Below are 288,358 nucleotides of genomic sequence, written 5' to 3' on the forward strand. Positions count from 1 at the left end.
GATAATATCTTTTATTAAACAAATGCAATTCATAAAAGTCCTAATGAATGTAAAAGCATACTATTCTTTTGACAATTTTGACTTTTATTCAAATATGAACTTCTTATTTGATATGTCCTTTTCACTTCACTTCACTATTTATATTTTATTATTACAAACTACATAGTTAAGAATTTATATACATTTCTCTTGGGAACAGATAATCAGTATTCAAATTAGACTGTATGAACATTTATTTTTGTCATAGCTTGCATACTAACACAGAAACCAAACGCAGATGTTACAAATATCAATAACTGGAATTCTGGCCAAGCCAACTTAATGCCATTTTTCTCATCCATTATTATAGCATAAGAACAAGGATTATGGTATTTTTAAAAATTACATTTTGATAAATATTTTTAAAAGTAAAATGCGATGTTGATGATTTAATTTGAAATATTGTTGGCTTAGAAAACATCTTACTAGAAATTTCATGTTACTTTATTGTAATCATCAATAACACATTTGCAAGATGGCTGACTGCAGTCTGGGATGTTGTATAAAGCAATGAAACTAATCAAAATGGACTAGCCAGAAGGGGACAAAATCTTTGATCTTGGCCTTATTTGTACCATGCTCTAATCCAAAAAAAGTGAAAATACCACAGATAAAATGGGATACAGGGCAAAAATGTTTTGCCAAGTTTTTGCTTTAAATTCAATATTTCTTTCTTGTTTATGGGTAAAAATATCAAAATATGATAAGAAAAGTCATGCCATCCGTGTCAGTAGGTATTTATCAAGTTCCCAGAGAGTAAAGAGAATTAAGTAGGATTTTTTTTTTGGTGCAGGCCTATGATTTTCATCTATATTCAATTCTCTGATGTACTTTGCCTTTAGTGTACAATTCTTTTGTAACTTATACTCTTGGAGAGTTTCGAGGGGCACTGAGAGGTTGAGTGACATGTCCATATTGACACAGTCAGCATGTGTCTTAGGTAGTACTTGAACTCATGACTTCTTGCCTCCAATTCAGTTCACTTTCCTTTATACCATGTCTATCAGTATTTGGCCAGAGCACTTACTTTAAGAAGCTTTTAATATAAAGGAGAAATGACATAAAAACAATAATAGTAACATGCATATATTTTAATGTTACATGCATTATTTCATTTGAAAATAATAATTGCATCTTACATTTGCTTGGTGGGTAACAGAGTACAATATGACTTTTGTTTTTTTGTTTTTTGGTGAAGCAATTGGGGTTAAGTGACTTGCCCAGGGTCACACAGCTAGTGTCAAGTGTCTGAGGCCATATTTGAACTCAGGTCCTCCTGAATCCAGGGCCAGTGCTCTATCCACTGCACTACCTAGCTGTCCCTGTACAATATGTTTTGATATACATTATCTTAGTTGATTCTTACAACAAACATGACTAGAAGGTTAGATATCATGTGTGTTTGGCAGATTAGGAAACTATGGCTCAGAAAAGTTGCCACTTACTCAGGCTATAAAGCTAATTGGCAATAGAATTGCAATTAGAATTTCAGTCTTCTGATTTTTATTCCAGTGTTCTGCATACCTGGGTATTCTAATTTTTATCCTTCTCATTATACCACTTGGTCATTTTTTTTGGCCCAATTTATGTGTATGGGAACTCCCACTGTGGAAATTCCTTCCATTAATGCAGACAGGCATCTCTTAGATCATATATATATATATATATATATATATATATATATATATATATATATATATATATATATATATATATATATATATATATATATATTTTGGTGAGGCAATTGGAGTTAAGTGAGTTGCTCAGGGTCACATAGTTAGTAAGTATTAAGTGTCTAAGGCCGGATTTGAACTGAGGTCCTCCTGAATCCAGGGCCGGTGCTCTATCCACTGCACCACCAAGATGCCCCTCTTAGATCATCTATAATCGTAGTCATAGTTGGTTACCTGGACAATGAGAGTTCAAGTTATTTACTTGTGTCACACAACTGGTATGTGTTAGAGTCAGTATTTGAACACAAGTCTCCTGAACTCCAAGGTCATTCCTCTACTCAGGCTAATTCTCTAATCAATGTTAGGTTTGTACAAAGAATACAATAAATGAAGGAATAAAACTGAAGGGAAAGCATGAATTAATTGATGGGTCTAATCTTTAGAAAGTTCTAGGAGGAGGCTGTCATCAAGTTGCAAAAGGAAGGCGATAATATGGTAAGGCAGATAAGAGAAAGGATTATTTTATTAACATGACCTGAGTAGAGATGGGAGAGAGATGTCTAGGTTCTCATTGTCTGCAAGAAATGTATTCTTTGGTGAAGTATAGGCTACTAGTTTGGTGGGTGCTGAAAATAGAGCTAGGCCAGAACCACACTGGGGCACTTGGAGACATTTCCCTTTTTTAATGTATCTAGGCTCCACCTAAAATGCTTTACCCTCTATTTTTGCCCTTCTTATTTACATCTTTATGTGCCCATAACTATATTTGGGGCTCTACTGGTAGAGAATTTCTAGATGCAGACTTGGAGAGGTAGTCAGGGTGGTTGAAAATTTTGAAATCCACAGTCAGAATTTGGAACTAGATCTGGATGGTGATAAGAAGCCACAAAAAGGCCTTGAATAGTAGAATGACATGATTACAATGATTGGCATGGAAAGTGATTTTATCAGCAGTGTTTAGAATGTTTTTAAGGTGTGGAATAAAATTCTAGTGAGGGAGGCCAGCAATGAAGTTAGCTTACTTCATGTATGATAAGATGACCTAGACCTGAAGAAAGGATTTGGCATCCAGAAAAGGGAAGAATGGTGGGATTTTGGCGATGTGGAAGCAGTTACCATTAAGCCAAAGAGGCATCTAAAATTGCTTTGAGGTTTTGGGTTTAGGGGATAGGTTGGAAAATGGCATTGTTTTTGTGAAGAGTCTAAGAACATTAAAAAAAAAAAGCACTAGGCCAGGCAATAGTCAATCTATATTCTTAGCCCCTGTGTGTTTGTCTGTCTCTGTCCTCTGTCTCTTTGAGTGACAGTGACACCAAGGGCCATTTTTGTGAGAGAATGTCACTCTCCTGAAAATTTAGAGCTAAGTCCCTCAACATTCCCAGGTTTTTTTAAAAAACTCATTATAATGAAATATGAAAAGCAATCTTCTAATTGAATTTTGGGAAGGGTTGGGTTAGAATCTTAGAACTCTTATTGATGCTCTGAAGATGAAAGGAAAATGAAACCTGAAAATGTTTTTAGGTGATTTGGGAATATACATGATTTAAACAGGGTACCTTAAGAAAAAATATCTAAGATATGGGGGTACAATGTAAATCAGATACAGAAATTATCTAAAGAAAGTACTTAGGAGAGATTTTTGGAATGATATTTTAAAATGTCTTCATGTTTATCATGGGGTGGATTAACAAATTTTCACTTAGTTCACAGCCCATTTTTTCTCTTCCCTTCTTTCCACTTGCTATTCTATCTTTGGTCATTTCACAGCTCATTCTTAACAAGGCCAGTGGAGAAAGGGAGAGGAGCTGAAATTCAAATCAGTTCATTAGGGTGTTTGGTAACAGCTCTCAGAAAGGCTGGACACAGAGAAGGTTTTGAAATCAATAGCCAACTCAAAGTTTGGGATTATCCATGGTTTTTATTTATTCACACACTCTGCTTAAACCCAGCCTCTTTCACATACCCTTCAACCCAATAGCAAAAGATATTCAAGTGGGTTCTTTTATAATTAATTTTACAATTCAAAGAAAGGAATTTAATAGTTTTGTTTTCTTGATTTGATTCAGGAAAACATTTCCTCACCGAAAGATAATCATCAAGAATAATCTTAATTTTGGAAGTGTGAAAAATATGGCACACTCAACAACAGTGAGATAAATTTAAATTCTAGGTAGGCCTTACTGAAAAATATCAGAAAAGGCTCTCCTTCCCTTTGTTAAGATGCAAAATAAATAGGCCTCTCTCCAGCAGAGAGGGGGCCCCTCCCCTCCCCGGTTCTCAAGGACTGCTTTTACACCTTTTATTTCTGATTCCTGGAGTCACACTTGCTAATCTTTTCTTCAGATCGTCAACTGTTGTGTTATTGACATACAAATATTTCATAGAACCTCAATTACTCAAATTTTGTAAGGGTGAGTTTTGCTGTTGTCGCTGTTGTTTTTTAGCTAATAGAGAAAGAGAATGACTGAGAGGTCTAAATGGGGAGGCATGTTGCCATTAGAGGAAAACTGTCAATATCTAAATTCAATACTGACCCCTTCCAGTTCTGATATGTTAACCAAAGGTGTGCAGTTCTCAATCCTAGGACTTCATGGCCACTTTATAATTGACTGAAGTAATTAAAGCTTTCAATAATGTAGCAATTTCTGTGGGTTTCTAAAACCCCTGCTATTTAAGTTGTGACCTGGATCTTAATCGTTTCACATTTTCAATAAAAGACCACATAACCTGAAGAACCCACAAGTTTCAGTCACCTTTTTTTTTTTTTACACATAGTTTGAGTCCTCAAGACTCCAAACCTTTATCACTTCAAGAATCAAAACTTTATTTTTCTCTACCTGTGGCACGGACCGCTACTTCTCTAGGCTTTGTGTGAGATGCCTTTGTAAAAAAAAAATCTTTAATGGCCGAATGCATACATTTAATAAGCATAGAGAAGATTAGCGGCCATGAACACTGCTTTAAGAAAACTAAAGTAAGAAAATAAACAAAGAAACCTAAAACCTGATCACTCATTCCCATTTGCTTTGTGTGTGTGTCTGTGTGTGTGCATGTGTGTGTGTAAGTTGTGTGTGTGTGTGTGTGTGTGTTTTTTTTACTGTGCCTTAACGGCTCCGAGTCGTTTGACAAGGCTACTGAAAAGATGCACCTGAAATAGTATCTGCTGGTCGCTGCATTTGCTAACAGGCTTTAAATGCTGCTTTACAGCCCCGAAGACGAAGCAGCAGTAACAGGAAAGCAAGAATGAGACACCCCAGCAGCAGCGGCGGCGGCGGCGACGGCGGCAGCAGCAGCGGCGGCGGCGACTGCGGCGGCAGCGGCAGCAACAGCGGCGGCGGCGGCGGCGGCGGCAGCGGCAGCAGCAGCCCCAGCAGCAGCAGCAGCGGCAGCAGCAGCAGCGCAGTTTCCCCTCTCCCCAGCCCTGACTCTACGCGCACATGCGCACTGCGCCCACAGCCCTGGACCATTTGTCAGGACTACTCGTGAGACGGAGAAAAAAAAAAGAGAAAATTTGGGGGTAAGAAGCGGTTGATCTGATCTAATCTCTAATTAATCCGAAGATTTATACGTGCCAAAGCCATTCATTTATTTTTCTGGGTGAAGATGAAAGTTCAGAGACCTATAGAAGGAAGGAAGCGCACCCTCCTCTTGTGAAACGATCAGGGGAGGGGAAAAGGACAGAAGGGGCTTTTCCCCCACTTCTCTCCGCCTCTGGGAAAGAGGAGCAAACTTAATCCCGGGGAAAAAGTGGGCAAGTGACTCGGAAATGGCTGGAGAGGGGCGTCTCTGGGCATCACCCTCCGAAGTAGAGTGTGTGAGAGTGTGAAAGAGGAACAAAAGAGAGAGAAAAGAGAAAGGAAAAAAATGGGGGGGGGGGAGGAGGAGAGACTTGTATTTTTTTTCCTTTGGCGTGCACTCGGAGGAGGGTGTGGGGGGCTGCGAGGAGGGGAGCCGGGGCTCTGCTCGGCCGCCTGAAGGCTCTCGCCAGGCGCACAGGCTTTGGGATGCGTGGGGGTGCCCCCTCCCCCGCGCGCCCCCCACCCCCCGGAGATGGTCACTTTGGTCTCTTTGCTGACACTGAGCGCTGGGTTGGTGCGGGGAGGGGGAGGGGAGGGTGGGGAGCGCGGTGTCGCCGGCCCCGGGTGCGTGCATGTGTGGGTGCAGCGGAGCCGCAGCCCGGGGAGGGGGGGAGGCGGCGAGCGGGCGGGGAGAGGACGAAAGGGGAGGGGGGCTAGGTGGTGGCCGAGGGTGGGGAAGGGTGACGAGGCGAGGGGGGTACGACGGGAGGGGAGGCAGGTCTTCCTGGGCCGATCTCCCCCCCCCAGCCCCCGGCCCCGACTCTCGGTCCTCGGCCCCCCCCCCTCCGCTCCCCCCGGGGTGGCCTTTGTGCCGAGCGAGCGCACGAGAGGGGAGAGCGAGCGGGCGAGCGAGCAGGACAAGTCTGGGAGCTGGAGGCAGTGGGAAAAAGAGGCCGGGGGACTTTCTCCCGACTCGGGCTGCGGAGAATAGACTGGTTGAATGTGCAAGCGCGTCTCCCCCAGGGTGTGCTCGGTGTGTGCGCGGTGGAAAGGCCTCTCCGACCCACGGCGCGCACACGCACTCACACACACATACACACTCGCTCGCGCACACACGGAGGAGGGAGAGGAGAGAAGGGAAGAGGAGGAGGAGGAGGAAAAGGAAGGGGGGGGAGTTTTCATTTTCTTCTTCTCTCCTCCTCCTCCTCCTTTTCTACGGAGTGTGTGAGAATTTAATATAGATCAGCTCCAATTTCCGCCATTTTGGGAAAGTTGCACAAAAATACCCCCCTCCCTCCCTCATACACATACACACACACACACCCCGGTTTATTTCTGCCAGAAGCAGGAAAGTGCTCGGGGGCGGGAGGCGCCGGGGGCCCTCGGGTCCCGTTTCTGGGAGTGGGGGGGAGGTCGGGAGGAAGGGGAAGGTGGAGGGGGCTGTCGGAGGACCTCCTGGGTCTGGGCTACCGCCGCTACCACCGCCGCCGCCGCCGCCGGCGGCTCACTGCACTCGGCCGGGTGCGGGCGCGGGTGTGTGAGTGTGAGTGTGAGTGTGAGTGAGTGTGCAGCCGCGGCGGGGAGAAGGAGGAGGAGGAGGGGGGAGGAGACGCGGTGGCGGCTGTTTCTTTTCCCCAACTTGTTTACGCCCCGATTTGGGGGAAGGGACAAGGGGGCTGGTGTGTGTGTGTGTGTACGTATGTATGAGTGTGTGTATGGGGGGGGGGGTAGAGGCAAAGTCCAGCCTGCGCCCCGGCGCCTGCCGCGCGTGCGGGTGCAGCCGCCCGGGCGCCCGGAGCTGGGGGGTGCTGGGCCCGCCACCCGCCCGGCGGCTGGCGGGAGACCGGGGATGGGGGGTGGGGAAGTCGAGGCCGGCCCAGGGATGCGGAGGTGGGGGGGGTGATGTGTATTGGGAAGCTCCGAAGCCCAGGCTGTCCGCCGCGCACCCCACTACCCCCCGAGGTGAGGGAAGAGGAAGGGTGCGGGGGGCTGGGGGGTGGGGGCACGAACTTCGAGCGTTTGAAAAACTTTCATTCCCCGTACAGATTTTAAAAGAAAGTCCCTATGATTTTTTTTTCTTTTTTGGCCTGAGCCCGACCCACGGTTAGACCGTGAGAGAAAGTTTAAAAAGAGGGCGGTTTCCTTTCCGCCTTTCCCTTGGAGGGGTGGGGGTGTCTGGGAGTCCGTCTGTTCTTTTGGTGTAGGGTGGGTATGACCCGAGCGAACCCCGGTTCCCGGGAGATAGAGGTAGAATATGCCTGCGTCTCCCTTCTCGCTTCCCGCTCCCCGGACACGCCACCGACTTTGGTGGAGGAGAAGAGCACCCGAAAAAAAAAAACGGAGCCTTTTTCCTTATGCAACTTCCTCAGGCGCATTGAACACCCCGGCCCTTCCCTTCCCTTCCCTTCCCCCAGCTCGGGATCCATCTCTCCCTTTACCGCCCTGTTTTTTTCCCCATTTCAAAAAAAAAAAAAACACCGATAGAAAAATTGATTAAGAGAGAAAGGAAAGTGCGGCGCAATCGAAGCGGAAATAGATTTCTAATTGTTCCCCAAGTTCACCAGAAAAGTCAGATCACAGATGTGAAATTCACTTGAGAAGAAAGAACTTGGGTGGGTGGGTTGGGGGGGGGGGGATGGTATAACCCGACTCGGGTTTGCAGGTTGGTTAGTTTCTTTTAAAAACACTTGGAGCATCGTTGGTGATGCCGCCTTTTCAGGTCTGGCAAAGCCCGGGACGTGGTTATTGATGAACCTCGGTCGGTCGCGTGGATTTTTGCGCAAGTTTTTCAGGAAAAAAAACACTGGCTGAGTCGAGGAGAGAGAGCATTTCTCCGGAAAGTTTCAAGTGCAGCAAAAATAGCGTACGTGCAAAACTGGCCAAGGGGAGACCTCTAGTGGTTAAAGTCGCGTCTTCAAGTTCGGAAGGCAAAATACAAAGTCTGGTCTTTACTTGGAGGAAAGTATCTATTTAGACCTGGAAGTAATTAGGCGCCTTCACGCAGTGTCCAAGAGTGGATGTGGAATGCTGGGTACCTAAGGAAAGTGAATTTCCTAAATCATAGAGGAATGAAGGTACGATTAGAACCCAGAGGTCTGTGCTTTTTTTTTTTTGAGATCCAAAGGTCACTTGATGAGCAACAAGTATTTATAGTTATTGTGAGCGACTCAGTGTTTTAACTCAGCCTGCAACAAACGTAGTATTATTTTGAGTTTTACAGCAAAATAGACTTACTTGAAGGTAAATTTTGTCAAGATACAAAGGCTAATGTTTATATTTTTTAAATATTAAAAAAGGAACAAAAGTTTGACTTAAAATTGCCTTTGTTTTAGTCCCTAATATATTTCCAGAGTAATCTCAGTTGCCTTCTCTGAAAAAGGTGAGGGTTTGATTTCTAACCACTCTACCACTTATAACTTAAGATTCTTAGAAATCATCAGTTTGAAAGAAATCAAGAAATTTATTTTGAAAAATCTTTTTATGATTTAAAAAAAATCCTTAAATATACGGGAATACCAGTGATAGCAGTTCCTTCTACACCCCCCTCCGTGTGTTGAATGGATTTTTTTGAGAGTGGTTAGGTTTAACACTTGACATATAGAGACCTAGTGCAGCAAATGGCTTTCATCTTTTTCTGTAGGTGGCCAATCTATGATTTGGTAGATTTTAAAAGGTTTTTAAAAGGCATTTTTTTTTTTTTTTGGTGTGGCTGCTGTTTGGGATAACTTAAAGCTTACTTCATCTCATCCCCAACTGTACTTTGGTTTTATGTAAGTTATAAGGTATGTCATCAAAGTAATTGTATTATAGGAAGAGAATATGGGCCCGTCATGTGGCAAGGAATGACAGGTAGACAACCAGAGTGCTCTACTGGTCAGGAAAAATCAAAGAAAGCCTCTTGCAAATTTGGTGGACCTCTCCCAACCCCCTAACTTTGGGGAAAATGTAGGTAGACTTGAGTTGCGCAGGATGGACAGACACAATTGAGTTGCAATTTGTTTTGCTGGAGGGAATCAATTCACAGACCCATTTTGTATTCAGCTGTCAGTGCTTCAGAACCTAGATTTTCAATTCAGAAATTGTGGCAGGAAGCCTCCTATTTGTGTGATACTCAAAGATCTGTGATTTTGTCAGTATAGTTGTTTCCTCTATATATGGAGAACATAAACCATTCGTGCTTGCACATCCTTTGTGACTCCTGTCCACGGCCTCCTCTGAGTTCAATACGGGGAGTCTATAGGATGTGTTGGAGAACTTCTTGGCTTTCTTCTGACATGTGGAGGATACCAGAGAAATACAGAAGCTCTCTACTCATATTCTTTGTTCTGGCTGTGTCATCAGCCATTTTTTTTTTTAATCATACATTTCTGTGGAGAAATCCTTTACTTCTTTTGGGTAACTAATTTGTTTTATGTTGTACCTTTCTTAAACCCACCGGTGTTCTTCTGTATTGCCCTCTGAGTGATACTCATTTTTACTTCTTAATTCTTGGGAAATTTTGAGTGTGCCATGACTCGACAGACATACAGTAACACTGATAGAGTATTGGTATTAAAAAGATGGACCTTTGTTTCTGGCAGAAATTAGGAGAATTGAAAATCACTATGCAGTTTCTTCTCTTATTAAATTATAAAAGAACAACTAATTGAAAGAAGCGGTGAAAGCAAGGTCCCAATCTTTATTGTTTCTTGCTTACAAAGAAGCATTTGATTTCACATAGCAAAATACAGCCTTAAAGGTTTTCTTTCAATAAGATATCATCCATCCATACATTGATATTACTCAAGATTCCTTTAAAGATTTAACAGCATAGATAGCCTTCTTTAACTATCATTTAATTACAAATAAAACAGGGAGACGGATGCTAACCAGAGGTATTCACTAATGTCATAGAAAAAATTCAGTCCAGGGTCCCAACTGAAGAGGAATTCCCTATGGATAATGAGCTCCTGCAAGTGTTTCTTTTGGCAGATGATATCGCAATAGGTACTTCAAGCCCCAGAAAATGTGCAATCTGCTGGAAGAAATCCACAACCACCCAAATTATTTTGGATCATCTACACAGGAAAAACCAAGTGGATAAAAAATCACTATTGTCCAAACTATATATTCTTGGTTGCCTTATTTTCATTTTAATAGGTCTTAGATTTTTTCCCCCCTCAAGCCTTGGGTATCTTCCATTTCCAGATATCTCCTAAATAGATCTCTTAGCACTCCCACAATTGTTTTACTCTAGCATAGATCTTTTACATTGTCTAATTTAGCTGCTTTTTCCATTTTTGTTCTCTGTGGTGCCATTTCTGCCTCTTCTATAAGTTCATCTTGGATTGTTACGTTAGAGTCCAAATGTAAGGACTCTGTAGTCCTTGGTTGTTTAAATATATAATATATACATATATGTGTGTGTGTGTATATATATATATATACACACATATACATATAAACATAGATGTTTGTGTTTGTTATAAAACTATTTGTATGTTTCCATTTTTCCTCTGATTGTGGTTCTTCCATTTTCAACCTTAAATACATTTGGGGCAACTTTAGTTAGGTTTCTCACCAACATTTTTTTAAGCTAGTTTTTTTTCTTTGTTGTTTCTCTAAGATGATACCACTCATAAGTTGCCCACATCCTTCAAAAGTTTTGATAAAGACATTTGTATTCCATTCTGAGGTTGACCTTGACCACCATATATGTTTTCTTGGCAAATACATCAAATGTTTTCTAATTAAGGTTAAGGTATTTTTTAGGCTCTTTAGCCTTCCTCTCTCTTATGGCAGTTGATTCATATGGATTGAAGTTCTGTATGCTGTTGTTATAGTCTGAGTTTATGGTTTTTCTTCCATCCATATCCCATTTTCATCATAAGTTATACTGGTTTAAATAGGTCAGCATAGAGTTTTTATAATTCCATGCCATATGTCTTTCTCATTTCTAGTTTTGTACTATTTTTTTGTTGTTGTTTTGTTTTGTTTTGTACTAATTTTAATCTTCACTCTAGTGGTCTAATTGGCATACAGGTGATTAAAAAATAAACCTGCATCAGTAATGAGGCATTTCCTGTCAGTTGAAATATAATCAATTTCATCTTTTGTTATGTAATTTGGTGCTCATTATGTCCATCTAGTACTTTCTCGTATTTTTATTAAAGTATTCATATATAGATATACATATAGATGTGAGACTTTTGTACAGTCTACTAAGCCTCTTATGTCCTTACCACTGATTCATATTTTCTAACATTTTTCACTGTTCTCACCTATTTCTACCTTTTGCAATGAAGTCACTAGGTACCAAAGTGTATATTTATTTCATTTGGAATATGTTACCAAGTTCTTCAAAGAATTTTGCTACCTCTTCATCCTCTGCAACAGATACGTAGACTTAATCAGTATTTATCTTCAGGTGGTCTTTTTGCACTTATTTATATTGAGCAATGCGTTTGGGGCCGATTAAATATCCCATGCAATGATGTTTCTTATTGTCTTGGGGGCATGACAAAATCAGCACCCACAACTCTAATTTGTTTCCAAGAAAAAACTGTAAGACAGTTTGCCATTTAGCGGTCCTTTTTTTTCCCCCTACTGATTTCATTTGTAGTAAAAATGTCATTTTTAGTAAAGTTCAGTTCTCCCAGTAGTTGGCCCTTTACTAGACCATTGGTTTTTGGACAGTGATTTCACAGTTAGAATACCAAAGGTATTGTTAAAGGTTATGGAGGGCCTAAAATCTATTTGATTCTTAGCATCTTCTGTCCTCTTTTCTGTCCACCTGGCACTGTCACTACAAAAGAACAGGGCCACATGTGACTGAAGTCCATTTTGTATTTTTCTTTGTTGCACCAGTTACCATAGCCAAAGAATTTGTCACCACATGGCCAGCCTAGTGGTGATGAGTCTCTCTGTACTTAGCTAGATTGGCCTTTGGAAAGCTGACTTAGAGCTTGTGTTCCCCTGGAATAGCTTTTGAAGAACCCACTTAAAAATCCCAGACATTAGATTAGGACTTTATGGAGGAGCACCTTTTGTCATTTTTTTGTTTGTTTGTTGGCTTTTTTGCCATAACATCAGCGTTATGACTTACATAAGTAAGGTGTACAAGGCTTCCCTGTGCCTGAACACAAAGTGAAACATCAGGTGAAGCAAAGGCTCTGGTGTACTTGGTGAATATGTATGTTTGCTCTTTAGGATCAAGGATGAAAATGCTGCATAAGGAGAGAACGTCCTGGAGATTTTTAGGTGGAGGTTTGCAGGTGTCTCTTCCCCCATCACCTGCTCCCCTATTTGTCTAATGGGGGTTTGACTTGACAGTTTTAAATAGTCCTTAAGTTTATCCTTGATTCTTTTCTGGATGGCAGGTTCTTAGCTAGCATTTCAATTGCACATATTCATTTCTGGAGTTAGATTGTTTTATTCTTAAGTACTGGGGAACTGGAATGAAATATTTGAAATTTGCATAATAGCAGCACTCTGAAAGATCTTACATTGCATCCTCACTATAACTGCTCTTTGGGAACAGAGGGAAGTTTATAATGAGGTCCTTTGGGTAACTAACCCCCCCCCCCTTGGTTGAGGTCCAAGATAATCTGCCTCAAACCACTCCATAGTGTAATAGAGTTATGGTGACTTTCCAGTGTATTGTGTGCCAACTTTTCTATGGCAGAGACAATTCAGTTTGCAGCTGGAGTCCCATAAGGTTTTTGTTGTAACCCATTTCTTCTCTAGGGTTTTTTCTCGGTAAAGGACATGTGAGGTCAATGGGAGGTAATTGGTGACATGGGTATAGTATGTCAATCAGTTGATATTCTACTGTTAGGAAACATTAAGTGCCTACTGTGTGCAGAACACTAACATGTATCTTTGTACCACATGCTGTGGGGCAGGGAAGAAATGAATTTTAGATCATTTGCAACAAGATTACTTATGCTCCTATGGAATTTATAATCTGTGTACATTTTTTGTATGTCTTACCTTTCTCATTTTCTTTCCACCTCTTTTTGTTTTCCTTTCTTTACCTTTAATGATTGGGATTAATTCAGATTGAGTGGCAGCATTATAACACATGTATATGAGGTCTAAAAACCGTGTTATAGATAACCAAGAAAATAATATTAAAGTATTTTCTATATCCATCAACTTGTGGAGCTGTCTTCAACACAGTACTCAACATATTAAACAGATTTGTTCCCCACTCTTACAGATATTAACCTTGTCCACAGTTCAGCACAGACAGCATGGGGAAAATAAATATATGAATACATTGCAGACACAAATACTATATTTTCTTTATGCACAAAGAGTACAGTATGTTGCATATTAAGACATGGTGGTTTGTTGAAATTATCATCTTTGTGAAAGGGAGATTTCAAGGGCAAAGTATAGAGATTTTTTTTTTGTTTGTTTGTTTGTTTTTTTTTTAGTGAGGCAATTGGGGTTAAGTGACTTGCCCAGGGTCACACAGCTAGTTAAGTGTCTGAGGCCGGATTTGAACTCAGGTACTCCTGACTCCAGGGCCGGTGCTCTATCCACTGTGCCATCTAGCTGCCCCAAAGTATAGAGATTTAACTCCTAAGTGATATTGTTTAAAGGAGTGTTATATGTTGACTTTTCAAAATACTAGAACAGGATTGCTTTTCTGTAAAAGAATATGTGGCTTCTGGTTTTTAGATAAACCTCTTTTATATAGCCTCTCTTTATCTTTTACATAGAGCAAAGATCACATTTTTATACAGTTGTAATGTATAGAGGTTATGTGTGTATTTGTATAAAAAATGGGTTGGGTAGTAATAATTGTATACTTAAGTGATAGTAGTAGATAACATAAACAAATGCTCCAAATTTGGAACTTAATTTTAGTTACAAAACTGATAGGCTTATGAGAACTCATATACTGTGGTTAATATTGGAGTTATAGGAATTTGTTGAGGAAAGTCAGGATAAAAATTAGGGGACTAGAATCATAGAATAGTATATTTGTAAGATACCTTGAGAGATTTTCTTACCCCCTCACTTTATAGGCAAGGAAAATGAGACTTAGATGGAGTCAGTAACTTGCTGTGGAAAGACAGAATCTCAGTGATAGGGCTGGAAATAGAACTTGGGTCTCCTGTCTTTTGGTTCAGTGTTTTTTTCCCCCACCTTAAACCACTCAGTCCCCTGGAACTTTAGTTGTCTAAGGTCTGGATTCTAATTCGGGTCCTCAGACTACATATAAATCTGGTATTCTTTCCATTATGATATACTCTGTTATTTATAATTTTCAACCCTTGTCTATGCCCAACTTTACAAAGCTAATTATTGACAGTTTTACTTTGGTTACTTGTAATCCTCTGATGAAGTTGCTATACTGTCAAAATCCAAATTGTTGAGGAAGGAGCAGAATTAAATTTCTTTTCCAAACAAAAATTTCTCAGCCACACAAAACATGTAGTTAAGATGGCTGGTTTATAAGTAGTTACTTTTTATGTGGGATAGGGCAGGTACCATTTTATTCCTCCAGTGCCAAAAATTTGTGCTGTGAATGCAAACTATATTTCTGTAGATTAGTTAGCCAGATTTTATGTAGTGCCTACTGTCTGTAGAAGTTTTTTAAAGTATTTTTTATGTTTTTTCTTTGGTCCAGATGGGATTCCTTCCTGGTTGTTGTAGGAAATCGTGGTGTGCAGATCTTCAACTTGATAATCTTAGGAGTCAGGAAGATCTGGCTTTAAATACCAGTGCAGAATTAGACCTTATACCAGTGATTTAACTTTTTAAACCTTAACTTCTTTGCCTGTAAAATGCGGCTAATTATACCCATTTCTGTTGAAAAGATCAAATATAAATGTACATATATATACATGCTATATATTTATGTATATATGCATATTGCTATGTAAATATTATGAGGAAGTTGAGACTCTGAGGGGTTAAAGTGACTTGCCCAGGGTCAAACAGTTTAGGTATATCAGGTGATGGTCTTGAACCCTGGTCTTCATGAATGTAGCACTATCCCTTTATCTGCTAAGACACACTGCCTTTCAAGTAGTACAGTAGAGTCCTTTAATACCCTATTACAGTGGTGATGACAGTGTAACAGTTTCAGAGTATGGGGGGAAAGAGATAAGGCCTGAACCTTTGTTAGGATCCAGTGAGCCAGACTCTCCCAGAAAAATCATAGATCAAAAGACTGTTAGAGCTAGAAGGCATACCTTCAATTTTCACCCAGTCTCATGTCAAATTAGCAGCTCATAAAAATCTTGAGTGTGACCTGAACCAGATTATAATGTAATTGGGAAATGTTAACAAAATAAGTAACACAATACAATGAAGATAGTGCTAATTTGTGGTTTTCTATGTCATAGGGATCTGTTTCTATTTGAGTTTGACCCCACTGATCTTATCCAACTTTCTCCTTTTACAAATGAAGAAACTGAGCCCTAAAGAACTCAAGTGAGTTGTAAATTGCAAAGGCAGATTCAAAACCTGATCCCCCAGACCAGCTCTTTCCACAGAACCTAGTGCATTTACTTTGTCAAGGTCCTTTGGAATATATTTTAATGCGTCACCTTTCGTGTTTTGCTGTACATCAAGAATATTATGGTGTTGACCTAGTGGAGTATGCCCATTGAATTTTTCCAGTGATGGTTGTGCATTTGGACTGATCCACCCACAGTCTCATTTTCAGTGTACTTTGTGACCAATGGCACGATGTACTCAGAAGATAATGGTCTGGATATGGTATAGTTCTGACTTTACTGATCTCTTCCTAGAGAGGGACTCCTGCATTGGAAAGAGTCTGAGTCATTACGTTAAAGGCAAAAGAATTTCTTTTTCAGAGTTATGAGAAAAACACGATTCTTTTTTTTCACAGACATAATATGATAAATACGAATGAATTGCAAGTCTTGGGGAGTTGATTGAAGTAGGTGAAAGATATATTTTATAAAGAGCTTTCTTACCTTCAGGTAATGTTTTCAAAATGACTCTTTACTGTATTGAGGCTACACTTGTTCTACTGATAATGCTGACAGGGCCAAATAGATGGTGACAGATTAGGAAGTGGATTATATCTATTCCAACCAATGTTCAGCATGAAGTCAGTGAATGAAATCAGTCTGAGGGAGTGGGGAGTGGTATTGAGGGAAAACAAAACCATAGAAAAACATCCTCATGAGGCATGACCGTTTTAATTTACCAGATGGGTATGGAAAGAAACATTTACTGAATCTCAGGTGCATTTAAAACTTAAGTCAGTGTTTGATTGACACATTTTTATTTGAGTGCCTATTAAATGCTTGGCTGGTGGGCAGTTGGAATATGGAGCCTCTTAAGTACTTTGCCTTCAAGGGGAGAAAAAAAAGCTATGTGCATTAAGAGATAACCCTACAAGCCAGAGTCTGAAGTGTAAAATGAGTGGTGCAGGTGACAGGTGCTCTGCTTTACAGTGAACATCAGACCAATACTGGCTTGGTGGTGAACATTAGCTGTAACTAGAAGAAAGCATTCTGCAGGTATAGATTTGAGGAATGTTGCAACTCTGTGGCAGGGATTTCAGTTGCTATTTATAGAGGAAACCTGATGAGACAATTGAGTTAATTCGAAAAAGAAAAAGAAAAAGGAAGATAAAGTCATAGTAGTGGTCTAGGTCTATAAAAACCATAAGACAAAAGGGGGGAAACGGAGAAAATAGAGGAAATCCATCAAAGAATAAAAAATGAGAAAAGAATTGAAAGAGCATTTCTGGAAATATGTATTAAAAACTCATTTGGAGGACTAAAGAGAAGCTTCCTAAGTTCCTAGAAGCAGCAAGAGGCAACAATGAAGTCGTTAAAACTCTGTATCCTGGTTAGTCATTCAGTGTTACAAATGAACAAATTCATTTGACCCCTTTGAAGTGGTTTCAAGAGACAGTAAACATTGTAACACTACCATCCTTGACTGTAGAACTGAAGGGGAGCTTAGAAAATCAATTTTTGTTACTAGAGTATCCTATAGAATAGTAATGTATTTAGAATCCAAAACTAAATAAGTTCATATATAGTTCTGTTAAACATCTCAGTGCTGGCATTCCCTAAAGTTTGGGGTATATAGCAAGGAATTGGATTTCCAATAGCTGGAGCATCTTAGCAACTAGAGGGACCACAGCTTTATGCTGTATGTAGTTGTTGGAATACATCAGTAATTACAAGGATAAATTATATCAGGATACTATGATTAGTGTAAGAAATCTGTTTGATTAGTGTTTCACTCTCTCCAATCTGTTGAAAATGATTGAGTTCTGAGAAGTGAATTGAAACCACAAGTGGTCAGTATAATTTGGGCATTAAGATGACCAGCATAGTGAAACCCCCCTGTTTGTGGTCTTGTTATTTTGCTTGTCTTAATCATTTAGCATCATTTTGCTATTGACCTGTAAATGATTGGCTGAGTTATGTATGAAGACATGACTTTTGTATGGGGAAAAAATCAAAACAAAACCATACTCAAATCCAAGTCACTACTGTATAGTAATGATTCTTTAATTTAAATCTCATTATTTGTATATTTATGAAAATGTTAAGGCAAATTAATGGAAAGTGAGCAGCTTCATTTTTAATCTTATGATATATGGCTTTAAAATTTTATGTTCTTAACATAAATATACATCTTCCTTCAAAGTAGGGACTTTCACTTTTTTAAATTCTCAAAATGTTTGTGTTTGGGTACTGATCTTTAGTGTAATAAGTTTTTGTTCTATTAGGTATTTTTATTGTATTTTTGCTTCTTACAGTGTGTATATATTTAACTTAAAGCCAAATAAACAGTGAGAGTAAAGTATATCAAATATAGCATATCTTTTTTTTTTTTTAAGTGAGGCAGTTGGGGTTAAGTGACTTGCACAGGGTCACACAGCTAGTAAGTGTCAAGTGTCTGAGGCCGGATTTGAACTCAGGTACTCCTGAATCCAGGGCTGGTGCTCTATCCACTGTGCCACCTAGCTGCCCCAGTTTATCTTTTTACATTGTAGATAATAGTTTCTGACTTCAATTTCCATGAGTTCTCTATTCTAATTTTTTTTTTAATTTTGGGGGGTTAGCTTCATTTCTTATTTTCTATGTCTTCCCCTATCCACCTTCCCCTGCCCCCCTCCTTTAAACAGGAAGTATGTTAGGTCTCAGTCTCAAATAATTTTATCCTTCTTATGGTAACACAGAAGGGCAGGAAGTTAAGATTTATGAAGAACTGGTGCCTCTGGTAGCTAATCCTTTGCATATAATCATCATGGCAACAACAGTAAAAAGGCCAAGTACACCATTGCTACATTATAAACAGAAGAGTCTTTTCATGGTACTATGAAAGAGGTGGAAGGAAGTAATTTAAAGATTGTGTAAATAATAAAAAAAAATAAATAGGAAGGCTATTTTTTAAAAAGGGTTTTTTCCCCCTCAAAATAAGCACTGGATCGTAGACAGATGACCAGATGCTACAATAAGGTACTATTTTGGCATCACTTACTTTGAGATCTAGTAGATTTTACTGACTTCACTAGGATGTATGAGATGGGCCCCAAGAACAAAATCTCAGGTCTCCATACAACTTTTCTCTATTCTAATATGTGTGCAACTCAGAGTTCTTATCAGGCAGAGTAAACACACTATCAAAGCAGGCATCTGTCATGCCTGATTTGAAAGGAAGTTTTTACTTTGTAGCAATATCTGTTGAAAGATGCTTTGAGTTTGACTTCACAAGAGACACAAAAGTCTTTATTGAATAAGCCTGTTTTCAAGGTCTGGATTTTAATTTTCCTTAATTTGTTCTTCCCCACTGATACTGGGTAGCAAGGAGGGTTTCCTGGGGGTAGTGATTGTGCTACTTTTGCTCCACAGAGAAGTAAATAACTTAAAGGTCAGTTATGTAGAACTTTGACTAATAGATGTTCTTTTAGTTTTGCCTAATCAGGTTGAGTTTGTAGACTCTGCTATAGCTATTCCAAATGGGAATTGTCTTTTCTGGAAGCTGCTAGGTGGTCCAGTGGATAGAGTGCTATACTTGGATTCAAGAAGACCAGAGTTCAAGTTCAGTGTCACGCATTTACTAGCTTTGTGACCATGGACAAGTAACCTTCTGTCTGCTTCAGTTTCCTCCTCTGTAAAATGGAGATATAATTGTGCCTACCTTGCAGGGTTGTTTTGAGGATGAAATGAGAGAATGATTGTAAAGTGCTTTGTAAATCTTAAAGCACTACAAAAATTCTGGCTCTTGGTATTTCCTTATGTTCTGCTTTTCTTTCCCCCTTTATTTGTATCTTGTCTTCTCTCAGAGTTTTTCACAGTTGATACACTACCATGATCATGCTTAGAAACACTCTGATTAGTCTTCTACCACTTCTTTTCAGAATGCATGTACTTTACAGTGGCATCTAGTTTACCTCACTGCAGATTTTGTAAAGTGGCCACTGTGTGCAAGATGCTTGTGTAAGGGTTAGGACAGTGTCCTGCTTAGCCCTTCACAATCTGGCCCCATCTTATCTTCCTGGACTGATTATATATTACGCCCTCTCACGTACGCTATGTTCCAGCCAAAATGACCTACTTGCTCTACCTCTTGAACAACATTCCACTTCCTCTCTCCATGGCTCTGCAAAGGCTGTCCCCTATGCCTGGATTGCTTTATTTAACCCCTTCTCTCTGTTTAGAACCCCTAGCTCCCTTCATAGACCAGCTCCATTGTTCCTACCAGTGGGAAGCTTTTCTTGGTTCTTCAAGTTGTTAGTATTCTCCTTCCCCCCTCCCCCATTCTCTAAGTTACTTTGTATCATTTATTTATTTATCTATCTATCTATCTAGGTATATTTTGGTCAAATTTAATCTCTTTGAGGGTAATAATTTTTTAAAAAAAATTTATGTGCTAATATATAGCTCAGTTTCTTACATATGGTAGGTGCTTATAAAGCTTGTTAAATGGAATTGTCCTAGGCACAGGACGTGCTAGTACAGGTAGGTGGTGCAGTGGATAGAGTGCAGGGCCTGGAGTCAGGAAAACCTTAGTTCAAATCCAGCCTCTGAGATGCTGAGTAAGTAACTTAACTATTTGCCTCAGTTTCCTTATCTGTAAAATGAACTAGAGAAGTTTTGGCAAACCATTCCAGTAACTTTGCCAAGAAAACCTCCAGTGGGATCACAGAGTGGGACATGACTGAACAAGGCACAGGGTATATTTATGTCTACTATCCAGGACTTATTCTGATGCCAAAAAAAAAAAAACAACACCTTTTAAAAATAGTCTTACTATTTATTTTTTATTATTTATACAATCTTTAAATTACTTCCTTCCACCTCTTTCATAGTGATGACAAGACTCTTCTGTTTATAATGTAGCAATGGTGTACGTGGCCTTTTTTAATGTTGTTGCCATGATGATTATATGCAAAGGATTAGCTACCCAGAGGCACCAGTATGCTACTACTACCTGTAGACCAAAGATTTGACCCAAGAAGCACATCTCCATCTTATCTCTCTGCCAGATCTTTCTGCAAAGAAATATAGGCGCATACCCTTTTCCCATGGTTCAAAGATACCAGGTTTTCTACTTTTACAATTATTCCTTTATATTTCCTTTGTTAAAGCCTTAACCTCTTCCTCTCTTAAGGTGAATGTTCTCCAAATTCTGTCCTTGAACTTCTTCTGTCTTATCTCATTTGTTTCCAGTTTTGATTACTATCTCTGTGCAGATGACTTCCAAGTCTAAATCCCCAGCCCTGCTTTCTCTTCCTAACTTTGTACCCATATCTCCTGTGGACTTCATAGCTCCACCTTAATATTCCACAGACCCTCAAATTTATACCCCAAGCCAAACTGCCCCTCAATTTGCTCCCCTTTCTGACTTGACCATTTCTTTGAATAGCTCTGCCATTCACCCAGTGGTCTACCATGTTTGAAATCTTCCTTCTTCTTCACTTCTGTCTAATTCTTTACCTGTGTCTTATAGATCCTGGCTCTTTGATAATGTCATAAAGTACAACTTGGAGGAAGGAAGAAAGAGGAAATAGAAAGACCTAAAGCCTACTTTCCCCAGAGACATATGCTGGTGATAGCAGTGACACAAAGTCTAGGTAAGGAAAGGTCACTGCCTTCAGAGAGCTTATAGTCTCTGGGGAAAGTAGGTATTTAAATATTTGTTGAATTTGTTGAATGAAGATTTTGTGGGTCAAGCAAAGGGTTAACTGCGACCTCTTCCTTTGTCTGACCCTTCTGCTATTTTTCTCCTCTGTTTTTATGGAAGGTTCAGATAGATCAGATGATTTTGGGAAGAAATGTGGTCACAGTGAGTGGGCATTATGTTCTCATTTTATTCAGGAATTTGTAGCTACTGCAACAATGAAGAGAATACCTACTAGAGTGATCTCAGTAGGTGCTTGTTAGACTAGCCTCCTAGCATGTAGTATCCACTAGAAATGTATTGTATCTTCCCTTGGTTTATAGCATCAGGAGAAGCTAATAAGCTTTGAGGAGAGCTGGGAAACTATTGAGCCTTTTCTCATCATTTTCAAGGAGGAGGTATTTGAGAAGGACAGTGGTGTGGTGCATTAGAAATGGTCCTTTATTTTAATGCATATAACATGAGGGTAGACATACAACTTGAAGACCTAATCATCGTTTTTCATTTCAGTCTGAAGCTAATGTCATGTGGATACAACAAATGATTGACTTTCCCCCCATCTGACTGTTTTGGCATCATAGTGACTGACATAGAGACCAAAAGAACACAAGGTTTGGTTGTAGACTTTGCTGCAGGTGGTTTTTGCTTGCTTTCTGTTGTACATGCCAGTTAGGGCATATACTGAGAAAGCTTTGGTTTGCCTTTTCAGCCTTCTTGTACTTAGAGATCCTTCTTTGTTTTAACACCCAAGTAAGAGGCTTATAAGGAGAACTTTTTCTACTCTCTGAGTGGTGTCATTAAAAGGTTCTCTTCTTTCCCTTTAAAAAAAAAAAGGTGGGTTTTTTTTTTTTGTTCGTTTGTTTTCAATGATTGAGCACTCATTTTTTCCCCTCCCTTCTACCTCCCCTGGTGGGGGAAAAAAAGAACAAGAAAGAAGGAAATACAGAACCAATGCATCATATAAATATAGTTGTACAAAATAAATTCCTACATTGGACACATCTAAAATGCATTTTCTTCCCTTCATATTAATCCATGTTCTTTTTGTCATGAAGTTGGAAGCATTCTTTTTCATCAGATCTCTGGAATCCTGATTGAGCATTTAGTTGATTAAAGTTCTTAAGTTTTTTGGAATTGTCTACAATCCAGGATGATAATTTTACATGCAATAGTTGAGTTAAATATCAGTTTTAGGTTGTTAATTTCTCTTAGGAACTTCCTAGTAGTGACTTAGTAAAGTGGCATCAATTACAAATTGCCTCAATTAGAGGACAGAGCCCCTTACACAAAATGAAAGGGAACTATGGGCAACAAGGTTTTTGAACAGATTAAACCATTTTCATCACTGCCAGTCTTGATTGTGCGTACACTAGTTGAATTGAAGAGAAAAAAGGTTTCACACAGTATTTAAAATGTTATCTTTCAGAACTCTTATTTGTTGAAGTGCAAAGTACTTTCTTTCTTTCTGTCTGTCTGTCTTTCCTTCTTTCTCTCTGTCTTTTTCTTTCTTTTTTCTTTCTTTTGCTCTGTCTTTCTCCTCCTCCTCCTCCTCCTCTTCCTCCTCCTTCTTCATTTTTCTTCTTCCTCCTCCTCCTCCTGTGGAAGAGGAAAACTGAAAACTGAGGAGGAAAGCCTTATAACGTCATAGAAGAGACAGCTCTTGCCAAAATAATATTGACTGTTGGCAGTAGTACCTGATTAGTAGATGGAAGAAAAATGCATAATCTGGGCCAGTGACTCTAAAGCTTAGCAGTGATATTTAACTAGGGTGCAAAGTAGCCACTGGCTTTAAAAATTGTGTTACCAGGATGGAGACATGGTAAAATACTCCTCATACTATCATTTTCATAGAAAATTTATAAAGTCATGATCTTCAGCATAAAGCAATGTGCCAATTTTGAATTTGAAGCAGATAGCTTAAGACCATTGTTGTGAATAAAGAATGTTTTATGAGGAATTTATTACATGTAATTATGCAATTCAGAGTTTTAGAGGGTGGTCAGGGGCACTGAGAGGTTAAAAAATCTTCCCAGAGTTAAAGAGCCAGAGCATGTCAGAAGAGGGCCTTGAACCCAGATCATTGTGACTTGCAGGCCTGTTCTCCATCCACTAATGTATGTTGTATCTTAAGCTGAGTGTGATGCAAAAGTAGGTAGTAGACATTGCTTTTAAGTATTGTGTAGCATTTGTTTTTAATTCTCCCATGTTTATAGTTTTCCAAAATACATACACTATTTTAGAATAATTCTAGGCTTTCATTGGAAGTTGACTAGTGTGAATTTTTTGTTTGTTTATGAATTTTAGGTATGTAGATTATTAGTTCTCCCCAGTATTCTAAATGACTACTTCTCAAGTCCCATGCATTTTGCTTAGTACAATGAATACTATGCAGTATCCAGGTGTTTTGGCTTTTGTATGTGTGTTTATATGTTGTAATATGTGAAATACATGAACTTCACTATTTCCAGCTGCTAGTGAGAGTTGGCTATATTCTGTTTTAAGCAGCAAATAACAAAGAATAAGAAAAGTATATGATGACATCCAACATAGTCACATCTTATATATAATAAACAAAAATGTTTATATTGCAAATAATGGCTTGACATTTTTCTTTCTCAAAAAACTTTTATTATTCAGTTGCAAAAGAAAATAATGAAACTGACATGCTGTTTACTGAATGACTGATCAGGAAAAAACAAACAAGCAACACATTGAAACTTTTCTCTAAAAGGGCTATTCAGACTATACTCAGCCCCTATATACTGGAAGAAATTGTGTAATTACTGTTACTGTACTAACTGTTAGAAGGAAGTCGCTTCGCTTGCCATTAGCTAATGAGAAATCAGTGCATTTTGCTAGTTAGTATATATTTGGGTAAGGCAAAACCCACTGCATAGCTGAAAAGTGGTGCTTTTTAGTGGGTTTTTTGTTCACCTGGTATTTTATAATTTCCATGGGCCAATTTCCTTCACCATCCCCCTTTTGATTTTTGGATGCTGGGTCTATCTTTCCCAGATTAGAAGTAATAGTGACTACTCCCCTGCTGATCCCAGTATTGATGGGAACAGAAGTTTTGACCTTTTCCATTTTTCTGACCTGAGCTTATTCTCTCCACCTTAGATAATCTGATGACTGGTACTGGAGTTCACTGTATTGATGTCAGTCTTACTCTGGATACCTAGTCAGCTTTAGCCATACTGCATCTGAGAAGGCACATACTCAAATGGTCCACTGGCCTCAGCCTCTTTGGCAGCAGGGATTATAAAAGTGTTCATCATACTTGGCCCAATTTCTCTTGAAGCCCAATCCTTGCCTAAAGCAGTGGGAGCAGATCCATCAAAAAGGAAATTCCAGTATTTTCTCAAATTTTGTATTTTAAATATGGACAGTCAGAAATGGACTTGAGAATATATATCTAATGTGCCATTTTCTTTTTCTAAAGGAAGAAAAAAAGAAGAAAGACTATTGAAGTGGCCAATTAGTCCTAACAGCGGAACTGAAATCATCACACAGGTATAGACTATTGCTTGTTGAATTAAAAAAAAAAAAACAAGTATTATGTGTGTGTGTGTATACATATAACGGTCAGTTTGGTGGCACAGTGGATAGAGTGCTGGACCTGGAGTCAGGAGGACCTGAGTTCATATCCGGACTCTGACATTTACTAAGCTATGTGACCCTAGGCAAGTCACTTAACCCTGTTTGCCTTAGTTTCTTCATCTGTAAAATGAGCTGGAAGGAAACAGCAAACCACTCCAATATCTTTGCCCCCAAAAAAGCCCAAAGGGGGTCATGAAGAATAGGACATGATTGAACAAAATATATCCATCTATATGTATGTGTATGCATGGATACAACATAATTTTGTTCCTGTTAATGTAATTTTCTTGAGAATTAAAAGTAGCACCAGAAGTTTCCAGGCTAACTTTACTAATTCTTGCCATTTGGATCTTCTCAGATCTTTTCCCTGAAACCCCAATTAATCAACTGATTGTCAATTTAATTGGAAAATCAATCAGTTCAGTGAAAGAATTCCCTGAGAGTTTTTACTTTTTACACAGCCATAGTAATTCATGTTATTGTCAACCTTCTATGGTAACCATATTTCCTGTCCTGTTTACTTGCTGGGCTTACAAAAAAACAAAACTGAGAAATATGATTGTCAATCTGGAATCATTAAATTCATGGCAAGACATTTTGATATTCTGTCATTATACACACTGTTCATAATTGACAATTTTACGTAGTACTAAACCAAGCAATGATTAAATCAAACCTTTGGCACAATAGCAAAATTATTCCATGCCACTTTTTTTCCCTGTTCAGCTGGAGATTCAAATAAGACTTTTCTTATTCTGCCTCATACCTTAATATTTGCTTCAAATGAAAAAAATCAAATTATTAATCTTTTCTGAAGTAGTCATTTACAAAATCATTTTGGATTATGAAAGATGTGGAATTAAGTAGGTTTGAAGAAATGAATATAAAAATTGAATCTCAGAAGTAAATCTGACTGTGGAATTAAATTTTTAGTTACATGACATTGTTGATATTTTCAGTACTTGCATCATGAATGAGCCTGCTTCTAGCACAAGTGGCCAAGAGTTTGATGTATTCAGTGTCATGGACTGGAAAGATGGAGTAGGTACTCTGCCAGGAAGTGATTTAAAGGTAAGTTGTCTTCAGGTAGATTTTTATTGCTAGTTCATTTTTAATAAATATGTGTTATGTATAACCATTCTGTCAAGCACACGCACAAAAATAATAAATACTTAAGCACAGATCAAGTGAGTACTTAGTATAAATCTGAAATTTGCATATTTATCTTAATAATTATGGGCTTCTAAAATAAGCTATGAAGCCAGTCTATTATTTCCAAAAAATTAAAAATATTAAGAAACTTTAATTGCCAAAAGTTATGAGACTCAAAGGCAGAGGATTAGGGAACTTCCTACTTCTCTTCATTATGCAGCATTTAAGTAACAGCTTGCGTTTTAACTTTTCAAGTGTATTTTAACCCTGGAAAGAAATGTATGAAACCTGGTTTCTTGTTCTGTTGGCTATGTGATTTTCAATACATTACTTAATCCCTTTATTTCAGTTTCCCTACGTAAATTGAGTATTTTGTTGTAATAAGAGTAAATATAATTATTTTTGTTTCTTGGGAAAAAAACAACAACTTGTAAATGTTTTGTATTTTGTTATTCTTCTAGTGTGCAAGATGCTTTCTGAGTAAATCAGTCTTCAGGTGTCTTATTCTCTTTGGTACCACTTTCCTACAGAGTAATTTACTAATTGGCAGTATAGTATCATTGATAAAGTTAATAAACTTCTTTAAAGATTATTAATTCCTCCCATTGTAATGTATATCCCAAATCTGTCTTGTCATTAATTCTAAACTCATACCTGTCTGAATATTGGAGTCCATAAATTTGAATGAAGTTCAAGGCCTACATTCTATATTATTTTGGAATAGAATAACTGCACGTATTTGCCTAAATGTGTGAATTGAATGAAGATGCTATATGAGTATGAACATACTGTGATCTGATAAGCTTCTCTTCTGTATTCATACAAAAGTAACCATTCATAGATTTATAATATAATACATATAGACCTACAATACGGATAGATCCAGGTGTTTTCTTGAATTGTCATGTGAATTAATTTTTCTTCGTTTTGCAAATAGAATCACTTTAAATGTAGTAGAGTCCTTGTTTTTTTAAAACAATCTACCAAACATTCAACAACCATTTTGGGCACCTAATGTGTGCCAGGTTCTGTGCTTCTTTTGTTGAATGTCTTTTTTGTAAATTGACCAGGTATTTTAAAAATTATTTAAAATTATTATAGAGATTATTACAGATTGGTGTTTTTCAGGGATGATATACCTATAAATAAAACTCAGTAAAGATAGGAGTAAGTCTTCATAGAAGGGTATCCTCAGTCTTTTCATTTCCTTCCTGTGTTCCTGCTTATCAATAGCTAAACTAAAGTTGAATACTTTTTGTGTCAAATTGAAGTACATTTCCAGCCTGAGTGTACTGGAGCTTATTGTTAAATTTCCAGTGTGGGCATTTACACCTCAGAAATCAGCAATCCTGCAACTTAGGGTTTGATTTATTGTTTTGCTAATAGTGTAGACTTAAGAACATAATGAAGAAAATGGTAATAATGCAAATTAAATTTAAAAATGTGTTGTGTGTATATCCCCATGTCCTTCAGTTGTTAAACATTTACCAGCCCACCCCTATATTGCTCTGTAAGCATTGCTTGAGGTCAACAAGAATGTAGTAGAAAGCTTGGGAGATGACATCATCACCATTAAGGAGCCTTGAGGACTCTATAATAATAATATAACAACAATAACATTATTATTAATAATAATAATAACTGACATTTATATAACACTCAAGTTTGGGTGTAACCATTATTTCATTCAGCCTCACAACACCCCTGTTTCCACCTTTATCTTTTTCTAAATTAGATCTCAGAAAAATGTTGCAGGTCTCTTCCAGTTCCTCATTTTGTGGAGATGATTCTGGGCTCTAGAAGTCAGTGTCATTCACTGGAATTCTAAGTCTGGCAGGTTTCACCTAACTGGAATGAGAATGGTCCAAGTATGGACTTTATATTTATTACCTAAAAGGTAGCCAGGTTGGGGGCAGCTAGGTGTCGCAGTGGATAAAGCACTGGCCCTGGATTCAGCAGGACCTGAGTTCAAATCTGGCCTCAGACACTTGACACTTACTAGCTGTGTGACCCTGAGAAAGTCACTTAACCCTCACTGCTCTGCCCCCCCCCCCCCCAAAAAAAAAAATAAGTAGCCAGGTTAAGACTCATTACCAGGTTGGATGAGGAAGAATAATTTTTCATCTATGGCAACTCTCAGGATAGACTTAGTTGAAGAGGGGTTGCAATATTCATTAATAGAGGGAGCATCTTCACCTGTTAAATGCTTGCCATATGTGAAGGAGCATTGGATGAAAAGGCAAGAGATCTGGGTTGTAGTCCCAGTTCTTCTACTAATTTGTTTGACAGTGAGTTACTCCACTTCCCTCTGAGTTTTCTCATTTGTAGAATTAGTGGAATTGGACATATAGATGTTCTGAATCCTATCCAACTATAACATTCTATAATTCCCTATCTGGGTTTGAAACAATGAAGATAGTGATCTGGAAATGGTTCTCACATTAATACAGTTTCAAAATATTTATAAGTTTTCTTAAAGAGGCAAACACTGATACAAATTTTTTTGGTAAGTTTTTGTGATTTCATTGATATGGGAAACTCTGGTTGAAGAAACTGCCTTTCCCCATGCAGGTGGCCAGCTTCTCAGCAATTTAGAAACTTAAGAGAGTTTCCTGGAGGCACTGAGAGATTAGGATCATATGGCTAGTATGAGACAGCGCTTTAACTCAGGTCGTCCTGACTTTAAAACCTGCTTTTCTGCTATTGTTCCAGGTGGCCTTTCAAATTGCTATGCTATATATGTTTTATAAATAAGTTTTATGATGCTCACTTATGTCTTTCTCTGTTGCCATTTATTATCATCTGAAATAGGTCTGTCTTGTTTGTTAGATTTTATTTTAATCACCTACTTACTGCCACTAACATTTTTTTCTGATGTCCTTTTTTTTTTGTCCCAGTGACTCATTTTCTAAAACAACTTATAGGAGATTTTTCATCCTTTGTGTTGTCATGAACTTAGTGAGTTTAAGACACAGTTCCATGGAGTGAGGTCCTTCCTGCTGAATAATTTGGATTGTTTCAAGGTTGGCCAAACAGTGGAGTTGTAAAAATTTCTCCATTAATTTGGTCAGTATAGAAAAGCAATACTACCCTTTTTAGTTTGAATTATCTAATTTGACTGGCAAGGCTACTCAGATCACCTGGTTTAATTATGATATATTCACCTTGTTTGTATTGTATAGATATTGCCAGATGTAGCTTCATTATCTTTTATGGTCATTATAGTTTTCATTATTATTTTTTATTGTTGTATCACTCTTTTCCCTTGAGGCAGTCCAGATATTACCAAATCAATTATGTAGCTTGGATGCTCTAAACTAAATTTTGTTTTTGTTTTAAAATCTGAGTTAACTAAGAAATCTGAAAGGAATTTGGTCTTACACAAACTTAAAGTTGCAGGGAAAACTGAATAAATCATGGGAATCTTCCATATCTCTCATCCAGTCTCCCATTTTCTGGATTTCTGTTTTTGATATAACATAAATGTAAGTACTATAGAGTGACAACATAGTACTTAGGGAGGCTGTTTGTTTTAGTGAAAAGAACACTGGCTCAGGGGGAAGAAACCCCATTTCTAATTATCATCATGACTTTGGCACAAATCACTTAATGTTTCTCTGAGCCTTTGTTTCCTCATCTGTGTAATGGAGAGAGTAATTCATGTCATGCCTATATGCCAGGGTTGGGCAAATGAATTAGTGGGTATTAAAGCTATTTGATAACTGTAAAGCATTATATAGATATAAGGTTCTTATAATGGGTTTCTATGATATGTAGACTGTGATGTTAGCTTCAGAACATCACAGCAAAACAGCAAGCTCAGATTTCAGAAATAAATCAATTAATGTATGAGATGCTTTGTTAGCCCTATAGAAGAGAGCTAGAAGAATTTTGGCTGTAGAGTCCTCTGGTCAGCTTCCAGGCAGAAAGCTTTACATATCCAACTTATCTATAACAGTTTATGGACAACTAATAGGGAAATTAAAAAATAAGGCCCCTTCCATATCTAAACCTATGATCCAAAGTAAAATCGTGTGACCTACGATCAAGATTTGGAAGGGGACACGAGGATCATCTGGTTTGATCCTTTTCGGTTACAGATGAGGAAATTGAGCCTCCAAGAGGTTAATCAACTTTTCCAAGGTCAGAAAGGTAAGGAAATAGCTCAGTAAGGGTTTTGAAGAGTTTAAAGTCAGGATTTAGCATCTACATAAAATAATTAGCTAAAAATATTCCATGAAGAAATTTGCACATTGGTAATTATCACTAGTATTAATTATATGAATGTATTGAAAATACTACAGATAACCAAATTTACATATTACTTAATTTAAGGTTCTCAAAGCACTTGTATCATTATAAGTCCTTGATGCAGGTAGTGGAAATATTATAATCCCCAGTTTCCAGATGAGGAATATTGGGGAGATTGATTGGCTTGCTCACGATCGTATTACCTATAATTATTGGAGCCAGGAGTCACACCTGTTATTCAGGTCTTAATACCACAAACTTTCTTGGTGCATTTTTAAAAAAATAGTTAATGTGATTACCTTTTTAATCTTATTTTCCATGTTTCAAAACAGAACAGAGCTGTTTATAGCCTATTGGCAGTCACCATAGGTGGCCAGGTCATCCAGACGCTCTTGTTCATGGATAACATTGTGCTGTGATGATTGCCTCAATCCCTGGAATGTGGCAGGTCCTCCTAAAGGAGAACCGCAATCTCAAGAGTTTGGCCTAATAGGCCACACATGGGAAAAAAAGAAAAATAAAACATACAAATAAAAAAACCCAATATAAGATGAAGGCTGCCTATTATCAAAGCTGCAGTGGGGTTAACAAACTGTAGAGCTTAGACAGACTTTGTTTTGTTTTGTTTTGTTTTTTAGTGAGGCAATTGGGGTTAAGTGACTTGCCCAGGGTCACACAGCTAGTAAGTGTTAAGTGTCTGAGATCAGATTTGAACTCAGGTCCTCCTGACTCCAGGGCTGGTGCTCTATCTACTGCGCCACCTAGCTGCCCCTTAGACAGACTTTGAAAGAACACTGAAATGGACAATGTGCTAGCCCCAGAATGAAACAAGGGGAGTAGTCTAACTTTGTTAAATTGTGCAGCAATTTCAGTGACCCTTAACTTTTTCCTGAGTCTAAAAACTTATCTTTTAAGCAACAGTATTCTTCAAGCAATGTTCTTTGCCTGGGCGTGATGGAATACCATAGTATATAAATAATTAAAATTAAGGTTTACTCTTGAGACAAAGAAGAGGTGCACATCACTATATTTAAGTAAATTTTAAAAAAATTGATTGATATAATTGCCTATATTTGGTTTATACAGCTATAGCTGTGGTACAAACTATAATTCTTAAGGTATGAGTAACCTAGTATTGTTTGATAAATTTAACATTTTTATCAGTAGTAGTGCAGAGAACTTTTATAGAACCAAAGCACTTGTTTCATATTTGCTTTAAACTGTTCAGCCCACCCAAATCAATAACTTCAAAGTGGAGTGGAGTTCAGGTAAAAATTACAGATTTTTAGTCATTATTCTAAATCCATTCACAGCATCTCTATCAGCCTCAGAATTTGTGTGTTGTTTTTTTTTTTTTCCAGAATGAGTTATGATTTGTTTGTCTTTGTGGAACTCTGTGCCTGAAACTTGACTCACATTGTATAGACAGCATAATCAACTTAAGTCTAACATCTTCATCTATATTCAATCAGAAAGTATTTATTAAATGCTTATATTTCAGACAATGTGCTAGGTGCTGGGGATGTAAAGATAAAAATGGAACATTCTTGTCCTTAAGGAGCTCATATTTTGGGGGTGGAGATTATATCTACATTTACAAGTATATTCAAGGTAACTTGTTGGGAGAAGGCACTAGAAGTAGGGGAAGGAGGAATCAGGAAAGACTTCATATATAAGTGGTTTTTGAGATAAGTTTGAAGAGAAAAAGGGACTCTTATAGGCTGAGATGAGAAGCAACTATATATCACAGGAATGGGGTCAACCAGGGCAAAGGCACAGATTTTAGAGATGGAGTGGTATGTATGAGGAACATTAAGAAGACCTATTCTACTGGATTCTGGAATGTAGAAAAAGGAAAAATAGATAACCAATCTGGCAAGGAAGTAGGAGCTAGGGCCTAAAAGGACTTTGAATGCCAAACAGAAGGGTTCATATTTGATTATAAAACAATAGCAAACCACTGGGATTTATTGAATAGGAAAATGACTTGGTTGGACCTGAGTTTTAGGAAGATCACTTTGGAAGTTGTTTGTAGGATAATTTGGAGAGAAAGGAGATGAGTCAGTGACACCAATTAAGAGGTTATAATTATTCAGGAGAGAGGGGTGATGAACTAGGTATGAACCAGGGTCACCTCCGTTTGAGTGTGGTTGCTGAGATAGGTTGTAATTACCCTGAAAATAAAGGTAACACAGAGGAGCTAGGTGAAAAAACAAAACAGTACCATCTGTTTTTATAAAGTAGAATGGGAGCAAATAAATTAATTAATAAATTTCTAATGAAAGTTGGACAACTATTTGAGGTATTGTAATTTTTGAGATGTAACACAACTTTTCTTAGAAATTAACTGTGCTAAAAGTTAGTAAAACCTTTCATTAGTATAAAAGGTTGTTACATTTATGATGACCAGCCTGAACTTCAGAGTTAGAAAGATATTGGCTGTCTCCTAGAGAATAAGTGACTTGGGATCAAAATATTCAGATAAATCTTGATCATAGAAGCCTATTATTTTAGTACTGAAGCCATCAGAATTGATAGTCTCTATTACAGGTCATTATTTCAAGCAACACCAGCGGCAACTTGTATAGATATTAGGGTGTTTAATAGATAGTCATTGAATTTTATTTTCATGTCAGATATTTGATCTATTTGTGGAAAGAAGCCTAGGGATGTTCGATAGATTTGGCAGCAGTTTAGAAATTTAAGCCCCACTTGATTTGACGTGTTAGTCTAATTTTTGACATGTCCTCTTCATGTTTCTTAATGGCAGAGTCATCCATACCAACACTCACCCCAACAGTGAGATGAAGAATGAAGTATTAAAATGAAATACAACTTTTCTAATAGGAATTTTTAAATCCACATGTATTATTTTTCTTTGATAACTAGTCTGAATATTTCTTCTCTAAAATGATTATAGATACTACTAAATTTATTAATTAACAGTAATTATTGAGACATCCTGTTTTGTCTAATCTTGCCCAGTAGATGGTACTGTTAGTCTTGTTTTGAAACTTACAGCTTTCATGCTTTTGGGTCCTGATATTGAACTTTTCACTTCAACATTCTATTTTTTATTGGTTTGGAAAAGTCAAATCTTCTCTCTCCATTCTTTTTTTACTTAGCTAAATGATAATCTGCTCATTTCTCTTTGTCAGGAAATATTTTTCTTAATCACAGCAAGCAGTGCTTTCTTCTGTGTTCTACAGTTCTAGGAATTGAGTCCTGTCTTTCTGAAGCATCTAGGAGAACTCTAGCTGTGTTCACATTTTATATGTGAAGGGAGGGAAGGTCCGAGAAGAAAAGAAGAAAGGGATTCCTTTGTGGGTAGAACTGATTCCTTGCCTGGAAAAGATGCTCTTTTGGTCTGTTTCTTCTTCCCTCTCTTTAAGCCCTGTTCACTGGGAACAGTGCATTTGCCTGGCTTTGAGAGCATCCTTGCTGGATGTGTAAATGAGAGAAGACATTTTCACTTGTCTTCAGCAGCTCTTCAGGCTTGTTAACATGCATCAGCTCTTCTGCTAGAAGAAAGAAGTATTGAATTCAATATAGCAAATAAGTGATTTGTGGATTTGATAAAATCTTTCTCTTGAGATTTTCCAGTCTTATAGAGGGACTCTAGATAAATAAAATAACTTCTTTTTTGGCATAGTAAATGGTAAAATTTTAGGTTTGCAGATAGAATGCTTATTTAGACAATAATTGCGTGAAGTAAAGGGCTAAAAGGAGCAGCCTTTGAATTCTGCTTTTTAAAACAGTCATCATTGCATGTAAAATAATCATGATTTCTGATTAATGTCATTTGTTTCTATAAAACAGAAATAATTCAGATGAAAATGAATTTTAATTAGCTAGTTTAATGATCATACTGTTTTAGGAAAGAAAATATTTGGGCAAATAGAAGATAGTATTTTGCTTTTAAATCTTTAAAAAATTAGTAACAATCCAACCATTCTATTTCAGGAAAGTATGTTGTTAGACATTATCACCGCAGTGATGGAATATTTCCACTCAATACTTTTGCTGCTTTCTTTGATTATTCTCTTACAGGGATTGAAATGTCCCTAAGAGGGAATTGTCCTTTCAGGCTGCTTCTTGAAAGCTAAATTGGCTTGTGACTGTTAGATATGTCTTACTCTTACAACTAGTTTCATTCCTCTGTAAGGACTGAGAGGAATTCATTGAGTAGCAGAAGGAGGTACTGTACAAAAAAAGTGTAGCTTCCTGTGGGTGTCTAGTGCTCATTTCTGTAACAGCTCTTTTGTCTTCACTTTTCCCTTCCCAATCTAAGATGTCTTGTTTGTTTTTCAAAAGTAGAGACATGATACTGAACTTCTAGGATCATGGAATTTAGAGCTAAAAGTTACTTTATAGATCATAGATTCCAATTCCCTCACTTTATAGAAGAGAAAACAAGTCACAGAGAGTAGAAGACTCACACAAATGCAACTTAGATGTGAACTTGTCTGATTTACCATATAGCTGAAATGATGCTTTTTTCTTATTTTAAAAAAATGTGGTATTTTTATTACTTACACATACACAATTATTTAAAGCATCTAAATGATATGCTTTACAACTTTGTTTCCCATTAAATAGATTCTGGACATAAGGACCTTAGTAAATTTTGCCTCATTTCTTTTGTATTCTCTTCCATAGTTTCGGGTAAATGAGTTTGGAGCCTTGGAAGTGATTACAGATGAGACTGAGATAGAAAGTGTTAAAAAGGCTACCGCGACCACAACCTGGATGGTGCCGACTGCGCAAGAAGGTCAGAAAGAAAAGGCTTTTATTTTTGTTTCTGTTCTGTTTTGAACATTTTTAAGTATTTCAGTATAAATATGTATATAAACATCTAAAGTCTTAGAGTATCTTTGGTTTCAAGGGGTATGTGAACTGGGATGGGAAGACATCTTTGTTTCAATGTAATTGATTTCCTTTATAATTCTATGCATTTTATTTTATGCATTTAAAGACTTTATATAACGAGAAAAGGTACATAGACTTCATCAGATGCCAAACGGTTCCATGAGAGAAAAAAAAAAAGTTAACAACTCCTGGTGTATAAGAATTTGGGACTTAGAAAAGTCCAGAATGTATGTGATGGAAATTTATGGTTCCTTATATAATCCTCTTTTTTTGTATATGAAAATATCTATATTTGTTCATATTTAAGTTCAAAATAAAAATAAAGATTTTAAATCTAAAATAGTTCCAAAATATGTCCATGGAATATATTCTTATATAAATTCTAACAAGATAAAGAAATAGGATAAACTCATATTTTAAAATAGCTATATCCTATTCTAATTTTAGATTGGATTAGCACAGAATGAATTGGAGGATTGGTAGTTCTCTAGCTAATTCATATAAATTGATAGTCCATGAAGGTACTTAAACAAAAGTATCACCACTTTTCTTTAATTTACCAAATATTTTGGGCAGAAACACATTTTGAAGTCCAAAGAAAGTATCTGGATAATTGTGATTGTGTATATTTGGCCCTAGACACAAAAAGGGAAATGGGGAGATATTAATATTTTGAGTTTTAGTTGTTTGAACTTATCATTCAGGTAAAAAAGGAGCCCAAATCAAAGGTCTATATTTACATGGACCACTGTTTGGATACTGCAAGTGAATATTATTTGGTAGCATCAAGAAAGAACCACTTTCTGAAATTTAGAACTCCTAATTAGCCACGAGGGTAGTCTGAATTTATTGTCTCTTTCTCTCTAAAGTTTTCTATGGGGCAGTGCTTAGATAGATTATTGTTTGGTGTTATAGATATTTTTTTCTATTTGTAAACTATCTCCTTTTAATGCCTACTATCTGCATCTCTATCTCCATATACTCATTGTATTGAAAAAGTATTACATTGTATAAAGGAAAGAGCACTTCACCTAGATTCAGAAGATGGGTTCAAATCCCCACTTTGTCTACCACTTACTAGCTTCACCGACTGTGGATAAATCACTTGTACTCCCTGATAGTCAGTTTTCTCTTTTGTAAAATGGATCTATTACCTTTTCTACTTAGTTCACAGAGTGGTTACAAGAATCAAATGAGAGAATGTTATATAAATTCCTTCATGATCACAAAGCACCATATGGCTATTATTAACATTATTAAAATCCTGGTGATTATGTATTTTGGGAAAAAAATTTAAAATGATACTAATTTAGTGATGCCCTTCTTTTTACCTTCTAGTTTTTTCAGAGAAGACAGGGGTGCCTTTCCGGTTGAAGGAAACAATGAAAGTAGAAGGACTTCAATTCTGTGAAAATTGCTATCAGTATGGCTCTGTTGATGAGTTTCTTTCTGGAGGAAAATTTTGCAGCCAGAAATGTGCACGTCAGAACAAAGACAAGTAAATTTTGTTTTTATCATGTGTAAAAAGTGGGGTTTGTAAATATAACAATAAAGGAGAATGAGACCTTGAGATTTTTCTAGTTTATATCAATTTCTTGGTTTTTTTTAAAAAACATTTTCTAAGGCTAATGTTAGTTTTGATAAATATTTATTAAGCAGTTGCTATATGCTAGGTACTATTCTAAGCACTAGAGATTTACTTACAAATAAGTAAGGCACTCTATTCTCTCAAGGCTCTCCTTTCCAATGGGGGAAATTTACCATTTTTCAATAATTACAAATATTCTAGTATACATAGAAGAATAATCCTCACCCCCCCCAAAGGAGTTTGCATAAACCTTATGAACTTTTGTTACATTAAGTTTGTTTATATGATGTATATTTTGTATCCCTTCCTGCAAACTTTCAGGTTACTAATGAGATAGTTCCTTGGAAGAAGAGAGTTGGCTACAATTAAATTTAGCAAAGTAATAATAAAATTGCCATTTGTGTCCCCTTCTGTATTTCTTTTTATATTTGTCCATATAATTTTTGTTTAACTGATACTTGTTTCTTTTCCTTTTTTCTTGTATCTCTGTCTCTTCCCACTAATTCTTGCCTCTTTAGAAGCCTTCTCTATATTTCTTTTCCCTAAGACTTTCCTTTTAATGTTTAAGTATACTTACATTTTTTGATAGGCTTATTGATTCTGACTTCTATTATGTTGTTACCTTTCTTTGTTCTTCTTGTGTGTTGCTACAATAATTGCCTCTTTTCCATTGCATTAGATTGTTAGGAATGATTTTTACAAAAAAAACCTCTGCAACATGAATATTGATAATCCTGAACAGCATAGTTAAAGTGGAAAGAACACTGACTCTGGAGTTAGAAAATTGAGGTTCAAATACCTCCTTTTAATCATGTTATGTTAGGCAAGTCCTCACGCCTCAATTTCTTGATCTTTAAAATAGTATACCTTCTGAAGTTCCTTTCAGTTCTCGATCTTTAAGCCTATTAATTACGCTTTATAGAAACAAGTTGTTCTTTTTTTTTTTTAAATTAAAAAAAAAACCTCATTAGACTATGACCTATTTGAGGGCAGAGACCATGTTTTTTACTTTCTTTGTATCCCCACTGTTTAGTACAGTCCCAAGCACATAGAAAGTACTTAATAAATTCTTGTGGAATTGTAAAAATAATTATACCAAGACCTCTTATTTGTAACAAAATGTTTGAGATTTATTTGAAGGAAAATGACCACTGTTTTTAGATAGTTATATAGTAGCACATGTGATTAGTTAGTTGTCCTGGTGCTAGACTGCATTTTAGAAGAGAAATGTGGCACACACTGACATGTAGTGGTATTAAAACTGTTTCCATTTTAGAGATCTTAATAAAATCAATCTATGATCAAAATAGTTTTTTTATTACATATGTTTATTTCAAATAATTGTGTATTTTATACTACAGTTATTTGACACATTTAATGGGGTTTTCTAACATGTCATTTAATGGGTACATCATTCTAAATTTTTTCTTTTTGCAGAGTAATATTTTAGAAAGTTAGCCTTTTGTGATTGGGTTTTGTCCGTCTAGCTAAATCCTTGCTTTAAAGTTGACCTGAAGAATCGCCTCTTTTTTTTAAATAGATTTTTTTATTAGTTGGGATGACAGATGTGAAAGGCAAATCATTTTTAACTTGTAGAACTCATTCAACATATGCTGCCGGTGTCTCTTTTGCAATTAATATAACATAATTTCCACTTTCTCTACTCTGACAGCTGTCATGTGCATTAGTGGTTTTAAGTATGCTTTATATATGCTGTCCAGTTGTGTTCCAGTTCTTCCCTTTGGTTAAAAATGTTTCTATTAGAGAAGTTAAATATTTTTAATGAATTCTTCATTGATAGTTATGTAGATATTTGACAGATGGTGTCTCTTAGTAATATTTGGTTTATTTTCACAGCAGAGAACAGAAGGAAGAAAAAGATGTAGTTGAAGACAATGAAGAAGATGATTCTAAGTGTAGTCGGAAGAGGAAAGCAAAATTACCTCTCAGAGTAGAGCCTAAGGAAGATGGAGAGGAAAGAGAAGATGAAAACGTTAGTATCTTTTTATGTAATTAAGTTATGGATAATAGTTACAATTACTAAATAGTAGTAAATTGTTTTGTATTATTAACACTGATAGATTTAGTAATCAAAACATAACTGTTTTTCCTTTGGGTGTATTGCTGCTTCTGTACCTTCCTCCAGTATTGCTGCTTTCATTCCTGATAGCAGTCATTTTTCAGTATTGAAGCGTATTCATACCATTCTGCTAGGAGAAATAGAAGGTTGAGATTGGACACTCTGGCCAGGCCTCTGCAATTGCTTCGTTGGACAAAGAGCTTAACGGTATAATAAGGGACTCCTTCTTAGCTTGTCATATTGGACCTTCTACTTGAATACTAGTGGACGGATAAAATTAGTTATGCTGGACTGCTCCTTGTGCTAGTTTATTGGCACTTCTACTTTCCTAGTACTCAGTAGAGAGAGTTTTCATTTTAAGTAGATGAAAAGTAAATTCATAGTATTTCTTCATTTTCTTGAAGTGGTTCTTGGTATCTTTACATGAGTTAATGGAGATGAATATGTGAGAATTTACCCTTGCTCCAAAGATATAAAACGAAATCTTGGCAGAATGAATAGGAAACAAGAACATTCAGATAATTGTCATCTTAAAGCTGAGGCCTCTTGACTCTGGGGATAGGAGTATTGTACTAATGAAGCCCAAGTGGTGGCTTTGCTCTTTCTGACCCATTTGTATTATTGCAAATTTGGTAAACATGCCATCCTTGCCTTTATCTAAATCATTGTTAAGTATGCTAAATACCACAGGGTTAAGCACAGATCCCTGAGCAATCTACTAGAGACCTCTTTATAAAATTATAAACAACTTCTCCAGTCCAGCTATTCAGTTATTTCTGATTCTACTTAACGACTAATATCTAGCTCAGATTTCTATATCTTTTCCCCAAGAAAAGGATGAGATTTTGTCAAATGCACTGTTTGATTTTAGGTAAAGCCTAACTGTATCATTCTGCTGATCTACCATTCTACTAGTCCTGTAGAAAACAAAATGAGGTTAGTTTGACCTGACTCATACTTGATGAAGCTATATTTATTTACTCCCCTTTAAAATGAGGAAATTAGACAACACAGACCTCCAAGGTTCTTCTTTAGCTCGCAGTCTGTAATACTACTTCTTTGCTTAATGTTTACTATCTCTTTAATAATCCATTGTAGAGTTTTACCAAGCTAGCTGGTTTGTGGCTGGCTAGGCTGGCACAATAAATAGAGTGCTAGTTCTGGAATCAGGAAGACTCATCTACCTGGGTTCAAATCTGGTCTCAGACACTTACTAGCAGTGTGACACTGGGCATGTTACTTAACCCTCTTTGCCTCAGTTCCTTATCTAAGTTGGAGAAGGAGATGGCTAACCACTCTTATATCTTTGCCAAGAAAAGTCCAACTCCCAAGTATTGGACTCGACTGAAACAAATATAAACAAAGTGGTTTATAGTTTTTAAACTTTATTCTTTTCCTCTCTCTTGAAAATTAGGACATTTGCCCTTTTTTAGTTCTATGACAAATTTTCCCGTTTTGCAAAATCATTCAGAGGTCATTGGCATTGACTTAGCAATCACATTCAACACTTCTTTCTGTACCCTAGAATATAGTTCATCTGGGTCTATTAAACTAAACCCATCAGGGATAGTTAAAGCGAGAGCTTTATTATTATTATTATTTATTATTATTATTATTATTTATTTATTTATTATTATTATTGTGTTTCTGTTTGATTTCATCTCCCAAAGAGTCACTTTTGTTCTGTACATTTTAGTCTAAAGATTTGTCCAAAGATGCAGAAAACAAATAAAATAAAAATGGAATATTATTGGTTTTTCCCATCATTTTACATTTTTCCAGCTAGCCCTAAGTTGTGGTCTTATCTTTTAAGAAAACTCATTCCTTTTGATATAACTAAAAAACACTTTCTTTGTTGTCTTGAGCATTTCATACCAATTTCAGGAGGTTTTGAGCTTTAGCATTTCTTATAGGAACAAGGTATCACTTGCCCTTATATCTATATTTTCTTTAAAAAAGATTTAAGTTGGTTGATGAGTTCCCATGCATTTGTCAGTCTCTTTAGACAACTTTCTCTTTTCCTGCCATTTGCAATTGTTTTTCTTTGTCTCTTCAGAATTTTATTCTTAAGAGCTCTCCATCTCTCATGACCTGCCTTCTCTATAGAATTTTAGATCATGAAATCCTACCTATCTTTTCTCTGAACCCTTTGAAATATTTTTTTCTCAAAATCTGGGGAGCATGTCCGGGCTTCAAAATCTAAGATTGAGTGATCCCTTTCCAATAAGGTATTCCCGTCATTTCTAAGTTAACAGCCAGTCCTATTTGGTGGTTGAGAAACAGTTCCAAAATTACTCTTCCCTTTGTTGTTGCCCATACCTTTTGAAGGATAAAATTGTTAAGGCAAATCAAGAAGTTATTTGCTGATCTACTCTTAGCAGAGAGAGAATTCCACTGGATAATTGAAATCCTCATCACTAACATATCAGATTTCTGTGCCATGTGATGTGTTTCCTGAACTACTAACTTATTTCTTCTTTTAGTTGAGGTGTTCTATGCTGTGCTCTGATGACAGTTTCACATATGTTTCTGTCTCTGTGTATCATCATCATGCTTCTCCCTTCTCTTTCCTGAACTTCATCATATGGTTATATCTTCTTCATGTTCCATGCTATTCCCTTTTAGCTATCTTGTCTTTAAAGATATTCTTTTCTAGAACTGCATTCCAGTAATGATCACATCCTACCAAACTCAGTGATAGCTATGAATTCTAACCAGCTTCTTTAAGGCATTGAAATCTGTAGTTAACTTTACTAGTTAACTAATACTTTGGGCGTTTGTGTATAGATATTTAAGACTGGGTTTTATTGATGACTTCTTTCTTGGGTTAGATAGGCTGTGAAATTTTGGACTTTACTATGTGATTGTAGTGTTGCTCATTAACAGTACCCTCTGTATTCCTTCCTGATTTTCTTAGCCACTGCCTTCTGCTCTACCTTACTTTCCTTTTTTTGAAATGCCAATTCTTGGTTTACCCAGTCTAATTTTATGCTACTGTCCATGACCCTTCAAATATTTTGACCCATTGTCCTATCATCACTCAGTTCCTTTTCAAACTTCAGTGCTGAGTTACACAGCTTGTTGCAGAGTGCTGCTAGACCAAGTCATATAATCACACTGGATGGGCCTATGTCCAAGTTACATTATCCTGCATTAACTGAGCCCAAATTGCTGCATACCCATCTTTTTATTCTTCCTTAAGCAACTCATTATGGAATTATCCACTTTAACTTTTCTAGAAAGCCTCTTCTTTTCTCAAGTCACATGCCCACTTCATTTCTCTTTTCTCTCAGCGGATAATATTTTTCTCATACTCCATCCAAAACTAGGGCCATCTGTTGTGAACTCCCACCTTCCACTTAGACACTTCATGTACTACATGAGGCCATTTTTCAGTCTCCCTTCCTGCAGTCCTGGAGGATAAGAGGGTCCTTCTTGCTAGCACCAACCTCTCTACTTGTGCCCTTGATCCTATCCCTACCCATCTCCATCAGGAGTTCTTCATTTTGTTCTGACCCATAATCTTCTTAATTTTCTTTTTCTAATTAATTTTTTTCAGTGAACAAATAGTGATTTTTCTCTCCCATTCACTCTTCTTCTTCCCTGTGTACCCCCTAAAATGAAAAAAAAAACAAGAAAAAAGGAGGGCCTCCACTTTTTCACCTCCCACTTGACTAGTTTTTGAGTCTACCATATTATTGAAACTACTCTCTCCATGGTAAGCTCTTTATTGCTAAATCCAGTGGTCTTTTCTTAGGTGTCATATTTCTAAACCTCTCTGTAGCATGACATTGATGACCACCTCTTTCATATATAATATTCTGTCCTCCTTGTTTGTTTGTTTTTTTGTTTTGTTTTGTTTTGTTTTGTTTTGTTTTGTTTTGTTTTGTTTTGTTTTTTGGTTGCTCCTCTGTTGTAGTACTCTTGCCTATAGGAGCCGGGCCTTTTCTGTCACCTTTGAGGGACTGTTTTCCAATCTTCTTTCTCTGTGGATGGGTGCACACACCTCAGGGTTCTGGCCTGTACCCTTTCCTCTTCTCTTCATATATGCTTTTCTTGGGGAACTCATCAGCTTTCATAAAGATCCCCTGGAACTATCATATCTATTTAGATGATTCTCAGATCTGCATATCCATTACACATTTCTTTTCTGAGTTTGTGTCCACATATCCAAATGCCTACTTGACATCTCCACCTAGATGTCCCAAAGACATCCTAAACTCAACCAAATTAATTTTCTTTCCTATTGAACTCTTTCTCTTTTTAACTCTTCTATGTATTGAGGTGATTCTCATCACCCAGATTTGCAGCTGAATTATTCATAAATCTTCACTTATTTACTCCATATATGTATGTATCTATATATCAGTTGGTAAGTCTCAATTATGTCTCAAATCTCATCCCTTTTCTCTACTTCATAGTCACCTTAGTCCAGGCCCTCATCCCCTCTAGCCTGTACTCTTACAATAGCCTTTTAATTGGTCTTTCTGTATTGTTTCTTCTCTAATCCATTCTCCACACAGCTGTAAATTCATATTTCTAAAGTTTTGATCTTACCATGTTACTCCTGTTCAAGTAGCTTATGTGGCTCTCTATTGCCTTTAGAATAAAATAGATTCCAATTTGGCATTTAAAGTCTTTCTATCTTTCCAGGCTGATTAAAATTTATCAAACACTCCAGCTTAAAGCTGTTTTACTTGCTGTCCCCTATATATTTCATTCCATCTCTTCTGTCTGTCTTTGCATAAGGTGTCCCCCATTCCTGGAATTTTCTCCTTACTCATCTTTGTCTCTTGGAACCCCCTAACTCTCTTCAATGCTAAGGTCAAGTGACACTACTTTCAATAGGTCTTCCCTAATTCCCCTAGCTATTATTGCTGTGCCCCACTTAAGTCATTGTGTATTTATTTTGTGCATATTCAGTATTTTTACTCCTCTAAATACATATCCTCTATCAGAATGTAAGCTTTTTGAAGGCATGCATTGATTCTATCTTTTTATCTCATTTGCCTGGTAAATAATAGAGATAAGGAATAAGGACTGGACCTGTGATTTCATTGGAATAGGGAACTCCCAGGTAAATATTAGGTACTTTAGTAAGTGCTTGTTGATTGATTCTTTATCTTATCTGACTTTCTAGGTTTACATAGATAGTTTTCTCTGTCTCCTTTTCTTTTAACACTAAAGCCAGTTTAATTAGATTTGTAGGACTTTAAATAAATACTTTTTTTCCCCTTAGCAATCCTTTGTTAAATCTACTCCATCTCTGGTCAAACACCCAACATATTGGTTTTCTGAGCTGTGGTCTATAAATCTAAAACCTGTTCTGATATATCATTTTCTTAACTAGTTATTCATTTCTCAGCCATCTCTTGCTTTTGCCTTTGATCAGTGACAATGATGAAAATGTTATCTGTATTCCTAAAAATCTTCAGTTTCTTGCCCAAGACTCCACAATACATATCAGTCCTCTTTAAAAAATATTATTTTTATGATTGTCTTTTGTTTTATTTATCTTCTTTTCCTAATGCAAACGCTTTCCCTTCTCTACTTCCTTTTTTTTTTTATCAGAGGACAGAAAAGAGAGAAAAAAGTAGTCCAGCAAAAATAACCAACACATTAACCATGTCTGACAGCATATGCAATATCCCACATCCAATGTCCCCCACCTTTGCAGTGAAGGGAGGTGCATTGTCTCAGCTCTTCTCTTTGGCCAAGCTTAATTGCACAACATTTAGTTTTCTTTCCCTTACTATTTACATTGTTGTAGTTGTGTTTTATGTAAATAATAATGTGTTTTATGTAAATAATAATTACTACTACCACTGAGGGTAGTATAAGGGTAGAGGAGAATAGCAGATCAGAGTGAAGATTTAGTGTAGAGGTAAAATATAGAAAGAGAATGAAAGAAGGTTATAGTCAGAGTTTTAATTAAGAAAATAAAACATTTGTGGAAAATAGTAATTTCCATGATATGATTGCTTCTGCTTTTGTATGGGGCTTATGTGGCATTGAGGTATAAGTCAATCCTGGAATTTGAAAAGATTGAATTTCTCTGAGGTTAGGGTGCACAAGGGAACCTCACTGTGAATGCTGATGTTCCCTATGTTTAAGGATTGATTCTCTTGGGCTTTCTAAGTAAAATATCCTATCACTTTCAAATAGCACTAATTTTGTTTATTCTTTGACAGTGTTTATGCCTTTAATTTCTTTTTCTTGTCCTATTGGGATCACTAGCATTTCTAAAACGATGTTGAGTAGAAAGGGGAGTGGGATCATTACTTTACTTTAATATTTATCATGAAAGCTTCTAGTGTTTCCCCATTGCAAACAATGATAGCTTTTGAAAATACATAAACACATATAATACTTTTTAGCATATTAAAAAAAGGCTCTTCTCTGTTTTTTTAGAGATTTTTGCCATAGATGAATATTATATTAGGTTAAAGACTTTTTTCATCTATTAACATACTCATGTGTTTTTAAAAATGTATCAATATTTGTTTTGATATTGGTCTATCTCTCTGATTTAAGTATTAGGATTGTATTTTCCTGAAATGTATTTTCATTAATGTTTTTCTCAGTTTTTTAAATAATTATGTAATGTAAGTACTGTTATTTAAATGTTTGATAAAATTTACCTCTAAATTAATATAGAACAAGATTCAATATTTATTTTCTGTGATTGAGTTGTTTGACATCTATACAGTATTTTGTTACTTTGGGAATTTTCATTTTTGTAGGTAATTCTCTTTAAAAATATTCTTAATTGGTATAGGTTCTGATAATCACTTTTATTTATTCTCTGTTTTAATTTCACCTTGTTTGCTTTTAATTTTGTTTGCTTTTTTCCTCCTTATTAGGTTAGCTAAAATTTTATTGATTTTATTAACTTTTTAAAAAAGTTTTCAGTTTTATCTTATATTGTCTTGTTATTTTTCATATTTTAAGTTAATTTTAAAGATTTCTTTTTTCATATTTACATTGAGTTTATTTTATTGTTGATTTTCTAATTTTAAAAATTTTATTGTCACTTAGTTAATCCTTTGTTTTTCTGTTTTGTTCATATGTGTTTTCAGAGATATAATTTTTCCTCTGAGGACTGCTTTAGCCGTATCCCAGAAATTTTGGTAGGTGTCTTATTTTTATCATTCTGGTTTTTATTGTTATTAATTGTTCCTGTGATTTGTTCTTTTATCATTCATTATTCAGGAAGCCATTTCTAAGTTTGTGTTTAGTTCTCCTTTTTTTTTTTTCATTCAGTGTATTGCTACTTTCATTATATTCTGGTGGGTAAAAGATATGTTTAGTATTTAGTATTAATTTATAATTTTTCTGCTCCATAGCACATGACCTGTTTTTATAAAGGGGAGAGGGTGCAAAGAAATAATGTATTTTCTTTAATGTTCCCCTTTAAAAGAGGTTATAAGTCTTTTAGAACTCATTTATTAAATAGTTTATTCAGTTCTTCTTCTTTTGTTTTTATTAGATTTTTCCAGCTCTAAAAAAGGAACATTAAAGTCTCCTAATATTATCGTATCATGACTTTTGCAGTTGTTAACTTTTCCTTTATGAATTTAGATGTTGCCAGTTGCTGCATATATGTTTGTATTAATTATTGATATTGTTTCATTCTCTGTTTGGTTTCTTTAGGTATAATGTAGTTTTTCTTTTTATCACTTTTTATATTGTGGATTTTAATTTTTGTTTTATCTGATAGCATGATTGAAATCAAGTCTCATTTTCATTTGGTGTGAAGCTTTATTTTTTTTAAGCTTTATTTCATTTATTTAGCAGATTGAGTTTTGTTTTGTTTTTTCTTTATCTTGTTGGTATATTAGGGAGATTGCTTAATCTTTTCATGTTAAAATTACAATAGCCAAAATTGTGTTTTTATCTATTTATTTCTTTTGTATTGATTATTTTTGTGACCCTACACTTTTATTTAGAATTTTATTTTTCCAAATTACATGTAAAAACAAATTTTGACGTCAATTTTTAAAAACTGTGTTCCAACTTCTCTTCCTCCCTACCTCCCCATCCCCCCCAAGAACTCAAGCAATTCAGTATGTTAGACCCTACACTTTTAAACCCATATATTGTCCCTGACATTAGTTTTATTTATTGTTTTGATGCTAATCTGTTCCTATAAGCTCTCCTCCTGTCCTTTTGCTTCTATTTGCCTTCTCTATTCCAGATTCCTTGAATTTATTTAAATTTTTTCCTCTCTTTATTTCTTTTTCTTTCGACTCTTCTTTTTCCTAGCTCAGTAAAATGTATGATTCTAAATCTTCACTTCCTTATTTCCCCACCCCCTTTATTTTAAGTATATTATTTTTCTGGTTCCTTTCCCAAGAATGTTTTTCTTTGCCTCATTTTTTTCCTATTTCTTTTTCCTAAATTCTGAATTCTCATAATTAGGGAATCTTTATTCTCTGCGTCTCTTACATAAGGGTAGAGCTTTTGAAAATTCAGAACTGCCTCTTCTACACTATTTCTGTATGACTATATTTATAGATATTAATAAATTATGCCTGTTTTCTACTGTGCCTTTTTCTTAAAAATATCAGTTCATGGAGGAAGTAGTGTTGGATGGAAGTAGTATCATATAGTGGCAATAACTCTGTCCCACGGCATAATGTTTATTCTTTTTCTCTATTCTTACCATGCTCAGTCTCCACTCCTAAGGCCAGATTATCCCATCTCTCATTTGATGTCTTCTCTGCAAGTGAGTTTTGGTTACTTCTGGGAGTTTGTTCATACACACCTTCTCCTGGGATAAGATGCAACTTTGGAATATAGAGCTCTTTACCTGGAAGATGTCCTAATCCAGAGATTTCCTGCAGACAAAACCTATTTTAATATTCTTGTCTGTTATCATAGATATAGAATTCTTACCCCATGGAGATGTTCTTTTTCTCTTTCCTTTCCTTTTACAGGATAAGGTTTCACTTTCCTCTCCACCCCAGTTCTTATTCTCCATTGCTTTTATCCTATTCTCCTATCACATCAACTCTTGTTGAAAGAATAAAGACACTGTCCCTTCAGTGTTTACCTACAGATTTTGTGGGGGTACATCTCTAGTTTGTCTGTTTTTATCTTCCCCCTTTCCATTTACACAACTTCCCATTATATTCACCTTCCTATAAAATATATTGGTTCAGTTATGGAGAGTCATGAGATTTAATCCATAGAGTATTCTTTCCTTTTATTTATTATTTTTTTTTGGCCAGGCAGTGAGGGTTAAGTGACTTGCCCAGGGTCACATAGCTAGTAAATGTGAAGTGTCTGAGGCTGGATTTGAACTCAAGTCCTCCTGAATCCAGGGCCAATGCTTTATCCACTGTACCACCTAGCTTCCCCCTAGTCCATAGACTATTAACCATTTCTTTCTCCTACCATTCTCCTGATTCTTTAAATTCCCTTTAAATCTTTAGCCCCTTGGCTATTTTTGTCCTTTGACTGCTTTTCCTCATCCCCCCCCCCACTTTTTTTCCTATTTTATTTCAAAAACTTTATTTAAATTATTTCTTCTTTCTATCTATCTATTTATCTTTTGACTCTTTCTTTGCTCAGTTAAATGTATGGTTCTAAATCTTCTTTTCCTTACCCTCCCATCTCTCTTTTAAGTATATTCTTTTGCTGGGCCCTTTCCCAAGAGAGGCCTTTGTATTTTGAATATTTTATTCTGTTTCATCCTCTAATTTCTTATAACTATAGAGTAATCCTGAGTTATTCAAATGTGTGTTCCTTAATAGTTTAAGGACTTTTTCCTAACTTCTTACAAAATTTGTTTGTTACTATTCATAGAATTCACATGTTCTTTAACATTGTTACCTCTTTCCCCAAATTTTCTCCTATATCACTATTTTTATAATCCAAATTGTCATTTTCTCTTTGGAAATCTATATTTTTAGAAAAAATGCTCATCATTTTTCCTATCTATTTTTATGTTTACTTATCAGTTATTTTCTGAGAGCTCTGATTTCCAATAACCTAATATGATTCCTGATATCTTCTTTTAATAGTTTTATTTCTTTTTTGAACCATTTTGGATTTTGTGTGTGTGTGTGTGTGTGTGTGTGTGTGTGTGTGTGTGTGTGTGTGTGTGTGTGTGTAGTTGTTACATGATATCTGGAGAGGTTGAAGAGTTCTATTTTGGACCAGGGAATCTTAGTTCTTGTAACTTTTGTTCATAGTCTTCTTCTTCTTTTCCTCCTCCTCCTTCTCCTTCTTCTCCTCCTCCTTCTTCTTCTTGGCAATTGGGGTTAAGTAACTTACCCACGGTGTCACACAGCTAGTAAGTGTCAAGTGTCTGAGGCTGGATTTGAACTCAGGTCCTCTTGACTCCAGGGCCGGTGCTCTATCCACTGCGCCAACTAGCTGCCTTGTTCATAGTCTCCTGTCCTCCTTTTGGGTTTTTACTCATTCTGCCTTCTGGTTTTATGAGTGTCTCTGTTGTCTTTCTCCCTTGGTATTTTGATCATTCTTCATCCTTCCTTTTTGTTCCCATTCACTTGTCTTTGGTTTCCCGACTTACTCATTATCCTTTCTCCATTTCTTTGCTCTACAGATCATCCTCAGGATGGGCATCCTCAGGCTCAGCCTTGTTGGAGGCTCTAAGGGCTAGATCTAGATCTTGCTGAGAGTTAATTCTGGCAGAGACAGTGCTGGCCTCAGCTGTGTTTCTCTTAAGTAGGAAGTCTTTCCCTTTTAGCCTATGGTTCTGCAATGTGATCTTTGCTGCCAGGGATTTATATCCTACCTCCATTCCCCCAACCCATTCTGCTTGCTTTCTTTATCCTTCATTGTGGCTGAACAAAATCTATTTCCGCCACCTCTTATGAAATGAGGGTTGAGTTCAGGCTGAATCATTCTTATGGGAATGTACAGGGAACCCTACAGTTAGACATTGAAGCATAAGCCTGCCAGTTCTCTTGTGTTCACTGTGTCCCACATGTCGATTGATTTGGAGGATATGGTCACTAATCACTAATTGGGAACTCTGTAAATATTTAAGTCCTGTGGTATCATTTCATGAAGTTTTTACCTTACATAGTGTTTCTGTCTAATGATACGATGGATTTGCTTTAGTTCCTCTATATCTGACACAGAATTCTAATTATTTATTAAGCACCTATATGTTTTGGGCATTGTGACACAGACAATAAATTAAATAATCCCTCTTCTCAAGGACCCCACATTCTATCTTGCTGCTCACATGACACTTCTAATAGTACTTTCTTGATTCCTTTTGGCAGTATTTTTTGTAGCTATATTAATCACAAGAAGGGAGTAGTAATCATCCGTTTTGACAAATCTTGGGAACTTTTCCACATGTCCCAGAATCATGCTCTGGGAAAGATGAAACCTTGTTGTTAAAGGTCACAAAGACAAATAACTGCCTCAGTACCCCTCAGCTTATAGTAAAAGGGAAAAGTGGTTTTTTGTGTGTGTGGTTTTTTTTTTGTTTTTTTTTTTTTTGCGGGGCAGTGGGGGGCGGGGATGTTAAGTGACTTGTCCAGGGTCACACAGCCAGTAAGTGTCAAGTGTCTGAGGCCAGATTTGAACTCAGGAACTCCTGAATCCAGGGCCAGTGCTTTATCCACTGCGCCACCTAGCTGCCCCCCCCACTGCGCCACCTAGCTGCCCCCAAAGTGTTATTTTTTTTTAATGGAAAATAATCCCAAGTGAAGAGAACAGAAAAATCCACAAAGTGTACAAGGCTATTTGTAAACTAGAATTTAAGTGGGCTAAAAAATAATTTAAGGAGTACTTTCTAAGAAGTTATTTAAATAGATTACAGAGAAGGGGCCATCTGTTGAATCAGTGAGAGTATTACTATGATGAATTCAGCAACATGAAAAAGTAGATTGCAAAAGACAGAATTAGCGGTTTGGCACCTTTACTATTAAGGAAGATATAAAGAGATTCTCTAAAACAGGGTCATTAAAGGTTTTAGATCAAATACTACAACATGTGCAAGATATTTTAGAACTTAGCAACAAAGGAGGTACATGGTTATCACCCAAACCTTTGGAACTTAGTCACTTTACCAGCTAATGTGACCCTGGTGCATAAGAAAGGTTTTCAGGATAGTCTTAAAAATGAATGCTTGGGGGCAGCACAGATTTTTAATGAGGGTAAATATGTGGCGTTATTTGATATAATCACTTTTAAAAAAACTATTGACAAGGTTGATTAAATTTCATAGTAGTTAAATTCTATGGTATTTTCTCCTCTGGTACTCTATGAATTCTCCTCAGTTTTTGACTACTCTCTTCTTTTGAATTCTTTCTCTTCTCACAGTTTCCGTTTCATTCTCAACAAGAGAAGGTTGGATCATTTTCCATCTCTTGCCCACCTCAATTTGGTTGTCCCCTAAGGCTCTATTCTACAGTTTCTTCTCTCTTTATACTCCTTCACTTGATGATATTATTAGTTTCTATAAGCTTAATCATCACCTGTGTGCCAGTGATTGTAACATTTACATAGCTGGCTTTACTCTTCCTACAGTGATAGCTCCCTGTTTGATATCTCCACCTGGGTACCTCCTTGCTAGCTCAAATTTAAGATGTTCAAAATGGAAATGATTATTTTCACCCCTAACCCTATCCCTCCTCCAAAATTCCATATTTTTATTTAGAGCACCACTATCCCCCTAGTCAGTCAAGTTCTGAATTTTATTCTTCTCTTTCAACTTTTCTCTTACTTCACTCCCATAGCCATTCAGTTTCTAGGTCTTGCTATTTCTACCTCTGTCACAACTCTCGTAAACACCCCCTTCTCTCTAATCACATAGCCACTACCCTGGTTCAGTCCCTCATCACCTTTACCTTCATCTACTGTAATAGCTTTCTAATTGGCCTCTGTACTTCTACTTTTCTCCTATCTAAACTTTAATCTATCGTCTATGTGGCTGCCAAAATAATCTTCCTAAAGTACAGGTCTTTTCACATCACTCTGTTCACAAATTATCAGTGACTCTCTAATGACCCCTATAATATGGGTCCAACTTGGCCTTTCCAGCCTTATTTCATATTGTTCCCCTTCGTTTGTTTGAGTTAAACTGGCCTATTAGCTTTCCCATAGACTTTACATCCCATCTCTACATGTATTTGTTAAGCCAACCCCAATGCCTGGAATGCACTCCCTTCCTATCTTCATATTTCAGAATCTTTATTCTCCTTCAGTGATTACTTTAAATACCACCTCTTCTGTAAAACATTTACTAATTTACTCTCAGTTGTTACTGTCTTCTTACCTCCTGAAATTGCCTTCTCTATATTTATAGATGTCATATTACCCAGTAAAATATAAACTCCTTGAGTTTTGGGACAGCACTGTTTCTGTCATTGTGTCTCCAGGGCCTGTTACAAAGTGCTTTGTGGGTGCTTAATAAAGATATGTTGAGTTTAATTTGATAGAATTGACAGAGTTCATAGTAAGGCTATGTAAAACAATTGAGGTGCTATGGGGTTGTGATGGGACTAGTTTTTTTCATGACTTAATAGGAAACAAAGGTTAAAGATACTTGGTTTAGGGGCAGCTAGATGGCGCAGTGGATAGAGCACTGGCCCTGGATTCAGGAGTACCCGAGTTCAAATTCGGCCTCAGACACTTAACACTTACTAGCTGTGTGACCCTGGGCAAGTCACTTAACCCCACTTGCCTTACTAAAAAAAAAAAAAACAAACAAAAAAGATACTTGGTTTATACCCTCAACTGAAAACCATGGAAGTTCCCAAGGACTATTGCTGAAATAAGGCATGGTGCACATGTGCATGTGTGTGTGTGTGTATGTGTGTGCATTGTGTGTATGTTTGTGTGTGTACACATGTGTGAGGATGTGAATGATACAGAAGAGGGATTATAGCATAAAAATATCCAGCTATAATTTTTTTCTAAGAAATAAAGTGGAGATAAATTGCTTGAAGATCATGTGAGGCTGTGGGAATAGGCTACAGGATGGCAGCTGATTTTCAGTGTGAACAAGTGCAAAGTAATGCTTTTTTGGAAAAATAAGTCAAATTATATGGACTAAGAATGTAAATATTATCAAAAAGGGATAAACTAATGGATTGAGGTTCCACTTGGGGGTTTAGACCTGATCTTTGAGGTTGAGGATAATTGTGCCTGTCCCATAATATGTCACTTGGTACTACTTCCAGAAACAAAATATTGGTTTGGCTGAATTGTGGGTCTAAGTGTACTAAATTTTATGTTATTATCTTGAAGAGCCTTTGGCCTGAAGCAACAAAATTGTGTCACAGGATCTGTGCTCTTTGAACATTCTTTTGCAATGTATTCAACTCCAAGAATAATTCCTACAAAATGAAGAGAAATGTAAACTAGAGAATTTATCAGAAAGTTTTATTTTTGTATCTTAACCTTTCCTTGGTACGGAATTCATAAAATTTGTAAGTCATTAATTTAATTTGTTAATCTAGGAAAACAAGCATGATGGCAGAATCCTGAGGGGCTCTCAGAGGGCCCGAAGAAAAAGACGAAATGATTCCGCTGTTTTAAAACAGAGTAAGTTGATGGCAGATGCAACTTATGCCTTGGTATTTTTATTAAAAGGAAAGAATTTAAACCATTTTATTTCACTTCAGTTTTGTGTATTATTAATGAAGTATTACTATCAGTTCTTGATAAATTATTATCTACTAAAATTATGCTTAGAAGATTTTTAGATAAAGAATGAAAGCTTAAGTGTTAACTTTCTAGTGGTCTTGAAAAAAGTATAACACCCTCCATTTTTCTCACAAATACAGCTTCTAACTCCTTACTGTATTGGAAACACAACTTTCTCCTAGTAACACCATTTGCCTCGTCTCACCCTGGAATTACTGAGAGAAGAAGGGGGTATGAGGGTGGTGGTGGTATATATCTTGCTTTCCACTGCCATAGCTAGATCACTCGACATCGTTTAACTTCATACCCTTCACCATCCTCATATGAGGACCACCAGAACACTTTTCCAGCTTCAGTGATTTCTGTAGCCCCTGTCTCAGTGTATTCCTTTCTGTCCTATTCCTTGTCATCATTCTTGTTGACTTCAGCATCTATTTGGATGACCCTTCTAACATTCTGATTTCCTTGAAATTTCCTTGAAATTCTCAACTTTGATCTACTTTAACCACCCACCAACATAGCTCTACCATGAACCTCATTATGACTTTTGAACTACTCTGCCTCTAGAAACCCATCACCTTTCTTCTCTTCTCACAGCCTTCTTACTTTCCACTTCTTTGGACCATTGACTCCTGTTGCTCCTGCTTTTCACCTCCATTATTTTCATATTTACTTTCTGATCCTTGATTCCTCCCTGTTTTCACCATCCTTAGCTATAGTCTTCTTTTTGCCTTGCTTCTTTACCTGGACCTCACATTGAGAAATTTTAACAGTGCATTTGATTGACTGTCATGGTGTGACCTCACCCTACCTTTCAAACCTTATTTCCCACCTGCTTGTGCTATTGACTATTCCAGGCAATCTAACTATTGTTTTCCACTTCCATACCTTTGTACATGCTATTTTGCCTAGAATGCTGTCTTTTTCCCTCCTGGCACCTTGCCTTGTGCTTTTCAAAATCCTACTGTCATTCAAAGCCCAGTCCAAATGCTTTCTTCTCAATGAAGCCTTTGATGATACCTTAGCCTGAGTTGATCTCTCCTGCATTCCTACTGTACTTTGTTTATATGTCTCTTATGACACTTACATTCTGTCTTGTCAACAGGTGTATCTGTCTACCAGATTATAAACTATTTGAGGTCCAGAACCATGTCCTTGGCATTTTATCCCCCATAGTCACTAACATGGTGCTTTGTTCTTAAAGTCTTTGTTGAAAGATAGTGGGTTGGCAAAGTTCATTCATATTTTTCAAAATTGATAGCTAACTTTTACTTTCTTTTTCAGATTTACCTCCTAAAGGAAAGAAAGCATGGTGTTGGGCTTCCTATTTGGAAGAAGAAAAAGCTATTGCAGTGCCAACTAAACTTTTTAAAGAGGTATGATGCTCCTTTGAATCATGGAATGTTAGAACTTGAAGGATAAAAGAGAATAGTATTGAGAGCTGCAAGAACTCTCAGGAGCCACTGAATCCAACCCCTTTGTTTTACAGGTGGAGAAACTGAGACCAACAGAAGTTAAGCAGTTTGTCCAAGGTCACATAATAAATAGTAGAGTCAGGATTAAAAGTGAGGTCCTGACATAAAATTCTGTGCTCTTTTCATTATACTATACTGCTTAGAAAAGATGTTTTTAAGAGAAAAGAAGCAAAAGTACTGAAATGTAATATATCTTCAATTTCCATGGTTGGTTTAGCAAGTCTGACTTAGAATCATTTCCCTTTCAAGTTTCCTACTTCAGGTTACATAGTTCAGTCTTGCCCCCTCCCATTTCCTAAATGAATAAACTGTGGTATTAGCAGGATAATTTATTTTAATAGCAGAAAATTAATTTCAATTCTGAGGAGTAGCTTAATAATTAATCCAAATAACTATAGAATTGATGCAAACCGGTCCCCACTTCATGCCAATATGCTAATGCATACTGACTAGTCAAAGGCAATTAATACCTCACTCCTAGAACATGCTCTAGCTTGCATTTATATAGCACTTTAATATTTGCAAAGTACTTTCCAGATATCTTGTTTTTATTGTCACAAGAACTTCGTGAGGTAGGAACTATTATTATCTCAATTTTATACATGGGGAAACGAAATCAGGGAGAGGTTAAATAATATTAAGTGCCTGAGGCAGGATTTGAATTAGTGTTTTCCTGACTTCAAGTCTAGCGTTCTTTCCACTGTACGATCTAGCCAACATGCATGTGGAATGAGAGCCAAACCTATATCACTGTCAACATGTCTATAAGGTGAGATAGGAGTGATGAAATAGAGGTCTTAAGAGCTATGAGACTATTGGTCAGAGGGATCAGCTCCTGACATCGATCTGGTGAAACAGTGCAGGAAATCATATAAGGACTTGACTGGACAGTGGTGTTTCCAGGCTTAGCAGAAAGTCAATAAACAAGCATTTAAATCACTCTGTGCCCAGCATTGTGCCAGGCACAATATAAAGACAAAAGTAAGAGAGTCCCTGCCCTCAAGGGACTTACTTTTTAATGGCAGAGGTGCAGTATGCTTACAGAGAAGTAAATACAAGGGTTATACAAAATGTACATAAAGTGATTTTGAGTGGGGAAATACTAAGAACTGGGGAAATCAGGAAAGGCCCCTTGAAGGAAGTGCCACTTCATCTGGGCCTTCGAGGGTGCCAGGAGTGAGGAGGGAGAGCATTTCCAGACTAGAGTCAGTCTGGGCAAAGGTAAGGAGGCAGCACATGGATGGGTTAAGTATGTGGAACTGGAAGTAGAACAGTTAGGCTGGAAGGTAGGATGGAGAATATGGAGAATAACATGTAATCAGCCTTGAAAGCTGGGCTCTTGCCAGATTCGTTAGAGCTTTAAATGTCAAACAGGAATTTGTATTTTATTCTGGAGACAATAGGGAGCCACTGAAACTTTTTGCTTCAGGCCATGTCAAATTCTACTTACTGGTTCTTATATATTGCATTCCCATTCATTTTAGGGCATTCCTACACATATAGTTTGAATCATAGATTTGAGGCAACTGTATAATTCAGATCAAAAATAGACTTTCAACTCAAACACCCAAATAATTGAGAGAAAATAGTTTTTAACCTCAATTTTCTACTATGCATGGTTAGACACATCCTGATGTCTAAGATAAGAAAGTTTTATTCTACATGGCTTAGAGAGAATTTAAGGATTTATTTACATAGTTTATGTCAGAAGGGACCTTTGCATGCCAAATAATTCAGTGCTCTGGTTTGAACAGGTAGGGGAACATTTGGGGGCTTCGATTTCCTTTTAGCTTTTACTGGCTTGTGAATAGACATCGGAACCATGTGATTACACATAGTGGAGAGCTTATCAAGCATTGTAGAGAGTTTGTTTTGCTTTTTAAAATTTTATCCCCTTTCCCTTGTTGGTTGTGTTCCCTGGATTTTCCTATTTGAATTGGGTGAATAGTTTTGTTTGTTTTCAAACTATGTGAAGACTGAAAGTTAAGGAGAATTGCCATGAAATCTCGTATCAATTTTATAGTTTTGAGAGAATAAAAGGAAATAAGTATTTGTTAAAAATGCACTGTGCTAAGTGCTTTAGAAATATTGCCTTATATTTGATCCTCACAACAACCTTGGCAGGTAGGTGCTATTATTATCTTTATTTCACAGATAAGGAAACTGAGACGAACAAAGGTTAAGTGACATGCCAAGGGTCACACAGGTAGGATGTGTCTGGGGCTGTATTTGTACTCCAGGCCCAGTACTCTGTACATTGCATCACCATACATGCCTCTAGACACCTGTGTTAATAGCTTTGTGACATGGCAACACACATCTGTCTATAAGAAAGTGTTATTGTTTTCTTTTTCAGACATACTTTGCCTCATATTGTTAATTGGTTCTGCAGAAACAGAGCTAAGCAAAACAGCATTATTATTGTTGCTTAGTCATTCAGTCATGTCCAAATCTTCATAACCCCATGGAGCATAGGATTTCAGGCCCTTTTATCCTCTGCCATCCCCTTTTCTTTTTGCTTTCAATTTTTCCCACTCTTTTTTTGACTATGAGAATTACTCTATTTCCTCTAAGGGATTCTTGCCTACAGTAGTATATTTAATAATCACCTGAATTAAATTTACCCATTCCCATCCATTTGTGTACACTGATAGCCAAGATATCAATGTTTGGCCCAATCCTGGTTACCTTGGTTCATAAATCTTACATTTCAGATTCTTATGCAATATTGATTTTAACAGCATCAGACTTTCCTCTCGTCACCAGACACATCTGCAACTGAACTTTCTTTTGGCTTTGGCCCAGCTACTTCACTAGTACTGGAGCTACTTGTAGTTGTCCTTTGATCTTCCCAGTAACGTATAGGACACCTTCCAACCTGAGGGGTTCATCTTACAGTGTCATATCTTTTTATGATTTTAATACTGTCCATAGGGTTTTCTTGGCAACGATACTGGTGTGGCTTGCCATTTCCTTCTTTGGTGGATCACCTTTTGTCAGAACCCACTACTGTGACCTGTCTTTTTGGGAAACTCTTCACAGCCTAGCTCATGAATTTCATTGAGCTACACAAGTCCCTTTGTCATAACAAGGCAGTGATCCAGGAGGGGAAACAGCAGTATAGGGGACAGCTAATTCCAGTAGATTGTGTTATTGAAGAAGAGAGTGTTCTTGGGCAGGAAAATTCATATGTTAAAAGTTTAGAGTTAATCTTTGCAGAGAAGTGGATTATAAATAGGGTTTTGAAGCAATAGGATTGAGCTAAATGGGGCTAGAGCAGGTTCAATCTTGTTGGGCTAGGCTACTTAATTTAGGGTCAGAGGAGAGGCAGAGAAAGTAGCAGTCACATAGCTTACTACTATCATTTGTAGAAGGAGAGTTAAAGCCATGAAAAAGAAGAGGCTGTATTTTGGGGAGAGGAGTTTGGTTGTGGGTTTCCACAGCATCTTTGATTTGGCAGGAAAATGAGTCTTACCCCCTGGGCAAAGGGACAGGCTTTGTAAGCACTGGAATTTGGAAGCAGGGACAGCAGGTGAGAGGTAACTTGATCTTAACCAACAATAGGGAAGGAGAGGACACTGAGGATGACTGACTGTGGCCCCTAGTGCTTTGGGGGAAACATATTGGGAATCCCCATCACATTGGGTCTTTTGGTGGGATATTTATTTCAGGCCATTGTTGTATGTCTTAGGTTTAGAATAAAAAAAATATATTTATCAAGGGACAAAGACTGATTTCATACCTTTTTATAAAAGATGAGTTGCAAACTTTAAAAATCTGCTACTTTGTAAGGTAATGAGCCAAGTAACGATGTAAACTATAATAAGGCTTTTCATTGTTGTGGTGGGCCTTTGCTAAATGAGATTTGTCAGAGCTCAATTACTAATGCTATACATTTATGAAATTATTTGAAAACAGTGAACTGAAAATAAAGATGTAAAGCTTGTTTTTTTGTATAGAAGCTTGTGCTCCTGGTATAAATTACTTATGGAAATTCTTTGCCAGATAGCAAATATGGGATGTGACATGTAGAATTGTAAATAATAATCATAAGGATAATAAGGTAACAGCAATATAATTCATTTACAAATGGTAGCAAATTAGATAACCTTTTGTAGACTTTTATTTCACAATTAACTAGCACATTTTGTCAGAAGGCCTCTTCCCTTAATAAGCATTTCTGTGATTTTGATGTCCTTCATAAAAATTTCTTCTAGTCTTTCATGTTAAGTTGTTGATTTTTAACATTAAATGATTAACACTCTACTAAGTATGTGTATGTCTCTTTATCTATCTTACTAGTTTATTGCTTAACAACACTTAGTCTAGGTGTTAAATTCCTGTCTTATGGAAGTTACTCTTGGATCCTTTCACTTTTTTATCCTAAAGCATAGTAGCAATTTTGAAATACCAAAATGGTTGACATTTTATTTTCTAGTACCAGTCCTTTCCCTATAACAAAAATGGATTCAAAGTTGGAATGAAGTTGGAAGGTGTGGACCCTGAACATCAGTCAATGTACTGTGTTCTCACTGTTGCTGAGGTAAAAACAGCTTAATTCTGTGATTTTTTTAAAAGAGCTTATAACTGTGGGGTTGGAAAGGGTTCTAAAATATCAAATTCATGTGAAAGACAGATCAACTGTATATATAATTTTTCACTTTTTCAGAATAGACATTAAAGGATTCAACAAGAAAAGATTTAAGCCCTAAAAAAATGTACTTCAATTTACAGTATATCAGTATTTATAATCAAGTAATACTGCTTCCTTTTTTCTTCTTCTGACGGACCTATCTTTTAAAAATCTTCTCTTTTATGTAATTATATTCAGGTTATATTGCCACTGTGTACCCAAACCAGTAAAGTTCATCTCATATAAGTATATTTACTTTGGTTTCTAAAGACCAAACTATTCTTTCAGTTCATTATTTGTTAAAGGCTTGTTATTGTTTCTCCTTCATTCTTGTTTCTTTGGTTTTTTTGGTGGAGCAATAAGGGTTAAGTCACTTGCCCAGGGTCACACAGCTAGTAAGTATCAAGTGTCTGAGGCCAGATTTGAACTCAGGACCTCCTGAATCTTGGGCCGGTGTTTTATCCACTGTGTCACCTAGCTGCCCCTCTGTTTCTCCTTCATTCTTGAAGAGGACCATGACATTGGGGTGATGTCATGACTTGCACTGAATTGGATGTAACTGAAAGCTGTACAAGGTCACCAACTTCACTTTTTCTTCCAGAACCATCTGGGTGGGTCCAGTGGCAAAACATATATCAGGATGATTGGAGATGGCCCTGGATGTTTAAGGCAATTGGGATTATATGCCTTGCCCAGGGTCACACAGGTAGTAAGTGTCTGAGGTGAGATTTAAATTCAGGATCTCTCAACTTCAGGGCCAGTGCTCTATCCACTGTGTCACCTAGGTCTTTTAGGAAAGTAGTTAGTGAAATTTCATATGAAACTTGTTAGAAGCAAAGTCAGTTAATTATGGTTTAATTAAGACATATTTCTAGATTTTTTTGAACTATAGGTCAGAAGACCTAGGCTTATATAAGACAAGATGATATTGCTTTTACTTGTAGGTTTAACTAATGGATGATTTTCCTCTATGGTACCTGCTTCTTGTACTTGAAAGAGAGTCTTAGATTTTAATACCTGGATAATTCTGGGTAGTTCCCCATACTGGCTGAGATATAGTTCTCCTAGTTGGTCAGTTATTTTTTGATCCAGGTTAATGACAGGAAATTACTGTCTCCTTTTGATTAAAATAATTTTATTGCATATCCTCAAATTGCTTTTTCTTACCACCATTTTCTCAAGCTTTTTCTGTAAAGGTTCATAGATTCTTATATCTAAAGTTGGAAAGGACCTCAGAACCCATCTCATTCAGTTTCTTCATTTTACAGATTAAAAAAAACCAACTAGATTCAAGGAGATTAAACGACTTACTAATAAATAAAGGTAGTAATACTAGAGTCAAACTCACTTTTCCTTTTCCTTATATAGGCTTTAACATTCGTTATTTGTTAGGTAGAGTCAGTTCATCATTTCAGGAAATCCATGTTCCCTAGGTTGACAGTAGATAAAAACCTTTTCTTCTCTCCTCTACAAGGTGAAGAGAATTGACTGGTTTCTCCAGGTAGATGCATCCAGGCCACATATCTCTCAGCAGTTGATGTCTTTTAAAAAAGCAAAAACTCCCATTTTTTAGACAGTTCATGAAGGGTACCTTTGAACATCTCCTGGAAGAGATGCAATCTTGCCTGACTAACCTGGCCACTTACACTGGTAACTTTGCAAGGAGTGGATATATGCAGGAAGTATATATCTTTATTTTTTCATGGGAGAAATTCTAAATATTTTTGTGCCTTGTGTAAGTGTATATAATTATTCCTAATGCATATATACTATAGCCTATCTCCATCCAGCATAGCATTGGCCCAAGGTTTTTATATCATTTCTTTTTCTTTAAGCAAAGTGATTTCATTAGCATAGACTGCATATTTATATATGACACAAGTGTTATATTTTAATTTGACTATTAAGGCCATAAAATATTAACTAATATTCTTTTCCATGTTTCAGGTTTGTGGGTATAGGATAAGGCTTCACTTTGATGGCTATCCTGATTGTTATGACTTCTGGGTAAATGCTGATGCTTTAGACATTCATCCAGTTGGATGGTGTGAGAAAACTGGTCACAAGCTTCATCCACCCAAAGGTATTATTATACTTTTGTTTACTATTATAATTATATTAATTTTCTTGATATCTTGTTTTTATATCCTCTTCGTTTCCAAATATATCCTTTCATTCTTCTATCCATTGAATATTCCCCAGTAGCAAAGAATAAAAAAGAAAAGAAAGGAAAAAAATTTAACAGAACTAATCACAATTGTCAACCAAGTCTGATGTTCTATGCAAAATTACATACCTAAATCCCCTCATTTCTGCCAAGAACTAAGGGCAAAACATTTTCTCATTTTGGGGGAGTCATTTCCTTAAGATTTTAATTGAAATGACCCCACCTATTTAGATAATACTAATTTGGAATTCATAACAATAAAAATTATGGCAATTCAGATGATGTGAGCTTAGTTTTACATTTTTAATGTGAGACAAATTTATTAAATAAATTGTGATGTAAACAGAATGTTTTAAAATATTTGTTAAACATTATGTTATTTGATTGAGTCCATTCCATTGTTTTAGCCTTTTGTTATATCAAAATATTAAATAGAAAGTGGCCTACGATGTCAGTGAGCTAAGCAAAAAATTAACCAGATGAATTGTTAGCTAGCTAAATAAAGCATTTATTAAGCATTTGCTGTATGTTAGGTATTGTGCCAAGTGCTGGGGTTAAGACAAATAAGAAAATCCTAAAATTCTTGTGGGGAAGAGGTGGGAATGTTGGTGGGAGCAGAGGCAACATGGTGAGGAGTTATCTGGGAAATTGTGTAGGGTACTCTAATCTGGCTAAGATAGGGTGAAAGCTGTCAAAGCCCAGGGCATTCCAGGGATGGAATCCAAGATTTCTCTGGGGATTATGTGGGGAAGATGACTGGAGTATGATATGGACATAGCTGAAAGACCATCTCCTTCAGAGTTCTGTGTAGTTGAAGTATATAACCGGTGGTACTGTTGTAAATGTTCCAGACAACTTTTTTTTTAATCGCTTTATCTGAAATATAAATAATTAAATTTTAATTTGTTCACCTGGATTGAAAACTGTACTGTCTATTGTGCCCAGCACAACAGTGTCCAGAGTAGTTGTTTATCCTTGTTTAATTTTTTTTAAAGAATAATGTGTGTTTGTGTGTCTGACGTGTATTTGAAATAGGTCTTTGAGGAATTTGCCAAAAATACCAGTCTCAAATAATAAAGTTTTATTATCTTGACACATTTGTAAGTTCATGATAAGTTATCTGAAACAGTTCTAGGTGCTAAGGAAAGAACTGTATGAGGACTGCCCATTTGTATTTTTAGTCAAATCCATATATCTGACCTCATCACTCATCAGAAACTGATTTCTTTAAAATTATTGATGATCTCTTAATTGCCAAATCCAACGGCCTTCTTCTTAGTCTTCAATCTTGACTGTTTTGTGGCATTTGGCGCTTTTGGCCCTTTTCTACACACTCTCTCCTTTCTGTGCATTCAAGACACTGCTTTTTCTCTTGGATTTCCTGCTATTTATTTTTTTGTTCTCTTTTGTTTTTCTCCTCAGTCTTCTTTCCTGGATCATCATCTATACCCCAACCCCTAACTCTATGTATACACAAAGACTCTCTCCTAGACTTTATTCTCTCTCTGCATTCTTGTTCCTTATTACCTTGTACCTTTTTAGCTCTCATAGGATGAATTAACATTTCCATGTAAATGACTCAGATCTCTATATACAGCTCTAGTGTCTCTCCTGAGCTTCGGTCCTACACCACCAATTTAGCAGATTGAACTCTATGTCCTAGAGGCATCTCAACTCAACATGTCCAAAACAGAACTAATTATCTTCCTTCTCCCTCCTTGCCCTCCCTCAACTCACTCTTTCAAAATTCCTTATTCCTGTTGAGAATACCACTCGCCTTCTAGTCATCCAAGTTCATAGTCTCAGAATCATCCTTGATGTTTCTCTTTCTATCACTCCCCATATCCAAACAGTTTCCAAGACTTAGTGATTCTGGTTTTACAACAACCCACATTTTCAGGTTTGTTATTCCCCTTCACACATGCTATTTTGCACTCTACCTAAACTGGCCTACTCACATGACATTTCCTTATCTGTCTTCATGATTTTGCCCAAGAGAAAAAAACATGCTTGGGATACACTTTTTTCCCCCTTCTGCTTTTTTGACTTTTTAGTTTCATTCAAAGCTTAGATCAAATGGCATCTTCTCCGGAAGGCCCTTCCTTTCATTATTAGTGCTTCCTCCTCCCCTAAATTTCCTTGTATTTACTTTGCTTTTATTTGTATTTACTTACGCTTGGGAATGATTTCATTGAACAGCTTTATTTTTATTCTTTGTCATCATTGCTTAGCACAGTGACTGGCACATAATAATGCTTATTGATTGATTGATTGACACACCGCATCATTTCAGAATCATTTTAGAATTTCATTTTGGTATCTGAAAAGTTGATGAAAGTATCTTGCTTAGTCAGGTGGTTCTTCAAAGGCAGGAAAAAATTACTGAATTAAATTGAGTTTAGCATTTGTTTTTTAGCAAAATTTTCTTGAAAATGAAAAGGAAACACTCAGAGATTCCTAATGCTGTTGTCAGAAAGCAATGCTCTTCTCTCTGTTCCCAAGGCTACACCCTAAGTAGTTTTTCATGGCCAACCACTCCAAACAGCAGGTACTTCCACCTGCACCCCATCTCCACATTATCCCATATTTCATAATCTGTCAGCCTCCTTCCTTATTTTTAGGTGTAGTCAAGTCATTCCTGGGCTTAAAAATGATCAGTGGCTCTCTCTTGCCTTTATGAAAAAGATAGTTTTGAAAAATAGCTAGCATTTCTATAGTGTTTTAAGGTTTGCAAAATGTTTCTCAGCAATCTTGGGAAATAGGTGCTATTATTATGTGCATTTTATAGATGGGGAAACTAAGGTACAGAATGGTTCAGTGACTTGCCAAGGATCACACAGCCAGAGGGTTTTTGAGGCCAGATCTGAACTCAGGACTTCCCAATTCCAGGCTCATTTGCTCTATACATTTTTCCACCTAGCTGCCTCAAAAACTTGTACATACATTTTTTCTTTTTCTTTCTTTTTTTTTTTTAGTGAGGCAATTGGGGTTAAGTGACTTGCCCAAGGTCACACAGCTAGTAAGTGTTAAGTGTCTGAGGCCGGATTTGAACTCAGGTACTCCTGAATCCAGGGCCGGTGCTCTATCCACTGAGCTACCTAGCTGCCCCTGTACATACATTTTTAATAAATTGAAATGCATTAAGGTAACATTACTTAATGAAACATTGCAGTGATTATTATTATTATTTTTTTTTGGCAGGGCAGTGAGGGTTAAGAGATTTGCCCAGGGTCATGCAGCTAGTAAGTGTCAAGTGTCTGAGGCCAAATTTGAACTCAGATCCTCCTGAATCCAGGGCTGGTGCTTTATCCACTTTGCCACCTAGCAGCCCCCCTCCCTTTTTAAGACAAAATCATTTCATGTTATAAATTCATCACCTCTCATTTATCTGTTTTATCAATTTTCCTTTTTAAGTCTTAGAAAGTATGTACATTTGAATGAAAACATTTTAGAACAACATTGAGCTTCCTCTTTATCTAGCTATTTCATATGTTTTTTCTAATGGACTTTGCATTCCCAGTGGAGTACTAACAGGGTTTTCTGTTTTTAAATTCAAAGAGTTGATATCCTCTTATTACTTAATACTAAAAGGCCAGGTTACTAAATCTGTTTTTTGGGGAGGAAGTCTGTCTGAAGACTATTGATAACTAGTTAACAGGCCCTTCCTTATTCCAAAAATAAATAAATAAATAAATGCAAATAGAAGAATGATAATTATACAAAGCAAACTAGAACATATAGAAAAGGGAAAAAAATTAAACAGGAATGCTGTGAACTTTTAGATAAAATTAACATTTGCACACAGGGAACATTAAAATAGAAAAAAGCATTGGAGTTTTGTTGTTGTTGGGTTTTTTTTTTTGTAACAGTGCCTTCTGAATATTAATAGAAGTGCCCACACTGGCAGGAAAAATAAAGTTAAATAGCCAGTTTCCTCTTTTAGGAAATTCTCACTTCAATGCTATTTGAACATCAAGCCAAGAACCTTTACCCATGGCACTTAAAAACACATATATGGGATGCATTTTATTAGGTTTGAGCTGGCCACTCTTGAAATAGTAGACTTATGGATATTTCTCAGTGGATAGAGCATTGGGCCTGATGTCAGGAAGACCTAAGCTCACATCTGGTCCCAGAAGCTTAGTAGCTATGTGAACTGAGCAAGTCACACGTCCTCTGTCAGCCTAAGGTTCCTCATCTATAAAAAGGGGATTATAATAGCAGTGACCTTCAAGGGTTATTGTGAGCGTAAAATGAAATAGTATTTGTAAAGTGCCATGTATGTGCTAGCTAGCTATTAGTTGTTGTTATTATCATTATTATTATACATTTTTACTTTTTTTTTAGCATTCCACTAGTTTCTATATTGAACAAATTGCTTTCTAAACACAGAAAAGAAATTGGCACAGTGCCTTGTGTATAATAGAAGCTTAGTCAAAGCCTGTTAACTGACAACAAAAACCCCCAACAAACCATGAATATTCTTCCTCTTCAACAAGCTTTTGCTGGGGAATTCGTCATAAAACTAATGAAAAGTTTATAAAAATGACAACTGTACTTTAGTATTTTCTTTGTAACTGTTTAGAATGGAAAATATGTTTAGAGCAAATATTAAACTATGTTTGGTTCTATTTTCTTTGTGTAGGAAAACCCATGGTTGAACTGAAATTATTGTATGTTATTTAACATGTTGATTTAAAAAATTCCAGTTGCATATTTGGTTTGGGGTATGTTAAAGTAGAAGGTAATATTGAAAATAAATGAACTTTTGTTTTGTTTTTAGAGAAGCTCTGTGTGTGTGTGTGTGTGTAGTCATAATGAAAAGAATGGTAGACTTGAAGTCAGAAGAGACATGGTTCATTACTAGTTGAATAATACAGGCTATTCACTTAATCTTTCAAGCCTCACTTTCCTAATCTGTGTAGTGGGGTTAATAACACCTTTAATACTTACTTGATCAAATCAGATAACATACCTAAAAAGTAAAACCATAATTATTATTATTGGCATGTCAATTGAAGAAAACTTTGAATTGAATTTTGTAAAGTGAAGTAAATTTAATTTATCTTAACACATTTTTAGGGTATAAAGAAGAGGAATTCAATTGGCAGACATACCTTAAGACATGCAAAGCACAAGCTGCTCCAAAGTCCTTATTTGAAAATCAAAATACTGTAAGTATTTGTCAGTGGATCTGCTAATAGAAATCAATAATGTGTTTTCTAGGACAAGATGCTCAGAAATCATAGCAAGAAACTGTGACAACTTTTATTGCATAATGTTTAGTTAATATGAGAAATACAGTAATCTTCTTCCTGAATAAAGTTATGCAGTTACAGTTTTATATTGAAAGGTCTGTTAGAAGACAGTATAACACAAGTCCTGATGCTTGTAAAAATGTCCATTAATTTGTAGGATCCTATATAAACAATAACTTGGGTTTACTGGGATATTTTTGTTCTTATAGCTATTATATGCATATTAACCATGATATCTCTTGGTTGAGTCTTGATTACATACAAGATGAATCTCAGCTAGCAGTCAGTTCAGTTTATCAATGTGGGCAAGGCATTGAGCTTGGTGCTGGGAATACTAAGACAAAACAGTCCCTACCCTCCAGGAGTTTGCGTTCCTCAGGGAATACAGATATTAAGAGATGAGTAAATACAAGGTCATTTGAGGAGGAAGAGAACTCTAATTACTAATGGGGCCAGGAAAAGCACTGAGCAAGAGATGGCACTTGATCCAGCTAGAAAGAAGTTAAGGATTCTGAGAGCAAGGTAAGGAAGGAAAGTGTTGCACGCGTGGGGGACGATCTTCATAAAAGCATATGTCCAAGAAAATAGGATGCCTGGTGGTAGACCAGATTGCATGAAGAATGTTTGCATGGGAATGTAATGTGGTCTGGGACCAGATTGTAGAGAGATTTAAATGGCAGTGTTAAGCATTTGAGATTTATCCTAGAGGTAAAAGGGAGCTAATGAAGATTGTGTTCAGGAGAGTAACATGGTCAGAATTTTGCCAATTTTGGCAGCTGTGTGGAGTGTGATTTGGAGAGGTGAAAGTCTGGAAACAAGGAAGTAGGCCAGTTTGAAACTGTTTACACCAGTCTATTAGAAGATGAAGGCTTAGAATAAAATCTATGAGTGTGAGAAGGGGACAGATAGACACTAGAGCTGTATCTGTGATAAGTAGTCATAATAAGGCTTGGCAACAAGTTAGACAAAAGGATTGAGGAAAAGGGAAGAGTCCAAGAGGACTTTGAAATTGTTAACCTGGGTGGCTAGGGCTTGTTAGTGTGGCAAGTAAAACTATATGTGGCCGCCTTATTTCTGACCCAAGTTTGGGGAAAATTAGCTAGAGTTCCTAATGTAGTGCTACTTATAAATTAGAGGGTACTGTACCAGTTTGGGGGCATTAAGCGTATTTATTAAAGCATATTAAATAGTAAAAAGAGCACACATTGCTCTGAAAGATAGGAAAGCCTAGCTAGGAAAGAGAAGAGAGAGAAAAGAGAAAATGGGGAACCCTAGTGGCCTGCATCTGCTCTCACCAAGTTCTCTGGGGCCAGAGAGAGAGAGTGTCTGTGTAAGCTTGCTGCAGGCAGCAGCAGAGCCCGGCCATACACATTGTTCAAAGCTAATTGGCTAGCATCACTCAAATCTATTGGTTCACTGGATTTGAGGGTGGTTCAGCATAGTCGTGCTGAGGTCAAAGCCCAGAGAACAGATCCTCTGGCAGAAACAAGGCTTTCAGGTAGGTGTGGTTTTGGGTGAGGTAACTTCCTGACTCTGGGCTGACCTTAAGAAAGGTCAGGCCCGGTTCTCTCAGCGGGGGCCCCTGGGAGTGCTCTCAACAGTGATCAGAAAGTATGGAGGTGAGATAGATTTAGAGAGAAGATAATGCCTTCTATTGTAGATGTGCTGGCAGTGTGAGAAAGATAGTCAGGTGGAGCTATCCAACAAGCAGTTAGGTGGAAATAGTATTCAAGTGGGAGAAAAGGGCAACTCTCTAAGCTGTAAATTGCAAGGAGAAGCTCAGCATTGTTAGAGACATTTTCCACATTGAGGATTCCCTGCACCAATGAAATCACAGGTCTAGTCTCATGTAGATTTGAATATCCTCTGCATAGACATAATAGTTGAACCAATGAGATCATGTGAAATCACCAGAAATGAGTATAAAGAAAAAAGGGAAGAGGGTTTAGGATGGATTCTAAGAAAAGACCCATGCTTAGGGAATGGGAGATGAACAACAAAGGAGTGATTGGACAGGTAGGAAGAGATCCAGGAGAGAGCACTTTCATGGAAGCCAAAGTAAGATAGAATGTCATGGAGAAGGGGATGGCTTGCAGTATCAATAGTTGCAAGAGGGGTCAAACAGAATTAAGATCAAAGTCACTAAGAACCTTCAAGAGAATAGTTTCTGTCATGTGATATGGTTGGAAGCCAGATTGTGGGGTGTTGAGAACTGATTACAAGTGGAGGTAATAGAAGCAGTTACTGTAGATGATAGATTCAAGGGGTTTGACTGCAAAAGGGAAAAAGGGATATAAGATGATAGCTCGAGGGTCAGGTGAAAGTTTTTTAAGGATTGTGGAGATAATCCACATTTTATAAGCAGCATGAAAGGGAAAGGAGCCAGTGTATATGGAAATATCAAAGATGAGTGAGCAAGAAGAACTGAAGCCACTGCAGGAATGATGGACCAGGCAAACGGGTAGATGGGGTGGACTTGGAGGTTGCAATGAAAATAAAGGAGTACTTTAGGAGGAAAAGGAAGATAGATATGAAAGGATAAGAATTTAAGATCTGGGAGAGAAATTTGAGAATTCAAGATCACAGAAATAACGTAGTTATGGATATCATCATTATAATATAGTTACTATGAAGGAGAATTTAAATATTACAATCCCTGGGGTTGGGTGAGATGGAATGATAGTCTAGGTCATGGGGTCCTTGTCCTCACTAGAGGATGCAGACTTTGGATGCATGTGTAGGAAAGAATAAAAGCCTCCTTTTGTACTAGTTGGAAGTGTGGTATGGTGTAGTGAGAAGATGATTGGACTAGTCAGGAGTCTCCAGGGCTTTCATCTCAGTACTGATAATTACTATGTAGATGGCATGTACCAAGTCACTTAAGATCTAGGAGCCCTGGTTTCCTTATTGATAGGAAAAATGAAGAATAAATCGTAGATACTTTACCCTGTAGCATCCTGTGTAAAAAAGCTTTGTGACTTTACCATGATGTAAACCTGTCACTCAGATAGAGACCTATATTAGATAGATTGTGTCAAAGGCTAGGTTTTTTCCCTTCTTGTCATTATTTGGGCCTTGGTCTTGTTGCTACTTTATGACAAATTAGCACTTTACATAAAACTAACAAAAACTGAAGTGATTCAGTGCTGCATTGAAATCATGGTGTGTGAGTGATCTAGATTGTTCAAAAAACTTCCTTACATGGTTCCATTGATCTTCATTGTCCCTATACCCACTACCAATAGCCCTTTTCCCAGCCAGCATATGGTCCACTTTAAGGATTCCTTAAGGATTTTTAAGAAGCACCAAGGAAACATTAACATGTTGCCAACAGTGGAACAAATTATCTGATCCAACCGATGATAGACTGGTTCAAGTAGAGCCCTAGAGAAGGAAGAAAAGAGTCATTTCTCAGCTCGGTGGAGCTGGAGGTATGCCAGGCTATTATATGTGAAGATTTTCACTAAGATCACAGTCTAATTGTTGAAATGTAAATCTAACATAGACAGCAGACACTCTTTTTTAAACCACTGAAATCCACTTAAGTAGAAAACACCTGTGCTGGAAGATGCTGTACCATGCCTCCTGATCCCCTTTTGGTCTCTTGCCTGTGAGTTTCAGCAGAGATTTTATTCATTGTCTCACTAAATTCTTTTCACTGTTGTCGCACAACTTAATGTATACTTTTCATAAAAGTGATAACTCACTCTCTTTGCTAAAATTACTCTGTGTTGCAACCCCCAAATATTGATGGGCAGAAATGAGCAATAAATAATTTTATGACATAAACACTTAGGTAGAAATGTTGCCAGGATAGCAGTAGAAATACATACATCCAGCTTTGGTGCCCAGTTCATCCATTCAGGTAGCATTCATGAAAAATTGCTTTGTACGTCGCAGCTTCCCTAATTCTTAATTATAGTTATAGTAAAAAGGATTATGAGATTTATAGCTGAAGGGTGACCTAGAAATCAACTTGTCCAACTCATTGTGGGAATAAATATCAAATTCGCCTAATGAGGTTAGAACCTGATGTCTAACTTTGACATTTCTGAAATACCTGAGCATTTTCTTTCCTAAGGCAAAGGAGAAGTAGTAAGCTAGAAAGTGAGAAAGGACTGGAGAATTATACAATTGTTATCCACATGTCAATGCTGCTATTAGGAAAGGAGAGAAATCCAAGTTTAGCCTTCATAAAAGATAGTAGGAAAACTTCATTTTTACTTTCTTCCTTCTGTCTTCCCTCCCTTCTTTCTTTCTTTTTCTTTCTTTTTTCCTTCTTTCCTTCTTTTTCTTTCTTTTTTTTAATACATTTTTATTTCACTGTACTGGGTTCTTTATGTTCCAAAAGCTTGTTGTAGTCAGTTGGTTTGCTTAAAATATATACCTATTTTGAATGATTTGCTATCTCAACAGCCATTTTCTACTAAAACAGAAATGTCACAGCAAGACACAGTCCATTGCACATACATTTTCTAAATATTTTAATTGCATTAAATGAGATATCTCTAACAATGGATTACAATATTCATTTGCTGTCCTTCCTGTATAAAAATAAGCTACAGGCTGCTGGAGTTTGAGGGTGTGATTTTTAGTGTTTTTCTTTTCACTAATGATAATGGATTGTGACTGATACTTTCTCATTTGGGAAGAGAAACTACTGGTTAAATTCTGTAGTCATGAAGGAAACCAGTTAACTAGACAAGATGGGGTAGCAAGCCTATACCTTTAGCCTTAATAACACCACATTCTCACCAACTAAACTTACAAGTCACAGATGGTAGAAATAAATATATTTCAACTCCTGATGCATCTCAGAGCTTTGGTTCAGTGGCTGAGATATCTAGTTGACTCCAAATGGTGGTTTTTTGAAGAGCAACTATGCTATAAGATGAGCATGTCATTTAACCAAGCTACATATGCATTGATTGCATTGATAGTTGATATTAGGACTAGTCTGGACATTCAAGGTATATTCATTGTTAATTACATATGTTTTTGAGTAGACCGTGATCCCATCAGGTTTTCGTGTGGGAATGAAACTTGAAGCTGTAGACAAAAAGAATCCTGCATTTATCTGTGTTGCTACAGTAACAGATATGGTGGACAATCGGTTTCTGGTACATTTTGACAACTGGGATGAGAGCTATGATTATTGGTAAGTTTTTTTGTTGTTTTTTTCTCCTTTTCCTATTTCTATAATTTTTTAACTAGAAAATTACCTTAATTTTGCTTTTGTGCATAACTTATTTATCAATCCATTATATCAGACTGCCACTGCTTCCTTTTTTATAGTCACTTGGAACCTGGAAAACCTGCAAATGGCCTTGAAGTCAGACTCCTCTCACCCAGATCCTTTTTTCTTTTTTCTGTTTTTTCCTTTCCTGTCCTAGCCGCCATCCACAGTGATTCTTTTTCTCTTCTCCCCTGAGGTCTTAGTACTTACATAACCCTAGGACTAATCTGTCCTGTCAGGACTGGTGAAGATAAATGTGAGGCAAACTTCTATCACTTGCTTTCCTTTCCTCATTGGTTTCTGATGGCAGTTTCTCCACTCAGTCAGTCAATAAACATTTATTAAGAGCATACTGTATTGCAGGCACTGTGCTAAATGCTTGGGATACAAAGAAAGGCAATCCCTACTCTCTAGGAACTCACAGTCTAACAGGGGAGACAGTTTTTATCTATTCATATCCCAAGCACCATCGCTGCTTTCTTTGGCAGATGCTATGGAGATGACCATGTCAGTTACCTTCTCAGACTTCATCCAGAGACTTTGAATTCATTCTGCTTTCACTTCAGAATCCTTGTCCTCTCTCTTGATGTGAAGTGATCTAGATAATTCAGTGATGGTTTTCTTCTGAAATATTGGTGAATTTATTTGTGTATACTCCTGTGCTTTCTTTTTGGGGTTGAAAAAGGGCATCAGTCAATTGACAAGTATTTACTAATGAACAAATGAGTAAAACATTCATTAAGTGCCTCCTAAGTACAAAGCACTGTACTAATTAAGCTCCAGGAATACAGATGCAAAAGTAAGATGGTACCTGCTCTCAAGGAGCTCATATTCTGATGGGGGAAACAGCTCAAAATAAAGGTTTTAGCTGTAAGTTAGACTGAAAAATCCCTGATGATAAAATTACGTTAGTTTCAGACACTGAACTCTTTGATAGTACCTAGGACTTTTTGATAAGAACTTTCTTTTTGGGGTCTTCATTAGCTGTGGTTCACAGACATTCTTTCCATGCCATTCACCTTCATTTTCTACTTCTGGGGTAAAAAAAATATTTCTTCTGCTTTTATAGCCTGAAATAACCAGATTTAATACATGTTCAAACTTTAGTTATTTGCAAAGTTCATTTTAACATACTTTAAGTATTTGTGTAAATATGTAACTATGGATATTAAGGCATCATTGGTTTTTTTTCTCCACAGAAAACAAAATGTCTACCACATTTTTCACTTGGTCTTTTTTTCCCCCAAACTGCAATTAAGGAACATTTTGAAAACAGTTTAAATGCTCTGAGATATATGCAGTGTTATTAGATATTTCACCCTTTGATCTCTGAATTGTAGAAAGATAGCACTTATTTTTAGCAGTATAAACTTGCTCACCAGGTGTGTAATTGAGGTTACAAATTGGATTGCCTTCCCTGATCTAGAGTAGTTTTGTAAACTAGTAGATTGTTCTCAGACTTTAGTCAGTGATCTTATCAATGATAATTTTTTTTAAACTTCAGTGAGAATTACTTTACCTAAAGCAAAAGCTTACTTTTCTTAGTTAGATTTTTTTTATCTCTGTAAATATATCACACTACTTTATTTAGTGTCAAAAGCAAGTTTGTTACTGCAATGGAAAATATTCATTCACAATCAAGGTGATATTTGCATACCATGACAAAAAGCCAATGAACATAAGAAGTTAGGTTCCTAAGACTCAGCATACTATCTTTTGATAACTTAAAAAGCCAGAATTTTTTTATAAGGTGGGGAGATCCCAAGGTTCAGTAGGAAATTTCTAAATGCCTGCAGATTAAAGTTCTAATGTGAAATGGAAGTATATGGTTATCATCTACTAATAGTATTAATTTGAATTTTAGTTTCTTGTATATGAGTTCCATTCATTTTTGGTAACTGTTAAATTTTGCCCCTTTGGCACTCATCACACTTGGCAGAATGGCATTTGGGTCTCTTAGTAACCTATGATTGCTGTCTGTCATTGTTTTCCTTTTGCTTTTGTATTAGCACTATGATTTAGCAAAGAAATAACTGTATTTTCAGATGTGAAGGAATGAGGAACTAGGATAAAAATGGAGAATATAACTGGTTAAACATTTAACCTATATTCAAGTAAAACTCTACTTCAAACATTTATTCTTTTGGCTAGTCTTTCTTAAAAAAAGAATTATTGGGGGTGGAGTAGGGCAGCTAGGTGGTGTACTGGATAGAGCACCGGCCCTGGATTCAGGAGTACCTGAGTTCAAATCCAGACTCAGACACTTGATACTTACTAGCTGTGTGACCCTGGGCAAGTCACTTCACCCTCATTGCCCCCACAAAAATGAATGAATAAATGAACACACAAACAAACAAACAAACAAATAAATAAATAAATGATTAGAGCCAGGATTTCCTCACTTGATCTTTTCTTTAAGGAGTATAAGGTTTAAAAGTATCTGAGTATTTGATATACTAATATAGTCAGATTAGGTTGTAGCACATGTTTGTGCCCTGCATCAAGATGAGGAACCTAAGTGGATCTATGAAAAAGGAAGCAATAGTAAATAGTGACTTTGCCCATATTACATATTGCTTCTAACCTACTGTGTTAATTTGGTTAGGTAGCTAACTTATTTGTACCTCTGATTTTACATACTGTAAATCAACAATAATAATTGCCACATATCTACCTTACATGGATTGTTGTTAAGTATTTATACTGTGCCCTGATCCTCAGAACTCTGGAACAAGTCGCTTTTGAAATTGTTTACTATTGTGAGAAGCCTCGACTTCCTAAGTGGTTTATGTGGTACCAGTAGTTTAGAGATAGGATATATAATGGATGGATGGGGCTTATTTTCCACCTCCTGGTAACTTCTCACATAGCTGCTACTGCTCAAGGAAGTTCCAGTCTGGGTTGGCACAGTCAGTAGTGGGATTTTAAAGGTAAAGACAGTTTTCTGTGCAGTTCTGGCCTACCTTTAGACCCAATAATATGTTTCTCCCTTTTCCAAATAGTGCTATTCACTTTGATTTCTAGCCATAATTTAAAACCACTATGGACCATTTCCTTAGTGGTGTTTGTGCTTCAAGAAGATTTTGTAAGTCTTCTTGAAGGTTATTCAAGCAATTCAAAGGATGGACTTATTATGTGATGTGGTGAAGAATACAAAAGCAATAAAGTTAGAGTCGTCAGCCTTATTTATATTAATATAAACATGTCTTTTTGGTAATGTTTCCATTTATGATCACTAGATGGGGCTAAGAGATGATTCTTTTTAGTCTTGCAAGATGGATTTTGTAACTTGCCAACTGTGAAATAAATAAATTGTCTTTTGCTGATAGGCTTTCGATTCCCCTCCTATTTTTATTGCTATGTTGAAATGGCTTCTTTGTTTAAGTAGGACTATGGTCAAATTTTGGGGACTCTTAACAGTCCTGTACATAATTGAACTAGAGTAGGAGTAGGGCAAAATGTGCCAGAATAATTTTTTTTTTCATTACATGGGCTTAAAGAGAAATCCTCTACATTTTGAAAATAGGGTTTTATTGCTGTCTCTTGTTTTTTTTTTTACTTTGTCTAGATTTCTTCCTATATCCTTCCTCCTTCCCCTCCCAGAAAGCCATCCCTTAATAACAAAGAAACATCAAAAATATGAGGAAAAATTGATTAAAACTCACAAACACATCAATAAAAATCTAATGTTTTATGCAATGTCCCATGTCTTTGGACCCTGATGTCTGTTCAGGGGCAGAAAGAGGTTGCTTCTTATTTCTCTTTTTTGGGGGCCATTTCTTTTTTTAAATTATTATTTTTATAATTATAATTTTTATTTATATGATTTCACAACATTCAATTAGTTTTTATCACTGATAAAAAGAAGGGCTCCACATGAACCAAAATATTTATAGTAACCCTGTTTTTGGTAGCAAAAAACTGGAAACATAGTAGATGCCCATCCACTGGAGAGTCACTAAACAACTTGTAGTACATGAATATAATTTTTTTGTGGTTCAATCTTTAAAATTCAGATAACACATCCATTTTGAATTTATTGTGGAATTTGAGTCTAAACCTAATTTTTACCAGATTGCATACCCAGCAGTTTTCTCAGCAGTTCCTTCCAATGCTAAGGCCTTCCTTTTGTGATTACCTTCCGTTTACAGTGTGTAAATCTCATATATAAATAGTTTTTAGCATGTTGTCTTCCTCATTAGAATACGAACTCCTTCAGGGCAGGAACTATGTTTTTGTCTTTATATCCCTAGTGATTATCTCAGTTTCTGGCAAGTGGTAAGCCTTTATTAAATGCTTGCTGACTTGGCTGACTGACAGTTCTTGTGATAGAGGGAGTTCATCCCTTGGTAATTTATATTTTGTGTTTATTGAACACTAGTGTATTTAATTATGTTCTTATATCATTATTTTGCCCTTTGATGATGAACTTAAATAGAGATAGCTCATCAAACAGAGCTGGTCCGTTTGTGTCTTCTGAGCTAGCGTTTCTGAATTTCTTTACTATGTAATTCATTCTGGGTACCTGATTTTCATTGATGTGCTGCATTCTTTTTTTTTTTTTTTTTTGGTGAGGCAGTTGGGACCAAGTGACTTGCCCAGGGTCACACAGCTAGTAAGTGTTAAGTGTCTGAGGCCGGATTTGAACTCAGGTCCTCCTGACTCTAGGGCCAGTGCTCTATCCACTGTGCCACCCTGTGCTGCATTCTTGAATGCTGGTGGAGGGGAAGAAAACAAGTTGAGCCTAATAGATGGAGAAATGGAGGAGGGATGGGCATTAGGTGTTACATTATTCTGTACCTATAGGAGAGCTCCTCCTAAATTCCCTATTTAAGAAGGGAAGGCCTGGGCAAACACTTCACAATTTCCTGTCTGACTGCAGGACTTCATCACTCTTCCCCTTTTCATCTCCTCATTTTTCATGTTCTTTTTATATGTTGTCTTCTTTCATTAGATCGTGAGCTTCTTGAGGGTAGCATTTGGCTGTCTTTTGCCTTTCTTTGTGTCCCCAGTGTTTAGCACACTGCCTTGCCCAGAGTAGGCACTTAATGATTTTTCCCCTAGATATTGGCTTGTGTTTGTTTATGTCAAGTTTTTGCACGATTCATTAAAAAATGTATGGCTTCTGTTTTTCAGTTGTTGTTTGAAAAGGATTATTTAGCTTCTATAAGTCCTCCTCTGCAAGAGTCAAAGATCCATTGCACAAATTTTTAAAAAAACCCTCAACATTTATTAAGCACTTATTGTGTGCTAAATACAGGGAAATGAACAGAAAAAACAAGACAGTCCCAGAGCTCCAGGAGCTCACTTTCTATTTGGAGGCAACAACTTCAGTTCAGCTATAGGGCAGATTGAAAAATGTAGAATTCCCAGGGCAGCTAGATAGCACAGTGGATAGAGCACAGGCCCTGGATTCAGAAGGACCTGAGTTCAAATATGGCCTCAGACATTTACTAGCTGTGTGACCCTGGGCAAGTCACTTAACCCTAGTTGCCTCACCAAAAAAAAAAAGGAAAAGAAAAATGTAGAATTCCTAAGGATTCAGCAGTAGGGCAGTTGTCAAGGTCCAGGGATCCCTAAGGCATACCAGCAGTGCAGCTAACAGTGTCCCATGGTCTGGAGGACATAAAAGCAGGGAACATGATAAAGCATCTCCCCTGGGGTCTGGCCTGGGTTGGAGTTGAGGAAATGGAGTATTCTGGATGGCATCTTATGCAGTGTTTCATTAAAACTTAAAAATTAGGTTGGCTGTGACAAACAAGAATCATTCTTTTAAAATGTCTTCTAAGTTAGTTAAATCAGTATGCAAATTTATCCTTAACACTGGAATTTCATTATTTTTCTTCTCTTCAGGTGTGAAGCAGCAAGTCCACACATTCATCCAGTGGGTTGGTGTAAAGAACATAGAAGGACCCTTATCACCCCACCAGGTTTGTGCTATATTGCAAATCTATGAGTTTTCAAATATCCTGAACTAAAAGTAGTATTAGATTTTGTCTGTGAGAGAGACCACTATATAGTCTTTAAAATAATTTAAAATTATATGTGTAATTTTTTCATTTCTATAGCTCAAATTTATCCTTTAGATTCTGTATTCATATTTGAATGTGTTTTATCACCACAGAATTAAATTATCTACGTCTGGTAAATTAGATATAGTATTATAAATTTTAGAAGAAGGCAAAGTAAGGCAAGAAGCGTTTGCTAAGTGTACTTATTATGTCCCAGATTTTGCTGAGTGCTGGGAATACTCCCTGCTATATTATATATAGTGCTTGACATGGAGCCAGGAGACCTAGGTTTGAATAGCATTTTGGACCAGCTGTGTGATCATAGAGCAAATCACCTAACTTCCCAAAACCATATTTGTTCACTTGTAAAAAAAAAAAATGGGGATAATACCAGAACTACAGGGTTATTTTGAAGAAAGTGATTTGCAAATTTAAAAATTCTGTATAAAATATCATCATCATCATGATGTTCTCTTTACACTTCTACTCCAGTGCCTCATTGTAGCATGGTTCTGACCCTGAGTTTCTGAAGGCTCCTTCAGTAAAGTACAAAGTTTTATGGACTGTAGCATTCTGAAATGACCTTGAGTCCCATCAGCAGATTATGTCTCCGTCTGCTGTCCAAGGACAAACCTAGCTAAGGACAGAGACTTATCAGCTGTATGCTAACCACTGAATGATGAATTCTTTTGCCATGGAACCCTATGAAACAAAAACAAACACAAAATGACCCCCAGTCATGTGTGGCTATTTGTCTTCTGCATCACTTATGTCAGAGTGATATAAAAGAGTAGAAGGTGCTAAGTATCACCCAATTCTTAGACATCTATAAGCACCCTATGTCACAGTGCTTATGAGATACACATACACACAGACACATACACGCAATTTTTTTTTTTTTGGTGAGGCAATTGGAGTTAAATGACTTGCCAAGGGTCATACAACTAGTAAGTGTCAAGTGTCTCAGGCCGGATTTGAACTCAGGTCCTCCTGACTCCAGGGCCAGTGCTCTATCCACTGCACCAACTAGCTGCCCTGACGTTTTTTTTTTTTTTTTTTTGCTAAAAGACTACAGTAAGATAATTGCAGTTTACACAATGACATCTGTTGTAGGATGATGAAATAGAGAATTTCTATAAAGAATCTGAAAAATTCTCCAAATTAAATACTTGCTGATTTTGGTACACAGGTGGGCAGTGGGAAAGATGGCAAAAAAATTATGTTTGAAAATATGGTTCAGGAATAAAGAATAAGAGAGACTAAAGATTTATTACTTCATACCCACATATCATGAAAAGAATCAGGAGTTACTGAATGTGGCAAGTATCAAATAACATCATAAAAATTAAATTTATAATATTTTTACAGAAAGGAAATGCTTCATTAGAGATATGGGAATCATTCTTGAATTAAATCTCTATGTATAGTCAGATTACAAAGTTGCAAAACTTTGTAGACAAAGAATTATGTAAAGTAAACAGAATAGGAGAGACAGCGTAGCATAGTGAACAAAGACAGAGAGCCTTGGAGCCAGGACAGTCTGGGTTTAAGTCTTCCCTCTGACACATACTGATGATGTGACATTAACTTTTAACTTTTTTTTTTTTTTTGCGGGGCAATGGGGGTTAAGTGACTTGCCTAGGGTCACACAGCTAGTAAGTATCAAATGTCTGAGGCCGGATTTCAACTCAGGTACTCCTGAATCCAGGGCTGGTGCTTTATCTACTGCACCACCTAGCTGCCCCCCAACTTTTAACTTTTTTACTAAATTTTTCAGTGCCCCTGGTAGGTATAAAACTACAGGTTGCAGAAAAGTTTCTGATCTTCATTGGTAGAGGGAGATTCTGTACTGTGGAGTTGCATAAACTAATGAAATCATAAGTCTGGGCAAAAATTTAAAAAAGCAAAGTAAAGATGCCCTTAAAAACCATATGATTAAAGATAAGATTAAGGGGCAGCTTGGTGGCGCAGTGGATAGAGCCCCGGCCCTGGAGTCAGGAGTACCTGAGTTCAAATCCGGCCTCAGACACTTAACACTTACTAGCTGTGTGACCCTGGGCAAGTCACTTAACCCCAATTGCCTCACTTAAAAAAAAAAAGATAAAAAGATAAGATTAACTAATTGTTTGTGTGGCAAGAGTGAGGGATCATCATTAGATAATCCATGTGCTTCAAGAGTATGCCTGCAGTAGGAAGAGAAAGCTAGTCAGGCCCTAGCACAATAGGTACCTTCTGTTAGAAATTTATGGGGAAATGTGGATAAGAGTTACATAGGTGCAAATGGCTTAAAGTTTTCCTTATTGGTGAGCATGCCTGCAAGACCACATAAATGAGATCACAGATCCAGTGGAGTTTTAAACTATTGATAGGTCTTCTACAATAGGTAGTTATTAATAATTCACTATTTACTTGCATGCTCATGTCTTTTAAAACTGTGAGTCTTCAGAAGAGGAAATAAACATCATTCCTATTGATTTCATCCCATCTTTTACATTTTTTTTTTGAGGTGGTATTTCTTCTGAAAACTGCCTATTCATATCTTTTAACGATTTTCATCTGGGGAATGGCTCTTATTTTTATAAATTTGGCTTGGTTCTCTATATATTTAAGAAATTAGGCCTTTGTCAGAGAAACTTTCTATAATTTTCCCTTCTCCCCCCCACCAGTTTTTTGTTTTCCTTCTCATTTTGCCTGCATTGGTTTTGCTTATACGAAAGCCTTTTAATTTCATGTAATCAAAATTACCTATTTTAATTCCAGTGATATTTTCTATCTCTTACCTGGTCATAAACTCTTCCTTTTTCCATAGATCTTGTAGGTACATTTTTTTCCGTGTTCCCCTAAATTGCTTAAAGAAAACTGTATATATCCCAATCATTTATCCATTTTGGCCTGATCTTGATAAGTGCTGCGAGATTCTGGTCCATCCCTAGTTTCTGCCAAACTGCTTTCCAGTTTTCCCAGCAATTTTTGTCAAATGATGAATTCTTTCCTCTAAAGCTTAGATATTTGGGGCTTATCAAACACTAGATTACTATGGTCATTTACTATTATGTATGTATCTAATCTATTCCACTGATCCATCACTGTTTCTTTAGACAATACTAGATTGTTTTGATGATTACTGATTTGTGATATGCTTTGAGATCTGTTACTGTGAGGCTGTCTTCCTTCACATTTTTTATTGATTACCTTGATATTGTTGACTTTTCTGTTCTTCCAGATGAATTTTGTTACAGTTTTTTTTTCCCTAGGTCTGTAATAGAATTCTTGGGCAGTTTGATTGGTACAGTACTGAATAAGTAAATTAACTCAGATTAAATTGTAATTTTTATTATATATTGGCTCAGCCCTTTTGTTGTTCAGTCATTTTTGAGTCACGTCTAACTTTTCATGACCCGATTTGGAGTTTTCTTGGAAAAGATACTGAAGTAGTTTGCCATTTCCTTTTCTAGCTCATTTTACAAATGAGGAAATTGAGGCAAACAGGGTTGAGTAAATTGTGCATAGTCACACAGATAGTAGCTTTCTGAAGCCAGATTTGAGCTCAGGAAGATGAGCCTTTCTGATTTCAGGCCCTGCACTCTGTCCACTCTACCACTAGCTGCCTGTGGTTCAGTGAACTTATGAGCAACTAATATTTCTCCAGTTGTTTAGATCTGCCTTTATTTATGTGAAAATTATTTTGTAATTTGTCTTAGCAGGTAGTCTCTCAAATATTTTATATTATCTTTAGTTATTTTAAGTGGTGTGTCTCTTTTTGTCTCTTGTTGGTAGTATATAGAAATGCTGAAGATTTACATGAATTTATTTTATATCCTGCAACTTTACTAAAGTTGTTCATTGTTTTCATTTAGTTTTTTAGTTGATTCTTTAGGGTCATTTAAATATACTATCATATTATCTGCAAAGACTAATAGTTTTTTTTCTCCATTGTCTATTTTTATTCTTTATATTTCTTTTTTTTTTTGTCTTATTGCTATAGCAGTATTAAATAATAGTGGTGATAATGGACATACTTGCTTTACTCCTAATCTTACTGGGAAGGTTTCAAGTTGATCCCTGTTACAGATAATGCTTTTCCTTTGTTTTAAATAGATACTGTTTATCATTTTAAGAAATGCTTTGTTGATTCCTATGCTTTCTAGTTTTGTTTTGTTTTGTTTTGTTTTTAATAGGAATGGGTGTTGTATTTTGTCAAAGGCTTTTTCAGTATCTATTGATGTAATCATATAGTTTTTGTTGTGATTGTTATTTTGTTGTTGTTGTTGTTGGGGCAATGAGGGTTAAATGACTTGCCCGGGTCACACAGCTAGTAAGTGTCAAGTGTCTGAGGGCAGATTTGTACTCAGGTCCTCCTGAATCTAGGGCTGGTGCTTTATCCGCTACGCCAAACTAGCTGCCCCCTGTGATTGTTATTGATATGGTAAGTTATGCTGTGATAATTTCTCTAATATCGAACCAGTCCTGCATTCCTACTATAAATTCCACATGGCCATACTATGTGGTCTTTGTGATAAATTTCTGTAGTATCCTGGCTGGTATTTTATTTTAAATTTTTGCAGTTTTCATAAAGAAAATTAGTCTATAGTTTTCTTTCTCTGTTTTTGCTCTCCTTGGTTTAGATATCAAAACCCTATTTGTGTTGCAAAAGGGATTTGCAAGTACTCCTTTACTTATTTTTTAATATTGTTTACATAGTATTGGGATTAATAGTTCCTTAAATGTTTGGTAGAATTCACTTAAAAATACATCTGATTCTAGGGATTTTTTTCTTAGGTAGTTTAGCGATAGTTTGTTGAATTTCTATTTCTAAGAGCATTATTTAAGTATCCCATTTCCTCTTCTGTGATTCTGGGCAGTTCATCTTTTTGTAAATATTTATCGAATTCAATTAAATTGTCAGTTTTACTGGCATATGATTAGGCAAAATAATTCATTTTATTTCATCGGTTATATATTCACCTGTTTCATTTTTAATACTAGTAATCTGATTTTTCATCTATTTTATCTATTTTATTTTAAAAAAAAATAAAACCAGCTTCTAGTTTTACTTATTAGTTCAATGATTTTTTTATTGAAAATTTTATTTATTTCTCCTTTGATTTTCAGAATTTCCACTTTGGTATTTAGTTGGGGTTTTTATTTTTTATCTATTTCTAGTTCTTTTAGTTGCATGCCCATTTCATTAATCTAACTTTTTTTCTCTTTTGTTGATGTACATGTTTAGAGATATAAAATTTCCTGTACATAGTGCTTGGCTGCATCCCACAAATTTTGGAAATTTTTTATTGTGTCATCCTTTTTAATGAAATTATCAATTGTTTCTATGATTTGTTCTCTGACCCACTTATTCCTTAGGATTGGATTATTTAGTTTTCAATTAATGTAATTTTTCTTGAATTATAATTTGAAAAGTGTGCATTTAGTATTTTGTTTTTCTGCATTTGATTGTAAGGTTTTTATGCCCTTTGACTATATGAACATTTTGTTGTGAAGGCGTTATGTACAGCTGAGAAAGGGTGTATGCCTTTCTATTCACATTTATTTTTTCCCTATCTAACTTTTCTTGAGTCTATTCATCTCCTTAACTCCTTTCTTATTTATATTATGGTTAGATTTATCTGATTCTGAGAGGGGAAAGTTGTGTTCTCCCACTAGTATAGTTTTTTGTGTGTGTAGGGGGGGCATTGGGGGTTAAGCGACTTGCCCAGGGTCACACAGCTAGTAAGTGTTAAGTTTCTGAGGCTGAATTTGAACTCAGGTACTCCTAAATCCAGGGCTGGTGCTTTATCCACTGCACCACCTAGCCGCCCCTGGTATAGTTTTACTACCTATTTCTTCCTCTAATTCATTTAATTTTTCCTTTAAAGATTTTGATGCTATTCCATTTGGTGCACATATGTTTAGTATTGATATTATTTCATTGTCTGTGGTGCCTTTTATCAAGATGTAGTTTCCCTGCTTATTCCTTTTAATTAAGTCTAGTTTTGCTTTTTTTTTTTTTTTCGAGATCATGATTCCTACCCCTATATTTTTTACATTAGCTGAAGCATAATGGATTCTGCTCTGGCTCCTTATTTGAACTCTGTGTATGTCTGTTTCAAGTGTATTTCTTGTAAACAACATATAGTTGGATTCTGGTTTCTAATATATGTACTTCAGTTTTACGAGTAAATTCATGCTATTCATTTATGATTATTACCTGCATTTCCCCTCTATCCTATTTTCTCTGTTTATACTTTTTCTCTCTCTTTTTATCCTTTTTCTCCTCCAAAGTCTTATTTTATTCTGATTGCTGCTCTTTTTTTATATGCCCTCCCTTTTATTGCTCCTCCACACCTTTTCTCTTATTCTCTTTCCCCCACTAAATCCTTGTTGGGTAAAATATATTTGTTACCAGTTGAGTGTGTGTGTTTCCCATCTTTGAACCAATTTAGATGTGAATGACATTCAGTCATTGCCTCATCCCCCTCCTTTTTTCCCTCCACTGTAAAACCTCTTCTTTACATGTCATTTATGTGACATAATTTTCCCCATTCTTCCTCTCTCTTCCCCCTTCTTTCAGGCAGCCCTCTTCCTCACTTACTCATTTTTTAAAACATTATTACAAAATAATTGATTCATTCCCTCACCCTCTTTCTATATAGAATCCTTCTAACTACCCTAATAATGATAAAGTTCTTAGAAGTTGCATAAATCATCTTCCCATATAGGAAGATAAAATGTTTACTCTTGAATTCTTTATTACTTTTTCATATTTACTTTTTTATGCCTCTTTTGAATATTGTATTTGAAAGTCAGATTTTCTATTCAACTCTGTTCTTTTCATCAGGAATGCTTGAAAGCCTTCTATTTCATAAATTGTTTATTTTTCCCCTTGACAGATTATACTGTTTTGCTTGGTAGGTTTTTCTAGGTTGTAATCCCAACCCTTTTGCCTTCTAGAATAACATAGTCTATGTTCTCTGCTTTTTTAATAAGGTAGCTGATAAATATTGCAGCATTAACCTTTTTAGCATTATGTATTACCCCACTGTATGTTTTCATGCCCTTCTTTATCTTAAATGTTAAGCACCCTAATTTATTTTTTTAAGTGAAAAACAAAAACAAAACAAAACTTGGACCTCATAAGGTAGCCTTCTTCACTGTTGGACAGCTCTAATAGGAAGTTCTTCCTGATATCGGACCAAAATTTGCTTCTGCCACTTCTACCCACTGCTCTTAGTTCTGCTCTCTGGGGCCAAAGCAAATAAGTCCAATCCTCTTCCACATGATATTTTAAATATAGAAAGGACAATTTGCTACTTAATTAGAATTTCTTCATAGTCTGGAATATAAAGATATTGATCTCAAAGAACCAGCCTGGATTAGTTCAATTTTTTAAATGGCCACTGTGGTTTTATCTTAATATGTAATACTAATTTCAAAAGAAATCAAGAGAGTCATAATTGCAGAGCTTTGCCAAGGCCTGAATTATAAGGCTAAAGCTCTCAGATACTCATCTTTACAATAGTAGAACTGTCTTAGACAAAAGAAAGAATAAGATTCAAGGTGACAGACATCATCTCCTCATACACTCTGTCCTTTCTACTATCCAGTGGAGGTTAATGAAGTGATATACTTCTCATCTTTACCTCTTTAACCCCTGTCCATCCTGGAGAGAACTGTGTTCAGAAAGATGGAAAATATTGCTGTGAAGTCAGAGGAGCAAAAGTAAAAGGGTTATGTCTCCAAAATGCCCTTCAGTGAGCAGAACAGCTCATTTACGGGTACTTTGGCTATAGCAACAGGGATGTGTTAAGCTAGTGATGTTGCTTCCTTCTCCCCCACCCCACCCCATCCCCTTTAATAAGTGGTTTACAAAGTTAATCTTTTGTGATCCCTTCTGGCCTTCTAGGGTGTTTTGAGTATTCAATAAATGCTGATACTAATGGCCACTGTATCCAAATGACTAAATTTTCTTACCCTCTGAGAGTCAAGAAGTTGGAAAGGAATGCAGAAGTTAGCTCTTCCAAGCCACACCTGAACAAGAATATGCTCTTGTTGCCTGGTTCTTCCTTCTTGGGCCAAGCAGAACAAGTCCATTATCTCTTCCACATGATAAGACAGCTATCATCTCCTTATTGATTATTTTTTCTCTCAGACTAAATATTCCTAGTCCTTCTGGCTCTTACCATTATGTATTTAAAAATTCTAAATGTGGGTTCTAACCTGTCCCCCCAGTTTTGGGGGGGAAACTGGCTAAAATCACTGATAAATGAGTTTAGGTTTTTTAAGGGTTTATTAAAAGATATAAGATAGAAAAGAAAGAGAAAGTTTGAGAACAGATTTCTTATAGCATGGAAATCCTAGCCTTCCTAAACCTCCCACTTCTGAAGGCCTCTGCCACCAAGCCGATGTCTCGCACCAAAAGAGGAAGAACTCCTCTGCCAGCGTCAACTTCCCCCTTCATGTTCTCCCCCCAGAAATGGGAGGTTCTTCAAGCTGATTGGCTAGCGTCATTCAAATTCATTGGTTCACTGGACCCGAAGGTGGTCTTGATATAAAGTTCAAAGATTTTAGCTTCTGATAACAATACTCTCTCTTTTTTTTTTTTTAAGTGAGGCAATTGGGGTTAAGTGACTTGCCCAGGGTCACACAGCTAGTAAGTGTTAAGTGTCTGAGGCTGGATTTGAACTCAGGTACTCCTGACTCCAGGGCCGGTGCTCTATCCACTTTGCTGCCCCGACAATACCCTCTTAAGGACCAGCCAGATGTGCTTACAATCTAGTTAACTGAAAGTAGGCTAATCAGCAGTCAGTCACTCTCACTTAATTCAATCAGTTTAGATTAATCTCCAGGTGGGCCTTTGAGTATCTGCTAAATCCCCTTCTCTACCACATTCCATTATCTTGACACACCATACTGGTCATACCTTCTTGGAATCCTTTAGAGTTTGTCAATGCCCTTCTAGAAATGTAAGTAGTTCATTGTCATGTTCTATCGAGATTGATTTTCATCCTGCACATTAGCTATCCTTTCCAGCTTTATGTCATCTCTATAGATTTGTCTTTCATTCTTTCATTTGAGACTGATAAAAATATTAAAAAGCTATAACCCTTAGGATCATAGGACCATATGTTTAGAGCTGGAAGGGATGTTAAATGACTTATCTAAGGTCATACCAGTAGTAAGAAGCAGAACAAGGATTTGAGCCTAGGTATCCAGGTCTTCTGACTATAAATCCAAGATCCCCTTATTTTGTAGACAAGGAAACTTAGGCCTAGAAAAATCTTAAGTAAATTGCTAGAGATCATATAGCTATAGTGTCAGAACTGGGATTAGACCTATATTTTTTGCTTCCTTTCCAACCTTTATCAGATCCAGTGCTCTTGCCACTGTATGAATCTCTGGTCTGCACATTTTTTCTAATAGTGGGAAAAATCCAGAAAGCTGTTGTTATGTCATTGGTTGGTTCCATCTTAAGCACAATATATAAATGCTTCAGGAATTGACATAAAACCAGAAAAGATCATAAAAGGTTAAATAGAAAATTTTGATGACATGAGTTTGAAAAACTTTTTCACAAGTAAAATCAATGCAATTGGAGTAAGAAGAAAAACTGGCTATTGGGGAAAATATTTGCATCACATGTAATTTTTCTGATAATGATGTAATATCTAAGATAAATAGATAACTAATATAAATTTCTGAAACTTTATGGCATAATGGATAAAAAGCTAGACTTAAAGCCAGAAAGACTTGAATTCAAGTCTTGCCTTTGACCCTTACTATGCCCTGAAACCTTCATCTTTGTCAGAAGATATTTAGCATGATTCATCATCAGTCCTTTGGAATTATGAATGGTCATTGTACTGATCAGAGTTTTAAGTTTTTCAGAGTTGTTTTTCTTTACAAGATAGTTAATACATGCATTCTTCTTCTGCTCACTTCACTTTGCATCAGTTTATAAAAATCTTCGCATGTCCCTGAAACAAATTCCTTCATTATTTCTTATGCATAATAGTGTTCCATTGCATTCATTCACCATAATTTGTTCAGCCATTCCCTAATTGATGAGTATCCTTAGTTTCTAGGTCTTTGTAATTACAAACAGAGAAGCTATAAGTATTTTTGTGCTTATGGGTCCTTTTCCTCCTTGTTTGAACTCTTTGGAGTATCGACTTAGTATTGGTATTGCTAGATTGAAGGGTATCCATAGTTCAGTGATTTGGGAGCATGCTTCCAAATTGCTTTACAGAAAGTCTGAATCTACTGTTCCACTAAGAGTACATTCACGTTCCTGTTTTCCCAAAGCCTCGCCAACATTTGTCATTTTTCCTTTTTTTTTTAAGTTAACATTACCAATCTGATGGACATGAGGTAGAACCTAGAGTTGTTTTAATTTGTACTTCTCTAATTTTTAGTAATTTGATAATTTCCTTATTTTGCTATTTATAGTTTGGATTTCTTAGCTTGACAATTGTAAAAAACAATTTTTAAAAAGAGACTAGGGGACTCAGTGGATAGAGCCCTGGTCACTGGCCCTGGAGTCAGGAGGACCTGAATTCAAATTTGGCCTCAGACAGTTGACACTTACTAGCTGAGTGACCCTGGACAAGTCAATTAACCCTAATTGCCTTGGAGGAAGGGAGGGAGGGAGGGAGAAAGAAAGAAAGAAAGAAAGAAAGAAAGAAAGAAAGAAAGAAAGAAAGAAAGAAAGAGAAAGAGAGAGTCAATCAAATGTCCATCACTTTGACTCAGAGTTCTCACTGCTAGGCAGGTCAAAGAAGGACAGAGACAGAAAGTCCATATATGCATAAACCATTTATAGCAACATCTTATAGTAACAAAGAACTGAAAACCAAGTAGATGGCTATAATTGGGAAATGGTTGATCAAAGCTTGGTACATGAATATTACTTTACCATAAGAAATGATTAATATATTAAGAGAAGCTTAGTGTGAGATTTAAAATTGGATACTAGAGCATTAATTTCCCTTCTTTAACCTTTCCCTTAATTTATCTCCCAGACTAGTAGATGGAAGAAGCTTCTGGTCTCTAGTTAGAGCTTTTATTGTGTGGTAGTTACCAGGTGATGTTGATTAGAGGGATAGGAAAGTAGAAATACAAACCAAATAGTCTTAAGTCTAAGCTTAGTCTATATTCCGTATAAAACTCACCAAAAAACCCAAGGCCCCCTTTGAGGAGAGAAAGAGACCGAGTCAAGCACGTGCTGCTAACGGCAAGCCGGGCCACGTCCAACTCCAGTCCTCTCTGTCTGTGTGTCGAGCCAGTCATCGGACCAGGAGAGCAGGCAAGAGCTCCCACTTCCGTTCTCTCCTTGCCTTTTAAGCTCGCACCCCGGAAGAGGAGTGCTTAGCAGCTGGGCTGACGCGTAGCCCATGCATGGCCGTCAGTCTCCTCCCCGAAAGGGTGGTCCTTTAAAAACTGGTGTCTTTCTGTATTCACTAACCGACTATTAAAAAAACTTTTTACCACATTCCCCCCTTTGGCTCCTCAAGAAACAAAATGTTTCCTTGACAGAACAGTAAAAAAGATATAATAACTATTGCTAACTAATAATATGTGAAAAACAATTTAGAAAAGGAAAAGAGGAAAGTTTTGTCCAGAGGGGCGATTTTTTGTCCTCATGAACCGACGCTTTGACATTAGTCTTGCAAAGGGAGAGCCTCTGCAGAGAGTACATGTTACAGATAGTATATATTATAACAGAAAGGAGATCGTAAAAACTAACAAAACAAAACAGTTCATATAAAGTCTCTGAGTTCTCTTGTCTTCTTGAAGTGGTAAGATGTCATCAGGAGGAAACTGGATTCTGGTCTGGAAAACTGGATTCTGGACTCTGGTCTGGAAAAACTGGATTCTCTTCTTTAACTGTTTGAATTGCTGCATTTTTACTAAACCTTAGCATAGCATTGTTAATGATCAAATTAATAAATTCCATTATGTTCCCTCCTTTATATCCTTAGACTTCTAATAGAGGGTTGAGGTAGTTATGCAATCAGTAACACTTTTTACCACCATGTGTCTGGATCAAAGCCAAATTTAGTATGTGTTCATGACACCTGAAAATGTTATGGAAAGGTTATCATACCATATCTCATGGTTCTGAGACAGCCAGTGATTGTGCTAGGCCACAGGTGAGTTTGACTGAGTGAGACAAAAAGATAAATAAGTTCAGTTAAATTAGGTTAAATTAGGAGGGAGAGAAGATGAATACTGGACTATGCCCAGTAATTGTGCTCTACATAGTCACCATCATAAGCAAACCATGGACTTACGTATACCTGTCTCTCCTTTTGTTGCACATATATTCTCTCCAGGGCCTGCATCAGAGTTCACAGCAAGTTATTCTCTGAAATGATAAGTTTCCATACTTCCGAAATCTCATATTAATTTCACCAAAGACAGTAAGATGGTAAACATGCGTGCTATGCTGCATAACTGAGAATATATTAGTGATATATATAATAATTCCAAACCATACCCAGAATATAATGACATATAAATAATAAATGAATGTAAATAGCTGATTATATTAGACATTATTACATAATCTTCTTTTAGCAAGTAAACCACATCATCTTATACATGAATTCTCTAGTATAACAGTAGCAGATACTTAAAGTGGTGATCAATTTATCAAAAAGGAGTAAGACTTCAATTAGCAAGGTTCAATATTCAGTGTTTTCAGTGAGGTATCAAGCAATAGGGTTCAGTAACCCTCTTTTTAAAACAGAATACCATAAAAGAGAAAAGAGAAGAAAAAATAAAATAAAACTCATTAGAACTCATGGTTCTCTCAAAAAGAAAGAGTAAAAAAAAAGAATTCTGGTAGCTTCTGAGGCTTGATGGCCTCACCCACAGCATATACTTAAAATGTCTTTGAAAAGTCACTTAGTTTACAAAATCGGGTTTTAAAGAAAAGCAAAAGAAACAAAAGTCAAAAAACAAAGCAAAACCAATACCAAAAATAAAAAGCAAAAGATTCGCTAAGCACCCTTTTGTGCTTTTAAAGAACTTAAAGGTGTGGTGAATTCCAGGTCTTTTCAGTGTCTTTCAAAAGTCAAAACAAAAAATAAAAACAAAACAGATTAAAAAAAATAGGTATAGGGTAGGGAAAGGGTGGGGGAAATTGAGGTGGGCCAGAAAACTAGGCCATGTGCTTCAGTGCTTTGCCTGTAGAAGGAAATGCTTGTTAAATTTTATAGTATTTAAGCTGCTAGAATTTGGGGTATGCACATTGTTTTAACTGGTTCCCCAATTCTCTGCATGCCAAAGTGGCAGGGGTTTCTGAATTGTCATTGATCTTTCTAATGCTGTCATAATGTTCTTTATGGTAGAAAATGTGGAGTTCTCTAGCATCAGTTTTGTCTGTGCCACTGATTTTCAATAAGGGCTGATTTAACTGATGAACTACCACATTCAGCTGATGCTGCTTATCAAATGCTACAATTGTATCATTTCCTCCCTACTTTCCAAATTTCTTTAATTCATCAACATATTCTTCAAAAGGGGAGTCATTTACTCTAAAAGACTCAAACTCTTGTCTATGGTTAATCATATAAGAAGCAGCTTCTTGTCTATGTCTGAGATGATTTCTACAGTGACCTTCTAGCTGGTCTGCTAAGGCCCTAAAAAGGCAATTTCTGTCTCCTGATACTTTACAAAGACTGAGTCCCAAAGCATTTAACTGATCAGTGGGATTATCAAATGGGAACTGCCTATTTCCTCTGGACTCTGTTTGCTCTTTAACAGTTGCTATCCTTAGGGTTTTTAGCTCTTTAGCTTGTCAATAATACCTGAAAAGGTCCTTCCCAGGCAGGTTGGGTTCCACTGGTTCTCTGAAAATTCTTTACATATATTTTATCTCCTGGGTTGAGGCTGTGCAATGAAAAGTCTAATGGGCCTGCTTGGACCACAGCTCCTGCCTCATGGAGTTCACGTAGCCTGGTCTGTAATTCCCATATATAGGAGGCAACAGAAGTATCACCTCCCACCAGTGATGTATAAACTGGGGAAAAAGTTTTAGCTTGGATAGGAGGGTGACTAAAAAGCATTTCATAAGGAGATATATGAAGTTCTCCTCTTGGTCTACTGCGTAGATAGAATAATGCCAATGGTAGAACTTCAGGCCATTTCAAATGGGTTTCAGTACATAATTTGCCAATCATACTCTTAAGCTCTTTATTCATAAGTTCAACTTGGCCTGGTACCAGAATGGCCTTTTCTGTGAACAGAGAGGCATCCCTGGTGGTAGAATTTCCAGGGAAGAAGTGACTTACCTTCCGGAGACACCCAGACACCGTTGATCTGTTTCACCTTAAATTTCTTTGTCCACTTTTCTACTTCAGAATCATCATAGGTTAGGTTGGTAGGAATATCCTCAGAAGGTTAAAGGTTAAATACATGTTCAGGAGCTTCTAATGCAGCAAGCTTGGCTGCAGAATCAGCTCGTGCATTCCCCTTTGAAACAGGATCACTATTCCCTGTGTGGGCAGGGCAATGTACAACGGCTAGGGAAGAAGGCAGTTTCAGGGCATCTAAGAGGTCCTTGATAAGGTCCCCATTGGCAATAGCCTTGCCTGAGGATGTTAGGAAGCCTCGTTGACGCCAAATCATACCAATAAATTGGCATATGCCAAAGCCATATTTCGAGTCAGTAAAAATAGTGGCACTCTTACCTTTGGCTATATTACAGGCCTGTGTAAGAGCCACAAGTTCAGCAGCCTGTGCACTAAAATGGGAAGGCAAAGAAGCTGCCCAGAGGGTGTCATAATCAGAAACTACAGCAGCTCCAGTAAAACGGGTTCCCTCTCTCATAAATGAGGAACCATCTGTATAGAGGACAAGATCAGGGTTTTCTAAAGGTGTATCAAAAAGATCATCACAGGGTTTTTCAGCCATATCAACTAAAGAAGCAAAGTCATGCAACGGTTTCCCCGAGAATGGTAAGTTAGGGAGTAGCGTTACTGGGTTGAGAACTGTGCAGCATCTTAAAGTGATATTCTCGTTACCTAACAGGGTTATTTCATACTTAGCCAGCCTTTGATCTGAAAAGGCTTGTGTCCTGTGACGTAGTAAGAAAGCCTCCACTTCGTGAGGGCATTGCACAGTTAGAGGGTTACCTAGGACTAAATCAGAGGCTTTTTCTGCCAAAAGGGCTGTGGCCGCCACTGCTCTAAGGCAACGTGGAGCTCCAGCTGCTACAGGGTCCAGCTGAGTTGAATAGTAGGCTATAGGGTGTTGGTTAGGCCCCAGTGATTGAGTCAGAAGTCCAGAAGCCACCCCCCTTTGTTCATGCGCAAAGAGAGTGAAAGGCTTACTATAATCTGGTAGTCCTAGGGCAGGTGCTGATAACAAGGCCCTTTTTAATTCTTTTATGACTGAGAGATGCTGAGGGTCCAACTGTAAAATGTCTGGGACAGAACTTTTTGTTAGAGCTATGAGAGGTTTAGTAATTTCACCAAAAGAGGGTATCCATTGTCTACAGTACCCGGCTGCTCCCAGAATGGCTCTTAACTGCTTCTTAGTAGTAGGGGTAGAGAGTTGTTGAATGGCCTGGACTCGCTTAGAAGAGACAGAGCGAGTTCCAGCAGCCAAAATAAATCCTAAGTATTCTACCTGGGGCAAGCACCATTGTACTTTTGACTTGGAAACCTTGTGTGCTCTCTTGTGCAGCTCTAACAGTAAGTGACGGCTATCTTCTTGACAAATTTCAGCATTAGGAGAGGCCAAAAGTAAGTCATCAACATATTGTACTAGTGTGGAGCCTTTAAAGGTAATGGAGGCCAGATCCTGCTGTAAAATAGGCTTTACATGAGAGCAATGAATCCATGAGTCTTGGTTTGTATTTCTACTTTCCTATCCCTCTAATCAACATCACCTGGTAACTACCACACAATAAAAGCTCTAACTAGAGACCAGAAGCTTCTTCCATTTACTAGTCTGGGAGATAAATTAAGGGAAAGGTTAAAGAGGGGAAATTAATGCTCTAGTATCCAATTTTAAATCTCACAATAGGAAGATTTTTGTCAGCTGACACAGTGTCATAAACAGTATACATAATGACTACAACAATATAAGTGGATAAAATTTAAAAAATGAAATTGTAATGACCAAGCTTGAGCCTGGAGAAAAGATAAGAAAATATACCTCCCTTCCTTTTTTGTAGAGGTGGGGAATTCTGCCCGTGGAACATTGCATACTCTATGAGACATTGTTGATATCTCTGTTAGTTTCATTGAACTGCTTTACCCTTTTTATTTTATTCTTTATTACAGGGGATAACTCACTTGGTGTGGTTTGGGGAAGTCATATATTCAGAAATAGAAGTGAAAAAAAGATTTTAATAATTTTTTTAAAAGAATCAGTACAGTAAAATTCATATTAAGTTAATTTTAGAAACTAAGGAGATAGGGATAGTGGGGTATCATGGGAAGGGCATTAGACTTCGACAAACTTAGGCAATTCACTTAATCTCATTAGTTATTCATTCATTCAGCAAACAGTTGTTGTGCTGTTCCATGGAAGAAATAACCAGTAAACGCCACCCTTGCCCTTACAAAGTTTAGTGTAGAGGTCAGGGATCCATGGTTCTTGGTTTTCTCACTTGTAAAATTGGGGATGGGAGTTGGCTTAGATGACATTTACTCTTTCCAGTTCTTATAGTCTATAATAAAGAGTAAATATATGTCCCGCCGTCTTTTACTGTCATTGTTTTTGCATTTCAGTGATATGACCCATTGTGGTCTTAAATTTCCTGAGTCATAAATCAAACATCCCTTTTTTCTCTCATATGACTGTTTATTCCACAACAGACTATGCCACTAGAATGTCCCTTATACACCAATCAGTGCATATTCTTGTACTGACTAACCATAGATGGAGAGATTCTCCTTTCTCTTTAGGCTCCTAAACATTATATATGGTGGGCTAAAAATAATGATGCTTTAATAACATTATTTTTTTCTACTGGGCAATGAGGGTTAAGTGACTTGCTCAGGGTCACACAGCTAGTAAGTGTCAAGTGTCTGAGGCTGGATTTGAACTCAGGTCCTCCTGAATCCAAGGCCAGTGCTTTATCCACTGCGCCACCTAGCTGCCCTGCTTTAATAACATTTTGAAAATTATTTTTTCTTTATTTTTTGCCATTTACGAGATTTGATTTTTTTTATATATAATGTAAATTCATTTTCTATATATACTGTTTTTGACTTTTGGCCCACCCTGTATAAGGGACAACTTTTCCTGCCCTCTTGTTACTACACTGAAGAGCATGTTGTCTATTCCTTCATTATCGTGCTTTCCATAATTGTTTTTTAAGTACATACTAATTTTCTACAGAATTCAAGGTAGCAAGCATTTATTAAGTGCCAACGATTTTCCAGGTACTGTGTTATGTTACTCTGACATAGCAGTTCTATTCATTATCAGTACTGTCATATTAAGTGGTTGTTTTCTTGGGGCTTCAATTTTGGCTGCTTTAGTATTTCATTTAGAGTCCCTGGGCACTTAGTTACCCAGGGAACCATTTCTCATAAAATATATTTATAACAACCACATATCTAACAAGCTAGCATGCAACCAGAATTGGTGACACATATATTAAGGAGGGCAAAGTGCCCAGAAAACTCTATGAGCTGAACCCCAGGTGTGTCCTATGACTCACTTGACAGTAGAGACCATGTGGTTATAAGCCCACATAAACTTTCCTTTCCACTACCTTCCCCCATCCACCTCTCTGACTTACCCTGGCTTTTCTTGGGTTTAGCAGTCCCTCTGTTTATCTTTCCTCTTTCTTCTGCTCTCTCTTACAAAACTTGGTGATCTCATCAATCCCACAGCCTTAATTGTCATGGCCAGTACATATAATGTCTAGATCTATCTGTCCGGTCCTACTCTCTCACTTAACGTACCATTTTGCATCACTATATGCCCTTCAAACTGGATATCCCATAGGAATTTCAAACTCAACATGTTTGAGGTAGCTAGATAGCATATGGTGAATAAAGTGATGGACTTGGAGGCAAAAAGTCCTAAGTTCAAGTCCCATCTCAGATGCTTAATAGCTATGAGACCCTGAGCTTATCTCTTCACTTCCCTGTACCCTAGTTTTCTCATGTATAAATGGTGAGGTTGGACTCAATGACCTCTGAGGCCCCTTCTAACTCTGATTCTATGATGCCATATCCAGCAGTCATCTTTTTCCCCAAAACCACCCTTCTTCTGAACTTCCCTATTTCTTTTGAAGTTTCTAATATAATTTATAGTCACCCGGATTTTCAACTGCAGTGCCATCCTTAACTCCTCATTCTTACTCACCCCACATTATGCAGCCAGTTCCCAAATGTAGTCATTTCTATCTCCACAGAAATATCCCTGTCTCGGGCAGCTAGGTGGCACAGTGGATAAAGCACTGGCCCTGGATTCAGGAGGACCTGTGTTCAAATCTGGCCTCAGACATTTGACATTTACTAGCTGTGTGACCCTGGGCAAGTCAATCAACCCCAATTGCCTCAGCAAAAAAAAAAAAAGAAAAAAAAAGAAATATCCCTTTCTCACCATTCAGACAGCCATCACTCTAGGTCAGGCCCTCCCCTAGACAATTTCAGTATTATCCTAATTGATCTCTCTCCTCAAGTCTCTTACCACTCCAGTCTAACTTCCACACAATTGCCAAACTGATTTTCCTAAAGCAAAGATTTGACCACATCACTCTTTACTTTAGAAACACCAGTGCATCATCCCTTTTACCCCTAGTATTGGATACATAGTCCTCTTTTTGACATTTAGAACTCCTTACAACCTGCTCTTATCTTATCTTTCCAGACTATTTACACATCACCCCTGTCCACACAGCTAAACTGATCTTTCTGTTCCTCACATGTGATGCTCCATCCATCTCTGTGACTTTGAACTGACCTGAAATGCTCTTTCCTTCTGCTTCTTGGAAATCTTCCTTTTCTTTAAGCTAGCTCAAGTTCCACCCTCCACACATGGTCTTTTCCTAGGTGCTCCTGCTTTTTTCCTCCAGTGTCACCTTGTATCTGTTTTGCATTTAGTTGTGTATAAATATCCATGTACACGCATAAAATTTATCAAATTAGAATGTAAGTGCTTTGAAGTCAAGGACTGTTTTTGCTTTTGTCTTTGTTTCCCCAGTACCTGTCATTTGAGAGGAACTTAAGAAATATTTGATGATGGATTGATTTATTCCTACATTGATTAATTCCTATATGCTATTCTTTATATTTGTAGAAGTATCTTACTATATTTTTTCTTGATTGATTGATTGATTGATTTTGCAGGACAAATAGGGTTAAGTGATTTGCCCAGGGTCACACAGCTAGTAAGTGTCAAGTATCTGAGGCTGGATTTGAACTCAGGTCTTCCCGAATCCAGGGCTGGTGCTTTATCCACTGTGCCACCTAGCTGCCCCCTGATTCATTCATTATTATTTTTTCTTTTTGGTGAGGCAATTGGGGTTAAGTGACTTCTCCGGGCTCACACAGCTAATAAGTGTTAAGTGTCTGAGGCCAGATGTGAACTCAGGTCTTCCTGACTCTAGGGCCGGTGCTCTATCCACTGTGCCACCTAGCTGCCCCCATCATTTATTTTTAACATCCTTAAAAAAAAATTTTTTTTGAGTTAACTTCTCTCCCTCCTTCATGCCCCTCCCCTCACCCATTGAGAAGACAAACAATATGATATTGATTATACATGTGAAGTCATGCAAAACATTTCTATATTAGCCATTCTGCTAAAAATAATAAGCAAGAAGCATAAACAGGTGAAAAAGTTTTTAGTCTTTACTCAGAATTCATCAGATCTCTTTCTGGAGGTGGATAGCATTTTTCATCATGTGTCCTTTCTAATTGTTTTGGATTATTCCCTTGATCAAAATAGCCAAGTCTGTAACTATAGAATAGATCATTGTCACAGTATTGCTGTTACTGTGTACAACATTATCCCAGTTCTTACTTCACTTTATATCAGTTCATATAAATCTTCTTAGGTTTTTCTGAGAGCATCCAGTTTATCATTTCTTATAGCACAATGGTATTCTATTACAAACATATATCACAACTTATTCAGCTATTCCCTAATTGATATTCATCTCCTTGATTTCTAGTTCTTTGTCACCACAAAAAGAGCTGCTATAAATATTTTTGTACATATATGTCCCAATCCCTTCTGTTTAATCTCTTTGGAGTACAGACCTAGTAGTGGCTTTTCTAGGTTATATATATATATATATATATATATATATATATATATATATATATATATATATATATGTATATATATATGTATATATATATGTATATATATATATATATATGTATACACACACACACAATACAGTTTTATAGCCCTTTGCTCATAGTTCCAAATTATTCTCCAGAGTGATTGGACTAGTTCACAACTCCACCAATAGTGCATTAGTGTACCTATTTTTCTATTTCCCCTCCAGCATTTATAATTTTCCTTTTCTGTTATATTAGTCAGTCTGGTATATGTAAATTGGTACCTCAGATTTGTCTTATTTCCTGTTGTTTTTAAATAATACTCTGATCCTATAGATTTTGACTGTGGACAGGAGTCTGCTTATTTTTTGGCTAGTTTAATTATTTAACCAAACTATGGAGTACACTTCCCCAGGTATTATATGGGATAGGAGTTCCTGCCTCACAGATGTGCAAATCAAATTAAGGAGAAAAGATGTTAAGATATAAAGACATAGACTGGTATATAAAAACTTAAATAATGAAAAGTACCATTATTAAATGGGAAATGTCAGGTTTTTTAAATTTAAAACTATTTAACCTTATATTTTTAACTTAAAATTTCTGAAGGTGAAAATCAAGTGGTCAGAATGAAAAGGAACAATTTAATTAATTTAAATGACCTGGAATAGCATCAGTGTGTGACCAAGCTTAAAGGCTGTTTGGGGGTATTATGTGAAAATGAGCTCAGAAATGATCATATTAATATTTTCTGATTATAATACTTTTGTATATTATTTTGAGTATTAGCATTTAACTTTTCTTTATAAATTTTACTTTGTTTTTAATCTCTCCTTGTAGATTACCCAAATGTGAAGCATTTTTCCTGGGACAAATACTTGGAAGAAACTAATTCTTTGCCTGCTCCTGCAAGGGCCTTTAAAGTGGTAAGTGACTATATATTTCATGGTGTCCTATTAATTTTTGTAAGTGTTTTTAGTTTTTCTAAATAAATTCTAGAAAGTTGCAAATCACTACTTTCTCAGCAACCTTTTGCTTTTCAATTTAGGTAAACACTTTTAGGAACAAATTGTTTCTTTTATTAATCAAAACAACCTTTATGGTACTTTTACTGAGTTATTCATCTGAATAAATTTAGGCCACTTTTTAAAAATTCAATTTTATTTTCAGTTCCAAATTTTCTCCATCTGTCTTCTCCTTTCCCTTACCTATTTTTTTTTTGGGTCCCTCCCTTACCTAATGAGAAGGCAAGAAAAGCAAAAATCATTACAAATATATATAGTTATGCAAAACGAATTACCTAAGCCATTTTTGATATTATATTTTCTTTCCAGATGAGAGAGTTTTCCAGTGAAATCAAAGTGCAAGTAGGTAGAGTACTGTTTCATTGAGCAAACCATACGTTTTCTGAAGAAAGAAAGGGTACAGAAGCAAAAATAATCAGCTTTAAAAAATTGTACATTTGGAAGTTAAACTAAAGAATCTATATCTTCCAAATAGAGTTCAGGATTGTTTTTAAAAATGTAAGAAAAATTTGCAATGCAGTTTTGATTAGCCATTGATAGGGAGCAGATGATTTTTAAATGAAATTGTTCACCAAGTTTGATCTGCTATATGCCAAATTTATATACTAAGTGTAAAAGATTGCATATTTTAATTTAATTCTATTGTTTTCCATAAAGTCATTAAAATAAGCCTAGAGTAAATGGTACTACCATTAGCTGAATATTTTTCTAATTAGACTTCCTGGGAACCTTTTTTTTTTGTTTTTTGTTTGTTTGTTGTTTTTTTTAAGTGAGGCAATTGGGGTTAAGTGACTTGCCCAGAGTTACACAGCTAGTAAGTGTTATGTGTCTGAGGCCGGATTTGAACTCAGGTACTCCTGACTCCAGGGCCGGTGCTCTATCCACTGTGTCACCTAGCTGCCCCCTGGGAACCTTTTCAGTATAGTTTGAGAGGAAATGCCACATGGCAAAGTAAGCTATACTTAATTGTTATAATGCTTTTGGTCCCATGTATTTATTGAGTTAAATGCAGCAGAATCTCTTTATTACAATATGTTTCTTCCTTCCTTCCTTCCTTCCTTCCTTCCTTCCTTCCTTCCTTCCTTCCTTCCTTCCTTCCTTCCTTCCTTCCTTCCTTTCATTCTTTCTTCCTTCCTTTCTTTTTTTTTTTTAGTGAGGCAATTGGGGTTAAGTGACTTGCCCAGGGTCACACAGCTAGTAAGTGTTAAGTGTCTGAGGCCGGATTTGAACTCAGGTACTCCTGAATCCAAGGCCAGTGCTTTATCCACTGCGCCACCTAGCTGCCCCTATTACAGTATATTTCTAGCATCTGTCTTGATGATATGAGGAATGACTAGGGCATAACATATAGGCTTTTCTCCTGTTAGTATTGGAAGTGAACGTGTTTACTGTGAGAAGAAAGAAACAAAAATGCTGTAGCATTGCTTTTCCATCTTGCCACAAACATTTACTTTGATGTTCAGAGGAACAAAATCCTTATTTTTCTAAGAGTTCAAAGGAAAAAGGAGAAAGATCTGTTAAAAGCATTTATATGGCTAGCATCATTCAAGTCTGTTGATTTACTGGACTTGAGGGTGGTCCATATTAAAATGAGCAGTATGTGCTGAGGTTGGAATCCAGAGGACAGACCCTCTGAAGGGAAAGGCTTTCAGGTAGGTGTGGTTTTAACCTCTATTGTCTACTAAGTGTTTGTGTCATTCTGATCTCCAACTCTACTGACCCTGGGCTGACCAGCCAGGCCCCAAGTGGGGGGTTCCTGTGTCCCCCCAGAACCCCATTTTTAATAATTTTCTCACACTAGATGAAAGGATCTGTCTCCACCCAAGTCCAAGTAGAACACAATGAGCTTCTCCACCTTAAATTCCTTGCAAACCTGAGATGGGTCTGACCAAGATGAAGAGATTCAGTGCAATCTTATTACCAAGGAGAAACTGGATCTCTAAGTCAAAGCTCTGGAAGAAAGGGAGGGAACTCTGAATCCCCCCCCCAAATATTGGTTATAAATAATCCTTTCTCTCAATAACCCCATTTGATTCTTGAGGGGCATGGCCGCCTCAAAGAATCCCTAACTGATATTACAAACACTTCATCAAGAGTTCTTAACTATGGGGCTTATGATGGGTAACAACGTGAGGGGGAAAGGGGTAGAAATTGAGTGACGCATTGACAAAACCAAAGGGGTTAGTCTCCTTTAGTAAGTATACCTTCCAGATAAAGTACACAAAGGGAAAAAGTAAACAGTAAAAAAAATGTTCATGTAAGTCTCAGAAGTCTCATCTCATACAGCTGTCTAATTCTTAGGACACCATCTGATGCAGCTTTCTGGTCTGGGTGTGATCTCAGAGCAGTTTCCAGCTGACTGTCTTCTCAGACTCAGGTTACTTGTAGAGATCTTCTTCCTCTGTTAAATCTCTTACCATATTGGTCTTAACATAGATTTAAATTACTTTGCCAATAACCAGATCAGATAATGAAACTTACTCAACCCTTATGTCTCTATTATTATAAAATCAAATTTACAGTCTTTTAGACCAGGGAATTTACAATTTTATGTTATCCAATTGTTATATATGAAACTGGGGTACAAACAAAACTAGAATCTACTTGTTTTTTTTTTAAACTCAGTTTTTGTATTTGGAATTATTCATTCCTCTATTTGGAGGATGAGATTCCATGAAGGAATCTCATAATCCTTTTTATAAGAAGATGGACTTTAATACAAAAAAGAATTCTTTAAAAAGTTGCCAGATTGGGGGCAGCTAGGTGGTGCAGTAGATAAAGCACTGGCCCTGGATTTAGGAGGACCTGAGTGTTAAAATCTGGCCTCAGACACTTGACACTTACTAGCTGTATGACCCTAGGCAAGTCATTTAACCCCCGTTGCCCCACCAAAAAAAAAAAAGTTTCCAGATTGGCTTCAACTGTAACAAAAGGGTCTGGGATGGAATACATAAATACATGTAACAATTTTTTTTAAAAAAAGAATTTATAGAGGGCAACTAGGTGATTCAGTGGATAAAGCACTGGCCCTGGACCTGGATTCAGGAGGACCTGAGTTTAAATCCAGCCTCAGACACTCGACACTGTGTGACCTTGGGCAAGTCACCCAACCCTCATTGCCCCACAAAAATTTTAAAAAGCGTTTTATATTTGTCTTTTTAAAAAATATAGCTAGTTAGTCTACAGGAAATGAGAAAGACTTCTTGGCATCGTTTTATAGTTGCTAAGGTATTAAGTCTAAAAGAATTACTCGGCAGTAATTAATTGTATCAAACCGAGAGGGAGAGACATAAAGGGGAAAGATAACTAATTTTGTAAAAAGTTTCCAAAGAAATGTTAAGTTTAAGTATGTTTTTGATCCTGTATGATGTAAGATAAAGCTTATTTGTATCAATTATGAGTTTCAGAGAAAGAATAATTTGTAGAATAACCCACCATTTATTCAGCATTGTCAGTGAATCAAGTGTTCTACAGGAATATATTTTCCAAATAATTGATGCTTATCCTTTGAAATGTTAATTTTTTTAAATGATGAAAAACCTCTATATTTATGTGTTATATATCTTTTCTTTCTTAAACAGATTAAAATATACTGAACATAATTTAACTTTTTATTGATTACTCATATTTATAATCATTGCCATTAATTTTATACCATAGTAATAGTTTATCTCTTTGTTCCCTAATTTAATTTCAGCTGTGATTTTTATTATTTGTGTGCCAGCTTTTAATTTGATTCTTATCTATAAAAGTCTGAGAAATCATGACTTAAGTTAGAATTTTTGATGAAATTCAGTTAACAAATCCTATGGATTGAAGTGTAAAAGTTTCATAGTCTTGATTTTATGTCAAATGTTTTAAGAGCTTAAAATCCTTTTTTTTTTTTACTAACTTCTTTTTTCTTACCTTGAAGAAAAAATGAATTAAAGTCTATTTGAGGTAGTGAGAAGTTTAAACTTTAACGTCCTGATGTCTACATAAGTGGCATATGGAACAAAAGGTGTTTATAGTAAGTCTGGCAGTTTAGAACCCTCAGGGAATGAATTGTTATAGCTAGCTGTTTTCTAGATAGGTGACAGTCAGGTTAGCCTTTTAGTTACCAGAATATTTTTAAACATAATGTATTGAACAGCAAAAGATTTTGAGAAACTTATCATTTATATTGATGATTGATGGTTGATGTTTTATATATATATTCACTTTCATGATAAATTTGTGATGCAGGTGTAGATAGATGGAAGTGGGGTGAGACATAGGATTGAATGGATCCTGATTTGAGATATTTTGGAACTTGCTTTCTTGGGAAAAAATCCCTAGGTACCATCTTCCTTTTGGGCCATTCACCTTTTGCTCATAAAAGTCTAATGAAATGTTCATCTGCCTGACTTCCTGAGGAGGATACTTTGACTGCTCTTTTTGCAAAGCTAGTTAGCAAATCAAATGTTAAAGCAGCCTTCTACTTAGTGGTTTTCTTGCTTTTCAGAAAAGTATTTTCTTTACTTTTTTCCCCACTGTCATTTGACTTGTCAGGACCATTTCAGACAACTATATTTAACTTATCATTAGTCCACTGGATGCACCAGAGTGAGCATCAGCTTACCATCCACTGTTCTGTCTGTCACCCTTGGATTTCTTGTTCATGAAGTATGAAGCAAGCAATATGGATACTAAGGACATTCTCCCTTTCTTTTAGTGATGCTTTCAAAGGCTAATAGGGCATTCCACAGGTGGTGGTTTTTCCAGTTTTGCTTCTACCTTCTACATACAAACAAAAGATCCTATGCATGCTTTGGTCTGCAGGAGCTCTCAACTTCTCTCAGGTAGATAGCTTTTTCCAGTTGAACTTAGGCACCATAATGAGATGGCTCCCAACCAAAAGACCCAAAGTCCTTTATGCTGGGTGTCTTGCCTCTGTGTTTGGTAATGAGATTCTTTCTATTAGCTGCTAATAGATTAATTTGTATACTAAGACCATCTACAAAATGAAAAGAGAGTTTTCACGGATACATAGTTTTCATAGTCATGCCCAGTTTTTGCCAAAATGTATTGTTCACAATTAGTTTGGCATTCATGTGGACTTTTCTATAAAATAGGCCTTTTGCTGCCTGAACTGAATATTACTTTTCCTTTTCTGATTAATTCTCTCATCTGGACCCATCCTATTGCTAACACACTTAGGCGAATTAGACTTAAAAGGTTTTTTTTCCTTTGAATTAAATTACTAGCATAAAATGTGTACCTGATCTAATGGCTTTTTAAACATTTCACTAAAAATCATCTTCTGTTATTTCAGAAACCAGCACATGGATTCCAGAAAAAAATGAAATTTGAAATTGTAGATAAAAGAAATCCTGTGTTTATTAGAGTAGCAACTGTTGCAGATACTGATGAGCACAGAATAAAAGTAAGTTTTTCTTGGTATAAGTTTGTTTTTTAGTACCATGCTCTTCTGAGTAAAAGCATTAGCGAGTAGTATGTTACCTTGTGATAATGCCGTATATTTTAATTTTTCTTACCATAAGAGTATGCAAACCGAACAGGTATCTGGGGGTTAAGTCTAAAGTTTACCCACTATTCTTTCTTTCTCTTTGGTTTATATCATAAAACTTAAAATCTTCTGTCTTTACATCTGATTTGATAATAAGTGTTGAGCATGTGATGGTGGTGGTGGTAGGAAAGTAGTTTTGTGTTTATATGAGTGATACTAAGTTCACAAAAGTAAGATAATAGCTGACACTTGTGTAGCATTTTAAGGTTTGAAAAATACTTTACATTTATCATTCTCTTTTTTTGTTGTTGTTGGGGGTTAAGTGACTTGCCCAAGGTCACACAGCTAGTAAGTGTCAAGTGTCTGAGGCCGGATTTGAACTCAGGTACTCCTGAACCCCGGGCTTTATTCACTGTGCCACCTAGCTGCCCCCTACATTCATCATTCTAATAGATATAAAATCTTTCCTTTCTAAGAAATTTCCCTTGAGCCAAAATAGATGAAAATCAATGACTTTATTTTGTTTTAAATTTAGATTTTATTTACCTTGTTTTAAAGTGCTTTTAATAATAAAAACTATATATATATATATATATATACACACACACACACATATATATATTTATATTTATATGTATATGAAGGTGCTTTTCTCAGATAAGGAGGATCATCTGGTCAAACATTCTCATTTTATAGAGGAAGATACTAAGGCAATACAGAGATGAAATATCAATCAGTTAAGCTCCTTCTATGTGCTAGGCAACATGCTAGTCAAAATTTAAATCTGTCCTGCCTTCCACAAACTTCTATTCTGTGAGTAGGCAGTAACAGACAAGGCCAACATTCAAATTGATTTCCTGTGACTCAAAATCAAATACTTTTTTCCAGTATACCTTATTTCTGTTCATTCACTGCATGCTCAAGTACAGCACAGTATAATTAACATTATTGGCCTAGGAATCAGAAGTCCTCGTGCCACTGTTAATTATGTACCTATTTTCAATGTGTAATCTAAGTTATGTACCTATTTACATTAATTATGTAGCTAGTAAGAAATGGAAACAATAGCATAGAGTAATTTATTTGTCCTGATCATAGGTTAATTTCAATCTTATAAAGGGTATTTTCATCTCCTTTAAGTGATATTTTTAGCTGTGTTACTCAGTTTGAAGCACAGCTCAATACTCGATGCTCAAATGAACCTTTGAATTCATAGATTTGCATGTTACATACAATGATGCAGATTGCATCCAGTTCATGGCTACCCTTTATTTGCAATTCTTCTCAACATCCTCCATTAGGTCACTAGTTGGGGTCTAGAAAACTAGAGTTTTGTGCTGATCCTCTTGACATCATTAATAGTGGAGCCCACAGTTTGTCCAGTGGTCATCCTTCACTGTTACATGTGACTAGTTCACCTTTTTTGCTCATATATTTCTTTAGTGACATCCTTTATTTTGCTTCTTTTTAATTCTTTGTTGGTAACCTATGTCCACTTTGCACCTTTTCATTGTCCTTTGGGTAACTTTTAGTTTTGTTTCTTCAGAGGCTATTCCATATGTTCACGACTACGGCACCAGAATGGATGAGTGAATGAAAAAAGCACTTATTAGACACCATTATGCCTAGCATTGGGGAAACAGAAAAGTCAAGATAGTTTGTCTTCAAGGAGCTTACAAAACATAGGACAGTGGTGACTGTGAAGGAATATTTTGAGAAGTGACAGTGATGGAGTTATAGAGCCCCAGACCAACATATCCTTTTCAGAAATGGTAGTTTGATTTGATGACTGTTCCCAGAGTTAGAGGTGGAAAGATATACAGGTAGGGTAGATAAAACATGACCACAGCCTGGGAGTAGCACTAATGTAGGCCCCAGGCCTGGCTGGGTATGGTGAAAATTCACCATTCAGAAGTCAAATAAGAGCTGGCTCACCAGGTTGGAAGTGGAAACTGAAGTGCAGGGGCATGACATGATGAATACTGATATTTTAAAAAGCTTTTTAAAATATGGATCTTTATTTCCTGGAGAAGTTTATGGTTACAAAACTGTGCAATTTCCCAAAGGCAGTCTAGCCCTGTTCAGTTTTTTAAATTCTGGCTCCAACTCATTGTTGCTGACATTCTTTGCCTTTGTGGTTGACACCTTATCTTTCAACTCCACTCTCATCCTCCAGTACTCTGCAATCCAGTGTCACAAGGCTTTTTTGCTCTTCCTTGCATAAGACACCATCTCCCAACCTCAGGAATTTTCCTTGGCTGTCCCTTGTACCTGGTATTCTCTCCTTCCTCCTCTCTGCCTCCTGCTTCCTTTAAGTTGTAGCTAACAAACCTTCTACCTTTTACAGGAACCGTTTCACAATCTTCCTTAATGCTAGTTCCTTCCCTTCATTAATTATCTGCAGTTTATCCTACATATGACTTGTACATACATGGCTGTTTGCATGTTGTATCCCCATTAGATTGTGAGCTCCTCAAGGGCAGATACTGCCTTTTGCATTTCTTTGTATCCTCAGAACTTAGCACAGTGCCTGGTACATAAATAGGTGATTAATAAATGTTATTGACTTTCTGCTTTCCTTCCTGCCTACAGGACAGCTCTACCCAACTGCTCACCCTGCCTCAATTTGAACATGTCAAACTAAACTGATCATTGCCTTAGCTTATTTTTCCTTCTGTTTTTACTATTTCTGTCTATAGCTGTACAATTCATAATTCACCATGCAACAGTTGTATCTTTGGTTCTTTTACCTCTTATATCCATTGATTCTACCTTCATATCATAATTCCACCAATAGTTACAATAGCATACCTGTTTTCTCATAGCCCTTCCAGAATTTGTCATTTTTCTTGTTTGGTCAACTTTACCAGTCTTAGAGTGTGAAATAGAACCTCAGAATTGTTTCAGTTTGTGTTTCTTTTATTATTAGGGGGATAGAGCAGCTGTTCCCAAAGTTTTTGTTTCATGAGCCCCTTTCAAACACAAAGAATATGTTGTGAACATCCTGGGTAATTTAATATGTTACTCATAATAATCTTTTAGATTTATTCTTTTTTTTGTTTTGTTTTGTTTTGTTTTTTGGGTTTTTGGCGGGGCAATGAGGGTTAAGTGACTTGCCCAGGGTCACACAGCTAGTAAGTGTCAGGTGTCTGAGGCCGGATTTGAACTCAGGTCTTCCTGAATCTAGGGCCGGTGCCTTATCTACTGCGCCACCTAGCTGCCCCTAGATTTATTCTTTAAATACTTTAACTACAGTGATGACTTTTGCACAAAAAAAAAAACAAATAAAAATTTAAATTCTATAATGATATTATAAAAATAAAATTTAATTCTATCTATAAATATGAAAAACATGAAATTATAACTTTAACTCAATTATAAAATAATTTGAACATTTTTATGGGACATTTAAAAATAATTAAAATGAATAATCCACCAAGACATCATATGCTGATCATTATCTATACAACTTAGTTGAACATTAATAACATTTTTAGCAAAATAAATTGCAACGTGGGGGCAGCTAGGTGGCACACTGGATAAAGTACCGGCCCTAGATTCAGGAGAACCCAAGTTCAAATCCAGCTTCAGACACTTGACACGTACTAGCTGTGTGACCCTGGGCAAGTCACTTAACCCCCATTGCCCTACTAAATAAATAAATAAATAAACAAATAAATAAATTGCAACCTGGAAGGTGTTTAGCATAACATGGTGATTATATGTAAACTTTATTTTGTTGTTCGTCTTTTTTATTTGAATGAGGTAATGCAACATTTAACTCAACACAGGGCAAAAACAGTCTTATATATTGTTCTTCATTGAGTTTATTTCTGCATTTTGATTTAAAACAAAAATAAAGTGAAAATGTTCATTTACACGAATATGATAGAAAATGATAGGAGAATTTTACAAACTCATCTGCTAACAAATGAAAATTCATTTTCCAGTTTTAGCCATCTAACCCACTGACAAACATGAATAGCTAGTTAATGTGTTTATTGTTCAATAGCATATATTGCTTTGGTTTTTTAAACAATGTTTATATATAAACCAAACTTTATAAGGAAAATAACTTTATATGAGACCTCTTCTGCCACTGACAAACCAGCTGTAGTCTCACAGAAACTCTGACTGACTGACTGACTAGTATTACTAACCAGTTCATTTGAAAATCTGCTGGATAGTAGAATAGTAACAAGTGGGAAATAAGTCTAAATCAGAAAACATCTTTAATACTCAATAAGAGGCAATAGAAGACCTGTTTCTGTCAAACTTTTGTGATGATTTATGATGGCTTCAAGATGGCTTGTAATGTGCATGCTCATTGATCACAGTTGTAGACATCCTGACATTTGCACAGACACATTGACAACATTTTAATAACATCTGTGATTAAACAACTGATGAGGTACAATTACAAGGTAACAGAGAGGAAGCAGGGAACCACTCCAGTGTAGAGTCCAGAACATATGTGAGGGTACATACTTATGTGTTTGACTATCCATTGGGAATTGGTTTGTGCTTGAATGTTGAACCTTTACAGTACCTTGGAAACAATTTGATGACAAGTTGAAAAACTTCAAGAAAATGTTGGGCCTAAAAGCAATCAGAGATTGATAGATAATCTCCACAGGAGAACCAAAATCTTTGTCTGCATGGTCATAAGGGTTTTGAGTCATTTTGCAGAATTGTTTCAAACATGCATATGTTTACTATCACAGAGGAAAATGTATTTGTATTAGTATGCTTCTTTCTGCAACCCCTCCATTTTTTATCTTTGGTAATTTGCTGGATGTAAAGTGAAACTTGACAATTGTTTTGACTTGAATTCCGTTATTTGGGACAGTCATTAATATGATTGTTAAAAATTTATATTTCTTTGTATAAGAATAGTGTGTTCATATCCTTTGACCACTTACTCATTTAGGAATGACTCTTGATCTTATGTATTGATCTCTCTCTCTCTCTCTATATATATATATATACATACACTGTATCTAGACATATCTAGATATATATATATAGATATTTTATCTATAACCACTTAGGAGTGGTTACACCCAACAGAACACTGATAGTACTTTCAATCTAGTCATCACAGCCTTTATCTGGGGAAGCAATTCTAATAAAGAAAGGGCCAGCCATCACCACCCACAGGGCTGAGAAGCCAGACTGGCTACAGGGCCCCCAGAAAGAGAGACAGGAGGTAGGAAATTCCAGGCAAGTCAACTCACCACCAGCTTGACCATTGTCTCCCCTCAGACCTCAGTGGAGATAGTCATGATCATTGAATCTAAGAACTTTGGGAATAAAAACGCTTCCAGCCCAATGCCCTCAGCCATACATCTTGGAAATCATCCCTGTGGAGATACAGCCTGGCAAATGGTTTTGCAGGTGCTATATGCAACCTCAGCTAGTGAAGACCTAGAAAAGAAAGTTCTTACCATCCAAATATAGTTCAGCATCATAAAGTGATAAGATTTTGTAAGTAGGAATGACATTAAAGAAGATATATAGGGGCAGCTAGGTGGCGCAGTGGATAAAGCACTGGCCTTGGATTTAGGAGTACCTGAGTTCAAATCCAGCCTCAGACACTTGGTACTTATCAGCTATGTGACCCTGGGCAAGTCACTTAACCTCCATTGCCCCACAAACACAAACAAAAAAAAAGAAGATATATATAGCCATCTGTTTTGCTGTTGCTCCTCCCTAAGGACAATGGGACCTTTTTGTCTGATTTAAACCTGAAACATTCTATATGTGTAGTCTTTTCCATTAGAATGTGAGCTCCTTGAGAGCAAGAACTGTCTTTCCTATTTGTTCTTAATTTTAGCACAACACTTTGCGCATAATAGACTCTTATCGCCTTTTGCATTTATTCATTCATATTTGCATTAGGTTCCTCTATATCTTAAATATCAGAGATTTGATGCAAAAAAGTTTCCCTATTGCCAGCTTTCTTTCTTATGAGCATTCACTTTTTTACTGTAGCACCAGTATTGATGATTTAGGAAATGAGGACACCCCAGTCTTTCTTTGAAAAAATTTTTTTTAAATTTTTCAACAAACAAAACATTTCAGTGTACAATGAGGAACAAAATATTGTATGTTATAATAATCATAGCTAATATTTACGTAGGCTTACTATGTTCCAGATCCTGTGATATGTGATTTATGAAACTGTTACCACTTTTAAACATACTACGTTTAACAAAGAAGAAATAAAATTTCCATGTTTGTCAGTGTCCCTTTATGGATTTCTTTTTTTCTTCTGTACTTGTAAAAAATAAACTCATGCTCTTTCTCTCATACCTCTATCTGCTTATATTTCTTGCCCTCCCTCCCCAGTTCCCTGAAGTAGGAGGTTTTACTTTTTCTGTTGTGGTGTAAAATCTGATCTTGACATCTGAATTCATTTTCCTATATATGCACTGAGACGTGGTATTTTTATAGGAAAATGTCTTTTGTGTTTCAGACAGCTGAGTTGTAGGGGAATTTTTGGAACACAACCTGTTTTAAGTTAGAGACTGCATATATCTTTTTAACTATTTTGTTAAAGGATAAGCTGAGTAATAAGTTTCATTGTAGCTTCTGGTGATGAAAGGGGCAAAGAAAGAAGGTAAAAGAAGACAAACTGTCATCCTTAATAAGTAAACATATCAATAAAACAAAAATCCAGCTGCTAAGCAGATTAGGTTTCACCACCACCCACAGCTATCTCTTGTCTTTACACCTAGTCACTATGTAAGCTATTAATCCATCATCATGAGGGATTTTTCGTTTTGGTACTTGGGCCAAGTCTCATTCTCCAATCAGTCATGTACCCTTTTTAGATATCAATATCAAAAAAGGAAATGTTGATTGCATCAATGATTGATTTTTATCCTACAGACTTAATTGATTGTTATTTTACAGACTTAATTTTTACTTAAATTGTTTTAAAATACCTACTATTTTTCCAACTAAAGCCAAATGACTAGCATAGTTCAAATTTAATTTAAACTTTTTTTACTATAATTTCTGTAAGAGCTCTCTGCTTCAGACGTGACTGTATGATGTTTCTTACCTTTTTAAATACTTTGTTTGAGGCTACATAATAAAAGAAAATTTTAGATTAAGTAGCATAACAGACATTTATTTCTACTTGACAAATCAAAATATAATGAGTTTATAATGTGGACACTATCTTTTTCCTATTTTTTTTTTGTTTGCTGAAATATATTATTTATTTTCTTTTATGTCTCTAGGTCCACTTTGATGGCTGGAGTAATAGCTATGATTATTGGATTGAAGCAGATTCTCCTGACATCCATCCAGTTGGCTGGTGTGCAAAAACAGGACATCCTCTCCAGCCTCCTCTTAGTAAGAGAACTTAGAACAGTAATAATGACAACAATAATAGCTAGCATTTATATAGCACTTTAAGGTTGGAAAAGTATTTTACATAAGTTATATTATTTGATCCTCAAAACAATCCTGTGAAATAAATGCCATTATTATCCCCATTTCACATGATCAAAGTGAGGATAAATATGTCAAGTGACTTGACCACGGTCACACAGCTAGGAAGTGTTTGAGTCAAGATTTGAAATTAGATCTTCCTGACACCAGTTCAGCCCCTCTATTCATTGGGCCACCTAACTGTCTTAAAAATTATTATGGCTTAAAGAAACTGGGCATTTGTGGTTTGTTGGATTATCCCTTGCCAACCTAAGCCCTTCTTATCCATTATACATTTTTTCTCTTAGTTTCACAAATTATTTTGCCTGGGGATATTAAAATTAGTTGGGAAAAGAATATATCACCCCCTTTTTATGTATTGGAAAACTGAGATATAAAGAGGCCAGGTGGCTGAACTCATTTGTTCTCTATTGCCACATCCTCTCCCTACCCCAAGGGTCTACAGTATAAGAAATTTGTGGACCAGAAATGTTTGTGCTAAGCTACATATCCACATGGATAAAATTATTCATATACATGGAGCCTTTGGGGCCCAACTGAGGAGTTGAGAGGTTTTTTAGAGATCCATTGATTTAATAGTGTTATTTCTCATGCGGCGGGAAATGGAAAGTATTTGTACTTGCTGATATTTTATAACCAAGAAAATGATTAATAAGTTGAAATGGTAATATAAAATAAGAACAATGATAAGAAGGAAAACAGTGCCAATACGTGTCTCCTTCTGTCAGCTGAAGGGGAAATATCTTTCTTTAAAAATTTGTTTTCTCAATGATATGTAAACAAAAATTTTTAACATTCTGTTTTAAAAAATTTTGAGTTCCAACTTCTTGCCCTCCCTTCCCTCCCCACTTGTTGAGAAGGCAAGCAGTTTGATATAGATTATATATGTACAGTCATGTAAAACATTTCCATATTAGCCATGTTGCAGAAGAAAACATGGACCCAAAAAACACAAGAATAATAAAGTTTTTTTTAAAAGGATGCCTCAATCTGCATTCAGACTCCATCAGTTGTTTTTCTGGAGGTAGATAGCATCATAAGTCTGAAGGAGAATTTTCCTAAGGGGAATGGGACTAGACCAATGTACCTGATCTCTGTTTCATTCAGCTCCAATGTCTTTCAAACCTGAATTGCCAGTTCTTCCTTTTTAAAAGGTACTATCATTGCATTCGTACCATCTTATTCCCGATTTTAATTTTCCTTATTTTATGCTTGTTTTTGATATTTCATAATTGATTCAGCATGTTGACTAATTTTACTTTTGTACAGCTAAGAATTAGAATCATTATTTTAGAAAAGAATATTTAGCAACAATATGTTTTACATCTTTTCCTTCCTTTCCATTTCCAAGTCCACTAACCTAGTTCAAGGCTTCATCGTCTCTTACCTATTGTTCCCTAATTTCATTTTATTTTCAGCCTTGTTCTTCTCTATTGTTGACAACACTGCCAAACTAATCCTTCTGTACATGGCCAGTCACATCATCCCCTGATCCAAAAGCTTCAGTGGCTCATTGCTTGTTTTTCTTTTTTTCTCTTTAAATAAATTTTTAAAAACAAGCATTTATTTTCTTTTCCTCTCACCTCCCCTCTGTCCCCATTGAATAAAAAAAGGGAAAACCTTCATAACAAATACTCAAATCAAATTCCTACCTTGGCTAAATTTAAAAATGTATGTCTTGTTCTGCATCTTGAATCCATCCTTTCTCTTTCTTTTTTTAACTACATTGCTTGTTCAATAAAATACAGAGTCCTTAACATGGTTACTGAGTTTCATGCCTGCCTGGCCACAAGCCAACTTTTCAACCCTATTTCATACTGCCTTTTATATATCCTGTGTTTCAGCCACACTAAACTACTCACCATTCCGTGATTTTTTTTCTTCTGCCCTCTTACCTCTGAACATTTATGTCACCCGCCCCTAGTACTGGGTTCTTCTCCAACCTCACCTATAGAAATATTCTTCCTCTTAAGTTCAACCCAGGTGCCATCTCCTTCACAAAGCCTTTCTTGATCTATCTCCTTGAATGTCTCACAACCCTCCCTTTGACATTATATTCAATTGTTTTCTATTTTTAATTTACTTTATATTTTTGCTGTATGTATGTGTATATATGTGTATGTATATACATCTATGCACACATACATGTACATTCCTTCATTGGAATGTAAATTCCTCAGGAGCAGGGATTGTTTCATTCTTTGCATTTGTATCACAACCCCTATGCCTGGCATGTAGTAACTACTTATTGTTTGTGATTATTTTTATGCCTCTTATGCACTTAACCATATTGTGACTAATATTTATTTATGTTTCACATATGGAAAACAGGGACCATGCCATTTGAAATTCTTGTTTTCTATCTAGCACAGTGTTTAGGACTCTATTGAGTACCTAATAAACGTTTCTTTATTAGAGTGATAGAAAAGTTACAATGAACACAATTTCTTCAGGAGAGCTTATTATATTGTGTGTGACTTTTTGCCTTGTCTATTACATTGATATGTATTTAGACTAAAAATAGGTTTAATATAAGCTTTTTATATTAAAGGGCTTTGAAAAGCTTTAATGAAAGGTCCTTCAGCCAGTGTAGTAATAAACGCATGGAGCAATTTTATCAGCTGTGAAATAGATTCAGTAATAATACTTTCAAGATGTATGGGATTTATCCTTTTTTTTTTAAAGAAAGCTTTAAATTAGAGATGGGGGCAAAGACTTGGCAGGAATCCTAGCTTTGCTTTATTTGTGACTGGCATAAGATGAGGAAAGTATAGCCCTTTTATTGGTATAGGAAACTTTTTGTTAGGAAACCTTGACCAATGCAGATGGATTACTCTGCTGCAATTTATAATAGCAGAAAATTGTCTGGGACACTTAGAGGTTAAATAACTCTCTCAGGATCACATAGCAAGGATGTATCAAAACTGGAACTGGAACTTGAACCTGAACCCAGGCCTTCCCCATATTGAGGCCACAATGCCACACTTCCTCTTGGATTAGAGTATGATTGTAACTGAAAATTTTTAAAGTAATTGTTAAATTGGTGTATATTTCTAGATTTTCAGAGTTCCTAAAATATGTTTTCTAAGTAAATTCACTTAATTTACTCTATCAACAGAAAAAAGACAGGAGAGATGACTAGAGAGCTGGCCTCATGAGTCAGGAAGACCTGGGTTCAATTACCACTGGCTTTGTATTTCTGGGCAAGACACTGAATTGTTCAGTGCCCCAGGCTACTCTCTATGACTGTTGCAAAGTAGGTGCTCATCTGCTATGGTATAAGGCTTTTCTAATACCAGTGAAATCATTGGTCAAGTACTGCTCTCTACCCCCCTTGCCGAAGAGGAAGAGCACCTTGCAAGGATATCATTTATTGATGGCAAATATAGGAGCAATAGTCTAGAGAGATAGCTGGGGGAAAGGGATAGAAAGAGAGATAGAGGGTGGTGGAGCAGAGAAAAGAAGAGAAAGGGAAGGAGAAAAAGAGAGAGGGAGAAAGAAAGATCTACCTACTGAATTTGGGCAGACTACAGTATTGCTTTAGTGCAAAAGCATAGATTAAAGCAGTTTTTATAGAAACTCATCATTACAAAATTCAACTGGAATTTCTGATTATTTAGACAAGGACTAAGTTAAAATGAAGGCCATCTTCTATTTTCTGCATTGACCTTTCATGTGCCAGTGTTTATATGCTTTGTCTCCCTTTAGACTATAAGCTCCTTGATCTTAGGGACAGTTTTTGCTTTTTCTTTGCATTTTGGAGTTTAGTAGAGCACCTAGCACATCATCATCATCACTAAATAAATGCTTGATTAGTTTATTGCTTGAGAGTACATGTGAAGAAAAGCTCAATAGGAATGTTAAAACAGGGTTACTTGAGGCATCCTTGAGTTGTAGAAAAGAACAGACTGTTTCAAGGCATCTAAAACTGAACATTTTCATTAGTTTCTGAAAATTTAAGGTGAAATATCAGCCAAAGATGGATTTCAGGCAATTTATTTCTCTACTCTGATTTCTGTTCTCACTCCTACTTCAGTTCTGTGATCAGTTGAATAACTTTATTCCTTAATTTCCTTCCATAGGCCCTTTGGAATTGGTGGAAGCTTCTGAGCAAGGAGGCTGCCCAACTGCAGGATGCAAAGGAATTGGCCACATAAAGAGAGCTAGACACCCAGGCTACCATAGGTACATATTGTTCTTTGTCTTACATTGTTTATGTAAAAGAATATTTCCCCTATGTGTATTAGGTAATTTATCTGGGTTAAAAGAAGTGACAAGCAGGTCTTACAATCAGATCCATACTAAATGTGGTTGCCATGGTGAGCATGTAAAATTAAGGGATAGCTATAGAGTTGTGTTTGTGTGTGGTGGGGAAATAACATTTACAATAAGTTAACTTGTTACCAAGAATAGATTCAACTTGGCTATTTTGCCTTTTATTGGCAATATGCCTGCATTTGAGGGAGTTTTGATTAGAAAACAATCATTTTGGTCTTTGACCACCTGTAGTGATCAGGATAGGTACTGCCAGGAAATTTTCTTGTGTATTCCCCAGCTAACATTAATATTTCAGTAATATGAATTGAAATTTCTATCAACCAGCAAGGATCACAAAAGTAAATACTAAAAATAATATTCAGAAGTACATGTTTATATTGATTTTTCTCTCCTGTATTATATACATAGAACTAAAATCTGCATAATTCAAATTCTTCTGTACATTAGATTCTATAAAGTGTGAAATATGAATGACATGCTAGAAATGGTTTTAGTTTAACTGGGGTCTTCAGGGAAAGAGTTGATCATGTTCAAGTTTTTAATCCTAAAAATCTCTCATTTTATTTGCTTATGTCAAACTTAGCAGGAAATATCTTATTTTCTTAATTAGTTTGCTGCATACAAAGAAATTTCTGAATGATTCTGAGAAAAAAAATGAGGTTTCTTCTTTATCTGATGTGTACAGATTGAAGAAACCAGGTCATTCGGAAAATCTCAAGACTCTACAACCTTCTTCCTCATGAATTTACAGATGGTACAAAATTGGTGTAATTATCCTCATCAAGCTACAGCTTTCTTCATTCTTTCATCTCCTCAACCTTGATTTAAGAAGGGAAGCCTTTTTATACCTCTACGCATGTTTGGAAAAATTATATTCAGTGTTGCTGGCACATAATGAGCATTTAATGCTTGTTGACTGACAGATAAGGAGGGAATATTCAGATTTTCAACGGAAAGTTTTAAAATCCTTTTAATTGGACAGTGTGCAACAGATAAAGATTGAGGTCATCGGATAACAATAAATCTGTGGAAATACATATTTGAAAATAAAGACTGTACCCAGATTACTAGTTATAATCATGGAATATGTAGATGCTGAAATCATCAGTTTCAAAGAATATAGCCTGGTTAGATTTGCAAAGACAGTATGGTATTGTGCAAGTTATTAGGTGCTGGACAATAAATGTAGTAATCTGTAAACTTTAGGGAAATCCATTGGGCACAAATACTTCATTAATCATGCTAAACTACCACTAGCAATGTGATTTTAAAATTTAATGGACTGGGGGCAGCTAGGTGGCACAGTGGATAGAGCACCGGCCCTGGAGTCAGGAGTACCTGAGTTCAAATCCAGCCTCAGACACTTAACACTTACTAGCTGTGTGACCCTGGGCAAGTCACTTAACCCCAATTGCCTCACTAAAATTAAAAAAAAAATTTAATGGACTGCTTTCTACTCATAATTTATTTCATAGAATGAGATAAACAGAACTAGACTTCATCACTTCATGTAGAATGGACAGCATTAATTTAGAAAGAAATTAGTTGGATTCTTCTCTCCAGCATATTGTCATCTTTAATGGCCTTACTAAAATCAGAGGAAGAATTATTATTTGGGAAGTTGAATCTTCTGTTTACTCTCAATTCGCTATGTTTAGATGTCCCTGATAGGAAAGAAATCTCTGGAGTAGGAGGCATCATGACTCTTCTGAGTGATCCTATTCCAGTAGTATTGGCTTTATTGCCATATTTTAGAAAAGCTGTTTTTGAGGGCTAGACACCCATCTTTGTAAGGAAGACTCTGGTAATGACAACTGTGCATTTGCTATAGTCATTTCATAAGAATTTGCTTTTGGGTGTTTGTTTTTTTGTTTTGTTTTTTTTTGGATGGGGCAACGAGGGTTAAGTGACTTGCCCAGGGTCACATAGCTAGTAAGCATCAAGTGTCTGAAGTCAGATTTGAACTCAGGTTCTCCTGAATCCAGGGCCGGTGCTTTATCCACTGAGCCACCTAGCTGGCTTTTTGTTTGTTTGTTTTTGTTTTTGAAAGATTATTGTGTTATAGGAAAGTAACATAAGAACAATTTTTGTTGGATTTAGAATGCATGAATGAAATGGGTATTATAATGATATATCTCAATAAATGGCTAAGGAAATTTCTTCAGTGAGAATATAATTAGTTTTGTGAAAACCTGAGCAGAGAGTTGTCCTTTGAATTGGTTTTAGTGGCAGGCTACAGGGAAGAGAACAGATCCCTTTGCTCCAATTAGGTAATGATAGAAACATCTGATTCCACTGAAGGATCAGGTTAGAGATTAGACTTTAGTTAAAACTTACTTTTACTTGCAAATTTACTGAAATATTATGTATATGTTGTCCCTTCTGCTTCTTTACCATGCATCCATTTGTTTCTGAAGACTTTATATTCTAACTTCTACTTCCGTCACTATCCTAAAACTTCTCTCTTGCATGTAATCAGTGGGCTCTTAGTTGCCAAATATGAGTCTTTTTTCCAGTCCTCATGCTCCTTGATCTCTTTGAAACACTTGATACTGTCAGCCACTTTTTCCTTCTTGAAATTTTTCTCCCTTGGCGTTCTCTCTGATGTTATCTTCCCTCTGCTTTGTTTGTTCCCTCTGAGTATTCTGTTATGTACCATTTTTCTCTTCCATTAGAAAGTAACCTAACTTATTTTAGGCCAGGGACTGTTTTTGCCTTTCTTTACATTCCAAGTGCTTAGCACAGTTAGTTAGTAAGTGCTGGCTATCACATAATAAATATTGAATTGTTGTTTGCTACTTTTTCTCTGATGGCTCCTCCATCTTCTTTGCTGTTTCTTCTTCCTTCTTCTATTGCAGTTTCCAAAGGCTGTCTTCTCTTTTCTTTCTAACCGACTTAACTCTCTGGTGTCTTTTTTTTGTGGGGCAGTGAGGACTAAGTGACTTGCCCAGGGTCACACAGCTAGTAAGTGTCAAGTGTCTGAAGCTGGATTTGAACTCAGGTCCTCCTGAATCCAAGACCGGTGCTTTATCCACTGCACCACCTAGCTGCCCCCTCTGCTGTCTTTTTCTTTAAGATCATATGACTTTTTCACTTGTATACAGACAACTGTCAAAAAAAAATCTACATTTCATATCTTTCACCTTAACTCTAATTTTTACCTTTCAGATAGAAACTTATATTCCCTCAAAGAAGAAACTCCATTTCCCAGCCCTGGGCATTTTCACTCTTTCCTCCATGCCTGGAATGTTTTCCCTCCTCATTTCCACCTCCTGGCTTCTTTCAAATCCCAGCTAAAACCCTACCTTCTACAGGAAACCTTTCTTGATCCCCCTCAATGCTAATAACTCCCTCAGTTGATTATCTCCAGTTTATTCTGCATATATATTTCATATACATAGTTGTGTGTATCTTGTCTCTCTTAGTAGATAGGGAGCTTCTTGAGAGCAGGGACTGTTTTCTGCTTTTGGTGTATCCCCAGAGCTTAGCACAGTAACTGGCACATATTGGGCTTTTAATAAATGCTTATTGACTGACTTGTCTGTCCCACTGTTATTTCAAACTTGTCAAGTCCAAAATTGAACTTTTTAGTCTTCTTCCTAATGTTAGCAATTCCACTTGACTTTTCTATTTCTGTAAAAAATATATTATGAATTTAACAAACACCGAATAAAATGAATTCTTCCACATATAAAATTGAACAGAAGAAGAGAATTTTTACATGAAACCGTGAATTCCTGTTTGTGTACATCCTACTTTTCCTTTTAAGTATATAATAAATTCAGCATGTAACTTTCAGATCTGCCCTGCTCGTCTGTAATTCTCTCTGCCCTTCCTTCTGTTCTTTTCTGTGCTTTTAAAAAAATGCTTCTGTGACCCTCTTTTCTTTTTTATTTTCTTTATGGCAACCTAATTCCTGGTGCTCTCTGTCTCTTCTCCACTTTTCCAATTAAGAAACAAAAACAAAACTCTTATAACAAATATTCAGTCAAGAAAAACAGTTTCCCAAATTGGATGTTTCCACAATGAAAAATTGTATTACGTTGTGCCTTGAATCTTTTGGCTCTCTGTCAGAAAGGGGATTCCTTCTGGAATTGTGATTGGTCATTGTAATGATCAGAGTTTTTTTTAATCACTTAATTTTTTTAAACTAAGAAACCAAATAAAATTAGTATTTCTATATACATAGAAGAACAGAAGAGAGCCATGCATGAAACTGCACATATTTTATTATGTAGAGCTTGCTTTTCTTTCAAAGAATATAATAAATTCATCGTGGAAGTTTCAAAGCTGCTCTGCTTATCTGTGATTCTTTCTGGCCTTCCTTCTGTTATCTGTTTTGGGTTTTTTTGAAACATATCTTCAATCTCCTTCTCTCTCCTATATCTTCCTCCACCTGCTCATCCTTCCCCTTCCCAAAACCCCTATGAAAAGAAGAAAACTTTGCCAATTCTTCTTAATTCTACTGGGCTTCCTTTTAAAAATTAGTTTCTATTTATTTTGTATGTATTTTGTTTGTACAAATTTGTTTGCTTGTTGTCCTACCCACTAGACTATGAGCTCCTTAAAGGCAGATTGTCTTTTCTTTTCTTTTCTTTCTTTCTTTTTTTTTTTTTTTGGTGAGGCAATTGGCATTAAGTGACTTGCCCAGGGTCACACAGCTAGTAAGTGTCAAGTGTCTGAGGTTGGATTTGAACTCAGGTTCTCCTGAATCCAGGGCCAGTGCTCTATCCACTGCGCCACCTAGCTGCCCCCAGGCAGATTGTCTTTTGTACCTTTTTATACACCCAGTCCCTAGCATAGTGCCTGGGACTTAATCAGTGCTTAATAAATGCTTTCTGACTATTGGCTCCATCTTTCCCAAGGTGGTAAGTTGTGAAAATATTATGAAACATAAGAAATAGTCCTTGTTCTTGTGGAAGTTTTGATCTTGTCTCTTCAGTGTGTGTGACAGTATATGTATATTTGGTTATTACATATGACTGCCATTGACCTAGACCTTAGAACCAAAGAAGTGATTTCAGGGACCCAGGAGTTTGGGGTTTATATAAGAAATTATTTTTATTAACTGTAATTTGTATTGTCCTCCACGGTACGGTATATAGTACTAAGAATTTTTGAGTATTTAATTCTATTGTGAGTTCATAGAAGGTATATCAACAATGTCAGCAAGCCTAGTAAATCAACAGCATGATGATGGTGGTAGAGATCAAAGGATAACAAATCTTCACACCAACTTTATCAGATTGACAGGATGGCTTTCAGACTGGGGGACCACAGAGTCAGCTATTGGGGCCCTCTTTTCTTTTAAAATTTTAAAATTTATTTTTCACATTCATTTTTTAAAAATTTGAATTCTAAATTTTCTACCTCCTTCCCACCCCTCCCCCACCCACTGAGAAAGCAAGAAATGTGATCTCAGTTTTACATGTGAAGTTATGCAAAGCATATTTCCATATTAGCCATGTTACCAAAAAAAGCAAGAAAAATAAAGGTGAAAAAATTGTGCTTCAATCTGCATTCAGACTCCATTAGTTCTTTCTTTGGAAGTGGATAGCATTTTTCATCATGAGTTCTTCAGAATTGCCTTGGATCATTGTATTGCTGAGAATAGCTAAGCCATTCACAGTTAATCATATAATCTAGCTGTTACTGTGTACAGTGTTCTCCTGATTCTGCTCACTTCACTTTGCTTCAGTTCACTTTGTGTACCTAATCTATTTTATTGATCCACACTCTGATTCCTAGCCAGTAACAGATTGTTTTGATGATTACCACTTTACTATGAGACCTGGCCACCTTCATTTTTTCCCCATTGATTCCCTTGATATTTTTGACCTTTTGCTCTTTCAAATGAATTTATTATTTTTTTCCAGCTCTATGAAATAATTTTTGATAGTTTGGTATGGCAATGAATAAGTAAATTTAGGTGGAATTTTGATTTTTATTATATTGGCTTGGTCAACCCATGAGCAATTAATATTTTTCCAGTTTAGAATTGGTCTTTATTTGTGTGAAAAGTGTTTTGTTAAATGTGTTTATATACTTCTTAGGTGTGTCTTTGGAGGTATACTCCCAAGTATTTTATATTATTTGTAATTATTTTAAATGGAATTTCTCTTTCTATATCTTGCTGTAGGACTTTGTTGGCAATATATAGAATTGCTGATGATTTGATGTGGATGTATTTTATATCCTACAACTTTAATGAAATTGTTTCAACGAGTTTTCTTGGTTGATTTTCCAGGATTCTCTAAGGATACCACTATATCACATCTGCAAAGAATAATAGTTTTCTTTCCTCATTGCCTGTTCTAATACTTTCACTTTTTTTGTCTTATTGCTATAGTCAGCATTTCTAATACAATATTGAATAATAGTAGTGATAATGAGTATTCTTGTTATCATTACCCCTGTCTCATTGGGAAATCTTCTTCCTTGTCTCCATTATAGATATTGCTTCATGATGTTTTTCAATAGACACTATTTATCATTTTGGGAAAAGCTCTATTTATTCCTAAGCTTTCTACTGTTTTTAATAGGAATGGGTGTTTTATTTAATCAAAATAGGTTTTTTGCATCATTTGAGATATTCACATGATTTTTGTTATTGATATTGTCAGTTATGTTGATAGTTTTCCTAGTATCAATCCACTCCGCATTTCTGCTTTAAATTTCATCTGGTCATAGTGTATGAACTTGTGATATATTGCTTTCTTAGTGTGTTATTTAAAATTTTTTGCATCAGTATTCATTAGGGAAATTGATCTGTAGTCTTTGTTTTTGCTTTTCTTGGTCTAGGTATCAGTACCATATTTGTGTTATAAAAGGGATTTGGTGTAGGACTCCTTTGCCTATTTTTTCAGATAGTTTATAAAGTATTAGAATTAATTGTTCTTTAAATATTTGGTATAAATTACTTGTAAATCCATCTTATCCTGGGGGATTTTTTCTTAGGGAGCTCACTGATGGCTTGTTCAATTTCTTTTTCTAAGATAAGATTATTTAAGTATTCTATTCTGAGCAATTTATATTTTTGTAAGTATTCATCCATTTCGCTAAGATTGTTAGATTTATTGGCATTTAAATGGGCAAAATAGCTCCCAATAATTGCTTTCATTTCATCTTCATTAGTGATATATTCACCCTTTTCATTTTTGTTACAGGTATTTCGGTTTTCTTCCCTTTTTTAAAAAAAAATCAAATTAACCAATGGTTTATTTTATTCGTGTTTTTAAAAATATATAACCAGATCCTAGTTTTATTTATTATTTCAATGATTTTCTTATTTTCAGCTTTACTAATCTCTGTGATTTTCAGGATTTCCCATTTGGTCTTTAATTGGAGGTTTTTAATTTGTTCTTCTATTTTTATTTTTTTAGTTGAATGCCCAATTCATTGATCTGTTCTTTTTTCTGTTTTATTGATGTAAGCATTTAGAGATAAAAATTTCCCCTAAGTACTACTTTGTTTATATCCTTCAAATTTTAGTATTTTGCCTCTTTTTTGTCATTCTCTTAAATGAAATTATTAGAGGGTCTATGATTTTTTTTTTGACCCACTCATTCTTTAGGATTCAGTTACTTAGTTTTCAATTATTTTTTATCTGTGTTTTCATAGCTCTTTACTGAATGTAATTTTTATTTCATTATGTTCTGAAAAGTTTGATTTAATATTTCTGCTTTTTTGCATTTGTTTGTAAGTTTTCTATGACCTAATGCTCAGGTTTTGTGAAGGTACCATGCACAACTGAGAAAAAAAGTATATTCCTTACTATTCCCATTCATTTTTCTCCAGCGGGCTATCTTATCTAACTTTTCTAAAATTCTATTCATCTCCTGAACTTCTTTCTTCTGTAATTTGTGATTAGATTTACCTATGAGAGGGAAAAGTTGAGGGTCCCCCACTACTGTAGTTTTACTGTGTATACATGAAATGGTATCTTTCAAATTCTTAAAAGAAAAGTTTAATGAGTGACAAGAGGATCTAGACAGTAAAAGTTGGACTTTGCTCCTGGGGTGGAGGAGACTCAGTCACAGGCTTCAGGTTTTTCATGCTGCTATTTTCAGAGCTAGTTCTGGGGGCCTGTAAATTTTGGGTACTTGGAAGGTGGTATGATCTAAGGAGAGGTTTCCTGCTTTCCTGGCCTGTACTCTGGGTTTTTAAAAAAGGAAGGGACCTTGTTCTCCTGCAGTCACAAGTTCTAATGCTTCTCATGACCCAGGGACTTGACCAGGTTCTCTGTTCTCCTGCAACCACATACTCTCATGTTCCTTTCTGCCTTAGAACTGAAACCAGGGTCCCTACTTCCTTGTGAGCAACCACAAACAAGCACTCTTTCCTGCCCTGGAACTACCAGGGCCCCTGCCCCACTACAGCCACAAGCACTAATGCTCTTCTTTGCCTTGTAACTGTAACCTGGATCTATGTTATAGGCATTACAACAGGGCCCCCTGTTATCTCTTTCTGACCAATTGTCCAACCCCTTACTGTCTCTGGACTGAGACCTCCCAAAGATTCTGATGCTGTTTTCACAACCACTTCCAAGACCTGCTGCTGGTGCTGCCTTCTCTCTGGCTTCCACCCCTGCTGTCACAGACCTTTTCCTGCCAGATACCTGAGTCTTCTTGGGCTGGAAAAATGCCTCATCCCAACTTTTCTGTTAGTTCTGCCACTCCAAAATTTAATTTGAGGTGTTATTTTTTTAATATAAATTTATTTAGAATTTTCCCCAAGTTCCACATAAAAACACTTTGATTATTTAAAACTTTGTGTTCCAAAATCTCTTCCTCCCTCCCTCTTCACCCTCTCTAAGAAATCAAGCAATTCAGTATAAGTTAAACATGTGCAGTCATGCAAAACATCTCCATCTTAGCGAGGTTGTGCAAGAAAACAGACAAAATAACTTTAAAAAGAGGAACTACCAAAAGAAAAATACACTTCAATCTGTATTCAGATACTCTCAGTTCTTTGAGGTGTTATTTTAAGATTGTTTGGAAGGGAATGTTAGGAAAGTTCAGCAGAGTTGCTACCTATACTCCATCATCTTGGCTCCTGACATCATCAGCTCTATGCTGGTGCTTCTTCCTGGGTTAGTATCTGGAAACTTTACAGAATTTTGGCTAGCATAATGATTGAGGTTTCTGGTGCTCTGGACCAGGTGTCATAAGGTCCATTGATATTCTCCACCTGCTGAAAAGAACAGTCCCTTTATTAAGACTCCCTTTTGAAAGAGAAATCTGTGTGTCTGTGACTAATGGTTCTATCTGCTCTGATACGATACTGGCATTTCACAATATAGAAGAATAGTTCTTCTAGAGAGTCTGCAGAGCAATTTCATTAGCAGCCCTGGAAGAATATTAGGAATTTTGATGACTCTGGGTCCGGGAGGGGTGGGGACTGTGGTGGGGGAGGGAGTGGTAATTGCAGAAATTGCTCTCTGCCTCTACTCATTTTTCTTGGGGATATCCACAGATACTTCCGTCCATGAAGCCAGAGACACCCACATCAACGTACTTCTCAGAATCCAGAGCAAATAAAGCTTTTCTCATTCAGTAAATGTAATAATATTTTAAATATAAAATACTCCATACTATGTATTTCTTTAATCATTGTTGTAGTCTTTCAGCATATTTATTGAATTTTTGTGATCTTTAAAGCTATCATTCCCTTTAACTGAGAAAAGTGACTGTTCTAATAAAAATGGTTCTTGTGGTGTTTTTTTTCATCTTTCAGTGCTATCAATTGTCCTTATTCAGAAATCAATTTGAACAAAGACCGTATCCTCCCAGATCGTTTAAGTGGTGAGATGTCTCCAGCTAGCCCATCATTAACAAGGAATAAAAAGACGGAAATAAATGAACGCTCCTCATCTCCTGAAATCAAGTAATTAAAATAATTATAATAATAATGATAATGGTAATTAGTACAAGGCTATTATTAAATGCTGTTTTACATTTACAAATGCATTACCCACAATATTGCTTATATCTAAAATAATTACAGTAAAATATGAGAATATAAAATAATTTATTTGAATAGTGATTAACCTTCTTAAGAAAAACTTTAGTTTTTGTCTATATTAGCATAACTAAGTCAGGAGTGAAATCATGAATCACAGACATTATATGAGAAGGAAGCTTAGAGATCCTTGAATCAAACCATCTATTTTATAGAAAAGAAAACTGTCATTCAAACATGACATAATTTGCTCAAAATTTTAAGCAGTAGGAAGAAGCAGTTCTGGGAATTGACCATAAGTTTCCAAATTTCAGATCTTTTGCTTTTTTTTCCTTTTTGGTGCCATCTTTCTTACCCATGTGTTTATGTACTGGATGATAAAAATCTGAAAATACTGTTTTTCCTACTTGGACATCAATGAAATGGCTCTGGATTGAGCACATCAACTAACTACAGTTGTATAGACCATGGCTTTTTGGGCTGCTTATAATTGTGAAACCAGTTGCTCTGAACTGATACTGCTAAAATTTCTTTGCCAACCAAATATCCATAAAATATCACCCAGAATTCTCTATAACATTTTTTGGTCTAAGTAGTGTTTCTAAATGGCATCATTCTCCTGGAAAAAATTTTGCCCTTCAAATCAGGAAAAAAGTCCAGCAGCATGCAATTTCATGCATTAGCTATAATAATAAGTCTTTAACCTTCAAACATTTCAATTAAGAAGACTTAGGGTTTGGATTTCAAAAGAATTTCTATTTGTTTAATATCAACAGAAAATGTCCTAGTCCTGAGCACACTGACTCCAAAGTATTGATTCAGAATCGATCATCTGGAAAATCTGTGCCAGAGAAAAACATACAGGAGGATATGGAAGGTAAACCTCCTTACAAGAAGCCGATGTTGTGTGATGATAATGAAAAGAAGTCATCGAGGTAATTGTCTTTTCAGTCACTTTAAAAATAGTTGGTAATAAGCCTCATTCTTTTACTCTTAGCCCCATATGTCAGTTGTGCCTACCATTTAAAGAATCTGAAGATTTCACAAACAGATCTCATGTATATGGTATTTGTTTGTTAAATTCATAAAAACAGAGGAACTCTCCCAAATGCACTCCTCACGTTTTGGGGGTTAATCTCTTAGAAATGATGATGATAATTTCTTCTTGTATCATTTCATCCAAACATTTCATACTTTTGATAAATCAAACTTTTCTATTAAGACTTAAACATGAGATTCTCATAACATTGCTTTTTTAATGGGCCAGATTTTTGGAAATTATTTTTTTAAAAGCTTTAGAATCTGAAACAGTGCAGATTTTTGGTTTGGTTTGGTTTGGCTTTGTGAGGAAGGCAGGGGTAGGGATGGGAAAGTAAAGACTTTTTTGTGGAGTCTGTGATTTGGGATACTGAAGCTAACATCTGAGCTAATAACACTGACATTCCTTCACTAGGTATTCCTTCTACATAATATGATTTTTAAAAATCTCTAAATAACATTATAGTAAATGGCAGGTCCCCTTGGTCCCTATACAAAGAAATATATTTACTGAAGTACTAAAAGGGCTTGACTATTAAGAAGTCTTATCCAAGATGCGGTTTCATAACATGGATACCAAATGGACTACCAAAGAGAAGCTCCAGTATGCCTACCTCCTTAGACTTGTTTGCATTACTAGTAGGGATAATTCATGAAATTGTATACATCTATAGTCAGTGCCTGTTACATGCAGAACAGTGTTCCAGCGGTTGTGTCAGATGCAAAAGTACATAAGTAGGACCACTGCCCCAATGGAATTTACAATCTAGTAGGGAAATATAGGACATGCCATAAAGAAATAGAATACAATTTAGCGTAGGATAAACATATATGATAAGTACTAACAAAAAATCTGTACTGCATGCAAGAGGAAAAAAAAGAAAATTTCTGACAGGGTAGGTGGAGTAGAGTCAAGGAGGGCTCCATGCTTGAGGTGTTATTTGAGGTAGGTCTTGAAAGATCTATAGTATTTCAATAGGCAGAAATTGGGGGTACGGAGATTACAGACGCGGGGAATGGAATAAGAAGAGATGTGGAGGTAGGAAAGTATGGAATGTGCACAGACACTAGAGTCACCTTGTTTGGCTAGAACATAGAACATGAGTTGGGTGTGGAAGTAGTGTGCAGTGAACTGATCAGATTAGGGAGGACCTTGAAACCTAGGTGAAGGAGTTTGTATTTTATTTGGTAGGTAGCAATTGAAAGTAGCTAGATTCTGAATTTTTTTTCAGACTTATGTTCTATCAGTCCTAATATTCTGTCTCTGACAGCGGTACACAAGGTTTTATTGTGGAAAGACATGGTTGTCTTCCTTTTTATTAATTTAAAAGGTTAATAGGCTGACCCCCCCACCCCCAAATACTTAATTTCCTTTTAGGGATATATGTTAGTAAGCACTTAATAAATGCTTGTTGTCTATCTTTATCTAAGTAGCTTGTGAATCAGTTTATAATTACTTCTTGTATGAACTCTTAAGAAAATGACATAAGTTTATTACTTATTCTATAAAGTAATACTTTCTTGAATTGATATGAAACATACTCCAGTATCTTTGCCAAGAACCCCAAATTGGGTCACAAAGAGTAGACACAACTGAAATAACTGAATAATAAATAACAATAAGTATTTTTCTTCAGGAAATAAGCTATTATTCTAGTGTAGTGGGATTTGGTAAATAATAGGTGTATCTTGTCTTTATATATACTGTTCATAATTTAAATTCAACAAATATGAATTAATTTTGTAGACTTCAATCATATGATTCTCAGCCTTTGTCTTAATGCATTCAAGAATCTTAATCCTTTTCATTTGTCCCTCTGGATCATCCTCAGCTCCATTATATCTTTCCTGAAGTTTAGTCACTGAAAGTAAATATAGTCACCAGTTTGTTCTGTGGCCTCCGTTACATGAGGATTCCAGGCCCCTATGCAAATTATGCTTCTTCCTCTCTATATATCCTATACAATTTTGTCATATATACCCAGAAATCCTCTACAGAGGATCTACCAGACAAGATAGCAGGTTTATTCTTGTTCTTTTGATGATTTGGGGTTTACCACTTTACCACTTGGAATGTCTAGCTGTGTGAAGCTGGGTCCTATGCTCCAACTTTCTACCTGTCCCTGCTGCCCTCATTAATTTCTATAACAACCACTGAATGCAAATATGGACACACTAGGAGAGCACTGATATTAAAGGATTAATGCTGGTTCCTTCCTTCAATTGATTATCTTCAGTTTATTCTGCATATATCTTATGTCCACAGGTGGGTTTTTTTATTTGTTTTTAATGTTGTCTCCCCCATTAGACTACTAGCTTCTTTTGCCTTTGTTATCTCTAGTGCTTAGCACAGTGCCTGGAACATAGTAGGAACTTAATAGATGCATAATGATTGACCAATTTGTAGTATGGAGCAATTTTCCCTATACAGTCCAGCCCAATCTCAATCCAATATCCAGACGACTATCCATTTGTAGCAGTTGAGCCTAATTAAAGTATATATAGTAATTCAGTCTTCACCCATTGGTGAACATAAGCTCCTGCTACGCTCAATGCTTTTATTGACACATTTGACATCTTAAACCTTGAGGCCTCTCTTATATGCATAAAAATGAGACAATATTCTATTAGTTCTCATAAAAGATTGCTTCCAAGATGTTATAGAGGTCATTATTTGTTAATGTATTCTTGGCTAGTGTATTAAGATTATGTGTTGTTTTTAACTTTTTTTAGGAACTCTTTTTTTGAAATGTCATTTAAACCCAGCTTTTAATATTATATTGCCCCAAGCATAGATTTCTTCCATATGTGCATAATCAGATCTACTGACTTCATTTTCTGAAGTGCTATTAGTACTTCACATCTTGCCCCAAAAATGATGATTGTTGAGAATAGATAACTGTATAAACACTAGCAGACCTGTTTTTTAAAAACCCGGCTTGTTGTCTTTTTAGTTTAATATAATAATAATTATTATTATAATGATAGTTAGAATTTATGTCATTCCCTCTATGTAACAGGCACTGTGCTAAGTGCTTTACAAATATTGTATAATTTAATCCTCACGACAACCCTAGAAGGTAGGTGATATTATTATCCTCATTTTGCAGTTGAGAAAACTGAAGCAGACAGAGGTTTAGTGATTTGCCCAGGGTCACTCAGCTGGTTAAGTGTCTGAGACTGGATTTAAACTAACTTCAAGACCAGTGCTCTATGTACGGTACCACTTAGCTGCTTCATAGGCTCTAAAGAAAAAATATGTTAGCTTGATTATACACTAGACTCCATGCATACTTTTTTCCCCTCTCCTGTCATAGTGCCTTGCACATACTAGGTACTTAATAAATATTTTAATTGAATTAATTGCTCTTCACTGTTTGATATACAAAACACTACCTGAGTCCATGTAGCAGTTCTTGCTATTTTGTTCCTGTCTTTATTTCTATCATCTACAGGCCTCTGGGTCATTCCCTAACTTTTGAAGGAGAAAAATTGTTCTTTTTAACCCTGGGTTTCTCTGTTTGGGTCAGTAAATTTGAATGAGTACATCCTTAAATGTAAGACTATATACTGGTCATAACTTTTTTTATCACTGTCTCTAAATTGGACACCGGTGAGCCTTTGCAACCCTAAGGCCTGAAAGGGAACTAAAATGTAAAGTGTTAATTATAAATGTTATTAAAATGTCTCTCTTGTGAAGATAATGCATAATAGCCCTTTAACCTGTAGGCTTAAAGTGTGTGTATCCTAGGCTGCTCACTCCCCTTTGCCTTTATCATGATCTAGGAATCCAGGCAGGAAATGAGCTGCTGTAAATATTTTTTGTGCATGTGTCCTGTTCCTCTTTCTTTGATGTATTTGGAATATAGATGTACTAGTGGTTATGCTTTGTCAAAGGATATTTAACATTAATATGACCTGATATTTTTAAGGCAGTTATGTGACTATACTTTTTTCCCCAGAAATGCTGGTAGAAACATGAATTATTTGTCAATTAGTTCTCATTTTTCTGTCAAGCATTCTAGACACTTTAATGAATTAAATTGCTAATGATCTCCAAATATCCCAGGATTTAATGTCTTTTAAATTAAGTGATAAATTAATTAATTGATGGTGGTGATTCCTTCTCCTGATTGTTCTTCTGTTGTCCTATGTGCCTTTGTGATGTGATGACTAGGAGGAGAAAGGACCACAGCTTCCATCGGTGGAGGCAGGGCCAGCTTCTTCATTTAGCTGCCTTTCCCCCATTCCTGGCCTTGTTCTCTTTTTGGAGGGAATACTCCCTTTGTTTATTCATTCCCGTATTTGGTTTATATCAGAGAAATGTCTAATCCCTAAGAAAAAGATGATCTCAAATTATTTAATTTCCTTAGACGCACTTTTACTGGGAGGAAGAACCTACATATCCTATTGGTATAAAGTAATAATACATTTTATTCACATAGCACTTTATAATTTTCATAGTATTTTCATGTTATTTCATTCAATCTTTACTTGAGGAAGGCTTGGCAGATATTATTTCCATTTTACACTTGAGAAAATTGAAGACTGAAAGAGGTAAATGATTTGCCTAAAGTCACATAGCTAGCCAATGAAAGGAGGATTTCCAACATCGCATCATCCTCCCTTTTTCATGGAAGACCCCTGGCTCTATTCCAGGGGGAGAAGGTACTGTGTGATCCTGTGATTCCCTCCCTCACAATAGTTTTCCTTTTTGGGAGGGAGGAAGCAGTTTGGGTGAAGTGACTTGCCCAGGGTCACACAGTAAGTGTCTGAGGCTGGATTTGAACTCTGGTCTTCCTGACTCCAGGGTCTGTGTTCTCATAGTATTTTTCCAGTTCCCACCTTTTCCTATTCGCTTTACCTAGCTCTTCATTCTCTAGGCACTTTAGAAGAAAGGGGCACTCAACTATGTACCTTCCGTTGATTTTTTTTTTTCTCAACAAACATTTATTTTATTTTCCATTTACATGTAAGGGTAGTTATCAACATTCATTTTCATAAGATTTAGAGTTCCAAATTTTTCTCCTTCCCTCCCTCCCTTTCCTCCCCCCTCCCCAAGATCACAATCAGGTTATATATGTACAATCCACAAGTGTTCTTTTTATCAGTTCTTTCTATAGCAGTGCATAGTAGTCTTCCTCATTAGTTCCTTGGGATTGTCCTGGATCATTGTACTGCTGAGAGTAGCTAAGTCATTCACAATTACTCATTGAACAATACTGCTGTCACTGCGCACAATGTCCTCTCAGCTCTGCTCACTTCACTATACATTGATGCTCATTAGTCTTTCAAGGTTTTTCGGTGATCATCCTGTTTGTCATTTTCTGTAGCACAAGTCCATTCCACTACAATCATATAACACAGCTTTTTCCATCATTCCTCAATTGATGGACATTCCCTTGATTCTCAATTCTTAGCTTCCACCAAGAGTTGCTATAGATATTTTTTGTACAGTTTTTCCCCCTTTTTTTTCATGATTACTATTGTTAACTGTTTCCCTTCCATCCTATTCCCTTCCCCATGATATTTATTCTATTATTCATCTTCTTTCATCCTATCACTCTTCAAAAGGGATTTGCTTCTGTCTGTCCCCTCCCCCACTCTGCCCTTCCTTCTTTTGCCCCTCTTTCTTTAACCCTTCCCCTCCTATTTTCCTGCAGGGTTATAGAGATTACTCTGCCTAATTGAGTGTGTACATTGGTCCCTCCTGGAGCCAATTCTAATGAGATTGAGATCTTTGAGCCAATTCTGATGAGTGTTAGGCTCATTTACTTCCCAGATTAAATAGATTACTCCACCCAGTTGGGTGTGTCTATTAGTCCCTCCTTGAGGCAGCTCTGATGAGTTTAAGATCTTTGAGCCTTTTCTGATGAGTGTAAAATTCATTTACTGCCCTGCTCCTCTCCCATCTCTTCCCCTACTCCATAAGCCTTTTCCTGTTACTTTCATCTAGGATTTCTCTTCTGCCCTTCCTCCTCCCCCAATGAATTCCCTTCACCCCTCAATTTAACCCTAAAGATGTTATCATCTAGTTAAGTGACACAATGGACAAATCATCACCCCTGGACCCAAGGGGATCCCAACCAAAACCCAGCCTCAGACACAAGACAGTCGCCCACTGTACGACCCCAGGTATGTCCCCCGGCTCCAATTTTTTTTTTATGGTTCTCTAGGGTCTTGTATTTGAAAGTCAAATTTGCCATTCAGTTAAGGTCTTTTCATCACAAATATCTGAAAGTCTTCTTTTTCATTAAAGTTCCATTTTTTCTGCTGAAAGATAATGCTGAGTTTTGCTGGGTAGGTGATTCTTGGTTGTAATCCTATTTCCTTTGCCCTTTGGAATATCATATTCCATGCCCTCTGGTCCTTTAATGTAGAAGCTGCTAGATCTTGTGCTATCCTGACTGGGGCTCCACAGTACTTGAATTCTTTCTTTTTGGCACCTTGCAATATTTTCTCCTTGATCTAAGAGCTCTGGAATTTGGCTATAATATTCCTAGGAGTTTTCTTTTGGGGATCTCTTTCTGGGGGTGATTGGTGGATTCTTTCAATTTCTATTTTAGCTTCTTCTTCTAGAATTTCAGGGCAATTTTCCCTGAGAATATCTTGAAAGATGGTGTCTAACAAGCTCTTTCCTTGATCATGGTTTTCAGGTAGACCAATAATTTTCAAATTATCTCTCCTGGACCTATTTTCCAGGTCAGCAGTTTTTCCCAGAAGATATTTCACATTGCCCTCTATTTTTTTATTCATTTGGATTTGCTTTATTGTGTCTTGGTTTCTCATAAAGTCACTGGCTTCCATTTGTTCAATCCTAATTCTTAACCAATTATTTTCATCAGAGAGCTTTTGTACCTCTTTTTCCATTTTACTTTTCAAGCTGTTGACTTTTTTCTCATGTCTTTCCTGCATCATCCTCATTTCTCTTTCCATTTTTTCCTCTACCTCTCTAATTTTATCTTCAGAGTCCTTTTTGAGCACCTCTATGGCCTGAGACCAATTCATATTTTTCTTGGAAGCTTTAGATATAGGGGCCCTGATGTTGACATCTTCCTCTGAGGGTGCCCCTTGGTCTTCCTTGTTACTGAAGAAACTTTCTATGGTTTTCACCTTTCTCTGTCAGCTCATCTTGCCTTTCTTTAACTAGACTTTTAGCTCCTTAAAGTGGGGCACTGTTTCCAGGCTGCAGTATCCCAAGCTTAAGAAGTCCCAGGTGGTATGATTTAAGGAGAATCAGGTTCTTCCCTCGCCCAGCCTGTTTCCTGGTCCTAGATGACCCCAGACCAACTTGCCAATCAACCAGCTTTGTGTGTTGTGGTTGTTAGCTTCGACGAGCCTGTGCCCCTTCCCACCTGGGCCAATTCTTTTTTTTTTTTTTTTTTTGGTGAGGCAATTGGGGTTAAGTGACTTGCCCAGGGTCACACAGCTAGTAAGTGTTAAGTGTCAGAGGCTGGATTTGAATTCAGGTACTCCTGACTCTAGGGCTGGTACTCTATCCACTGCACCACCTAGCTGCCCCCTTTTTTTTTTTTTTTTTGCAGGGCAATGAGGGTTAAGTGACTTGCCCAGGGTCACACAGCTTTTAAGTGTCAAGTGTCTGAGGCCAGATTTGAACTCAGGTCCTTCTGAATCCAGGGCCGGTTCTTTATCCACTGCGCCACCTAGCTGCCCCCCACCTGGGCCACTTCTACTCGAGCCTACCACGTGGTTCTCGGTAGGGGTATAAAATCCAAGTCCTGCCTTAGCACCAGCATAGACCCCTGTAGTCTCTCCCCTGCCCAGGGCTCAGCCCACTCACCAGACTGTGAGCTTACTTCCAGATGACACTGGTGCTTCAGCTGATTCAGAGGCTCTGGGGGTCTCCTTCTCTGGTGAGGACTTCCTGAGACTGGATCTGTGTCAGGATGACTGTGGGGTTGGGCCCGACTCCTGTATCAGCACAGCAGCTCCCTCCTTCTGACCTTCCAAGCCGTTCTGGGTTAGAAGATGATTTCAGCACATTCTTCTGTGAGTTTTGCTGCTCCGAGCATTTTCCTATGACCTTATTTGGATGTTTTTTGGAGAGATCGTGCCATGAGTTCAGGAGCTCACTGCCTTTCCTCCGCCATCTTCCCTTCCGTTGATTTTACTTTTGACTTTACCAGACTCAAAACTTAGTGCTAAATTATACATTTCTTCTTCTCCCAAACATAGCTAATCCCTAATAATATCAAACACCCTTTGAGATTGAGTTTTCTGTTAAAGAGCATACATAAACAGTGTAAAAATTTTATGTAATGTGAGGATTATTGAAGCTTTCTACTTAATTAAAAAGTAATTAAATCCTGTGAAATTTAGAGATAGTCATCATTTTAATTCATTAAAGTATCTAGAATACTTGATAGAAAAATGAGAACTGATTGGCAAATAATTCATGTTTCTACAAGTAATTTGAAAATGGAACAAAACAAAACGTTTAGTTACACAACTGCCTTAAAAAACTTAGCCCATATTAAGTTGCATGTACCCTTTGGTGCACTGCAGCATTATTGATACATCTATATTCCAACTATATCAAAGAAAAAGGAACAGGACATATATGTACCAAAATATTTATAGCAACTCTTTTTGTGGTGGCAAAGAACTGGAAACTGAGAGTGAGTGTCCATGAAGTGGGTAATGGCTGAACAAGTTGTGGTATATGAATGTGATGAAATACTATTGTTCTGTAAGAAATAGTGAAGGAAGTGGTTTCAGAAAAACCTGGGCGGACTTGTATGAAGTGAGGCAGAGTGAAATGAGAACAAATTACACAATAACAACCCTACTATAAAGTCAAATGATTTTGAAAGATTTAGGAATTCTGATCAATACAATGACCAAGTGTGCAATTTAAAATTCTAAATGTGGGTTCTAATCTGTCCCACCCAGTTTTGGGGGGAAACTAAGATCACTGATAAACAAGATTAGAATTTTTTTAAGGGTTTATTGAAAGATAGTAAAATAAAGAGAAAGATTGAGAAGAGATTTCTTATAACCTGGAAATCCTAGCTTTCCTAATCTCCCACTTCTCAAATTCCCCACCACCATGCCGATGTCTCCCAGCCAAAAAGGAAACACAGTCCCACCAGCGTCCTCTTCCTCCTTCGTGTCCTCCTCCCAGAAATGGGAGGCTCCTCAAGTTGACTGGCTGGTAGCCTTGATAGACAGTACCCACAAGCAAACGTCACTTCCTGACGCCAAGGACCTTGACCGCATGGCTTACCCTCAGAGGCCTTCTCCTCATGGCAGAGCTTTTCTACAGTAAGTCTCCAGCAGGTGGCATCATTCCAATCGTTACACAAGCATGATACTAAATGACTCACAGTAAAACATGATGTCCTCCTGCAGATAGAGAAGTAGTGAATTCAGAGTACCAATTGAGACTTAACCTTTTTTTTAGACACGGCCAATTCAGGAATTTGTTTGGCTTGACTATACAGTTTTGAAATGGAGGATTTTGTTTGTTTGTTTGTTTGCCTTCACAGTGGAGGTTAGAGGAGAGCAAGAAGATGGATCTTCATGAAAATAAAATAAAACTTAATTTTAAAAAATCAGGCTCTCAAGGCCTATTGATAACCTGACCTAGAGGATCAACTGATATATTTAGCAAGACATAAATCTTATCAGTTGTATAATGTGATCTAGGGCAGAGTAGAAAAGGCCAATCCTAGGCCATGCTGCTTTTTTTGTAAATATTGCCAGGAGGATTGAACCCAGGCAATTCTCTACTCAGACTTGCCCTGCGGATGGTTCTAGGATAGGAAATACAATCCCCAAGGCTACTCCACAGCTTTTATTTAATTAAATATTTTCATCAGTTGTTACTTTTCTACAGCGTCAGTGCTCAACAGACCGACACCATATAGAACTGCCTTGCAACAATCTGATATCAGTTTTAAATCTTGCCCATTCTGCTAGTTACAGAAATAACCAGTGTCTTCATTCCCAGCACAAGCATCCTCTTCCAACCCATATTTCTTTCCCCTTTGACTGTTGCAATAGTTGACTAAATGTTTCCCTACCTCCTATCTATATCTTCAGATTCCTTGAACCAGGGCATCACTCTATCTCCCTGTGCTATTCCTGTCTAAGGTTATTATGACAGAGACAGAACTTAAACCAACACTCTGTGACTCCCACTCTTTGAAATATGTATTCTTCATCTCTTATGAGTGGACTTAGATCTAATTGAAGAGGTCCTGGCCTGTTCTAAGTACACAGTCACCAACAAGTAACATCCTCTGGAGGCTCTCCCATCTAGGGATCCCTACTCCTGTTGGGCATATTGTCCATGACAGGTAGAGTATAAATTGCTGTTACCTTTGTGGGATTTTTGCTTTGTGCTTCTCATGAACATTACAAATCACCATGACAAGTGCCAGATGAAATAGCATTTCTTTTTTGCCTATAGATACATGAAAAAACAAACTGTGCCAACTTCTTGATTATTTATTTGTCTTTTTGGGAAATCTGGGAGTGCTTTTTTTCTACAAGAAATATTCTATTTAAATTTTCAATTTAATCATCAACAAAGTTATTTCAATTATAATAAGTTTATAATCACTAATATTTTTAGTATGATTCCGGATTTGCAAAGTATTTTACATGTTATCTCTTTTGATCTTCACAATAACCCTTCAAAGTGGATGGTGTTATCCCCATTTTACAGATGAGGAAACTGAAGTAGACAGAGGTTAAGTGACTTCTCCAGAGTCAGACAGCTAGTAACTGTCCAAGTCTGGATTTGAATTCAGGTCTTCCTGACTTCAGTTCCAACACTACCCACTATACTAAACTACAAAGAAGAACCAGAAAAGACTGTATAAGAAACTGTAAACTAATGTTACATGTGGAATTTTTTGTGTGTGTGTGAGGCAATTGGGGTTAAGTGACTTGCCCAGGGTCACACAGCTAGTAATTGTTAAGCATCTGATGCCGGATTTGAACTCAGGTCCTCCTGAATCCAGGGCTGGTGCTCTATCCACTACACCACCTAGCTGCCCCCTTCATGTGGATTTTTTTAAAAAACATACATTAAATTTAATAAGAGGGTAACAATTTTTCTATGAGCTGTTTTTTCCATTCAGCTAAAACATCTTTATATCTTCTTTTTTCATTTTTAGTTAAAATGTCAGTATTCACATGGTTTTATTCATCCTGTATTTATTACTGGACAAAGATTTCATAATTAAAGGACCAAGAATTAAATTAATTTTTATGAAAATAATTTTTATGAAGCCTGTTATCCTTAATATCATCTGTTTTCCTACAGTATCTCTACAGAATTACAAGGACCCCACACCATTTGCCATTTTTATTATGTCTTTGAGTATCATAACCAAAAAATTAATCACCTAAAGGCCAGCCTTCTTTTTTTTTGTTTTTGTTTTTGTTTTTTGCAGGGCAATGGGGGTTAAGTGACTTGCCCAGGGTCACACAGCTAGTAAGTGTCAAGTGTCCGAGGCCGGATTTGAACTCAGGAACTCCTGAATCCAGGGCCGGTGCTTTATCCACTGCGCCACCTAGCCTCCCCCAAGGCCAGCCTTCTGATGATGAGTGCTATCCACATTTAGTGAAGGTGGCCCTCATCTAGCAGACATTCTGCCACTGGGACAGTACTTAAAAGCCAGTCTCTCTAGGGTTTGTGCTCTTCAGGAACTCAGTCATCTTCATTCTGCATTGGGCACCATAATGGTCTTTTTTTAAAGGTCCTTCCACATGGTCAGTTTTTAAGCCTCACTTTGTTGGAATGCACAAAATGAAGCAACCGCATATAATCAGAGGTACACACACACATATATAAAAGTGCTTACTTAAAACCATTAGAATGGGAAGAAGGTTGGATTTGGTACAAGAGGACTTGAACATAAACACCAGCTCTATCATTTAGTGCCTGTGTAACCAGGGGCAATTCACTTCCCACTTTGAAAAGAAATGTTAGCTATTTTTGTGATTACTTTTGGATGGTTCTGACACCTCTTATTTCAGCAAGTCTCAGCTTTCTCATCTGTAAAATAGAGAGTTGAACTAGAAAACTTCTAAAGTCTCTTCAGGTTCTAAATCTATGAACTCTAGAGCTCAATTGAAATTAATTAATTAAAATACATTTTAATTTGGGGGGGGGGAGGCATTGTCTTATCCTTGCCATATAATGTTACTTTAAGAGGTTTGCTGAAAGAATTGTCTATAGCAGATAGGAATGAATTTGTTACTTTTAAACCACATCCTGATTTCTGTTGAGTTATTATCAAACCATCAAGTGTAAAATCCTTAACTATTTCATCTTTTGAAATTCTGAATCAAATTGGAACATTTTGTGTGTAGCTGCTATAATCTCAATTTGAGTGAAATACTCTCAGCTCTGGTGCCACCTGCTGTGATACCAAGGCAACCATTCAGAGCAAAGAGGGAAAAAGGCCTGGATTATTGTCACGTGTCTGTAAAGTTGTTGGAACAATATTGGAACAGAGATTTTATTTTATTTTTTTTTGAACACCATTAATTTCATACTTCATGGACTCTTTGTATCTCTAAAACAACTATTTTGTTCTCAGTGCTCTGGTCTTCTGATGAAAGATACATCTGTCACCTAAATCTCATTTCTTTTAAGTTTTTCTAATTAATTCACAGAGTTCATTATTAGTACACCTTGAAGATTCTGTTTAAATAGCTAATATTTCATATGTTTTATACTTCACTAGCAAACTAGGTATAATAATCAAACAATAATTTTGCAATTGTTAACATTGTGAAGCAATTTTTGATCGGATATAAAAGTAGTGACAATTTTCCTAATTTGATGATCTCTAAGGTCCCTTCTGTCTCTGAAATTCTATTCTCTTATGAGCCTAATGGTTTTAAAACCAGAAACATTTAGCAATAAGTAAAACTGTTCTTGTGTTTCATATTAAAGGAAGTTCATTTTTATAAACATTCTTTGAATAGTAACCATGGAAATAAAATTCAAAATTTCTTGGCCATAATTTCCACTTCCCTCCCATCCCTTTCTTCCATTTTTTTCCTATAAGTTACTTTTGTCCTAAAGGGGAGTGATTTAAAAATAAGAATAACCAAACTACGCATATAGAGCAGGGATTCCTTCTGAGCCCCTGTTCCCCATTCTAGTACTTTTATTCTAGTTCTCATTCACAGGCAATGTGCTTTTCAGTTAATTACTCATGTGGCCGTGTTTCAGTTCTGAAATGGCTTAAAAAAATCCAAACCAAGTTGTTTTAGCAGAGAAGGGAAAGATAATTTTCAACCACATCCCTGGCCAAAATAAAATTAAAAAAAAAAAAAAACTCCTGGGTTAGCCTTATGTACCTGAAAAATGAAAGGAAGTGCTGGCGGTTAGAGTGGCATGCCCCTGAGTCCAGGGGCTGCCTCTGCACCTCATACACACCATTATTTTGTTTTGATCTCAGAAGTCTCTGAACTTTGTCAGCCATCCATCTTGGTAACACTTTTCAGCACCTGCTAGTTGGATTTTGAAAAGAGAGGATGGCCCAGGAAGGTTGGGAGGACTTTCAGAAATTAAATTAGAAGGTAATATAACCAAAAATAAGAATCTTCATGAAGAAAAAAATAGGGAAATTTATTTAAAAGGTGACTATTTTTTAAGACTACTATTTTTAAAAGGCATGTCCCAAAGGTAGAAAGAAGGGCACATAGCCAGGGATGAACATAAATCAAAGGCTTTTAAATTGATCAGTGTCATCCCCAAACAGAAGCCTTACCAGCCATATCAGAATCCTTTCTCATGCTGGATTACACTGTAGGTCTCCTCTATCACAGTGCACAGTGCTGAGATGTAAGCACACATTTCTCTAGGTTATGCCTCACCTGATAGTTATTATTAGAGGTCAGTGAACGGGGTTATTTTTGTTTTATCTAATAAAGAATCTAAAATGACCTATAAAGGAGCATGTTATACTATCAAGTTGAAATGCTTTTTCATAATCAACAAATAGTAAGCACAATGGAAACATGTTTTCTCTTTATTTTGGGGTCAATTGTGAGATGATAATGATGTGGTCCATTGTTGAATATCACCTGTGAAAGTCTGCTTTTCCCTTACTAATACCTGCATTGAGGATTCCTTCAACATGTGTATAATTGACTCACAAAGATTTTGAATTGGTGGGTGAGTAGACATTTGAGTCACAAAGACCTGAATTCAAACGTTGCTTTAGACATTTAGCAGTTGTGTGAACCTGGGCAAGTCATTTGAACTCTGCTTCCTTTTCCTCATCTGTTAAAGGAGGATAATAATAGGACCTACCTTCCAGGGTTATTATGAGAATCAAATGAGATAGTAACTATTAACCACTTAGTATAGTGCCATAGTAAGCTCTATATAAATGTTAGCTGTTGTTGTTATGTAAGTCATTAGTTGTTGATGTTTTTTAGGTCACCTTTTTTGGTATTAATAAGACATGAATTTTTTTTCCCAACAAATTTGGTACATTGCTCTCTTTTAGATACCTGATAATTCAGTTCCTCAATACTTTCACAATTGTATCACCTCCAACCCAGATATCCTCTTGTATAGTCTTGATCTAGTCCAGTTGCTTTTCCCATCTTAATTCTCCTTAGTGCCATTTTTTACTTCCTCTGTAAGCAAGAGAAGACTGTCATGAACTTGAAAACCTAGTATCAGGAATGTTTGAGGGGTGTGTGTGTGTGTGTGTGTGTGTGTGTGTGTGTGCGCGCGCACACGTGTGCGTGCGTGTGCTTTAATACAAAATCATAATTATTACCCTGTAACTCATTTCCCCTATTGAATTCTTCCTTATCTCTGCAAGAGTGACCCCAACATCTAAGTAAAGCCAATTTATAGAGCAACCATATATTACAGAGTATTGCCCATTCCTCATCTATAGTCATAGGGTCAAAGTTCAGAACTGGAAGAGACCTCAAAGGCAATCTAGTCCAGCCCTCTGCTTCGATAGTTGAGGAAACAGTCAATACTGAGAGGAGGAAGTTTTCCAGAACTGAGATTGTCCTTTACAATGCTTTATGGGGTTTAGTTTTGTTATTGTTTCAGTTACTAGAGTAACCTAAAATGTGTGTATATTGCTATTTTTGTTTTCTTCACAATGTATCTCTTTAAGATACGAGTTACTTTCTTTCTCTGAATTCTTTTTTTTGGGGGGGGGGTAGTATTTTTTATTTGTATCCTCAGTTGTTTGTCCTTCATTTCCCCCCCCCCTTTTTTTTTTTGCAACAAACATTTTCTTTATTTTTTCCAGTTACATGTAAGGGTAGTTTTCAACATTCATTTTCATAAGATTTAGAATTCCAAATTTTTCTCCCTCCCTCCCTTTCCTTCCCCCTCCACAAGACATCAACCAATCTGATATAGGTTTATATATATATATATATATATATATATATATACACAATCCACAAGTGCTGTTTTTGTCAGTTCTTTCTATGGGGGTGGATAGTAAACTTCATCATTAGTCCCTTGGGATTGTCTTGGATCATTGTATTGTTAAGAGTAGCTAAGTCATTCACAATTACTCATTGAACAATACTGCTGTCACTATGCACAATGTCCTGCTAGTTCTGCTCACTTCACAGTTCATATGAGTCCAGGTTTTTCTGGGATCATCCTGTTTGTCATTTCCTATAGCACAATACCATTCCACTACAATCATATACTACAGCTTCTTCAGTCATTCCTCATTTGATGAACATTCCATTGATTCCCAATTCTTAGCCACCACAAAGAGTTGCTATAAATATTTTTTGTACAATTTCCCCCTTTTCTCTTTTTCATGATTACTATTAACTGTTTCCCTCCATCCTATTCCCTTCCCCATGATATTGACTCTATTATCTATCTTCTTTCACCCTATTCCTCTTCAAAAGAGATTTGCTTCTGTCTGTCCCCTCCCCCAATCTGCCCTCCCTTCTTTTGCCTCTCTCTCTTTATCCCCTTCCTCTCCTATTTTCCTGCAGGGTTAGATAGATTATTCCACCCAATTGAGTGTGTATGTTATTCCCTCCTTGAGCCACTTCTGATGAGATTGAGGTCTTTGAGCCAATTCTGATGTGAATGTTAGGCTCATTTACTGCCCAGATTAAATAGATTACTCCACCCAATTATGTGTGTGTTTGTTAATCCTTCTTTGAGACAACTCTGAGGAGATTAAGGTCTTTGAACCTATTCTGATGAGTATAAAATTAATTTACTGCCCTGTTCCTCCCCTGTTTCTTCCCCCACTCCATAAGCCCTTTCCTGTTTCTTTCATGTGGGATTTCACCCCATGCTACCTCTGTCCTTTCCCCTCCCACAGTGCATTCCCCTCACCCCTCAATTTAACCCTAAAGATTTCATCATGGGCAGCTAGGTGACACAGTGGACAAAGCATCCACCCTGGACCCAGGGAGATCCAAGCCAAAACATGGCCTCAGACACAAGACAGTCACCCACTGCGCCACCCCAGGTATGTCCCCCACCTCCAATTTTTTGTGGTTCTCTAGGGTCTTGTATTTGAAAGTCAAATTTGACATTCAGTTCAGGTCTTTTCATCACAAATACCTGAAAGTCCTCTTTTTCATTGAAGTCCCATTTTTTTTCCTCTGAAAGATTATGAACAGTTTTGCTGGATATGTGATTCTTGGTTGTAATCCCAATTCCTTTGCCCTCTAGAATATCATCATATGTTTAAGAAGCTTCAGCTGAGGTCCTTTAATGTAGAAGCTGTAGATCTTCTGCTATCCTGGCTGGGGCTCCACAGTACTTGAATTCTTTCTTTTTTGGCAGCTTGCAATATTTTCTCCTTGACCCGAGAGCTCTGGAATTTGGCTATAATATTCCTAAGAGTTTTCCTTTTGGGATCTCTTTCAGGAGGTGATCAGTGAATTCGTTCAATTTCTATTTCTATTTTACCTGCTGCTTTTAGAATATCAGGGCAATTTTCCTTGACAGTTTCTTGGAAGATGATGTCTAAGCTCTTTCCTTGATCATGGTTTTCAGGTAGACCAATAATTTTCAAATTATCTCTCCTGGAACTATTTTCCAGGTCAGCAGTATTTCCAAGAAGATATTTCACATTGCCCTCTATTTTTTTATTCATTTGGATTTGCTTTATTGTGTCTTGGTTTCTCATAAAGTCACTAGCTTCCATTTGTTCAATCCTCATTCTTAGGCAGTTATTTTCATGAGAGAGCTTTTGTACCTCCTTTTCCTTTTGGCCAATTTAGCTTTTCAAGCTGTTGATTTTTTTCTCATGTCTTTCCTGTATCACCCTCATTTCTCTTTCCATTTTTTCCTCTACCTCTCTAATTTTACCTTCAAAGTCCTTTTTGAGCACCTCTATAGCCTGAAACCAATTCATATTTTTCTTGGAAGCTTTAGATATAAGGACCCTGATGTTGACATCTTCCTCTGAGGGTGCATCTCGATCTTCCTTGTCACTAAAGAAACTTTCTATGGTCCTCACCTTTCTCTGTCTACTCATCTTGCCTTTCTTTTACTTGACTTTTAGCTCCTTAAAGTGGGGCACTGTTTCCAGGCTGCAGTATCCCAAGCTTCAGAAGGTCCCAGATGGTATGATTTAAAGAGGATCAGGTTCTTCACTCACCTGGCCTGTTCCCTGGTCCATAGATGATCCCAGATCAACTTGCTAATCAACCAGCTTTGTGTGTTGTGGTTGTCAGCTCCAATGAACCTGTGCCCCTACCCCACCTGGGCCACTGCTACTCAAGCCTACCTCCTGCTTCCAAGCAGGGGTGAAAAACCTGATTTCTGACTCAGCACCAGCATAGACGCCAGTAATCTGCCCCCTGCTAAGGACTCAGCCCTCTTACTAGACTATGAGCTTAGTTGCAGACGACACTGGCTCTGCAGCTGTTTCAGAGGCTCTGGGAGGTCTCTTCCTCTGCCGAGGCCTTCCTGGGACTTGATCTCTTTAAGATACTAGTTGCTTTGTTTCTCTGAATTCTTAATATTTATTGTTTCTTATGGCATAGTCACATTCTATTACATTTTGTTGTTATGTTTTCAGTAGTGTCTGACTTCATGACACCATTTGGGGTTTTCTGGGCAAAGATACTGGAGTGGCTTGCCATTTTATTCTCCAGCTCATTGTACAGGTGCAGAAACTGAGGCTAACAGGGTTAAGTGACTTGCTCAGAGTCACACAGCAAGTATCTGAGGCTGGATATGAACTCAGGAAGATGAGTCTTTCTGACTCATCTATTTACTATACCACCTAGCTGCCCTTCTGTTATATTAGTTTACCACAACTTGGCTATTATCCAGTTGATGAACTTCTATTTAGCCTTAGCTGAAGCTTCTTAAACATACTAAGTATAATAAAAATATGTGTACCTCTAAGTTACCTCATCTATAAAATGGTGATAATCATAGCACCTATTTCCCAGGGTTATTGTGAGGATATGATGAAATAATATTTGTAAAGCACTTTGAAGACCTTTAGGCACCTAGGTGGAGCAGTGCCTAGAGCACTGGGCCTGGAGTCAGGAAGACTTATCTTCCTGAGGTCAAATCTGCCCTCAGATACTTACTAGCTATGTAACCCTGGACAATTCACTCTACTCTATTGGCTTCAGTTTTCTCAACTATAAAATGAACTAGAGAATGGAATGGCAAACCACTCCAATATCTTTGCCCAGAAAACCCCAAATAGGGCCATGAAGAGTTAGGTACCACTGAAATGACTACTCAGCAACAAAACCGAAGACGTTAAAGCACTATTAATGCTGGTTATTATTGTTGTTTATATAATCCAAACAAATTCAGTCAACTTTTTTAAGTGCTGCATATGTGCCAAGTAGTATCCTAAGTGCTGGGCATATAACTCGTGGTGCTAACAATCTAATAGGGGAAGACAACATACAAAAGTTACCTGGAAAGGAGGTGTCAGAGGGTTCAGAAAGGTGTATCTTGTTCCACGGAGTTTTAACCAGGGAGAACTGCAAATACTATTGTTACTGGGTTTGCTACGGCTGCTGTTGTTACTATTTCAAACAATTAGAAAATCAAGTGAGAAATAAGTTTCCCAATGCTTGGAAACCAATAGTATAATGTTAACAGATGAGAAAAATCAAAACTTCTATTTGCTTCTGCCTTTTCTAACTTGGGGAATTTCATCTTCAAATGGAACATAATTTGTTACGAGACAGTTTAAAACTCTAGGTCGAAGGTAATATAAGAATTTGCAGATGTGTTCATGGTATCACTGTCAGTGAGCATTGAAAAAAAGTGTCAAGTTGTAGGCAGTCTAGAAGACTAAAAGGGAGGAAATATTTTCATAGTTTTCAAAAAGGGAAAAATGCCTAGTACTGTCAGCTTCAGGACACTGAACTGTCAGATTCAGTTCACACAGGACATATAGTTGAGGAAAATGAAGCCTAGGGCACTTAAAAGACTTAGCTAAGACTACTTAGGTAGGAAGTGCCACAAGTAGGAGTTGAAATGACCCTAGAACCAGTGTTCTCTCTCTCTCCCTCTCTCTCTCTCTCTCCCTCCCTCTCTCTCTCTCTCTCTTTCTCTCTCTGGGCAGTGAGGGTTAAGTGACTTGCCCAAGGTCACACAGCTAGTAAGTGTCAAGTGTCTGAGGCTGGATTTAAACTCAGGTCCTCCTGAATACAGGGCCTGTGCTTTATCCACTGTGCCACCTAGCTGCCCCCGAACCAGTGTTCTCTTAACCACACTACGCTGACTGTCTTAGCCTTAGTTTCTTCATCTTTGAAATGGAGATTCTGAAGCAGGGAGACCCATTAGGAAGCCATTAGCAGTTGGGTGGAGGAATATCTAGAGTAGTGGCGACTGTGTATGTGGAGAGATGTTCTGCAGGTAGAATTAATAAGACCTGGTAACTTTGTTGATTGAGGAAGAGAATGAAGAATTGAGATTGCCAACCTTGGGAAGTTTTGGGGAAAGTGAACGAATTCTGTTTTGGACATATTGTGTTTGTGCCTGGTGTCTAGTAGTTGCTTCATAAATGCTCATTGATTAAGATGCCTACAAAATAATAGATTTGTAATGCCAGGACTGTACTTCAGGAGATAAACCATTGTTGATTATATAGGTTGGAAGTCATCTTCAGAGAAATGATATATAATTCCATTACATCTGATGAAGTCATCAAGAGAAAAAGTAAAGAGAGAAGAGGGCCCAAGACAGAGCAGTTTGATAGATCCAAAGAATGCTACAGACATAGTATATTTTTTATTATAGCAAAGTACTTGACCATGTCTGTCATGTCATCCTAGTGTATAAGAGGGAAAAGTGAGGGTTATAACACTTGTGTGTTTGTATTTATTCAAAGAACCATAATGAAAACCTGACAATAAATGGAGCCATCTCAGTCTAAAAAGTGGTCACCAATATTGGTCCCACTATACTCTGTGATGATCAGAAAAGCTACTAATGACATTTTATGTTCACTTTGATCTGTAGCTTCTCAAAAGAACAGCTAGGATGGGGAAGGTCCTAGAAGCATTGTCACATGAAGCGGAGTTGATGAAATTGGACCTGCTTATCTGGAGAAGAGAATGCTTGGTGGGGGAATGATCATTACCTTTAAATATTTGAAGTATCATTATGTGGAGAAGAATGTAGACTTTTTCTCTGTTATTGGTTAGAAGTTATACCAGCAGATCTGGGCACGATATAAAAGCATTCCACTAGTTATAGCCGTCCAGTAGAAGAATGGACTTCCTTTTGATGTTTTGAGTTCCCCTTCCCTAGATATGTCTCAGAAGAGACTGGAAAGCCACCTCTCAGGAATGTTCCATAGAGTGGGAGCTTGGACTAGGTGATCTAGGTCACTTCAAACACTAAGATTATATAAGGTATTTGTGTTTCTTTTTTATGGCAGATTATCATTACTGGCTGTGCAACCTTGAACAAATTACTTAATTTCTCTGGGCCTCCATTTCATCGCCTGTAAAAATGAGAGAAACTAGAAAGATTTTGAATAGCTTATTTTTAAGATCTCTTCCAGCTCTAAATTTATAAACCTATGGTTGTCAATACATTCTTGATTATCTGGCAAAATTCCCTCTCTTACTTTTTTTCTTTTGTAACAGAGTTTATGATTGGACCATGTAGCTCACTGGGTATTACTTTTACATGAAGAATAAAAGAGGCCAGAGAATTACATTTTGCGTAGCAAAAAGTCAGAGCACTTATATTTACCGCTGTAATGTTTGCCTCACTAATATTTACCCAGATGCACAATTAGGGCATGATAGTAAGACATCCAAATGTGATGCGTAATTACAGAAAAAAAGAGAATTATAGGTCAGTGAAGCAACATAACTCAGTAAACAAGGCCTCTTATCCCTTGTTTGCATTTCAGTGTGCTTTAATTAGATAACTAATATTCTTTAGTAAGAAGAGTTTTGTTTAGCTAAAATTCTGTAACAATTCCTGCTGAGGAAATGTCAACATAAATTGGTCCTTTAGAGGGGAAGGTTTTTTTTTTGTTTTGTTTTGTTTTTTTGCAGGGCAATGGGGGTAAAGTGACTTGCCCAGGGTCACACAGCTAGTAAGTGTCAAGTGTCTGAGGCTGGATTTGAACTCAGGTACTCCTGAATCCAGGGCCAGTGCTTTATCCACTGCTCCACCTAGCTGCCCCTAGAGGGGAAGTTTTTTAAAAGGCCTGGAATCCCAAGAGGGAATTTTTGGTACGTGCAGAAAGCAGGACTTTCTATATGTGGAAAAAGGAACATCTTTCCTAAGATAGAGATGGTGGTTTTCATTGTTAACACAATCAAATGGCAGTGTCAATGCTACCATGAATATATCATTACTTTCACATTCTTAAGTATCGTTCTTCACAATAACAAATGTTGTGCTATCAGCCTGAGCATATTAAATTTTGATTTAGAACAGAATCCTACCAATGAAATATGGCAGAAAGGGAAAAAAACCCTCTGGTTATCCATATTTTGTCCTAGAGAAAAATATATTATGACAATTTTTGAAAGTGTTTTACAGCTATATATATATATATATTTATAATTGCAAGTGTATATGACCAATAATAATTTACATATGGTGATTTATGGTTTACACAGTACTTTCATATATATTAACTTGTTTAGGTTTGTGAAGGGGGTTAGGAAAGAAAAAGAGGTAAGAGACTTTTCTAAGTTACTTGATTTATGCATGGTAGTAGACATAGTGTCAGAATTGGATTTGAACCCAGGTCTTTCTGACCCCCAAGGCCATCCCTTTATTTTTTATGCTATGCTGTATTTCTGCTCATGTTACTTATTTACAAAAACTGAGGAAAATACCTTTAATGTATTGGGGTTAGAATCTCAATTTCTAGATTTCTAGAAAAACTTGAAAATGAAGTGCAGAATATGAAGGCATAAAGGGGTTACCATCTGTGCCTGTGGAAAGAGTCTTTGTTGATAAAATTATAGTTCTTTCAAAGTTTCAGAAGTATATATGTGTACACATATATTTAATACATATATATGGGGGCAGCTAGGTAGTGCAGTAGATAGAGCACCAGCCCTGGATTCAGGAGGACTTGAGTTCAAATTTGGCCTCAGGCACTTGACACTTACTAGCTGTGTGAGCCTGGGCAAGTCACTTAACCCCAATTGCCTCACCAAAAAAAAAAAACAACCATATATATGTCTATGTAGATAGATATCTACCTGTCTACAACCTAGCATTTTATGCAAATGGTCTCAGGGTGCAATACAAAATACTTTGAAATAAAATTGAGTTAAAATATGAGTAAAAATTTAAATACTCTATGATTAAAGCATAAAATATTATAACTAAAAATAGCAGCTATCATTTTTCTTCTCTTTTGCACTAGAATAATCATGCACAAAGTTTGAGAGACACTTCCTTCTCTTTCTTTCTTGCCCTTAAAATGTTCTTATAAATAAAGTTTCAGTTACTATATAATAGAGTTCTTGGATTCTTTCTAAAGCAGTAAGAAAGATTTGTGTGTTCATCCTGCCATTTGGATTTTGAATAAACACTGCTTCATTTAAAGTAAGACTGTTGATACTTTGGGAGAACACTTAGGTCTTCCTTACATTTTCTGCTGAAAAGAATAAACTTAAGTGTCATCATAATGAGAGAAAATTGCATAAGCAGATTGTGTAGGTAGAAGAGGACAGTTCAGCAGGTGCCAAGGAAATGCATCAGTTCTTCCAACAGTGGGATACAGTGATCAAGGTATTTAAGGAAAGAATGTGTAGCTTATGTATTTTGAGAACATTGGACAATACAGATCTACATTTGGAGACTGTTTGAAAGGATGGAGTGAAAGTGGGAGCAGTATGTGTATGTTGTCTGTGCTGTATGGTCAAGCTCACCTTCAAACCTCCTCCAGAAATGCTAAGTGGACCATGTAGATTCTGTTCCTTGAGCATGGGTTTGTCTCTGCTTGTGTTCATTCACTATGTGAGAACAGGTACACTTCTACTGTAGGATTTGGTTTGATGAATACCCTGTTGGGGTCATTGGATGCTGCATCTTGGATAAGACATTTGATAAGATTCATCCTTGATGACACACTCCTTGCTAAGAATAACTCAACCTATTCAAAACAAAATTCATTGTCCTTACCCCCCTACTTCAGTCTACTTCCAAACTTCCTCCTTTCTCTTAAGAACACAGCCATCCTTGTACAGGTTTACAACCTTGCAATTTTCCTTAATCCCCGACTCCCCCAAAACAAAGTATCTAATTGGTTGTTAAGTATTGTGCATTCTGCCTCCATGATATCTCTCTGCTCTTTCCCCTTCTTTCTACTAACCTGACACCAGTCTAGTTCTAATCCTCATTATCTCTTGCCTGGGTATTAATACAGCCTCTTTAGTTGCCCTCTCTGCCTCTTGTCTCCCCCTCTGTCTTCCAGTTTGTCTTTCACATTACTACTAAGGGGATCTTCCGGAAGCACAGTGCTAACCATGTTAAGCCCCTGCTTGGCATGGTCCAGTGACTCCCTATTACCCCTAGAATTAAATACAAATACATTTCTTTGGCAGTTAAAGCCCCTCACAAACTGCCCCCAGCCTACATTTCTCATCCTATCACATATTAATCTCCACACATGCAGTGATCATGCCCAACTGTTTCATCTCAATGTATTTGCACTGAGTTTGCACTGACCTGGAATATGTTGTAGAATAAGTCTGGTTGACTTCAGAATTCTCAAAGCAATCTTCTACTTGAAACCTGTTCTATTTTCTTTACCTCCAACTGCTTGTACCTTTCACCCAGCCCCCCCCCACACACACACACACATTGCCTTATATATAATTTATAAATACTTGGATATGTATGTGTCATCTTTATCATTAAATTGTAAGCTTCTTTAAGGGAGGAAGGACTGTGGTATTCCTAATGCCTACAACAATCCATAGTAAACACTGAGTAAATATGCATTGATTGGTTGAGGAATGGATTGAAAGGTACTTGATTATGTCAGGGGTTGGAGAATCCGTCGGAAAGTCAGTCAGTAAGCATTTATTAGGCTTCTACTATGTACCAGGTACTGTCTTAAGTGCTGGAGATACAAAGAAAGGCATAAGATAGTCCTTCCCCCAAGGAGCTCATAATTTAATGGGAGAAGACAACACATAAAAAAAGTAGCTGAAAAGTTGGGGGATGGGGGTGGGTGGGTCCCTAGCATGGGAAATGGTATGAGGATGTAGGAGTTACAGAGTGAATTTATCTCATAAAATGAAGTTTCTGGAGATGATGAAATTTAGATGCTCACTCAGGTGGGAAATGATAAGGTGAATTCCCTGGATACCCTTCTCAAATACGGGTCTAGGAGGACTTGCCACATATACACTTCCCACCCTCTCCAACCAGAGGGAGGGAGGGGCCCGAGGGGCAAATGGTATATGAATCCTTTATGCTGTCACTGAAGTACATAAAAACTCTAAAACTTCAAAACTAATCATTAGATATTTTAAAAGTAAAAATGACTTGGATAATTAATAAAATTAGTTCCTTATATTTAACAAATTGCCAGAGGTAAAGAGAGCCAGGACTTGATCTATCAAAAGTTGCACATTTTTTCCCCAACTTAATTCTTCAAAAGGCTAAATTAGTCTTAAAGAAACAAAGTTTTCAGATTATTAGATTGCAGAATATAGTAATCTTGAATTCTGGATCTCTGAAATATTTAGTAATAGCATATGATAATAGGATACATTCAGTTTTTTAAAAATATGTGATATTAAAAAAACAAATGAATGGGGGCTTAGAGAGGGAGATGGCTTTCATTATAGGAATTGGCAGCTAAAAAGGTGAGGTGTTTTTAAAAATCGCATGAGCTACTGATCCCCAGTTTTAAATTGTAATATAAATGTGTGTGTACTGAATAATCATTATACCTGTTCAACAACTAAACAAAGAGCTTTTCCTCATTAATAAAACATTTATGAGACTCTAATTTATGATCTGAAAGAACAGCCAATTTAAGATAAATTGAATTTAGATGGTTTTGAAGGACTTGAGACAAATTATTTACATTCCAACTAGTCCCTTTTAATGTAATATGATTTCTAATAGCAGTCTTTTAAAGTCACTCATGAATCCCCCCCCATTGTGGGCTGTTGTTTTGATTAGATTTGTGATTTCTTTGGTGAAGGGAGAACTCAGTGAGGATATATGTCCCCTTCTGTCCTTTGACACTGCCTTGACCTTAATATGGGCCCTTATCATCTCATGCCTGGATTATTGCAACAGCCTGCTGATTGGTCTCCCGGCTTCAAGTATCTCCCCATCCTGGTCCATCCTCCACCTGACTGTCTATAGCTCAGGTCTGACCATGTCAATCCTCTCTTCAATAAACTCCAGTGACTCCCTTTCACATCCAGGATGAAATATAAAATCTTCTTTAGATATTCAAAGCCCTACAAAACCTGTTGCTCTTCTATGTTGCACCTTATTAACTCCACATACTCAGTGATTCAGTGACCCTGGCCTCCTTACTATTCCTCAAACAAGACACTCCACTCTACAAATCTATGCATTTTCCCCCATGCCTGTAAAGCTCTCCTTCCTCATCTCTGTTCCTGCCTTCCATGGTTTTCTTCAATTCCCATTCAAAATCTCACCTTCTGCAAGAAGCTTTTCCTAATCCCCCTTAATTCTAGTGCCTTCCTTCAGTTGATTAACTCTAATTTCTCCTGTTTACATCTTGGTTGTACATAGGTCTTTCATGCCGTCGCCCCCATTGGACTATCTTCTTGCCTTTCTTTTTGTCACTATGGCTTAGCACAGTGCCTGGCACGTGGAAGGTGATTAATAAATACTTGACTTAATTTTATTCAAGTAGCTTCCTCTACCAATATATGCAGGCATCTTTTTAGCAACCTAGTATTAGAGAGTTAGTTGAATGCTGAAAGATTCATTGATTTTCCCACAGTCACACAGCTAGTATGTGATAGGGGCAGCACTTGAATCCCAAGTCCTCCTGACTCCAAGGATGGCTTTATATCCACTGGGACACACTGTTTCTCATTGCTGTTACTGATGTTAATAAAATCCCCAGAATTGTTGCTGTTAACTATTAACAGAATCCTACTGTGACACTTCTTCGTGGCATGGAAGTAATCCTTGTTTTCTAAGTGCTATGCCAGTGGAGGGCCTCATAGAGTTTAGGTTGCACATTTTTAGTAGACCCCATCATCCTAGTGCATGACTTCCTCTAAAGAGGTTAAGCAGCCCAGGAATATGAGCAGAACAGTGAAAAGCTGGAGGTGTGTGTGCCCCAGAATTAAATTGGCAGGCATAAACTGTGGAATAAGGGAACAAAGGATCCAAGGTCAGGGTTGGGGTGGATGGAGAATTGGTTAACTAGAGGAGGCAGATTGTAAAGGGAGGAAAGTGAGGCCAAAGCAGAGATTATAGACTTTGAAAACAAGAAAGTTTAGAAAGATTAGAGTCTCATTGATGATGAATTAGAGGTTTAGGAAAAGTGAGGCAAAAAGAGAGAGAGAGAAAAGGATACGAAGTTATGATTGTTAATTTCAGGGTTCAAGATCACGAAGGTAGTTTTGGTGAGGTCTAAGGTGTGACTATACTTGTGAGTAACTAAGGTAGAATGAAGAATATTACATTTATTAGAAAATAATTTTTAGTCATCACGTGGTTTAATAGTTAATCAGAAGGTAGTTTTTCACCTCTCATCCCTTATGATCAAATTAATTTCTTCTGAATGTCATTTTAGTGACTTAAAATGGTAATTAAATCAGTCTAATTCCAGATGGGTAATTTATTTTTTTAATTGTGGCAGTTGGACCTCAGCTGAACAGCTCAAGCTCAGATGATTGAAGCTCTTAACAGAAAGTGCCCTTGTAGGAAATGAATAACACTTTCTTACGTATTTCTTGTGTGCTCAGAACTATGTTGTGTTTTGTCTTGCCACTACATTCAGAATTCTAGAATAAAGTAAATGCCTCTGTCAATAGAATTATACAGTTGTTTAAAAATTGTTCATGGTAGGACTTATTTCTAAAGTTTTTAGTCCCATTTTAAAATACATAGTAGAAGTATGAACTCTGTCCTTGAGGATCTTGCTGTGAGAACAGTAATCAAACTGTTTCTTACCACTGCTACTAGAATAGGAGCTACAATATGCTTCCCTATGGCTTTAATGCCCTTTTCTGACTACCACTTCCCTGTTTTCCCTGTTTTCCCTCCCCGCCCTCCACATTAGGCATAAACTATCTTAACTTTTGTATTTGTAGCCACAGTACCTGGCACACTAACATAGCAAACAGCTAATAGAACATGATAAAGTATCCTATTGTATAGATTTGTGTAACTATGTTTTGTGTTAGAGAAATTCAGAAGAGAGATTTAAAGTCATCATAGAATTTGATCTGAATCTAAAAGGATCAGTAGGATTTGGTAGCAACGACCATAGTTCCATTAAGCTGACATTTAAAATAATTATATATGAGTCCATCCTTAGCTCCTTCATCCCAAAAGAATGAGCTGATTTTTGTCTCTGACTTGAGGGTAAAGGTCTCTGAACTGACACAAGACTCAGTAATTCTACTTCATTTTGGAGTGTCCCTGGAATTCAGTCCTGGGTTATCCCTGAATAGGAGATGGATCCTGTAGGTTAAAGATGAACTGGCCATGGTTTTTTTGTTTGTTTTTAAATTAACATTATCTCCTGGAGTCCAGTAGATTAAAGATGAGTGACCCAGGTCTGGGCCTAAATTGTTGTATACACATTGGGGCAATACTAGTCTATAACTAAACCTTCAGACCTAGGTAATTGTCGTGTGCATACATCTTTCTTTTAATATATGTTTACCCTCTCATTCGACAAGAATATCCTAGTAGTACAATGTGAATGAAACTATACTTGCACAAAATAAGCTTGTTTGTAGATGGAGTGAAAAGCTGAACTTAATATTCTTAGAAACAATAAGAAGAAAATGGTGACTCTTTTTTTGAAAGAAAATGAGGCATGTTTTGAGGAAAAATAGAGTTGTCTAGTCTCTTTCTTGCTGTTACTATCTGCTTATATAGAATGCATTGAGTACCTTCATATAAAGAGTTATAGCTATTTTCTCTGATTTTTTTCAATATTGACAGAAGAAATAGTGCTGCTAACATTCATAAGATTCTGTTCATTGTATTAAATCACTGAAATACTATTTTTGTCAGAGAACAGCAAATTGAAGATAAGCCTATCAAGGAAGAATGTGAAGAAGGGATAAAAAGTGAAATGAGAACTCCAAATCAAACCAAAGGTAACTATGGCATTCTTATATTCTTGACCTGTTTTCATGACACTGATTTTATAGTGATCATCCTAAATAGCAAAACTGAATTTCTAATATTATTTCCATAAATAAACATAAAATAAATTTGGTTGTGGTAGTCAGTCAGTAATTAGTTACATATAAAGTATATTTGTGATGCTTCATTACATAGATTGAATTTTACTGTAGGTCAGATCATACCCACTGACATGTAATAACTACATTCATATAAGCTTAGTATAACTTCAAAGAGCTACAAAATGACATTAACCCTTTCCCGCCTCTGGGCCAGTGTTATAAGGCTATCTTCCTGTTGTATCTGCCTCTGTATTTTCAAAGCTCACCTCTTAAGTATTTCCTGTTTATCCAAACAAAAGAAGAATCTAGTTCAAACTTAATTTAATTTCCTACTTCATTAAAATAAAGCTATTGAGTGATTGATGTTATAACAGTGAGAGGATTCTATACTTTAAATCATGCTTGATCCAGTGTTTAATTTTTAAATTGCTCAATCTTAATCAGATTGGAAAGTGTTAATAATTATGGATTCCATATATAATTTATATCTGATTATATAATTGTTGAACATTTTTTTGCAATGCATCTGCCTGTTGATGTAGTAATTAACATTTGCCCGAGTGCTTCTTGATACTTTGACTTTGCATATACGTTTTTATTTTTCACTTACACAAGAAACAAGAATGATTTTAATAACCCTTCTCTTATGTAAATGACATGTTCCATAAGTGATGTTTTTGTGCTTATTCATCTGATTTTAGTTAAGCAATTTAAAAAATTAATTTAACAATCATCCCCTATGAAATTATCAACTTCTTTTTGGTACTTATTGTCTCTGATCATTTAAGTGGGCAGAAAATTGCTCAATTTTGAAGTTTTGTTCATTCTTCCAGATCAGTAAGTTACCATTCAGTGTGTTTAAAGAGCTAGAATTTTTTTTACTATATATGAAATAACATAAAAATGTAACTCATTCGCACATGATGGAATTTCCTAATTTACTGAAAGTTAATAGATTTTCCTCTTTTTTAATCAGGGTTCCCAAAACTGACTTGAGTTTACAGCCATTTTTTCATCAATAAAAGCCTAGATCTCTGGCTTTTCCCACTCAGCCTATTAAGCAGTCCCCCTGAAATTGAACTTTTGAGTTGCCATATTTTCCAGAAACACCGGACCCAGAGTATACAAGAGTCCCTGAATATGTCGAAGACAACCCCTCCCCCTCAACTGATATAACTTCTTGTTTGCAACCCAAGCTAGATTCGTTATGTATCTTTGGGAGTCAAGACAGATGCCAGTGAGTCTATCCTGGACTGGGAAACTGCTTGTGCAGCTGGAACCCTTGTAGATAAGCCAACAATCCTATCTTCATAGTCTAGCAGGTCCCAAGGGAAAAGAATACAGCATTTGGCATCTTAATTCTTCATCTTAATGGCTGCCACTGCCATTTAGGTAGAAAGTTCTGTTTATCCCTCTCCCTTTGTGCAATTTCATCAATATGCCAGCTTCACTGTGAACTCTCTGTCTATCTTAGGGTTCCACATGTGTGTTTATTTCTGATGTAATAAATCTAGTTGCAATGCAATGTCTCATGGACTTGGGATTGTTTTTGGTTAACAATCTTAATGTTCAGGATTCAACCTAAGGGTCTGTTTGCCTCAAGTCTCTCCCTAACTCCAATCCATCCCTTCTTCAGTCACTAAAGTGATTTTCCTAAAGCAGAGATCCAATCATGTCACTCCCTACTCAGTAAACCCCAGTGGTTCCCTATTGCTTCCTAGAATACGTACGAAATGCTCTTTTTTAGCTTTCAAAGTCCTTCATAACCTAGCATCTCCTACCTTTCCAGCCTTCTCATACCTTACTCTCCAACATATACTCTTCAATCCAGTGATACAGGCTTCCTGACTATTTCCCAAATGAGACACTCCATATCTTGGCTCTAGGCATTTTCTCTGGCTCTCCTATTTATTCTTTTTGTTCGGGGGGGGGGGGCAATGAGTGTTAAGTGACTTGCCCAGGGTCACACAGCTAGTAAGTGTCAAGTGTCTGAGGCTGGATTTGAACTCAGGTCCTCCTGAATCCAGGGCTGATACTTTATCCACTGTGCCACCTAGCTGCCTCTATTTATTCTTTTTAAATGGTTTTCTTTTTTCTTTTATTTAAAAACTTTATTTTTACAATTACTTCAATAGTAACCCAGGTTCAAGGTGACAAGGGCCTGCACTAGACTTTGGCAACAGATGGAATGTGTGATAGTGAGAAGTCCAGGATGACTCCCAGGTTGTGAGGAATTAGGGACCTAAGGGACTGGAAGGATGATGTTGCCTTACACAGTAATAGGGAAGGTAGGAAGAAGAGAACTATGAGAGAGCTATTTTTGTTGTTTGCTTTTCATTGTATCTCCCATTGCTTAGTACAGTGACTGGCACATAATAAATATTTAACAAATGCTAGTTGACTGACTAATGGTGTCACAGAAAACTAGATGAGAAACTATTCAGGGGAGGAGGTGATAGGGACAGTGTCAAAGCCTGCAGGGAGAGGTCAAGAAGGATAAGGATTAAGGAAAGGTCATTAGACTCAGTAATTAAGACATTTTTTGTAATTTTCAGGAGACCGGTTTCAGTTGAATATGAGGTTGAAAACCAGACTGCCGAGGTTTTAGAAGAGAGTAAGAAGAAAGGAAGTGGGAGGCTGTAGATGGCTTTCTACAAGCCACAAAAGGGAAAAGGGATGTAGGATGGCAGCTAGCGGGATAATTAGGTCAAATTAGAGCTTTTTAAGGACTAGCAAGACATGAACATGTTTCCAAGCAGCAGGGAAATAGCCAATATTTAGGGAGAGAATGAAGATCTACTGACTTAGCAATGAGCCATAGTTGCAATATTCCAAGTCTGAGTCTAGTTGGCTAGTAGTAAACTGTCTTTTGCTAAAACTTTGTATTTATATAGTATCCATCTCTAAGGGACATAGTACAACTGTAAGCATAACATCATACGTCCTTTAAGAATTTCTCATTTTTTAGATCCTAGTTGAATTTATTTGCCAGACTTTGTCTTCTTCTCCTGTGATAGCCTTTAAGAAATTAGGTTCATTTCTATACTGTGACGTAGCATCAAAAGTAGTTTTTTGGGGGTCTTTGTACAGAGTAGGAGCTATAAATTTTTATGAGTTGAAAGGAATGAAATTAAAGAAACATAATTTGCAGTTGCAAGTGTATATAAGTAGCGAGTCAGCATGGTGAAGTGCATAGAAATCTGGCCCCAAAAGTCAGGAAGACTTGGGTTCCAGTCCTGACTCTGATAGCCACTGGTAACATGACCCTGGACAAGTCACTTCACTTCAAATGCACCTATAATGGTAGATGGAGTTTCCTTATCTGACAGTTTTCTATACCCAGTGAAATGATTGATCCAATCCCTGTTCCCTATACTTAGTAAAACTGATATTGGACAAGTCATTTTACTTCTCAGGGCCTCAGTTTCCTTACCTATAAAATGAGAGAATTGGGCTACTAAGCAACTAATGTTGCTCACAACTCAAGATCTATGAACTGTAGAGTTTAGGACTCGAGTCAAAGAGAGAATTTTTTGGAGTCAGTTATGAAACAAATGTCAAACTAATCTGTGGACTTAAATAACCTCTAACCTACTATCCTTTTCTAAGTTTGTTATACTTAAGTTTACTTCATTTGATCCCATATCATTATCCTTTTTGCTTCCTATTCTGTTTTATAGTAAAAGAGAGCAATTTGAAACCCAGAAGCAGAGCTGCCATGGATATAGTTCTTTATCTGTGTACACAAGGTGACTTTTTGGATGCTCAAGGATCTACAGGAAGTTGGCAGTGCAGTATTTAAAAATAATATAACTATGGGGCAGCTAGGTGGCACAGTGGATAAAGTATCGGCCCTGGATTCAGAAGGACCTGAGTTCAAATCCAGCCTTAGACACATGACATTTACTAGCTGTGTGACCCTGGGCAAGTCACTTAGCCTTCATTGCTCCACAAAAATAAAATAAAAAATGTTTTAAAAAAAATAATAATATACCCAGGAGACAGGCTAGGTTTGACACCTAAGCTCAACCTACTATCTAGTGTATTTGACTCATGGTGCTTCCCACACCACTACCTGATTTGATGCATAGAAATGTTGGGAAAATAGGGAGGAGATGTGTGAAGACATTAGAAATCACATACAAATACTCCAATAACAATACCTTACTAAGAAATAAATATATTTTAAATTTAAGTGCCCAAAAGGCTGATTGTTTTACCTTATTCTAAGTAGATAAACTTATGCATAAAAAGAAAGGACATTCATTTTTCTCCTCAGTTTTCCTTTGTGTTTTTCCTAATAATGATTTCTTGCTTTAAAATAGATTGTGAGGTTTTTCTTGTTATTTTATGTTAGTCAATTTGACTAAGTTCCATTAATAAAGTGTTTGTAAAATTGTTTTTACCAAAAAGCAGGATGAACTTACAATATAGTAACTGTAGTTTTCCCCTGTGGGCTTAGATAGATTATTTTAATCCACATTTGCCTGTAAGATTGTTCTTCTATATTTTTACATCAAATAGGGGAAAAAAACAGGGTAGGCTCTGGGTTAAGAGTCTAATGGGTATTTTTTTTTTTAATCTAGAGTCATAGCTGCCTGCATAAATAATCACCTCAGGCCACCACTCATTTTCATTGAGCCTTAAGAATAACTTCTCACAGACCATAGGGAGAATCTGTTTTCTAGAACATACAAAGGGCTTTGAGATCCCAGCACCAAGCCTCCTTTAGCACAGAAACAACATAACACATTTTAGGCATTAATGGCAGCTCTGCAGACTTATCTGCTTGGCATTCATCCCTTTGCCGTTATTTTACATCCTGTGCTGTACTAAAGAAACGTATAAAGAAGTATGAAGCCAAATGGAGTAAGAATCACAATTGACTTATGTGTATTTTTTCACTTATAGAGCATTCAGATTACCCTGTTTAAGGTGTGAAAATAGTTCAAACCTATTTCCTTTGCTGAAATTTAATATTCAGGCTCTTAGAAAAGTTCAATAAATCATACTATGCAAATAGACAGTTTTGGAGGGGAGGAGCATATGCCCAGAACTGTAAAAATGCTTAAATGAAAATGTTCTTACATATATGTACACAGATTTTTCTTTATACTTAACTTTACACTAATACTTTAATCCAAATTCCATTTGAATCCACCCTGTAGTCTCTGCCACATATTAAAACCAAAACATGGAGAAATTTTTTCCCATATAATCCAAGATGAAATTTTCTATAATCAGATGCCAGTTTATCCTGTTACAATGAAATTTACTTAACAACTGGCTTTTGTTTCTGGGGAGCATTTTTAAATTTTTTTTAATTATAAAAGTATTTTATTATTTTCCAGTTACATGTAGAGAGATAAGAGTTCTAGTTTCAAATTTTTCCCCCTCCCTCAGCCCTCCCCAACACAGCAAGTAATCTGATATAGGTTATGTATATACAATCACATTAAACATATTTCTGCATTAGTCATGCTGTGAAAGAAGAATCAGAGCAAAAAGAGAAAATGTCAGAAAAGAAAAACAACAGCACCAAAAACAAAGAAATAGTATGGTTCAATCTGCATCCATATTCCACAGTTCTTTTTTTTTTTTTTCTGGACTTGGAGAGCGTTTTCCATCATGAGTCCTTTGGAACTATCTTGTACCATTGTATTGCTGAGAAGAATCAAGTCTATCACAATTGATCAACACATAATGATGATACTGTGTACAATGTTCTCCTGGTTCTGCTCATCTCACTCAGGATCGTTTCATGCAAGTCCTTTCAGGTTTCTCTGGAATCTGCCTGCTCATTGTTTCTTACAGTACAATAGTATTCCATTACATTCATATACCACAACTTGTTCAGCCACTCCTCTGGGGTGCATTTTTATTTATTTATTTATTTATTCATTCATTCATTCATTCATTCATCATTCATTTATTTTTTATGGGGCAATGAGGGTTAAGTGACTTGCCCAAGGTCACACAGCTAGTAAGTGTAATGTGTCTGAGGTCTCATTTGAACTCAGGTCCTCCTGAATCCAGGGCCAGTGCTTTATCCACAGAGCCACCTAGCTGCCCCCTGGGGGTACATTTTTTTTTTTTGTGAGGCAATTGGGGTTGACTTGCCCAGGGTCACAGAGCTGGTAAGTGTTAAGTGTCTGAGGCCAGATCTGAACTCAGGTCCTCCTGAATCCAGGGCCAGTGCTCCATCCACTGTGCCACCTAGCTGCCCCTGGGGGTGCATTTTTTATGGGAAAGATGTTGAATCTGACTTATCAATCAGAATAATTCTATTCTATCACTCTATCAGTCAAAAAAACAGTAGCCCATTTTCTTGTGTCATATGAATTACCAAAAGGGCCAGATATTCTTAAATTGAAAAGAGGCATGAAAATTAGGGAGGAGGAGAGAAGTGTCAAAATATATCATCTGGTTTATATAAATCAAAGATGAGCATTCTGTTCTATGAGTTCTCCTTTCTATGTGAGATGAAAGATAGACCCTACTAGACAGATGTAGTGAATAGTCTGAAAAATTTGAGCTGGTTCTGTCTTTCTAGTTGTGGCTCTGGTTCAAAAGATTAGTGTAGGAGGAATACAAAATATGACCAACACAACTCTTAACAGGGAAAGGTGAAAATGGAGTTGATCTGCAGTGATGGAGCACACGGAACAAGTGTGGTTAGAAAAAATTCAGAAAAGAGGAAATGTCAAAGTTTATTGTGTTGCAGGCAAAACAATACACATTTTAGAGGAATTGAGTACTCTCATATTCTGGTTAGTTTCTGGATCTTTATCATCTATGTTATGACAGGCATTGCTTATGACCATTGAAAAATACTGCATTTCTTCAGATAAATGCTGATCTCTTAGCAAAACCTGAGAGAAATATGGGGAGTATTTTTCAAATTATTCTACGTCTATCTATGTTTGTGCTCTGTGCTCTTGTTGATGTTTGACTTTTTTTTTCACCCTTTGAAGTGTATTTTCTTTTCACCATTCATTGTACCTTAAATAAAAGATCATAAGAGTTTTAGAACTAAAAAAGATCTGAGTTCTTTTAGTACAGCTGACACATTGCATAGATGAGGAAACTGAGGACCATAAATGTTAAATCATTTGCTCAAGGTAACACAGGAGAAAGAGCTAGAACTAAAAAGAATGTTTAGGTCAGTGTTCTTTATATTACAGTAAGTGGTGGCCTTCTTCTGGGAGACTTATTTTTGAAAAATAAAGGCCTATACATTCAATTTTTTCACATGTACCTTGGGGAGGAAATAAGAGCAACACAATGATGCTTGCTTCAAATAAAATGAACACTCTGCTCTTATTACATTCTGGATGAGAAATAATCACAAAACCGAATATTTGGGGACATTTGATTTCAATTATATTGAAGTGAAGTGAATTTATTATAGATCATTAGTTATTCCCAGTGTTTCAGAAACAAATTGGAATCAAATTCTGGTGAAATCAATTTATTCCGTATGATCTGTGTGGTCTTAGAGTGTGTGTGTGTGTGTGTGTGTGTGTGTGTCTATCTGTCTGTCTGTCTGTCTGTCTGTCTGTCTGTCTGACTGCCTGCCTGCCTGCCTGCCTGTATATCTCTGTGTGTCTGTGTCTTGCTGGGTCTGTCTTGATTTCAGTGACTAATTTATTATGTGTTTGTCTACCAATCAGGTATAGGAGCAGAGCCAAGTTCACAGCAGGCTCAGCGCCGGTCAGCTGTCTTCCTCTCCTTTAAATCACCGATTCCATGTCTGCCCCTGCGTTGGGAACAGCAAAGCAAACTTCTTCCAACTGTGGCTGGAATTCCTGCCAGTAAAGTTTCCAAATGGAGCACAGATGAGGTGCACTTTTATTTCTTTGGAGATTGTGAGGGGAGGGGGAGAAAGGGGAGAAAAGAGGAGAAATGAATGTTGATCCGTGTTTTATTTTCCTCTAAGACCATAGATGGCCCCTCACTTTTCCTCAGTGGGGAACAAAGAGGTCTCAGGATATGTAACTAGAACCATTATATTTAATATTTTGAGTTAGTAACATTGAAATTCTTAGTTGTGAACTTGAACATTTGATGTGATTTTTTTTGGGGGGCAGGTGTCAGAATTTATACAGAGCTTACCTGGATGTGAAGAACATGGCAAGGTGTTCAAGGATGAGGTACGTATTCTACTCAATTCTAGCAGGTGGTTTAATGCATTTAGAATGCTGAAATGCTGTGGTAAGTGGTTGGGAATAGAGGAGGATGGGAATCTGGGTAATAGGATTGTAAATTGCTAAGTTAACTTTAATTCCCTAAATGAGTAGGAGTTAATGAACTTATATAAATTTCTTAAATTAGGATTGTTAAATCCTATTATATTAGCTCAGCGGTGTAGTAATAGGCACATGATAAAAACGTTAATGGAATGTATTTGTATGGTATATGGCACAATGTAAGAGCTAATTTAAGTTTGAGGGTGTGTCGTTTTGTTTGTGACTGTTTAAAAATGTATATATATATACATATCATATGTGTGTAAATACATACATATATATGTGGAGAGAGTAAGAGTGGGGTTTTTTTACGCCTCCTTTTTTCTGAATATATTCATATTCCCAGCCCTTCCCTACACAGTGAACTATCCATTCTAACAAAGGGGGAGGAGGAAATCTTTGAGTCATCTACCCAGGAGTGTGTTTTAGAGAGATAGATATAAACACTGTAGTTCTTTGTTCTTTTCTTTCATCCAGATCATTGTAATCACACCTAAGTCTAGTCAGTTCATAATTGTAAGCCTATTTGCTTCCTTCCACTTTACAAAACTTCTAAGGTTAAAGTGATACCAGGGTAATCTATTTGATACCTGTCACTAACTAAAACCAATTTTCATAAATTTTCTAAGAATTAACAGGTACTGAGAAGTATTTCAGTTTGACTCTATTTTCTCTTCACAATATTTTTAAAAATACTATTAAAATCTAATTCACTGTCATTATAACATTCATTCAGAATTCAGTGACTTCTAAGAAGTAGTCTTATGTTTCTCAGTAACATTTGATACCACAAAAATCTGAGCTTTTATCCTCTTTTTGAAAGATGTTTTATATACATTGTTCTCACACCCAGAAGAGCATTATGGCAGAGAGGATAAGGAAGATAACCTTGGATTTAGGAAGGCTTGGGTTCAAGTGCTGCTTCTGATACATAGTTGCTGGGGCAAGTCATTAAACCTCTCAGTGTTTCCACATCAGCTCTTCAAATCTAAAAGTTCTGAGCAGGTTCCCTTCTACTTTGATGAAGGAGTTTCCTCACTGGGCTTTCCCTATGCCAGTAAAATCACAGGTCATATCCAAAAAACCCTGTGTAGCCACACACTGAATTAATATCTATGAAGAGTGATTTCATAATGGTCTGTAAGTGTATTGAAGATTAGAATAATAAACAGAGTGGTCTCTAAGGTTCCCTTCTAAGGCTGATTCTATGATCCTGGAGTCTTGATGACAACAAAATTAATAAGGTTCTTCCTGGTCTTTAAATAAAGCATGCACATGCACAAATACACACAAAATACACTTTGTTTGCTTTTTTACTCTACTATCCCATCAACATGTTATATTTTCCCACTTCCATTTATGCCAAAGTTCACTTACTGTTTCTCCTTCACTAATTCCTCAAACCATTAATTCCATGAATCCATTAATTCCTCAAACCCTCATAATTTAGTTTCTAATTTGATGTTGCCATAAAACTCTCCTAAAGTCACCACTGTTTTCCTGATCGCTAAATTCCGTTATTTCTTTGCCATCTTCATTCTCCTTGACTGTTCTTTAGCATTTTTTGCTGTAAACCAGAAATGTATGTGTGTGGGTGTGGGTGTGAGGGGGAGATGCACAACATTCCAGAGTGGGGCCTGGACCAGTTTAAAATATAATTCAGAAATAGTTAACAAAATAAATAAATGTGCAGTAAAACATAGATAATATTAATTTGCAGTATTCTAAGTCAGTATGTGGCCTACAAGGATCCTTAAGTCCTATATAGTGGCCCCCATTTCTATTTTAGTTTTATATCACTGCCCTAAACCATCCCTTCCTAGTTTATTCTCATCTTCCTTAACTTTTGTGATATTATTCTCATCTAATTCTCCTATCTCTATAAACATTTGTGATTATCTCCTTAAATTATTTCTCTTTCTTCTTTCTCCTAAGTGCAGATTTTCTCCAATACATTGTCCTTGTTCTTCTCTCCATGTATCCTCTTTCTTGGTAATTTCATCTTCACCCCTGAATTTAGTTATCTCTATGTAGATCACTCTCAGATTTGTATCTCCTTCTTCAGCCTCTTCTCCAAATTTATTTCCTTGTTTTCAATGCCTATTGGACATCACCACCTAAATGTCCCCCTGACACCTCGACTCTAGCATGCCTTAAATAGAACTAAGCACCTGCCCTCATCCTAACATTCTTTCTGTTGATGTCACTACCATTATCTCTGGCTCAAAACCTAGGAGTCCTTTTTAACTTCTTCCTCAACAGACCCCACAGCCAGTCAATGACAAGTCCTTTTGGTTCTTCCCCCCAAAATATCTCTTATTTGTGTGCCTTCCTTTCCAGTATCATTTACATGACCAAGCTACATAAGTAAAAGGTCATCACCAATCACCTATGTCGCTTGGTTGTTCCTCAGACAACAGACTCAATCTCTCAATAAGATTATATTCACAGCATCAGGACCTCTTGACTTTACTTTGAGTGCTTCTTATTCTCATGTCAAAATAGGACCCTGTGCATTTAGTTTTGGACCTACAATGTCCAGTTATCAGGAGTAAGTTGTTACTTTAGATGTAGGTCTCAACCTCATATGGGGTCTGATAACTGAATGTGGGCATCATAAAAAAAATTGGCAACAGTAAAAAGTTATGTATACCTATTTTATATACCTGTATACGTGGGGTCACGTAAAAATTTCTCACGCAAAGAGGAGTTACAATTGGAAAAAGTTTTAAAAGCCCTTCTCCAAACGAGGATTCTTTAATATTTTTCTCTTTGTGGATTGCTTAGTGAAACCAATGAACCTCCTCAGAATACTATTGTTAAATGAACAAAATACCTAGGATTACAAAGGAAACAAATTTATTACAATGCACTTACCAGAAAACCCCAACAAAACCTTTTTTAAAAAACAAGCTCAGGGGGCAGCTAGATGGCGCAGTGGATAGAGCACCGGCCCTGGAGTCAGGAGTTCCTGAGTTCAAATCCAGCCTCAGACACTTAACACTTACGAGCTGTGTGACCCTGGGCAAGTCACTTAACCCCAATTGCCTCACTAAAAACAAAACAAAACAAAAACCACAAGTTCATAGATTAGGATGGAACACTATTGTGCTGTAAGAAATGATGAGCAAGCAGGATGCTATCATTAGGACTTAAGAAAAATGCAAACCATCTACAGAGCAAGAACTGGTGGTATCTGAATACAGATTGAAGTATATATTTTTTTGTTTTGTTAGTTCCTCTTTCTAAAATTTTTTTTGTCTGTTTTCTTTCACAACCTAACTAATGTGGAAATGTTTTGCATGACTAAACATGTATAACTTATATTGAATTGCTTGAGTTCTTAAGAGGGGGTGGGGGGGCGGTTAGGTGGCACAGTGGATAAAGCACCAGCCCTGGATTCAGGAGGACCTGAGTTCAAATGTGGCCTCAGACACTTGACACTTACTAGCTGTGTGACCCTGGGCAAATCACTTAACCCCCATTGCCCTGAAAAAAAAAAGGGGGGGGGGAGGGAGGAAGAGAATTTGAAACACAAAGTTTTAAAAATCGATGTGAAAATTTCTTCATACATGTAACTTGGGGAAAATTCTAAATGAATGAATGAATGAATGAATGAACAAATGAACAAATGAATGAACGAATGAATAAATAAATTTGGTGGGGTTCAAGCTCATAGACTCTAGTTTGAGAACCCTGGCTCTAGAGGAAGACTGATGGAAGTTTGGAAGGGGGGAACGTTTGGATTCTAAAGAACCACCCAAGGAGCAGTATTTAAAGGGTTCTCACATAGAAGTAAGGTGGGAGTTGTTCAGTTTGGTCTCAGAAGTAACAGCCCAAAGCAGTGAGTGGAAGTTGCAAAGAAACAAATGTTGGCACCAAAAAAGAGAAAACTTTCCTTTTTAGAAGTTAGAGCTGTCACAGGAAGTATTAGGTTCCCCTTTTTAGAAGTCTTTAAGAAAAAGCTAATTATCAGGTATACAGTAACAGGATTCTTTGGGGGGTGGGGCGTAGGTTGGACTGGATGGTCACGGAGGCGTCCCTTACCTTTAAAATTCTGTGATTCTGTGACTTCCTTGACATTTCCCACCTGGAAGTATTAGATTAATTCATGTTTGATGGTATTTTTTTTTACTTTCTTTTAGCAAATTGATGGAGAAGCATTTCTGCTTATGACTCAAACAGACATTGTTAAAATTATGAGTATTAAGCTGGGACCAGCTCTAAAAATCTTCAACTCCATCTTGATGTTCAAAGCTGCAGAGAAGAACTCACATAATGAACTTTGAGGACAACAAAAGCCACATTGCATCCCTTTTCTGCTTTAAAGCTCATGTCTTATTCAAAGCACAAGGACTGTTGTAGCTGTTAAGTAAGAATTCTTCAAAAGTCAAAAATCAGTGCTGCCGGATTATTTATATTCATCGAGAGACAATATACATGAATTATTATGGAAGTGCTTGGGTTTTTATTAAGGTACTGTAACAAATATCATCTTTTAGTTCTATTCATTGAGCTAAATTTACCTTTGTAAACCTTTTTGAGGCTTCAGAGAAAAAAAAAGACCACCATTGTTGATTATTTATGGTATCGTAAGATGGGGGGAGGGGGGATTATGAACTTTCTGCATTTTGTAAACATTGTTGAATTATCTTTCATGTACACTGTTTCTTTTTCAATATTTGCAGAAACCTTTTTATACAATCAAAATAAAATGAACTTTAAACCCAGTTATAGCCAAAATCTGGCTACCAGTTTAGCCAGTTGGGACTGTTATAACTATTGTTAATTTTGTGCCATATTTTGAATTGCAACATTGATGCTGAGTATAACTTTGCAAGTCATGAAATTGCCTACTTGCTTGTAATAATTCATTGGGGCTGAACAGTTGTAAAAATTAATTTTTTAAGTAAATCAGTGTTTTTACTTTTGCACGACTTAAGAAATGTTAAGCAAATTGCTTTTTCACCAGCGTCTTTACTGTATTTACCAAAAGACCAGTATATGAAAGACTGAAATTGAAAAAAAAATAATAAAACTTTACCTAATGTATTTGAATGGCATCAGTCTAATACTCCACTCTAGTACCCCAGGGGTTTGTAGGAGTCAACTGTTATCAAAGAGTAAATGAAGTTCTAGTAAGGAGACACTTTTTAAAAGGATCTTCAGGTTTTTCCATGAGACTTTTAAGCTTTTCTGAGTCATTTATATAACCATGGTGCTTAAAGGAGAAGAAGGTCGTAGTCCTTGGGAGGGATCTACCATCCTTTGAAAAAGACCTGTGTATCTCCCTTCTTTCAATAATCCTCCACACCAAGAGGATTCCTTCAGGATCAGCTGAGGAGAGAGAGGGAGAGAGGGAGGGAGGGAGGAAGGATACGAATAGATTTGGCTAGAAAGGGAAGGTATATGGAAGAAACACTGATGGTGTCATCTATTGGACATGTTCAGGAAATCAGGAAGATGACTTTCCAAAGCAATTATTCGGATACACGTAATAAAATGCCCTTCTTTTTGGAAGGACTGTTTTTTTTCTACAAAGCTCTTTGCCAGGTGTTAAGACATTGCACTCAATATATAATGGTACAGAACAGATGCACTTTAAGTGAGAATACTCAACTACCTATAAACCGAGAGCTGGTGTAGTGTTTTATTTTATGAGAATGCACTTCGCTGGAAGAGGATGAACAGCTTCATCAGCTTTCCACGGCAGTTTCTAATTCCTTGGAATGAAAAGTTGTTCAAAGTACATTTTTGTTTGAGATATAATGTAGCTTTGTAGCATGCTGTCTTAACTCTGGGGAACTTCTACCTCTCTCCTTAGTTGGTCTTATAGCTTCTAGTGTAGAATTTGCTTGGATATCTCCAGCTCTGCTAATATAGTACTTCCTTTGAAGACTTCTGAGGGGGGTCTCTTAGCAGCCCTTTTCATCTGCCATAATACAAGGTAAAACAGGGTCAGTGAAATAGCCTGCAGTACCCCATTCATTTCCTTGCATGGATTTGCATTAATGACTTTTTAAAAAAAAACATTTTGTTCAGAATTTGTACATTCAAATTACACTTGTTATATCTTCTGACATGAAATAAAATCTGAATTGGAGACGCCTTTTCACATTTGTATGGTTTTTAAGAGAGGTTGTCGCAGCAGGAGCACACTGCAGAGATGGATAGATGCCTGGGTCCCAAATCTAAAACTATGCCCAGCTGTCTGTCAGGCTTCCTTTACTTTCTGATGTGCCATTCTTCTCTAATCATAGGCAATGGAAATGTATCCACCTGGGGGCCTCTCTCTCGGGCTTAAAGACATTTCCAGAACGTCTTCTTATTCCAAGGTTTTTCATTTATTCTGACCAGTGTTTTCTGTCTCCTCTAACTCATCAAGGTGGCACATGCGATTAATTCCATACATCCCCTTAGCAGTGCTACAGGATTTGAGATGTCTCAAGAAAGCAGGCAGGGGGAGAGGAAACAGAGACACTTCACCTCCTTCAGGATCCATTTTGATGCAGTTTTTCAGAGAGGAAACGTTACCAGGAAGCACCAAGCACCAGAGAGAAATTAGATGAGTCAAACTCAGCCACAAAAGCAGACTGGCATTTCCATACCTTTGCTGTGGCCTTCAGTTGTTATATTATATGCTGCAGCTTCTCTCATATCTCTGCTGCCACCTTCATCTCTTTGGATAGGGATATTAGGCCCCAGCTCAAAAGAATGAAGGGCTTCCCAGACAGAGCACTGGCCTCAAACATGAAGAATCCCCTGCTCTGGAACGTTTCGTGCTGGTTAAAAAGGTAAACTGGGGAAAGACGATTAGGATACAGAGGAATGGCTTTTATGGGAAAAATAAAATAGGGTCAGTGGAAAGAGTTTGCAATACACATTCATTCCATCCCACCCATGTCAGCGAGGTTGTTTTATTTTGTTTTGTTTTTTACAGCGTGTTAAGAATTTGTATACTCAGATTACTAGTTATCTAGATCTGGTGACATAAAATCCGAAAGAACAGGGTCCTGATGAGAGTAAAACAAGAGTAAGAGAAGATATTGTCATGAAGGAACAATAAAAAAGCATATTAATCTGGAGCAAAGGGTAGCTTATCATGACAATATATTGCATATTGTTTATATATTATGTCTTGGAATAACCAAACCTGGGGGTGGGGGTAGGGTAGAGTTCAAGGTTATGGTCTATGAACAGAGTGCAGAGAGTCAGTGATCCTGGATGAAAAAAAATATTTGTTTTCTTTATGATCCTATGCATTTTATTTTATGCATTTAAAAACATCTTTCTGAGAAGGGACCTGTAGGCTTCACCATCCTGCTAAATGGGGCTTTGACACAAGAAAAGTTATTAAGAACCCTTGAATTAAGGGGTGGTTTGTAGTAGTTTGGAGTAGATTTATCTTCTCAACAAGAATTAGTGACTGAAATATTGCATAAATGAATTATTAAGCAAAGATCTTTTTAACAAAAATTGATGATTATCTTAATTGCTCAAAACAATTCTATACTTATCTTACAATGATCTTTGATTTTTGTTACTATGGGCTTTTCCAACACGTATATAGGCTCTGTAGCCTTCCTATGACTTGGTAGGTGATTTTTGAGATTCGGCATGGCTGAATAATTTATTACCCCTAGTGATAGTTGACCACTGATCACTGGTCACCCTAATGATAAGCTCCTCCAAACTTAGAATAGTCTGTCATTGACTGGGTTTGTGCTCTTCTGCTTGGCTTAGTTTTTGAGAACTTGGGGTCCCTGGAGTTTAAAAGTAATCCTAATGACACAAGATTCATCACTACTTTCCAGTAAAAGAAGTCCTGAATAGCCAATATTTCCTCAAAATTTCATACCTCTTACTTCACCTTTTCAACGTAAGAATTTTTTTAAATTAATGGTTAAAACTGAATCCAGGGGCGGCTAGGTGGCGCAGTGGATGGAGCACCGGCCCTGGATTCAGGAGTACCTGAGTTCAAATCCGGCCTCAGACACTTAACACTTACTAGCTGTGTGACCCTGGGCAAGTCACTTAACCCCAATTGCCTCACTTAAAAAAAAAAAAAAACTGAATCCAAGGGTTCTTAAATATAGAGTAAGGGAACTATGAATTTGTTTTTAATATTTTGAAAACTCTATCAATATAATTGGTCTCCTTTGTAATCCTTTGTATTTTACTGTATGCATTTAAGAACATTATTCTAAGAAAGGGCCCACAGGCTTTACCAGACTACCAAAGGGCATCCATGATCCAGAAAGTGACACCATTTATGACTTACATTCAAATGTGTAAAACAGATTTTGAGCCAATTTTGCAACTTCTTGTTATTTATAAACTAGTAACTAAAAATGCGATTTTTATAATGAAGAGGAAACATCAGAAATGGTTTTCCTTGGTGAAATATCATCTTTGAAAATGGTGAAAATAGATTAGTCCTCCCACACACACCCCTCAAAAAAGTATAATTTTAAAATTTCTTATAAACAATAGCAAAATGGAGGAGAGGAAAGGAAGGGAATCATGACTCCAAACAAATGCATTAGGACTATGGACATCAGGTTGTAGGCATAGGAATGGTGGATGAGGTCCAGGCAGGGATTGAGAGGGCAGGCCTAGGAAATCATCAGAAGCCAGTGGCCAAAGTGGAAGTGGGATTGGAAGAGTAATGAGAAAGTCTGTGAGGTAAGGGTCACACAGTGTAAGGTGTAGCAGGACAAGAGAGTGGGATGAAACCAATCAGGCAGAGCAAAATCAAAAGTCCAGTCATGTAAGGGGATACTGGGTGAGGAAACAGGCAGAAAAGCAGGAGCTATCTATCCCACAAGAACTGAAAAATAGCACACAAGGAGGGGGGTGGAGGTGGGGGTGAGTGGTCAGACTTCCAGGAAACAATTCATAACCAAGTAAACAGTGTGAGCAACAAACATGCCAACAAGGCAACTCAATACAACTCAGTTCAACATTTATTAAGCGCCCAATATGTGCAAGACATGGAGATACTAAGATAAAACAACACAGTTCCTGCTCTCAGGGAGCTTACAATCTAGTAATGGGAATATGACATGTATAATGTAGACATATAGCTTATACAAGACAATGTTATAATCTTGATAACAATGGCAACTCAGCCAAGGATCTCGTATGTATTTCCTATTAAAACAGGAATCAAATTTCATGGTTAGAACAGCAAAATAAATTCTCTTTGTCACATAGGCCGATTGAAAGAACAGAGAGAAGAGCAAACCTTGAAACAAAAAGATATTTAAGGTAGAAATGTCATTAGTGGAGAAGACTGGGCCAAAGAAGAGAGAGCTGGCCTTGGAACTAGGAAAACTTTAAGTCCCCTCTCTTACACATATTGGCTTTATGAATCTGAACATTTAGTATATCAGAGCTCTAGGCAACTCTCTAAGACTCTGAGTTACAAAGGAGGTGCTGATTAGTATTGCTAGAGACCATGGGCATTTGTCATATCAATGACATCACAGATCCTGTCCCTACTCCTATCAATAGCCAAGTGGTGAGGGATACAACATTTAGGTAATCTACATGCTCTATTGGTATCCTCATGATATCAAGAGAACTTAGAGAATTACCATTGCATGAACCTTCTGTAGTGAACCTAAAGGAAGGGATAGACAAGAATGGTACAGCATAACTAGGCACATGGGGTGAGGGGTGGAGGGTGGCTATCTGCATCTTTGGATAGAATACCCACCTCAGTGAGATCACAGTTCCATAGGAGTTTCCTTTTATAATTCTAGCTTTTAACAGCAGACTTGGATAAAATTCAGCCTGAATATAATAAATGTTTCTTTGAGATTAGGAAAAGGAGACCCAGACAAGTTAAGTGCTGTGCAAGGCCACACGGTAAGTGGAGAAAAACAGCACTCAGACCCAGGTCCTCTGCCTCCAAACCCAGCTCCTTTTCCATTGTGTCATGCTGAGGGGGCTTGTCGTGTAGCAGGAGGGAGTGTGGACGAACAGCCTAAGTATTGCACTGATACACACTGAAAAGAAAGCCTAAAAGATGTCCAGAATATTGGGAAGATACCCTGTGGAAAGGTACAGACAAGAAATTCACAGAATGAGAAGGCATCAGGTGGCTTGTCATCTGGACCCACATCAATAAGATCTCAGAACCATTAAAGTATGGAATGTCATAAAAAGTAACTTTAATCTATTAAAGTGTAAGAAACAATGAGGCACAAAACTCAGATACCATAAACACTTCTCTAATATAAATATACAGTCAACAATACTCTAGTATCTGTCCCTTAAACAACAAATCGATCTCCTTTAAAAATAAAGTTTCACAGACATTCCTAAGACAGTATTTTAGGTGTGATTAAATGAGTGGATGGTGAAGTTCTTCATTTTTTCCCATTTCTCTCATAGAAGGAAAATGTGGACTGCTCATATCAAAGATCAGTGTGTCTAAAAAGTTCAGTGTGTGATACAACCTTCTAGGGTACTGCACACCGAACACATGGAATGCAGCAATGAAAGCAGCCAGCGCCATAGTACAGTCATCCACTTGTGTTAGTTTTTCTTTTTCAAGATACAGAGTAAATTCACAAGCATTGATGTTGAAAGGGTTTTTAACTTTTAAGACTGGTGTCGACACTTGCACCTGGAATAAAAAAAAAAAAGAAAAGAAAGTGATTATTTCATATCAGCATGTAAAAGTGGTAAACCACATTGCAATCTGAACTGGATTATTATAGGAAACAAGTTCAGGATTACTACATTTGGCAAAATAAATCCCCTGGAATGAGAGGTGGTTTTAATTACTCATCTCACTTTAAAGCAATGATTCTCAGCTTTTTGGTTTCTAGACCCTTTTACACTGCTAAAAATTATTGAGGACCCTGAAGAGCTTTAGTTTATGTGGGTTATATCTATCTCTATTCTAGATGTCTTAGGAATTAAAATTAGTAAAATTTTAAATATTGATTAATTCATAAAAAAATAACCCCCACTATATGTTAACATAAGTATCATTTTTATGAAAAACAACTTTTCTACAAACAAAAAAAATAGTGAAAAGAGTAGCATTGTTTTACATGGTTTTTTTCCCCCATATGTCTTTAATGTCTGGCTTAGAAGACAGCTGGATTCTCTTATTTGCTTCTGCATTAAATATGCTGCAATATGTTGTTTTGGTAGAAGTGTATGAAGAAAATCAGCCTCACACAGATATTTAGTTGGAAAAGGGAGGAGTATTTTAATAGGCAAATAATGTCTGGAAGGATCATGCATAATGTTAGGAAAGTCAATATTGTGTAGTGAATATGGCACTGCATTTTGAGTTAGGAAAACCTGGGTTCAAATCCCACCCCATACACTAGCTGTATAACCATGGGTGGGTCACTTAATATCTCTGTTCCTCATCTATAAAATAAGAGGGTTGAATGCTATGGTCTCTAAGGTCCCTTACAACTCTAAATTGAAGAGGCTTTGCATTAGAACAGTGACCTAAGCAAGGCTTCAGCTTAGAACCAAATCTAAGCCCCTCTCATTCTGTATATCCCATTTCCACCTAAGAAACCGATTTTGCAAAATGGAGCGAAATGAAGTTTTCTTTCTTCAGAATGATAATAAACAGTCAGTAAACATTACCCTCAAAATATGCCAATATTTTAACATAACTGATGTCTGCTGATGCATTTGCATACCTCCTCATTCATGACAACAAATAGGGTGGGGTCATCACCAAAAACATCTGGTAGAAGTAAACATGTGGCTGTCATCTTCATATCTGTCAAAAGCAAACATGTTTGTAACCCAAATGAAAACAAAACAGATATTCTGCATTCAAACTTCTGGGGATTTAGTTTCCTTTACCCTTTTTTAAAATGTTCAATTTTTTTTAAAAAATTGTCTTGACAAAGCACCAACAATTCCTTAGGTAAAGTTTCATCTACTCAATTACTTTTTTGAAGTGTATCACAAATAGGGGTGTCTCTATTTAACCTGATTGGTATCTACTAAATTCTTTCCCTGAAATGCATCATAAACAAGGTGTCTCCATTTAAGCTGATTGGTTAAATTGTACCTGATTGGTACAGCATGCTCTACCACTAGTCCTCTCCCAGGATATTTTTACTAACATTTCAGGATGTCTTCATCTGTAAACTGCTTCATTCTCTCATGCAACATAGAAGTGATTGGATTTTCCACCACTGAAAAAGAGGTCAGTATGTTTTCTGAATAGGTCTCCAAAATCTGGCGTGTTTTCTTATAAATGTCGGTTCTGGTGAGTAGCTGGAATTCTCTGAACAGCTAACAAAAGGGGAAGACAAGGTGATATTAATAGCAAGGAAAGCCAGTCTAATATACAGAACTGAGAAGTCGGCTGATTTTTAGGATCTTATTAATTTTCAGCTACTGATTTGAAATCTTAGTAGTGTTAAGCCTCCACTAAAAGCATCCTCTATAACCTCATCTTTTTCTTTTTTTGAATAGTAATAAACATCTTTATTTGAAGTTCTGAGTTCCAAATTCTATCCCTCTTTCCTTCCTTCACCATCCCCCTCCCTGAAGCAGTAAGTAATCAGATATAGCATAACCTTATATATATATATATATATATATATATATATATATATATATATATATATATTTTTAAGTGGGGCAATTGGGGTTAAGTGACTTGCCCAGAGTCACACAGCTAGTTAAGTGTCTGAGGCCGGATTTGGACTCAGGTACTCCTGACTCCAGGGCCAGTGCTCTATGCACTGTGCCACCTAGCTGCCCCGTATAACCTTATTTTAATATGTAAAGTTCTCCAAAGGCTTTCTCTGCAAGGCACAAACCCTGGTAGATCTTACCAAGCAGGGAACCTGATGATAAACTCTATTTTGTCTAAGAGCCAGGCTGGTTAAGTTAAACTCTTTTTAGACCCGAGATTCACTGGCTTCAGATGGGCAAGGGACCAAGGAATATGCTAGCTCTTCCAAGACCCTAAGTCAGAACATGACATGAAATTGTCTTAATGGATAAATTTCTGAAAGGACTGTCTCTACTCAAACATGATATCATCCTGGTTGGGCACCTACCAAACTTCCCATATTCATTTGGCAACATGTTCATATCGAATCTGACCTTCAATTGTAGCCAAGTTTGTGGCAGACTTTCCAGTATTCTCCCAGCCCATATGTCAGGAACCTATTGAGGTCAGGAACTATTGCAGCCTAGGAAATATTGTTTCCACTTCTGCCACCTGGAGACTGACTGCAACCCAAGTAGGGGAAGTGGATGAGTATTAAGGTTTCCTGGAGAGGAACATGGACAGACCTCTTCATTCATTTAGTCCAAGAGGTATGTTCTTGGACAATGTCGTTCCTGATCCTTTTTAGTTGATTCAAACTTGGAATTTAACCTTTTAGCCAGAGAAGGGGGATTTCATTGGATCTGCAAACCTCACACTGCAAGTTACCCTGAGTTCAAGAGTTCTGGGAATGGGCTTTCTCTCAAGGTAAAAGAAATGTCAGCCGACCACCTCTGGTCAAGAGAAGAAGATTGCACATAGGGTTGTCTGTGCTCAGAGAAGCAATGACAAGGGATTAAGAGAATGATATCAAGGTAAAGCATTTGAAGCCCTCTACTATAGTGAGTTATTTGGATAGTGTTGGTTCAACATGGTTTGCCTACCTAGCAGCCAGCCCAGTTGTGTTCTCTTTCAAGGGAAGTTCAAAGCTTCTGGGTAGTACCCAAAAATTGGATATGTATGTATAGATCTCCATGGGATTTAAGAAAGAGTCATTGAAATGTTGGGGTTTTAACCATTTAGCAGCCCCAAGTTTAGTTCCCTTTCAAGGGGAATCCAAACCATGATTGTCTGAGTGAGATAGTGGAATGTAGGACCTTGTGTAAAGGGGCGGGGGAGGGATGGGTGCCGCTGAGGAGAGTTCATCCTATTTGACAGGAAGGAGAATAATTTTTGTTATGGACTACTCTTAGTAAGCAAGCATTTATTAAGCACTTTGTGCCAGGGGTTATGGACACAAGAAAAAGCAAAGACAATGAATCCATTGTTTTCTGCATTCTTTATGGGCTCTGGTGAGTCCTTTGCATTTCCTACACTTTCTCTGGGGAAGACAAAAAGTCTGTCTTGTACCTTACATTTGCATTTGATATTTTGAAAACTTGTACAGGATGTGGGTTTCCTTTAACCCACATATGTGGAAAACGAGATATGAACTATATTCAAAGGCTTTCCCAGAGTAAACTCCAAATACAAGCCAAAAAGAAAAGAGATCTTAGTTTAATTTCCAAGATCTGACCCATCCTTTGTGAGTCCAGAATTGGCAATTCCACATAGAGACCTGCCTGTCACCATAGCCAGTAGTCCTGCAAATGTAACTTCTCCTATCCATCTCTAGATGGATAAATTGTCACCCTCAAGATCAAAATGTTAGGTTTCTACCTATTAACAACTAGGTGGCTCAGGGAATATAGTACTGGACCCAAAGTCAGGTGGAGTTCAAATGTGGGTTCAAACATTTACTAGCTCTGTGGCCTAGGGCAAGTCATTTAACCTCTGTCTGCCTCAGTTTTCTCAATTATAAAATGAGGATAATAAGAGCACATTTCTCATATGTTATGAGGATCAAATGAGATAAAACTTGTAAAGCACTTAGCATAGTGCCTGGCACATAGTCAGCACTTAATAAATGCTTATTCTCTTATTCCTCCTCGATATTGTAGGTCTCATTGTAGCTGGGGACGTACAAAGGACTCAGGCCATTTGTAAATGTTTGTGATCTCAGCACTGGTCCAGAGATAGCAAGCACCCCACATCCCATATTGCATGAGTTGTAGTCAAAAACATTAGATACCCAAATCAGTCTAGATCAATGTCCTATGGAACTTGTCCCAGTGGGTTTCATTGGAACAATGCACAGAATACTCACTCCTCCTTATTCTCAGTAATTAATGCTGGGAAATCATGTGTCCAGTGCTGTCTATCTTAGACACCATTTAGGATGTTAAAGAGTTACCCAATCCTACTAAATATGTTATTTAGAAAAGATATATGCTGCATCCAGTCATAGCCTAGAGTCAAATTCTGAGCTAGTTCTCCTACCCCAAGAATGGTACTTTTTAGTGCAACAAAAACAAAGAACTTGCCAGGCAGAGACTACATGATTAGCCTAGTCCTGAGAGGACCACTCTTGGTTTTCCTAAAATATTAGTTGACTGAGCTAGGAGATAATAGACCTGCATGACTTCTTAGGGAAAGAATAAAAAGACAGGATCACCTGGTTTTCCAGCTTTCCACGGGAGTCTTATTGCTATTTGGGGAGGGGAGGGGAATGGGGAATTTCAATTCCACCATGACTATAGATTTGTGAGTTCCATGACCAGCAGGAACCTCGATTTTTGACACGACAGGCCAGTTGGAAAAGGTAGTAATCTTCAGCTAAGTAAGCCTATAGTCAGTGTGATTCTGGTCTAGATATGAAAAAAATGAAGACAGATCTAGAAGCCAGACAACAGCAAATAAAAATTAAATATCTGCAAGAATTTCTGTAACAGCCTATTTTCTTCATTCAAGGACAGTCATGATTTAAAATCTCAGACCCCCAAGGTGCTAAATGAGCACATAGAAACTGCCCAAATGAATACAAAGATGAAAAGAGCATCTGGACCAAAGGAAACCCATATGGTGAAAGTGGAGAAGCTGCTTCTTAAGATAACTGAGAGACAGGGAAATACTTGAGGATAGGGAAAAAATTATGGCTATTAATACTGAAAAAAGTGACTAGAAAGATTACTAAACTACAGGCCTACTCATGTATCATTGATGAAAACATAAGGGAAGTCGACTTCTCTAGTCAATATTCTATAGTAGACCATATCTTCAGTAACATAACTGACTGAGGAGTATAATATGCAAGATTATTGGTTTGTTACTAAAAAAGAAAATTAATTCCAGAGAATAAAGCACAACTTTTAGGGCCCTCCTCCTTTAAGATATTTCCCTTTTCTGTGTTAAAATTATGTAATATTACTTTAGAGATGTAACAGAGAAGTCTATGTAGAGACTATCCTGATCTCTCACTAATCAACCACTTAAGGTTCTGAAGCTTTGACAAAAACCAGAGATCTAGAGGAAAACAGCAACAATCAAAAGTTCACATTAAAAAAGACTTGGGGGGCAACTAGGTGGTGCAGTGGATAGAGCACCGGCCCTGGATTCAGGAGGACCTGAGTTTAAATCCGGCCTCAGACACTTAACACTTACTAGCTGTGTGACCCTGGGCAAGTCACTTAACCCCAATTGCCTCACCAAAAAAAAAAAAAAAGACTTTTGGTAGAGATTTTCCCCAAAATTTACTATTTTATTTTCCCCAAAATACATGTAAAAGCAATTTTTAACATTCTTTTTTTCAAATTTGGAGTTCCAATTTCTTTCCCTACCTTTCCCCCCCTTCATTGAGAAGACAAGCAATTTGACATAGGTTATATATGTGAAGTCATGTAAAACATTTCCACATAAGTCATGCCTTGAGATATTTTCAGAAAATAATGTTCATCTACCCAATGGAAATTTGGGAGGCTTCACCTACTGGTAGTTACTGAATTTTTTCAGTCAAATTTATTGCCAGATTATAATCTCAACACTAATTGTTTCTTTTTAATATTTGCTACTATTAAAATCACAGTAAGAAGGTAAAAATAACATGTTTAAAGGATGTATCAGTAAATTTATTGGAAAGAATATTTGATGTACACTTGGAATTTCTCATTTATGTTTATCCATAATAGAGATCTGTAACAGAAATCTGTGGCATTCATAAACCTGTGGTACTCTGAGACCACTAATTAAAAAAAATATTTGGGGATAGTATAATTTGATGGGAACCATCTCATCAAATTATAATTAAGGAGAATGAGGCATTGGAGCATAAATTAGAACTTTGTTCATCTGAAGATCAAGGAATTTGACTGGATTGTGTGATGGAAAAGTCAAAAGAGTTCATTCTATCTTGGGCTTCATACTAGCCAAAGTAGATTGTCCATAATGAATGGAGTGTCACTTTCTTTGCCCTAATCAGACCATGTAGTAGTTAAGTTCTGGGTACATTTTAGAAGGGAGTCCTGACAAAGTTGGAGCATATCCAGAGGAACCTAACTTGGATGAAGAGAGATTCAAATACTCATGAGAACAGGCTGGAGAGAAACGTATTTGAAGGGTTGGCATATAGGAGAAGTAATTGGGCTTATTCTGTTTGGACCAAAGGGGAGTCTAAGAATGACAGGGTAATTTATAGGAAGATTTGGGCAGCTATTAGAGCTGCCTTGGGGCATGGTGAGTCTCTCATCACTAGAGTGCAGGCTGGGTGACCATTTGTTTGGGATGTTACTGAAATGATTCATGATTTATGTGGGAGGTGGTGTAGATGGATTCTGAGATCTCTTCTACTTCTGGAGTTTCTAAGATGAAGTGTCTGTTGGCCTCCCAAATTACAAGATATAGGTAAAAGCCATGAAATTAAACAGGCAATAGGCAACAGCTTCCCTGTCATGGCTTTAGATGATCAACAGTGGATTTAGAAGACTCTACCCTATTGCAGACCATGATAAAGCATGACCTCTGAAATAATCCACGAGTGACTTGTTTTGTAAACCAGACATCACGCCAATGTTTTTCACAGTAGCTACTGGAAAGGTTGAGGAGTGGAAGGGAGACAACATTATTGAGAATAATGACAAAGTATTATAAGTGAGAAAATGTACCTGATAAGGACACTTCAAGAAAGGAAACATTTTGAGAATTTCTTTCAGAGGTGTCTTGTTGTTAATCAACTTTCTTCGAATTTCCAAAGTCTGGCTCATCCTGTTGTCAATTTCTCCCCAGTTCTTTTCATCTTTGACATATTCTTGATGGAACCAGTTAATATGTTCATCTACCTCAGAATCTAAATAAACATCTTCTTCCTGCAAAATAATTACAGATCATCTGAGTTTCCAAAGGCAGTTTGAGACTTTAAAAAAATAGCATTTCAATCTGTTTCTGCATACACTTAATAATGCAATAATTAGTTAAACATTGCTATTAACAGTTTTACTTTGGCTTTTAAGGTAGGGTGCTAATAAATAGAATCTATTAAGATTGCAAACAACCTGGCTAATTAGGCCCCATGACTGTGCTAATCTGTACCATAGAAGCACAAAGTTATTGCATTTCCCAAACCACTTCACTAGCAGTAAAAACAGATATTCTCAAAGCCCATCATTTTTCTGTTCTTCATTTATATATTAGAATAAAGTGAGAAGAAAAAAAGAAATAAAGAGGAGGTAACACATAACAATGGTTTTCCCCTCTCAAAATAATTCTCAAGAGCACCTAGGTTCAACTCTACATTGCATACATTCTAGATTTATAATATCATAATATGCAATAAGAATTAGTGTTCAGAATGATGAATTTAAGCATGATGAATCATGTTGGAGTTGGAATCAGTAAGATCTGGGTTTGAATTTTGCCTCAGTTAATCTCCTGACCATCATTTTCCTCATCTGGAAAACACAGGTAATGATACTTATGTAACCTAACTCAGAGCTAGCATGAGAAACAAATCTAAATATTCCACATAAATGTATTATTATTATTTCACTTTTTTCATCTTTTTGATAGGATTCACATAGAAACAGTCATTATCCTGTTCTTATCACTTTGTATTCTGTTCTGTGGACTACTCTGTGTGTGTGTGTGTGTATGTGTGTGTGTGTGTGTTGCCTGATTTTATATAATTGAATAAAAGTATTAGGATGTAAACTCATCTCCTGTAGGCTCACTGCAAGCATCCTATCTACAACTCTAGAAATAGACAGGACAAGAGGGATGTTATGCAACTTATCTTATTCCCGTATGATTTTCATCTCCTCAGTCTGATTTCTGTACTTTGGAAACTTTTCAAATAGCTGGGAGCTAATGAGTATTTGGGATGGCAGCATTTATTAAAAATTATGTTCTTGGGGCATCTAGATGGCACAGTGGATAGAGCATGGGCCCTGGAGTCAGGAGTACCTGAGTTCAAATCCGGCCTAAGACACTTAACACTTACTAGCTGTGTGACCCTGGGCAATTCACTTAACCCCAATTGCCCTCTAAAAAAAATTATGTTCTTAAATTTTTATGAGTCAATGTCATATCCAGTCTATTATGGGCAAGCATTTGGGTTTTGAGAATGGTTTATTTGTCCAGAATATTTTGAGGGCTATTTATAAGATAGGGAGTTTTTGTTTGTTAGTCCATGAAAGATAGTGATCTTATGATATTAGCCACCAGATCATGTCTTGTTAACTATATGATAGATGCTAAGTTTTTATAGACTTTAATGTTATGTCTTGCATATTCTTCAATGGTTCCTTGCACAACTTAAAATGATCACCAGATCATGGCATCCTAAGAATAATTCTTTTTAGCTTTTCTTGGCAGTGACCTGAATTGCCATCATCATATTATGTATCATTCTCCCGTTTCCAGAAACAAAGCAATGAGATTTAGCAATTTGTTCAACATTTCTTTGCTGAGATGTTGTTGGCTGAGTTCATGTGGATGTCTTCTATAAAGGTTCCTTTTGATTTGTCTTAGATTTTAATCATTTCATAATTTCAATCCATCCTCCAGAGGTATTATTACTATTATCATTTTGAGAGTAGGAAAGGACAGAATAGCATCCCACTTAGCAACCAATTAAACTAAAAATTTATTGGAAATTCCATCTTCTCTAATGAGTTGTAATAAAATGAAGGTTTCATATACCAAGTTTGGCATTAACACTAAGAAGAAAAATCAATCTTTCTAACAAAGTTATTAGCAGGGACTTCCAGTTAAGGTCAGAGAAGGAGGTTAAAAATGGCTATCTGAATGTGATGGAATGTTCTGATTGCAAGAATTAAAAAAAATATTGGCAGATGTTCTGACAATATAGCTTTTGCTGGGTACACAAGAAAGCCCCAGAAAATTTGATTGTCCTGCCCTACTATCTGCGAAATTCATTCATTCATTCATTGACACAACTCATTCAACAAAGATTTATTGTGCACAGAGGGAAATGTGCTAAGCACTATAGATACAAATGTAAGGAGAACACAGGTCTTTGATTCCCAAACAGCTTTGTTCCTCACCCTCCAGTGGTTCTAGTGTTCTCTCTCTCTCTCTCTCTCTCTCTCTCTCTCTCTCTCTCTCTCTCTCTCTCTCTCTCTGTCTCTGTCTCTGTCTCTGTCCCTCTCTGTCTCTCTATTTCTCTCTTCCTCTTTATTTCTCTCTTTCTTCACCTTTCTTTCTCTCACTTTCTCTCTCCCTCCTCCCTCCCTTCCTTCTTTCTTTCCCTGCCATTCTTTTTTTTTTTTTTTTTTTTTTTTGCAGGGCAATATGGGTTAAGTGCCAGGATCACACAGCTAATAAGTATCAAGTATCTGAAGCCATATTTGAACTGAGGTCCTCCTGAATCCAGGCCCGGTGCTTTATCTACTGTGCCACCTAGCTGCCCCTGCCATTTATTTATTTATTTTTTTTGGTATGTATCAGCTTCACGGTAAGCTGTATGGCCAGTGTCTAGTAACTTGAATGGATGATGGGAGTCAGGGAAATGATAAAAAGTAGGTGTGTGTTTGCTTCCAGGCACAAGAGACTCAATAGAAAGTGTCGATCATGGAGCAAAGCACCTTAGGACAGGGAAGAGATGAATGGCATTCAGGTGCCCATTTCAGCTAGGAACTAGGGCTAGGCAACATCAGTTGAGACAGGGCCCTCATTGCAAACTTTTTTATATCTCCCTAAACCCTTTTTATATCTCACAGCAAGGCAATCCTTTTATACTTCCCTAATGAATTCACTATCCTACTCACCACAGTGGCTATTTCAAACCTTTTCATCCCTTCTCAATCCTTTCATGGCACCTCTCCTCCCATTATCTGAGCTGAGGATCTTGCTTCCTCCACCAAAAAATCTGGGCCATTTAGCAAGGATTCCTTCTTTTCCCCCTCCTCCTTATTTCACATCATTCACCCTAATTCAATCCAAACATTCCTGTTAGCTATTCATTGCATTTCTTCCCTTTTGCAGCACAATTCTTAAATAGTGCATCACTTCCTTTTCTCTCACTCTTCCAAACTGTCTGCAGTCTAGCTTGTGACTCACTATTCAACTGGCACTGCTCTTTCCAATGTTACCAGTGATCCCTTAATTTCCTAATCCAATGGCCTTTTCTCAATCCTCATCCTTCTTGACCTCTCTGCAACCTTTGACAGTATTTTTTGACATTCCCTACTGTATATTCTCCCCTCTATAGATTTTTGTGACATTGTTCTTTCCCAACTGTAGGTTCACCCTTGACTCCTCATTCCTGCTCACCCTACATATTCAATCTGTCATGAAGAACTATCATTTCTACCTTCCTAACATCACTTCTGTATGCTCCTTTTCTTGACTCATACAGCCAACACATTGGTGCAGACTCTCATCACTTCATCCCTGAGCTATTGCAATAGCTTTTTGGTTGGTTTCCCTTCCTCCACTCCACTCTAATTCATCTTCACTTAGCTGCCAAAGTGATCTCTTTTGTTTTTGTTGTTTTTTGGTGGGGCAATTGGGGTTAAGTGACTTGCCCAGGGTCACACAGCTAGTCAAGTGTCTGCAGCTGGATTTGAACTCGGGTCCTCCTGAATCCAGGGTTGGTGTTTTATCCACTGTGCCATCTAACTGCCCCCCTAAAGTGATCTTTCTAATACAGGTCTGAATACCTCAACCTACATCCCCTGTTCCCCACCTCCCACCCTGCCCACAATAAACTCCGGTACTTCTGTTACTTCCAGGATCAAATACAAAACTCTCTTTCTCTTTCTTTCTTCTCCTTCCTCCTTCTCTCTCTCTCTCTCTCTCTCTCTCTCTCTCTCTCTCTCTCTCTCTCTCTCTCTCTCTCTCTCTCTCTGTTCCTCCCTCCCTTTCTTCCTTCCTTCCTTGATACCATTTTATTTTTCCCAATTGCATGTTCAAATAATTAAAAAAATTTTTTTTAAGTTTTGAGTTCCAAATTCTTTCCCTTCCTGTCCCAGAGACAGTAAGCAGTCTGATAAAGGTTATGCATGTTCAGTCATGTAAAATACTATCATATTATTAATTTTGTTCTGTTTGGTTTTTAAAGGCCCTGCCCCCTTCCTACCTTTCTAGGCTTCTTATACTTGACTCCCGTTCATGTAGTCTATAATCTACTAGCATTGACTTCTTTGCTGCCTCTCACACAAGACACACCATTTCCCAATTCTGGACATTTGGGGTATTTTTTGCCAATGCCTAGAATGTTCTCCTTCCTCACCCCTGCATGTTGGTTGTCTTATCTTCTTTCAAGATTCAACTCAAATCTTATCTACTGAAAGGGGCTTTTATCAGTTCTTATAGTGTCTTGACTTTGAGATTATCCACCATTGATACTGTATATCTTTTATGCACATAATTGCTTGCATATTGTTTCCTCTCCCTCCCCCCCCCCCAGAAGAATACTCCCTTCTTGTGGGTGGAGATGGTGGTTTTTTTATTTCTTTGAATTGCCCATGCTTGCCATAGTACCTGGCACATAGTAAGTGCTTATTGGTAAGTAATCATAAATACATGGTGATATAGAAAAACCTTCACAGCCACCTGAGAGGGTCCTTTTGTAATACTGCCAGGTGAAGCTGTGGGCTAGCCTAAAACAAAAGAGCCAAAAGTGTGTTAATTAACCCAGCAGCATGTTGGACTTTGCTAACTCCTTGGAAGAGCAATAAATGCTTTCCTAAGGAAAGAAAAGCAGATAGTAGCCAGCATAAGTGTGGACATAGCAGCCATGACAAAGTGTCATAGAGAGATAGAGGCTAGGGCAGTATTGAATCACATGTTGGCCCCGAAACATAGTGAACTACAAAGACCTGGAGAATGAAAGCCAAGAGATAGAAGACAGAAAGTGGAAGAGATATTAGAGAGGCAGGGAAAGAGTCCCACAAGTATCAGAAGAGGGAATGGAGCTGAGAAGCAATTAGACTTCTTGCTGTTGTTGTTGTTGGAGTTGTTTTCAGTTCTGTCTGACTCTTTCTGACCCCATTGAAATTTTCTTGGCAAAGATATTAGAATTGTTACCGGGGCAGCTAGGTGGCGCAGTGGATAGAGCACCGGCCCTGGAGTCAGGAGTACCTGGGTTCAAATCCGGCCTCAGACACTTAACACTTACTAGCTGTGTGACCCTGGGCAAGTCACTTAACCCCAATTGCCTCACTAAAAAAAAAAAAAAAAGAATTGTTACCAACCCCTTCTCCAGTTCATTTTACAAATGAGGAAACTGAGGTAAACAGGGTTAAATGACTTGCTCAAAGTCTCATAGCTACTAAGTGTTTGAGGCCAGATTTGAACTCAGGAAGATGAATCTACCCAGCACTCTATCCACTGTGCCACCAACTGCCCCAGCAATAAGGCACAGAGCCACAATATACTGTCATAAAACTAAATCATTCCTTTTACTTGTACTGTGAGTCCTATGGACCACATGAATCAAAGGAAGGCCAGGGAAAATCAATTCCCTAGACCCCTTGACTTCTTTACATCAGGTAAAAAAAAATATTCTGTTGTATGAAATAATTTTTTCCATGTTCCATGAAATGGAAATATAATGCTTCCATAGGAATGGAGAGCCCTTTGGCTAGAAGTGAAGCAAATTCAGATATCAGGGTTCCCAGGAGAAACTTCAGGTGGTAGCAGGACCCATATACAGATGATTATTAAAGGAAGCTCTTGAGATTGAACCCATACCCATCCAATAGTTTCTATACAAGGGAATCAAGAAAAATCTCAAGATGGAAGAAAATAGTTAGTATTCATGTTTGGTCATAGAGATAGACAAATGTTACTCAAACTAGCTTTCACTAGCTATCACCAAATCTCATATTTGGAAGAGTTTCAGATGTCATATACATAACCACAAATTTTCTCGACATCAGTGGTGTCAAACTCAAATAGAAAACAGGGGCACTAAAGCTTACATAAGGATCCCTGTGGGATGCATACAGACTTAAAAACCATATACTGTAACATTATCTATTTTCTACTGTATTTTTATTTGTTAAGTAACTATTCTCCAATTATATTTTAATCTGGTTTGGGCTGCATTCAGTAGCATTGTGTGTTTGACACCTCTTCTCTACCACATAACCAGGATATGGTTAACTGGCCTTTACTTGAAGACCTCTAGTGAGACAGAACCTACTTCCTCCCAATTTCTGTCTCAAATATGCCTCATCTTATTCCTTTGCTATATAAAACTGTATCAAGGGCCTACCATCTATCCTGTGCTAGGGCTTTTGGTGATACAAATATAAGAGTGGGAGTCAATTAATTTAATATCCCTTGCCATACCCTCACAGCCTCTCACCCCCAGGAAAGGGAAGCCCTTAAGAAAAAATGACTGCCCCTGGAAGCCTTTAAATAGCTAATACTTTAAGCTCTGGAATCACTAACAATTCATCAGTTCAAGTCAGTCCATGCCTGTGGCAGTTTTGTGGAGTGTCATCTTTGTGCCTATTCTAAAAATCTGCAGACAGGGAATGACACAGAACTGGAAAATGGGAGACCACAGGAAGTCCTATGGAGCTAGGAGAGCGGAAATGCAGATGGAAGCAACAAGACACCAGGGTAGAACCTGTGTAGGCCAAGTAGGCCTGAGAAATGTTACCACAGACACCATGTCATTATAGACTACTAACTTCAAGGCAATAAATCTCTAATTTCCTTTCTCCCCAAAGCTCCTTGTTTATCTTTCTTTGTTTTAAGGAAAGTCTATTTATCATTCTTTGTTTTAAATGCTTACTTTGTCTTTATAAGTCATGTTAATCGTAGGCATTTCCTAGTCTGGGCATACTTATCAAGAACTCAGTTGGAAAGAGACAATTGAGGGAGAGCTTAATGCTGAGGTGTTTTGCCAGGGTGCTGTCTCTGGCTGGGGGCCCAGAGCTTTTATGTTTGTTTATTTTTTAAAGTTTGTTTTTTTTTCCAACTTCCCAGGGCAGAAAAAAGACTGTTTATGCTGGAAAACTCACATAGGTAATGGATCAGTTGTACAGTTTTGAAATATGAGGTGTGAATAAGAGAGTCTGAAAAACTCTGAATATCATCCACCCAACCACTACTATACAGTGATAAAAAGGACAAAAAACCATGACCTCTCTAGCTTACAAATTGGAACACAATAAATGCACAACAAAGATATAAACAATAAAAATAAAGAATTCTGAAAAGGGAAAGCTCATTTTTGACTCTGAAATATCAGGGAAGCTACATGGAGGAATTAGTATTTGACCTGTACCTTAAAAGACATGTAGGATTTCAGTGGGGGGAGAGAGAGAAAGGGAGAACAATCTAGGCATTAGGAAATCAATAGAGGAAAGACAAAGAAGTCAAGTCAAGAAGCATATATCAAATGACTGCAATGTGCCAGGTACGATACTAAGTACTGCTAATACAAAGAAAGGTGAAAACAGTCCCTCCATTCAAGGAGTCTAAAATCTAATGGGGGAGGCAACATGCAAACAACTATTTACAAACAAGGTACAGACAGGATAAATTGAAGATAATCTCAGAGGAAAAGTGTTAGCAAGAAGGGGGCCTAAGAAAAACTTCTTGACATATGGTTGTATGTTAGCTGAATGATTTAAGAGGCCAGAAAAGGCAGGAGGTGTAGATGAAGAGGGCGAGAATTCCAAGCATGGGAAACAGCTGTTGAAAATGATTGGAGAGAGAGAGAGAGAGAGAGAGAGAGAGAAAGAGAGAGAGAGAGAGAGAGAGAGAGAGAGAGAGAGAGAGAGAGAGAGAGAGAGAGAGAGAGAGAGAGAGAGAACGAGAACATTTTGTGTGAGAAACAGCAAGGAAGCCAGTGCCATTGGTAGAAGGGCATGGAAGAGAATAAGATGTAAGAAGCCCAAAATAGTAAGAATAGCCAAGCTATGAGGTTCTTCAAAAGCCAAAATGAAGATTTTGTATTTGATTCTGGAAGGAATGGGGATCCACTGGAGTTTATTGAGTAAGGTAGGGGGTTCTATGGTCAGATCTGTGCTTTAGAAAGATCACTTTGGCAGCTGAGTGGAGTATCAATTAGAGTAAAAAGAGACTTAGATCAACCAACCAGAAGGCTATTTCAATAGCCAGGCATGAAATGATGTGGGTTTGTGCACACACTGTGTGAGTACAGAGAAGGGAACATATACAAGAGTTGTTGGGAAGGTAGAAATGATAGCTCTTGGCTATCATTTGGATACGTGGACTGAAAGAGAGTGAGGAGTAAAGGAAGACATCAAGGTTGTGAGCTTGGGTGACTGGAAAGATGGTGGTACTCTCCACAAGAAAAGTGTTTGGGAAGATGATGGTGGGGTAATGGGAGTTAACCTGAGTTTTAACTGTACAGAAAGAGCAACATATTACTTCTGCTGAGCCCTTAACACAAGTGAAGATAGTGAAAGAAAAATTACCAAAGAAACAATTGAAAGTGGAGGGGAGGGGGCAGCCAGGTGGCACAGTGGATAAAGCACTGGCCCTGGATTCAGGAGGACCTGAGTTCAAATCCAACTGCAAACACTTGACTAGCTGTGTGACCCTGGGCAAGTCACTTAACCCTCATTGCCGCACAAAACAAACAAACAAATAAATGAAAGTGGAGGGGATAAAACAAACCATAATCTGGGTAAGAAGCTATTTTTAAACAAGGTAACAACAGGTATTGAAGACAGAAAAATGAAATACAGAGTATACATTAGGAAAATAATAAAAAAAATACTTGGACATTAAAAGGAATGATGCCCAAACTACCAAGAAATTCTATGAGATAAATACTAGATAAGTACCATGTTGATTCTGTACTCTTACCTGAAAAGGTCATCTTTCTGCTGATAATAGAACTTCCTGCTCCCACACTAATTGTGAGCATGGTAAAGTAGAGGCCCATTCATTTGCCTATCATCTCCAAAATCAATAGAAGACCTTCTAGAATACCAGGCCATACCAAATTTAATTAGATAAGAGCTAAGTAATGTTTCTTCTCAAATGTTAGCTTGGACAGTAATGAGAATGTGAGCATTTCTTCTTCCTGTACTTTCTAATCTGGATTATGACACAAAATGGAAACTGCTGAGCATAAATGCACAGAGTTAGAAAGGCCCTTAGAGTCTATTTGGAGCAAAGCCCTCACTTTATAAATGAGTAAATTAAGGTCCAGCTGAGTTAAGGGACTTGTCAAAGGTCATGCAGGAAATAAGTTAAAAAATAGGATTCAAACCTGTCTCCTAACTCCAAATCCAAAACACTTTCCACTACATTATGTAGCTCGTGGTATTGTTTAAAAGAGAAAATTGTGGTTCTTCCCATATATTTTAGATTTTTTAGATCACTCTACTGTAATCTGAATGAGTTCACATACAAAGTGTACTTGAGTGGTGAGATACTTGAAGTGTGGAAATAAATTAGGAAGCTGTTGCCATGATCTAGGCCAAGAGGCGATGAGCATGTGAACCTTAAGGTGTTAGCTGGGTAGTTGGGGAGAAGGGGATCATATGTGAGAGTTTTGGTAAGGGTAGTTGGCAACTCATGACATATGTGGTGGGATGGGGACTGATGAGTCAAGGATAGTACTGAGATTACGAATCTGGGAGACCAGAAGGATGATGGTGTCTTTGATAGAAATGAAGTTTGGAAGAGAGGAAGTTTGAAGGAGGGAAGAAAATGAGTTCAGTTTGGGATATGTTAGGTTTGAGATCCATCCAGTTTAGGATGTCCAAGGCAATTTGTATTACCAAGGGCAATTGCTACTGACTGTTGTAATAATCCATTGATCATCTCACTTTTGCTCCGATAATTTATTAGTACTGCTCAGGACTTTAAATACTCATTCCAACCTCCACTAAAGGGAGATCATAAATGATTTTTTTTCCACTCTGTAACCCCTTTAACAGTCTCTGGGTAAAGTGTTAAACCAGGTGTTTCAGCCCCTCTTCAGGAAAATATATATATATATATATATATATATATTACACTTTCACAAGGTGGGGCACCCCATTCTTATTATGCTGCTATTTCCAAACCCACAGCTGACTTTTAACGCTTTTCAGTATTAGTAAATTCACCACCTGCTGATAGGAGTAATTGCTTTACACACAGAATGCAATTAACTGTCAAGATTTTTTTTTTCTTCTCTTACTGCCTTGCTCAATTTTACACCACAGGAAATACTTCTGCGTGAAAGGCCATAAAAATGATTGGTATTTGCAAAATAAATCATTACACTTTGGGTGCTATGAGAAACAAGCAATACATACTGTAACAGAAATCCAGGGGAATCTAGGAATGTTCTTAGCATTCAGCTGTGTTGAAACCAGCTGCTTGCAGAGAATCACAATTTTATTTCATTTTCAAATCCAAGCAAATTAGTCTGGCACCACTGTTTTCTTGGTTTTCAAAGTTAATGGGGTCAAAATATAACCCCGTAGTAGAAAGGAAAAAGATCCTGGGGCATCTGAATTGCAAGATCAATGTTGGATAGTGATGGTGGTTGGCTGATTGAGGTAATGAATCTAGTAACAAGTATTTCAATGTCAGTCCATTTTCCTAACATTGTGGTTGGTGATGCTTACAAGGTAACAGGGGTTGGACCAGTTAAAAAGGAAGCATAAAAAGAGTTGTGGGATATGCTGAAGACAGCTCAGCCATATCAAGAGATGGTTAAATTTTCAGTGTGAGCATTTATACCTCAGAAATGAACAAACTATAAATTGGAACTTAATTTGTTTTGCTGATTGTCTAGGCTTAAGAAAGTGATGGAAAAGATGTTGATAATGTAAATTAAACTTAAAAACATGTCATGTCTACTTCCCCCCCCCCAAAGAACCACTTGGTAAACATTTGCAAGCACAGCCTTTGGTGCCCAACCTGAAGGAACTTACGTTACTTCCTATTGTATGTACTTCATATACCTCCAAAGTAAAGTTTGACATGTGGAATATCCATCCTAAAAGTGAGATTCATTTTATATTTTGATTCCTTATACCTTTAAAAATTTTTGCAAGAATTTTTATTAGCTTTTGCTATGGTTAGAAGGGAATTCAAATGATATCACTCTACCTTGGTACCCAGTCTGAGGGACACATTAGACAAACAGTGATAAATTAAAAGCCTAAAAGCCAAATTAAGCAGAATTCACATAGCTTGACTGTGAGCTCCTTGAGGGAAGGGGCCGTATTTTTGTTTTGTTTTGTTTTTACTTTTGCTGTGTTCCTAACACTTAGTACAGTACCCAGTATGTAGAAGAAATCTAATACATGCTTGTTGACTTGACACTAGCACCAGCTAGATCTTAGGGTAGATATGGCACAAGCAAAGGACAGGCAAAATAATGACTGGGGACCTAGGGTGGACCAGTGGGTAGAACAGTTAAAAGTGACATGATATTTCACAGTTTGGGGGTAGCTAGGTGGTGCAGTGGATAAACTACTGGCCCTGGATTCAGGAGTACCTGAGTTCAAATCCAGCCTCAGACACTTGACACTTATTAGCTGTGTGACCCTAGGAAAGTCACTTAACTCCCATTACCCCGCCAAAAATAAATCACAGTTTTATATGATTTTTTTTTCAATCACACAAAGTTAAATTGTAGGACATATGCAAATGTTAGTGATTGTTCAGAGGTCTGAGTTGGGCAACAGAACAGGCAGAAATATGGTCAGAGAATAACAATAATGGCTAATGGCTAATATCTATATAGTGCTTTTTTTTTTTTAGTGAGGCAATTGGGGTTGAGTGACTTGCCCAGGGTCACACAGCAAGTAAGTGTTAAGTGTCTGAGGCCGGATTTGAACTCAGGTATTCCTGACTCCAGGGCCGGTGCTCTATCCACTGTGCCACCTAGCTGCCCCTATATAGTGCTTTTTAAGGTTTGCAGATTGTTTTAAGTATACGTGTGTACGTGTGTGTGTGTGTGTGTGTGTGTGTGTGTGTGTGTGTGTTTCATCCAGTCTTCTCAACAACCCAGTGAGATATGTTGTAAACCTTTGTTTTCTTGGTTCTTTCAGATTTCATCCATCATGATAGATGAAGAAAATGAAACCAAGAAAGATTAAGTGATTTGCCCCGAGTCACACAGCTACTAAGTGTCTATAGCCGGGTTTGAACTAGGATTTTCCTGACTTTAAATCCAGTCCTCTATCCACTCTGCCACAGTAAAAGGCTTGAGGTCCAAGCTAGGCAAAAAAGTGAAGGAATAAGCATATTTCAGCCACATAGGTACAGCCCAGAAATTGGTATTCAAACTAGATGTGAGAGAACTAGTAATTCAGGCTAAGACACTAGATATGCTTGGGATTTGGAATAGTCACAATTGACAGTTTTCCTAGATATTTAAGGACTAGTAGACGTCTCTCCCAAAAAAGCAAGGCAGAAGTGTCCACAGGGGCAAGAAGATGTATGAGTGGTTATATTATCTGGGGAGCCTTTATGGAAGGGAGGAAGGGAGGAAGGAAGGAAGAATGGATTTTCCTTTGTTTCAGGATATATCCTCAAATTTTTTGTTTGTTATGTATGATCTGATAAAAGGCTCACACATAGGCTAAAGTCTAGATGTAATTTTCAGGCTTTGAGGTTCAATTATCCTTAAGCACTAAGTAGTGTAGAACTTTCTTTCCTAGAGTAAGCACCAATCTCTTCACTGCTTACTTCAGCTGTACTACTTTCACGATACTTATTAACACATGCCTCAGTGAACCATGAGTGTTCACACTTGACTATTCTATTCCCACCACGACACCAGGCTACTTAAAAGGTCTTCACTTTGGTGCTGAAATTAACAAAGAAACAGATGAGAAATCTCCTCTTATAGTGAATCCTAGAGGCTTAATTTTGATGCTTTTAGTGTGATTATGCCATTAATTAGAAGTTATGCCAATCTCAAACAAAATATCTTTATTTTAAAAAATATTTTATTTTCCCCCTTCCTCCCTTCCAACCCTTCACTAGAGAAGGCTACTATTTGATACAGATTTATAAATATATGTAAAACCATACCATGCATATGTCTATCAGTTTTTTCTATAGAGCTAGATGGCATCTTCCTTCATAGTCTTTCATAGTTGATCTGAATATTCATAGTACTTAGAAAAACTTGATTGTTCAGAATTATTTTTAAAATTATATTGCTATTACTATATGCAACATTCTTTTGGTTCTATTCATTTCACTTTTCATTTTTTCACTCACTCGTCTTTCTATATTTTTCTAAAATCAATCAAATCATCATTTCTTACAATGCACCATCATCTACCACAACTTGTTCAGCTACTCCCCAATTGATGGGCATCCCCTCAATTTCCAGTACTTTGTCACCACAAAGAGAGTTACTATAAATATTTTAGATTATATAGGGGTTTCTTCCCATTTTTCCCTGATCTCCTTGAGGAACAGACCTAATAGTAGTATATCTGGGTCAAAGGGTATACACAATTTTATAACTCTTTGGGCATAATTCCAGGTTACTCTTCAAAATGATTGGAGCAGTAAACAACACTGTTTTACCAACAGTGTATTAATGTTCCATTTTTTCCATATGCCCTCCAACATTTGTCATTTTCCTTTTTTATCATTTTAATTGTAATGATTGGAATGATGCCACCTACTGGAGACTTGCTGTGGGAAAGCTCCACCATAAGGAAATGCCTCAGAGGCATTGTGGCTTTTCCTTGGCATCAGGAAATGACATTTGCTCATGGGTGCTGTCTATCAAGGCTACCAGCTAATCAACTTGAGGAGCCTCTTATTTTCTGGGAGGAGACAGGAAGGAGGAGAGGGAGCCTGCGCGGAGAGCTCTTGGGCTTTTGGGTTCCTGACTTGGTGGTGGTGGCGGCATAGGACTTCACAGGAAATTTGAGAAAAGATAGGAATGCCAGGCTGTTGGAATTCTGTTTCTCAATCTTTTTCTTTCTATTTTCCAATAAACCCTAAAAAAACCTAAACTCGTTTTATCAGTGATTTTAGTCAGTTTCCCCCCAAAACTGGGGGAACAGATTAGAATCCACATTTAGAATCTTAAATTACACATAATCAGTCTGAATAGGTATGAAATATCTTAAAGTTGTTTTAATTTGCATTTCTTTAATCAATAATGGTTTAAATCATTTTTATGATTATATACAGTTTTGATTTCTTTATTAAAAGTTGTTTGTTTATATCCTTTGGCCATTTACCAATTGAAAAATAACTCATATTCTTACAATTTTACAGAGTTTTCTATATATTTGAGATATGAGACCTTTATCCGAGAAACTGTCTATAAAAAATTTCCCCCTATTTTCTGCTTTCCTTCTAATTTTGGATACATTGATTTTATTTATAAAAAAGAACTTTTTAATTTAACCAAGTCAAATTATCCATTTTACATCTCAAAATGCTCTCTATCTCTTCTTTATTCATAAATTCTTCTCCTATCCATAAGTATTTTAGGTTCTATGTTCTCATTTGATCTAAATTTGGTAAATGATGTAAGATACTGATCTAAGCCGAATTTCTGCCAGGCTACTCTCCAGTTTTCCAAAGATTATTTTTAGCCAAACAGCATATTCTTATCCCAAAGGCTTAAATCTTTACATTTGTCAAACAAAAAGTTACTAATCATTTACTACTGTGTATTTTATGTCTTCTCTATTCTACTGATGCACCTTTCCATTTCTTAGCCAATACCAGATAGTTTTGATAATTATTGCCTTAAAATATAGTTTAAAATCTGGTGCTGCTAAATCTCTTTCTTACATTTGTTTCCATGAATTCCTTTGATATTCTTTATTTTTTGTTCTTCCAAATCAATTTTTAAAATTTTTTTCTAGATCAATATTTTTTTTAAATTTGAGATGGCATTGAATAAATAGTTTGGATGTCACTGCCATTTTTATTATATTGGTTCTGCCCACCCATGAAAAAATATTATTTCTCCAATTATTTAAATATGACTTTATTTGTAAAAAAAAAAGTGTCTAATAATTATGTTCATGTAGTTCCTGGGTTTGTCCTGGCTATATACTCCCAGGTATTTTATACAGTCTACAGTTATTTAAAATGGGATATCTTTTACTATATCTTCTTTCAGGGTTTTGTTGGTGGTATGTTAAAATGTTGATTATTTATATGGGTTTATTTTATATCCTACTACTTTGCTAAAATTATTGTTTCAACTAAGTTTTTAGTGGAATCTCTAGGATTTTTAAGGTATATCATCATGTTGTCTGCAAAAAGAGATAGTTTTATTGCTTCATTGCCCATTCTGATTCCTCCAACTTCTTTTTCTTACTCTATGCTAGCATTTCTAATACAATATTGAATAATATTGGTGATAATGGGCATCTTTGTTTCACTCCTGATCTTATTTGGGTAGGCTTCTAGCTTATTCCCATTACAAATAATGCTTGCTGGTGGTTTTAGATAGATGCTTATTTTCATTTTAAGGAAAAATCCATTTATACCTATGCTTTCAAATGTTTTAATAAGAATGATTGTATTTTGTTGAAAGCCTTTTCTGCATCTATTGCTATAATCATATGATTTTGTTACTTTTGTAATTTATATAATCAATTATGTTAATAGTTTTCCACATGTGAAACTATCCCTGTATTTCTGGTATAAATATCACTAGGCCACCATGTGTAATCTTTGTGATAGAATTGTTGTAGTCTCCTAGCTAGTATTTTGTTTAGAATTTTTGCATCCATATTCATTAATAAAATTAGTCTATAATTTTCTTTCTCTGTTTTTTTACTCCCTGGTTTTGGTATCAGCACCATATTTGTTTCATAAATTGAATTTAGTAGGACTCCTTCTTTGTGTATTATTCTAAATAATTTATTTAATATAGGAATTAGCTGATCTTTAATTATTTAGTAGAATTCACTTGTAAATCCATCTGATCCTGATGTGTTTTTCATAGGAAGCTCATTTATGGCCTATTCAATTTCTTTTTCTAAAATAGGTTTATTTAGATATCCTATTGTCTCTTCTAGTAATGTAGGCAGTTTATATTTTTGTAAATATTCTTCCATTTCACTTAAGTTGTTAAATTTATTGGCATATAATTGGACAAAATAACTCCTAATAATTGCTTTGATTTCATCTTCACTAGTGACATGTTCACCCTTTTCATTTTTGTTATTATTAATTTTGTTTTCTTCTCTTTTTTGATCATATTAACTAATGGTTTATCTATTTGATAAACCAACTTATAGTTTTATTTATTAGTTCAATTATTTTCTTACATTCAATGTTATCAATCTTACCTTTAATTTTTAGGATTTCCAATTTGGTGTTTAATTGGGAATTTTTAATTTGTTCTTTTTCTAATTTTTTTTTTTGGTGGAGCAGTGAGGGTTAAGTGACTTGCCCAAGATCACACAGCTAGTAAGTGTCAATGTCCAAGGCCATATTTGAACTCAGATCCTCTTGAATGCAGGACCAATGCTTTATCTACTGCAGCACCCAGCTGCCCCTCTTTTTCTATTTTAATTGCATATCCAATTCACTGGAAACTGAACAACTTTAACAATGGAAATATTAAAACATTTAATTCCATTTTCTCCTGTTCCATTCATACATGCTTCGTTGCTTCAGGAGAGTTGTTGGACTATGGTGAAGGGCCTATGGTATGAGCAGACAAGCTGTATACTTCTTTTATCAACCAAGTAATCTGCAAGTTCCTTGAGGATAGGGACTGTCTTGTTCTGTCTTATGTTCTCTCTGCTCTCTCCAGTGCCTTCCACATGATAGATTTTCAAATATTTGTTGAATGAATGGATTGTAACAACTTTCCATTTTCACAAAATTAAATATTCTAACTTCAATACTCCATTTTACTATCTACAAGCAATGACAAAGTCATTGACATCTCTTCCCAGATTGCCTCTTTAATCATATGATCTCATCATGACCAATATTTTTAAAATCTAAAGACTTATTCCTCTGCTTTTAAAGGCCTCTTCCTATTAAAACTTATAAGTCTAAATTAATAAGAAGTAATTTGACCATCCTTACCCATCTAGGAACAACAATCTGCCGTTGTATTTCCCCAAAACAGCAGAATTGTTTCATCATCCCTTTAAAAATGTTGCTCACAGTTTGATGTAGCAATAAAATAGTTTGTTGTATAACCAAAGTAGACAAATTGGTGTGCACATGTGCAGGCACACATATAAAATGGAGGCAAAAAGATAATCTCCTGGAAAAAATACTCACCCAATTCATTGGTGGCTTGATGGAAGAATGATAAAGTTTCACAAAAAAGATGAATAATTCATTTGTTATGTGAATATTCAGAGGCACATTTTTCATACACTGCTCTATGCAAATCCATCATTCCATGCCTTCTTTAATACCTGCCTTTTCTATTTCTATTATTTCTTCATTCCCACCCATGTCAATCAAAACTGTCATTGCTGAGACCTGCTAAAGTAAACACCATGTGTGTATTTTAAAAATCTATTTCTTTACCATCTGTTTCCTTTTAATTTTTCTTCACCTTTCACCCCTCATGCTTACTGTTCTAGAACTGTTTTCTTCCCCTCCCTCCATTTTCTTTCTGCCAGAATGTGCCTGGGAGGCAGAATCAAGGCACTGAAAGATTCACCCTAGTATTTTTTGACGTTATTTTGAAAAGTGATTTTCAAGTTAATGTGATGTTTATTTTGATGCCTGAACTGAAGAGCTTCTCTACAAGATGTGTGATCATAATAAATTTATTCACATCTTTCGGTCTCAGCTTTCTTATCTATAAAATTTTGCTCAATACTTTGACTCTTTGTGACCCCAATTTGGGATTTTTTGGTGAATTTCTTTGCCATTTCCTTCTCCAGCTTATTTTTACAGATGAGAAAAATGAGGCAAACAGGGTTAAAGGGCTTGCCAAAGGTAACACCACTAATAAGTGTCTAAGGCCACATTTGAACTCAGGTCTTCTTGACTTTAGGCTTGGTGCTCTATCCACTTTGCCACCTAGCTCTCTGATCTCTAAAATGAAAAAGTGATTTTAAAGGTCCCTTTCAGCTCTAACATTCCATGATTCTGTTTCTCCAAAAAGGAGTACTCTTGAGGTACTCTTCATTTTTCTGTTTCTAATTTGTGTAGGTGTAAAAGGATCAAGCTGAAATTCTTGTTGACTCTAATAGTCTAAGCATACAATTAAAATCAGCACAGGTTCTGCTGAAATGCACAAAGGCATGTCTTTATGGCAGCATGCCTCTTAGATGCCAGGCACCGTGGAGGAGGTAGAAGTTCAAATCCTATTCCTGACCTCAAGGAGTTTACAATCCATCTGAAGAGACAGGATTAAAAGAACCATAGAATAGTTAAAAGCCAAACTTGGGCTCAAACCTGACCTTGGATATTTCCCAACATTGTGACCCTGGGCAAGTCATTTAACCTCTGTCTGCTTCAGTTTCCTTCTGTAAAATAAAGTAATAATAGCACCTATTTCCTTTGCAAACCTTAAAATGCTATATAAATATTAGCTATTCTATAAAAATAATAATAATAACAATATATAAGCTGTATGCTACTGATTATTATTATTATTATTATTATGAGTAGTAGTAGTCATAGCAAATTTCTATCTCCTTTTCTTCTCTTTAGTTTCTTTTCCAAAAATGTCAACATCATGAATCATTTTAGAGTGGGGGGGGCATGGGGAGAGTCACACAGCCAGGAAATATTGAAACCAACATTTAAATTTGTTTCTCTGGACTCTCAAGGTCCTGCAATGTAAATCTTCAAGTTCGTTTGATACTATGAAAGCTATTAAGTCCAGAAAACAATTGTCTTTGTTTTACTATAATGCAGATAAATTCTGCCTGGCATGTAGTAGGCATTTTATAAATGTTTGTTGCTTGACTGACTTAAGTGTTCATCTGTTTCTCATAAACTAGAAAGCATTAAGATGCTAGATTCCTTTTCAGCATCCTCAACAAAAGTTTAAGCTGTTTAAAAGTAAATTCGCTTCATAAATTTGTGCTTTTTGCCTAGATAAACTACACTTCTAAATTTAATATAGAAAACATTATAATTTTATGACTGAACCAAATTACCCATAATACCCTTATGTTCCTAAACTAGCAAAATAACAGGTGTTTAAAAAGCTCAGCTGTACATGTTTAATTCTTTCCCCATCCCCCAAATTTCTATTTTTCCCCAGTTGATTTCAAATGTTTGGAAATTTTCCATCTTTAAACCTGAAGCACTTTTCCATTGATTATCTTTGGTATAAAAATACAACTATAATTTATCTTAACTGGTAAGTAAGCTACTTAAATTTTAAAATGCATTAAATATATATTTTTACCAAAATGGTAGATTAGTCATAACAGTGGACTGAGCCCTGTACAGAGTATATAGATGTGTTGTCTACCTCTTAGGAACATTCAGTCTAGGAATAACAAAACAGAGGGAGGCAGACTTCTGTTCCCTCATCAAAAGAATTTATAAAATCAAACAAGTTTTCTTTGAGGACAAACAATTTTGAGGCTAAGCCAGGATTTGAAGATTCATGCTGGATTAAGGTTGGGGGTAAAGTTTGGGCGGGGGTGAATGACAATAACTGATGTGTATAAAACTTAAAGGTTTGTAAAGAGGTTTATTTTTCCTGCCTCACAGTACTACTGTGAGACAGGTAGTACAAGTGTTATTATTTAACTTTTACAGTTGAAGAAACTGATTTTTCTTAGCAGTTTTTTCACCATGGCCCTATTTAAGTTCCCTTCTTCTCCCTATACTGCCTTCCACTTTCCAGGAAGGAAAGAAGGAAGAAGAAAGGAAGGGAGGGAGGAGAAAGGAATAATGGGAGTAAGGAAGGAAGGAAGGAGAAGATAAAAAGGAAGGAAAGAAGAAAGGAGTGAGGGAGGGAAGGAAGGAAGGAAAGGGAAACAAGTATTTATTAACTGCCTACTATGTGCCAGGAACTGTGCTGAATGTTTTATAAATATTATCTCATCTGATCCTCGCAACAACTTTGGAAGGTATGTGTTATTATTACATTTGCTATTTTATAGTTGAGGAAGCTGAGGAAGACAGAGGTTAAGTTTCTTATCCAGGGATACAGAACTAATAAATATTTAAAGGCGGGATTGAAACTCAAGTTTTCCTGACTCCAAACCCAGTGCTGTATCCACTGCCTCTTTCCAGCATCCATTCCCTTTATGTCTTGTCTTCCCCCAGTAAAATGTAAACTCCTTAAGGGCAGGAACTATCTTTCTTGCTTGTATTTCTAGTGTATAGCATAGTGCCTGGCACATAACTGCTGTAACGATTGGAATGATGCCACCTGCTGGATACTTACTGTAGAAGAGTTCTGCCCATGAAGCGAAGGTCTTTGAGGGCAAGACCAGGAGTCTTTTCTTTGGCAGGAGGAAGTGACGCGGACTAGTGGGAGGAGGAAGGAAGAGACTGGCGCTGACTCTGGGGCTCTTTCCTGGGGACGCTGGCGGAGAAGGGAGCTAAAAATGTGCTCTCCCTTTAATAGATAGAAATCTAGGCCTTTCTCTCTCTTTTTACCAAATTCTTGTTTTCCTTAATAAATGCTTAAAAGCCTAACTCTTGCTAAAGCTTATAATTTATTGGCGACCACTCATTAGATATTTTAGACAGACTAGCTAGAATTTTAACCCTTAACACTGCTTAATAAACTATCCATCTATCAGGGGCAGTTAGGTGGTACAGTGGATAAAGCACCAGCCCTGGAGTCAGGAGGACCTGAGTTCAAATCTGGCCTCAGGCAGTTAACACTTACTAGCTATGTGACCTTGGGCAAGTCACTTAACCCTAATTGCCTCACCCCAAATAAACAAATAAACAAACAAACAAATAAATAAATAAGCAAGCTATCCATCCATCTATCTATCTATCATCTATTTGTTAGTCTATCATCTATCATTTATCTGTCTATTATCTATTATCTATCTCTCTGTTTATTATCTTTAATTTGTCTATCATCTCTATCTATCTATCACCTATGAATCTCCAATTCAGGACTAGACTCTAGGTGTGTGGATTGACAGTCCAATCCTTTTTAACATGGCGCCATGCTGCCTCACCAGAAGGCCTATGTCAAAAATGTTGTCTTCAGTGCCTACACCTTCAGGAGCTATTCATTTGTTCAAACAATGCTGCCTTGGCTCAAAATATTTTTGGAACTCAAGTTTGCCTTCAAGACCAACTTACAAGTTACTTAAGAAAATTAGGTACATTACTTTTTAGCCACTCCTTATATTCTCAGGGATGTTATACGACTTTCAAATAAGTTGGAAGCAAACTAATGCCAATCATTTCCCCTTGAGCAAGATGCCAGCAAAATGTTCAAACTTACTTTAATCTGGACAATCTGAATTTCTTCGCACCTGATTTCTGTGAGAGATTTCCTTGTTTGTCCTTTTCTGTGGCCAAATTTACACTTGTTCCTCATCACCTGCTCATCATCTTCTATGGGTCTCCGAACATATTTGAAGCGGTCTTTGAGTGCTCGTTTCCACAGAAACTGCATAAGGTAACAGACAGACTTTGGTTACTTGCCATGAGGCTTTAGACAATCCTCCATAAACCAGGAGATCTCACTCTACTGTGAGTTCTGGCTTTGGAGATATTTTTCACACTAAAAGCATACTTCATTTGTTTGCTGAGATTTAGGAGGGAAGTGATGTTAGTCTTTAGCTACAAGTCTTTTAGATGGTGCACTGAAAAAAATCTCAAAAAGCATTTTTCTGTTATCATTTGGAAAACTTTTTGACTAACATAGTTATCAGCATGGTGATGTTTATGGTTGATCTTGTTTGGGAAAACATGAAGCAGACCTGGAATGGATTCCAATGATTTCTCATCACAATTGAGATTTCAGTCTGCTTTCCTCTTAAAGAAGAAGAGGAAGTATATGTGGTCCAGTGAGCCAAGCCAACAATCTGGAACTTGGGATGTAATTTTTTTGTTTTGTTTTGGTAGCTATGCCAACATAAGCATCCAATTTCATTATGAATTCCAAACCTCCAGCTTCCTCCTAACCTCCTACCTTGCCCTGGAGAATCCTGCTGCTATACTGTAACTTTATTAGGCCACACATGGGATGTGGAGTATGTGGTTCCAGGCACCAAATTTTGGGAAGGATACTTAGAGAACAACCAAGGTGATGACAGTACTGGAGACTATATTACGTGAAAATCAGTGGAAAGAGCTGGCAATATCTACCCCAAGTCTATATGTATATGTATGTGGGTAAAGAATGGGGAGCATTTTATACACACACACACATACATCAAGAGCTGTCATAAAAAGAATTATCAGATTTGGTTGTGTCAGAGGGAAGAGCTAGAATATATAGGTGAAAGATGCAGATAGACAGATTTAGGCTATTAAATATATGTGAGGAAAATACCCTTTTAGAAGAGTTAAATGAGTCAAATTGAGAAACAGTGGGTTTCCTTTCTCCAGTGGTCTTCAAGAAAAAGCTAACCAGCTGGGGATATTGTAGAAGAGATTTCTGTTCAGATATAGGTTGGACTAGATGTCCCCTGAACTCTTTTCCAACTGTAGTTTTGTGTTTCCCTTGTTTAAATATGGGGTGCAAGCAAGATTGATTGATTATGGTTTAGAATAAAACAGACTACTCCTGGTCACCTTGCTTAAGCCCAATGAACAGAGTTTTTGCTACCAATTCTGTTTCCCTTTGGAAACAAAATATTACCATGATATCTTGTAAACAGACCTAGAGGAATTGACCTTTAGGTTTAATTCAGTTTAGATCTACTTAAGTTATCATATTAGATGGTAGAGAACTTCCTTCATGCTTGTAAAATAGCTCCCTTCATAGCTATATCACATATCAAAACTTTGGGGCCAGAAGAGATCTTAGAAGTTATTTAATTCAATCTTCAATATGGCAGCACTGCATCAAGGAGGTCTCATTTCAGTACCCAACCCCCAAAACTCAATATGGAGTTATAATATGATCGTGCTGCCTTGATTTAGTTATAAAGTCTTCGGCCTTAAGTTGGATCATTGAAAGATTCCGAGACAGTTTGAGTTTAATAGGAAGTATACTAGCAATCAACTTTAAAGGAAATAAACTCTAAAGAATGCTTCAGAATTACTTCTATTTCTCAACCTGCCTCTTTCAGTTTGATAATTTTTTAGTCAGAACAGAAAAGGGGCAAATTCAGTATGATGCACCACATTAAAACCTAGAGAAAAGAGATTGTCAAGGAGAAGAAGGTGATTAACAGTGTCAGAGGCTGCAGAGAGGTCAAGAAGAATGAGTACTGAGAAAAGGCCATTAGATTTGGCATTTAGGACATCATTAGTAACTTTTGAGGGAGTCATTTTAGTTGAATGTTGAAGTTGGAAGCTAGATTGTAGAGCAAAGAAAAGAGTGAGAAGAGAGGAGGTAAAGGTACCCATAGAAATCTTAAATTCAACATGTCAAGAATTAAGATCATTATCTTTTCCCCAAAAACCTCTCTCTTTTTGGGGGCGAGGGGGGATAATAAGGGTTAAGTGACTGGCCCAGGATCACATAGCTAGTAAGTATCACGTGTCTGAGGCCAGATTTGAATTCACGTCCTTCTGAATCCAGGGTCGGTGCTTTATCCACTGTGCCACATAGCTGTCCCATTCCCTGTCACTCTTGAGGGTACTACTATCTTCCTAGTCATGGAGGCTCAAAACCTGGGTATTATTCTTGACTCTTCCCTCCCTCACTCTCACCCCGCCCTACTTTATTCAATCTGTTGCCATGACCTAACAATTTTACCTTTGTAAGGTCTCTCCTATACATACCCCCTCCTCTCCCCTGACACTGCCACCACCCTTGTGCAGGCCCTCCCCTTCCAAATTCCAAAAAGAGGCAAAAGATAGTTCCTACTATGAAGGAGCTTAACATTTAATAGAGAAGACAACAAGCAAGCAAATATATATAAAACCATATATATACATATATATATGATAAATATATATATGATAAATAAGAAACAACAGAAGACAGGCACTGTAATTGAGAGTTTCGGAAGGTTTCCTGTAGAAAGTGGGATTTTAGTTGGGACTTAAAGGAAGCTATGAATGTCGGTATCTGGAGCAGAGGAGGGAGAGTATTCCAGGCACTAGGAACATCCAGAGAGAATGCCTGGAACTGAGAGATGGACTGTCTTTTTCATGGAACAATTATTAGGCAAGTATCACTGAATCAAAGAACATGTATTCGGGAGTGGAGAATGATCCAACAGAGGATACAGAGAAGGAATGGTCAATATCCTTAATCATAGTTCTTTCTCTTCATTGATTATTTCCAATTTATTTTGTATTTAGCTTTTTTGTACATAGTTGTTTCCTTGTTTTCTTCCCCATTGGATTATAAACTTCTTGAGGGCAGGAACTGTCTTTTGACTTTTTCTCTAACCTCAGTGCTTAGCAAAATACCTAATATGTAGTGGGCACTTAATAAATGTTTATTGATTGATTGGCATAAAGAATTCATCAACAGGTATTTATTAAGCATCTACTAAATGCCCATTAGAATGTAAATTCTTTAAGGTCAGATACTGTTTTTCTCTCTCTCTCTCTTTTTTTTTTTTTGTATCCCAAGCATAGTACCTGGAGATACAAAATAATTGCTTAACAAATGTTTGTTGACTACCTTCATTGAAGGTAGTATGACATAGGAACTAGACTTACAGTCAAGAATACCCTATGTTCAAATTCTACTTTAGACCCTTATTAGCTGTGGGACCTTGGCTAACTCATTTGAAGTCTCTGTGTCTCCTTTTCCTTATCTGTAAAATTGTAGGTATAGACAAAAAATAGTAATTATAATGATATAAAAATAGCTAACATTTATACAACACTATGTTCCAGGCACTGTGCTAAATTATCTAATTTGATTCTTATAACAATCCTGCAAGGTAGGTACTAGTATTATCCCCATTTCATAGGTGAGGAAACTGAGGCAGAGGTCAAGTGACTTGCCCAGGATCACACAGCTAGTAAATATCTGAAGCTGAATTTGAACTCAGGTCTTCTTCAAGGTCACTGGTCTATCTACTGTTTCATCCTTTAAGGTACCTTCCTGCTCTCAATTGTAAGAATTATTGTGATTTGGGGGACCCCATCCTTGGCTAAAATGAGAAAGCCTCAGGCACGCCCCATATGGCTCTCTCTGCCCCAGGCAGTCCCAGCTCCCTCTGCCCAGCATGGAAAACCCAAGCACCGGCTCCCTCTGTCCAAGCCGGGGTATGCAAGGAAACCCCATGCCCCAGCTGGCCTTGGATGCTGCCCCAAGGGGTGCCAGTAAATTTGCTTGGGGTGTGTGGGTGGTCGGCCTGGGTTTCCTGTGAGAGAAGGGTTTTTTATTCTGGGGGGTAAAGAAGAGGGGGAAGGAGATGAGGAGAGTAGAGAGGAGAGTTCATGGCAGCAGGTGAGAAAGTTAAATGAAGACGTGCAGGGGATAGGGAAAGTTGAACGCAAAATGGCTGAGTCTGGTGGGCAAGTTCACAGGTCGTATGTCCTACTTGTCTTTGTCCCTATTTCTAAATTGGTTCCCATCAATAAACCCTGCTTTCTTTTGTTTATCTGAAAAGAGGCTTTTTAATCTCATTTCTTATCAGTCTGGGAGAAATGACTGGGGAGGGGGCAGTGTGGAAGAGATTCCATATTAAATTTTGCCCTTACAGATTGGTGGCCCATACAGGGCTTAATGAACCTGGGGGATCTTTAAAAAAACAAAAACCTTACACAATCTATGATCTTATGATTCTTCATCAGAGATGCAGTTCTAGGTTCAGCCAATCACAAGCTCAGACAGTTCCTACAACTTGGAAAGTCTTTGAGTACAGGCCTGGAGACAAACTACTTCCTTGTATCCCTAAGCAATGACAGAGAGGTTCATAAGTAAAAGGATAATCAGTGGGGTGATACCTATTTCTAACTACATCAATTCACAAAGACTGTGCAGTAAGGTCTAAAGAGGTTGTGATTTGTCCTAACACACCAAGTTTCCACATTGATCAGATTAGAGATCTTCTGAAATCCTTAAGAAGTACCACATGCCCAGTGAGTCAACAAGCACTTACTGTGTGTCAGGCACTATGCTAAGCACTGGGTATACAAAGCATACCTCAAGGAGATCACAGTCTAACAGCTCATGGTAAATGATGAGGTTCATAGAGATCTACAAAGAGTGGATGAAGGCCATCTCAGACGGGAAGAATGCACTAGCAAAAGGGTTTGTATGTTGTTGGGGCATTGGGTACAGGCTGGGAAAGACCTCTTGCTGAAGATAGAATATGAATTTAGTCTTGAGGGAAATGAGGAAGGAAGCCGGGGCAGAGATGGGGGGGGGGCGGCATTCCAGATATAAGAGATAGCCAGTGAAAAGGTGATGCCACTGGTGGGCATATTGGCCAATTCTGCTGGTGATTCATGACTTGCCCATCTCCATATCATCCTTCTAGATAAGGTAGATGAAGATCTCCCATGGAAATTTTCCATGCATTTTCGGGTTTTTTTCCCTTTTTTTCTTTTTAGCAGGGCAATGGGGGTTAAGTGACTTGCCCAGGGTCACACAGCTAGTAACTGTCAAGTGTCTGAGGCCAGATTTGAACTCGGGTCCTCCTGAATCCAGGACTGGCACTTTATCCACTGTGCCACCTAGCTGTCCCCTGAACTATAGCTTATTAAAAATTTTATTCATCTCTTCACCAGCAAAGCTTTTTGAAGGTTCAAATGGGCAAAGTATACTCCATGATAAATAACCTAGAGTTACTAGCTTATGCAGTGAGTAGCATACCAGTCAGGAAGATCTGAGTTCAAAACCCACTTCAGATACTTACTAGCTGTATGACCTTGGGCAAGTCACTTAACCCTGTGTGCCTCAGTTTCTTCCTATGTAAAATGAGCCAGAGAAAGAAAAAGGCAAACCACTCTAGTGTATTTGCTAAGAAAGTCCCCAAGGGGGGGATGAAGAGTTGGACATAACTGAACAACAGCAACAAAATTATTTTTCAATAAAGTCTTACTTTGATATTCATTAAACCAAGCAGAAGTTGAGCCTTAAACAGTTATACACATGATGGCTGCCACCTCAGACTGAGGAATACTGTTTATGTTCCTGGGGTGGAAGAAACAACTGAGAGGATACAATGGATTTCAAGTCAGAGGACCAGGATTTAAATTTCATCTCTGCAACTTCCTACTGGTGACCTCAGGCAAACCATTTAAACCTTCTGGCCTTCAGTTTCCTCATCTATAAAAGAAAGGATTTGGGTGAGATGGCCTTCATGGTCCCTTTCAAGTCTAAATCTACAATCCAATAAGCCAATAAATACACAAATATAATTATTCCCATTTTATGCATATTTCATTGAGGCTCAGAAAAGTGATTTGCTTAAAATCACGAACTATTTATTGGGTCATAAAAATCATGAAACCATTTCAGAAGAAACTAGGGAAGACTTGTGTGAACTGATATAGAGTGAAATGAAAAAAGCAATTAATATAATAACAGCAACATTGTAAAAACAACCCCTTTGAAAAACTTAATCATTTTGTTCAATGCCATGACCAACCACAATTCTGGAAGGCCAATGATGAAGTACTCTGTCACCTTCTGATGGTGCAGTGATAGACTTAAAATGTAAAACGAAACATACATTTTTGGACATGGCTAAGGAAGTCATTTGTTTCCTTTTACTACCTTTGTTTTAAGGAGATGAGTATAAGAGAAAACACATGCTTGTTAAAGAAGAACCAGAATTTAAGAATATCTTGAAGGACCAACCTGTGGCAATTGACACAGTGAATTTTTTAAGATCCATAAGGCAAAGAAAACAGAAATAGAAAGAAAATTTTGATTTTTTTAAAGCAAAAAAAATTAATAACATTGTTATGTCAGTTGATGCCACTTGTGTCCTTCTAGTCTTAATTGAAAAAAATTAAATGTCACTGGAATAAGCAACAGGGCTGGATTGTCTGATTCTCTAAGTTCCTTGCTCTTTTCTCATGGGCCATTTTGGTCACACTTCCAAACAATGATTATTGAGACTCCAGGCTTCTGGATCTAGGAATCTGAACTAGGCCAGACACAATGGTTAGTGTAGAACTTTCTGGGTCCTTAGGCTTCCTCCCCTCTCCCCCTCTCCCCCTCTCCCCTCTCTCCTCTCCCTCCTTCCCCCCCCCCGTCTTTCTCTCCCTTTCTTTCTCTCCCTCCCTCCCTCTCCCTCTATCTCTTTCTCCCTCCCTCTCTCCCTCTCCCCCATCCCCCTCTCCCCTCACAAAGTAATATCTAAGCCAATCTTCAGAGCTCAGAGGCGGGGGGAGAAAGGGAATTCTAATTGCTAGCATTTATGTAGCACTTCAAGATTTGTTTTCATCTGTTTTTCACAACACTTCCATATGGTAGATGCTATTATTATCCCCATTGTACAGATGAGGAAACTGGTGCTACAAGAGGTTAAGTGACTTAACCAGAGTCACATCGGTTGTGATTATCTGAGGCAGTTCTTCCTTACTCCAAGTGCTGCATTCTATTCTATGCCACCTAGCTACCTAAGGCAAATATTTACATTGGAATCAAATTAGCAGGCAAGAAAAAAGATTGATAAACCAAGAAAACCTAATAAAGACAGTATTATGATGAAAAAATGCAAAAATAGTATTTTTAATAGGAAGGATAGCTTTCTCTTTCTACACGTATTTCCCAATTTTTCCCTACTAATCCTAGGAACCTAGGCAGTGGAACTAAACCTGTAATTTCATTGGTAAAGGAAAATCCCAGGGGAGGAAATTCCTTTTATCAATGCAGGTTGCCACCTTCTCTCAGACAGTTGCTTAAAGCACCTGGGAAGTCAAATGACTTGCCTAGCATCACCCAGCCAGTGTACATATGAGACAGGAATATTATACTTATCTCCACTAAATTCTTATACATGGGCACACAACCTAAAGTTGATTAAGGTAAGGGGCAGTTAAGTGACACAGTAGATAGTGCCAGGCTTGGAGTCAGGAGGATCTGAATTCAAATCCAGCCTTACTAGCTGTGTGACGCTGGGCAAATTACTTAACTTTGTTTTCCACAGTTCTTCATCTGTAAAATAATCTGGAGAAGGAAGTGGCAAAACCACTCCTGTATCTTTGCCAACAAAAACCCCAAATTGGGTCACAAACAGTTGGACATAACTGAAAAATGGCTGAATAACAAGAAGAGGAAGTTAGGTTAAGAAGAATTATGTCATTGAGGATACTTACAAAACCACTGCCATCTTCATCAAGGAATGGGTATGCCTGAAGCAGGGCATTGACAACATCATTGTACTGTTGGGTAGTTGGGTACCTGCTCAAACAAGATGACAAAGAAATGATTTCAAAGAATTTCTGATTTAGAAGGGTTCTCAGAGGTCATCTAGAACAGTGGTGTCAAATTCAAATAGAACTGGATCCCTGCAACCTCATATTGGCTTAGAAAACCACAAATTCACATTATATATATAGTTAAATATTTCCCAATTATTATTATTATTATTTTTTTGGTGAGGCAATTGGGGTTAAGTGACTTGCCCAGGGTCACACAGCTAGTAAGTGTTAAGTGTCTGAGGCCAGATTTGAACTCAGGTCCTCCTGAATCCAGGGCCGGTGTTTTACCCACTGCACCATCTAGCTGCCCCCAATTATATTTTAATCTGGTTCTGCCTGTGAGTACCCCAAGTCTGACACCTCAGATCTAGACCAACCTGAGCAAGAACCCTTTGTACAAAGAGGTCATTAACAAAAATAAGCTTGTATTCTCTCCTTTTTACAAAACTGGGATTTGCATAATAGCAGATGGATTGTGATTGTTTCCTCAAATCTCTCTACTTATAGTCCTATTAGGAACAAATGGGAATAGACATTTGAATACTAGGCACTGTGGAATGCTTCAGCAATTCATCTTTTAAACACTGAAAAGGGCTAATTCTGTATGATTTAGAGCCTATGTTGTGAACAGATGCTTCCCTGAAGCAATATATCCAGAGATTTCATACTTACAATGATCCTTCCAGATATTTCGTCATGTCTGCCTGTAAAAACTCAATGATCCTTATCCTCATGCTGTGATCTGGACACTTTTGCTCAGCTAACATGCATTTGACATCGTATGGGAAATCCGGTAAAATGTAGGATTTTGTCCACTGTAGGGCCTTATTCCTTGCTAGAAGATGTTTCACGTTTTTTCTGTCAACCAAACCACATCAAATCAAAACAAAAAGTAATAGGTGTTTATTTCTCATTATAATCTTATTTGTTCATTATCTTTGTGCTAAGCAACAATGACATCAATTGCTTTTGGGGGTTTTCTTGTTGAAAACTCACTTGGGGGGTGTTATTCTATTCATCTTTGGCATATATAACAGAGATGGCTATTCTGGTACAATTCTTTCCTGGGTCTGGATTCTTCCATTCATCCTATGTGTTTCCTTCCCATCCCTTTTCCCCCCTTTTTTTCGAGGGGCAATGAGTTGCCCAAGGTCATAGAGCTAATAAGTCTCCATATCTGAGGCCTGATTTGAACTCAGGTCCTCCTGAATCCAGGGCCGGTGCTTTATCCACTGCACCACCTAGCTGCTCCCTCCTCCTTTTTCTCTCCATCAAGACACACCAGTATGATGTAGATTTGTCTTAGTCCTTTTCCTGGAGCAAAATTCTGAAGGAGCAGAGACCATGGGCCACAGGGTCCCAATGAGACAGAGTTGTCCTAACAGAGGGGTAGATTATAACTAGGGAGAGAGCAGATGAATTATGGGAGTTAGGCCTGGGATTTAGCATTTTTTGGTTCCCCAAAGGGGAAAAGAGAACCAGGGAACAGGAAGCTACTGTGAGACTCCCTTGGAGATGAAAAATAACTCAAATAAAAGCAAGACAATAACAAGCAACACCATTACCCCCCTCCTCCGGCCCTTGAATCTTGCATAATGGCTGTTCATTTAGTCTCTCTTCCCTGCTTTCAACAAGATGTCCTTATCTCATTTCCCATGTCAATGATGCCAAGGGAGAGATTACAAAAAGTAGTACCAGCATTTCTGTCCAACACCTAGAACTAGGCTGTGCATGTGAACTGTCAGTAAATATTATTCAGATAGTAGCCTTGCTGTGCAGATCAGAGGAATTGAATTTTCCCTTTGTGTACAATTACAAGGCTTTGAAAGGCAGCAAAATGACTTAATGATGTTCTGGGGGCAGAGTAGATTCCAAGCTATGCCAAGTAATACAAATTCAATCTAATGTTACACAAGACAAGTGACTCATCAAGAATTAAAAATAAATCCTACTTTGGCAGCAGATGCTGGCAGCCATAACTTTAAACACTCATACACAACATGCAGATGGTATTTGTATTGCCTAAGGTAAAAATAAATAAATAAATAGATTAATAATAAATAAAGCTTCACAGTGAGATGAAATAATAGTACTTGTCATATCCATTATTGAGTTTGCCAATGGACAAAATGAAAACACTTCTATTTTGAGGTCATCTCCACCTCTCTACCGTGCATCATTCAGAGAGGCATGACCCACATTTTAAATGATTGTTCTCTTTGTTAGAAAAATTAGTAATTTGTACATACAGAGTGTTCCAGTAATATTGCTACCAGGAATTTAGCCCAAGGAAGTTATAGACACCAGAATAGGTCTCATATACATTAAAATATAACAGCACTTTTTGTAGTAGCAAAAAATCTTGGAAATAAAATAATTTGCCATCAATTGGGGCATGTCTGAACAAGTTATGGTGTACATTGTAATGGAAAGTTACTGTCCTGTAAGAAAAGACAAATATGAAGAATTCAGAGAAACGTGTGAAGATATATACAAACTGGTATAGAAAGGGACAAACAGAATCAATATAGCAATATAATTTAATAACCACAATAATATAAAGGAAAACAACACTAAAAGTGGCAAACTCAGATCAGTTCAATGCTCATTCTTGACTCCAGAGGATGAAATACACATCCTTTCTCTCACAGAGAGGTGTTGTACTACAAGTGTGGAATGAGGCATACAACATCAGACATAGTCAATGTTTCTGTTTGTTTTCCTTAAATGTACTTGATTATGAGGAAGGATTCTATTGAAGGAGGAAGTATTGTGAAGTGACAACAATGTAAAAAATGTATCAAGAAAATATTGTAAAAAAAAAAAAAGGAAGTTGGCATATAGGATCTAAGTGAAGGGAGTTCAAGGGTATGTTAGTAGTATCTAAGAACTCGGGAATCTCAGCATATTCCTGAGATTCCACAGTATATAAATAGGAAATGTCCATATTATGAAATGATGACAAGGCTTGGGAAAGATTTGAGTGGAGACCCAGATTTTATGTTGGAGAAGTTCAGAGTTCAGTGGTCTTGGGTCTAGCTGTGGGTCTAGATGTCCACTGCCTAAAGTGTGAAAACGGCAGGGGGGGGGCGGTGTAGATTGGGGGGAGAGAGAGAGAGAGAGAGAGAGAGAGAGAGAGAGAGAGAGAGAGAGAGAGAGAGAGAGAGAGAGAGAGATCTCAAATGACACATAGATGTTATCCATGCTAGAGATCACACAATTTTAAAGGCATTGAATCATTGATTTTCAAGATATCTGAAAGAGAGCGATGCTAAAAAGGAAAAGGGATATATTAAAAAAAACTATCAAACCTACTCTGATCTCTGTAAAGTATGGGGATCATCTACATGCAAAAAAGGGTTGTTATTCAATCATTTTCAGTCTTGTCTGACTCTGTAAACCCATTTAGGGTTTTCTTGGCAAAGATACTGGAATGGCTTTCCATTTCCTTCTCCTGCTCATTTTTACAGATAAGGAAATGGAGGTTAAGTGACTTGTCCAGGGTCACACAACTAGTAAGTGTCTGGGGCCAGATTTGAACTCAGGAAGATGTTTTTCTGAATCCAGGTCCTGCACTCTATCCATTGCATCACCCAGCTGCCCCACCCCCTACACAAAAGGGTATCCTTGATGAAAAAAGCTGGGCAAGACAAGCTTTTGCAACCAACACTCTATTGCCAAAAATATCCTGACTGCCACCAAACCGAAACCTTCAGAGAAGATGAGATCTCATTGAATTTATTATTTGTTGGTTATAAAGAAGTGATAGAATAAAATGCAGTTTAAAAGAATCTCTCAGGGCCAAGTAAAACACAATTACAGCTATCCTTCTGAAATAGCTTATGGCATCTATTCAGCAGGACAGGGAAGATTACAAAAAAAATCTACTAATATTTGTGCTTGCAAAGTTGTCTGTGGCCATGTCCATAGGTGAAGAGCATTCCCCAGACCAGCATCATTGACCATCTCCACCTCCCACCATGTTGTCATGCTGTTATTATTCTGGTTGACTGCCTTTACTTAAATGGACCATTCCATCCCCATATATCTCCTCCCTGGGCCCTTTCCCTCCATCTCATGGCTCCAACACAGATAACATGATTTTAAAAAATATTAGGTTTCATCATCTGTAAAATCAGAGAGGTGAATGAGATGATCTCTAAAGCCTAGAATAGTGCTGAATACTAAAGATACTCAATAAATACTCATGTATTGATTAAATCTGTTTTGACTATTTTTACATCCTTGCTTAATATGATGAAAACTTAAGATGATGTGGAGACATTTAAAAACATTCAAATACGAAGCAAAAAGAAATAAAAGAGGGGCGGCTAGGTGGCGCAGTGGGTAAAGCACCGGCCCTGGAGTCAGGAGTACCTGAGTTCAGGTCTGGCCTCAGACACTTAACACTTACTAGCTGTGTGACCCTAGGCAAGTCACTTAACCCCAATTGCCTCACAAAAAAAAAAAGAAAGAAAAGAAATGATCTGCAATATATTAAGACTATATTTAGCCATATGTGTGCATTAAAAATAACCAAAGCAATACCATCTTGAAAATGCAGAGAAATTTTATGAAGGATACATAAACAACAATGGCCTTATATTTCTTTTTGCTTTTTACATGAAGTCCAGGCTATGTATTCAATCTAAGAGCTTCTTTAAAGGAAAGTTCACTTTTTAACTGGACTTTGTGTTTATGACCTGAAGATCAAGGGGTCCCCAACTGAAGCAACTTTAGGCATTACCATCTGGCATTATGTAATGTATATGGAATGTAGTATTGAGCACATAAAAATAGGGTAATAACTGAGCTTTAGGCTATGCAACCATGGGTAGCATTAGCCATATGCTATCTCTCAGTATTTGAGCTAGCCTCAATGTCACCATGCTGGGACTTTACAGTGTTACAGACAGATTTCAAATGCTGCCAAATTGAACTTTTGGGATGTCACATAGCATATTCTGTATCTCCTCGATACAGTTATGCTGGTTATGTTATCTTATGCTTTGCTATGTTACATTATAATAACATTATGTTATATTATACTATGCTATGTACTCTCATTTACCTGTATTTGTCTCTTCTGGACTGTGACTTACATGAGGGCAGGGACTCTGCATCAACGAGGCTTTGTATCTTCCCCAGCACCTAGAACAGTGTTCTGCACACAAGTCAGTGCTTAATAAACCTTGTTTAGAAGAATAAACCATCTCATACCTCTTCTCTGTTGCCCTCACTTTCTGCATCTTGTAACACATTTTCCAAGAGTATCCTTGCTATCAACAATTTTCTCCTAAGGGAAGGGGCTTGTATTATTGTCTTCATTTTTGCATGACAGAGTGGTTCTCTAAAAGTGAAAATGGGGGGGGGCCTGGGATGGAGTTCTCGTTGCTGTTCTTATTTCCACATCTGCTCTTCACTTTGGAAGCACTGCTCAGACTATGGCCACTGCTGAAAAGAGACCAATGAAAAGTGGCAGGCACTGCACAGGGACAAGGCAAACTGTTCATGAGCCGCCAGGCAGAACAGCTACGTTAAAAAAAAAAATCTCACAACTCCACCAGACTTGGCCCTTATTTCACTTCATAATTATACTCCTAATTAGATATTCCTTTATAATCATAGAACTTGGGGATCAGGCATTTAGAACCATAGAGAGTGGGATACCATGTACCACTTGTACAACTACAAAAATAAATAGTACAGCAACTTCTATAGGCTAAAGGAATCAAGAAAAAAAGCAAGCATGGAGGAAGGTACAAGGACATGAAGAAATATGTTTAAGAACAGCTACCAATGGGGGCAGCTAGGTGGTGCAATGGATAAAGCACCAGCCCTGGATTCAGGAGGTCCTGAGTTCAAATCCAGCCTCAGACACTTGACACTTACTAGCTGTGTGACCTGGGTAAGTCACTTAACCCTCAGTGCCCCACAAAAAAAACAAAACAAAAAAAAAACACCCAAAAAACCAACAGCTACCAATGGATCAATCTTACATCTAATCAGCAAGATCAGAAAGATGCTTGAGCTGATGGGAACATGGTAATCATTGCTACTCCTTATTTAATCTTGAAACAGAAAGAAAGAGGCCTCTGAGATATGAATTAATTCTTCAGCATTACAAGCTGGGCAAGAATGTTTTGCATATGGCCATGTATATTATTCAGGAAAGATTGGTGTTGTCTTGTTATGCCAATAGAGACAAAACAAGAGAAGATGTGCAATTCAAGAGATTCTCAGAGCAGATTGAAGAGAAAGACCAGTTGTGAGGCAGATAAGGGACAGTCTTTAAATAAGATTTTTTTTTTTGCATGACTTGAATGGTGCTTAAGGAAGATGTTCTTTTTTTTTAAGCCAGCTATTGGCACATTTTACTTTGATTCATAACACAAGCACTTCAAGTTCTCAGATATTTTTGCTACTTATATTTTTCAGCCTTTGGCCCCCATATCTCACTTTATAAGACTCACAGAGTCTTAAGTCAATGAAGTGCATGTTTAGAGGCACATATGACTCTATTAAAGCATAGAGAAGGGAAAAAAAGGACAGAAGAACACATGGACAACCAATAGGCAAAGTACTGAGTAATTACAAATAAAACACATTTCAATCCCCTGATGGCTTTGCAAGTAGGAGATGTAAATACACAGTAGTATAAGTGCTGATAAAACCTCTCTAAGGGCCCAGTGCAATATGGAAAACAAAGCATCAATAATATTTCCCCTGATTCCTTATCATCCTTAGCCTGGCATAAGTATGGATATTCAACTAAAATCTAGATCTTTAGTTTTAGGGTTTGGAACCCCAAGATCACAAAAGTAACTATTATACATACATGTGTATGTACATACACACACACAGAATTCCTGTATTTCCTTCTTTACCTATCTTCTTATGTAATGTAGCAACCAGAAAATTAAATGGTAATAAATTGCCTGTCCTAACATTGAAAAAGGTTACAATACTATTCTTTTGTACTTTGGGTGAGCTTGAGCTAAGAAAATTCGATATTTTTTTAATCTTTATCTGCCTCTCTAAGGACAAGTTTCAAAAGTCTGTGTGTGATATTGTCACTTTTTTTTGTAGCACAAAGCAGGGTCCAAAACACTTCTTGTGTTTCAAGTGCATTATCATACATACATTTCAGTGACTTTATCATCTTTTAAGCAGGGTAACCTGACTATATAACCTTTCCCTGAAGTTATAAGATAATGTGCTTACATATGGATTGGTACTATAGGACCAGATCAAGCTGGTGCTGTATGATTTCTGCTCTCCATATTGCAATGAGGAGATGCACACTCACCTTTGATCATCTTGATGCTCACGATCCAGAGGTCAAAGATTCAAATTCTATGAATGGATAAAGCTTATATCTAGTAAGTGAGGAAGCCTAAGGATGGGGTGGGGGGAGAGATGGGGAATAGGGAAAGAAGTGTTGAGCTTTCAGATTACATGTTGCATGGTGGATCCTATTATTGGTCCCAAACCAATCTCCAAGTATGAGGAATTCAAGTCACCTGACTTGTCATTGAATAGTCATTTGTTCACGGATTGAATGAATCCAGTAACTCTGAGTAATATAAACTACTGAAACCATGCAAAACTTTAATAATAATCATCCCACTGAAAATAAAGGATTTATTTAGGTTATACTTCCCCAAAGGAGTGCAGCCTAAGACAGACATCTATGTGGCTAGGTGGTGCTTTGTCTTTAAAATGAAAAATAACTCATAAAACTACATTTTTGGAGGGGGATTAATCTGTAATTTTATTGGTTTGGAAAATTCCTGATGAGGAAACTACTGTGATAAAGGGAAATCAGCAGTGTTTGGCAACTTATAGTATCAGGAAGTTAGCTGGGGCAGTGAGACATTAAGCATCTTCCTTGAGGTCACCCAGCTAGTATATGTACCTATGTCAATTGTTCCTGACTTTCAGGGTAGCCCCTTATGTACTAGAGCAGGGTTCTTAACCTTTTTGTATTTGTCATAGGGCCCTCTGATAGTCTGGTGAAGTCTATGGACTCATTGGAGTAATGATTTTAAGTCCATAAAATAAAACACATAGAATTACAAAGGAAATCAATTATATTGAAATATCCAACTATTTTAAAAACAAGTTTATAGCTCCAAGGTTAAAAATCCATGCTCTAGGCCAGGGCTTCTTAAACTTTTTCCACTCGTGATCCCTTTTTGCCTGAGAAATTTTTTATGCAATCCCAGGTATGTAGGTATATAAAATAGGTATATATAACCTTTTACAATTGCCAAATTTTTGTGACCTCCATGTTATGTGACCCCATATGGGGTGCAACCTACAGTTTAAGAAGCTTTGCTCTAGTTCATTCTACCTTTCAGAAAAGCTAGGACATTCATTTTCAGCTAATGTCCAGGCTTCTGAATTAGGGGCAATATATCTACGTTATCCAAATTTCAGCTTGAAATAAAGAAAAATTCCTTAACAATTAGGGCTGTATCAAAATGGAATTGACTGCCTTGGGAGGTGGGAGTTCCTCCCTCTTTAGAAGTAGAGATTAAATGACAGACAACTTGTTAGAAATACTGTAAAGTGGATGGATTCTTGCTTAGACTTAGCATTAAGCCGTCTAGTTTTAATGTTGTATTGATTAACTCACTATCTAGACTGATCCCAGTTGGATGTTCTCTTTTTATAAATGCCAATTGATAAGGGAAATGACAAAGCAATATTACTTGCATCCAGACTTATTTAATTTCCTTCTGCCCTATGTGGCAAGATTTTCAGGATAGACATGGAAACTTTTTTGGTATGCATCAATGTTACTATTGAATCCATTAGCATATTATGAACCTTGATGCTACTTAGGTATAAGAATTAACAGGAATAGATAGCAATCAAAGCATGATTCACCCTGAAAAATCCCCTTGGACTCTTTTATACCACATTCTGTTCAATGTGTGTTCAATTCAATTAACATTTAATGATACTTATAGCATCCCAAGGATAGACAATACTTAACCACCCTTCAATTTATGTGAACAAGCTTGTTACCAGAAGTTGTAGTAACACAACCTCTCTAAAATAATAATAGCTTGCATTTATATAGCATTTTAAAGTTTGTAAAGTAATTTACAGTATTATCTAATTTGATCCTTGCAACAACCCTGGGAGGTAGGTGCTATTGTTATCATCACTATTTTACATATGAAGAGGCCAAGTCAAACAAAGGTCATGTGACTTGCCCAGAGTCACAACTAGTGTCTAAGGCAGGATTCAAACTCAGCTCTTTCTGACATCAGGTCCAGTACTCTATCCACTGTATTAGCAAACTGCCTCTAAACTTTCAAAAACCCATAGATCATTAGAGATTGAAGGAACTCTTTCGGGGCCTTTACTTTAGAAAACTAACTGGTAGATTAGGGAACTCTGGCCCAGGGAACTTTAGTCACTTGGGTAGGGTCATGGTTTCTTAGTGGTAGAACAATGTCTCATGATTCCTACCCCACTACTCTTGCCATTATGACACACTGTTCCTTAGCTAAATACTTTAACAATTCATGCCTTTGGCAATATGCCAGAAAACAATGCAAATGTGATCATGCCAAGCCCTCTATGTTCTATGCACCTTACAGCACATGTGTCCAAGTGAGTCAAAAGCATGATGGAGAAAAACACCCTGAGAGTCAGTATTTTTATTAAAGAAAGATACTAGGGTAAGCTCATACTCTGGTCATTACATACAGTTGGAAAAGAAAATCATAGAAGAGCTGAAAGGGACTGTGAAGATCGAGTTCAACCAGAGCTGAGGGAAACAGGACCATTAATGGGTGTCCTGGGATTTGAAAATGGATAAATATCAGAGTTTCAGCAGAAAAGAATCCCAAGGATTGATCAAGGGACCTTTCACATACTTGCTGAGATCCTAGCCCCTTTCATGCCCCCATGATATTTGTTTGGATATATCCCACTACTGTAGGAAGGGTCCCCTGTCTCCTGGGAACCAAGAAAGGGGGGGAAGGATCATGAAAAGGCCTAGAGTTAGCCCTTTAAAGGAACCCAGTTCCCAAGCTACATTTTCCTGGATCCCTTCTCCCCATCCTTCACGTTTCAGCTGTTTTTATTGACTAAATCCTTAATTTAATCTTGTGTTTAGGTGAGGTCTCGCCTTTGCTGGGAGGCAGATGATCTTTCCTGAGACCCAATCTTACAGTAGGTCCCCTGGTTTCTTTCTTACCACCACCCAAACCTTTGATAGGCTAGCTCCTGGCGAGTTTTGCAAGTGTCTAAAAGTGAAATTGAAACAAAAAATAAATGGTGTTCCTCATTTTCCACTCCAGTCAAGTCAATAAGCCTTTACTAAGCACTTGCTGTGTTCCAGGCATTGTACTAAGCACTGTTAAAAAAAAAAAAAAAAAAAAAACAACACCAACAAAACATAAGGGGGGGGCAGTGTAAAAAGAGTCCCTAATCTCAAGTAGCTCATAATCCTGTTGTTTGTTGTTATTCAGTCACTTTTTCAGCTGTGTCTGACTCTCTGTGGCCCCATGTGGAGTTTTCTTGGCAAAGATAGTAGAATGGTTTGCTATTTCCTTCTCCAGTTCATTTTACAGATGAGAAAATGGAGGCAAACAAGGTTAAGTGACTTGCCCAGGGTCACATAGCTAGTCAATGTTTGAGGCTGAATTTGAAGTCAATCTTCCTGTGTCCAGGCTCAGAGCTCTGTTTGCTTCACCACCTAACTAATCATAATTGAATAGAAGAGAAAACATGTGAACAACTATATATAAATGAGATAAGCATAGGTTAAATGGGAAGTAATCTCAGATGTAAGGCACCAGTATTGAAGGAGACTGGAAGAGGCTTCTTGCTGAAGGTAAGATTATAGCTGAGACTTGAAGGAAGGCAGGGAAGCTAGAAGGCACAGATGATGAGGCAGGTATGGGCACAGGGAACAACCAAGGCATCGGGAGATGGGGTGTCTCATGTGAGGAACAGCCAGTAGGTACTGCTAGATCCAGGGTTACTGAATCATAGAGTACATGAAGAGGAGTAAGGTGTAAAATTACTACAAAGATAGGAAGGGGAAGGGCAGCTAGGTGGTGCAGTGAATAGAGCACTGGCCCTGGATTCAGGAGGACCCGAGTTCAAAGCCAGCCTCGGACACTTGACATTTACTAGCTGTGTGATCCTGGGCAAATCACTTAACTCTCATTGCTTCACCAAAAAAAACAAAAACAAAAACAAACAAAAAAACCCCACAAGCCAAACAAAGTATTTTCTATTTGATCCTGGAGGTGACAAGGAGCATTAGTTTACTGAGTGGAGCAGGGTGGGGGATGCCATGGTCTGGATTTAGGAAGATCTCTTTGGCAATTGAGTGGTTGTGGATTGGAATGGGGAAAGTAGAAGCAGAAAGAAAACAACAACAGTCTAGTTCAATATTTGAAATAGAAGGTGAAGAGGGCCTGTACCAGTGTAGGGAGTGTCAGAGGACAGAAGGGAACCTCAAAGAGAAGCTAAAAGGTAGAATCAACAGGACTAAATATTGGGGGTGAGAGAGAATGAGGTGGGGCAGCTAGGTGGCGCTGTAGATAGAGCACCGGCCATGGAGTCAGGAGGACCTGAGTTCAAATTTGACCTCAGACACTTAACTAGCTGGTTGACCCTGAGCAAGTCACTTAACCCCAATTGCCTCACCGAGAGAGAGAGAGAAAGAGAGAGAGAGAGAGAGAGAGAGAGAGAGAGAGAGAGAGAGAGAGAGAGAGAATGAGAATGAAGAGTAGAGGATGACACTTGGTTTGCAAAACCCAATGATTAAATTACTTGTATGAGGTCTGCTCACTAGTGACAGAATTTGCACTTGAACTCAGAGCTCCTAAATTTCAGCCCTGTGCTTTTTTTCTAATATATTATATGCTTAAACAAGAAAGTAGATTTGAAAAAGTATCCTTCATTTGTTGATACTGTTTTGGACCAATGATTTCTTCTCTAGAGTGATTCCATTCCTGGTGTGGGAATTCACTCTACAGATGCAGATTTATAATTTATCTGTAATTTATAATCCTAAAGAGTTCCATGGGGTGCTGAAAGGTTAAGTGATCTTCCCAGGGTCATACAACTAGTATGTATCAGAGGTAGGACTTCTGACTCTGAGGTCACTCCCTCACTGTTCCACCATTCACCATAAAATATTAGACTAAGCATTTGCTAAGTCAAAGCTAATATGCAATTATGCCTCCCTCTGGAAAGAAAATACAATGAAGTTGGGGCTGAAGTCATCTTTGTCAGTTTCTTCTTCTTCTTCTTCTTCTTCTTCTTCTTCTTCTTCTTCTTCTTTTTTTTTTTTTGGCCCGGCAATGAGGGTTAAGTGACTTGCCTAGGGTCACACAGCTAGTAAGTGTCAAGTGTCTGAGGCTGGATTTGAACTTGGGTCCTCCTGACTCCAGGGCTGGTGCTCTATCCACTGAGCCACCTAGCTGCCCCTGTCAGTTTCTTCTAAAAGACTTTTCTAACACCCACACAATTTTCTATCTATTCTTTAAGAAGCCTCTACCCAGGTAATGAAATGCTATAATATAATTGAGATGGATAAGCATAAGGTATATAAAGGAATCTAGAATGATCTAATATGATGGGAGGAAAAAGCACAACCAGATGACCTGAATATATACTAATTGTAATCATATAAAAGGCAAAAGGGAAGGGAATGAATGGACAAATAATACAAGGTGAATCAAAAGGACTGCCTGACAAGTAGTGATATGTTGAAATTCATTCTAATGTGGAGTTATTTTAATTGGATTTATTGATGTTTAATAAAATTTCTAATAAGTCTTGTTTTTTTTTTAAAAGAAGTATCTCCAACTTTATCTTAATTCATGCCCTCCCTTAACTGGGCACCAAAGGAGTAAAAAGGAGCCATGATTGATTAGCATACAAAGGAATGAGCTTTGTTTGGGGCAGATGCTATGGCTAGCACTAATTACAATCAACTTTCCCTAAGTAACTTCCAGAAAACTCCTGATATAGCAGCTCAAATGCTTCCTAATGGAAAGGGCCCATTTAGTCACCAAATTAAAAGAGTGCAACATCTCCCCATGAAAAACAAATTCAAGGTATCACCCAGTAACAGTGTCATTGCTAGTTGAATCCAATCAGTTCTGTTTAGGTGAGAAAGTCTTGAAGAACAGATGGCTTCAAACAACCTTTTGGTAAACAAGTATCTCTTATACTGTTTCCACTTTGCAAACCCCGTTAGACCTCTCAGGGTTGTTTGACAAGTAACTAGCCTGGAAAATTGCTTAATGTTCCTGTTCTGATCTTCTCAGCATGTTGTTCTCAAAAATTCTCATCCTGCACCATGAACAAATGATGTTGACTTGGACTTGGTAATGTTCTATCTCTGCCTGCTCCTTCATATGTCTCACTTGAACTTACTTGTTAGATTAGGATTTAGACTCAAGAAGTACCCTTGTATCCCTCAGCATGCAGTGGTCAGTATAAGCATACACTTTTGTCAGGCACTGTATTAAATGCAGGGGATACAAAGAAAGGCAAAAGATGGTCCCTGCCCTCAAGAATCTTACAGTCTAATGGGAGAGACAACAGGAAAACAATCAGGTGCAAATAAGACACACACACACACACACACACATGTACACACACACACACACAATTAGGGATAATCAATAGAGGGGAAGGCAGAAGCATTAAAGATGCTCAGGAAAGGCTTGTCACAGGAGATAAGATGTTAACTGGGGCTAGAAAGAATCAAGAGAAGCCAAGAGACAAAGATGAAAGGGGAGCATATTCCAGGTAAATGGAATAGCCAGTGCATATGTGTGGGTAGAGATAGAATATCTTGTGTATGGCAACAAGGAGGCCAATATATACAAAGGGCAAGAAGAAACTGATTGGCTACATCCTTGAGGAAGGATTTATGGCAATATCTAGCTAAGAATTGCACAAAATGGGAAGCCACAGGGGTTTTGTAATCTAAATCAACAGAGGCAGTGACCACACTGAGGAAATCAAATATTATAGTGACTATTTTAAGTTTTATTATCTACTACTTAAGAAAGCAAGGAGTGAAGAGGCTGTTTATCTTCCAGAACTGTTAAGAGTTGCCCTTGAGAGAGAAGAATATGCTTCCCCACCCCATTATTCCTACTCCCTGAGATCAGAGTGAAGGAGAATTTAGTAGCTTTAATTGGGAAAAGATGAAAAGGAAAATTGTGAGGCTCAAAGTGGTCAAAAACATCTGTACTAGAATGTAAGCTCCTCAAAGGCAGGTCCTGCTTTACTTTTGTTTTTGTATCCCCCATGCCTAGTATAGTTCCTGGTGCACAGTAGGCATCCAATAAATACCTATTGAATTAAATTGAATTACTGATTAATGTCAAGCCATTCCCAGAGAGCTCTCATTTCTCATTTCTATTTTTAAATCTTCCTTTCACTAATTCTACAGCTTTGATGGAAGATCAATACACATCTATAGGGATCTGTAGGCATAATGTCTATTTTGGGCTTCTGAAGTCACTCACTTGACAACCATTCATAGCATTTATGGAAAGTTTCTTAACATGAGTGATGTATCATAACGCTAACAAACCACATTATGGAGGGAATTCACGCTATGTGACTTAATACCAGCATTATTTTCTTAGAATAGGTCTGGCTAGTTATACTTCAGCCTGTACTGGAAATGGGGGGGGGGAAAGTAACACAACTTCAAATGGTTCCTTTAGTCACCTAAAATCCTAAAACCTTTTTTTCATCACCTTCCAAAAAACTCAAATATCCTTGTATACTTTCAAACTTATGTGGCCCAAGCTCTAGGATGAAACCCAATCAAGGAGTTGATACCTAAGATAAATAAGGAGATTGTAAGAGAGAACCTAGCTGCTTTTGAGGAAAATTTATATCATAATTCAAATCACTTGCCTCAGATAAGCTACATCCCGGGGTCCTGGAAAAATTGGTGGGCATAATTTGACCTAATATCAATGCTATTTGAAAGATCATAGAAAATAGGAGAGGTCCCTCAAGATTGGAGAAGGGAATATTTTCAGGGGGAAAAATGGTAATAATATAATCTGTAAACATAGGCCAGTGATCTGACTTCAATTTCTGGGGAAATCATTAAAGGGAGATCAGTAAAGATGAAAAGGGAAAGGAAAGGGAAGTGGTGATTTCTGGTGAGTAGAGAATAGTTTAGTGTCATTCAAGTTTTGTTTCCTTTATATTTGGAGATCTTCCTCCTGGTGACTTGCAAAATTTGTGGTCTATAATTGGAATTATTAAATTTAGTTAAATACGGTTAGTCTTGGAGTTTGCCTTGCAATTTGTGGATTCTTACAAAAGCACTCTATTTTCTATGTTCAGAAGTTTTGGGCCATTTCTTGTATCATTCTCTGAATTAGCATGGTCTGGTTTTAGTGTTCTGTGAGACTTAAGATCCTTAAGTTTCTTTATACAATCTGTCTTCAAGATCAATATGCTTTCTGCTTATAATGAGATGTGTTCTATTTAACATCATCACCATTTGCTTCTCTTCCTTTTAAAAAATATTTTTATTGATGCCTTGTTTCTTATATTGTCATTGTTATCCCCAGTATCCATTCCTATCCCCATCACAGAGAGCTCTCTCATGTAACAAATAGTATTTTAAAAAGGAAAAAGAAGGGGGAAAGTCAGCATAACTGATAATATTGAAAAAAATCTAAAAAATATGTGTAACACCTATGGATCTCCCACCTCCATGAAGATGCAGCTTGGGGGGGGGGGTCCTGTCATATTGCTTTATTAGACTCATGTTTGATCTTTATAATTTTGTTACATTCCCTTTTGATTTCTTTTGTATGTGAATGTTCTTTCCATTCACATTGTTGTAGCTATCATTTATATTGTTCTTGGATTCACTTCGCTACATCAATTCTTTCCATGTTTTTCTATTTTCATCACACACATCATTTCTTACAGCAATGTAATATTCCATTACATTTATATATGACAATGTCTCTAGACATTTTTCAATCTACTTTGTTTCCAATTCTTTGCTATCACAAAAAGTGCTGCTATAAATATTTTGTGTATATGGGGATATTTGCCTCTCTTTCACTAGAAGTGTTCCACTCGCTACTTGGAGAGACTTGCTATTGCGGATTCAAGTGTTTTCTGTTTTGTCAGTTATTTTTGCTGTGTAGGCCATATATTCTACTTTCATAATTCTTATTTTTCTTTTGAACCATTTGGGAATATCCTTCTATGATTCCGTGCTCTCTAGAAATCTATACAGTAGTTTGTCTCACCAGATGTTGATTTAATTTACTTTTTCTTGCAACATTTATTTTGACATTGGACTTGTTTGGACTTGTTTAGTTATTTCACTGCTGGTTACTTCACTTCTGTTTTCAATTTATCTATGCCCAATGCATTTTACTGTTTTTTTTTTCATCATGAGATCTTTGTAATTTCAGTCCCCCCCATATTCCCTTATTGCTCACTTTCTGACTTTTCCCCCTTTTGATGACAGATCTAATCTCCCAAAATCTCTTCAAAGTTATTTCAGCCACCATCTATTATAGCATGCCTTACTCTCTTCTCCAAATGACAATGGAGGGAGAGAAAGAACTGTCCACTGCCTTGTTTATCTTTGTTCTGGTTCTTTGGGCAGGCATGCTGCTGCCCCAGTCAGAGAAAGCTTTGAGTTCTGCTGTTAGTTGCTCCAGAATGGTAGGATGAGTGTAGGGTTAGGTTGTGCTGGCAGAGGCTACAATAACAGATGAGTGGATTCCATAGCACAAACCTGGGGGAATTGTGGGGGACAGTGCTAAACAAGCATGGTAAGGATAAACATTTTTTGCTGTTAATTCATCAGACTCTTGCTGATATCTTGGCTTCAATTACTTCAGCTCTGCATATGTACATATGTGTGTGTGTGTGTGTGTGTATGTAGGGCAGCTAGTTGGTTCAGTGGATAGATTGTTGGGACTGAAATAAAAGATTCATCTTTACTGAGTTCAAAACTGGCCTCAGGGGCAGCTAGATGGTGCAGTGGATAAAGCACTGGCCCTGGATTCAGGAGTACCTGAGTTCAAATCTGACCTCAGACCCTTAACACTTACTAGCTGTGTGACCCTGGGCAAGTCACTTAATCCCAATTGCCTCATACACAAAAAAGAAAAAAGAAAAACTGGCCTCAGACATTTATCAGCTGTGTGACCTTAGGTAAGGCACTTAACCCTGCCTGCCTCAGTTTCCTCATCTGTAAAATGAGCTGGAAAAGGAAATGGCAGACCAATCCAATATCTTTGTCAAGAAAACCCCAAATGGAGTCACAGAGAGTCAGACACACTGAAAAATGAGTGAAGAACAACAACAAGAAGAAATGTGTGTGTATGTGTCTGTCTATATAATTTGTTGATAAATGACTTTGAAGTCTGGTAAATAGTGATTTCAAAGAGCCAGCACAGCTTCATAAAAAACAAAGCATTCCATAAACTGTATTTCCTTTTTTAAAAAAAAAACAGCAACAGGGCAGCTAGGTGGCACAGTGGATAAAGCACCGGCCTTGGATTCAGGAGGATCTGAGTTCAAATCCGGCCTCAGACACCTGACACTTACTAGCTGTGTGACCCTGGGCAAGTCACTTAACCCTCATTGCCCTGCAAAACAAAAAACAAACAAACAAACAACAACAGCAACAACAACATGTAACTAAACTAGTAACTGAGGGGGGATGCTATAAATATAATTTAACTACATCAGAACTTTTGATAAAATATCTCATACTATTTTTATAGAGAAGACACATGTGGTCAAATCAAATATGTCAAACATATGACCCATAATATGCCTAACTGCAGCCCAAACCAGATTAAAATGTAATCGGAAAATGTTTAACAAAAAATAAAAATATAATAAAATATAGATGACATTAATATATGGTTTTCTAAGCCAATATGCAGCTTGCAGGGATCCTTATGTATGGTTCGGTGGCCCCTATTTCTATTTGACTTTGACACTACTGGTGTAAATGGTAATACATTTAGATTCAGAACTAAACTTATCTGTGGTTGTGTGGCTGGACTCAAAGAGTAGCTGCTAATGGTCCAATTTCAACATAGCAGGAGGTCTCCAGTGAACAAACAACAGGGATTTGCTTTGACCCTGTGCTGTTTAACATTTTAGTTACCGACTTGGATAAACACATTCTCATCAAACTGTAGATGACACAAAGCTGAGAGGGGGTGCTTAATATATTGGATGACAGAGTTAAGATCCAAAGGGATCTTGATGGGCTAATGCATTGGGCTGAATCTAATAAGACAAACTCCAATAGGGATAAATATAGTACTACATTTGGGTACAAAGTATCAACCTCACAAATATAAGATGGGAGCAGCAAGGTTAAGCATGGGTAGTGGCCTGCAAGATCAATGAGTCATCAATATGAGGTGACAGCCAAAACAAAAACAAAAACAAAAGCAAAAACAAAAACAAAACAAAACAAACAAACAAACAAAAAAACCCACACCTGATATTAATTCTGAGAGACATTACCCTCAGGAAATAGCCCAACTTGACTTTGCCCTTATTAGACCTCATCTGTTATATCATGTTCAATTCTGGGTGCCACAATTTAAGGATGCTGCTAATAATCTGGAGAATGTCCAAAGGAAAGCAGGCAGAATGTAAAGGGTTCTGAGTCCTATTTACATGAGGAGAAGAAACTGGGCATGTTAACCTGGCAAAGAATCAGGGGAACTGTGATAAATGTCTGCAAGTATTTGAAAGGCTTTTATTTGGAGAAAGGAATAGATGGTGAAAAAAAGAAAATTTAGGCTTGATGTCAGGGAAAAAAATCATACCAAAAAGAATTTATTTAAAAGATCCTTGAGTGGTATTGAGCTCTCCCTCCTAGTAAGTCTTTAAGCACAGGATGGACAACCCTACCTATGGACAAGTTGGATGAGAGTCTGTGATTCTGTGGGGCTGATCTAATAATCCCACTGCTGTTTTTCTTTGGGGGCCAATCCCATCACCTCTCTAAGAAAAATAGATATTGTAGCAGAACCCAAATTCACTCAGAAGATACTGCCCTCCCCTAAAATAATAATAATATAAAACCTTCTAACTAGATAAGAAGGATTCTTTCTTCTTAGACATACTCTATCAGATCCTGTTCCTTTAAAAGATAAGATTCTGAACAAAAGATCTAAATTAGGATGTAGAGGATACTTCTCTAAGTGAGCACTCTGCCAGAGCCTCCTGGTATTATAAACTGCCTTTCCTGCATGCCTGCTAGCCTAACTGCTGATCTCAAGCCTTTAAGGTAGAGCCCTGCCTAGGCTTTAGTCACTGAATACAGTGCTACCTTTCCTGACTCTTATCTTGTGCTGTCTGCTGACTCTAGTGCCTGTTTCCATAGGGGATTACAGTATTATAGATCTTAAGCTGAAAGGCTCACTGCCCATCCAGAACAAGTTCTGTGGACAGGTGTATTCATGCCCTCCGGACACTTGAGGCCTACAACGATGTAGCTAGTAAAGATCCAAAATGTCAATGACCTAGGAGAAGACCATTCCATGGCCTTCACCTTTAACTAATACACAGTGGCTTTGTTCTACCTGTACTCCTCTTCAGCATCTTAGTTTCTCTCAGCCCAGTGTACCTGTGCTTGGATAGGTGGGCCTACTGATTTTCTCTCTCACCCTACTTTAAGGGTTGAAATGGCTCAACGTATACATCAAAGCACAGCACTAAAAATAAAATAAAATGTACCAAGTTTTCCTTCCATTTTAGCCCTTTCCCAATGAGTCATTGGTCATGAAGACCTCCATGGGCTCTTGATAGCTATGTCAATGGAGCACACCCTCAGGTAGGTGCTGCCATCCCAGAGAAGCTTTGTATACAATTCCAGCATGGTATTGTATGTCTCTCATCTGGGGCTCAGCCTAGTTAAATTCAGAAGCTCGTCACTACATATTGGCTACCAGTTGGAGGCTTTTTTGTGTAATCCATATAAACTGCCCACTACGACTTGGACAGATGCTCTGCATCAGTGGAGGGAGCTATCAATTACAGATCTTTTGAAATAATGGAGCAAGTACCTCTCTCATATCCAGAAAGTCAAAAAGTCTCAATAACACTTGTCTACTCCACAGGTGAGACTACAGCCCTGTGTACTCAGTTAATTCTCACAATACAGATAATTCTTGTGAGGGGATAATTTGTTTCTGAATAAGCCTGACAATTGCCTCTACTTCCCACTTCACTTGACTTGGGAAGCCACAACTAATATGCAGAATAAAGTTGGAAAATGAAATCCTCCAACCAAATATTCTCTCAGTCAGTTACTGGTTTCAAATACATTCGATTGGAGTTACTTTTCTGAAGAAAGAAGGTGAGGGAGGTTACTATGGTGCTAAAAATTTAAGGGGATCCCCCTTTTTTAGCATGGAAAATCTTTTGAATGAAACAGAAATTACTCAATTTAAAATCCAATCAGAAAATTCAGAAAATATCCTACAGACCCACCTTTGTTTTAGCACCCTTTGGTCAACTAGTCCAACATCAAGATTTTCATTTGGATGAAAAGATGCCTCCAGCTGGGCATTGCTGATGGAATTACAGAAGTCCTCTTCAATGCTGCTAGAAAAGAGGTATATTCATGGGTAGAATAACATAAGTAATTCCTTTAACAGATTAATGAATAGCTACTGAAAAACTGGCTTCATCCAAGCCATTTAAGTGGGACTTTATGGGCTGGCTTCTTATTACTGTGGCTTGGCTGTCTACCCAGAGATGGCCATGTTTGTCTTTATCCCCTGCCATTCTCTATCTTACCCAAGTGAATTTTTTTTTTAAGTTGCCACAGGGGCAGCTAGGTGGTGCAGTGGATAGAGCACTGGCCCTGGATTCAGGAGGACCTGGGTTCAAATGCGGCCTCAGATACTTGACACTTACTAGCTGTGTGACCGTGGGCAAGTCACTAAACCCCAACTGCCTCACCGAAAAAAAAAAAATACCACAGCCATTTCTATAGCATGCAACCAGAACCTCAACAAGGTCTTCATAATCAATAGATGAACAATCAACCAATCAATAAACATTTATTAAGTGACTACTATGTGTCAAGCACTGTACTAAGTGATGATACAATCTTTTTTTTTTTCCAGGACAATGAGGGCTAAGTGACTTGCCCAGGGTCACACAGCTAGTTAAGTGTCAAGTGTCTGAGGCCGGATTTGAACTCAGGTCCTCCTGAATCCAGGGCTGGTGCTTTATCCACTGCTCCACCTAGCTGTCCCTAGATGATACAATCTTTAAGGACTTCCCTTAAGAAAAAAATAGTGGGGGCAGCTAGATGGCGCAGTGGTAAAGCACCGGCCCTGGATTCAGGAGGACCTGAGTTCAAATCCGGCCTCAGACACTGGACACTTACTAGCTGTGTGACCCTGGGCAAGTCACTTAACCCTCATTGCCTTGCAAAAAAAACAAAAACAAAAAGAAGAGAATAGTGGCTTTGGTTATAACTTTAAAGCTCTAATCTCAGGCAGAGTATTCAGTATGCATCCAATACTCTTTAAAAAACAAAACAAAAGTAACCTTTTTACCTATAAATGGCTGCTTTACAAAAAAGCAACCTATGCCCATTATAAGGCTGTGCATTTGCAATTTACATACAAAAGAGATATATTATTAAGTATGACTCAACAGTTACCCCATCTGTTTACCTAATAGGGGTGTTTGCCTCTTAATCTTTCATCTCTAGGTTTGTTTGTAGTTCCTTCTCCTGCATAATTCCTTATTCATTGAATATTTAACTCCTTTACCAGCTGATTGTATTTGAATTTTTGGATAGGCATACAACTGACCAATTTAACTGGTTTTACAAAGACTAAAGAGTTAGATTTAAGGAGAGGAAAATCTGGGTAAAAATCTTCCCTGACACATATTGGTTGAGTGATTTTAGGAAGGACACTTACCCTCCCATTGCTTGAAGCAGCAAGACTGTAATTTGCAGCTAGTTCTGTATTGGTGGAGGGAGTTTCCTTATTGTGGAAGTTCCCTACATCACAAATCCAGTCCATATCAGGACAAAGCCTCATATTTAATGAGGTAGCATCTTGAGAATGGGCTTCTTAAAGAACAATATGGACTTCCTGGAGATTCATTGTGTTTGTAGCACTGAATAAAGGGCAGCTAGGTGGCCCAGTAGATAGAATGCTAGTCTTGGAATCATGAAAACTTAATCTTCCTGAGTTCAAATCTGGCCTCAGTCACTTACTAACTGTGTGACCCTGGGCAAATCATTAAACCCTGCTTGCCTCAGTTTTCTTATCTGTTAAATGAGCTGGATCTTTGCCAAGAAAATACCCAAATGGGGTTCCTCCTCTCATGAAGAGTGGGATATGACTGAAATATCCAAACAACAACAGATACTGAATAAATGCTTGTTGATTGATAGTCCCATGAACTGTTACAATATATATGTGAAATGAATGGAAGTCCTTTGTGTCTTTCATATTCATAGATGCAGAAACTAGGGCACTGAGACTAAGTGATCAAGTCACTGGAGTTATAGGATCATAAATTTAGAGCTAGCAGGAACCTCAGAGCTCATCTAGTTTAACTCCTTGCACTTATCAGATGAGGAAACCAACCCTTAAAAAGGGGAAGTGACTTGCCCAAAGTCACAAAGGCATTAGGTGGCATTGTCAGTGGTCTTTTAGTAGGCCAGCCTAATAAGCCCAATTGATCAATTGTGAAACATTCTAAAGTAACTTTCAGTAAGAATTAAGCAGCCTTAATGTCACCTGCTTTGTGCCTAAGGTAGCAAGATCCCACACAAATGAAGAATGCTGGCACTGAGCAGGGACTGGGGGTGGGGCAGGCAAAGTAGGCAACTGTCGGAGGTACACCATGGAGGTGGCAGAAGTGTAATGAGGGACTGATAGTTACCTACTCTCACTATAGATACCCCTGCTCACCATGAACATGCTTCATTTACCACTTTCTGAGCTACAGACTCTCCAGGAGAGGTTTGGATACAGATATGATTTGATAAGTATAGGGAACTCTCAGATGAAGAACCTTTAGCAATTTTTGTCAGTAACTTTCTTTCTTTGCCATAGTCTTAGGAGGTGCATAGAATATTGAGAAATTACATGGCTTTCCCAAGGTCACATAGTTAGTAGGTGTCAGAGGCAGGATTTAAAACCCAGGTCTTCTTGACTCCCAGTCCAGCTCTCTAGGCTAAGCTGGCTCTATTGAGCAGAGTTCTTAGAAACTGTGGTTTCTGTTATAGAAAATTCTGCTCTCCATGACATGCTTGTATTCATTTTGAACTAAGTGAAATTATACCTGCAAATGTATACTCGAAACCATTTCTAGCCTAGCTGGAGTGACAGAAATTTTCAAACCTCTCAGAGAATAATGCCTAGACCCAGACTCTGGCTAGGAAACTACTTTGAATTCTTTAAGCCTCACCATATGTCTTCCCTTTGTAAACCCTTATTACCATAAGGGATGCTGATCTTCACCAGAATCCATACTATTCTATGCATATTAAAAGCTATAATTTTCTTTTTACTTAGATTGAATGAAACAAGCTAAAAATCCTTAAAGTCTAACTTCACAAATCCCTCTACCATTAGCAAAAGCGGAGGTCATCCTTACTCCCTGTGTGACCCTAGACAACTCAGTACACTTTTCTGGACCTGAGTTTCCTCATTTATCTAAGATCCTTTCCATCTTTTGGTCTGTCTTTTTTTTTTTTTTTTTTTTTAGTGAGGCAATTGGGGTTAAGTGACTTGCCCAGGGTCACACAGCTAGTAAGTGTTAAGTGTCTGAGGCCACATTTGAACTCAGGTCCTCCTGAATCCAGGGCCGGTGCTCTATCCACTGCACCATCTAGCTGCCCCTGGTCTGTCTTTTGACCTGTGGTCTTTCCCAATCAGTGTACGTGTTTATTCACTTTCCCCTCAGGAGAACATATTGAATACTCCAGAACAGTTCTTAACCTCTTTTTAAAAAAATGTGTGCCCATTTGGTGAAGCCTATATGGACCCTTTCACAGAATTATGCATGGAAAAATGCATAAATAAAAGATATAATAAGACAACAGAAACCAAAGGTTAGTAAAACAAAACAAAGCAAAAAAACCCCAAAAAACCAGATGTAATTTTCCCCAGAAGTTCACAGATTGCTTGAAAACTTTCTATCCATGACCTCAAATTAAGAACCACTGCTCTAGAAGCAAAATTTTTAAAGAGGCTAGTATTTGAAAACATAGGCTCATGGATCAAAGATCCAGAGTGGAATTATTCTCCCCACTTCGCATTTAAATGACTTGCCCAAACTCAATCAAATACTAAACTAGATTTCATTGTAGGGGAAAAGCAAAAGCAGAAGTATAAAGAAACACACTGGAAATCAGAGCACCCAATATAGAATAGATTCCATCAAGCCTGTATGAGCTTTAAAAAAAGAGAAACAAGAAGTACATCAGAAGTATTTTTTTAACTCTTTCCAAATGAGCAAATGCTTTCTGAATGTCACAGTTCCATAAAACTCCAAACAAACAAACTTATATGCCTGAAACTATCATCAGGGAATATATTTTAAGGTCACTCTTACAGGCATATACTTTTATTACTATTTCTTTTCATTGTATAATTTTATACTCCAAATATACATAGAAACAAAGACAAAAAACATTGAGCTACCACCATGTATTTTCTCCCTAGGATCTCCCTGAAATGCTTCCAGAGTATCTTAGGGTTCTAAAGAAAACAGTTTCTTAAAAAACCCCTCAGTTACAGCTGTGTTTTCACAAATTATAAAGTGGAGACCTCTAGGGGAGAACCTGAGTTAGATAGGAGGTGGAGTCCCTGGCAAAAAGTTTGGGAACCCTGAGTCAAGAAGACCAATAAAGAGCCCAACATAAACAACCACTTTTAAATCATGAACTCTCTGTGGGTGTTACACTTCCTGCTGCACATGTTTCAATTGTTAGGGAGAAATTATTCTTAGGAATTTATCTGTATTTATGACTCTTGAAACCATTAGTTTCAGTGTTTCAATGGCAGTTGGTAGTGAAAAACACTAGGCAAGTAATATAGAATATCTTCGCTATTCTTAAATCTTTGAGAAATTACCTTCTGCAAAGAATGTTACAAAAAATACTTCAAGTATGGCTGAAGATTTTTGTGGTCTGCAAACTCAAGGGACCCCACTAGAAAGCTTTCCTCTGGCTGTAGAGGGCCACTGCAGCATAGCCTGCATCCCTAACCAGAATATTTTTTTTTTTCTCGGCACCACACTTACTGATGGACTGTTTCTGCTTGCTTTGATGGGGTTATCACTCTGGAGTTTGCAGACGGTTGTGGCAGTTCCTCAGTTTTTTGCTTGTATTTTTTAATTAGGTCCATCAGAACTGCCTGATGTCCAATCTTCTTTACCAGCTGCTGAACCATCCGATCATTCAGTGCAAGGAGAGCAGCCCCACTCACTTCTTCCTCTGGGGAAAAAAAGAAAATCACTTCGGTTTGTTTACAGGATCGTACAATAAAGAATCAAGCATATGAAACGGAGGCGTACTCCAAAGGCAAAGCCATTACCTGTGCGATTCCAAGAAACAAAGCCATCTCAAGCTCATCCGAAATGTCCTTGATGGACAATTATATGAAAATTGCATTTTTCATTTCAGTTGGGAAACTTTAACCTTGTCTAATCCCAAACCTATTTCTTTCCCCTAGAAGAATGTCAGACCAGAGGGTCACTGTAAGGATTGTTGCTTTCCCATTTTAAAAACTGCAGATGCCTCAATTTCTCTACTAATAGACATTTATGAGCGGAGGAAAAAAGTCTACTCCTGGGAAATTACCAAGGAAATCTGCTAGCTCGCTCCCAAACTGGCAAGTGGTACTCCCACACCCCCAACATTATAACACTCTGCACTCATTGGTCCTGCATTGTTAAAAAAACATTTAAAGTGACACAAAATGCCCCCAAGCAGATACCAATCTTCAATAATTCTTAGGAATCTAATTTTTGACTTGGATTTTTTCTGAAATATCCCACATCTCACTGGGATTATTATGTCAGAATCAAACTATTTTCCATTCAACAAAGAAATTTAACTTTTCTTACCTTGTTCCAAAGAAGCAACACTCAAAAAAGTAGGACAATTAAGTCAAAATGAAAACAGCCTAGAGAGCAGAAAATCTAAATTACTCAGTATAGACATGCAAGCATACATATACACAACTCACCTCGAAACCTATGAACTAGTTCTCCTAAATTTTTCTGCACCAACCAACTGCAGACCTGATCAACTGACCAAGTTTCCATGGCTGTATTAGAAGTGCACCTGTAGAATACAGGAAGGAGGTTCTTGGCTTGGTTGATTTTTTTTCGATTGTCCAGTGCTTCAAACTCAAATTGCTTTTATGTTTAGCTGGTCCTGACCCTTTAAATATTAAGCTCCTTTTAGGTTTATAGTTTAGAAAACTGTTTTAAAAGGCATATTCGTAGACTAGTAAAATAATAAAAAGATAGGCTGATAGAAAACAAATCACCAATTTCTTAACCTCTCTCCAGTTCTAATTTCTTCAGTATCTTCTTCACCTCTTTTTACTTTTCCCCCCACTGGCATCCCTCAGCTCTTCTAACAGACAGCCTCAGACATACAATGGTACCCAATTCCTTACCATTAACACCCAGGTTTCTTCACAAAGAAAAGAAAGGTGTGAAATTCACCACTACCAGGCTCATCAGGAAGTGGTTGACATTTACAGAGGGGGGAGTTAGGGAGGGGGGAGAACTGAGGAAGGATAAGATAAAAGTCTGCCAGAGATGTTTATTGTAAACCAAGAATGGTTAACCCTTTGCTGTCTTACAGATAGCATGGAGATTTAGTCCCTGCTTCTGATTACTTTGTTGAGGTGGATGGAGAAGAGTGGCTAGTGACAATGCATTCCCATGTAAAGTTTACAGGGGAAGATCTTAAATATTTTTGTGTTTTTCCATTACTCCTTCCTCTGTCAGAATTTAACACATTTTCTTGGACACAAAACCAGCAGGGACAAGCAATATCATTCCAGGCATAATTACCTGGGTTAGAGTGCTTCTAATTTGTTTTCAAGATTTTTTTTGAAAATTTTTTTATTCTGACCTGAACAGTATCAATAAAAACAAGCATTTAAATATACAAAATAGAACAAGATAGAAGATTGTATACAAAATGTACACCTATAGACAGTTTGCTTCTGAAAAGAAAAAAAAAAAGGTGTTAAATTTATTAAAATGCTAACAAAATTTTGTCCCCTTCTGTTCTTTAAAAAATTTATTCTGTGCACTAGAAAGTATTTTATTGATGCTTTTTGAATAGCTATCACTAACACTAAATTAACCAAATAGAAGCACCACAATATAGATATGTATGTATGTATACACACAGGGATACACAACACACACACATATTTAGACAAAACAAATCAACACATTGCCCATGTTGGATTGTTTTTACTGGAGATACTTCCATGAAAGAAATGGGTAGAGAACCCTAAAATGTTTACTTAGGAAGCTATTTCTACTTGCCACAATTCTCTTGTATCTTCTTTGAAATTGCTGTATGAATCCATTGGTTTTAGTTCTGATTCTAGTCCTTGTTTCCCAAAGTCAATTCAGATCATATTTTTATGATTAATTTCAAAGTCACATAATTTTGAGAGTTCGGAGGGACCTCAGGGCAATAGAGTTCAACCCGTAATACCCCCAAACATCCTCATTACAACTTACCTAATAAATGATCATTCAGCCTCTGCTCAAAGACATCCAGTGAAGAAAAACTCACTACCCTTCTCCCCTACTCCATCCCTACAACTCTGTCTACTTTTGGAAACCTCTAACTGTTAGCAGATATTTTTTTCAACATCAAGCCTAAACTGACTCTTTGTAACTTGCTTCTGGTTTTGTTCTCTTGGACCAATCAGAATAAGCCCAATCCCTTTTGCTCTTGGCAGCCCTTCAGCAGTCACCCTATTGAAAACAGCCATCTTATTCCACAGTACTCTCTTCCCCAGGCTAAATATCACCATTCCCTTCAACTGACCTTAATATGTCATGAAATCAAGCATTTAATAAAAAAAAAAGGGGGGGGGGAGACACAGCTGAATATAGTGAATAGGCTAATCTTAGGATCAGTAAGTCTTGCTGTTGACATATACAAAAAGTCCTGCTGTGTGACCACGGACAAGTCACTTAACATCCTGACTTCCAGAGGCAAGAAGATCTGGGTTCAAGTGCTGCTTTTGACACATGTGATTATGGATAGGTCCCTTAACCTACAGCCCACTAAGAGACTAATAAATTATAGTTGAGTTGTTGATCTGCATTTGTGAAGGTAATCTTTGCACTAGGAGATAGATAAATTACAGATCAAGCTTTTTAAAAAAGGGCATGAGGAAAGCATGAAAATATTTCAAAGTCTCGGGCTTTAAAATATTCCTTGACTATTTTTTTAATCAGAAAATTTCAACTGGCATTCTAAGTCACTTAGCTTTGACAGTGCAATCATCAACTAACTCCTCCCTGGAAACTTGGAAGAAATTGCCTTCTGGCTAACCAGCGGGGAAAGCATTAGGGAACAGCAAACATATTCTTTAATTTAATTCTCTTAAGCCCCTTTTGCCCAGAAGTTCTGAAAAATAAATACAAACATATTTTCTGCTGTTGTCTAAATATGCCACAATATCCTACTTGTCTGGTCAATGTGAGGATCAGAAGGGGGAAAACATGTTTTTCATGCTTGACAAAATGAAAAACCAGGTCTCCAAAAACCATTTCCTAGAAATCAAGTACATTTCAAAGTAATAATAAGCCACATCCTCATAAAGTATTCACAAACATGAAGTTTGAAAATTTCTAAAATAAGGGTTAAATGAAGAAGAATGTCCTTCTGCATGACAACAGTGGATTTAATTTGATATGACAACAGTAGCCCCCAACTCCTCCCCTAGGCTAAGCAGCAATAACAGGGTGTGAAAAGTCATTATTTGCTGAGAGCTCTGGTGTAAATTAAAAATCACACCTTCCTGTCACACTTCTTGCTTCCTTGTGAAGAGTAGAACTAAAAAAAAAAATCCACCAAAACCCTAAGATAAAAAGGTATGCAAAGCAGAAGATACTTTCCTTATGGTCCTATTTAAAGTTTCTGAAGCTTAAAGGGAAGGTTTGGAAAATTGAATATAAAAGTAAATAAAATGAACATTTGAAAATCCATTATCTTTAACTTTGGCCCACCCAGCTGTCAATATCTGCATTCCTCTCTGAAATCTTTAGGAAAATGCAGGCAGTTGTTTTGGAGAGAAATTCCTAGGGCCTAGCAAAAAGATAAGTAAATGGATAATATCTGAGAATTAGTCTTACAACAACAGAATAAAACCCCATTTACTAAATCCTGGATTTTAAGCAAAACAACAAAACCTATCAATCAGCCATGCCCTTAGAAAATGTTAGGAGTGAACCATACTAGATAACTTCACAAATAGGAAAGAAAGTACCCAACAGTTGTCAGATGTTCTGAAGACATTTTGCTAAGTTTTGAAGATTGTAAAAGAAAGGAATTTTATTTCAGAAGACTTTCAAGTGAAACAAGGCAAACAGAACTACTGTATTGCAAATATGGTGGAGACTGGAGGTAACCATAGCTGGTTGCAAGTGCTAATTAGTTACCATGTCATTCAATAAAGGAAACCTATACTAAATAGTAAAACAACCTCAACCAATTAAAACCAGATAGACTAAGAGTATAGCTAAAGCAACCCAAAGCTGAGGGAGATTATTTAGCCTATGTATTGGATACTCCATGGGAAAGCTAGAAGGTAGAAGAACAAATCGGACAGAAATTGATTGGGACCAATGAATTCATTAGTTGTAGAGATCTCCCTGATGTGTAAACATCCTCCACTGATGTTCACTGACAATTCATTTGTAATTTCCAGTTACTCTTAATTGCTTGGAGGCACTGATAGGTTTAGTGACTTGGCCCAGGACTCTGTAGGAGAAAAGACTTGAGTCTCTAAGAATTCTTAACTGCCTCTCAAGATGCTAGAAATAGGTCCAGAGTGGACTAGGTAACTTCTGAAGCTCATTCTAACTTTCAAAATTCTGTGACACTGTGAAATAACTAATTTTAATTTTATTTTTAAAAGACTGCTATTTTTATTAGCATCATTCATTATTGCAATTTACAGTGACAAAAAGAACATCCCCAAAAGATTCATAGAGACAGCCTCTCCCTCAGTTGCATCAGCATTTCATTATGCCCTAGGAAATACCATTGCATACCCTTACTATAGCTCAAGTGATTGGTCTCAGTGAAAAAAGGCCATTAGAAAAATATATTGTCTGTGTAAAATATGTTATATAAGTCTAAGAGGGCTACTATGGTGGAAATTAATAACAATAATAATAATAACCACTAAATTCTAACTATACATGTATATGTACATATATACATATTATTCTTATGACTATATAATTATGGTACTTTAAGGATTACAAAGCTCTTTACAAATGTTTTCTCATTTTGTCCTCACAACAACCCTAGGTATATTATGACCCCCATTTTATAGTTGATTAAATTAAGGCAGACAGAAATTATGTGACTTGACTAGGGGTATACAGTTAGTAAGTGTCTGAAATTGAATCTGAACTCAGTTCTTTCTGGTTCCAAGTCTGGCATCAAACCACATAGGTATAAGAATATAATTTGATATTAAATGTGTCTCTTCAGATCAATGTATGATTATTAATTAATTAATTGGGTGGTGATAAAGCCTAAACGCATATGGATTGCGTTTCTACCAGTTCACCCCAGTTCCTATCTTTTCCTTTATTGGCCATAGATTTCCCTACTATATCTACCTCCTTCTACCACCCCTGCCAAAATCAGGCATTAATTGATATACTTCAAGTTCTCCATGTCGGTGGCGGTTGTGTATGTCATTCCCTCCAGCATATCTTTCCACTGAAAGAAAACTGACTTTGGAGCCAGAAGATCCAGGTTCAAATGCCATCTCAGATGCTTACTACTAATGTGACCTTGGGTGTGTCATTTAACATTCTTGGGCTTCAATTCCCACTTCTATGCCTCTGGGGTCCCTTCCAACTCCATATCTGTGACATTGAAGTCTGATTGATCTGTCATATAATTTAGAAAAAGTTCAACTCCTTATTCTAGAAGATCAGATGGAATGGGAATCCAGCTAAGCTTCAATGTAGGTAAAAGAATACAGAATTTGCAGTCAAGAGGATTTGGTTCAGCTCTCAATTCAACCTCTTCTTACTTACCCAAGTTCTGTCTCCTCATCTTTAAAATGAGGGTATAGGACTAGACAATCTATAAGTTGCCTTCCAGTCCTAAATCTTGTAATCAATTTTCATTTTACCAAATGTCACTTCCTTGTGTCTAGACATGTGTTATGGGATTAAAGATAAACTGGGAGGAAACTTAGAAACCATCTGATTCAACCCTCTAATTTTGTCAATGAGGAAACTGAGCTCCAGGATGGTAAAATTATTTGGCCAAGGTCACACAGATTATAGTAAGGATCACACAGGTTTTGAATCCTGGTTCCTCAACACCAGAGCCCATGAACTTTCCACCATACCACACTTCCTTTCCATTACAGTCCTATAAGGAAACCTACTTTTGTCATCTTTTCATCATCATGTACTATATAACACAATTGGCAATTACCTCCCTTCTCAAAACTTGCCTTTTTTTTTTTTTTTGCTCCCAGGTTACTTCTTTTCCCTTTATTGATCATAGATTTCCCTATCATATCTCTCTCTTTCTCCTGCCAAACAATCAGGCATTAATTAATATTTTACTGCATACTTACATACATACTTTCAGTTCTCCATGTTGGTGGTGGTTCACTGTGTGTGTTATTCCCTTTAGCATATCTTCTTCTTCTTCAAATCCTACACAGTAACTGAAATCAAATCCCATAGGTTCCAGGAAACCTGCCCTGTTTATTCCTCCTATCTGAAGAACTGTGGTCCACAGGACTCTATCCTTTCTTCTACAATATTTATTAGCTATATTTACTGGGAGTGAATATGTACAATCATTGACCTAGATCTTCCTCCTCCCACTGACTTGACCCTTTGTTCTAGTATTGCTAGTGTCCCTCACAAGGTGTAAAGTCCTCATTACTTCACTAATTAGGACTTTATTTTGGCCTTGACAATCATCTGCTTGATAAAAGTGTGAAATTCCATTGATAAAACTAACTCCTTGATGAGGTGTAAAGTCCTCTTGTTCCCACTGTATTGGTTTTACCTTTTGGATAAGATGGGAATTCTTGGCTCTGTCCTGTGTACTTGTTGCCTTGAAACCATGTTAATGATTATTGATGATTGATTTAGAGCCAATTCCCACACTTGCATTACACTTGAACTTTAAAAGGAGCACAGAGAGGTTCAAAGTTGGAAAGCCCCAGTTACCCAGATACCCCAGGAACCAAGGATTGAGAAGATAGGAAATACACAGTCAAACTTAATTCTCTGGAAGGAGGCTATGCATCCATGAGGCCCCTCCAGGGAACTATCCGAACAAATAACTAATACCAAGTGAATAGCACCCAGTGGAGAAATCCCTAGTCCAAAGTGGGAATTGTAAGTGAGGAGGGGCATGGAGCAGACACTTAGGGTCTTGCCCATTGAAGTTTGGTGGGTCTTATGAACCATGCATGATCATGAGAAGGAATTTTACTATTGACCCTTGTAAGGATGGTAGATCCATACTGGCACTAGTAGTCAGGAAGACTATATGGATCCCTGAGAGTTGGTCTCATCATTAGGTAACTAGGTCCAAGTGTACCCTTTTATGTCATAACTTATGATTTATGATTTAGGGAGCCTCCAACAATATTTTTTTACACTTTCTCCTAAAATGAATTCCCTTGCATCATAGAATCATGAAACTGGATGCCTGTTTCTTCTTATAAAACTTGGCTATTTCTATCTACATAAAATATGCACAAGTATGTGCCTCAGTTTCCTCATATGTAAAAATGAGATTGGACAAAAAATTAGAGCTGTCAAACTCAAGGCCCTTGGGCAGCAGGCAGGTGGGCAAAAACTCTAGTGGGAGTGGGACCATCTTTTCAAATAGCAATGACAATATTGTTTCAATTAGATTATGGTTCCAGGGGCAGCTAGGTGGTGCAGTGGATAGAGCACTGGCCCTGGAGTCAGGAGTACCTGAGTTTGAATCTGGATTCAGACACTTAAAACTTACTAGCTGTATGACCCTGGGCAAGTCACTTAACCCCAATTGCCTCACTTAAAAAAAAAAAAAGATTATGGTTCCATACCTGGAGGGCATAGAGAGGAGAGCAGAAGGAATATTCAAGGTTGCAGGCAAGAATGTGGCCAAGCTTGGATGCAGAGGACCATATAAAGCAGGGATCCTAGTTAGTAATCACAGGCATGAAAGGGTTAATTCATCTAGGAAATGGGGGTTTGTGGGTGGGACAGGGTGTAGAGTCCAGCTAAGCAGGTGAAAAGATGACAAAGGAGTTCTTTATAGAGTGCCTTAAGCTTTTGAACAACACAACCTTCTGTATCAAATGCAATCATCATTCCCATTTTACAGTTGAAGAAACTGACATTTCATTTTCCTGACTATGTATCTTGAAACTGAAAATGCCAGCCTTCCTCACAATTTATTTCAGCACAGGAATCTGCTTAATATCATTCCCAACATGTACCTCAAATTCTCAGTTTATCTGGTGATGGGTGCCAGGGAGTATGACTAATTTTGTAGCTCTGAATGGTAACAAGAGCCTTCAAAATCTTATAATTATGCTGTTTCTTTAAAGTTAGATCCTTAAATTAATCTTTTAGAATACCATGACACCTTCTTTTGCCTCTTAGTGCAACCCCCAGCTCATCATCCCAGCCTTGGCTTTTTCGTCAAACTGTTACTAAGTTGGAATAAATTTATTACTAAATTGGAATACATTTGTCACTAAATTGGAATAAAAATTTCAGGATGAAAAAACAGGAGAATGGATAAAAAGATCAATATCACATATTTGGAGCTAGACAAGTCCTCACAAGTCATTTAGTCCAACCTCCTTACTATACAGATGAGGAAACTGAGGCCCAAAGATGTTAAATGACTTGCCCAAGGTCACTCAGCTAGTATTTGTCAAAGACAAGACAAGACTTGAATCCAGGTCTTCCTGACTTCAAGGCTTGCCCTCTGTCTACTATTCAATGCTGTCTCTTAGCAATAATAAATAATAACATTTCTAAAATGTTTATTGACATTACTATTTACTTAGTCTAATATTTACATATTTAATATGAATTAGGGGATGGAGATTATGGTTTACATCACATCCTTTTATTTTTTTTTCAAATATTGTTCCATGTCCTTAGTCACTTAAAAAAACGTGCAAGGTGTGTGCCTTTATTGTAGCAAAAAAGATAATGAATAAGGAGCAATGGAGCCAGAGAGCCAAAGAATCAGCAACCAAGTGCTTTCTGGGAACTAAAGAAGCAGTACAAGGTTGAGGTAATGTGGAAAGGACCCAGGAACTTTGGCTGCTTGATCTCCTCATTTTAGCAGGGAATCCCAGTTTCTCTGAGTGAATTCCAAGGGAGATTGGCTTAGAGGTGGTGATAACTGAGAACAGATGTTGAGATCATGAATGTAGGGATATGAAGCCTGCCCTAAGCTTTTGAACATCACAACCTTGTGTAGTAAATGCTATTTATTATCACCCCAAATTTACAGATAAAGAAACTGACATTTCATTTTCCTGACTATGTATCCTGAAACTGAAAACACCAGCCTTCCACGCAATTTATTTCAGCACAGAAATCTGCTTAATATCATTCCCAACATGTACCTCAGATTCTCAGAGGATTCTCTCTGACACTCTGGTTTAAAATGTTGAAACTGGTAAATTAAAAAAAAAAAAGAATTCAAGGTGAATCATTTAAAACAAAAGTTCCACAAAAGCTGTGGGCAGGCAGGCCAGGCTGCAGGTAGCCCACAACGTTCCCTAGTGGGGCCAGAACAAGATTAAAATAGAATTGGGAAATATTTAACAAAATAAATTTAAAATATCACAAAATAGGGGCAGCTAGATGACGAAGTGGATAAAGTACCAGCCCTAGATTCAGGAGTACCTGATTCAAATCTGGCCTCAGACACTTGGCACTTACTAGCTGTGTGACTCTGGGCAAGTCACTTAACCCTCATTGCCCTGCCCCCCCCAAAATATATCACAAAATAGAGATATTATTAATATGTGGTTTTCTAAATCAACATGAGCCCAAAGGATAATTGTGAATAGTTTTGTGGCCAGTGTTTCTTTTTGAGGTTGATACTGCTGATTTAAAAGGTAAATTGCATAAAGAATAGTGGGAGGAGAGCAGAGTGAGATAATAGATATAATAACAATAGCTAGCATTTATATAGTACTTTATGGTGCTTTATACTTGTCTCTAAGGAAACCTTGATTAAATGCCTACTATATTCCAGGTACTGTGCTAAACATTGGGGATATGAAGAAATTCAAGAGACACTCTCTGCCCTCAAGGGATTCACCATCTAATCTGATCTACAAAAATATAATCTTATTTTATCCTCACAACAACCCTGGGAAGAAGACACTATACTCACATTACAGATGAGTAAACAGGCAAATAGAGGTTAAAGACTTGACTAAGGTCATTCAGGTGGCAGGTGTCTCAGGTCAAATTTGAACTCAGGTCTTCCTGACCATAGGCCTAGTGCTCCATCCACTGTGCCATCTGGATGCCTAACAGAGACATGGAAGATTTCACTTAAGGAAAAATTCTGAAATATCTTTATTTTTATTTATTAGGGACAACCATCTTAATAAATCTACTATTAAATATACTTCCTTGATCTGGGAGGTACTAATAAAGTATAAGGGAACAAATGATCTGCCTGTAATACATCTTACCATGTAGCATAAGATTGGTAACTAATTAAATTCCGGGGGGGGGGGGGAGGTAGAAATAGATTTCTTTCCACTGAAGAGGTTCCCTGGAGAATGCTTAACAATGTGACTATTAAAGTTATAACCTTAAAGTTATAAACTATATATATGTGTGTATGTGTATGTATGTATATATGCATATGTATATATATATATATATATATATAAACATTAAAGTTAGCAAAGAAAAGTCACTATATTAAGGCAAAATAAAATCCTACCTACAACCTTACTCTCACTTCATTTCTATTACTTGTCTCTGAACCCCAAGGAAAGGAGTGATAGAACCTAAAGTAGGAGGTGGGAGAAAGAAAGGAAAAATTAGGAGGGGGGGTGTTAAAAAACTAAGCACAAGGGGCAGCTATGTGGCGCAGTAGATAGAGCACTGGCCATGGATTCAGGAGGACCTGAGTTCAAATCTGGCCTCATACACTTAACACTTACTAGCTGTATGACCCTGGGCAAGTCACTTAACCCCAATTTCCCTGCAAAAGAAAATAAGCACAACAGGTGTCTGCATTCATAGGCTGGGTCAGCTTTGCAGCTACCCTCTGTGGAAAAGGGGATCCTGCAGCCTTCAGATTCTTTCTTCATAACCAACTACCCTCTATAAGAGGGCGAGAGACCACAGATGGGGAAAAGAGCTTTTTAGAAGTCCTATCACCTCATCAAACACAGTCCTCATGAAATAAATTTGATGAAGCTCTTAACTAGTACTGTAAACTTTTCTGTGATAGGTTACATTTATATAGTACTTTAAGGTTTGAAAAAAAATTACAAACATAATTTGGTTCGATCCTCTCAACAACCCTGTGAGGTAGGTGCAAATTATTCCCAATTTACAGCTAAGTAAACTGAAGCTCTGAGACTTAAATGATTTTCCTAGGCCACACAGCCCAAGATAGGATTTGAACCTTTGTGATTCCAAGTCTACCACACCATAGTTGAAAGCATGCTGCCACAAGATTACCTACTTTGAGAGCTGAGGCCCTTAAACGAAACTCTGTTTCAGTCCTTTCCCAAATTTCCCCTATTCTCCACCTCCCAAATATTTCTACCTACCGCAGGTGACCTGATTCCAATGGCAGCACAAATATTGAGGTGTCATCTAATCTAGAGATCTCTTTTTATGGATGAGGAAACTGAATCCCTGAGATTATCCAAATTCATATTGATTCTAAGTGAAAGAGCTGTTATCGAGGCTGAAGCCCTACTACTCCCAATTTGGCAAATTTGTCATTGTGCCATCATGCTTCATCCTTTTCTGTTTTCTAAGGTGTTGTTCCCTGCTGCTCATCAGAAAAATTTATTTGACTCCCCAGGCAGATGATAAGTGCCTTCATCTTCTATTTTAGGCTGAGAACTGCTCCCACCCCTCCAAGCCATCCTTTCCTCACCTCCTTCCCATGTACTCTGTGACATTGGCATCCTTGCAATTCCTTGAATAAGACAGTTCAAGTCCCCTTGGTGGCTGCCCTGGCTTCTTTCAAGTCCCAGCTACATCCCTACCTTCTACAAGAAGTCTTTCCTGTATTGTATTGATTATCTCCAATTATTTATACACATTTGTTTACATGTGATCTCCCTCATTAGACCCCTTGATCTCCTCATGTTATCCTTGTGTGATCTCATTGAAAGAAGGGACTATCTTTTGTCTTTCTTAGACTCCCCAGCACTTTGGGTAGTTCGTGGTACATAGTAGGCACTTAATAACTGATTGGCTAGATGGACCAATAATAATGATAAAATTTGGAATGTAATAAGGACTAAAGGAACTTTCATTCAGGCAAACTGTGCCAGGAAATTTTGAGAGAGGAAGACATAAGGGAAACAAAAGATCATTGGCTCTGGAATAAGAGATACTGATTTCCATTGGCACCTCTGTGTGGCCTTGGACAAGCCACAACCTCCTTGGACTTCATTTTTCTCAACTTCAAAATGAGGAGGTTGCACTAGATGGCTTCCAAGGTCCCTTCCAGCTTGAAATTTGAGATCCTATGTGTCTCAAAAATGCTGAGTAAGCATAGACTACTTTCTACTGACAAGACTAAAGAAAGCTTCATAGAGTAGGCATCATTTGAGCTGGACTTTGAAGGAAAAAAAGGGTGTCAACAGTTAACGAAGTGGAGAGAGTACATCCTAGTCATAGGGTAAGGCTACTAAAAATACACGGGGGGGGGGGGGGGGGGGGGGCGGGGTTGGGTGTGAAATAACAAAAGATCATGGAACAATACATCTAATTTATTTGAATGTAGAGTATGAGTTTTGGAAACGTGATATAAAATCAATCAAAGATTCATTAATAACAGATATTTATTAAGTATCTACTAGGGGCCAGGAACATGGCTAAAAACTGAGCATATAAGGTCAAAAAATAGAGTCTTTGTCTTCAAGGATCTTACATTTTATTAGAGTAGATGGCACACAGACATGTACATGTATATATGTTTATGTGTATATATGTATATGTGTGCATATATTCATGTGTATATGTATATTATACATGTATATGTATGTGTGCATGTGCATATGTATGTGTATGTGTATATGCATATGTATATGTATATGCATATGCATATGTATATGTATATGCATATGCATATGTATATGTATATGTATATGTATATGTATATGTATATGTTTCAACAGTCATAAAGGCAGTTGAAGCAGACACCATGGAACAATTAGAGGTCGGACAGACATAAAAGATGCCAAGGTCATCCACTCCATCCTAGACCGTCACCAGTCATCTTGGCTTTTCTCCTGCCAGTGGACTTTAATGACTATGGAAGAGAGAGTGAAACTGATGACATTGTACAACTCTGTCTCACTTAAATCCAATTCACATGCAAGTCAAGGCATCATCTATCACAACATATCATCGGTCCTCTTCAAAACCAAAGGATGAACAGCAACAAACTTGCCTCTGTGGGTTTGTGGGTTTGAAAAGTTGGTTAGATGATAGTAGAATGTAAGTGTGTGTGTGTGTGTGTGTGTGTGTGTGTGTGTATGTATGTATGTATATGTATATATATGTTTACACACACACATGTTTCATGTAACATAAATGTGGGGGCAGCTAGGTGGCACAGTGGATAGGGCACTGGCCCTGGATTCAGGAGGACCTGAGTTCAAATCCAGCCTCAGACACTTAACACTTACTTGCTGTGTGACCCTGGGCAAGTCACTCAACCCCAATTGCCTCACAACCCTCCCCCCAAAACCCCCCAAACCAAAAAAATAACAACCATAAATGTGTATATATGTATGTACTTGGTTACATATATATGTGTGTGTGTATATAGTGTTTATTATAAATACAACACAGTTCTGGGAAAAAGGGCTCTAGGAATTGGAAGATCAGGGAAGGTTTCATGTAAAAGTTGGACCTTGAACTAATTCTTGAAGGATACAGAGGACTGGACAAGGAAGAGGCATAAAGGGAGTTCATTCCAGAGACTAGAAAGAGAGCCAGTACCAAGGAGGTGGAGCTGTGTGATAGGAACAGGAAGGAGATCAGTTTGGCTGAATTGTAGAGTATAAGAAGAGTAGTCATGTATAATCAGGCTAGAAATGGGTCAGGTTGTAAAAGTCTTTAAAAGCCAAATGATGAAATTTATATTTTATTCTTTAAATAAGAAGACACTACTAGAACTGAAGCTAGAAAGGTAGGTTGGAACCAGTCCCACATGGTAAAATGTAAATAACATTATCTAGAGTCAGAGGGCCTCAGTTCAAATCCTGACTCTGCTATTTATCACCATTGTGACCTAGGGCAGGTCCATTAATTATCTCTGGGCTTTATTTTCCTCAAGTATAAATGAAGGAGTTGGACTAGATGCTAGATTACCTTTAAAGTCTTTTCCAGACCTGATTATGGGGATCTATGATATTCTGAAAGCATTTTTCTCGCTGACAAATGTCACTTCCTTGATCAATAAGCTCCAGTGGCTGTCTTTAGGATCAAATACAAATTACTCTGGCATTTAATCCCTTTGACAACTTGACTCTCACGTACCTTTCCAAACTCATTGCACAACAGTGCCTTATGCTCACTTTAGAGCAGCATTTATAACCTGTGTGTGTGTGTGTGTGTGTGTGTGTGTGATATGAACCCAAGAGAATTTTTGACTTAACTTTCTGACCACCACTAATTTAAGAAGAGCAAGTCATTTCTAGTTAAAGCTTGTGGAATTAAGCTGAGACATCAAACCTAGTTCAGGTGATTAACTGGTTAGTTTGCAAATTCCAGCTATAAACTTGGTATTTACTGACTAGTTTATTATTTAACCTGCTCTATACCTTCCTCTTCTGGTCTCTGTTCCTTCATGTGTAAATCTTTTCCTTCCCCTTCTGCCTTCTGTAAAATTCCATTGTGCCTATGGACTACATAAGGTTGCAAAAAATGCTGTTGAGGGGGGCAGCTGGTGGCACAGTGGATAGAGCACCGGCCTTGTATTCAGGAGGACCTGAGTTCAAATCTGGCCTCAGACCCTTGACACTTACTAGCTGTGTGACCCTGGGCAAGTCACTTAACCCCAATTGCCTCACCAAAAAAAAAAATTCTGCTGAGGGTGAGGGTCCACTGGTTTTTATATACTGTGGGTCTATGATTGGAGTCACAAAGATTCAGACACTATTGAACAAGAAAAATATGTTTTTCATTTACTTACCTGTTGTTTCACCCTATAGGAGGTAAGTTCCTTGAAGGAAGGGCTTGTTTCATTTTTTTCCCTAGTGCTAGCATAGTGTCTGGTGCATAAGAAGTACCAAATAAATACCTGTGAATTGATTAAATATAGAGGGCCTTTGGAAGCTAGGTAGCAAAGTGACTAGAGAATAAGACTTGGAGCCAGGAAGACCTGAGTTCAAATTCTGACTCAGAAATTTACCAGCTATGTTACTGGGGACAAGTGACTTTGACTTCTCTCAGACTCAGCTTCTTCACCTATAAAACGGGATAAGAGTAGTCATCTACCTGCTAGGATTATTGTGAGGATCAAATGAGATTTGTAGACCCTTTGGAGACTTTAAAGTGCAATATAGATGCAAGCTATTGAAATATTAGATAGGAGATAATAGTGAGCTACTGGAGATTTTTGAGTAGACAAGTGACACAATTAGAACAGTGCATTAGTCAGCTTATTTAGCTTGTTTTGGAGTGAAAAGAGAATAGTGGCAGGGGAACAGCCAGGAAATTATTTTTTTATCTTTCCTCTATTTATTTTTTATATTTAAAATTTTATTTTCCCAAATTACTTGTAAAATATAAATTTTCACATCAATTAAAAAAAAAAACTTTGTGTTCCAAATTCTCTTCCTTGGGGCAGCTAGGTGGTGCAGTGGATAGAGCACCAGCCCTGGAGTCAGGAGTACCTGAGTTCAAATCCGGCCTCAGACACTTAAGACTTACTTGCTGTGTGACCCTGGGTAAGTCACTTAACCCCAATTGCCTTACTTTAAAAAAAAGAAAAGGGCTTTGACCAAATTCTCTTCCTCCCTCCCTCCCCATGCCCCACCCCAAGAACTCAAGCAATTCAATATAAGCTATACATGAGCAGTCATGCAAAACATTGCCACATTAGCCAGGTTGTGAAAGAAAACAGAGAAAACAAAACTTTAGATAAAGGAACTAATGAAAAATTATGCTTCAATTTATTCAGATACCATCAGTTCTTTTTCTGTAGATGGATTGTATTTCTCATAACACATTCAGAGTTATCTTGGATCATTGCATTGCTGAAAATAACCAAGTTATTCACAGCAGATCATCTCACAATGTTGCTGTTATTTTGTATATAGTACATTTCATTTTGCATCAGTTCATGCAGGTCCTTCCAGGTTTTTCTGATAGCATCCTGATCATCATTTATTTTATACTAAAGTACATTTATATAGTAATTTAAAGAGAGATTTCCTTACAATAAACCCATGAGGTTGATTATTGCAACAACAGTAATAGATAACATTTATATAGTACCTTATATCTGATACTTTTTTTCACAATAGACCAGCAAAGTAAGTACCATATGTTTGTCATCATCATCATCAATCAATCAATCATCAATTCATCAATCCTCATCAGCAATAACCATCATCATCTTACATTATTCTTGTCTCTGCTTCAAAATTTCTTCAGAGTTACTATTGTTAACTGTTTCCCTCCATCCTATTCCCTCCCCATGATATTTACTCTATTTTCTATCTTCTTTTACCCTATCCCTTCTCAAAAGTGTTTTGCTTCTGACTCCCCCACTCTGCTCTCCCTTCTTTCACCCCTCCATTCTTATCCCCTTCCCTTCCTACTTTCCTGAAGGGCTAGACAGATTACTCCACCTAGTTGACTGTATATGTTATTCTCTCCTTGAGCCAACTCTGATGAGAGTCAATTCTGATGAGTGTAAGGCTCATTCACTGCAACATTCCTCCCCAACCCCACCCCCACTCCATAAGCCCTTTCCTGCTTCTTTCATGTGAGATTTCACCCCCATTCTACCTCTCCCCTTCCCCCTCCCCCAGTGCAATCCTCTCCCCCCTCAATTTTGCCCTAAAGATGGCATCATGGGGCAGCTAGGTGACACAGTGGACAAAGCACCCACCCTGGATCCAGGAGGATCCAAGCCCAAATCTAGCCTCAGACTCAAGACACTCACCGACTGCATGACCCCAGGCATGCCACCCAACCCTGACCACCCAACCCTGACCACCATATAAAAAAGGATAAACAAAAAATAAATGCTTTGCAGATAGCATCCCTTCATAATCAATTCCCACCTGTGCCCTCTGTCTAAATTTATTCCTATCATCTGCCCTAATACTGAGAAAGTTCTTATGAGTTGGAGGTATCATCTTCCCATGTAGGAATATAAACAGTTTAACCTTTAAACATACCTCATGGTTTCTTTTTCCTGTTTACCTTTTAATGCTTCTCTACGGTCTTGCATTCGAAAGTCAAATTTTCTATTCAGTTCAGGTCTTTTCATCATGAGTACCTGAAAGTCCTCTTTTTCATTGAAGTCCTATTTTTTTCCTGAAAGATTATACACAATTTTGCTGGGTAGATGATTCTTGGTTGTAATCCCAATTGCCCTCTAGAATATCATATTCCATGCCCTCCGATCTTTTAAGGTAGAAACTGCTAGATCTCATGTTATCCTGACTGTGTCTCCACAGTACTTGAATTGTTTCCTTCTGGCTGCTTGCAATATTTTCTCCTTGACTTCAGAGCTCTGGAAGTTTTCATTTTAGGATCTCTTTCAGGAAGTGATCGGTGTTTCTTAAATTTCTATTATACCTCCTATTTCTAGAACATCAGGGCAATTTTCCTTGACAATCTCTTGATGTCTAAGCTCTTTTTTTGATCATGGTTTTCAGGTAGTCCAATAATTTTCAAATTATCTCTCCTGGATCTATTTTCCAGGGCAGTTGTTTTTCCAAGAAGATATTTCACACTGCCCTCTATTTTTTTATTCATCTGGATTTGCTTTATCGTGTCTTGGTTTCTCATAAAATCACTAGCTTCCATTTGTTCAGTCCTAATTTTTAGGTAATTATTTTCTTCATAGAGCTTTTCCATTTGACTTTTCATGCTGTTGCCTTTTTGTTTCATGACTTTACTGAGTCACTCTCATTTTTTCCTCTACCTCTCTTACTTTGTCTTCAAACTCCTTTTTGAGTACTTCTTTGGCTTGAGACTAATTAATATTTTTCTTGGAAGCTTTGGGTATAGGAGTCCTGATGTTGCTATCTTCTTCTGAGGGTATACCTTGATCTTCTTTGTCACCAAAGAAGCTTTCTATGGTCCTTGCCTTTTTTTGCCTGCTCATCTTGCCAGTCTATTTCTTGACTTTTGACTCCTTCTTAAAGTGGGGAACTGCTTCCTGGGTGCACTGTCCTGAGCTTCAGGGTGTCCCAGGTGGTAAGATTAAAGAGAGGCACATTCTCAGCTCACTTGGCCTGTGTTCTGGTCTGTAAGTAACCACAGGCTGCTTTCTCTTTCCAGGCAGGAAATTATTAGGAGTGCTTCTATTGAGGAGATGAGGATGTGAACTACCATGGTGGCCCATTAGTTTAGCTGAAGTAAATTTAAGGAACAATTTATCATGTAGAGACAGGACACATTTCTCCTCTATATCAAGACTAGGATCAAATATAAAATCCTCTGTTTGGCATTTAAAGTCCTTCACAACCTCTCTCTTCCCTAACCCCTTAGCACCTAGTCTTCTTACTACTTACTCTCTGTCACACTCATTCGCTTTGATCCAATGACACTACTCTTTGTGGGAGGAACTAAGTGTTCCTCACACTAGACACTCTTATTGTGACTCCAGGTATTTTCACTGACTTTCCCCAATGTCTGGTACATGCTCTCCCCTTATTCCCACCTCTTCCTTTCTCTGGCTTCCTTCAAGTCTCAGCTAAAGTCCTCACCTTCTACAAGGAGTGTTTCTCTATCCTCCATAATCTTAGTGCCTTCTCTGTGAAATTACTGCCACTCCCTTGCAATTTATCCTGTACTTATCTCATTTGTAGATAGTTGTTTCTCCCCTTAGAGAGAAAGGAATGTCTTTAGTCTTTCTTCATATTCCTAGCATTTAGCACTGTACTTGGTACATATTAAGGGATTAATAAATTCTTATTGAAACATACTCACTCAATTGGGTGGAGTAATCTCTCTAACCCTGCAGGAAAATAGGAGGAGAAGGAGATAAAGAGAGAGGGGCAAAAGAAGGAAGAGCGGATTGGGGGAGGGGACAGACAGAAACAAATCCCTTTTGAAGAGGGATAGGATGAAAGAAGATGGATAATAGAATAAATATCATGGGGAAGGGAATAGGATGGAAGGAAAACAATTAACAATAGTAATCATGAAAAAGAGAAAAGGGGGGAAATTGTACAAAATATATTTATAGCAACTCTTTGTGGTGGCTAAGAATTGAGAATCAAGGGAATGTCCATCAATTGAGGAATGATGGAAGAAGCTGTGGTATATGATTGTGTTGGAATGGTCTTGTGCTATAGGAACTGACAAACAGGATGATCCCAGAAAAACCTGGAAAGACTCATGAACTGATGTATAGTGAAGTGAATAGAGCTGGGAGGACATTGTGCATAGTGACAGCAGTACTGTTCAATGAGCAATTGTGAGTGACTTAACTACTCTCAGAAATGCAATGATCTAAGACAATCACAAGGGACTAATGATGAAGCTTACTATCTACCCCCATAGAAAGAACTGATAAAAAGACCACTTGTGGATTGTACATATATAACCTGGTTGCTGTCCTGTGGAGGGGGGAGGAAAGGGAGGTAGGGAGGGAGAAAAATTTGGAACTGTAAATCTTATGAAAATGAATGTTGAAAACTACCCTTACATGTAACTGGAAAAATAAATGTTTGTTGCGATAAATAAATAAATATATACATTAATTAATTGATTTATTGATTAATTAATTAATTCTTCTTTTTTTTCTTTTTCTTTTTTTTTGGGGGGGGTGTATGTGAGGCAATTGGGGTCAAGTGACTTGCCCAGGGTCACACAGCTAGTAAGTGTCAAGTGTCTGAGGCCGGATTTGAACTCAGGTCCTCCTGAAACCAGGGTCAGTGCTTTATCCACGGAGCCACCTAGCCCCTAATTAATTAATTCTTATTGACTAACAACATTTAAGTGATGCCCTGGATAGTGTTGAGCCTGGAGTCAGGAAAAATCATCTTCCTGAGTTCAAATCTGGCCTCAGACATTTACTAGCTGTGTGACCCTGGACTTGCCTGAGATTTTTTGTGCTTGTATCCCCAGTGACTAGCACATTTTTGGCACTGAACAAAGGACAGCTAGGTGGCACAACAGATAGTGAGCTGGGCTTCAAACCAGAAAGACTTATCAAGCTGAGTTCAAATCTGGCCTCAGATACTTACTAACTCTATGACCTAGGCAAATCACTTAACCCTCTTTGCCTCTATTTCCTCATCTCTCAAATGAGTAAGAGAAGAAAAAGGCAAACCATATCTTTGCCAAGAAAACTCCAATAGTGTCACAAAGTGTCGGACACAACTGAAATGACTAAACAGCAACAAACAGAATAACCCTAATGTCATATTAAACATCCATAGGCAATGACAGATTAGCAAAAGCAAGTAAAAGTTTATGATTAGCTTAGTGGGATCTTCTTTCCTGACAGAAAATAAGGGTCTCAAAATGAATTAGCTGAGCCTAGGGGAAACACATTATAAGTCAATCTTTTCTGTTTTCTTTGTTAGTAATCACTTTTATTGGTAGGCTTAAAGCACACTGAAAGTGTTGGACACGAATTTCACATTAAGCAAGGTCTCACACTATCCTTCTAGCCTTGATGAATTGTAATGAGATCAAGCCAACCAAGAATTGAATGAAAAATGTCAAGTAGCTGTTTGAGTTTCCATTAGGCAGTTATTTCTTAAGAAAGAATCATTTTAAAAAACCAACCAAAAAAAAAACCCCAAAAACCTAGGGCCAGTTGAAGTTTGACATCTTGGCCTTGAAAGATTACTCAAAGTAGATGTACTGATTTTTTTTCCTTTTTCGATCTAAAACCCTAAGATGTAATTATTGGAGTTCTATCTCCACAGAAGCAGACTGTCTGAATATAAGATTACTTTTAGTGTTCAAGTTGTTAAAATTGACTTGATTTTCAAAATTAATTTTATGGAACATTACTCTCCAATATAACCTAATTGCTTTGGCAGTAATAACCATGATACTTTCTTTTTAAAATGCAAGTGATGTGTGTAGCCTTCTAGTATGCATTTGCCTGACAGGCAGCTGTGAAATTAGGATGTCATCTAGAATTCTTTCATGCACCTGTTTGAAACTGAGTTTAGTTTGTCCCTTGCATTTATGTACATACTCTAGGGTCAAACTAAATGGAGACCAGAGACCAAAAAAAAGAATTAGTTTTCATGGGGAAATATAATGAAATTCCCTTTTAATCTGATTTGTTGTTCAATAGATTGCATACATACAAATTACTGCTTCTGAAACCTCTCAAATTCAAGGAATAAAATCTTGATATAATATGGTTAGCAAAAAACCAAACCAAACCAAACCAAACCACATCAGGCCTCACCCCAGTGCTAGTTTCTTTCTTCTTCTTCTTCTTCTTTTTTTTTGGTGAGGCAATTGGGGTCAAGTGACTTGCCTAGGGTCACACAGCTAGTAAGTGTTAAATGTCTGATACCGGATTTGAACTCAGGTCCTCCAGATTCCAGGGCCAGTGCTCTATCCACTGCACCACCTAGCTGCCCCCAGTGCTAGTTTCTTGAAGAATTTCAGGGTTGTCTTTTGCCTTTTACAAGTTAGCACTCTTAAAGAAGTGAAATAAAATAGAAGAAAAAAGATTGTGATAAGCTAGTAAAAAGATAAATCTTCCCAAAGTTTTCATACAATTCATTGGGAATGACTAGCATAGAAATAAAAATGGGAGAAAATGAATTCTGGCAGCTTTGATAAAGATGAGGCTAGTTTCTTCCTATCCTTAAAGGCTTATCTTAGATCTAACAGTTACCAGCTTTGAGACCTTACTAAAGTCATTTTACTTTTTCTAAGATTTGGTTTCCTAATCTATAAAATGGGGATAATAATATTTATACTATTAACTTAGTATTGTTTTAAGTCAAATGCTTTATAAACTTGTTGAAATTGGTATTACTGTTATTTTTCTTATTATTACTTTTAATAATAATAGGATGGGGGCAGCTAGATGGCGCAGTGGTAAAGCACCGGCCCTAGATTCAGGAGTACCTGAGTTCAAATCCGGCCTTAGACACTTAACACTTACTAGCTGTGTGACACTGGGCAAGTCACTTAACCCCAATTGCCTCACTAAAAAAACAAAAACAAAAACAAAAACAAAAAAACAAAAAAACAAAAAACAAAAAAACCCCAAATAATAATAGGATGATGTTGCCTCATTAGAGTAATTGGCATCTTACACCACGGAAACAGTTGAAATTTCTTTATCTCTTGCATATCCTTATTTTGGAAGAGTTTAAAATGTGGAAAAAATATCTAGTCCTTCATCTAATTGGTCACATGATCAAGAAGTAAAACAGCCTCTATAAAGTCTAAAGACCAAAAAAAAATCAAATATACATATAATTTTGTTTATGCACTTTTTTTTGGGGGGGGGGAGAGAACCATACCTGTGATTTCATTGGTATAATAAACTCCCAGTGAGAAAACTTTCCAGGTCAATCACACTTGCCCTGTAATTTTTAGTTGTAGAGAATTGACTGAGAAATGCAGCCTTTCAGTGTCTTGTCTGAGGTTACACAGTAGGTTACCTTTGATGGTACAATTATGAACATAGATGAGCTCCCACTGGGAAACTACCCTCATGGCCAATGTAGAAGGGATATTAGTTCTTCGATTTATGCTGATACCCTCACTGAAGTTTTGACTTAAACAGAGCACTTAGCAATCCAGTTTTTCACAAAGTCATCCTAGATGTCTCAATCACTCTTCCTATTGTCCAATACTATTCCTGGAGCACTGTCAAAATATTATCTCATGAGCTCCATTGTTCTGTCCACTTTAGCAGTTTGTTATCTCTTAGGTAGCTATTGCTCTGTTCATTGGTGTCTTCCTTACTCAGACCAGGTCTATGGTCATTTTGGGAAATAACAGTTGCCTCTAATTCAACCTACTGTTCCACAGCTTATTTCGTGAAAACATTCTCACCTCTTTACACAGCACAATACAAAGCTTAGCGTGGTGCCTGGCACATAGTAGGTGCTTAATAAATATTGATTGTTGACTGATTGGGAAAGATACTAGTCTAGGAATCAGGAGCTCTGGGATCTATTTCTTGTTTTCCTACTATCTGTGGACATGTCACCACATCCAAATGATGTACCAGAATCTGGCATAACTGAATTAGATTTTGTTTAGTAAATGTTTATATTTCTCTTTTATGATAATAATTTTTCAAAAAATTCATAAAAACATGGAAATGAAAGAAAAGGGGCATTTGCATTTTACTTTTGACTCTTGTAATTATCTTTGTGACCTTGGAAAAAGATGCAAGTTCTCTAGGAGTCAATTTTCTCATCTACAAAACAAGGACAATAAAGGCAAAATAGGTTGAAATAGAAAATCTTTAAGGATCTTTCCTGTTCTAAAATAATTTGAGTCCAGGATCACCTTCAAACCAAGTAACCCAATATTTATCATGCAGTGTAGCCATGGTATAAATGTATGGTGAACTTTATTAATTCTCCTCTACATCTTCTTTAGAGAAACTACTCTGATTTCATTACTCCTACTAGTTAGGTATGTTGTTCACACTTTTGTGATCGAGGTTCTCATCAAATGGGGTTGTTTTATACAAAAGGTGATAAGGTTGATGAATGTCAACTTCTATTTTTTTTAGGGGGCAGGGGAGGCAGGAGAGACATAGGGCTGAGAGCACCACTTCAATTTGTTCTCTATTCATCTCCAAGGAAAGGAATGCAAATTAAGTACAAAAAAAAAATCTCGGGTTACATGTGTAAACTGTATTCTTGTGGACTCTACTCAGACATTAGAGTTATTTTTGACCTTCCTAAAAATGTGTATATTTTGCCTAAAGCTACCTGACATATATTAAGAGATAGGAGAAATAGGCAGCAATTTTTGTTTTAGGGGAAAGGAGGAAAATTATGTTCTCATTGGTATTTTGAAAATCCAATAAACATTTATTAAATTTCATATTTGGCATGGCATACCGTGGTAGGCCCTAGGGAATGTATGAAATTTATATAAGACATAACACTTGCTATAAATCTAGTATTTATATTTTTAGCATGATATAAGATAAGTCAATTGTAGAGATACAGACAGCCTGACATGGTAAACTGATTTCTGAGTTTAGAAGATAGAGGTTCAAACTCTACCTCTGACGCTTCCTAACTATATGATGTCGGACAAGTTACTTAGTCCCTGTGTATCTCAGATAACTCTCTAGGATCATAAATTTAGATCTGGAAGGGTTTTCAGAGGCCATCTGATCAATTTCATTTTTATGAGTAAAATATTTTGAGATGAAATGTTGCCTAAGGTCATAGGTAAGTGAGTTTGATCCAGGCCTATCCTATAATTCAAGAAGTTCAGCAGATAAGGGAAGTTGGTAATTCAAATCATGATCATAATTTCATGTTGAAAACATGCAGACCACCATCTAAATAGTCTTTATGCTCATGTTATTAATTTGTTCCATAGGACAATTTATTATCATAATAATGAAGTTGGCAATTTCTCTAGAATGAGAGAAAAATTCTTTACTAAGCTAAAACCACATACACTGAGAAAACATTGGTCTCAGTGACCAACCGTTTTTTTTTTTTCTTAAGAGGGTCCCTAAGCACCTTAAGGAAGAAACTCTATTGTTTTTATCTGCCTCTCCAATACTCCCTAGAACATGCTTCTTAAATGATTTTTAAAAGTATTTTAATTATTTTTCCAAATGCATGTATAGATAGTTTTCAACATTCATTTTTGTAAGATTTTGAGTTCTATATTTTTCTCTCTCCCTCCTTTTCCTCCTCCCTCCTGAAGCCAGCAAGGAATCTGATATAGGTTATACATTACAATCATGTTAAACATATTTCCTTATTAGTTATGTTGTGAGAGAAGAATCAGAAGAAAAGGGAAAAACCACAAGAAAGAAGAAGTCCCCTCCCCCCAAAAAAACTCCAAACAACCACCAAAATGAAAACGGTATGCTTCAATATACATTCAGATTCCATAGTTCTTTTTGTGGATGTGGAAAGCATTTTCCATTATCAGTCTTTTGGAATTGCTTTGAATCATTGTATTGCTGAAATTAAATTTTTCTGAATTAAATAGGTTAATCTGATTAAGATAGCCAAAACAAATGATTTAATAAATGATATATTTATTACTATTTTGGGACAGAATTATTTCATTGGCTACTGTTATTGACTATTTTCCAAAAATGGTTGCTTATGATGTGCTTTCTAGGCTTAGGATATCAATTCACATTCTGAGGCCCATAAAGTCAATTATTTAATCAAAATAGTAAAGATAAGTTATGTTAAATAATAACAGATTGTACTTCCTTAATGTCTGGAATGCTGTCCTCCACCACCTCTCTACCTATTGAAATTTTACCCATCTGTTAGTCCAACTGAAATGCCATCTTCTTTGTGAAGCCTTCTTTGACATTCTCTAGGTGGTAATGACTTTTCTTATATCTAACATAGTCTCTTTTTTACCTTACTGATTCTTATCATGCATAGTTTTTTTTAATGTGTTATGTTCTTCTGCTATTCTGAAAACTCCATGAGGTCAAGGTAAACATTTTGTTATTGCTTTTACATTTTAAAAGGAATTTTATTGATGATTTCTGTTTTTATATCAGTCATTTCCTGAGATACCTTTCTCAATGAACCTTGTCTTATAGCAGAAAACAAAACAAAACAAAACATTTAAATTAAACCAACTGACACAACAACTACATCTGATAGCATATGCAACATTCTGCACCAATGGTCCCCCTACTTCTTCTAGAAGGTACATTTCCTGTTCTCTTCTGTGGGTTATAGGTTAATCATTACAATTTCACAGTAATTAATTTTATTTTAGTTTTTTTCCCATTTACATTACTAAAGTCATTACAAATACACTGTTTTCCCAGTTATCTTTGCTTTACTATGCATCAGTTCAAGCAAGGTTTCCTATGTTTCTCTGTATCTCATATTTTCTGTTTCTTGTTCGAAAACAATATTCACATAACACAGTTTGTTCAATCACTTCCTAATCAATGAGTACCAACATTATTTCTGGTTCTTAACTATCATTTTAAAATGATATTATCTTTTCATAAGGAAATGTAATGCATTACTCATTTATGTTACCAAATGAGCAGTTTTTTGCGTTTAATTATAGAAAATTCATTTTCAAATGAAGTTCTCCCATTTGGTACTATGGTTTGTTGTCTGCCTGGTTTAATATTATAATAGCAACTTATGCTGAAACTGACCATGTATCATCACTTTTATTATATTGTTATAGTTGTGCCATATGCAATGCCTGCTCTCCACCCTTCAATTGCACACATACATACTCACTGTCTTCTCTGCTTCTGACAAGAGTGTTTTATGATTGTATTCATGCAAGTCCTAGGCATATCCTGGCAGGTCAGTTCCTAGATACTCCATGCCACTTTCCAGACACATTGAATTTTATTTCAATCAACCATTTCCCCTGGTTCCAATGATTACTATTTAAAAGTGCTGATGATTCTTATCAACTTAGCCTGCATTCTGATAGTTAACTGAAGATACCAATTGTTTCAATGTTTCTTTACTCTTCTTCTGGGTAGTCAAAATAAATCATTGTGTCATCTGTGAATTGGGATAGATTTTATCAATTCCTTACCAATATTTATACATATGATTTATTGCTCTTGCTTATTCTTATCACTAATATTTCTAGAAGTATGTCAAACAATAATGGGCAGAGAGGAAAGCCTTTGCCTGATCCCTGTATTTATTAAGAAAGCTGCCAATATTTCTCCATGTCAAACAATTCTAGGCCTTGGGACTAGACATATATGTTCTATTACATAAAACATACTAATTATAGGGGCAGCTAGGTGGCACAGTGGATAGAGCACCAGACCTGGATTCAGGAGGACCTGAGTTCAAATCCAGCCTCAGACCCTTGACACTTACTAGCTGTGTGATGCTGGGAAAGTCACTTAACCCCAATTGCCTCACTAAAAAAAAACAAAAAACCCAAAAAAATACTAATTATGTCTTTGCCCATTGGGATAATAATAACAAATAATGATAATAGTACTTATATGGTGCTTTAAAATTTGTAAAGCACTTTAAAAATATCTCATTTTAACAATACCACATTAATGTTGTACCTTGACAAAGGTTTCTGATATATTCATGGATATAATAATGTGATTTTTTCCATTTTTACTTTAAATATGATGTCATCCTAATTTTTCAATTATTGTGTCACTCAAATTTCTTCTATAAGTCCTACTAGACTATATAGTGAATAGTATTTTTAGATATCTTCCTGTAGTTTCTTTGAAATTTTCTGTAGCAATATTCAATAGTGCAATTGGTTTATAGTGCTCTTTGTTTTATCCCTCTCTGATAAAGGAATTAGAACAATATTTGGATCATAAAGTGTTACATTTCTCAATTATTGAGAATAATTATTGTAAGGTAGGTGTTAATTTTTTAAACATTTGATAAAATTCATTTGGAGACCAGTGATTTTTTTTTAATAGTTCCTTTGAGGCTTGTTAAGTTTTATTTTCAGACAAGTGTGTTGCTTAATATCTCTATTTCCTGTTTTCTTATGTTAAGGGTTAAAATTCTAGCTAAACTGCCTAAAATATCTAATGAGTGGTCGCCAATCAATTACAAGCTTTAGCAAGAGTTAGACTTTTAAGCATTTATTAAGGAGAATAAGAATTTGGTAAAGAGAGAGAGAAAGGCCTAGATTCCTATCTATTAAAGGGAGAGCACATTTCTAGCTCCCTTCTCCGCCAGCGTCCTCAGGAAAGAGCCGCGAGACTCAGCGCCAGTCTCTTCCTTCCTCCTCCCACTAGCTCGCGTCACTTCCTGACTCCTGGTCTTGCCCTCAAAGACCTTCCCTTCATGGGCAGAACTCCTCTACAGTAAGTATCCAGCAGGTGGCGTTATTCCAATCGTTACACTTAATTTAGGTATTTTATGTTTTTTTAGTTAACTATCATGTCATTTGAATTCTTAGTTTTACTAGCATATAAATATCTCTATTACATTCTGATAAATCTTTTCATTTCTTCTCATAAATTTACCTTATTCATTTTTCAAACTAGAAAAAAAGAACATTCATCTGAAGGAATATAAGATTAAGAAACACAAGGGAAATAATGAAAAAATGAGAAGGAAGAGGGCCTGGCATTTCCTGACAAACTATATTACAAAACAGAAATCATTTAAATTAATTGGGATTAGTTAAAAATAGAAAGTGAAACAGCTTAGGTAACACAGGGCAAAGAAACTAATGAACACAGTAACAGTAGCACACTGTTCAATAAACACAAAGACCATAACTAGTTGTTGGAGAGACTGGGAAAATGGGCATCAGTGAACTATTGGTGAAACTTTGGATTTGCCTAGCCATTCTGCAAAGCAATTTAGAACTGTGAACTCAGTCTCTAAATTACCCATGCTTTTTTTGTTTGTTTGTTTGTTTGTTTTTTGCAGGGCAATGAGGGTTAAGTGACTTGCCCAGGGTCACACAGCTAGTAAATGTCAAGTGTCTGAGGCCGGATTTGAACTCAGGTACTCCTGAATCCAGGGTCGGTGCTTTACCTCTGCGCCATCTAGCTGCCCCTATTACCCATGCTTTTTGACCCAGCAATACCACTTCTAGGTCCTCTTAGAGAATAAACGAAGAGGAAAAGGACCCATATACACAAAAGGAATTTATAGCAGCTTTTTTATAGTGGAAAAGAAGCACAAGTTAAAGGAGTAGTCGGTATTGATCAGTTGGAATGTGGTTAAATAAATAAGGTTACATAAATATATGAAGTGTTACCGTACTCAACTAAATCAAGAAGGTTTTCAGATAAACCAAGAAAGACATCTATGAATTGACACAAGGTGAATTGAGCAGAACCAGGAGAAGTATTGATAAACTAAGAATAGCACTGTAAGGAAAAACAGCTTTGAGATACTCAAAGACTCTGATTCATATAACAATCAAACACAATTCAAGAGGACCAGTGGATGACATATGCTATCCCCCTCCTGACAGAAAGGTGATAGACTTAAGGTCCAGAATGAGGCACACGTATTTTGAACACCTCCAAGATGGGATGTTATTTTGGCTTGATCTGACTTTTACTTGTTATTGGGTCTTGATTTTCTTTCTTTTTTCTGATGGGGGATGAGTAAGAGGGGGAAAATAGATATTAGTTAATGAAAAAAATTAAATTAAAAAAAGTTCCTTGGTGAATTTACTATAAATTCTACAAATTATATTGTTTCATTGTGTATGGTATTTTAACACATGTTGTTGTTTCCCTGTTTCTCTCTCTTAAAAATACAGGTATACTTCAAAGATATTGGGGATATAGTTCCAAACTACTGTAATAAAGTGAATGTTGCAGTAAAGTGAATCACACAATTTTGGGGGTTTCCAAGTATATATAAAAGTTATATTTACATTATACTGCAGTCAGTTAAGTGTGCAATATTATATCCAAAGAAATAATGTATATACCTTAATTAAAATACTTTATTGCTAAAAATACTAACCATTATTTGAGCCATCAAGCAAGTCATAACATGTTTGCTGGTAGAGAGTATTGCCTCAGTGTTGATGGCTGCTCACTGTTCACAGTAGTGGTTGCGTCTATTTTGTAAAATAAGACAATAGTGAAATTTACCTCATTGATTAACTCTTCCTTTCACGAAAGATTTCTCTGTAGCATGTGATACTGTTTGATAACCTTTTACTAACATTAGAACTTCTTTCAAAATTGGAGTCTATTTTCTCAAACCCTGATTCTGCTTTATTCTTCAATATTGTTGGGTTTCAGGAAATAGGGAGGCCCAAAAAGAGGAAGAGAGATGGGGAACAGAGTAGTCAGAACATACAACATTTATCCATTAAATTCTCCAACTTATAGATTGCTAACTCCCCAAAATAATTACAATAGTAACATTAAAGATCATTGATAACAGATATAATAATATAGAAAAGTTGGAAATATTGCCAGAACCACCAAAATTTGACACAGACACACAAAGTGAATACCTGCAGTTGGAAAAATGCCATTGATAGATTTGCTTAACACAAGGTTGCCACAAAATTTCAATTTGTAAATAAAACCCCAAAACCAAGACCCAGAAAACATTATATCTGCAAAGTAAACCACAATTAAATGAGGTATTCCTGTGTGTGTATGTATGTATATACACACATACACATACACACACATCTCTCTCTCTCTCTCTCTCTTTCTCTGCGCACTTTGTTTGATAGCTTGATTTAAACCCCTGCTTTTTTTTTTTTCAGAATGGAATCACCTGATAAATAGAATATTATCATGGGGCCTCTCATTTTTACCATGTAAATAGATAGATTAGATTGATTGATGAAAGATCTATTAGTGTTTACTTTTTAGTTGTGTTTCTTATATACAGCTGTTAGGTACTTTTAAAAATCCATTCTGCTCTTTTTTTTTAATAAATTCACATTTAAGGCCAACATTGGTATATTTGTGTTTTCCCCATTTATGTATTTTGTGTAGACTTTTACTTCCTTCATTTTTAACTAGTACTTTGTCGCTTTTATTTGTTTTGTTTATACCCATTTAATACTAGTCTATCCCTACATCCTCCTCACACCACAACAATCCTCATTTACCCATGTTGTCACAAGTTTCTTAGACTTATTCAAATTGTTAATTTACTTTTCAAAATTAATTTATTAATTCCACACCTTTAAGAAAAACCCATATCCACCATCCTTCCCTCTTCGTAGGTGTGTAGTTTGAAATTCTCTCTCCCCTACTCCTGTTGCTGTTGTTGTTTGTCCATTCTGGAAGAGGACCTTGATGTTGAGCTGATTTCATGACTTGCACTGAATTGAATTTAAGTGAGGGAGGGTTGTGCAAGGTCACCAGCTTTACTCTCTCCTCCAGAACCATCTGGGTCAAGTGGCAAGATATATACCAGGACTTCCTATCATTATTAACATTATTTTGTAGGGAACTTTTCCAAGAATGAATGATCAAAGCAGTTAGAAAGCACTTAGTATGCACAAAGAACTAAGGATACAAATAGAAAAATAAGACAGGCCATGGTGTAAAGGGGCTGACACTCTAATGGAGTCTCCTCTCCAAACACATATAAAAGTCTCCAATTGAAGGACAGATGGAAAGATCCCATAGTTTGGCATAGCTGGCAAAGCAGGTGGTAATGCCTCCTCTTTCATGTTATTTCCACTGACAGAATCATATCTACTTATGATATTGAATGACATGACAATGCCAAAGATTTTGACAAGGGCTTTTTTTTTGGGGGGGGTGTCTTTAGCAGTTATGGCTGCAGCACCAGCAGGTACATTTCCAAAGGGGCCATTCCCCAGGATGAGGGTCACAGGGACTGTGTTGGAAGCATTGAAACTACCAAGGGAGTCTCTATAGCCTAGTGGTCATTGTTGTGGCCCAACCAGTCTAACACATGCCACTGCCTATCTTTCCCTCAGGCCAACCACTGCCTCAGCTAGGCTGACACACCCATACCATCTTTGACACTTGGCTGGCCATTGCTGGAGATGGCTTCTAGTGCTTTCCCTTTTTTAACCATTTCCTTTTTATTTTCTATATAGTTTACTTTGTATATATTTGTTTGTATGTTGTCCCCTTCATTAGATTGTAAACTCTTTGAGGGCAAAGACTATCTTTTGCCTCTGTTTTGTATCCCCAGTGGTTATCACAGAGCCTGGAACATACTAGATGCTTAATAAATGTTTATTGATTAATTTGTTGAAAGAAACTGAGTTTCCATTGGTTCTCTGAGACAAGGAACTCTGGGGCTGTAGGATCCCATTTCCCAAGGTTTGCTCTATTTCTCACAAACTAAAATATGTCAGCTGTGGCAGAATTGAGAACATATGATCACCAAATACTTTTAGTTTTTTTTGGGGTGGGGGGCAGGGCAATGAGGGTTAAGTGACTTTCCCAGGGTTACACAGCTAGTAAGTGTCAAGTGTCTGAGGCTGGATTTGAACTCAGGTCCTCCTGAATCCAGGGCTGGTGCTTTATTCACTGTGCCACCTAGCTGCCCCCAACAAATACTTTTCAATGAAGTATTTCTAATTACTTTGTGAATTACCATGTGGTTGGATTACATTTGATTTAGTAATTCACAAAGGAATTGAAAGCCCTTTACCATCTGGCTCCAGACTCTTTCTAGACCAATTTCACAATACTCCCCCTCATACACTACATTATATCCAAGCTAGTCTATTTGCCTTTGCACAGGTTGTCCAAGATGCCTGGAATAAGCTGTTTCCTGGAATCCTTCCCTCTATTCAAAGCTCAACTCAAATGCGACTTCCTACATAAGGTCTTTCTTCATCTTCCCAACTATTAGGAATTCCACCGTAGCCCTGAGGTTATTTTGTATTTTCATGGTATTTCCTTATTTGTGTAAATGTCATTTCCTTCTTATAGACTATACTAAGCTTCTTGAGGGCAGACATGTTTTATTCTTTGTCTTAGTCTTCATTGTTCTGGCCCATAGAAGGTACTCAATAAATTTGTGTGTTGAATTAAGTTTTATTTAATTGTATGTCTATAGTTTAACCAATACATCCAAGCCCAATGGAGACCTTTCTTGGTACACTTTTTTTTTTTTTTGGTGAGGCAATTGGGGTTTAGTGACTTGCCCAGGGTCACACAGCTAGTAAGTGTTGTGTCTGAGGCCGGATTTGAACTTAGGTCCTCCTGAATCCAGGGCTGGTGCTTTATCCACTGTGTCATCTAGCTGCCCCTTGGTATACTTTTCATTTGGAGAAATGACTAAAATTTTAAAAATCCCAACAACCATGGAACTCTGATCCCACACCAATATTCATATGTGAGCTAGTATGCTCTCTGTTCCTTTACAAGCTAAACAGTTATACATGCCAGCCCTAGAAATGTCAGAACTCATGAAATCTGCATTTCATTCGATGTGTGGCTAAGCACTCAAGGTGTGATTCTTATAAGCTCAAATAAACACCTTTAATGTGCTTGATCTAATGACTGGGAGTTGCTGCAATATTTTATTCTACTAAAATCTACAATGTTCTTGTTAGTATTATTTTCCTATTTAAATTCCGAATTCTTAATACTCAGGTTTGGGCGTCTCATGAGAATTTTATTTCTCTTAATTTTAATTTTAGGGAAGGCATTTGGCTCAATTCTCATATTTTTATTACATAGTATTTTACTCTTGTTTATACAGGGAAATCTGATGTGAGCTCATATTTGATTCTGTAGATACTGTAGTAAACTATCTCTCACTTTGCTCCAATCTTTATTCTAACCTCAATTTTAATTAAAAAAAGCAGTTACAATTCCATTTGTCCCTTGGATGAGCAGTTTTGGGGGTCTGTATCCACTTACTATTCTGTGGCTATCTTTGTGTAGCACCTAATCATCGCGGCTCTAGGTGTTTTATTAAGACACCCAAAGGCTGGTCAGATTGTAACATATAGTTATGTACACAGACAACACTATATCAGAGAGAGACACACATCATTAATCACCCACAACCATGGCAGCGAAAGCAGAAAAAGAGTTTTCTCCTGCCCTTTTGTAATTATTTGGCTTTACATCACATGCAAGAATGATCTGAACAGAAGCATTATTCTATCCTTAAACATCTGCCATATTCCTCTCAAAATAGCTGTGATAACATGACTATTACCCATTTAAAGGGTATCTATACTTGTTGGAGTTCTTTATGGAAGCTACCCAGTACAGAATACCAATGGAAGAGGCATTCCCTATGGTTGGTGATGTCCTTCAGATATTTCTGTTTGCAGATGACATCGCATATATTACATCAAACCCCATATCATTAGAGAACTTCTTGTATGAAATAAAGAATCACATAGAGTTGACCTAACAATGTGCATAAAAAGAAAGTATGTGAAGAATAGAATGCCTTGGCCTATCATGAGTTCATAACCTAGTGGCCATGGACCTTTAAGAGATTCATGAGCAGATTTCCTAGTGCTTTGTTTGTTTGTTTTTTAAGTGGGGGAAGCAAATAAGAATTTATATAGTACCTACTATGAGCCAGTCACTGCCCTAAGTGCTTCATTGGCACTATCTCATTTGATTCTCACAACAACACTGTGATCAGTGTTGTTTTTACTCCATTTTACATTTGAAGAAATCAAGGCAAACAGGGGTTAAATGATTTGCTTATAGGTTTTCTAACTCTGGGCCCAGTACTCTAGCCATTGTACTACCTATTTCCATAAAACTATTATTATCCCCATTTAGAGATGAGGAAACTGAGGCAGACAAAGTTTAAGAGACTTGTCATATAGCTAGAAAGTGTCTGAGTCTGAATTTGAACTCAGGTCTTCCTGATTCCAGGCCCAGTGCTCTATCCACTGCACCACCTAGCTGTCTCTTTTATATTTAATATTTTGATCTTATCTATTTTTATTTTATACATTTAAAGGCATTTTTGTTGAGGACTCCACAGGCTTTACTAGATTGCTGAAGTGGTTCAAGATGTACAAAAATTTAAGAACTTCTTATTGGATGGGCAGCCCATAAGGATGGTCTGCTAATGCATAGATATTCAACAAAACACAGATAGTGGGGCAGCTAGGTATCGCAGTAGATAAAGCACCAGCTCCGGATTCAGGAGGACCTGAGTTCAAATCTGGCCTCAGACACTTGACATTTACAAGCTGTGTGACCCTAGGCAAGTCACTTAACCCTCATTGCTCCACAAAAAAAAAAAGAAAAAAAGAAGAAAAGAAAAGAAAACACAGATAGTGATTTTAGTCCTGCATTGAATTGGAAAAAGAGAGCAGAATGATTTCATTTAGGAAGATGTACAGTTCAATGCCTTCAAGTTTTTCACTAACAGCATTAAAATAATAAGCAAAACAATCACAAAAAACAAGAACAAAAAATTTCAAAACAAATAAAAAACTTTTTACTACTGATTTTCTTCCAGAATCATGGACCACCACAAATTTCAAAGACTCAAAATTATGGATTACCTCAAAGGCAATGGAAAATGTGTGCATGTATATATATGTGTGTATATGTATATGTGTATATTTGTTGCATATGGATTTCAACACATGACCAATGATGACTCATATGCAAGAATTGTGTGAAAGATATTAGAAAATATGTATAACCTGAAAAGGAAGTGGGTTGGTCATGTAGTAAGAGTGAAGGATGAAAGTTGTACAGGCTGAGCACTTCATTGGTATCTTTGAAATATTAAGAAACATCAAAGATGACCTTTAGCTGGTACCAGGTGGACTGCCTAGGAAAGATTTCTGGAATTACAGATAAAAATCAAACAAGATAAGAAAGTTGGAATGATTTGGTATCTGTACTGGTAAAGCATGTACTAATATCAGTGTGCTCACAAATCCAGTAAAACAGTTATTTGAGATTTCTTATTACCTGAATGTGCAAGGTTGGTTCTGTTGGTTAAGGTGCAGTTCTTCCAAGGCCCTGGGACTTAATCATGTGTTAACCACCTAGCTTTATTAGATCCACAGACTTCAAGTTTAACCTTTAATAATCAATTATTATGCTACCGGGATCTTGTAATTAGGCTCAGGGGACCTACTCTCCTTTGCACAGCCTATCCAATATGCCAGGAATGAGCTTCTTCCTTCTCTCTGCTTCCTGGAATCCTTACCTCTATTCAAGGCTCAGCTCAAGTGCTACTTCCTGTTTTTGCTATTCAGTTGCTTTGGTTGTGTCTGACTCTTTGTGACCTCATTGGGGTTTTTCTTGGCAAAGATAGTAGAGTGGTTTGCCATTTCCTTCTCAAGCTCATTTTTACAGATGAGGAACTGAGGCAAACGGGGTTAAGTGAGTTGTCCAGGGTCACACAGCCAGTAAGTGTCTGAGGCCATACTTGAACTCAGGAAGAGGAGTCTTCCTGATTCCAAACCCATTGCTCTATGTACTGTGCCGCCTAGCTGCCCTCCTACATAAAACCTTTCTTCATTTCCCCTGCTCCCCCCCCCCCCACACTATTAGGAATTATACCCTACCTCCAGTTACTTTGTATTTACATTTTAAGATTTTCCTTATTTATGTACTGGTCATTTCTTCCGCATAGGTTCTAAGTTCCTTGAGGGTAGAAATCTTTTTTCTTTATCTTCACTGTCCTGGCCCATAGTAAGACCTTAATAAATACTATTGAATTGAATAGTATATTGATAGCTTAGCCAGTGAGACCAATGGAGACCTTTCTTAGTATAGCTGTTGATTTAGATAGTGAAAGGTTGAATGATAAATAAAAACCCATCACTAAGGGATCTGACAGCTAATAGTTAACAGGGTGTTATTTTTGTCTTTCTTGGAGCCTTTCTTGGAGCCCTGGGTATCCTAGTTCCAGGAGCTAGTCAGTTTCCAGCCTAAGACACTAAGATATAAAAATTCCAGAGTTTATTCAATACAAATTAGGCAAAACATTCAGAAAATCCCTCAAAGAAGGATACAAAGAGATATAAGTCAGGGCACTTTTCCCTCAATAATACAAAAACAAACTTAGACAAACCATTCTTCAGCAGAAAATGGTGAAAAGTAATTAAGAAGGGGTTGTTTACTGAAAAGAGAAATAGGATAATTAGGAGGGAAGTTGCGGTGGGAGTGTGTGCATTATAAGGAAGGATTATGAAATTTTAAACTAAAAGGAACCTTAGTCTAGCTCTCTTGTTTTATAGGAGAGAAAACCAATGCCCATTGATTTCAAATAACTTGTTTAAGGTCACATAGCTAATAGGTAGCAGAGACTAGATTTGAATTTAAATCTTCTGACTACAAGTAAGTTGTATTCATAGCTCAGAAAGTACATTCTTCAACCAAATATAACAAGACATTTTGTTATGATGGAAAGGATCCTGAACAATGAAAATAAAATTAATTCTTATTGTATCCTATTAGGACTTTTGTGTATCATTGATTCACATTGGACCAGCTTCATAGATTGGAAGCCCTACATGGCCAGGGCAGAGTATAGGAATTTCTGGAAAATTTAAAGCCATCATTTCAAGTGTAGAAAACAGTTTTTCCTGTTAAATTAGCTGAAAAGTTTTTTTGGAAAACATATGTGCAATATTTACTTTGAAATGCTTTAATAATGTGTTAGCTTACTGGATTAATCATGTATTATTTGTTCAGACTAATAGCATTTACTTTTATTTGTTTTGTTTTGGTGAAGCAATTGGGGTTAAGTGATTTACCCAAGGTTGCACAGCTAGTGCCAAGTCTCTGAGACTGAATTTGAACTCAGGTCCTCCTGACTCCAGGGTCACTGCACCACCTAGCTGCCCCTGTGTTTACTTTTTTGTTTTTGTTTTTGATGGGGCAATGAAGGTTAAGTGACTTGCCCAGGGTCACACAGCTAGTAAGTGTCAAGTGTCTGAGGCCAGATTTGAACTCAGGTACTCCTGAATCCAGGGCCAGTTCTTTATCCACTGTGCTACCTAGCTGCCCCCCCACCCCCACATTTACTTTTAAATGTTTTAGATTATTTGTTACAAATGGAACTATAGGTTGCTGAATTTTAAGGAATCTAGCATCTCTTAGTTTTTGCCTTTCACTCAAGACCCAGCACTCTTCTCTGAACTTCCCTTTTTCTGTCTAGTGAAGCACCATCCATTTGGTTTCCCACGTTCTTAATCTTGACATTATTTCTGATTCCTCACTTTTCTCAATTCCCATTATCTAATCAGTTGCCAATCCTTGTCATTTCTACATTGTACAATACCTCTTGCAGCCATCTCCATCTCACTTCTCACACTGCTGGCTGTCCCCTTAGTTTAGCCCCTGACCACCTCTCACCTAGAATGCAGCAAAGACTCCTACTTCGTTTCTCTGCCTCAGCTTGCCATCCTCTTCCCTTCCTCCAACTCTAATTCATCCTTTACATGGCTACCAAAGTGATTTTTCTTAAAGCACAGCTCTAATTGTCTTGCTCTCCTACTCAATAAACAATAGTAACCACATTATTGACTCTAAGATAAACTATAAATTCCTTTGTTTTTTCAAGCCTTTCATAACCTGGTCTCAACCTATCTTTCTAATCTCATTTTTAAATATTCCCCTTTCCGCTCTCTACAATCCAGCCAAACTGACCTTACTATTTCTCACACACTAGACTTCATTCCTTATCTTTGCACAGACTATTCCTCTTGTCTGGAATTCACATTCTTCCTCACATCTCCCTAGCAAAGGGATTCTTAACCATTTTTTGTGGCATGGACTTCTTTGGCAATCTGGCAAATTCCATGGGCCCTGTTTCAGAATAATGTTTTTAAGTGCATAAAGGAGAATACAATCCAAGACAATCCCAAGTGCCTAATGAGGAAGCTTACTATGCACCCCATAGAAAGAACTGATAAAAAGAACCCTTGTGGATTGTACATATATAACCTGGTTGTGATCTTGTGGAGGGGGGAGGAAAGGGAGGGAGGGAGGGAGAAAAATTTGGAACTCTAAATCTTATGAAAATGAATGTTGAAAACTATCTTTACATGTAACTGGAAAAAGATAAATGTTTGTTGCTAAAAAAAAAGTAGAATACAGAGGATTAAAGAGGAAACCAATGATAAAAAGAGTTAAAAAACAAAAAACAACAAAAAACCCAACACTTTCATGGACCCCAAGTTAAGAACTTCTGCCCTAGTAGAGAATCTCACTTCCTTTAAGACTCAGTTTAATTACCATACTCTATATAAAGACTTCCCCGATCCCCTCAGCTGCTAAGACTTATTTCCCTGCCTTATTTATTTATTCTTTACATATTTATTATATAGATGTTGTCTCCTTTAATACAATGTAAGTTCCTTGAGAATATGGACTGTATTATTGTTATCTTTGCATCACCAATCAATCAATAAATAAACATTTCTTTAAGCATTTACTACATGCCAGGTACTGAGCCAATAGCAGAGGTTACAAAAAGACCTCAAGGAGTTTACAGTCTAATGAGGGAGAAAACATGCAAAGAAATATATACAAAGCAAATGATATACATAGTGGACTCTTAAAAATGCTTATTGATACATTGATTAATTTGGGATATTCCATAATGTCAAGTAGAGATGTTCATTTTCAGAAAAAGAAGTTAGTTTTTTTAATGTAAATATAATTTTTGTCACATGAGATTATCAATCTTATTTTCTTAGCTATCCCTATCAGCTTCTGCTTATCATTTTTAATTTTCATGGACTTTTGAAAACTAATGATTGCCTCCAATTGAAACAATCTTCTCTCTTATCTTATGTGAAATAATTTATCAATTTTATTTCACTGGAGTCTCTATCATCCTTGACTATTTGCAATGCTTGACTACTGCCTACCCAGTCCTTCTTGAAGTTTAGTTAAGTCCAATTTATCTTTTCTTTTTTAATAAAACAAGTAAAAAAGATTCAGAGAAGTTGTCACACAAATTGTTGGTGACAAAGTCACAACAAAAAAACAGATCTTTTCTTTCCCTATCCAATGTCCTTTATGCCCTACCATGATTAGCATGCTTGTTATTATTCAGTTATTTTCAGTTGTGTCCTACTCTTTGTGACCTCATTTAAGGTTTTCTTCACAAAGACACAGGAGTGATTTGCCATTTCATTATCTAGCTCATTTTACAGAAGAGAAAACTAAGACAAACAGGGTTAAGTGACTTGACCAGGGTCACATACCTCGTGAGTGTGTGAGGCCAGATTTGAACTCATGTCTTTCTCAATCCAGGCCCAATAATTTATACAATGAGCCACCTAGGTGGCAGATTAGCATGCTACCTATGACTTAGAAATCTCCAATTCATCAAGGATGTACGTCTTACTCCCAACAAGGTAGTTTTCACAGCCTTGGGAATTTCGAGGAGTAAATCTATCCTTTTTAAGAAATTGGGTTCAGTTGCAGAGGAAGGGAAGAAGCCTGGAAGGTCATGCCAGTGACTGACTTCTAGGTCGGACTGGTGTGTTACCTGACTGCCTCAAAATTGCTTCTTAATAACGAGACTTATTCCCCCATTTTATTATTTACTTTGATGGCTCTATGCCTACAGTACAGTACCAGTTATAACCCATCATACCCACTTATGTGATTCTTATCCATGTATTTCTATTAACAAAAATAATAGCCAACATTTATGTAATACATACTTTGGAGCAGGCAACATGCTAAACACTTTATAATTATTCTCATTTTCTCTTCACAACAATCCTGAAAGTTAGGTGCTATTGTTATCCCCATTGTACAATTGAGGAAACTGAGGCAAAGGGAGGTCATGACTTGCCCAGGGTCACACAGCTAATAAGCGTCTAAGGTCACAGTGCTAGTAAGCATCTAAGGCCAAATTTGAACTCAGGTCCTCCTGACTCCTGATCTAGCTCTGTGATACCTCCTTTGTTGAACTGGCTGAAATGCCACTGAATTAGTGTTTTGATTTCATTGATTCCTCTTTAAAGCCAGTTCCTCTGGTTACTGGATTATCAGTCATATATGAATTAATCTAAATTTGTTCAATTAGATGACTTTCTTCCTAATACCTTTTTGACATCAGGTACACTGAAATACTGAGAGTTTTGATAGATGAGAGATTCTGGCAAAGTTTGAGGGAAGTAATTTTGGAGCATGGAGTACTTGGTGAGAAGAGACAGGTCTGGGTTAGCTATTTTACTGTTGGATTTAGGACAGTTTTAGGCCCCAGGATCTTCAGGAGGGAGGACTAGGATATAGACGAGTGGTATGTAAAAAGGGAGGCAGAAGGGTGGCAAAAACAAATTTTACCTACCTAGGAATTGTCTTTATGCCTCCTTACTCAAAGGCTCTAGGACTTAAGCTAGTACTATTGTCACTGGAATTCAGCTAAATTATTAGTCAAATAGACTTCTGTGTGCTAGCCTGGGAATCTAACCACTAACATTTGTAACATTATTTCTATGGGAAAATTCATTTGAAGTACTAAACAGCCGTATTAACACAGAAACTTTGGAAGCAAAACTCATTAATACAGTGGGGACTGTCTTTATCTCTTTCTATACTGAGAAGTCACTTGTCTGCTTTTATTTCTAAACTTCAAAGTTCACTTTTAAGATAAAGGTGACTTCTCCATGGAATTCTCAAGGCTTTGCTTTCATGTGAAGGAATTGGTTTAGGTTTTAGAAATTTATTTTGGAACCTTATGGTTTTAGCTATGCCAGGAAATCCTGTTGAAATTCAAAAACTATCTGAATTGTTCTTTGGGAGAGATTAGAGCTGCCTGTTTCACAAATGCCTTGAAATTATAGTTGACACCTACATTTATTTTGTTGTTCTAAGATGTATCTGAATCAAATCCAGGTTTTGGGTCTGGTGGGATAATAGATGGTAGGAACCAAAGATACATTTTGGGGAAAAACCATTTAGTATTAACTAAGCGATCACTGTTGGCAACTCTTGAAGGGCTCTTATCAGGACTTCTAAGACAGCTTTACTCCACCATGGAGGAAAGTATTCTCTGGGCTACAGTGCTATCTGTGGTCAACATAATATGTCCTCTTATGGTGATTTGGATTAAGCTGTAAAATCTGAGCTTTTCCCAACCAGCTTTTAAATATATGACTTATCAAAGATTTCTCAGCTATTCTGTATTAAAGTCCAAATAGTCAAAAGAAATGTCCATGGGTCCATCAGCTCTAGACCTTCACATTCACAGACCCCAATTCAAATTGTGGGGACTTATAATGGTTATTTGCTCTTCTGGCTCACTAATTATCACTTCATTTGAAAACTAATGATATCTGAAGTTAGCCTGGGTTTAGTGGCTCACTGTGCGAACAGACCCAGGTAATGAACTGTGTTGAAATAGTCTGACATCTTGGTAATAAATATTTTTATTTAAAGTTTTGAGATCCAGATTATATCCCTCCTTTCTTCCTTCCCCTCCCCTCCCCCTCTCCATGAGGAGGTAAGCAATCAGATATAGGTTATACATGCAATTATGTAAAACATTACCATATTAGTTATTTTGTATAAGAAGAACACTTTAATAAAAGAAAAAAATAGTCTGACATCTTAATGGGGATATTCATGAATGGTAAATAGTAGAAAGTGTTATCAATCCCATTCCTAAATGAGCACTGTGGCCTCATTTAGATTCCCACCCACCCATACCACAACCCTAGCAGCTTAAGAAATGGGATCCTCCAAGAATGATGCTCTAACAAAAGAAGTCATAGACTTTGTCTCACTCTGTAGCTCCTCCTTTCACTGAGGGCCAAGGGACAGAAAACAGGGAACTTTTGCTTGAGTCTTTTCTTTTTTAAAAAAATTGTGTTTTTTCAGTAACAAAATATTTATTTTTTCCTCCCTTGTCTCCATCTCCTTCCATGAGGAAAAGAAAAATAAAACCCTTGCTCTACATAGGCATAGCCAAGCAAGACAAATTCCCTTATTGACCATGTCCAAAGATGTGTGTATCATTTTGCACATTAATCCCTCACTTCTCTGTCAAGAGGTAGAGGAAGCATTCCTGAACATCTTTGGAGTCATGATTGATCAGTGCATTTCTCAGAGTTCTTAAATCTTTTAAAATTATTTATTTTGACAAAATTGATACTATAGTGTAAGGAGTTCTCTTACTTTATTCTTCATCAGTTTAACCGACTAGGTGGTAGAGTAGATAGAACACTGGACCTAAAGTCAAGTACATCTGAGTTCAGATCTGGTCTCAGACACTTACTAGCTATGAGACCCTGGGGAAACTTGACTTCTTTCTGCTTCAATTTCTTCATTTTTAAAATGGAAATAATAACAATAGCACCTACCTACCAACCAAGATCATCATGAGGATCAAATAAGATAATATTTGTAAAATGCATTGCATTTTACAGTCCTATATAAGTCCTATATAAATGCTAACTATTGGTATTCTCATTTCTCCCAGATATCTCTGAAGTTTTCTCTTAATTGCTTATAGTACAGTATTTCTTTATATTTATATACCGAAATTGTTCAGTCATTCCACAATTGACTGGTACCTCCTTAGTTTCCAGTTCTTTGCCACCCCAAAAGAGGTTTTATGAATATTTTTGTGTACATTAGGACCTTCTCCTCTTTCTTTAGTCGCTTTAGGATGCAGTCCCAGTAGTGGTATTGCTAGGTCAAAAGGTATACACAGTTTAGTAACTTTTAGGCATAATTCCAAATTCTAGCTTTCTATAGATCCCATAGTTCCATAGGTCCACCTTTCTAGAATGGATGGATCAATTCACAGTTCAACCAATAGTTTTTCAGTGTGCCTATTTTCTTTGAGCCTCTCCAACATTTGTCATTTTCCATTTTTGTCAAATCTGCCACTATGAGGGGTATGAGGTTGAACCTCAGAAATGCCTTAATTTGCATTCCTTTCATAATTGGTGATTTGGAGAGTTTCTTTATATGGCTTTGTAGCTTGGATTTCTTCCCTTGAGAGCTGCCTGTTCATATCTTTGACCATTTATCAACTAGAGGATGGATCTTTGAGCCTTTCCACTAAGAGGAGGGTGAGAGTTGCCCTCCTTTGCACTCGTGAAAACTTATTTCTAACCCTTATATCTAGTAATCTTTTTTCCCTCTCCTAGGTAAAGGCATGAGAAGAGACAAATTCATTGGCTGATCTTGTGATTTGGAGAACCAGGAATAGGAAGATAGTACCCCTTCTATCTTACTCCCACACTTATAGTTGCAGGTTGTATCCTCAGGGAGTAGTTCCTACCTTAGGTTCTTGCAGTAACACTGTAGATGACTACTTCTACTCCAGTAGCTCCTGAGCCCCAACTAGTATAATTCCCATTACAGTTAGCAAAAAGACTTAATTAGTTCTTGGGGGGGGGCAATGAGAGTTAAGTGACTTGCCCAGGGTCACACAGCTAGTAAGTGTCAAGTGTCTGAGGCCCGATTTGGACTCAGGTCCTCCTGACTCCAGGGCAGGTGCTCTATCCACTGTGCCACCTAGCTGCCCCCATAATTAGCTCTTAATAAAGATATTTACTTAAATGGCATCAAGAACAAATTATTATCCTTGTTCCTCACCCCTACCCCCAATAACCTGAGGGGCAGTTTCCCACGAATACATGCTGTGCTCATGGGGAAGGCAGTTATAAACTTATGTAGGGTGTACCTGTGGCCAAAGCAACTCACATCTACTGTTTTTTAAAGACTCATGTCTTTTCTCTCTTCATAAACTTTGCATGAAGTTCACTATTGGGCATGATGTCTCTTCTGATTGGCCAGACTCCTTGGGCTTGCTCCCTGAAGAGCATCTCTGGCCTGTACCACCTATAGCTTCAGGCTCAGCTATAATTCTCAGCTGGTATACTGTGGTACTCTTTCTGGAAGTCCAGCAAAATAGCCCAGAATTGTAAGAAGCCACTCTAGTCCTACTTCCACTGGGGCCTGGACTTAGTGGTTTGACATCTATCAGTCATGAAGCAGGAGAGGTTTCCTTTCTGACAATTCTCCCTGATTCCCTTTCTGATGAGTCTTCCTGGTTCAGAGTTGGGATTTCTTCAGCAAGGGACCTTACTTTAAATTATGATGAACATCCAGTACAATTGCAAAGTCTTCAACTCTGCAAGGTAGGCTATAAACACTCTCTGAGGAGGATGTAGAAAGATATAATCCTGTCTGAAACTGCCTTGTCTCTATTATCTGTCCCTCCCATTCTGCAAATTTGTCAACATCTGAAGGGCACACCCTAGTAGAATTAACAGAACAGTTTCTCAGGTGAGTTGAGAAGAAAACTGAGGTAAAATTGAATGCCAGAAAAATTGAAATTCCCAAGGATGCATAAATAACAGAAAAAGGGCCAGTCGGAGTTAGAGAACCTGATTTGAAATAGTGGTTTTGGTTACTCACTGCTTCTATGACTTCAAGTTAATTCACCTCTCTAGGCCTCACTTTCCTAATCTGTAAAATGTAGTTGGCCTAGATTCCTAAGATTCCTTTCAGATGTAAATCTAAGATCCATGAATCTCATCAATGAATCAGTAAGCATATATCAAACATCTACTATATAACAGGGACTGTGCTAAGGACTGGGGTTCATCTCTCAAAAGTTATGTAGTTGGGGCAGCTAGGTGGCACAGTGGATAAAGCACAGGCCCTGGATTCAGGAGGACCTGAGTTCAAATCCGGCCTCAGACACTTGATACTTACTAGCTGTCTGACCCCGGGCAAGTCACTTAACCCCCATTGCCCTGCAAAAAAAAAAAAAAAAAAAGTTATGTAGTCCCTGTTCCCAAAGATATTACATCCTATTGGATAAATGTAATTTTGAATTAATGAAATTCAGTTCCATATTTAGGCCATCCACAGTCAGGATCTAAGTTACTTTTTCAACTTTATCTTCCATTTGCCCATCTATGAATCCTCTGCTCCAGGACCATTCTACACCATATCCTCAAAATAGATCTTGTTCTCTTTATACCTTCACATGGGCTACCTCCCCTGCTTAAGATGTTCTCCTTATTCAACTCTTCATAACAGCTCATTTCAACTCAACTGCATGATTGATAACTCCTTGCCTGGAACCACCATACTATCAGAAGTCTCAGCCACAATTTTCACTTCCCTCCTAGCTCCCTCATTCGGGCTACTTTGTCTGCAGAGGATGACTCCACCCTGGGGCCAACTTGATGATGGATGATAGGTGAGTGTTTATTTTACCAGAACTACCATATCATTTTACCCCCTCATTCTTCTTTCCACCATTCCTTTATGTGTTGTCTTCTCCTATTTGAATGTAAATACTTTGAGAATAGGGAATAATAGGGAATATTTAGTTTTCATGTTTTTATATCTTCATTGCTTAGCACAGTGCCTGCTGTATGGTGCTTAATACATTCTCTCTTTCTCTCTCTCTCTCTCTCCCCTTCCCTCCCTCCTTCCCTCTCTCTTTCTCTCTCCTCCTCCTTCTCCTCCTCCTCCTCTTTTTCCTCCTCCCCTTCCTTCTCTTTCTGCATCACACTCTCCCTCCCCTCCTTGGCATCACTCTATCTCTGTGTCTTTTTCTGTCTCTCCCTGCCTATCTGTTTCTCTGTCTTTATCTATATTTTTCAAGGGTCATCTCGAGTCTGACTTTCTGCACGAAGACTTTATAACTGAAATCTATAGCATATTTTTCTTCTTCTGAATTCCTCTCACATCTATTGCCTGTCCCATTTACTTGGCCAACTCTCTTTTTGTTGTTGTTGTTCAGAAGTTTCAGTTGTGTCTGACTCTTCATGATCCCATTTGGGATTTTATTGGCAAAGATACTGGAGTAGTTTGCTATATCCTTTTCCCACTCATTTGACAGTTGAGGAAGCTGAGGCAGACAGGGTTAAGTGACTAGCCCAGGGTCACAGAACTAGTAAGTGTCTGAGGCATGACTTGAACTCAGGTCTTTCTGACTCCAGGCCCAGTGGTCTATTCACTATGTCACCTAGTTGCCCTAACCCTTTTAAGGAAAAAACAAGGATTCAGAAGAAGCCTTGACTGATGCTCACTTGCTGCCACTTTAATTTTCCAGGGCTTCCTTTCTTCTGGGTGTTATCTACAATACTTTTTAACTCTTGCTCCTATTCTAACTCCAGGTCTGTATTTTTCTCTTAATATCCTATAGAATGTTAATGTGTAATATTTTAGTTTCAAGCAATGTTGACTATTAGCAGCAATTAAGGTCATTAGAATCACACTGTTTCATTATTTTAATGAATGAGATTTGTGGTTATAATTCACAGTCTGTATAAAAATCTCCATAGCAGAGCAACCTTGATATAGTCAAATGTTGGTTGAATTGTAGAGGCATTGAGTCATAGTGAATGGAATGCTGGATTTGTAGTCAGAAAGATTTGAGTTCAAATCCTGTTTGACTATGGGAAAGATACTTCAACTTTTGAAGCCTCAGTTCCTCATCTGTAAATTGAGGGGGTTGAACTGCATGACCTCTGAGGTCTCAACCAACACTAAACCTATGATCAAATAATGACAAGAGATCTTCTTATATTTAATTTTTTTAAATCCCCAAAGAACTATGAATGTGGTGTTCTCAGTAAGGTAATGAATGAGTACCTCAATAAGGTAATTAAATGAGTAATGAAACCCAGAAAAACTGTAAAAAACAGCTATAATATAAAGGACCAAGTGATTGCCTTTTAGCATTCATTAATAAAACTGTTCTACTATAAAGATTTGGGAATGACAGTTTGGTTTTCAGTGGCTTTTTAAATTCAGATGGATATATTTCATGACTGTGAAAAAAATAAGCAAGCTTTTCTTCTTCTAGGCAATTCTTGGTAGTCTCTATCCTTGTTAGCTCAAGAAAGTTGAAAAGTGATTGAAATCCCCTAGAATTTATCCATCTGGTGAAGAGATAGGGGTAGTGTGGATGGTGCCAGAATATTTTGTTCATATGATATTTGAAAGGGATATTTGAAGAAAATGAACCTTAATCAGTAGAGTCCAGAAACCCAAAGAAGAAATCTTGGCATGGGATAGGAGCAGGTAAGGCTATTTAAATATGGTACAATTAGATTTAATAATTATATCAATCACAAGTGCCACGTGCTATCCACCAAATTTTCAAAGAATCAGAGGAAGACTTTCAGCACATTGGGTGGATCCTCTATGGGGGATTTTTGGAAAGACAGACAAAACAACACAGGCTAACAAGATGTGGAAAGATCACCATCTGTTCCTGTAGAAAAAGGAACATTAAGGAAATTGCTAATTCATTAAAATATCAAATTCTTAATTTGTCTCCCACTTTTGTCAGAATAAGACTTCCCAAGTATAGGGGAGAAAATACTCCATTGATTCTCCAATTTCTCATGTCTAGATATTCCCCTCAAGTCAGGTTCACACCTGAATCTAGGAGAGGATTGCTATTCTACTTCTGTTCCTAATACTAATAATAGTACCTACTATGTATCAGACACTCTCCTATATGCTTTACAAATAATCAACAAACAATTTTAGAAGGTAAGTACTATTGTTATCTCCATTTTATAGTTGAGGAAACTGAGGCAAACAAAGGTTAAGTGACTTGCCTAGAGTCACATAGCTAGAAAGTGTCTGAGACTGGATTAGAACCCAGGTTTTGTGACTCATAGCCCAGCATTCTTTCCATTGAGCCATCTAGCTGCTTCTAACTTACTTTCAGAAGAAAGACTTCCAGACTAGACTTCATTGTTCTTTAGTCATTTTCAGTAGTTTCTGATTCTTCATGACCCCCTTTGAGTTTTTCTTGGCAAAGATAGTAGAGTGGTTTGCCATTTCTTTCTGCAGCTCATTTTACAGATGAAGAAACTGAGGCAAATAGGATTAAGTCACTTGCCCAGGGTCACATACCTAGTAATGGTGTGCCCATAGAGAGGGTTATATATTAACAAAATAGTCACTGTACTCATTCATTCAATATATTTATTTGAGTAATTTTCTACTTTTTGTTCCAGTACCTACTGTATGTTAAATACTGGACATCTGTATTTGACTGTTTCTGTATTTTACTTATCTAGTCTGAAAGACTGATCTGCTTTTCTGTCTCTTAATCAGTAGCAAATAGTTTTGATGCTTATTGCCCTATAATAGGGGTTCTTAACCTTGATGTGTGATGGACCTCTTTGGCAGTCAGGGAAATTTATGAATAATGTTTTTAATGCATAAAATAAAATGCATAGGATTACAAAGGAAAGCAATTACATTGAAATATAATTATCAAGATATAAATAAGCTCATAGACCCCAGGTCAAGAAATCTTGGTCTATAATATAGTTCAAGATCTGATCATAATATGCCCCTTTTATTTCTGCTTTTTTTCTTCATTTAAAAAAAATCTTAAATTCTGTGTTCCTCTAAATGACTTATAATTTGTCTCGATCTTCAAAGTGCTCTTTTAGCAGTTTGATTGATATACCACAAATTTGCAAGTAAATTTTGGTAGTATTGACATTTTTTTAAGTGAGGCAATTGGGATTAAGTGACTTGCCCAGGGTCACACAGCTAGTAAGTGTTAAGTGTCTGAGGCTAGATTTGAACTCAGATCCTCCTGACTCCAGGGCTGGTGCTCTATCCACTGTGCCACCTAGCTGCCCCGACTGCATTGCATTTAAAGGAAGGAAGAAGATGAGGTAACAATGGGGTATGTATTTCTGATATGTTAAAGAAATTGAATGCTCTGAACTATTGCATAATGGCAGTTTTTTGATTATGGTAGAGAAGTATATCATGTACAGCCACTTTATTGTCATCTAGATTGTAAGTGTGTTGTTAATAACATTCCCACGTGTGAAAGTCTTTGATGTTTGTTTGTTTTGTCACGTTGTAGCAAAGTATAAGAGCAAAATTCCATTTAGATACCTCTAAATGGTGCAGAGGTGACCTGAAATCCTAGAAAGCTATGCCTGTGGTTCCCAGTTTCTGGCAGGGTTTACCAAGATATGAAAGCTTTGGGTGTAGCCCATGTGGAAGACACTTCCCCACATCAGGCGACTTGCTCTCCTGACTTCTTTCCAAACTCACAAAAATGTATCCATTTCTAATCTTTCACCCAAAAGTAGGAAATAAAAGATACTTGAAAACAGCAACATGATAATGAATACCTCCATGTTTTGAATGGTTAATGCATTCTGAATGCATCACAGTTTTGGCTATGCAACTAATCAGCAGTCAATCTCTTCATTATGTGGTTAGCAGACCAGATCTACTAACAGAATGTCTATGTATGCTTCAAGTTGGGAAGCAGGACTCCTATATTTACATGTATGCATGCATACATACATACTCATATATATACACATATACATATACACAGATATGCATGCATACATACATACTCATATATATACACATATACATACACACACACACAAACACACACACATATAATCATGCCTTTTGGAGAGCTGGCTCCCCAGCCTTTTTATTTTGGAGTTGCATTAGTTGAGCATACTGCACATGCTCACTAGCCCTCCCCCAGCTCCTCTCCCCTTCTATTTGTCAACTTTTAAGTGCTATATAAATGAAACAACTTTTCTTTATCTGTGCAATATGATCTCTTATAGTGCTGAGAAGTGGTATACTTTAATTTTTCAAGAACTGCATGACTGCATATGTGTATTCTCCCTGGCAATGATGGCAATGCTCTTATGACAAGCTGTATTCTGTTCTCACTACTGCCATC

At 37.1% G+C, this 288,358-nt stretch overlaps 2 protein-coding genes across 6 annotated transcripts; one reads left to right on the plus strand and one right to left on the minus strand.

Annotated features, from left to right (window-relative positions):
• The first annotated feature begins 5,123 nt into the window (after window positions 1-5,123).
• L3MBTL3 (L3MBTL histone methyl-lysine binding protein 3) lies at window positions 5,124-171,019 on the plus strand. 4 transcript variants are annotated; one of them, XM_043964205.1, is made up of 24 exons: window positions 5,124-5,232; window positions 24,795-24,865; window positions 25,912-26,023; window positions 35,015-35,126; window positions 36,563-36,722; window positions 38,670-38,805; window positions 45,972-46,022; window positions 53,343-53,427; window positions 54,814-54,905; window positions 59,443-59,547; window positions 61,585-61,720; window positions 66,887-66,978; window positions 72,069-72,220; window positions 78,152-78,228; window positions 99,405-99,490; window positions 104,883-104,993; window positions 112,328-112,442; window positions 116,624-116,726; window positions 126,555-126,704; window positions 127,556-127,714; window positions 156,502-156,587; window positions 164,351-164,520; window positions 164,768-164,830; window positions 169,072-171,019. In XM_043964205.1, the coding sequence occupies exons 3-24, from the start codon at window positions 25,922-25,924 to the stop codon at window positions 169,213-169,215; spliced, it is 2,487 nt and encodes an 828-aa protein (XP_043820140.1). In that variant the 5' UTR covers window positions 5,124-5,232; window positions 24,795-24,865; window positions 25,912-25,921; the 3' UTR covers window positions 169,216-171,019. The 4 variants fall into 4 exon arrangements, with proteins under 4 accessions (XP_043820140.1, XP_043820144.1, XP_043820141.1 ...); XM_043964209.1 differs by having other exon boundaries at window positions 38,673-38,805; XM_043964206.1 differs by lacking the exon at window positions 5,124-5,232 and adding an exon at window positions 7,092-7,195.
• A 4,053-nt stretch (window positions 171,020-175,072) lies between these two features.
• On the minus strand, window positions 175,073-238,694 carry SAMD3 (sterile alpha motif domain containing 3). Of its 2 annotated transcripts, none has more exons than XM_043963648.1 (10): window positions 238,616-238,694; window positions 237,669-237,861; window positions 232,875-232,985; window positions 213,021-213,206; window positions 212,244-212,328; window positions 204,331-204,498; window positions 182,678-182,878; window positions 177,043-177,214; window positions 176,608-176,690; window positions 175,073-175,562 (listed from the first exon to the last, which is right to left on the minus strand). In XM_043963648.1, exons 1-10 carry the CDS (start codon window positions 238,692-238,694, stop codon window positions 175,278-175,280), a joined length of 1,563 nt encoding a protein of 520 aa, XP_043819583.1. In that variant the 3' UTR covers window positions 175,073-175,277. The 2 variants fall into 2 exon arrangements, with proteins under 2 accessions (XP_043819583.1, XP_043819582.1); XM_043963647.1 differs by having other exon boundaries at window positions 232,875-232,988.
• Window positions 238,695-288,358: the final 49,664 nt, after the last annotated feature.

This window comes from Dromiciops gliroides, chromosome 4 (genome assembly GCF_019393635.1).
Source record: "Dromiciops gliroides isolate mDroGli1 chromosome 4, mDroGli1.pri, whole genome shotgun sequence".
NCBI lineage: Eukaryota > Metazoa > Chordata > Mammalia > Microbiotheria > Microbiotheriidae > Dromiciops > Dromiciops gliroides.

Excerpts from the sequence above, each read along its gene's own strand:
- L3MBTL3 (XM_043964205.1), top strand. The coding sequence starts at position 25,922 with ATGAATGAGCCTGCTTCTAGCACAAGTGGCCAAGAGTTTGATGTATTC. Across the intron at positions 46,023-53,342 it reads GCCGTATCCCAGAAATTTTG|GAAAACAAGCATGATGGCAG; the intron begins GTAGGTGTCTTA and ends TTGTTAATCTAG. Across the intron at positions 126,705-127,555 it reads TCCTCATCTCCTGAAATCAA|AAAATGTCCTAGTCCTGAGC; the intron begins GTAATTAAAATA and ends TAATATCAACAG.
- SAMD3 (XM_043963647.1), bottom strand. The coding sequence starts at position 238,694 with ATGGAAACTTGGTCAGTTGATCAGGTCTGCAGTTGGTTGGTGCAGAAA. Across the intron at positions 212,329-213,020 it reads AAATATCTGGAAGGATCATT|GTACCCAACTACCCAACAGT; the intron begins GTAAGTATGAAA and ends TTGTTTGAGCAG. Across the intron at positions 176,691-177,042 it reads AGATGAAGACATCCTGAAAT|ATATGAAGATGACAGCCACA; the intron begins GTTAGTAAAAAT and ends TGCTTTTGACAG.